Source organism: Oryctolagus cuniculus, chromosome 1 (genome assembly GCF_964237555.1).
Source record: "Oryctolagus cuniculus chromosome 1, mOryCun1.1, whole genome shotgun sequence".
NCBI lineage: Eukaryota > Metazoa > Chordata > Mammalia > Lagomorpha > Leporidae > Oryctolagus > Oryctolagus cuniculus.
Window position 1 is genome coordinate 212,833,234 of NC_091432.1, and position 246,472 is coordinate 213,079,705.

A 246,472-nucleotide genomic window follows, 5' to 3' on the forward strand; every position below is an offset into this window, starting at 1 on the left:
CCTTTCTCTCTCTTTTAGTGGTGTCAGGTTAAAGTTGTTCAGGTGGTCTCTGGAGTTTGAATCTTTAAATATTTTGCTTCTGTTTTTCCTACATTTTTCTTTGCTTTTTTTTTTTTAATTTATTTTAAATATTTGAGAGGCAGAGTCAGAGAGAGAGAAAGAGGGAGAAGCAGAGAGAGAGATCTTCCATTTACCGGTTCATTCCCCAAATGTCACAAGGGCCCATGATGGGCCAGACAGAAGCCAGGAGCCCAGAGCTTCTTCCGGGCCTCCCATGTGGGTGCAGGTGCCCAACCACTTGTGCCATCTTCCCTGCGTATCAGCTTTCCCAAGAGCATCAGCAGGGATGCTGGATTGGAAGTGGAGTTGCTGGGACTCAAATCAGCGCCAATATGGCGTGCCGGCTTTACTGCACACCACAACACAGGTTCCTTATCCTTGCTTCTTTTTTATTTTTTTTATTTTTATTTTTTATTTTTTTTATTTTTTGACAGGCAGAGTGGACAGTGAGAGAGAGACAGACAGAGAGAAAGGTCTTCCTTTGCCATTGGTTCACCCTCCAATGGCCGCCGCGGCTGGCGCACCGCGCTGATCCGAAGCCAGGAGCCAGGTGCTTCTCCTGGTCTCCCATGGGGTGCAGGGCCCAAGCACTTGGGCCATCCTCCACTGCACTCCCTGGCCACAGCAGAGAGCTGGCCTGGAAGAGGGGCAACCGGGACAGAATCCGGCGCCCCGACCGGGACTAGAACCCGGTCTGCCGGCGCCGCAAGGTGGAGGATTAGCCTAGTGAGCCGCGGCACTGGCCTTTCTTTGCTTCTTAACCACTTTGTTCGGGTCTTCTGGGATCATGATGACAAATTAGGGTCACATTTGCTTTAGTGTCCATTTTATACTTACTCAAGCTCCCTTTTATATAATGAGACCTCAGCCTCCTTCCCCAAAAGTCTTCAGACATTTCTAGAGTGTATCAGAAAGATGGATGGAGTTCTAAGCACCTCTTAAAAAAAAAAGATTTATTTATTTTTATTATTTGAAAGGCAGAGTTACATAGAGAAAGAGGCAGGGGGAAGGGGGGAGGGAGAAAGAGAGAGAGAGAGAGATCTTCCATCTGCTGGTTCACTCCCCAAAAGGCTGCAAAGGCCAGAGCTGAGCTGATCTGAAGCCAGGAGCTAGGAGCTTCTCCTGGGTCTCTCATGGGTCCAAGGACCTGGGACATCTGCTGCTTTCTCAGGTGCATTAGTAGGGAGCTGGATTGTAAATGGAACAGCCGGGACTTGAACCAGTGCCCATAGAGGGTGCCGGTACCACGAGCAGCAGCTTTACCCACTACATCACAGCGCTGACCTCTATGCATCATTTTTTAGTTCAGTCTGTTATCTGGGACATGTGACTCCCACTGACAGCACAGGTCACACCAGTTCACTGAGTTGAGTTTAGCATTTTCTGCCCATCTGGTCTGTGCATCTGCAGCTAACCTTCCACATTTTGCCACATCTCCAGGATAATTTACCAGTTAGTGAAACGGTTCAGTGAAGAGATTATCTGAGTCAACAAACCCAGTTGAGACCAATGTACCCAGGGAAGGGACAAATGAATAAAAAGAAACATTGAGATCTATATAAATCTTTTAAGTTTGTAACCAAGGCAGCTTCCCCATCCACTGCTAGGATGGGAGGCTGAACTTTGTGAGAAACAATTGTGTACTAAAAGCCAGGAGTGCCTGTCCAGAAAGCGGCTGGCCTTAAGGACACTTATGTCCTTGCTAGTGGCTTCCCATCTTCACAGGAGTGATTTACATTTTTCTGGAATAGTTTAAGATTGCAAAGTCAGAATTAGAAATTTACAGCCCATCCCTTCCTTGGCTCTACTCCCTAAAGTATGCTCACACCTATGGCTGAAACCACCCAAGCCATAAGCAATCAGCCTTTTGCTGCAAATCTGAGCAAGACCGAGCAACAGAAGACGATGGATGCCTTTCAATTGCCCAGATCCTTCCCTATTTACTTGGAAACAAACTAGCCTTATTTATAGATCAAATCCTGCTGGTCTTGAATCCTAAGTGTCCCATTTGAGCACTCTCTTTGTGCTACCCTGATGTCACTTCAGCCTCTAACTAGTCTCTCTGGCCACCCTTTTGCTACACTGCAATCAATTACATTTTAGCCACTGTGATCTTCCTAAAATACAAGCTGGTCCCTTCCCTTCCCAAACCCCCTTATCCTATGGGAAGGTGGTTTAATTCTTCATTACGATTTGCAAGGTCGCCTGTGATCAGCTTCCATGTATCCCCTACCTCACCTCTCCCAACTCCCCACCTCATCCTTTATCTTCTAGCCCCTTGATGGAACCATGAATGGCCCCCAAGATATCTGGCCCACATCCCTGGAGCCTGTGAAGTGTGTTTCCTTACATGGCAAAAGGCACTTTGCAGGTGTGATTACATTGGGATCTTGAGATGTGGAGAGTATCTTGGATTATAAAGATGGGCCCTGCCGGCGCCGTGGCTCAATAGGCTAATCCTCCACCTTGCGGCGCCGGCACACCGGGTTCTAGTCCCGGTTGGGGCGCCGGATTCTGTCCCGGTTGCCCCTCTTCCAGGCCAGCTCTCTGCTATGGCCAGGGAGTGCAGTGGAGGATGGCCCAGGTGCTTGGGCCCTGCACCCCATGGGAGACCAGGAAAAGCACCTGGCTCCTGGCTCCTGCCAGGATCAGCGCGGTGCGCCGGCTGCAGCGGCGGCCATTGGAGGGTGAACCAACGGCAAAGGAAGACCTTTCTCTCTCTGTCTCTCTCTCTCACTGTCCACTCTGCCTGTCAAAAAAAAAAAAAAAAAAAAAAAAAAAGATGGGCCCTAAATATAATCACAAGTACAGAAGATCCCTGATTCAGTGATTATTCAACTTGATGATGATGTGACAATGATATGTGTTTGACAGAAACCAAACTTCAAATTTTGGCCTTTTCCAGGCCCCATACTTTCTCTCCTGTTGGACAGTGGCAGTGACCCCTAGCTCCCAGTAGGTCATGTGATCATGGAAATAAACAATGGATACTCTAGTGAGCTGTGTTGCCAGTGTTTTTTAGATGCAGGTATTCAATGCATTACCTGATGGTCAATGGGCTTTGTGTTAAATATGCTGTCCAACTATAAGCTAATATAAATATTCTGAGCATATTTAAGGAAGGCCAGGCTAAGCTATGATGTTTGGTGGGTTAGGGGGATTAAATGCATTTATGACATGATATTTTCAACGGATGAAGGGTTTATCAGGATGTACCACTATCATACATCGACAAACATCTTTATCTTTATGAAAGGAAGTGAGGGAGGGGGATTAGACTACAGAAGACAAAAAGCTGGCTGACCCTGGAGGCAGAGTGATAAGCCCACAAGCTAGGGACTATGACAGTTACCAGAAGCTGGAAGAGGTGAGGAACAGGTCCTGTCTCCTGGAGCCTCCAGACAGAAGGAGCCCTGCCAACACCTTGATTTTAGTTCTGTAAGATTCCGTTCCAACTTTGGTCTCTAGAACTCTAAGAGAATGTATTTCCGTTGTTGTCAACCATGAAATTTGTTGCAGAAGCAAATGAAAACTCACACAAGCACCATCAAATGCCAGTATCTCCAGAACACATCCTACTGGCCTTTCCTCCAAGGTAGCTCTCTCCTTCCTTGGCAGTGTCTCTCCATGTCCTGGTTTACTCCAAACCCTTTGTCTTAGTTCAGGCTGCTATTACCAACGACAACAGACTGTGTAATGTAAGCAACAGAAATTTACTTCTCACAGTTCTGGAGGCTGGAGGTCTGAGATTAGGGTACCAGCAAGGTCAGATTCTAGGTCCAAAGATGACCAGCTTCTTGCTGTGTCCTTGGAAGAGGAAGCAAGCTCTCTTTTGTCTCCTCTTGTAAGGGCACTAATCCCACCATCAGGGCTCTACACTCATGACCTCATCACCTCCTGAATTAGATTTTCATCACTAAAACAACACATCTGGAGTAAGATCCTAATGAAGAAAAGTTTTACTTTGGCACACGGTTTTGGAGGTTCATAGTCCAAGATGGTGCAGGCCCCCTGATTTGGGTGTCTAGAGAGGCTAGAGAATGGCACTAGAAAAGAGTGTGTATAGGAATGATCACACAGTGAGCTAGGGAGCAGAGAGGCTGAGCCAAACTTGGCTTTATAACCAGCCCTCTCATAAAAGCCATGTTGGACCCAATGATCTAAAGATCTCGCACTAAGTCCACCTCCAAGTCACCATGACTAGATCAAGCTTTTCCCCTCCAAGCACATTCAACTCATGACTTTGGGATTCAACTATCTACATGAATTTGAGGGCTAAATCTTCAAACCATAGCACCTTCCACAGACCCCAACTCCAAATATCTTCATGTTGGCGATTAGGAGTGGAAAGGACACAAACATTCAGCCCATAGCTCTGTTTCTTATGATTTAACTTCAGCTTTGTAGTCTGCTTCCCTGGTTGTCCCAGGGAAGGCTAGTGAGGGCTCCCACTCCAGGTTCATACAAACCTGAGCTTTTTTCCCTTATCACTGTGTCTACCATAAAGCATTGTTCTGCTGTTTACATGTCTGACTCCCCAGCCAGGCTGTGAGCTCTTTAGGGGCAGAAATCAAGAGCTGTTCTTTGGGGCCGTTTCTGTGGTGCAGTAGGTTAAAGCCCTGGCCTACAGTGCTGGCATCCCATATGGGTGCCAGTTCGAGTCCTGGCTGCTCCACTTCCACCCAGCTCCCTCTGATGCATCAGAGGATGGCCCAAGTCCTTGGGCCCCTGTACCCATGTGGGATACCTGGAAGAAGCTCCTGGCTCCTGGCTTCGGATTGCCTCAGCACTGGCCATTCCAGCCATTTGGGGAGTGAACCAGATGGAAGATGTCTCTGTATCTCTACCTCTCTCGGTAACTCCATCTCTCAAATAAATAAAATAAATTAAAAAAAAAAAGAGAAAGAGAGAGAGAGAGAGAGCTGTTCATCCTGGAGTCTCTATGTGTAGTATCTAGCACTAGGCTTAGTACAAGTCCTCAGTAGACATTTATTGAATGAATGAATGCATGAATGAGTGGTTAATGGTTCTTGACCTTCCAGTTACAGGTGACTTTCACATCTACTACTTGGGTTCAATCTTATAGCTTTTCCCTCTGGTCCTTGCATCTGGGACTGAGCCCAAATAAATCTCCAAGACTAGCATCAGCCAAGGTCAGACCTGATGGCTGGGACATGCATTAAGCATACCACCAAATACCGAGGGAACAGCTAGAATATTAAGATGGAATATAATACTAAGATGGAATACTAAGATGGGGTGAGGATTATAGCCAATAATGCAGAACATGGTAATGCCTGACTTTTTTTTCTTAACATGCCATTTCTTGTTTTTTATCAACAGTAGTAATGGCAGTTCAGCTATTATATTTTGCAATTTGTACACCTCCCTAATGATTTATGAGGCCCTCCAACTAAACTACTCTTAATGTATAACATGATTTAGTTGCTAATAAAGAAAATCCTAAGAAATTCTTAGAACAAGCTATGTGCAATTAAATGGGATTATAGAATCTTCATTTACTATTTCATAAGCTATAAACACAAGCTTATTTTTCAAACTGTTTCTCAACAAGGATTTTTACCTGTATACATACAACAATATTATTCTCCTACAGGTTTTACCGTTTCCAAGTTCTTTAGGTTCAGAGAGAATGAAGGGAGACTTTGTCAATGAAAGGATTTAAAACAAAGAAATAGAAAAACAAAGATGTGCCAGAGCGAAGGAATTAAAAACTAACTTTAATTACAACAACAGGAAGAATTTCAGTTGAGATTTTATATCTTACAGTTTAAATCTGGTTAATATATTCTGACTGTAATACAATCTTCTAAAGATAAAAGTACTTATAATGGCAAATGGACAGAACAATTATTTAGGTAGCATTTAGGAATATTGCTACAATTATTTCATGTAAATAGAAATCCATGTCTTTATTAGTAATGTACTAACACATCTTAGAGTAAAAATTCACATTGGACAGGATTATAAATATACATTTATGTTTAATCACAATTGAATATTAGGTACACAATTATTATAAAACAAATATAACCCATCAATGTCTATTTAAAAGCATAGTTTTTACAAAATAGTATTTTGTAGACAGTCTCAAAAAAAGTATATTAATACTCCTGGAGCCAGACTGTTCCAGCATATCAATGCGTCAGTGGGAATAAGGCATGTGGAGAAGCTGCGTTCACTCTTCCAGGTGGCCGGGACACTCTATGTGGTGAGACAGCAGGGACTGTGGTGACTTGGGTGAATGCCACACCATGGCAGCACCCCTAACCTTACAGAACTGATCACTCTGCAGAACAATCAAACTGAGAGGCTGTTAGCCTAACAGCAACTATCCAGGGGAGACCTGAAAGCATTAATCAAGCATTGGTGGATTTTCAACGACAAATCCCAAACAGCTTGATGATTTCTTAGATTTTCAGTAACCAGACTTATTTTAAATCACATTAGCCTAGTCACTATTTTCATGAGAAGGAACTTATACACAAGTCATCTGTGAAATATAAAAACAAAGAAGTCCAACTTGAAACTAAATAATTTGCTGATTGAATACTGAATAAGAAATCTAACTAAATGCAAAACATGTATAGGTTGCATTAACATGCCAGCTACTCAGATAACACTAGTGTTGGGTTCTTAACTAACAGTGTAGAAAAGTCCAATTCAACAATGATATTCTCTATATTCCTACCAATTCATCTAACGCTGAATGGAGGAGGCAAGGCTTAATAAAAGATCCAAGAATCCTTTCTACAAACTAAATTGCTATAAACTCAAGGATAGTTTTGCCTGGGATATTCGCAAGGTTCTATCTCTTGGGTTTTAAAGTAGTCAAGAGATTAGAAACAGAAAAAATCATGATGAAGAGCTCCAAATGCTCTTGGAATGTATACATAGTAGGCATTCACGGGTAAACACACATGCCATCATGTATGCACAAATGTGTATATACATATATATAAACACACTGAGTACAGTCAGACTGTTCACTAAACAATTCTGTTAAGAGAACAGCGATATATAATTATATACAACAACAAAATATACACATCTCAGCATCTGGCCTGGTGCAGAGGTTTTCAAATACTTTTCCACCCTGATACAGCAGGGAGATCCCCAGCATCACATGGACAGTGCAGCAGATTCTGATAAAACTCCAAACAGTTTCTACAGGGGAATCACTCACTCCGAAGCAGCAAAATCCTTGGCATGAAGAGCAGCCCAGCAATCAAGTTCATATCACTACAGCTTAGATCAAAGGAAACAGCTACTTCCCTAGCTCTGCCCTTTTTACTGCCACGTCTTTCACATCACCTCCAGAAAGTAGAATGTAAGTACATAGGAAGACTATTTATAGCAACAAGTCAATCAGAATTCATCTTTTTTTTTTTTTTTTTTTTTTTTTTTTTTTTTGGACAGGCAGAGTGGACAGTGAGAGAGAGAGACAGAGAGCAGAGAGAAAGGTCTTCCTTTGCCGTTGGTTCACCCTCTAATGGCCGCCGCGGCTGGCGCACCGCGCTGATCCGATGGCAGGAGCCAGGTACTTATCCTGGTCTCCCATGGGGTGCAGGACCCTAGCACTTGGGCCATCCTCCACTGCACTCCCTGGCCACAGCAGAGAGCTGGCCTGGAAGAGGGGCAACCGGGACAGAATCTGGTGCCCCGACTGGGACTAGAACCTGGTGTGCCAGCGCAGCAAGGTGGAGGATTAGCCTAGTGAGCCGCGGCGCCGGCAGAATTCATCTTAAAACAAGTATCCGCCGGCCTTCACACTTTTACAAATTAACCGGTGTTACATTTCTGGCAGTGCACTTTATAGTTGACAGTGATACACTAGTATGTCCCCATCCCAGAAAGAGGATGGGAAAACCACAGTGCGGGAGCCAAACTCAGCCTGCTTCCAGTTTCCATGTGGCGCACAAGCTATGTGTGGGTTCTGCATTTTTAATTGGCATAAACTAAACAAAACAAAAACAAAACCAGAGGAGGGCCAGCTTTGTGGCACAGCAAGTTAAACCACCATACAGGAGCACGGGTTTGAGTCCCAGCACCACTGCTTCTGATCCAGCTTCCTGTTAATGTGCCTGGGGAGGCAATGAAAGATGGTCCAAGTACATGGGCCCCTGCCATTCATATGGGACCACAAGGCTGGAGTTCCCAGCTCCTGGCTTCTGCCTGATTCAGACACAGCTGTCACAGCCATTTAGGGAGTGAACTAGCAGATACATTCATCTTTCTCTCTCTCTTTCTGTTGTTCTGCATTTCAAATTAATAAATCTTTAAAGATCAAAATTTTAAAAATCCAGAAGATGAGTATTTGTGACATGTGAAAGTTCTATTAAATTCAAATTTCAGTGTCACATTTTATTGGAACACTTAGGCACTATTTTGGCTGTGTCAAACAGCTGTACCTAAAATGATTACCATCTAACCTTTACAGAGAAAGTTTGTCAGCCTCTGGGCTAGCATAAAATCCTACAGCCATTAAACTGAGTTCCAGAAACAGTGGTAAATATCACCCGAAATGGTATAGTAAATGACAGTAAATATCATCTGAGTTGTCCAAACTTTTTGATTTTTTTAACAACAAAGGCCAACTTAAGATAATTAAATATAGCTCTTGCCTTCTGTCTGAAATCACATTGATACTTTCACCCTTCAGATGGAACGATCAGACAGCATAGCAGTGTTCCAAGTTAGAAGACACTCGTTTTATGCAAGTCACTTTCAAAATCAACTCAAATACATGCTTAGAGTCTTGACCAAACTGCATACTATTTTCTAAAAGATTTATTTATCTATTTATTAGAGTTACACAGAGAGGGCGAGACAGAGATCTTCCATTCGCTAGCTTACTCCCCACATGGCTGCAATAGCAGGGGCTGGGCCAGGCTGAAACCAGCAACCTGGAAAAACACCTGGGTCTCCCACGTAGATACTTGAGCCATCTTCTTCTGCTCTCCCAGGCACATCAGCAGGGAGCTGGATAAGAAATGATACAACCAGGACACAAAATGTTGCTCTTAAGAGGTGCCGGCATTGTAGGTAGCAGCTCAACCCATAGCACAACAATCCTGGCCCCAAATCTGCACACAATTAAAAGTGAAGTCTACGAAAAGCACTAAAATGACTAGTAAAATAAAGAATCAAAATGTTTTCAGGGGCCGGTGCTGTGGCGCAGTGGGTTAAAGTCCTGGCCTGAAGCGCCAGCATCTCATATGGGCGCCAGTTCTAGTCCGGCTGCTCCTCTTCCAGTCCAGCTGTCTGCTATGGCCTGGGAAAGCAGTACAGGCTGGCCCAAGTCCTTGGGTCCCTGCGCCCACATGGGAGAGCCAGAAGTCTCCAGGCTCTTGGCTTCGGATCGGCACAGCTCCGACCGTTGTGGCCATCTGGGGAGTGAACCAACGGATGGAAGACCTCTCTCTCTGCCTTTCCTCTCTCTGTGTAACTCTGACTTTCAAATAAATAAAATAAATCTTTAAAACAAAAAATGTTTTTAAACAGCAAAGCAGATACCAAAAAGAAAAAGTGCTACTTTCCCCAGATATGACAATAGGAAGTTCTCCCATCCATTGTAAATAACTAAAATGTGGTAGATTGTACCTAGCTAAATTCAGTATGGACAATGGGTTCCATGTAATAAAATTTCTAATGAACATGCATGAAGACATGAAGATACATGAAAGTATAGGAAATAATATCACCTTCCTTGGCCTCTGCTGCCCACCTTGGAAAATAAGTGCAGTGGATTCAATGGTCTCTCAAGTCTTTGCTGCACTAATAATCTATGCCAAGTGACTACACTCAGTTTTTCCATCTGTAAAACTGGATTAATAGGCTGGCGCCGCAGCTCACTAGGCTAATCTTCCACCTGCGGCGCTGGCACACCGGGTTCTAGACCCAATCAGGGCGCCAGATTCTGTCCTGGTTGCCCCTCTTCCAGTCCAGCTCTCTGCTGTGGCCCAGGAGTGCAGTGGAGGATGGCCCAGGTCCTTGGGCCCTGCACCCACATGGGAGACCAGGAGGAAGCACCTGGCTCCTGGCTTTGGATCGGCACAGCACACCGGCCACAACGTATCGGCCATAGTGGCCACTTGAGGGGTGAACCAACAGAAAAAGGAAGACTTTTCTCTCTGTCTCTCTCTCTCACTGGCTAACTCTGCCTGTCAAAAAAAAAAAAAAAAAAAAAAAAAAAAAAAACTGGGTTAATAACAGAATCTATCATTGCTGTGAAAGTAAATGAGTTAATACATATATAGTGCTTAGAATAGCACTAAATCATTTTGCTAGCATGATTCTTTTTCTGTTTAGGCATTTTGTAAAACATGCCGGATGGGTCTGTCCCTTTGTGACAAGTACTATAACCGAAAATGGGAATGTAGAAGTAAAAGACAAGATGATTCTCTTCTGTTAGAGAGGAATGAATGGAATTTACATCTATAGAATTTTAACTTCAGCATGTCTCTCGACTGATGATTCTCTGAGATGATGGTCACACACTGTTCCACATCCTTGGTCTGCAGACTCTTACTTCTGAACAGCTATTTCTATTAAAAATGCCAACACATGTCGACTGCAGACAAAACTGTATGTTGCTGAGAATCTACGTTTCAAAAGACAAAGTTAAGTGTTGGCTGAAAGACTGCTGTATGGTTTGAGCATAAAAATGTTGGCCAGCGATGGACATTTGGTCTAGAAGTTAAGATGGCAGTTCAGATGGCAGCAGTTGGGTCTCTGCCACCAAAGTGGGAGACTGGGATTGAGTTCCCCACTCCTGGCTTCAGCCCGGGCCTACCCTCAGCCATTGTGGGCATTTGGGCAATGAACCAGTAGATAGGAGCTCTCTCTGCTTCTCAAATTAAAAAAAAAAAAATGTTGGTAAGCTTGGTAATGTATATGAGATACAAGCCTTCTGAAGCAAACACACTTGTGCTAGAAAATTACCCTCATCTATTTATTTATTCCACAAATGTTTGCTGAGTCCCTACTTTAGAGAAGTGTTGGCTACAGTGATGAGGAATAAGAAGCAGTCCCTGCACTAGGGAATTAGGAGGGAAGATGAGACAGTGGTTATAGTGACGTATGAGGAAGAGGCCCAGTGTGCTATGGGAACACTTATCAGTGACCTGAACTTACACAGTCCCAGGCGCTGGAGGATGCAATATTTAAGCTGTGACCTCAAAGATGAATAGGAGTTCATTCAGCACAGTAAGAAGAGAACTGTTCAAACACAGGGAACACAATGAGAGGGGAGAGGGAGCAGGTCTGAAGAAGCGAGGGCCCTTTAGCCTTGCTGGGACACAGCAGGTGAGGACAGGCAGTAAAAGATGGCACTGGAGACCATCAAAATGGTTTGCAGGGGCTGGGGTTTAGCTCAGTGGTTAAGATGCTGCTGGGCCACCTACATCCGACACTGGAGCACCTGTGTCTAAATCCCAGCTCTGCTCCCAATTCTGGCTTCCTGTTGATGCACGCTCTGGGAAGCAGCAGGTGATGGCTCAAGTAGTTAGGTCTCTACCACTCATGTGGGAGACCCAGATGGAATTCCCAGCTTCCCGCTTTAACCTGGCCCAGCTCCAGCCCTTGCAGGCATTTGGGAGTGAACTAGTGGATGGAAACTCTCTCTGTTTGTCTGTCTCTCTCTCTCAAACACATTTTAAAAATTGTTTAAATTGGGGCCAGCATTATGGCATAGTGTGTACTGCTGCCACCTACGATGCCAGCATCCCAGTTCATGTCCTGGCTGCTCTACTTCTGATCCAGTTCCCTTCTAATGGCCTGGGGAAAACATGGAAGAGGGTAAAAGTGTCTGGGTACCTGCCATCCACGTGGCAGACCCAGATGGAGTTTCTAGCTCCTGGCTTCGGCTTGGCTCACCCCAGGCCATTGCAGCCATCTGGGAGCAAACCAGAGAGATAGAAGAGTTCTCTCTCTCTCTCCGTCACTCCCTCTGTCTCTGTAACTCTGACTTTCAAATAAATAAATGTTTAAAAAAAAAAACCTGTTTAAATGGTTTACATTTCACCTTAATAGAATTAAGAAGTCAACAAAAGTTCTAAGCATGCAAAGCTGGTAATCAAATTAGAAACAACTATATGAAAATAATAAGCTTGATTTGAAATACAAGCAGAAGGAAACTCCATTCATATATTGCTTCCCCTGCCTGCTACTAGCTGAAGTCGCTCTTTTAACCTATTTATAGCATATATTATACACATAAAAGAGTAAAATACAAAAATATCTGCTTTCTTATTTACAATGCGGGTGGCTGCATACCACATATCTTCACTCTAAACAGCCAGGATAGGTGAGAAGGCGATACACAGGTCATACTCAGTCATACCCAGGGCGCCTAGTGGAGAGGCAATGGGAGTCAGGTGGAACCACAGACTTGAACATGACGACATGAGTCCCATCACTCACCGATGTTACTGAATCTCACCATCTGCAATGAGGAGTATTTCTACCACCCTCAGAAGCACTTGGCAACTGTGCAATGTCACAAAGCAGTGTTGGTTTTCTTATTTTGGGTCAGGTCCAGAAAAATTTGAAAGCTCTCCCCACAGGAGAACACTCACTTCTGACATGATTCTCAAGCATGGCATTAGAAGTCAGTCTCCATGGGGCAGGCTCGTGGCGCAGTGAGTTAAATCTCAGCCTGGGACACCCACATCCCACACTGGAGTGCCTGGTTCAAGTCCAGACTCCTCTGGGTTTCTGCTCCAGCTTCCTGCTAATGCATTTGGGAGGCAGTGGGTGATGGCCAAGGTACTTGGGTCCCTGCTGTCCACATGGGAGACCCAGAAAGGGTCCCTGGCTCCTGGCTTTGGCCTGGTCCAGCCCCATCTGTTGTTGGCATTTGGAGAATGAACCAGTGGGTGGAAAATCTCTCTCTGTCTCTCTCTCTCCCTCTCTCACTCTGCCTTTCAAATAAATAATAGATCTTTTAAAAAAATTAAAAAAGAAATCAATTATGTTCTTAGAATTATATCTACAAATCACATCGAAGCTGTTAAAAACTAATTAAAAATTAAAATTAAAAACATTTTTTAAACAGAATTAAAGATTTCCAGAAAATGGAAAAAAAATCCCAGTCCTCACTATTCTTTCATCACAAAAATCATGGAGTTGAATCCAGCTTGAAAGCAATGGGGCAAGCCAGAGAATTATAGAAGCCACAATGGCAGTGCCTCGGCCATGTGACTATACTCATGGGTACCTCTCCTCAGGGGCTGTTAGCACAGACATCTGGAACAACAGAGTATTTGGGCTCCTTTGGAAAAAGCAAATGCATTATATCAAAGCACTGGTATGAATTGTGCTGACTGCTAGTCCACTTTACAAGTCTGAACACTGTGAATGGACACTCTAGGTAAATTCATTTCAAGGTCATATCCCCTTTTTGTAATTAAAAAAAATAGTCTTAATAAAATTTCTACTCCAAATCTCTATAGTCTCAAAAAATGCTGATTTATTTTTAAAACGAATTACTTTTATGAAGATGATTTATCATATTCAATCATATTTAACATTATGCTGACTCTGAAAACAGAATTTGGTGTAGGGACTGGACTGTGGCATAGTGGGTAAAGCTACCACTTGCACTGCTGTCATCCCATATGGGTGCCAGTTTGCATCCTGGCTGCTCCACTTCTGATCCAGCTCCCTGCTAATGTGCCTGGAAAAGCAGAGGAAGGTGGTCCAAGTGCTTGGGCCCCTGCCACCCACATGGAAGACCTGGAAGAGATTCCTGGCTCCTGGCTTCAGCTTGTGCTGCCCTGACAATTGCAGCCATTTGGGGAGTGAACCAACAGATGGAAGATCTCTCTCTCCCTTTCTCTTTCCCCGCCTCCATACCTGTAACTCTAACTTTCAAATAAATAAATCTTTAAAAAAAAAAAAGAATTGGATGTAACCACAAATGCAAACTATAGTTTATAAAATACAGTGGTTGGGGCTGGAGTTGTAGTGCAGTGGGCTAATCCGCCACCTTCCATGTCAGAACCCCATACTGCTGCACTTCCAATCCAGATCCCTGTTAGTGACCTGGGAAAAGCAATGAAAGATGGCCCAAGTGCTTAGGCCCCCACTACTTATGTGGGAGACCTGCAAGGAGCTCCTGGCTCCTGGTTTCAGCCTTGCCCAGCCCTGGTCATTGTGGCCATTTGGGGAGTGAACAGCAGATGGAAGATCTCTGTCTCTCCTTCTCTCTGTAATTCTGCCTTTCAAATAAATAATCTTTAAAAAAAAAAAAGTATACAGTGGTAGAAGAGTCCAAATCCAAACAGTTAAAAGTCCCAACTTTTTAAAAATTATTAACATAATTTCACATCTTCGGGAACATATGTAGTTCTGTTTCTGACCTTTCTGAACAGCAATAAAAGTGCTACTCACTATTAGAGAAGGAATTTCAAATAAATAGGAATCATTTTAATATCACTATAATCTTCCTCTTTCCCCACCCCCATCAACTGTGTATATAGACAAAAGCACTTATGCTTTATGGAAATCTGAAATTGCTGCCCAAAAGGCTGACTGTGAACTTGTGACACCCAGTGGAATTTCCCCTAGCAACACTCCAAGTACCTCTCTCACACTGTAGTACTCAGTCAAGACTGGACACGAGATTCCTGAGTCCAGCTCTTTCTCGACCTTGCTGTGTGTTAGGTGACCAAGAAGCCGTGTGAACAAGCAGCCTTTCTGGGTCTCACATTCCATTGAGTAAGATGGCAAAAGTAATTTTCATCAAGCGGTGAAACTCACTTAAGAAAACGTTAGCTGAAAGTGCTTGGAAAAGTTGTAAGTACTTTCAAAAGCATGGGGTCACTGTGAAACAATCCTCTTTAACTGGAAAAGAAGCTTATCCCTTCTTCCAAAAAGCTGCAGTCATTCAAGGTGTTGGCCAAATAACAGAAGCTGAGATTATATTGGATATTCTTTAAAAATACTTTTCTACCAAAGACGTTCCAATCCATTTACTCTGTTGGCCTTGCAGCTGTGGTTAAGGGGTTCCCATCAGTAAGTAGAAGGTCAGGGCGACAATGAGAAGCAAACAGAATGGAGATGAGAAGGTCTGATAGGCAGCTGATGGCATGAAAATGTCTTCATATTTGTAAATACTGACAACACGCTCTGAAGCTGGAGGTGAGTCTATATCGTGTCGTGTGATAGAGCCTGTAAGAAAGAAATAGAAGCGAAGGAAGCAATAAAAAAAGTACAGATTTAAGGTGGCATAGGCAAATAACAGAAAAACCACAGAAAAGTCGTAAGTACTGAACACATAGCAGTGATCAGGTGATAGAGGCAGTGACTACAAATACATGGAATCAGGTATTAGATAACGTTACTATCAGAATTCCCTGTAATTGCACAGATAAAGAAGAACACAAAAATTAGTTAAATTTACCGCAGAAGACTAGTTCCCATTCATCTATACACTCTGTCATAATAATCTATTGGTCTCCCCATGGCACCCCAGTTTTAAAACTGCTATTCAGCTAATATTGTATGAATGCTTACTCTTAATGTCAAAAATAGACTTCAAACAGCAAAAGCCACTAATCTTTTCCTTCAAATCTACCTTTTTAAAATATTTATTATTTTATTTATTTGAAAGACAGAGTTACAGAGAGTGTTAGAGACAGAAAGAGAGATCCTCCATCGATGGTTCACTCCTTAATTGGCCACAATGGCCCGAGCTGTGCCAATCCGAAGCCAGGAGCCAGGAGCTTCTTCCTGGTCTCCCACACAGGTGCAGGGGCCCAAGGACTTGGGTCATCTTGTACTGCTTTTCCAGGCCATAGCAGAGAGCTGGATCAGAAGAGGAGCAGCCAGGACTAGAACCAGCGCCCATATGGGATGCTGGCGCTTCAGGCCAGGTCATCAACCTGCTGCCCCACAGCACCGGCCCCAACCTTTTACAAATGGCAAAACAACAACTCTTGCCAATGTGTGCCTTACAAACGGAAGCCCTCTGTCATTGCTTGTGGGACATGACACGTCCACGGCTCAGGCCAGGTCTGGGCAGGGGTGGGGGAGTGGCACAGGCTGGGCATGTGTCTGTGTCTGCATCTGTCTGGCAGAGTAGGGTAGAACAGCAGGGAAAGTAGGATGATTAAGACAGCAAGCAAGTCTCTGGATGGGAAACTGACCTGGTTACCAGCACAAAGGGGAAAGCTGTATATAAAGGAAGCTTACAAGGCTGATGTCCTGAACAGTCCACCTGAAACGTGAACTAGGGAGGCTTAGGTATATGAATTCAGTGCAAAGCTCTCTTTAGGACCAGGGTACAGAGTAAGGCTGTGTAAGGGACTATCTGCTAGGGAAGCAAGTCAAGTCCCTCCTGTTAACTAACATAAACCTAAACCCTCAAGCTGGTGCAGAGATTCTGTGTCAGCAGGTCCCACCAACACTCCCACCTAATCTCATCTCATTGGTCACCTCTATGAACTCCTAGATGTAACCAGGTACCTACAGAAGACTCCTGCCTTGGAAGAAATGGAGTCCCATGCTTCCATTTAAGTTTTAGCCCAAAGTTTATCCCCATTTAAAAGAATGAAGTGAGTATAGATGGACATTCCAGAGACAAGAAAGGCACAAGCCTGTAAGTGGGGTAGGAACATGCTTGTTTTGCTTGAAGAGAGTGGAAAGAATAATAGGTGTCAGCCGGCGCCATGGCTCAATAGGCTAATCCTCCGCCTTGCGGTGCCGGCACACCGGGTTCTAGTCCCTACCGGGGCGCCGGATTCTGTCCCAGTTGCCCCTCTTCCAGGCCAGCTCTCTGCTGTGGCCAGGGAGTGCAGTGGAGGATGGCCCAAGTGCTTGGGCCCTGCACCCCATGGGAGACCAGGAGAAACACCTGGCTCCTGCCTTCAGATCAGCGTGGTGTGCCGGCCGTGCCGGCCATTGGAGGGTGAACTAATGGCAAAGGAAGACCTTTCTCTCTGTCTCTCTCTCTCACTGTCCACTCTGCCTGTCAAAAAAAAAAAAAAAAAAAAAAAAAAAGAAGAAGAAGAAGAAGAAGAATAGGTGTCAAGAGAGCTTATCAGGTGAAACCAGATCAGAGTTGGAGAGCATTTTGAACGTCAGGCCAGGATGCCATATATGTACACAAGATGACCTTCTGGGGCCGGCACTGTGGCCTAGTGGGTTAAGCCACCACCTGCAGCGCTGGCATCCCATATGGGCGCCAGTTCAAGTCCTGGCTGCTCCACTTCTGATCCAGCTCTCTTCTATACTGGGAAAGCAGTGGAAGATGGCCCAAGTGCTTGGGCCCCTGCACTCGCATGGAAACCCAGAAGAAGCTCCTGGCTCCTGGCTACAGATCGGCGCAGTTCTGGCCATTGCAGCCAACTGGGGAATGAACCAATGGATGGAAGACCTCTCTCTCTCTCTCTGTCTCTCCTTCTCTCTTTGTAAATTTGACTTTCAAAGAAAATAAATAAATCTTTAAAAAAATATATGATCTTCTGAAAATACAGTGGTCTTCTGGTATCTGTGGTTATGCTTCATATGGTTTCTATCTCCCACAGTCAACCACAGTCCAAAAATACAGGACAGTAAGATATTTTGAGGAGAGAGAGAGAGAGAGAGAGAGAGAGAGAGAGAAAAGAAGAAGAAGAAGAAGAAGAAGAAGAAGAAGAAGAAGAAGAAGAAGAGTTTGCAAGCTCTTTCACATAACTTTTCTTGCAGTATATAGTTATACTAGTTCTGTTTTATTATTAGGCATTATTCTTCATCTCTTTCCATGCCTAATTATAATTAAATGTTATTATAGGAAAAATTATAGAATATATAGGGCTTCAGGCATCCACTGGGGGGGTCTTAGAACCATATCTTCTTCTGAGAAGGGAGGACTACTTTAATGTACTTTCTAATTTGTAAAGCAATTTCACATCCTCATTTTCATTTTATTTGTACAATAATCCTATGAAGTAGGTATTATTCCAATTTTAGATACAAGGAAATGGAGTTTAGAATTTAGATAGCAGCCTAAATATTATACGGCTACCAAGGGGCAGAACCAAAACCCAAGCTCAAAATGCTAATCTCCAAATGCCATCATTTTAAATGAGTTCACTTCTCCAGGGTGAGATACAATTTAAAGACTTATCCAAAGCCAGGAGCCAGGAGCTTCCTGCAGGTCTCCCACGTGGGTGCAGGGGCCCAAGGACTTGGGCCATCTTCTACTGCTTTCCCAGGCCACAGCAGAGAGCTGGATCAGAAGTGGAGCTGGATCAGAAGAGGGTTCAAGTACTTGGACCCCTGCACCATATGAGAGGGCAGGAAGAGGCTCCTGGCTTCAGATCAGCCCAGCTCTGGCAGTTGCAGCCATTTGGGCAGTGATCCAGAGGATGGAAGATATCTCTCTCCCTCCCTCTCTCTTTCTCTCGCTAACTCTGCCTTGCAAATAATAATACATAAATAAATCTTTAAAAATATATCATAGCAGATCTATGGTCAGCAATCTGGGAAAATCAGTCAATGGAAAAGGTATTCCAAATCTGGATTCATCCAAGTGTTTTCCCAGCTGGCATCAGGCCAAAAGGGTAGATCATTGAGCTCCAGACGGATAAATGGAAACAAATGGAAAGGCAAAGCTCCAGATCAAATGAGGCAGTAAACAGTGGCTGAGTCCTCAGTAAAGAAAGATGCAACTGCCAGGAGGCAGAAAGAGTTCTCGGAACCAGGACTACAAATCAAACGCACTTCCATTCTTGCTCAGGCAGCAGGCTCATCAACCAGGAAGAACACTCAAAACACAGCAGAACTGGATTTTAGCATCTCGCAGGGATCTCAAGATACCCTGGGGTCTTTGTTGGGGACCAGCATCACCAGGGAGCCTGCTAGAAATGCAGAAGCTCAGGTCCCACCCTACACCTGCAGAAAACTACATTTCAACAGGATAGCCAGTTTAATTCCTCTGCAAATCGGAATCTGAGGAGAAATGGGCTGAATTACAGGGTAATTTGCTAGAAAGTCCTAAGTGGGGAGCTCATGCAAAGCTTGTGTCAATCTCCAGAGAAGCCTCCAGAAGCCCTTTCTTGCTCAGTGCTTTTCTCTTTAGAGGAGACCAGTGAAGAGTAGTCACTGCCTTCGAGTCAGACACACCCAGGATTGCGTCTCAGCTCTTCCCTTAATTAGTTGTGCAGCTTTGAGCAAGTTTCTTACTTTTTCTAGAATGAGGATAATAATATCCGTACCTCTCAAGGATGTGGTAAGAATGAGAGCTCAGACCTCACACGTCACACACGCCCGGTCTATTTCATTGAGCATATAACTCACCATCCACGGTCTCATACTGCTCTAGCTTTCTGTCTAACTCATCGGCTTGTTTTTCACGTGCCTAAGTCCACTACAACCTGCTGAAAATAGGAATCACATCTCCTTTTCCCTTTATATTACCTGGAGTGCTTACTGCTCTCTGGCTCACTCACTGCGACCTCGAGTAATAATGAATGCAAGCACGGTGGTAACTTGTGTTTAATCTAATGCTAACATCTCAGCTTACCCTGAATGGCTGGACCCCAGGCAAACAGGTAATACCAGCTCAAGTGCAGATCCACGATTGTCTCGTCTCTGGGAACATTCACAGGGCGTTTAAACCTGCAGGTAACACGATTGTTCTCAAAGACGCCCTCTTCATCTCGGGCCGGATTCCTCTGGATCTCCTTGGCCCACTGGCCTACATTGTAGAAGTGCTGGATGCGGACCCTACCATTGTCGTCGTGGACACAGGCCATGACATCATCACCACCCTGACGTGAGAGACGGTTTAGAAGAAAGAAAAAGGTTTGTCTTTGGTAAATTTTCACTCAGAAATACACACGTTATCACCTCTGTAAGTTGAAATCTCATCAAAAAATATTTTAAATGCCATCTACAAGTCTTAACCAAGAGATTATATAAGACCACAGTAGCTGATCTCAAAAAGCTTTGTGATGTAATATGGGAAGAACACATCACCACCTATGTAGTATTCCTGCCAAAAACACATAAACCATCCTAATCATGCAAAATCAATCAAACAAACTCAAATCAAAGGTCCTTCTACTAAAAAACATAAACAACAACAAAACTGGTTTGTAATCTTCAAACAGGTCAACATCATGGAAGAACCTCAAAATAAGTTCACTAATTAATTATTTTAAAAGGTTAAGAAACTGTTTCTCAAAAAGTCGACAAAAGAAACATGACAACCAAATTCCTGGACAAATCCTGGGCATAAAATTAAAAGTTCTCTGGAGAACAGTATTGGAACAGCTGGTAGCATCTGAAGATAATACATTCGACAATACTATCAAGCCAACGTTGAGCTTCCTGAATTTAATTGTAGACTTTAATGAGAAAGGGTCTTTAATGTTAGGAGATGCCCACTGAAATTTTTAGGGTTAAAATTCATGATCTCAGGGCTGGTGCTGTGGCGTAGTAGGTAAAGCTGCTGCCTGCGGTGTCCGCATCCCATATAGGCACCGGTTTGAGTCCCAGCAGCTCTACTTCTGATCCAGCTCTCTGCTATGGCCTGGGAAAGCAGTAGAAGATGGGCCAAGTCCTTGGGCCCCTGCACCCACGTGGGAGACCTGGAGGAGACTCCTGGCTCCTGGCTTCAGATTGGTGCACCTCCAACTGGGGCCAATTGAAGAGTGAACCAGCAAATGGAAGATTCTCTCTCTCTCTCTCTCTCTCTCTTTCTCTCTCTCTCTCTGCCTCTCCTTCTCTGTGTAACTCTGACTTTCAAATAAATAAATAAATAAATCTTTTTTAAAAAGTCACAATCTCTGCAATTTAAATGCTGAAGTTTCCAGGAAACTATAAGAATAGTAATAGTGGTGGCAGTAGAAACGGATTAATCTAGGTGTGACAAAATGCGATTAATTTGGAGTGGTGATGGCTGTACAACATGGAATGTAATCATATCACTGAATTGTGTACTTTAAAATGGGTAAAATGATAAACTGTAGCTGATGTGCATTTTACCACAATAAAAAAGTTATCATTTGGTGAATCTAAGTGAAGCATATATACACATATGTACTCATACACATGCTTTTCTTTAAAAAAAAAAAAGATTTATTTATTTATTTGAAAGCCAGAGGTGACAGAGAGAGAGAGAGGGCTCTTCCATTTGCTGGTTCATTCCCCAAATGGAAAGAATGGCCAGGCTGAAAACAGGAGCCAGGAATTCCATCCCTGTCTCCCATGTGGGTGGCAGCGATCCAAGTACCTGGGCTATCCCCTGTTGCGTCCCAGGCACGTCAGCATGGAGGGGGATAGGAAGTGAAGCAGCCAGGACTCCCAATGGTGCTCACAGGAGATGCTGGGATCACAGGCAGCAGCTGCACTGGCTGCATCACAAGGCTGGCCCCTATGCTCGTCCTTGTACATAAAATGATATACTCACATATATGAGTTTCTTAAACTACCCTTACAGATATGTAGGTTTTAATTGTTTTCACTAATGTGCAGATTTAATTTTTTTTTCAAAGCAACAAGTTATAGGGGCTGGGGTTGTGGTGTGGCAGATAAAGCCACTGTCTGAGACACTGGCATGCCATATGGGCACATCTTTGGGTCCCAGCTGCTCCACTTCCAATCCACCTGGGAAAAGCAGTAGAGTACTAGTACTTGGGCCCCTGCTACCAGATGAAGCTCCTGGTTCCTGGCTTTGGTCTGGCCCAGTACTGGCTATTATGGACATCTGGGGAGTGAACCAGCGGATGGAAAGTTGATCTCTCTCTCTCTCTCTCTCTCTCTCTCTCTCTCAAAATAAATAAATCTGGAAAACAAAACATGTTACAAGACATAAAGGTATTCATCAAATGGAACAGATGTACCATTCTGTGGGGGTGGGTTGATAATGAGAGGGGTACTCAGGGGTACATGGGAAATCTGTGTACCTTCTCCATTTTTCTGTAAACCTAAAACCACTCTAAAACATAAAAAAATCTAATGTTTATTTAAAAAGAAATCCACTCTGCCTTTCCTGTGTATCTTTTTTTTTTTTTAATGCAAACTGTGTTTTTTCTAGGAATGACAGAAGAGACCTCTGCTTTCACAGAGCACATCACAGGGGACGTGTTGAAGGCTTTTAGACAGTAGACGATGCAACACAGAACACCACGCTCCTCACTCATCTCACTCCTCCGAGCCCCACAGGGGTGCAAATGCACTACTGCAGGTCAGGCCACACTCACTTTCGCTGGGAGCTGGCTTCCTTTCATCCCACCTGCTGTCTTTCCTAGTGACGCCACAGTAGGAGATGCACCGTGCAGATGCATAGCCAGCACTCCTCCCAGTTGTTCCTGCAGCTCCCTGCCTGGACTGGGAATTGGTGGTGGCTCATTCTCCTGGTGACTGTCCAAGAACAAAGTCGCCAGAATGGCTGGCTGCCTGGGCGGCTCCCTCATTCTCCTCCCATCACCCACCTATAGCCTGTATCTAATCTCTTAGCAAATTCTGTCAGTTTTAGTTTCAAAACACACCCTGAATCTGAACCCTGCTGACTGTCACCACCCAGCGGTCCATGCGGTCTGAGCTGTCCTTCTCTTACTTGAACCACAGCACAGGCCTCAAAGAAGCCTAGGCAGAGGGAAGGGGAAGGGCCCTCTGGACAGCAGCAGCAGCATGTGCAAAGGCACAGGGGCCTAAGAAAGTCTGGCCATTTGGGAAGAAGCCTGGTGCAATGAGTGAAGTAGCAGATGACAGGGCCCTGGCAGAGAGGGGGAAGAATGCCAAGAAAAGCAGCATTCAGAGAGGCACGGCAGCCTGTTCCTGGCCACGTCCTTCCTGAGAGCCAGATGTTCCCTTACCCCCGGGTATCATGGCAAACTGATTTGCTGGACCTCATTCTTTGCTTCCCTGTGGTATTATATGCCCCACCTCAGCAGGGCCTCTTGGTGGGGGGAATATACTTCCCAGCCTTTTTACCCTGGGCTTGGCTGTGCGACTTGGTCCACACAATGGAATGTCATCAGATATGACATGAGTAGAGGCTCCAAACATGCTTCTGTGGCTGTGAGACTGTCATATGATAAGAAATACATATTTAGCCTCTGCCCCTGGTACCTGGCACATAAGCTCCTATTACCCTTGCAATCTCTGGCACAGCAGGAATATCTTCTGCATGCTAATGAGATGACTGGTGGCTGGAGTCCCCCAGACAGCTTCACCATAGGGTCTGGTCACCAGAAGAACCAAGGTATAATTAGAAGGTCAGGACTTTCATATCCACTGCCCAATTTCCAAGAGGGTGGAAGTGCTGAAGGCAGAATTGATCACCAATGGCCAATGATCTAATCAATCACACTGGCATCATGAAGACTCCATAAACACTCAGAAGGACAGGGTTCAGTTGAGCTTCAGCATGGCTTCAGTCCCTGGAGGGTGGTGTACCCCAGAGATGGCTGGCAGCTCTGGGCCTCTGCCCTCACACCTCCTTAGGCATCTCTTCCATCTAGCTGTTCATCAGTATTCTTTACAATATCTTCATAATAAACGGGTTAGTGTAAGTAAAGTGTTTCCATGGGTTTGCTGAGCTACTCTAGAGAGTTAACTGCAACCAAAGAGGGATCAAGGGGACCCTCTATGCACAGCCAGTCGGGCAGAAGCACAGGTGAAAACCACCTGGGTCTTGCCGTTGGCACCTGAAGTGGGACTGAGCCATCAACCTGGGAGATCTGACGCTATTTCCAGGTAAGACGCATCAGAAGGAATTGAACAGGGCGGCACTCAGCGGGCGTCTGCTGGGGAATTCCCTGCTGCGTTGGGCAACTCCCCCAAATCTGGTCAGAGAAGCATTCTGTGCTGAGTGTCTGAGTAGAGAGGAAACAGGAAACACAGTTTGTGTTTTCCTCTTATAGCAGCTCCTCACTTCTGCCTCTGCCAGGAAAAGAACATGTCTTGGGTAGCTGCTCGTTCCAGACTCTGAAGAAAACCTGAATCCAACCTATGGACTGGCGCCAAGCCCAGCTGAGCCCCACTTAAAGTGAGCTGAACCCCAGCCAATGCACACACACGGGCGCCAGAAACAAATCCCTATACAGAGTCGTGGGGGCTCTTCTTGCCGCATTACTGTGGAAGTAGCTGCTGAACCTGGGTGCCACAAGACCCCTTGTCTTCTGAAAATCAACCCTGGGGCTGGTGCTGTGGCATAGCGGGTGGGGCCACCACCTGCAGTGCCAGCATCCCATATGGCGACAGTTTGAGTCCTGGCTGCTCCTCTTCCCATCCAGCTCTCTGCTATGGCCTGGGAAAGCAGTGTGTGTAGGGGGGTGGCCCAAGTCCTTGGGCCCCTGCACTCATGTGGGAGACCTGGAAGAAGCTCCTGGCTCCTGGCTTCGGATGGGCCTAGCTCCCGCAGTTGCTGCCATTTGGGGAGTAGACCAACGGATGGAAGACCTCTCCCTCTCTCTGCCTCTGCCTCTGTAATTCTGCCTTTCAAATAAATAAATGACTCTTACATAAAAGAAAAAGAAAAGAAAATCAACCCTTCCCTTCCAGCTAGCTTGAATTTGTTTCAACTTGTTATCAGAGAGCCATAATACAAACATTATTCTGCTTGCAGCGATTTCTTTGCCTAATGCAGCCCAGCAAACTAAAGAGAAAAATTGGTTCCCATCACGATTTGTTTGCCTCTTACCATTTTCTTGTCTGAAGAGAATCCCACGGCTACCCAGCCATCTGTGTCTGCACTCAGCTCGAATTCCACGTCAGCCCCTATCATGCGGTAGCTGAGGAAGTAGTCACAGGTCTCTGCATTACAGCCTGGTTTGCCATATCTAGAGGACACAGCAGGGAAGACACGGCTCATTCCAAATACATAGGCAGGGTGCAACACCGTTAACTAAGTGACACAATACATAAACTAGATCTTTGCTACTGGGACCTCAAAACTCCAGTTCCACTCAGTTGGGAGGGGCCTTGGAGATGAGCCCCTCCACACTATATACATAGAAATTTGAGATTCTCAAAGGGGAAGGGGCTTGGATTTTAAAAGTGGTGGCTGCAGCAGAACTTGAACCTGGGTCTCTCTGCTCCCAGCCAGTGTTCCCTGCATTATACTAATTTCTTAAATGTTAGTTATTACTGAATTATTTCTTAATCTCTTTTAGGAAGAGAAAAAGATTCTCTGGGTTAATAGTATAAATTGTTTTTGTTGATTAAATGTGTATCAACCCTTTTTGCTGACAAATTTTCACTCAGTTAAACTAACACAAATTTACAAATTAAATATAAATTAAGCTTTAAAAAGACAGGAAATTTGAAATACACAGCATTCATGTGATGGATGATGTGGTTTTGCTCAAAGCACAATTCTGCTTGTGTGCACGTGGTGTGTCCAGCTGCGCCATGCAGAGACGTTGGAGCTGAGTGTGTTCTTACAAATGGCCACATAGCACGGAGGTCCGATCCTCTTCCTTCTATCTGCTTGAACTGCTGAAAACCCCACATTCCTACAGTGCACCCAATGAATACCACATCTGATAGCCACTCAGCATAAATACATAAATACATAATACTAATCATTTACTCATAAAATTTGCCTTTGTTCTGTCGGGCTACTTGAAGCAACTACAATTACAAACTGAGACACTAAAATGTACAAGCACAGAGGGTGGTTATCCAAATAGTCCATTGAGCATATACTCATCTTTTCACAGAGCATCACAGAAATGAAAATGCAAATTTCAATTTGCTTATGGAGGATTTGTGTACCCTTTAATAACTGGCAAAGCCTCATTTGGGAACACTTGCATTACACAATTTTCAGAATGATGGAACACTGTAGCAATGGCTGAGACAATCTCAGCTCAGATGGGAGATGTCTGAAGGAACAGCACACCAGGGAGTGAAGCTGAGATTGAGGAGGGAGGCAGGCAAATGCTACCATGCTGACATACACAGCCTGGGCACCGGGAAGAAATGTAAGATTCAGGCAACCTGGAACTGGCATGAAAACGATAAAAAGAGGTAAAGGAAGCTAAGGGGAGAGTGAATGGGCCAGAAAACAAATCTTTCTGAAGCCAGTAGGGTACCAGAACTCCCTTCCCTTGTCAAAACATCTCCCTATCATCAGAACCACATGTGGCCATTCATCTTCCTTGATAATAGTATTGTTGGATTTGAAATTCCTTTGATGTGGCCTTGTAATCCAAAGGAAGTTCCAAGCCCCTGTTTTCAATTTCTCCCCCTTAAACCCTGATTGCTGACAACATCAGCAAAAGTAGGACATCAGTGCTGTGGCCATTGGAACTTTGACCCAGAGGCAATTTGTTTCAGGAAGTCAAGTCCAACAAAGCAGAGCAGCCCGCTCAGGAGGCCAGCTGTCCACACCTCAGTTTTCTTTCCCCAGCCCATCTTGTCTTGGCAGAACACTACTTGTAATCATCAAGGGGACACACCACACACAAGATGACAAGCTGGTTAAGATAAAGTCACGCTTAGTGACTACCTAGTGTCATACAGATAGCCACAAGATGTGACTATTGAGAAAGGGGTTGGGTATTAGACACATTTATCACTACTATGTCCCACAGCCCTTTGTGAATAATCACAGACATAGTCTATGTCATGTGAACCTGCTATGTACAAACACTTGGGAAGGAGTAGACACACTTGGGCCAATGGCAGCACAGCCAGCAGCCGAAGAAGCAGAGACTGGTCCAGTGTCTAGTGTGTGCTTCTTTAAGGAGCCTTTAACACTGGACACTGGAGTGGCCATTAGGAAACTTTACAGCCCCGCTGGAGTTATGCATGCAATTGCAATACTACCTGGAGAAGTAAATCAATTCCTTAGCCTTAAAGTCATCCAATTTGTGGTTCTACCAACCTAAAGCATCCCTTAGTTTTTCCACAGTCATCCACTTTGATTTTGGCAAATGGATCCACAGGAGGAGCAGTAGGGAAAGGGTAACCTGGGCAGTGAGAATAAGTAATGGTTAGAAAATCCAGTCACTTTGCCAATGAGATCTTTTTTATAAACAAACTGCTGTTTTCTATCACACGTGACTAGCAATGTTTAGGGACTCTGAAAAGGACTTCGATTAAACCTAATCAAAGTTAAGAATCACAGTTTTACTACATTATACATGCTCTAAGAAAAAAATAGCAATAATACATTAACAGTGATCTATACTTTATAGTAGGGTTTACCCACATATATACATAATAGGATTTTTCCATTCATTTTTCTAACTTCCGTCTGCTGGTTCATTCTCCAAATTCTCACAACAGCAAGAACTGGGCCAAGACAAAGCCAGGAGCCTAGAACTCCATCAAGGTTTCCCACACAGGTGGCAGGGACCCAAGTGATTGAAATTGAACCATGATTTGCTGTCTCCCAGGGTACACAATAGTAGCCAGGACTAGAACCAGGAGCTCTGATATGAGATGTGAGCACCCTAAGCAGCAACTTAACTGCTGTGCCAAACACCTGCCCCACTTTTTCTAGTTTTATGCTCATTCTATGCTGAATCCTGTATCTACTCAGTTTTATACACTGAGTTCTGCCTTTGATGTGTTTCTCTGTTCAAAGTTACTGAGTCGCTGTTCAACACTATTACCACAATCCTAATCCTGAGGTCAGTTTTTTCTTAGAATATTTATCAAGAATATAATGACTGTTTGCATACCTGTTTTTATGATTCTACAGGTGTTTGACAGTGTCTTTTAATGTTGCTTTTGACTTGGGGTTCTCACCTTCTTCCATTTCCCAAACATATTATCCTTACTACTTCCTAGTATCTACAATAATATGTTGGCATATAACAGATTTCCAGTTCAATAAATGCCAGTTACTATTGCAACTTATTACTACTGTTAAATCTTGTAAACTGGACTGAAAACTAATAACCATTGGGTATGATTTTTTAAGTAGATAACCTAAACTTCAAATTAAAGTAAGTTTTGGAATAAAGATAACTTATGGATGTTCTAAACTAGTTTATTGGTGTTAGTAGATGGCTGCTCAGGGTTGAGAACTAATTTTCTATTATCCCATGTGCTTCTAAAACTTGGAATGAGAACCTGTGTTCCATCAAATGTACCTGGCTATCCATTTAATCATATTTTTCTTTGGTTTTGTGAGCTATTGAAAAATAAGGAATTTGGTCTTTGTCCCTAGTTCTTGGAGACAGACTAAACCTTTGGAATTCCCCAAGTAAAGTGTCTTTCTTATCCTTGAGCCCCTTTATCACACTTGAGCTTAAGAGATGAAGTGACTCAGGATGGAGTCTGGTCACCACCAAGAATAACCACGTGCTTAGAAGGTAGGGGCTTTGAGCCAGCCGCATTTCTGGGGAGGGAACAGGGCCTGGAGACTGAGCTCCACCTCGTGGCCAATGATTAAATAAACTGTGTCTGCTTAATGAAACCTCAATAAAACTCTGGACACTAAAGCAGTCAGTGGAGCTTCCTAGCTCATATACTGATGTGCTGGTTCCATGAACAGGTGACGTGGGACTCTGTAATCACATCTCACCCTATGTGCCTCTCTGTTCCTGACTTGTATGCTTCACAATAAAACTGTAAGAGCAAGCACAAACTCTCCTGAGTTCTGTAACACATGCTCGGGGGGTCATGGGCACTCCCTGCATTACCAACCGACTGATCTAAAGGATGGACAGTCTTGCTGTGGACCAGGCCCTTGTAATGGGGTCTGCACTAACTCCAGACGATTAGTGTCAGCACACCAGTGGGGTCTGGTATTAGAATTTAAGCAGAGCAGCATCACAACTTCTCCCAACATTCAGCAATGCCTCATTATTTGGCATAAAATAAGTTTGGACCACATACCAGTGCTTAAGTTCTTTGTCTCAGCTACAACCTAAGTATCTTGCAAACCACTTCTCCTCTGCCAACTGCTTAGGCTCTTCCCATAGGGAGCACTGGAGGGAGGCAGGAGGGAAAGAGGACTGGCCCCTTCCTGTTTTTTTTTTTTTTAATCAATTAATTAATTTTAAAGACTTATTTATTTGAAAAGCAGATTGAGGGAGAGACAGATCTTCCATCCATGTGTTCACTCCCTAAATAGCTGCAATGGCCAGGGCTGGGTCAGGCCAAAGTCAGCTTTACTATATTGGGATATTGCCCAAATACTTTAGCTATTCTCTACTGCTTTCCTAGGTGCACTAGCAAGAAGCTGGATTGGAAGTGGGACAGCTGGGACTGAAACTGGCACTCATATAGGAAGCCAACACTTCAAGCAGTGGCTTGACTCCACAGTGTTGGCCCTTACTCTATTTTAAAGGCAGAGATCTTCCATCCACTCATTCCTTCCCCAAATGCTGAAGCTTGGAGTTGGGAACTCAATCCAGGCCTCTCATGTGTGTGCCAGGGACCCAACTATTTGAGCCATCACTTGCCACCTCCCAGCGTAAACACCAGCAGAAGTGGAAACACCACTTGAACCCAGGCACGCCAGTATGGGATGCAGGTTCCTTAATTGCTGCACCAAACATCTACCCTGGTCCCTCCTGTTTCATTGCCAGTCCAATAAGCAACTCATGTGCAACTCTATCCTTACACAGAATACAGATCTGAACCCCCAAGTTTTGGGGAGATACCAGAACCAGCCTCCTCATGCTACTCAAAGGTACCAGTATCCGCAGCTGGGCAGAGGACGGGCTGCAGCTGTGGGAGGTCCCTCGTCTGAGTTTCTGCTAACCGGCAGCCCCAGGGGTGCCAGCTGTCTTCTCCAGTAACTTTCTCCACCTTTTCTGCATTTCATGTACACCATTCTGACAAGGATCGAGGTTTTAGTAAAAATGAGAACTCTGAAATACATCTTAGGAAGGCGTATTTTACTGTGAGAAACGCAAAGGACACAGTAGTAATAATGGATATCAGACAGTTTGGGGTTGAGGGTAAGGTTCTAATCTTTTGTCAGTTCCACAGAGCACAGAAGTCTGACAGTCCTGGTAAGGTTCTTCCAGTTTGCAAAATGCCTTTTGTTGCCAAAAGCCTTTTGTATTCCCAAAACCGCTATCTGAAACTCCTACTTGATGACCTTATAATTGCCAAAACTCCCTCGAGCACATCCTATAGTCCAGGTGCATTACTCACTCTGCCAATAGTGCCACCTTGCTGTCAATCGCTGCACTGTATTAGCCAGTCCAGGTTCACATACAAGGTCTGGAGAACAGATTGGCCAGGACCCAGTCACCTTGCCAGCTGCCATCCATTTATTTTTATATGTGTCCTCTTGAAATATACAAGATTTGGGCCGGCACCGCAGCTCAATAGGCTAATCCTCCGCCTTGCGGTGCCAGCACACTGAGTTCTAGTCCCGGTCGGGGCGCCGGATTCTGTCCTGGTTGCCCCTCTTCCAGGCCAGCTCTCTGCTATGGCCCGGGAGTGCAGTGGAGGATGGCCCAAGTGCTTGGGCCCTGCACCCCATGGGAGACCAGGAGAAGCACCTGGCTCCTGCCTTCGGATCAGCGCGGTGCGCTGGCTTCAGCGTGCCAGCCGCGGCGGCCATTGGAGGGTGAACCAACAGCAAAAGGAAGACCTTTCTCTCTGTCTCTCTCTCACTGTCTACTCTGCCTGTCGAAAAAAAAAAAAAAAGAAATATACAAGATTTGAATATGTGTTTATTCTGCATAAACGACACTGAGCAATAAATCTCATTCTGCTTTCTTTTGAAACCTTTTATTTAATGAGTACAAATTTCATAAGTACAACTTTGGGAATATAGTGATTCTTCCCACCATATCCGCCCTCCCACTCCAGTTCCTCCTCCTCTTCCCCCCATTCCCAGTCTCCATTCTCCATTAAGATTCGTTTTCAATTAACTTTATACACAGAAGACCAATTCTATACTAAATAAAGATTTCAACAATATGCACACACACAAATATAAAAAACTGCATGCGAGCAAGTTTTACAGTTAATTCTCATACTACAACTCATTGAAGACAGAGGTCCTGCATGGGAAGCAAGTACACAGTGACTCCTGTTGTTAATTTAACAATTAACATTCTTATGTATGACGTCAGTGATCACCTGAGGCTCTTGACATGAGCTGCCAAGTCTATGGAAGCGTTTTGAGTCCATAGTCTCCATCAGTATTTACACAAGACTATAAGCAAAGTGGAAGCTCTCTCCTCCCTTCAGAGAAAAGTACATCCTTCTTTGAAGGCCTCTTTGTTCCACTAGGGTCTCACTCACAGAGATCTTTCATGTAGGATTTATTTATTTATTTATTTATTTTTTGCCACAGTGTCTTGGCTTTCCATGCCTGAAATGCTCTCATGGGCTTTTCAGCCAGACCAGAATGCCTTAAGGGCTGATTCTGAGGTCAGCATGCTATTTAGAGTGATTGTCATTCTATGAGTCTGCTGTGTGGACTGCTTTCCATGTTGGAACATTCTCTCCTTTTTAATTCGATCGATGATTATTACCAGACACTTGATCTTATTTATATGATCCCTTTAACACTTAATGCTTTCCTTCTTAAGATTTATTTATTTATTTGAAGGGCAGAGTTACAGAGAGGCAGAGGCAGAAATAGAGGTCTTCCATTCAGTGATTCACTCCCCAGATGGCTGCAATGGATGGAGCTGGGCTGATCCGAAGCCAGGAGCCAGGAGCTTCCTATGAGTCTCCCACGTGGGTGCAGGGGTCCAAGGACTTGGGCCATCTTCTACTGCTTTCCCAGGCCATAGCAGAGAGTTAGAATGGAAGTGCAGCAGTCGGGATTTGAACCAGTGCCCATATGGGATGCTGGCACTGCAAGTGGTGGCTTTACTTGCTACGCCAAAGCACAGGGCCCTAACACTTAATTCTATCTATATGATTAATTTAACACTTAATATGATCACTTTAACACTTAAGATGGCATTATTACCACCTAGCTTCATGAGATTTGGAGTCCCATGCAAGTTTTTAGCTGTACTCTTAGAATTAAGTCCATAGGAATGTGTGCAAAACTATACAGCTTTACAAACCTCCTCCTCCCTTATTCCCACTCTTATTTTTTATTGGGATCAATTTTCAATTGACTTTATACACACATGATTAATTCTATTTTAGGTAAAGCGTTCAACCAAGCTCATTCTGCTTATTATTTTCCTTTGGGAATCTATCCATATATGTAGCTGTAAGACCTATTGCACCTCCAGCATGAAGAGGATTCCCTGATGTGCAGATGAGTATAATCACATTTTCTTAATCATCCTCCCAGGTCTGGACACCCAGGTTGCCCCCAATGTTGGCTTTCTTGAATAATGGAAATACAAACCTCCTCACCATATTTCCTGTAGGTACAGACAAGAGGTTTTTGCTTTAATAAACTCAAGAGAGGATTTGCTGGGTCTTATCTTTAATTCCATATAGCTTAATGAGATCTGTTCAGAATGACAGCACAATTTCAATCCAATCAGAATAGCATGACTGTCCTTGTTTCCCCACAGGCTTGCCTTTACTTGATATCATTTGACATTCTCATTTTTTTCATGTGTGCTTTCCTAAGAGTCAGTGGGTTGACATCTCTTCATGTCTGTTATCAATCACTTGGGTTTCCCATTCTGTGATGTGTATATCCACATTTTTCTCTCTATTAGTGCTTGGATTTGGTCTTTTCCATATCCATAGGAGTTGTGTGTATTCAAGATGGAAATTCACTGTTACCTTCAGATGTCACATTTTTATCCCAGGCTGCCTCCCATCTGTTGTTAGTATTTTGTTTTTTTCTTGGACCCAAATCTTTAAATTTGATGTAGTCAAGGTTAGAATCTTCCTTCTTCTGGTTTGTACTTTTTAGGGTCTTGTTTAGGAGACCACCCTCCGCTCTAAGGACATGAAGAGATTTCTTCTTTGTTTCTCTTTTGAAGTACATGTTTAGCACATTTGTTTTCAATTTTATTTCCTGATAAATGTATTCACACATATAGACTGCCCTCTAAGCTGATTTAGACTCAGGCCAAACATGTTGACATGCAATGCTTTGATGGTCATTATAAAGGTATCTTGATTTTTCTTATGACTTCCTCCTTAATCCAGGGGATAATATTGTCTTCATGTGTAGACATAGGCAATTTTCCCCTATACTTCTGTTTCACATTTTACTGCATTGCAATCAGAAGACATATGATGTGAATCCTGTGTAGTAAATGGACTTCCTCACGTTCTAGCAGAAAGTCAAATTTAGTGTATCTTCCTTGTGTAAAGAGAAAGAGATTCTATAATTGTGGATCCTATGCATCTTGTTGAACTTATTACTTGTGTAATTCCAATAATCTATATATTTTTAGAATTTGCTTGATTTTTCAACACTAAGTGTAAATGCTCAAGTACAAATTTGATTGATATATTTCTCCACGTATTTCCATGAGTTACTGCTTTATATCTTTGGAAGCTATATTGTAATAGGCATATGTTTCTGGCTTAGTGTTTCTTTTCTCCATTTATGACATTAATTGTCCATTATGCTTTATTTTCCACAAAGCCACTGCCTACAGTACTGGCATCCCATATGGGCGCCAGTTCAAGTCCTGGCTGCTCCACCTCCAATCTAGCTCTCTGCTATGGTCTGGGAAAGTGGTGGAAGATGGCCCAAGTACATGGGCCCTTGCACCCATCTGGAAGACCTGGAAGAAGCTCCTGGCTCCTGGCTTCGGATTAGCACAGCTCCAGCCGTTGTGGCCATCTGAGAATGAACCAGAGGATGGAAGACCTCTCTCTCTGCCTCTGCCTCTCTGTAATTCTGCCTTTCAAATAAATAAATAAATATTTTTAAAAAAGGTTATATTGTCCTCATAACCTTTTCTAGCCTTTGAAAATAATACGTTTAAATAAGCATTAGCCGTCCCTGGAATATTTGGTAGAACTGAGTCTGAAACATTCTTGGCTGAAGATTTTTTTAACTGACTCAATTTCTGTGACGGATACAAAATTATACAGGTTTTCTAATTCTTCTTGAGTCAGTTTTTTATTAATTTTATTTTTCTGTGCATGTATGTACTTTGACGTTCAAGTTCACTGGTATACAATTGTATGTTCCTTGTATTCTTATTGTCTTAGCTGCTTCCATTATAATTCACATACCATGAAACTCACCATTTTAAAGCCTACAAATCAGTGTATCTTTGCATCTTCACAAGTTACACAACCACAAACACTATCTCCTTTCAGCATATTTCTGTGATTCCAAGGAGAAACCCTGTATGTTTCACTCCCAATCCACCCTCCCTTACCCTGGCAACCACTAACCTGCTTTCTGCCTCTGTGAATTTGCCTATTCTAAAAATTCAAAATCAAAATCAATGGAATCATTCGATATGTACCCTTTTGTGTCTAGCTTCTTTCACACAGCATAATATCATATTAGTGTGGATCAGAACTCCGTGGCTTTTTGCAGCTAAATAACATTCTATTGTATGGATATACCACATTTGTGGATCTGTTCATTAGTTGGTAGACAACTGGATGTTTTCATCTTTTGATTATTTTTTTAAAGATTTATTTATTTGAAAGAGTTACACAAAGAGAGAAGGAGGCAGAAAGAGAGAGGTCTCCCATCGCTGGTTCACTCCCCAGTTAGCTGCAACAGCCGCTGCGCAGATCCGAAGCCAGGAGCCAGAAGCTTCCTCTGGGTCTCCCACATGGGTGCAGGGGCCCAAGAACTAATGCTTTCCCAGACCATAGCAGAGCGCTGGATTGGAAGTGGAGCAGCCAGGACTCGAACCGACACCCATATGTGATGCCTGCACTGCTGGCGGCAGCTTTACCCACTACGCCACAGTGCTGGCCCCCACATTTTGACTATTAACACGGCTCCATCACTTCTTGGCCTTTTGGCTAAGATCAAGCATGAAGAACATGGCTGCTGTGCCAGCACTGTGGTATAGTGGGTGAAGCTGCTGTCTGTGATGCTGGCATCCAAAGCAGTCATCAGTCTGAGTCTCGGCTGCTCCACTTCCAATCTGGCTCCTTGTTAGTGTGCCTGGGAAAGCAGTGGAAGATGGCCCAAGTCCTTGGGCCCCTGCACCCACATGGGAGACCTAGAAGCTCCTGGCTTTGGTCTGGCCCAGCCCTGGTCATTGCAGCCACTTGGGGCGTGAGCTGGTAGATGGAAGATCCATCTCTCTCTCTCTCACTCTGACTGTGCCTTTCAAATAAGTGAAAATGAATTAAAAAAAAAAAAAAAAAGACCATGGCTGCCATACTAGTGGCTCACATGTGTTTTTGGGCAAACATACATTTTCAGTGCTCTTGGAGCAGCACTGCTGCACTGTATGGTAGCTGTGTTTAACCTTTTGAGGAACTGTCCAGCTACTAACCCAAAGTAGCTGCGTCTCTGCATTCTTACCAACAGTGCATGAGAGGTCTGCTTTCTCCCTATTTTCATCCTCGCTTGCTGTTTTCCTTTAAAAACAGATAATTATAGCCACCCAGTGGGTGTGAATTGGTGTCTCACTATGATTTTGATTTGCATTTCCTCAATGACCAATGATCAATGATGCTGAGCACTTCTTCACGTGTTTATTGGTTACTGGTTTATTTTCTTTGGAAGAATATCTTTGCAGTACCTTTTCCTATTTTTAAATTGGGTTATCTTTTTTTTATAGTTAAGTTGTAACAATTACAACTCAATTAGCTTTTACAATATCTGCTCTCAGGATACCCCTTTTTCATCTCTAATATTCTCTCTCTTTTTTTTCTTTTTATCAGTCTTGCCAGAAGCTTATTATTGTGATGGTTAATTTTATGAGTCTACTTCACTGGCTCAAGGTACTCAGAAAAGTGGTCAAATATTATCCTGGATGTTTCTTTGAGGGGATTTGACTGCCCTCCATCGTGTGAGTGGGCCTCATCCAATCAGTTAAAGGCCTGAACAGAACAAAGAAGGATCTCCCAAGCAATGCAACAGCAGATGGATTTTACACTTGAGTTCTAACACCTGCTCACCCCTGGGTCTCCAGACTGCTGCTGCCCCATCCTGCAGATTTGGGATTTGCCTGAATCTGTAATCATGTGAATCAGTTCCTTAAGATCTCTCTCTCTCTCCCTCTCCCTCTCCCTCTCTCATATCTATCTATCTATCTATCTATCTATCTATCTATCTATCTATCTATCCATCCATCCATCCATCCACACACATACTTTGGAAAGTTTGTGGAAAAGTGGAATTAAAAGATAAGTTTAGGGGGCCGGCATTGTGGTATAGCTGGTAAAGTCACTGTGGGGGACACCAGCATCCCATATTGGCGCTGGCTCAAGACCCAGCTGTTCATCTTCTGATCCACCTCCCTGCTAACCTGATTAGGAAAGCAGCAGAAGATGGCCCAAGTGCTTGGGCCCCTGCACCCACATGAGAGATCCAAAAGGAGCTCCTGGCTTCTGGTTTTGGTCTGACCCAGCCCCTGCCATTGCAGCCAACTGGGGAGTGAACCGGTGGATACAAGCATGCTCTCTCACTCTGTGTGTGTGTGTGTGTGTGTGTGTCCCTCCCTCTCTGTAACTGTGCCTTTCAAATAAATAAAAATAAATCTTTAAAAAAAGAAGTTATGTTTACCTGGGGCTGGTGCTGAGGCACAGGGGGTTAAGCCACCAGTAGCAGTGCCAGCATTCCATATCAGAGTGCCAGTTTGAGTACCAGCTGCTCAGCTTCCAACCCAGCTTCCTGCTAATGTGCCCGGGAAAGCAGCAGAAGATGGCCCAGGTGCTTGGGCACCTGCCACCCAGTGGAAGACTCTGAAGGAGTTCTTGGCTCCTGGCTTTGGCCTGGCCCAGCCCTGGCTATTGGGGCCATTTGGTGAGTGAACCAGTGGATGGAAGACTCCCCACCCCCTGCCACACCTCTGTCTCTTCTCTTCCCTCTGATAGCTCTGCCTTTCAAATAGATCAATATACCTTTTTTTCAAGAAAAAAAAAGATTAACTTTACTCATATACTGGTGAAGAAAATTTTAAATCCATCCATAGTTTTTTTATAATATGCATTATGAATTTCATTAATTTCTCACCTTTATTATTTTAACATTATTTTCTTCTACTTCCTTTAGACTTAGGCTCTGCTTTGTCTGACTTGGAAATTTTTAGCCTTTTTCCTTTTCTTGGCTGTTGAAGTCCAACAGCCAACTGCCCCATGTGCTTTTGGTTGTTCCACAAGCAAACCAAGCCCCGACGCCCACTACGGAGTCCCTCACTCCCTAGGGCCCCTCCTCGTGTGACTGTCATCTTCATGGCAGTCCTCCTGCCACCCACAGCCTCCCACAGCCCCCCAGTGCCCCCAACCTCACTCCTGGGTTTCTCCCCTCGGTACATTTACTGGGTCCTCCCTCCCTGCTATTGCTACCAGGGGAACCAGCCTGCCCTTTGGCGACTGCTCTCTCTCCTATCCGCTCCCCTGCTTCTCTTCTGCTCCAGCACACACGGTCTTTCCGAAGTGGAATCTGATGCTGTCACTCCAGGGCTCAGCCATCTGTCCCACCCTCCCCCAACGCCCCTGCTCCCCTCTGCTCACCGTCTCCCTCAGCTCGAGAGACACAGGCTGTCGCCCCCAGACACGGGCTGAGCCCCCAGACATAGCCGGCTTTCCCCTCTCCGCTTGGCTTTGTCCAGTGCCACATTTTACCACCTTTTCCCCCTGTGGGCTTGTTCTTTTCCCTCTGATTTTTACTGTACCGCTTTTTCCCTCTAAAATAAAATCCCGATGAGCTTCAGTAAGGCTGGTTGAGGCTGTGTTTGTACCTCTACTTCCGTCTCACGTGGACCCTGAACCGAAGCAGCTTCTTTTTTTTTTTTTTTTTTTTTTTTGACAGGCAGAGTTAGAGAGACAGAGAGAAAGGTCTTCCTTCCGTTGGCTCACCCCCCAAATGGCCGCTGCGGCCAGCGCGCTGTGCCAATCCAAAGCCAGGAGCCAGGTGCTTCCTCCTGGTCTCCCATGCGGGTGCAGGGCCCAAGCACTTGGGCCATCCTCCACTGCACTCCCTGGCCACAGCAGAGAGCTGGCCTGGAAGAGGAGGGATAGAACCCAGGGTGCCGGCACCACAGGTGGAGGATTAGCCTAGTGAGCTGTGGTGCCAGCCAGAACCGAAGCTTCTGACGACTGCTTGGCCGAGGAGAGGGGTCAGAGCCCCGTCTGTCCTCCGCTCATTTCCTGTCTTCACTGCCTCCCTTCAGATGCCACCAGGTCAGGCGCATATTTCCTTGGAGGATGCCTGAGGTTCTCGGCACGGTGTTGTGGTTTCCATTCCCGCAGAATTCACTGAGGCTCTGTGTCCCTCTCCTGCAGTCCCCTGAGCCAGTTCTGCATACGCCACTGGGTGGTGGACGGCTTTGGGCTTGCTATTTATTGCTTCTAATTAACTACCTGGACCACAGCCTTCAGATATTAACCTAGTACTTGATTGCCCACCGTTTTGACTAGAAATTGTCTGCTCACAGCCTCCCATTTTTTCTCAGAGAACTACTGCATCCGCTTCTCTCTGAACTGCCTAAACCACTGTTTCTACTCCTCAGAGTCCTGTTACGGGGTAAAGACATCAACCATGGGGCTGGTGCTGCGGTGTAGCAGGTAAACCTGCCACTTGCAGTGCCGGCATCCCACATGGGCACTGGTTCAAGTCCCAGTTTCTCTACTTCCGATCCCGCTCTCTGCTATGGCTTGGGAAAGCCGCAGAGAATGGCCCAGGTCCTTGGGCCCCTGCACCCACGTGGGAGACCTGGAGGAGACTCCTGGCTCCTGGCTTCGGATCGGTGCAGCTCCAGCCATTGCAGCCAACTGGGGAGTAAACTAGCGGATGGAAGACCTCTCTCTCTCCCTCCCTCTCTCTTTTTCTCTGCCTCTCCTCTGTGTAACTCTGATTTTCAAATAAATAAATAAATAAATCTTAAAAAAAAAAGACATCACCCACTCTGAAAACCACAGAGCTCCACACACAGGTGAATGCAGCCTTCAGGGCGGCACCTGCACTGCTCAGGAAGCTGCCGTTCTTAGCTGCCTGCCAAACTGCGCTTCTCAAGTTCACTCACAAAAACACTCAGTCCAAACCCTTTCCTAGCAAGCATTAATGGGGATCCCTCCATTCCAGGCAGGCTGCACACTGCACCACCTCATCCACAGTCAGTCAACAAATCCACACAGCTCTCCGCTACTGTCTAGCTATGTGCCTTTAGCGAAGATAGCTACATTTTCTTTTTTAAGATTTATTTATTTGAAAGGTGGAGTTACAGAGAAAGAGAAGGCAAGACAGAGAGAGAGAGAAAGAAAGGTCTTCCATCCACTGGTTCACTCCCCAAATGGGTACAATGGCCAGGGCTGGACCAGGCCAAAGCCAGGAGCCAGAAGCTTCTTCTGGGTCTCCTACAGGGGTGGGCCCAAGGACTTGGGCCATCTTCCACTGCTTATGAGGGGCAGCAGCAGGGGCTTGAACCAGCACCCAAATGGGATGCTGGTGTCGCAAGTGGCAGCCCCACATTTTCTTTTCTTTTCTTTTCTTTTTTAATTGTTTTAAAATTTATTTGAAAGGCAGAAAGACAGACATCTCCCAACTATTGGGTCACTCCCCAAATATCCACAATGGACTCCCAGCCAGGACCAAAAATGTAAGCCGGGAACCCAATTCAGGTCTCTTTCATGGGGAGCAGGACCCCCGTCAGCCTCCACAGCCATCTCTGGGAACCACAGGAGCAGGAAGCTGTCATCAAGGGCAGGAGCTGAAAATCAAACTACGCACTGTGGTGGGCGTCCTGGGCATCCTAATTACTAAGCCCAAAGCCCGCCCATATGGAAATTCTCTGTGGATCAGTTTCCTTAACTCTACACTGGGGCACGGAGTGGCTGTCAGGATTCAAGTTAACACGGAGGCAGGATCTTAAACAGCACACGGCACCCAGTGAGCACTTACTAAAAGCCAGCACCCCTAAGTGTTAGCATCAGGCGAGATTCATGGCAGCTGCAAAGTCAGAAGAGGTGTAGGCTGCTACCCGTGAAGAGCCTCTGGATGAGAAGTGGAGATGAGTCGCGGCTCCCCACACAACACACAGCACACAGAGGAGGGATGCAGGCAGACGAAGGAACACCTCGCCCTGCCCTTCTCTCTAGCTCTTTTCCAAGATGAGACCAACTGTGGTCAGGAGCTCACTGAGTGGGCTGTGTTTCATGAGCGGACAGCTCACTCTGGTTTTTTGTTTTGTTTTTGTTTTTTTAAAGATTTATTTGAAAGAGTTACAGAGAGAAAGAGGTCTTCCATCCGCTGGTTCACTCCCCAATTGGCCACAACGGCCGGAGTTGCGCCGATCCGAAGCCAGGAGCCAGGAGCTTCTTCCCATTCTCCCACATGGGTGCAGGGGCCCAAAGACTTGGGCCATCTTCTACTGCTATCCTAGGCCACAGCAGAGAGCTGGATCAGAAGTGGAGCATCCGGGACTTGAACCAGCGCCCATATAGGATGCTGGCACTGCAGGCGGCAGCTTTACCCGCCATGCCACAACGCCGGCCCCAGCTCACTCTGTTTTAAAGACAGGCAGCAAGGCCGGCACCGCGGCTCAACAGGCTAATCCTCCGCCTTACGGCGCCAGCACACCGGGTTCTAGTCCCGGTTGGGGCACCGGATTCTGTCCCAGTTGCCCCTCTTCCAGGCCAGCTCTCTGCTATGGCCCGGGAGTGCAGTGCAGGATGGCCCAAGTGCTTGGGCCCTGCACCCACATGGGAGACCAGGAGAGGCACCTGGCTCCTGGCTTTGGATCAGCACGGTGCACTGGCCATTGGAGAGTGAACCAACGGCAAAAGGAAAACCTTTCTCTCTCTCTCTCTCACTGTCAAAAAAAAAAAAAAAAAAAAAAAAAAAAAAAAAAGGCAGCATAACAGTGCTCCCTCTCTGCAGGGCATGGTCCCATGGCGAGCCAGTTACCATCACCCATGCGGCCGGCTAGGTGGAGACTCGGGATCTGCTTCCCAAGCCTGGCCAGCAGCAGCAGCGAGAAGCAAGCAGGTGGCTTCTCTTGGGACTTAACCCAACGAAGCCAATACCCAACTCTTTTTTTTCTCTTCTCTTTTGTACAGAACCCTCAGAACAGGATATTTGCCCATAATTAGGTAATACCTGTTTCACACTCTGTTCTGATTCTACAGATTTGGGTTGAGAAGCCCAGAGAAAAGAGGTATGAGTGGAGAGGATCCAGGCACCAAGATCTTATGCAAATCCGCGACCACAAAGGGCAAACAAGGTCATGGCAGGGTTAGAGAGTGTGCTGTGGGGGAACATCCTTGTCTCAGGGCAAGGGACAGGAGAAGGAGAAAATCAGGGAAGGCTCCCTGAAGGAGGTGGCATTTAAGCTGGGACTGAAGGATCAGCAATATATGCTGAGACAGTAGGAACCTCAAGAATTCTGACAACCAGCATCGTTAACCAAAAGAATAATTCAAGTTATGAAAATGAACACATTAGGGGGTGATCAGAGATACCCAATCAGCCAGTGTATAACCTCTGGACTGGGAGTATTAGACAAGCTGGACCACTGGAGAAACAGCCCCTGGCAACAGCTACTGCTCCGACAGCATCCACGGAACTCCTGTCTCCACCACTGTGATCCTAACTCCCTTATTCTGGCTTCACACAACCAGGTCACTTTTTCATTAAAAACCCAGTTTCGTGGCTACCTGGACTCTGAGAAGACGGGACCCTGCACAGAGGAAACAAGTGGCTTTGTTGCTAGGAAACGACCCCCATCTGTAGTGACAGAGAAACAGTTTCAAGGCGCTATTTGTACCTCTTCCTCCAAGGTCAACCATCAGTGCTCTCCTGCCTTCCCCACAAGTTCACCCACTGCCTGTCTTCCCCTGAGTCCATCCACTCCTTCGACCCTTCAGAGAGAAGAGCAGAAGAATGGAGGTGAAACTCGGGGTGAGGTCGGAGATGCCTGTAAGAGGAAGTTGGGCCAGAGAGAACATCCCAGATAAAGGAGCTGATGCATCACCCCAGGAACAGATGGGAACTCTCACGGAGTTCTCAGTGCAGCACCATCAGGGTCAGGAGCAGGTGCCAGGAAGGTTAAGCCAGCAGGTAGGAGCGGCAAGCAGATAAACCAGGGATCTATAGACACAGGGCATGTCCTGCTGCTCCACATACACACACACACACACACACACACGCCCTGCTGCTCCACACACACACACACACACACAAACACGCACGCGCGCGCCCTGCTGCTCCACACACACACACACACACACACCCCAGCATGGGCACCTCACCTAGCTGCCCTCCCTTTTACGTCTAGCTGCCCTCCCTTTTACGTCTCGCCGGTCTTTCCCACCTCCTGGTTTGACCTGATAAAGCTGGCCCTGATGGCTGCAGCCTGCCTGACGTCCGGGTTCATAAAACTGTACGGAACAGACAGTAGTATTCCACACTGTTTGTACGTCCAGAGGCACGTCTGGAATCTGACCCTGTTCTTCAGGTGTTAGGCGCATCTAGGCTCTCAGGCTGGGAAGTGCCCCTGGCAGGACCAGGCTGACCGGGCACAGAACACACGTGCCCTGGACGCTTTCAGAAGCAGATGAGCTTGGGAACGTTTGGGTGGCAGAGTCGGCATCTGCGTACTGTCCTCCCAGCCCTGTCTCCTCCTCCTCCTTGGCCAGGGGGCAGCTCAGCTGGAGCCCACAGCTCCTGGCTTCCCTTTCCGCGAGGTCACCTAACGACACGTTTTACAAAGGAATCTGAGCAGTGGTGATTTGCACAGCCAGACTTTAATTTTTCCTTCCTTCTGCACAGATGAGGACAAAGCTATGGGGGATGGTGGAGCAATGAGATAGAAGGAACCTGGGCCCCTGAATGACCTTGTGTAACAGTCACCTTGGCAGCCTGACTGGTACCTGAGACAAAAACACTCCCTCATTTAAGCCCCCATATGTTAGGGTTTCTGTTTCCATAGTCAAGCCTCCATATAACTAATATATTTCCCCAACCCATACTCTCCACCTGCCTTAATACTCCAATTCCAGTTTTTGAACTGGGCGTGTTCTCAGCTTCCTTCCCATCTGTGTGTGACCACAGACTAGGCTGTGGCCAGGGAAGTTAAAGAACTGTTCTATGGGACTTCTGAGCTATCTCCTTATAAGACATTCGCTGACCTTTGTCCTGCTTCCTCCTTCCCGCTGTCTGGAACCTGAATGTAATGACTGGAGCTCCAGCAGTCACTCTGGATCATGAAGTTCCATGCTAAGAATTGTAAAGAGGCAGAAGAACACAAACCAGGGTCCCTGGTGACCATGAACCCTCCGCGCCATTCTCAACTGCCAACTTCCAGACTTCTTTAGGTGAGAGAGGACTGCGTCGCTGATTGAGGCTACTTATGTTTGCTACACACAGCAGAACCCAATCCTAACACATACACCCACTTAACAGATGTCAACATTTTAAACCCCAGCTTGGAAATCCCTCTTCGCAGGAGAAAAGGAAACACAGAGCATCCCAAAGTGGCAGGAATAAGAGGCCAGTCTCCGGTCCTTCGGAGCAGACCCAGCTGGGCTTCCGTGCTCACTGAGGCACACCTACGGGGGCCCAGCAGGTTCCAACAACGTGGCTCCTACTAAGGGACCACAACGTGCACGGTGACAGGAAAGAAGTGGGGTGGGAGTGCGCAGGAAGATGCAACCCGGCGCTGGTGCCAGGGCAGCGGGCACTGCCAATGTGGATCACCAGGCAGGGAGGAAAGAAGGCAGCATCTCCCTCCAAGTGGAGTCTTTGCTCTCACCCACCCCCACCCCACCCCCATCCCCAGCAGGCAGGTTGGAGACCTTATGTGAGGGCTTGGGGAGCTTAATGCACTGCCTCTCGGGACTAGGGTAACCACCTCCGGCTCCCGCCCTCAGTCTCCCCACCTGGAAAGTGGGCAGCAGGCACCAACAGCTCTTCTGCCCTTGCTCCAAGGCGAACGGGGCCGAGCAGCGCGCCCCGCACCCCGGTTTCGGCTGTGCCACGGCTGCCCCGAGTCCCTGCCACCATCCCTGCCATCTCCTCCCCTCCCTCACAGCCTCACCCTCCTCCGAGAGGTAGCGCAGGTCATAGAATTCCCCCGCGAAGGTGCCATAGGAGGAGTCGTGGCGCGGCACCGCCTCATCGCCGCCCGCGTCGCCCCGCGCGCGGCCCCGGGGCCCCCGGCCCCCAGGCCCCGCGCCGTCGTCCGCGGGGCTGGCGGCGCAGGTGGCGGGCCCGGCGAGCAGCAGCAGGAGCAGCGGCGTCCAGGCCCCCGAGCGCTGCCGGGGCGGCCGCGCCATCGCTGCGCACGGATCCCGCAGCCAGGCCCCTGGGCCCGCAGCGGGGGCGCCGCGCGGACGGAGCCGCCGCCGCCGCCGCCGCCAGCGCGCCCGCGCAGCCGCGGAGCCGCCCGCGCCCGCCGCCTCCCGGCCTCGGTCTGCGCATCCTCGCTCCAGCCCCGCAGCCTGCCCTTCCTCCCAGCATCTCCGCCTCGCCGCCTGACTCGCCGTGCTGGCAGCTTCCCTGCTCCCTCCCATCCTCTCCATTTCTCCGACCTCCCTCCCCATCCTCCTCCTGCCTCTTCTTGCAGGTGCACGTTGGGCCTTCTAGTCCCTTGCTAGGAAGACTCAGAGAGTGGTCTGCGTACCAGCAGCGCCAGCATCGCCTGGGAGCTTATTAGCACCAGCAATCTCGGGCCCCAACTCCAGACCCGGGAAGCGGGATTGGCTTGTCTCGAAATCCCCGGGGATCCCGGTGCGCGCGCCAGTTTAAGAAGCGCTCCTCTGGAGAGTTTACCCTGGACACATCTTGTTCCTGAATTTGTCGGTTTATATAGAGCACTTGTGGAACACTTATTTCTTGGGATCATAACAGAAGGAATTGGAATTGCAAGATCCCACTACATACTCAAATGCATGGATTTAAAAAAAAAATCTTTTACACCAATAGGTAATTCGTTTTTAATTCCATTTAACACAAAATTAAAATTCTTTTATGCATTTAATTTATTTGAAAGGCATAGGGTCAGAGGCAGAGAAATCTTCCATCTGCTGCTTCACTCCCCCAACTGCATGCAACTGCAGGGGCTGGACCAGGCAGGAGCCAGGAGCCCAGAACTCAACCTGGGTCTCACCCACCTAGGTGGCAGGGACCCAAGACCTGTGCCTCTCAGGGTGTGCATTAGCAGAAGCTGGAAGCAGAAGCAAAGCTGGAACTCAGACCCAGGCATTCCCACTATGGGATGTGTGCATCCCAGCCTCCCCGCCCATCCACCAATCTTTTGAAATACCCTCAAAGAAAGGTGAAGTGAGGAGGTCTGAGGCAGACAGGTTAGAGCCCAGATCTTAGAGCATGTACTCTGCAAAGGTCGCCGATGCCTGAGCACACTCTGCCCCCTTCAAAATGAGCCAACTGGTTCATTTGCTCTGTTTCCCTGCAGCAAGAATGCAAAGGTCGGGGCGGGCGGGGTGAGGGGAGGGCACGTCAAGGCTGATGGCCACACTGAACTCAAATCCTCTCCTGCTGCTTGCGGTCAAACTCCTGGTTATTTATTCAGCCATCCATTTATTCACACCAAGTGTTTACTCTCTGCCAAGCCCAGAGGCTTTCTTCTGAAGATGGTGGCTCAGGTGGTAACATTCAAACTCCTATGCTGTTTTCTGTATGTGACATAGACACAATTCCTTTCATGTTAGTATTGGAAGAACCAGCCTTTTCACCCGTTGTTTTCCTATTTCTATTTCATTATGTAAACAAGGAAAATAATTATGATGGCAGAAAAGCATAGAAGTTTCAAATACAGGCCTACAAGGCAGACTGCCCTGTGTTGGTGAGCAGTAATAATCAGTAATTGCCATGATGCAACAAAGATTAAGATAACAGAGGCAGGGACGGGCTTTAGGTGCAGGGGTTAGACACGGCCTGGAACTCCCACTTGTCATGTTGCTGTGCCTGGTTTCAAGTCCTGCCTCTGCTCCCAGTTCCAGCTTTCTCACACGCACACCCTAGTAGGGTGGCAACTGATGGCTCAAGAACTTTGGTCCCTGCCACCCGTATGGGAGCCCCAGATTGAGTTCCTGGCTCCTGGCTTCAGCCTGGCTCAGCTTCAGCTGTTGTGGACATTTAGAGAGTGAGCAGTGGAAGGAAGATCTCTCTCTGGTTTGCCAATAAATAAATACTTTTAAAAAATGTCTTCTGTTCACAAGAGAAAGTGTCGCCAGTTTTAAGTGGACCAACGTTTAGCTGCTAAATTGCTGTTAAAAATACACATGGGGATCAGCACTGTGGCGCAGTGGGTTAAAGCCCTGGCCTGCATCCCATATGAATGCTGGATCAAGTCCTGGCTGCTCCACTTCCAATCCAGCTCTCTGCTATGGCCTGGGAAAGCAGTGGAAGATGGTCCAAGTGCTTGGGCCCCTGTACCTGCATGGGAGACCTGGAAGAAGCTCCTGGCTCCTAGATTCAGATCAGCTCTGGCCATTTCAGTCATTTGGAGAGTGAACCAGCAGATGGAAGACCTTTCTCTCTCTCTGGCTCTACCTCTCTCAGTAACTCTTTCAAATAAATAAAATAAATCTTAAACACACTCACACACACACATACACATACACACACAGGCAGGGCTGGTGCTATAGCACAGTGAGTTAAGGTACCACAGTATTTGTTTGAGTCCTGGCTACTCTGTTTCCCATCTAGCTTCCTGTTGATGCACCTGGAAAGGCAGCAGAGGATGGCCCAAATACTTGGTGTCTCCATGTGGGAGACCAGAATGGAGCTCCTGGCTCCTGGCTTCAGCCTGGTCCTGACCTGGATGTTGTAGCCATTCAGGGAATTAGCAGATAGCAATCTCTCCCTCTGTCACTCTTTCAGATAAATGAATGAATGAATCCCCCTTTTTATAAAATATATGGCTTTTTTTTTTCCCACAGGGTGGAGTGGGGGAAGGTTTGTACCATAGCCTACAATGGGGTTTGCAGGGGCTAGCACTGTGGTGTAGAGGGTTAAGCTGCTGCCTGCAGTGTTGGCATCTCATATGGGTGCCGCTTTAAGTCCCTGCTGCTCCACTTCCAATCCAGCTCCATGCTAATGTGCCTGGGAAAACGGTGGAAGACGGTCCAAGTGCTTGGGCCCCTGCACCCATGTGGAAGACCCAGAAGAACCTCCTGGCCATCTGGGGAGTGAACCAGCAGATAGAAGCTCGCTCTCTCTCTCTCTCTCTCTCTCTGTAACTCTGCTTTTCAAACAAATAAATAAATCTTTAAAAAAATAAAATGAAGTTTGCAGGTAATCTGGGGATTTCAATTATCTACTCATGTCCAAAGATCCAGGGTCCATGGACTCCAGGCGGGGCACCACAGATGAGCTCAGGGGCAGTGTGAGGTCCCTGTGAGCGTGCTGGGGTAACATTACAACGTGTGCATTTTCTAGGAGGAAGACCCATAGCTTTCCTGGGTCACTCAAAGTCTATTAACCTCCCCAGGGCCTTGGAACTTACTTGGGTTTCTGATTCCCTGTACACTGAGCTGCTTCCATTTCATAGGGATTTTGTCCCACCCACTTACATTGCCTTTTGGGGTTTTCTTATTCTTTGTGGTTTCTTCTAACATATAAGCCCTAGAAAGAGTGAAGGGAGACTCATCCCAAGCTTCAGCACATGTTGCCCCCACTTAACTACATTCCCACATCTGCATAGACCCCATGCTCCCCATTGGGCAGGAAAGAACTACTGTAGTTTTCCTCTTGTGTAATTTCCAGGGAAGAATGTTTCCTGAACATTCTGACACCAGTGGCTTAACAAGAGCCAGCTATCCAAATGAGAACCCAGAGATCAACCAGAGTTTGATTTCATTTTCATTTTTAAGAGAAAGACAGCACCTTTATTTTCTCTTCTTATCAAAGCCATTTCTCTAAAACAATTTTTTCTGTTATAAAAATTACCCCAAGTCAGTGCATCTCAGTATCTGACCAGCAGCAGGTATGCCCGTGCTTCTTGACTGCCTAGCATATATAATTTTTCACTTTGGGTTTCATACGAAATAAAAGCTATGATCTTGGCAGTTCCTCTGAAAGTTAAACATAAATTTCCTATGTGATCCAGCAATTCAGAGAGGATTGAAAACATGTTCTCACAAAAACTTGTACATAGATGTTCATAACAGTATTATTCACAATAGCCGAAAAGCAGAAGCCAACCCAAATTCTCATCACTTGCTGAATGGATAAACAAAATGTGGTATATCCATACAATGATATACTATTCGGTCATAAAAAGTATGAAGTTCTGATACATGCTACAACACAGATGAACCTAGAAACATTATGTTAAGTGAAAGCAGCCAATCACAAAATACCACATAACGTATGATTCAATTTACATGAAATGTCCAGAGTAAAAGCAAAGCCACAGACAGAAATCCAGACAGAAAAGGAAATTAGTGGTTTCCAAGGGATGAGTGGGGGGAGTAGATAGTGGTTATATTGGCACAAAGTTGTGAATACACTAAAAATCACAGAATTGTACACTTTTCAATGGTTTACATAGTGAATTTTATTTGAACTTTTTTTTTTTTTTTTTTTTTGAAAGCCGTGATCTTTGAGATGGTGAGAGAAAGCTAACAACGTCGGAATACCCCTGTGCTATTTGGGCAGTGTGAAATTCTAGGTACACCCTTGTGGGATCTTCTGAATGTTCTAGGACCTTGTTTTAAAACTCTTTCAACATAAGGACCTCCTGTGCAATGTGCAATTCATAAGCCCCGTGGGTTGAGGATTACCAGATCCCTACAGTAACCCACTGTGCCCAGCGGGAGTCTTCGGCCCCGGCTCTGGAATGATGATATCAGCAAGCCAATTCCCCCCATGGCCCTAAGGTATGTGCTGGGTACAAGTATGGTGCTGTTGTTTTGGTGCTGAGTCTATAAAAGGTGAAACAATCGTACCAATTCATTTTAGTTGCTAGCATCCAGGCAGTACAATTTCACTCTCTCCAGTCACAATGTCAAGTACATTCAAGGAGGCAAATAACCAGGACAACTGCTGCAACCATGGTATCTTCTTGATTTTACTGGTTAGAGCTGAGCTGCCAAAGGTGCTAGGTTTTCCTAGGCAGTAACAGCCGGTTTGGCTGTGGTCAGACTTCCAGTGACATCACCTTCTGAAACATCTGTAAGCCCAGGGGGAAGTGGGGACGAAGCAGGAGATTCCAGGTCTCCTGGAAACAGCGGCTGAAAAGCCCATGCATTCTTCCCCAGGAGCAAAGCAGATTCGACGCACATGAACTACTTGGTCTCCTGGCTGCCTGCAGACACCTGCAGCTGTGTTGTAGAGGCTTCCATCGAGAGCAGGAGGCGAAGAGTGGAGGCTGCAGAAAGCAGTTTAGAAGAGGAGGAGGGCTGCTGGATTGGCAAGCGGTGACAACCCCATACTGTACAGGAACACATTTTGTATCATGTGCATGATATCAAGAACAGCTAAAGCTGTTTTTAAAAGTTCAGCCAGGGGCCACAGGGGAGAAGGGGCCCCAAACACTACAACCGCCCCAGACAGCTCCACTGGTAGAACAGACAGCAGTAAAAAACAAAACAAAAATCCCCATCAGGGACAACAACATAATATTCTAAAAGAGGCCAAGCCAAGCCCTACAGATTTTGCTAGTTCCTGATGACATCACTGTATCATACCAAGGTCCCAAAGGGACAATTGTGTGTAATGATGGCCATGACTCACCCAGAAAAGGATAAATACTCTCCATTGTACTCTGTTTACTAAGGCAGGGAAGTGTGTTATCCATTGTAGAAAGATCTCTCTCAAAAAACATGAACATTTTAAAGATTCAGCACTTAAAGAGTTAATCCTCAGTGATGTCACTACTTGCTTACATACCGCATTTTACAATGCCAGCAAATGAGGCATGTCTTTTTATATATATATATCGTCATCAGTATCAAATTATTGGCACCATTCGGTTTGAAGGATAGGGACAGGAGAGCAAACTGTAGGATACAACAAAAAAGCGCAGTTGTGACACAGATGTACGGCATCCATTCCACTGAACAAGAGGTCCTAAGAAGTGGATGGAGATTTTACACTCAAGGAAACACAGCTAGGAAATCATCACAGGATAAAAGTGCTCAGCCTTGCTAGCAGTTAATGAAATAAACCAACTCTTCAAGAACAACTATACACACCTATTAAACAAGTGAAAATAAATACAGACGGCAAAACCCAACACTGGCAGAGCTATTGGTCAATAGAAATGCGTATACACTGCTGGTGGCATCATAGATTGTAGGGGGGGTTCAAGCATTGGGGAGGAGGGTAGGGGGTTGACCTATATGACCTTTAAGGTCCTTCCAACCCAGAGATTGGATCTTTTCTAGAAAGCAATCTGGCAATATAAAACAAGAGCTATAAAATATTTCATGCTCTTTTAACCTTGTAATCCCTCTCTGGAGATTTTCCTAAGGGAATAATCCAAAGAAGGCGTATTTTTTTTTAACAAAGACATTCATAGCAGCACTACTTATAAGAGTGAAAAATTAGATATAACTCAAATATCGAATAATGAGAAGGGAGGCTAACCAAGTTTTACATGGATATAAAGACATTTAGAATGGTGAAAGTGATTCCATGTGGATAAGAAAAGTGTTGAGTGGAGAAGTACAACAAAAGAAAATGGACAAACTGATCATGGTTATGTCAAAATGTGCATATTCGCTGAGGAAGCCAGGGAGATAATTTAGAGGAATAGTTTGTGGTGAGGGGTTCCTTTACTCCTGCAAAGTTGTTCAAGTGCATAATAAAAATTTAAAAATTTCTTGAAACTATATAAAAAGGGAGCAAAATTTCCTCTAGTCGAGGTTTTATCAATAGGACACGAAGTGATCAACTTTAGAAATAATTTTCCTGTATGGAACACCCAAATGGATCTTCTTGAGGTTGAATCATTTTAACCTTGTGAGGATTTTTTTGACAATTGAAACTAGAATTTTCTACGTTGGGTTCAATGATAAATTCTGCTTATCCCAAATCATATCCTATCCAACAAGTTAGGTTATATTTCCAGCTAAGTTGAAGTACCTTCAGTTATGGTAATATGTGATGTTCTATTTTAGTTCAGTTACTCACGTCTGAATAAAAACGAATGTTAAGGACTTCATAAGGTCAGTGTAAATGAAAAACCAGCAGTAAAGAATTATTCTCTCATTAAAAATGACTCTTTAACAAACAGTCAAAGCGTGGTGCAAGTTTCAATCATACAAAATCGCATGGTTTTTAGATAGAGAGCAAAGGATTCCATGTTGTATTAATCCCTGTGCCTATTAACAGACACACACAGGGATGCCGGAAAAGGAACCCTCGGTTTCCCACCTTTCTTCTCCTAAACCTACCAACTCCTGTCTCAGTTACACTGAGTCATAGAAAGACTCCGATGCGCATGAGACATAAAATAACTTTTCCAATAAAACTCAAGCCAGAAGTTGGCTTCCACCAATCACGGCGACCTGGGCGAGCAGGGCACCCCACAGCTGAGTGTTGCGCTAGGGCGAGCACACCAAGCCTGAAGAAAGGAAACGGACAGAAGGCACCATGCCAACCCCCAGGCATCAGGGAGAATTTCACAGTTCGGTCATCAACAGTCTTTTCATCATTTTCTCCCTCTCCAGTTCCTGCCGGAGCGTCTCTGCACTGAAGAAGAAGTGACAAGATAATGAGACAGAATCACACACACTGTAGCAGCAGACCACGTCAGTGTCACTCTCCAGGTCCTTTCTTTTATTGAAAAGTAGAGACTGAGACAGAGAGAGATATCCCCCCACCCACCCACTCCCCAAATGCCCACAACAGCTGGAGCTGGGCTAGGCCAAAGCCAAGAGCCAGGAACTCCATGTAGGTCTCCCATATGGGTGGCAGGGACCCAAGTAGTTGAGCTGTCACCTGTTGCCTCCCAGGAGCCGTAGCAGGAAGCTGGAATCAGGAGTGGAGCCAGGACTGGAGCCCACCCAGGCACTCCGCCATGGCATGCGGTGTTCCCAGCAGCGTCTTAACCGCTGCACCAAACACCTGCCCCCGGATTCTCTCTTGATCGCAGTTCTTGACTGTCCTTTGTTGGTTCCTAAGGGACCCTCTATGCTTGACAGCACTGTAATGACCTGAGGTTTTCTGGCTTATAGGCTCCCCCTGAGGAGCTCCTGGGTAGACTGAGTCTATGTCCTTCACCTCCACAACCCCAGAACCTGGCACGGGATCTGGCACACTGAATGACTGGGAAGATGCCCGGGGAAGACTTCTGTAAATTGCATTTTAAGTTGGTTTCATATGCAATTTTCCCCAGAGCTTAATTGGTTGACTATGAAAGAGAACAGCTTAACAAAGAGAATGCCTTATGTTTTAATGAGTAAAACCAAGTGAAGTAAAACTGGCTGCTCTGAGAGGCTGCCTCTGATGTCTTGGCCCTTGGGTTCAGCTACATATTTAAGGTGCTCATTTCCACTGTTTACACACACACACACACACATACACACACACACATCTTTAAAGGTCTCAACCAGGGCCGGTGTAGTGGAGTAGCGAGTTAAGCTGCCTGCTTTCATGCTGCCATCCCATATGTGTGCTGGTTCAAGTCCCTGGTGTTCCACTTCTGATCCAGCTCCCTGTTAATGTTCCTGGGAAAGCAGCAGAGGATGACCCAAGTGCCTAGGCCCCTACACCCACACGAGAAACTTGGATGAAGCTCCTGGCCTAGTCCCAGCCATTGTGGCCTCTGGGGAGTGAACCAGTGGATGGACGATCTCTGTCTGTCTTTGCTCTCTCTGTAACTCTGCCTTTCAGATAAATCAATAAATCTTTTAAAAAAAATTTTTTTAGGCTGGCACTGCAGCTCACTTGGCTAACCATCCGCCTGTAGCACCGGCACCCCGGGTTCTAGTCCTGGTTGGGGTGCCGGATCCTGTCTCGGTTGCCCCTCTTCCAGTCCAGCTCTCTGCTGTGGCCTGGGAAGGCAGTGGAGGATGACCCAGGTCCTTGGGCCCTGCACCCGCATGGGAGACCAGGAGGAAGCACCTGGCTCCTGGCTTCAGATTGGCACAGCGCGCCAGCCATAGCGGTCATTTGGGGGGTGAACCAACGGAAGGAAGACCTTTCTCTCTGTCTCTCTCTCACTGTCTAACTCTGCCTGTCAAAAAATAAATAAATAAAAATAAAAATAAAAAATAAAAAAAATTTAAATAAATGTATCAACCAAGTTTAACAACCTCACACAGGATAGAAATTAAAATTTCTTTCTTTCTTTTTTTTTTTTTTTGATAGGCAGAGTTAGACAGTGAGAGAGAGAGACAGAGAGAAAAGTCTTCCTTCTGTTGGTTCACCCCGCAAATGGCCGCTACAGCCGGTGCACTGCGCCTATCCGAAGCCAGGAGTCAGGTGCTTCTCCTGGTCCCCCATGCGGGTGCAGGGCCCAAGCACTTGGGCCATCCTCCACTGCACTCCCGTGCCACAGCAGAGAGCTGGACTGGAAGAGGAGCAACCGGGACAGGATCCGGCACCCCAACCGGGACTAGAACCCAGGGTGCTGGCGCCGCAGGCGGAGGATTAGCCAAATGAGTCGCAGTGCTGGCCAGAAATTAAAATTTCTACTACGGTCAACAAGGCCTTATTCCATCTGGCCCCAGCCCCCTAGTTCATAAGCCTTCTCCCCTGTCACTCATCCTGGTCTGGCCGCACTGGCCATTTCAGCTTCCCTGGCCATGCCAGGCACACTCCATGTCAGGAGACTTAACTCCGGCTGTTCCTTCTGTGTGGTCTGATTTTTTCCTAGATAGCTGCAGCCTGTTCCCTCACTATCTTCAAGCCTTTGCTTAGGGATCAACGCTGTGGTATAGCAAGGTAAGCCACTGCCACTGCTGGTTCGAGTCCCGTTTGCTCCACTTCCAATCTAGCTCCCTGCTAATGCACCTAGGAAAGCAGTGGAAGATGGCCTCAGTGTTTTGGCACCTGTCCCTACATGGGAGACCCAGAAGAAGCTCCTGGCTCCTGGCTTTGGATTGGTCCAGCTCTGGCTGTTGCAGCCATTTGGGGAGTGAATCAACAGATGGAAGACCTTTCTCTCCCGCTCTCCCTCTCTCTGTGTTTAACTCTGCCTCTCAAATAAATAAATAAATCTTTGGGGAGAAAAAGACTGCTTAAATGACACTTCCACGAGGCCATCCAGCTTGTCTTCCTGCTTTCATTTTCCTCCTTTGCACTATCACACACTCATCCACCTGTGTGCACACACACCCATTTGTTTCCCCTACCACACACACACTAACCTGTAAGGGTAGGACTCTTGTTTTTTTTATTTTTTATTTTTTTTTAGATTTATTTGTTTACCTATTTGAAAGACAAAATAGAGAAAATGGGTTGGGGGGTTCTTTCATCTGCTGTGCTATTCACCACAACCAGGTCTAGACCAGACCAAAGTCAGGAGGCAGGAACTCTATCTGGGTCTTCCACATGGATGACAAGGGTCCCAGTACTTGGCCCATCATACATTGCCTTCCCAGGACCATTAGCAGGGAGCTGGATTGGAAGCGGAACAGCTGGGACCCAAACCAGCCTCAGATATGGGATGCTGGCATGGCAAGGGGCAGCTTAATCTGCTGAACCACAACGTGAGCCCCAGGCTGGAATTCTGAATCAGTTTTGTTCATTGTGCTCCTGGGATACAGCTACCCATTGTAGCATTTCCATGAACACAGAATAAGCGAAGGTAAGAATCAATAGAAGGGTTACAGATGTCACAGACACATGGCCGAGAGTCTGTGCCTGGCTTCCCTGTTCCCAGGGTAACCTGCCAGTGCCTGCGGCTGATCTGACTCACCTGGCTGCCAGAGCAACAGGCTTCCGGGGGGTGTAGACGGTCTGCACGGTGGGGACGGTCTCTGTCAAAGGCCTCAGGGTCACGGCTGGGATCAGTGGGGAAGACTGGCCAGGACAGCACGGTAATTTACTGTCTCTGAAGTCTGCCTGGAGAAGAAACCGAAGAGAGGAGATCAATCTCCATTTGGGCCTCATTTTCACACTGTCAGCTGCTGTGCCGCCCTGCTCTCCATTCCTATTATTTTTTTAATAAGAGCAAAAATCCATGGTCGTTTGAAGCAATTTTACTTTGTGCTGAACTCCACGCCAAGCATCCTACATCCATCACCTCAAGACAGCCTTTTCAGGTAGAGCTCAGACTTCATGACGTCGCAGACAACCCCCGCTGTATGACGCAGCAGCTCTGCAGGTGCCGCGGAGGAAGAAGAATGTGGTCATTCTAACTCTGTCATGTCCTCCACGGCAACAAACTCTCAGGGATGTTATAAGACAAAAAGTGTACATCTCAGAACTCATTTTTTTTTTTTTGACAGGCAGAGTGGACAGTGAGAGAGAGAGAGAGACAGAGAGAAAGGTCTTCCTTTTGCCGTTGGTTCACCCTCCAATGGCCACCGCGGCCAGCGCGCTGCGGCCGGCGCACCGCGCTGATCCGATGGCAGGAGCCAGGAGCCAGGCGCTTATCCTGGTCTCCCATGGGGCGCAGGGCCCAAGCACTTGGGCCATCCTCCACTGCACTCCCTGGCCACAGCAGAGAGCTGGCCTGGAAGAGGGGCAACCGGGACAGAATCCGGCGCCCCGACCGGGACTAGAACCTGGTGTGCCGGCGCCCCGGAGGATTAGCCTAGTGAGCTGCGGTGCCGGCTAGAACTCATTTTTTAAAAAAATTTTTTGACAGGCAGAGTTAGACAGTGAGAGAGAGAGACAGAGAGAAAGGTCTTCCTTTTTTTTTTTTTTTTTTTTGGACAGGCAGAGTTAGACAGTGAGAGAGACAGAGAGAAAGGTCTCCCCCCCTCCTTTTTTTTTGACAGGCAGAGTTAGCGAGAGAGAGAGAGAGAGAGAGAGAGAGAGAGAGAGAGAGAGAGAGAGAGAAAGGTCTTTCTTTTTCCGTTGGTTCATCCCCGAAGTGGCCGCTATGGCCGGCGTGTTGTGCCCAGTGCGCTGCGCCAATCCGAAGCCAGGAGCCAGGTGCTTCTCCTGGTCTCCCATGGGGTGCAGGGCCCAAGGACTTGGGCCATCCTCCACTGCACTCCCGGGCCACAGCAGAGAGCTGGACTGGAAGAGGAGCAACCGGGACAGAATCTGGCGCGCCAACTGGGACTAGAACCCGGGGTGCCAGCGTTGCAGGCAGAGGATTAGGTTAGTAAGCTGCGGCGCCGGCAAGAAAGGTCTTCCTTTTGTTGGTTCACTCCACTAATGGCCGCTACAGCCAGTGCTGTGCCAATCTGAAGCCAGGAGCCAGGTGCCTCCTCCTGGTCTTCCATGCGGATGCAGGGCATCCTCCATTGCCCTGCTGGGCCACAGCAGAGAGCTGGACTGGAAGAGGAGCAACTGGGACTAGAATCAGCACCCCAACCGGGACTAGAACCCAAGATACCAGCACCGCAGGCGAGGATTAGCCACGTCAGCCATGGCGCCGGCCTCAGAACTCACTTTTTAAAAAATTTACTTATTTATTTTAAAGGCAGAGTTAGAGAGAGATATTTCATCTGTTGGTTCACTCCTCAAATGGCTGCAATGGCCAGGGCTGGGCCAGGCTGAAGTTAGGAGCCAGGCGCTTCTTCCAGGTCTCTCATGTTGGTGCAGGGGCCAAAGCACTTGGGCCATCCTCTGCTGCTTTCCCAGGCAAAGAAGAGAGCTGGATCAGAAGTGGGTCAGCTGGGACTCTAAGCAGTGCCCATATGGGATGCCGGCATGGTAGGCAGTAGCTTAACCAGCTGTGCCACAGTGCTGGCCCCCAGGACTGATTTTATGGAAAAGGACCAGTGACAATCAAAGATGTTAAGTATTGCAAGGTCACACAGTTCAGAACAATATTCAGAAGCAGGGTGGCTGTCTCCACATTTGGTCTTTGTTTAGAAATTGATGTTTCTTTTCCAGCAACCTCGTTTCCATTTTGCTTTGGAGACTGGAGAACGCAGCTTAAGCCCACACAGCAGTTGTTTCCATGCACTCGGTGGCCTGAGCAGTGGGGCTGCAGCCCGGTTTTCAGTGGTGGGCTGAGTGTGCCACGCTTCAGGACGGAACTGCCGGATGGCACAGAGGGAACCTGCAGCCTGCAGCCCATCTGTGACCTCCCGCTGAGTAGCAGTAAACTCAGGAGTGGGGGCTGTCCATTCCCTCTGAAATTCCTCCTTGGTCACAGCCTGCTCCTCCTTTTCAATTTCTTTAGGATCTCTGTAGAAGCAGAGGTCAGGCCTGAAGCTCTGAGCGTGAAGTGGCCAGAATGAAAGAAGAAAAGACTCAATAGGAGGGCTACAGATATCACAAACACCATGAATGTAGAGTCTGGGCCTTGTGTCCCCGTTACTAGGGTAACAGGAGTGGCTCCAGCGGCAGCAGCAAAGTTCAGTCCAGCCCTCTGTCCAGGGTTCCTGGAGGATGCGACACTGGCATCTGCAGGGTTTTCAATGCCAACAATGGCGTGAGCCTCCCACAGAAGCTTCTCCCAGGTTCTCTTTGGATTTATGAAGTAGCTGTCATCACTGTTCTTCTTGCAGAGGTGCTGTTCCATGTGGAAGCCAAGGGTGGCGCCACCGAAGCGGATGCCTAGTACAAGGACCTTGAGGTGCTCTCCCTCCTCCTTCATTTGCAGGACATCAAGGGCTCTGGACATCGTGACAGCTTCCAGTTCAGTTACGCCGGGAATCAAGAGCTATGCCAGGTGGACCACCAGCTGCACAGCAAGGAAAAGGGCTGCAACTGGGCTTTCAAAAAAGTTTATTGACTTATTTTTATTTATTTGAAATATATATATACATATGCAATATACATATATACATGTTATATATATATATATATATATATAGAGAGAGAGAGAGAGAGAGAGAGAGAGATATCTTCCATCTTCTGGTTCACTCCCCAAATGCCCAGAACATCTAGGGCTGGGCCATGTCAAAGGTAGGAGCCAGGAACCATCCATGTCTCCCACATGGGTGGCAGGAACCCAAGTCCGGGAGACTTCATCTGCTGCCTCCCAGGCTGTACATCACCAGGAAGCTGGAGTTGAAACAGGCAGGACTCAAACCCAGGCCCTCTGACATGGAATGCAAGTGTCCCAAGCAGCAGTTTAGCCTGCTGCACCATGTTGCCCACCCCCATAACTGGTCTGTTTCACTTCTGTAGCAGTTGTTCCCAAAGTATGGTCCCTGGGATATCACCAGTCTTATCTTTTTTTTTTTTTTTTTTTTTTTTTGACAGGCAGAGTGGACAGTGAGAGAGAGAGACAGAGAGAGAAAGGTCTTCCTTTTTGCCGTTGGTTCACCCTCCAATGGCCGCCGCTGCAGCCGGCGCACCGCGCTGATCCTGGCAGGAGCCAGGAGCCAGGTGCTTTTCCTGGTCTCCCATGGGGTGCAGGGCTCAAGCACCTGGGCCATCCTCCACTGCACTCCCTGGCCATAGCAGAGAGCTGGCCTGGAAGAGGGGCAACCGGGACAGAATCCGGCGCCCCAACCGGGACTCGAACCCGGTGTGCCGGCGCCGCAAGGTGGAGGATTAGCCTATTGAGCCACGGCGCCGGCTCTATCACCAGTCTTATCTTGAAACCTGGTATTAAAAAAAAAAAACAACCAAATTTTCAGGTCTCACCCAAGTCCTTCGAGCCAGCATGTCTGAGGGTAAATTTCTACCAATCTAAGTTTAATGTGACCCCCAGATAATTCTGGAACACAGGAAAGTTCCAGAAGTACTGGAGAGGGTAATTTATTGTCATTACAAAGCAAAATATACTACTTTTTTTTACATAGCTTAGAAAATGTATAAATGTAAAATCCCTCACTGTTGTCAACAGTGTATTTCCTTACGGTATTTTTATATGCAGCTTTTGTTTGCTTTTATATCCTGTTGATAAATATTTACAACTTGATTTTCACACTAGTTCTTGATCCTGAACTCAAAGAAGTTTATCACACAGCTTTCTAACAAGGCTTTGATCATTCAGTGAGTGGTATCACCTTAGTGGTAACTCTCATACAAAAGAGGAGCTGCCCTTCCCAGTGGATCATGGAAAACCACTGAAAACATCATGTACAGGTGACCAGAAATATTCTGGACTTTCCTGGATTTTGATCTATATACATATACCTAATGAGATATAGGATAGGACTCAGCTTTAACCACAAAATCCATACGGGCTTCACATACATCTTACACATACTGCTTTGGGTAATTTTATATAACATTTTTATTTTGTTAAATATTTATTTGTTTGAAAGAACAAGAGAGAGAGAGAGAGAGAGAGAGGGAATGAATCGATCTTCCATCTGTGAGTTCACTCTCCAAATAACTGTAAAAGCCAGATCTGCATCAAGCTGAACTCAGGAGCCAGGAACTCCATCCTGCTCTCCCACATGGGTGGCCAGGTCCCAAAAAATTGGGTGATTCTTCTGCTGCCTTTCTAGGTGCATCAGCAAGAAACTAGATTAGAGCTGGCATTCAATATGGGAAGCTGGAATCACAAGCAATAGCTTAATCCACTGCACTAACTACAAAGCCAGCCCCTATACAATATTTTTAGTTCACCTGTGTTTTGATGGTGACCTATCACATGAGCCCAGGTGTTGAATTTCCCACTTGTGGCATGACATCAGTGCCCAAAAAGTTTAGAATTTCTCAGTGTTTCAGATTTCTGGATTAGAGATGCCCGGTTTCTATCATGTTCTTTGAGAGCAGGGGCTTTGAAAAGCTATTGCTAAGAAACGCAAGCCACTGTTTGCGTTGTGCACCTGCCCACAGAAGAATTGGCCTGGCCTGAAAGGAAATGAGGTAAAAAAAAAAAAAAAAAAAAAAGTGGCTACCTTCAGGTCTCTGCTGCATGGTCACCTCTCCAGGAAGTCCTCCCAGAACATTAGCACATCCTGTGCCTGTCCAGCAGCAGATGTTTGCCATGAAGAGCTCTCACATATACTGGCCCGCAGCAGTCATGTGTGCTGGTCACAGGTAACTCTGGCTCAGCTTTCCCAGGCACACAAGAGGGCTGCACTTCACTGCCTCCCCCCAGCATGGCCATGTGTCCTACTTAGGCCAACAGAGCATGAGCCCAGGTGCCGGGTTTCATTTCCACTGACAGATTTTAGAGCCAGTGTGTGACATTGCTTCCTCTGCCACTGTGATTAGCGATGTTCCATGTGGCAGAGAGCTGCCCCCTTAGCCTGGGTCCCAGAAAGAGGACAACACAGGGCAGAGCCCTCAATAGACCCGTGACAGCCATGAGTGAGCAGGAAGATCAAAGGTCTGTTTTAAATCATGGGTTAGCTAAATCCCGTCTGATCTGGCAGCTGGGTAGGAAGTTCCACTGCTGCTTCAGTGAGGCGGGTGGAGGTTGGGCTCTTGATGCTGCTTTTGGTTCTCTCTGGGAGAAGAGGGAAATGTGCACTGAGGGCAGAAAAGCAATGGAGGGCAAGGGTGCTGGCTGCTTCCCAGGCACCAGGAGGGTGGCATGAGCCATGCTAGCCTCACTACCATGCACCCCAAGTGGAAGAACCAGTCAGCTTCACTTAAGAACGACCTTGACGAAGCAGTCAAAATGACTTACATTATGAAATCTCAACTCTGATCACCTTTCTTTGGAATATTTGCTGAATGAGGACATCGATGAATGAACAATGAAATTTTCATTGGAACAAAGCAGGTGATAGAAGGACAAGCACAGGATAGCCAAGAGGAATCTGGGACAGGAAACAGCCCTGAGGTACCGGCTTGTGTCCCTGCAGGGGCATTCACTGTTTGCAAAGCCAGCATCTTATACCGGAGTGTGGGTTCGAGTCCTGGATGTTCCGCTTCCAGTCCAGCCCCTGCCACCAAATGGGAGACCCAGATGGAGTTCCTGGCTCCTGCAGCCAACTGGGGGAGTGAACAAGCAGATGGAGGATCTCTCCCCCCGCCTTTATTTCTACATCACTCTGCCTTTCAAATAAGCACATACATAAATAAATCTGAAGAAGAAAATGGCCCTGAATCAGGCGAAGGTCATCATCCTAGATGCACCAATGTACTCAGCGGAGTGCCAGCAGAGACCAGGTTAACAAGCCTGAAGCCCAGGTAGTAAGTGGCCTCAGAACCAAACAAGGAGCCCAGCTGTTGACACCAGGTCCAAGGTTAATGCTAGATCAATGCAGGGTTCCCAGGAGCTGCTCACCTCCCTCATGACTGGGCCAGGAGATGTCTGCAGGGCTGCAGAACAGCCAAACCTGCAAGTTCAAGTGTCTTTTCTAAAAGATTTATTTTATTTATTTGGAAGACAGAGTTATAGAGAGAGGTAGAGATAGAGACAGAGATCTTCCATCCGCTGGTTCACTCCCCAAAGGGCCACTGATGGCTGGAGCTGAGCAAATCCAAAGCCAGTGTCGCTCCCCGTCTACGTGGAGGAACGACACAGGACCCTGCGTTGTTCTTTTGTCTGCTCGGCCCTCCCCGGGTTTGCTGCTGGTTCTTCCCGGGTGGGCTACCGACCCTTCCACCTCCGTGGAAGGGTGGTTCCCCCTGCCATATTCCCCACTTCCGCGGGGGAGCGGCACACCGCTGGCCGGCTCTCTCGGGGGCTGCACAGGTGTTCCTTCAGATAGATGTTCCTGGTGCATGTTGTCTCTCTCCTCCTTTATAGTCCTCTTCCACCAATCCCAACTCTGCTACCCACACGCCGAGTACGCTGCTCTCCTCCAATCAGGAGCAGGTCCTGCTGTTTATTGGTTGAACTGGAGGCAGCTGTGAAGAAGCTATTTCCTCCTCTCCCAGCGCCATATTGTGGGAGAGCAGATGCATAGAATAAGTCTTAATTCCAGTAACTTAGTCTAGTCCGAGTTGCTCCCAGTTGCTCCCCACAGCCAGGAGCTAGAAGCTGTTTCTGGGTCTCCCATGTGGGTGCAGGGGCCCAAGTACTTGAGCCATCCTCTGCTGCTTTCCCAGGCACATTAGCAGGGAGCTAGATTGAAAGTGGAGCATCTGAGACTTGAACCAGCACCCATATGGGATGCCGGTGCTGCAGGCTGGGGCTTTAACCCACTGCACCATGGCACCAGCCCAAAGTTCAAGTGTCTTGGCCACCAGTGAGAAAGAAGAGAACACGGCACACAGGGGTGAGGAGACTGGAGGCTCAAGGGCAAGAGTCTGGCCTCCACCACCCTCAAGCTGTTAGTAACTCCGAGTCATCACTTCCGGTCTGCTCTTCTCTCCCGAGTGACAGATGGGAACAGCCAACTGCCCATTCACTCTTTCTGCCTGGATGTCTCAAAAGCATTTCTCTCTCTCTTTTTTTTTTTTTTTTTTTTTTTTTTTTTGACAGGCAGAGTGGATAGTGAGAGAGAGAGACAGAGAGAAAGGTCTTTCCTTTTGCTGTTGGTTCACCCTCCAATGGCCGCCACCGCGCTGATCTGATGGCAGGAGCCAGGTGCTTCTCCTGGTCTCCCATGGGGTGCAGGGCCCAAGGACTTGGGCCATCCTCCACTGCCTTCCCGGGCCACAGCAGAGAGCTGGCCTGGAAGAGGGGCAACCAAGAAAGAATCTGGCGCCCCGACCGGGACTAGAACCCGGTGTGCCGGCGCCGCAAGGCGGAGGATTAGCCTAGTGAGCCACAGCGCAGGCTTCAAAAGCATTTCTAATGTGCCATGGCCAAAGGCAAACTCAACAGCTCTGCCAATGCAGTCTTCTTCCAAGTGGTCCTGCTCCCATCCATGTTCTGCAAGTCAGAAATCTGGGAACCATGTGCAACTCCTCCTCTCCCTCATCCCACCCAGTATGTTAGCAACCTCCTACGTACCTCCCATCTCTACACTTCTGTCTACCTCTACCAACACAGCCACTCTCCCAGCTTTCTGTTGGAGTGTCTGCTGTCCACTCTGCCTGGGTCCAACTGCTGTCCCTCTGTGGTCACAGGGATCCTTTCCCAACACTGCTGCCCTTCACATATGCTTGACTTCCTTCAAAAGCTTTCCTTTGTTTTTAGGAGAGAGAGAAGCCCTACTGTGGCCTACAAGGCCAGCATGGTTTTGTCCATACAGTGTTTGTCCCCATCTGTGTCCTGCTCCTTCTCTCACGCCCCACTCCCCTTGCTCTCTGCGCCCTCCCACTGGCCGCCTGTTCAGTTTCGACCCCCAGGCCCATGCTGTTCCCTCTACCCACTCCAGCTGCCTCTGAGCCTCTCTTGTTCAGTTTTTCAAAGTCCCAGCAGGGTTTATGACACTGGCTTCCTGCTCCATCTGGGCCCCCAGCTTTTGGAAAGGGCGTCCCTGGGTGTCTCACAGGACAGCCAAGGCTGGGCAGGAGGCCAGGGTGCCCCACCATGGCCAGCAGAGGGAAGCGGAGCAGAGCTTCCAGCTGGGGAGCCATGTCCAGCAAAACTGCAGGGAGCCAGATGAGTGCCAGGCAGTGGCGTGTAACAGCCTGGCACAGCCCCTGTGGCTCTGCCCTGCCATTCCTAAGAGGCAAGTGCTACAAGTAGCTCAGGACCCTCGAGCTAGACGGTTGTAGGAATCTGCTTTTCTCACGGCCTGGACTGCTGGACACATTCCCACCTCTGTTCATTCTCTGAAACCTGAAGCAGCCATTGCTCACTTCCCGCCTTCTCTATGTGGCTGGAGTCACATCAGGGGGTCACCATCATCCACTTCACAAGACTGCCTGGACGGCTTCCTGAGACCACCTCACAGGTCCTCCAGACGGCACAGCAAGGAGCCTCGGGGAAGCTAGGGTTGGAGGAATGGCAAACTCTGCCTTCTGGGAGCAGGGAGGGTGAGATGGAGGAGGTGAGGACCCTGGACGTCCCACTTCCGCTCCATAGAGCAGCTCATTGTACAGTCAGCTTCTGGAAAGAAGAGTTGAGCAGCTCAAGAGAAGCATGAAAATCATCAAAGATTTCCATAGTGCAGGTGAGGAAACCACATTTAAATGTCTAAAGACAGCGGAACGTTTTGCAGGGACGGGCATCAGCCCAGCGGCTAAGACACCTGAGTCCCATCTTAGAGTGCTTGGATTTGACTCCCAGCTCCAGCTCCTGACTCCAGTCTCCTGCTAATGTAGGTCCTGGGAGGCAGCAGTGAACACTCAAGGAATTGGGTTCCTGTCACTCATGCGGGAGATCTGGATCGAGTTCCTGGCTCAGTCCAGGGCCTTTTGGGCATTTGGGGGAATGAACTAGGGGACATAAGCTGTGTCTTTGTTTTTTTACTTCTTAAAAAGAATAAAACTTTTAACAAATATATTTTGGAGAGTTTCAGTAAGCTGCCCAGCGAGTTACGGAGGTAGTACCCTGAAGCCAGGGGTCAGCAGGACCTGTTCTTGTTCATCCAGCCTCGAGAGAAGCAACAGCACCTTCACCGACAGCTGTGGGAGGCTCTGTCGTCGGGGAAGCATCGTCAAGTTCTTGGTCTTTTTTTTTTAAAGATTCATTTGTTTATTGAGAAAGTCAGTTACAGAGAGACAGGGAGAGGCACGCTCGCACGTGCACACACACACACACACACACACATGATCTTCCACGCACTGATTTACTCCCTGGATGGCTACAACAGCCAGGCCAAATCCAGGAGCCAGGAGCTTCACCCAGGTCTCCATGTGGGTGGCAGGGGCCCAACTACTTGGGCCATCTTCCATTGCTTTTCCCAGGCCATTAGCAGGGAGCTGGATCAGAAAGTAGAGGGGTCAGGACACAAACCAGCATCTATATAGGATGCCAGCATTGCTAACAGTGGCTTAACCTGCTTTGCCAAAAGGCTGGCCCCTCTTGGTCCCTTTTTATCCATGCCTAAATAGAGTAAGAGGAGGATATTATTATCACTCTCTCCACTTTGAATAAGAGGAGGCTGGTGCTGCCAACCTGTTGTCAAGACACAGACCCAAGGGTTGGCGCTATGGCTCAGTGGGTTATACTGCTGCCTGCAGCGCCAGCATCACACATGGGTGTTAGTTCAAGTCTCAGCTGCTCCACTTCTAACCCATCTCCCTACTAAGGCACCTGGAGAAGCAGTGGCAGATGGCTCAAGTGCTTGGGCCCTGTCACACAAGTGGGAGACCTAGAAGAAGCACTTGGCTTCAGTCTGGCTCAGCCCCATTCGATGTGGCCATTTAGGGAGTAAACCAGCAGATGGAAGATATCTTTCTTTCTCTCTCTGTTTCTCCCTCTCTCTCTGTAAATCTGCCTTTCAAATAATAAATATTTTTTAAAAAAGAAATTAGGGGCCGATACTGTGGGGTAGCAGGTAAAGCCACTGCCTGCAGTCTGCAGTGCTGGCACCCCATACAGGCAATGGTTTGGGTCTTGGCTGCTCCACTTCTGATCCAGCTCTCTGCTGTGGCCTGGGAAAGCAGTGGAAGATGGCCCAAGTGCTTTGGCCCTTTCACCCATGTGGGAGACCTGGAAGAAGCTCCCGGCTTCTGGCTTCAGATCAGCCTGGCTCCAGCTGTTGTGGCCATTTGGGGAGTGAGCCAGCAGATGGAAGACCCCTCTCTCCCTCTTTCTGACTCTGCCTCTCTGTAACTCTGCCTTTCAAATAAATATTAAATAGATCTTTTTTAAAAAAAAAGAAATTAAAAAAAAACAGATCTAATCCAGGAGAACTGAACTCAGGTGTTCAACAAATTGTGTACATGCACACTCACACCAATCCTACTGATAACAAAAAGGCAAAGGGTGGCAACAACCCAGAAACTCTCAATAAGTGAATGGGTTCACACATGATAGACTCCTGCTCCACCGTTAAAAAGAAACGACATTCTGATACTGGCTACAACGTGGATGAACCTCAAAGTGAGAAAAGCCAGATTACATGTTCTAGGATTCTGTTTCTATGAACTATCCAGACCAGGAGGATCCATAGAGACAGAACACACACTGGTGGTTGTCAGGGGCTGGGAGCAGGAAGGAAGTGGGGACAAACTGCTTCATGGCTTTAGGGTTTTCTTTCGGGAGATAAAAATGTACTGGGACTAGATCCCAGTGAATATACTCAATGTCACTGCATTGCCACTTTAAAATGATCCATGGGATGTGAACCGCATCTCAGTAGAAGAAAATAAACAAAATCCCAGCTCCTTCCCAATGTCATAGAATTGCACAGAAGCTGCTGGCATCGCTGTGGGCATTCCTCGGGGAAGCCGGCACTTGGGGACAGTGTCTGCAAAGGCAGATCTGGTTTCTGGGTCTACTTACGGTAAACTGTGGCCCTGTGGTAAAAGGGTCAGGAAACGGGTTCACGGGGTCGGCCGGGAATGTTTTTATCTTCAAAAAAGAGAAAGACAAGGAGGTCACTTTATGTTGGAAATTCCTGGGAGTGCACCTTTAAAACTAAGCACAAGGACCGAGGTGAACCCTTCAGAGGCCCTGTCACTTGTCTAAGGATACACACAGAGGGTCCCCTTGCAGCCAGAGGGCTGGGGGTCAGCGGGGCACCCCCATCATTGGGTCGGTTGGGCCTCGTAGGCATGCTGGGTGCCAGGTCTAACCCGCAAAAGACAGCACGTTGACTCAGGGTGGATATCAAGGGCAGCCAGAGCTGCCTGGGTGGCTTCTGATAGCTTTGTCACAGTGGTGACGGGTGGCTGAGTGGCTGCCGAGAGGTCACAGCCCAGGACCCAGTCTATCACAGTGGCACAGACCCAGGAGGCTCGATGAGTTAAGCCAGACAGTGTTCCTTGTGCAATTACCATAGTCACTGGACTCTGTGTACATTTGGTCAATAGACGGGGACTCTCGGGGGTACCCACAGAAGCAGCGGAGATCCCGCCTCAGGGCCTTTGGGAGCAGGAAGCTGGAAAGTGCCCAGCACAGAGCTGGTCTGAAGGAGGCTGGAGGCCCCAGCCTGATCAGGTAGTGACAACCACGAAGCCCCTTGGCTCTCACTTGTTTTGCTTTGGTCATGCTGTCTTTGGCCCCCTAGAGACCTTGGGGGCATGAGAGGGCATATTCTTCAAACAAAGATGCCAGCAGGCCCCGGGTCAGGGGACCTGACAACCCTGGCACCAGCTCTGTCTGCAGCCCCAGGCACAGAGACTGCCAGCACAGCTGCAGGTGAATGCACACTGTGCCACCGCTGGCAGAGGGCTGAGACCAACACACGGGACCACTCCTCCCCCGGGGCAGCAGCCTTCGTGTCTCGCCAGGACTCTATGTCTCTTTGGCACCTTTGAGTTTTGTGATGGGAGGAGAAGGTAGGGCTGAGCAAGACCATGTGGACAAACTGCCCGAGGTTTTCTGAATGGCCATTGTGGGGATGACAACGTCTCTGCAACGGGCACCAAGATGTCCAGCTCAACCCTGCTCCTCTCCCTCCTAATCTCCCTGGTCTCTCCAGACATCTCAGAATTCCCAGCAAGGGCCCCAGGCTGCTTTCAGACTCAGGAGGGAGAAGGATTCTCAGGGTGAAGTCTTGTCGGCCTTTCTTCTCCCATCGCCTAACAGGGCAAGGTGGTTCGCTGAGACCCCAGTTTCACAGTGGGGAGTAATCTATCGCTAGGACCCTCAGACCCCATGGTGGAGATGACAGTGATTTATGACTGCTATCGAAGAAATGAGAATGTAAGCGACTTCACACAACTGTTTCACACCTTCTGTAATGAAGAACCATCTCCCCTAGCAGTTATGCTCTGCCTTGCCTAAGCTGTGTCACAGCACACTCCCTGTCTTCTGATAGAACTGTCAGTCGGTGCTGCCACATTACAGGGGGTGCAAAAACCAAACGCACAATATGGAGGCCAGCAGGGGCGGGTCCCCGAAAATAACACCCCTGATGTAAACACTTAGATGTGTTCCCTTGAATAGTGACACTTGGGAAGCAAAGTGCATAGCCCATAGGAAAGAATCTGTTAGGCCAGTGATGGATCAGTCACTGGATGGGGTAGAGACAGTCATAAAGGATGGGGTAATGAGAACCAGATAGAACACAGCACTGAGTGAGAAAGAAAAACAGGAAATGATAGGACACTCTGATTTAACTATGCAAAATTATGAATGAATATGAATAAATAGAAGGAAACATAAAAAAATGAAAAAAATCAAGCAAGGTAGGGATTATGGGTGATTCACATTTTTAGGTGACAGCCCCACTGCATTATCTTGATACACAGCAGGAGAAGACAAGTTGACTCTTCTTCATTTTCAACAGAAATGATACTTAAGAGTCCATCAGATAAGTACCAGAACATATACGTGTATTTATTTCTGAGAAAAGCGTCTATGCTTATCCAAATTCTAGGAAAACAAACTCTTCCTGGTGCTTGAGACTTAGAGCCAAAATGTGACGGGGGTCAGCCGGACTCCAACTCTGCGTCCATCCTGGAGCGAGAGCACCTGTCACCCGGGAGCTTCCAACGGCCTGGTGCTCCTGCACACCTGCCTGGCTTCTGAATCATGGGGTGAGCACTGGGGGCTCCTGCCCACCTCACCTGTCCTGGCCAGGCCCCTCTCCCTGCCAGGTACCTACCAGCCTCGTTTTGATTGGAGGGTACATGCAAACTCCAGTGGTCTCTTCCTTCATGGGGAGAGAGAGTGGAGGAGAACAGCGAGAGTGGGCACAGTGAGGGTTGCTGGCGGGCTCTGCCTGCTCACGAGGAGAGGAGAGGAGGGGAGGAGGAGGAGGAGAAGGGAGGGAAAGGAGAGAAAGACAGCACAGTGCAAGACAGCTCTGGCAGTGCCAGACTCTTCTCCAGCCGGCCTCGCCCGCAGCCTCCGGCCAACTAGCTTCTCATCCCACCCTCCACCCGCCTCTCTCAGCCTCCTCTCTGGCTCTCCTCTGTCTCCTCCGCTACCTGAGCAGAACAACACACCGAATCCCCATGCCCAGGACCGACGGGGAGAGGCCGTCTCCTGTGCCAGCTGCACAGGCCTGGGAGTGGCTTCCTGGCAAGCTGCTAGGGTCCTGAAGCATGGCCCAGGCCAAGTCAGAAGGGCAGCCATGATGAGTCAGTGATGTCAGCCATGGGTGCAACAACACAGAGAGGCCCCACGCTCGAGAGCACTTGCCTTCCACGCCCAGCACCCACCCGCGCTCTGCCAGAGATGAGCACCCACTGTCATGGGCAGGCAAGTGGACAGCCAGCAGGAGCTGTCGGGAAACAGACACACCAGGGGAGGGGTGTGGAGTCTTAGGGTCTCATCTGTCAGGGTTCCGGGTTCCCCATGTGAAGCAGACAGACCCAGCATCCAGCGTCTCAGACGGGCACTGGGGCGCCTTGATGCTCAGCTGTGTGATACCAAGCATGGTGAGAACAGTGCCACACCACTTGGGATGACACTTCCCACCAGAGCCCTGAGGAGTGCCGTGTACCCAGCGGGGGCCGACAGCTCACACTCGTGAGGATGAGCACGGTGAACAGCGACCGTTTGATGCAAGGACTGGGGCCAGCTGTCTGGGCTTCAAGGAGGCGCCGTTTGCCCCAGAGAATACACACATCTTTGCGTTTAAGAGAGTTTCCTTCAACGGTTGGCATCATCATCTTTCTGGGAAGCGTGAAACGCAGCCTCTGGCTAAGCTTCATTGAAAAATGATCAAGAAAATTGCAGGCTTCTTTGGCCTCTCCAAATTGATCTGACTCTGTCCTCTTGACAATTGCACAGTCCTGGACGATTTCCAAAGGGCTTTTCCCACCGTCATCTCACAGTGGTGTATACTACAGCCTTGTGTTACCACTCAGATTGGGGCTGGCGTGGGGTGGGTGGGTGCAGAAATCACTTTTGCAGGATCTGCCTCTGGGGATGTAGCTCCTCTGATTGTTTCTAAACCCATTGTTGGGACACAAGGGAATCTATGGGTCACCTGGATTTAAGCTTCACCAGCCCACTTAGAAAGCACCCATTGGATCCCCCAGGATTGCTTCCTGGAAGCACCCCAGTGTGTCAATGCTCCCGCCAGAATCAACTACACAGCCAGCCCAGGCCACTGGGCTTTTGCCCCTGCTGCTTAAGAGCAGGCACTCAATGTGTGTGTGCACAGGTAACAAAAGCTGGAATAAATGACCAAGGAACACGGCCATGCTGCCTAGAGGCCTCGTGTAGAGAGATCCCCAGTGTCTGAATTGAAGGTTATAATGAATGACTTCAGGCTCTGCCTAGCATTGGATTTTTATGCAAATGTTGCTCTACGACACAAGCATTTCCGACCTTCCTGAATATGCAACTGAGTGAACTGAAATAGAAGAACATCCTCGAGGCTCCCACAGTCTGACTCTCAGCGAATGAGAAAGAAATAAGACAACACTTCTAAGGGGTACTATTCTGAAATGCCATTTTCTTTCTTCTCCTGGTATTTCCTTTCCTCCTTGGGTCTTTCCCACATCCAGGCAGTCATGTTCTTCCATGGATACTTGGCTTTTCAGTTTTAAAACTGGACTAGTAGGGGGAACAGAGAGATTTGTGGCATGGATAGGTGACACAAGTAAATTGCCATAGGTGAATGATGATGAAAGCATGTAGGGCTTATTTACCATCCAGGTAAGAAAAGAGATTGCCCATTTGAGGCTGGGGAGAAAAGTCAGAGGCGTAGGGAGGAGGGGCAGACATTAGAGAGTCCTGAGCCAATGGGCCCTGCGCCCCTTCTCCGTGGGCTGAGACTGGGGAACAGGGGTTAAAGAGCTGTAAGTGGCCCCTGTCTCCCACCCAGACAAGCCCCAAACAGGAAGGCATCCAGCAGGTAAAGGTGCACAGACGTCAGGGGACAGCGATTTCCACCCATCTAAAAGGACCATGAAAGGAACCAGAGTGTGCCAGATGCACCTGCAAACGGCTGACATCTCAGACTAAACAGCCTTCTCTCCACCTCTCTGCATCCTGGGGCCACAGATGAAACCACAGAGCAGCAGAGGGGTGCTCTGATTTGACTCGAGACTAAGCATTAGTCATCCTGGTACAATGAGGTTCAAATTAAAAAAACTAAATAACTCAGCCAGATGGGGACCCACTTCCTCTGACACCCATCCCAGAGCCTGTTCCTATGTCCTGCCAGGCTTTTGTCAGCCAGGCCGATGCCCTTCCTGACACCTGAACTCTTGACCCACATGCCATGGCCCAGCAGGGACTTGGGTTCTGATTGGCTCAGCTTTGCAATTGGGTGAGTAGATCACAAAGTATGGAGATCAGAGAAGGACAGTCCCCAAAGAGAAAAGTCAAGACCACAGAAGGCATGAATGTCTGGGGTGTGTACTGCCTGGGGAGGGGGGCTGCCTTGGAGGACCTGGAGTTTTGGGGCATGATTCTGCCTTCTGCAAGGTCAGCATTATAACACACAACTGTACCCTCCACCCAACTACCCTCACTCTGCCGGCCCAAGACTCCCATGCGTGTGCTCACTCACACCTTAAAAATGAACTCCAAATGGGGAGCGGGCACTGTCCTGACCCCTCTGCTTTCTTCCCTTCTCACCACATGCTCCCCCTCTTCCATCCCAGAAAGAAACTCGGATCTGATGATGAACTCTGTCATGTGTAGCCTGGGAGTGGGCAGACACCAAGCTGCAAAGTCTCTGAGGCTTACAACTGCCCAACTGCGCTACGCGAGACTAGAGCTGGGGGTCGGAGAAGAGAGGGTTTGGGGGAAAGGAGGGAACACGAGCTGAAGAGTGAGCTACAAAGAGTTTCTCTGCGGAGAGTTTGAGATTGGAAGTCCTTGGAGCCTTGAAGGATGCAAGAGAATGAAGGAGACAAAAAGAGAAAACCAGGGCACCAGAGATAGGGTCACAAGGGTCCCACATGTTCTGACAGTGTCGTGCGGAACGCCACCAAAGGGAGGCAAGGACATCTGTTCCCAGTCCTCTTTCTCCAGTGCCCTGTCTGGTGCTGGCCCAAGGAACCAAGGCAGTGAGGGTGGTATTAAGGGTCTCAGCCTGCAGGAGGGAGGGGGCCAGGGACAAGCTGAGGCCTGGGTAAGATGACTGTACAGGACACACGCAGGTAGGAGGCCAACAGCCTGCATGATGAGCGTCCCCTGAGCAGCCTGTCACTCTTGCCTGTTAGTGCGGCTCCTTCTGAAAGGCAGTGGGAAGACCCAGAGACCCCGGCCAGTGGCTAAGGGCACAGAGCGTGTGGCAAAGGAGTTGTGCAGTGTCAAGCCCGGGGTCTCATGGATCCAGACACCTGAGCACCTCCCATGCTTAACATCACTCTCTGCTGACCCAAGATGGTCCCAGAGCTGCCCCCCAGCCTGGGCTGAGGCCAGGGGATCAGGCCGGCTTCCTAAGAAGGGGACTGGCTTGTGGGGAAAGAGACAGACACATCTCAGCTTGGGTCATCTGCCACTGGAAAAGGTGGTGGGACAGCAGCTGAGGGCTTGGGTTCTAATCATGGCTCTGATGCACACTTGCTGTTTGATCTGGGACAAATGCCTGGTGCAGTGGGGGACTTGGTTTCCCCATCTGTATGTGAAGGACTGGATGCGATGGTCCCAAGATGCCACTGCTGCTCACAGATGGGTGCAGGTTGTTGAGGAAGTCACAAATCAGGCACAGGGGCTGCCCCTGCTTGCTTGGTTCCAGCTCCTTCCTGCAGTGGGGAAGAGCGCCCCCTACAGCCCTTGCCCACCACGTCCGGGACACTGGGCTTCAGAGGCAGGCCAAGTAACTGCTGCCAGCAGGTTTCCCAGCCCCAGGCACTGAGTCCACTCCCTCCCCGCTGTCCCAACAATGAGGTGACACTTATGCTCCTATAATGCTGAGAGGAGGAGATGGAGGCAGGGGACCAGACACAGAGAGAGAAACAGATGGCTCGAGTCCCCTTTTTCTCTATGACCTTCTGCACTCAGACACAGGATTTGGGAGGAGTCCAAGCCAGTGGTGCCAAGGAAAGCTGAGAGTGCAATGAGCTCTTGCTGAAACACCAGACGTCCAGGAGGCCTTCTCCCCAGAGCCTGGGCCGGGCCTCGAGACACAGGGTGCTGAGTTCTGGGAACACAGATTCACTGCGAACTGCAGCTGTCACGTGGGCAGCTGTGCCTGTACCTGTGCCATCCCATACCTGGGCAGTGCAGCTCCGTGGGCCCTGCTTCAGTGCTAAGTCAGGCTGTCCCGGGAGAGGGCCGAGCCTCTGCCTGCTGGAGCAGTGCAAGCAGAGATGCCTGTTATGTGGTGGGCACCTGCGCCTGGCCTCAGGGACCTGTGTGTCCCTGCCATGCTGCTTCCTTGCTAGCCTCCGTCTGTCACCTTCAAAGAAAAGACCGTTTGAGATGAAAAGTCATGGAATCTGCAAACTGGGTTGGAGCCCTGTAGTCCCTAAAGGAATCCCCTCACATCTGTAAAAGCCACAGTTTTGTTTTTTCTTTTTCTGTGCTTTCTACACGAAACACCTTGGTCCACTTTCTTGACCTGGTAAACTCCTTTTCATACTTTAAAACCCTTGCTCCAAGAACCTTCCTTTTCACAGCGCCCCCAGACTGGGGTCGACACTGGGTCCCACAGCAGTAGCAATTCATGTAGTTTGCAACATATACAGGGCCTTCAAAAAGTTTGTGGAAAATGCTCGGTATGAAATAAAAACTATGCAAGGGTTTCAATTTTTTTGTGTGTCCCAAAATACATGGATTTTTAAATTCCATTTTCCTATAAACTTTTGGAAGTGCCCCCAGACTGCAGCAGCCTGGCAGCTGCCCATGCGCCTAATTCAGGGAGCGAGGTTCCCCACTGGCTTCTGCTCCTGCTGGCCTTGCCATCTGCAGAGCAGGTGCTCAGAGCCTAGCTTGCCTCCTGGAGCCTGCACAGGCACTTGGGCTGCATCCTACGGGTTCTCAGGTCCCTTGGGTGGATGCTACCCTCAGGCCAGACTAGATGTCTACAGATCATGGCTCAGGCTTCCTCCTCCCACACAAGGCCTTCCTGGGATGTAACTGATGGCTGCACTTAGCACAATGGGATGCACAGAGCACTGGCGGAGGAGCCAGGACACCTGGGCTCCAGCTCTAGCTCAGTGCCCGCTCTGGGGCTCAGTCCCCATCTGTGCAAAGGTGGTGATAACACGATGCTGAAAGGCCCAGTGTTTCTAGGCTCATCCTATTTAAAAGGTAGGGAAGAAGGGCCCTTCCACCTGTAAGTGTCTTGGCAATCTGTCCAACCAAAGGGCCATGAAGAGCCCTGCTCCATTCACTCCAACACGGGAAGGGCGTGACTTTCAAAGTTCCCAGAGCAGGGTCACTCTGATTGCTCTCAGCTGTGCATTCAAAGGCAGAAGCTCTGAGATTGCACCAATTTCTGGACAACTCAATGACTTCCCTGTGTTGGCTGCCTGGGAGCAGGGATAAGCCCCAAAGCCTGGGCGGCACTTTGACCCATGTGTTGTCTCTAGAAGGTCTTCCAGAACTCCTTCCCATCCGTCACATGCCCCTTCTGGCAGGTGGACCCCGCATGAGTCCCCTCTGGCCTCTCCCAGCATCTTCTACGTAGCTCTCCCAGGGTTCTCGGCCATTTATCAAATTGACTTCCTCTCTGGCCTCCAGCTGCCTTCTGTACCCCAGAGCCTAGTGCAGGGCAGGCACGCAGTAAACTCTTGAAAATAGCTTTAACTTGGCTTAGAGTTGGATTCATAGCCCAGAGTAGTTGGATGTGATAATGCTCAGGTATACTCAGGTATTAGGTTTAGCCAGCTAAAGATCTATCCAAGTTTGCCTGTATCTAATAGTATTAATACTACCTTGTACAAATTTGCAGTGTTTCTTTTCTCAATCTCTCCGTGTCCTCTCCTCTCCCCTCCCTCCATCCCTCTCTCTGTCTCTCATGATGCTAATACATACTCCTGGGAGACAGATGGGGCAGACAATGGCAGCCTTATTTCGTAGAAGATGGGGTGGGGTGGTGGCTCTTCAATGCTAAGGATCTTAAAAAGGGAGGCAGAGAGTGCAGCCAGGTCCGTGTGACTCCTGGTTCAGTGCTTGGTCCTCTACAAGGGGGACCCACAAGCAGGGACGGATGACAGCGGGGATGGTGGGAGGCACGAGTGGCCTGGAAGCTGAGATGTGGCCCCGAGCCAGCGCTTTAGATGGGACAGATGGTTGGAAGCGACAGCAAGAGATGCCCCATGGGCAGGCATGCAGGGCCCAGGCCAGGAAGCCGAGAAGCTGAGCCCCGTACACAGAGGAGACCTGAGACACCTAAGGAGCAGCAGACAGGCGGCATCTGGGCCTCTGCGAGCCCTCCCTCCCCTTAAGGGACCCACAGTGCCTGAACCTTCCAGAAAAGCAGAACCCGGAGCCTCCAGGAAAAGAGGAAGAGCCTTCCCAGCCGCAGCGCCGCCCACCTCTGTCCATCCATCCCACTGCCGAGATGTTGCTACGATCTGGGGATTTTTCTGGTTTTAGCAAAATAGGAAGTTTACCAGAGGAGTGGCTTCTGTGAAATCCATCAGGAGGTCACCTGGCTCCAAGGTGAAGGCACCGCCTCGGTCAGAGGGGCTCTAGGAAGGCAGACAAAACATCCCCAGTTAGTGGCGGCTCTGGATGGATGACAGAATTTACCAGAAGATGGGTGCCCCATACTTCTCTACCCCATTTCTAACACTGAGCCCTCTCCCCGCCCCCCCACTTCCCTTCCTCAGCAGTGTACATCATGTTGAGGGTGTGGGCGTTTGGCCTAGCAGATAGGAGCCGGTATCCCACATCAGAGTGTATGGGTTCTTTTGCCAGCTCCAGCTCCTGACTCCAGATTCCTGCTCATGCAGAGTCTGGGAAGCCACAGATCCAGCCCTGGCCATTGCGGGCATTTGGGGAGACAACCAGGGATGGAACTCAATCTCTCTCCTGCCCCTCCCTGCCCTCAAATATTTTAAAAAATCAAATGAACAAAACACAGAATGTTGATTCTGAAACTCAGTTTTTTTTCTAAAACATGCATTACGTACAAGCAGATCATGGGATGAGGAGTCATCCTTTTAAATTATTTATTTATTCATTCAAGAGACACACAAAGAGAGCTTTCATTCCCTGGTTCAACTCCTTTAGATGCTTCTAGAAGCTTGGAACTCAAGGCAGGTACGGGCAGCAGAAACTCAATTACTTCCTGCATTAGCAGGAAGCTGAAGTCAGGAGGGGAACTGAACCAAGATACTCCAAGGTGGGACACCAGCATCTTAACTACTTGGCCAGACTCTGCTCCTAGATGGTCTTCTTTTTTAAAAGCTACAAACAACGCCTCTCAAGTGCTTTGAGTGTTCTTTAGTCTCCAGGCAAAAACACTTTAAGGAGCCTTTTGAATGTAAAAGGAGAAAGCAAAGACTTGGACCTGAGCCGGAGGCTCAGCTGGCCTTCAGGGGCTAAAGGATAGCAGGACGATGGGGAAGATCACTGGGGGGGGGGGGGGGGGGGGGCAGGGCACCTCCGCACATCGCGTTCCTGGTTCTGGAAAACGTTGTGTTCTGCTTTGAGGTCCTAGCTGCACCTGTGGCCTTCAGGCCCTTTGAGGGAAAAAAAAAAACAGCTCCATCACTAGGGTGCAGGCAGAGCCCTCAGGAGAGAGACGGCCAGCAGAGGGAGCTCTGTGCCTCTGGTCGGAGACTGCTTCCCCTCTCCCCAGCATCTGTGCTCTGAATTTTTCAGCCTGTTTGGACCTCAGTGGCGGGGGAGAGGACAGAATCCTGTGTGCACACACGGGACACAGCTGGCCGGGGGACTGTCCACAGCAGGGAGGAACCTGACTTGAGGTGGCCAGAGGTGATCCACAGAGAAGCAGAGCAGTCTGGGGCAGTCACCGAATGAGGGTCCAGCCAAGCTTCCCCTGGGAGGAACACGGAGGAATTCCTGGAGACACTGGGGAAGGGACCAATGCAAGACCGCTTCTGGTCACAGGAGAGGTGGGCCTGCATCCCTGCCAGGTAGGTCTTGGCAGGAACCGAGATCCTTGATGCTGGGGCACCAAGTCTGCACAGGCCCTCGAGCCCCCACTGCACCCGATGCCAGGTAGATCTTATCCCTGTTTTTAGGAGAAGGAAACTGAGGCTTGGAAAACCAAAGACGTTGGAAATGACTGCATCTATCAAGCCATCTCAAGGCTTGTGAACAGAGGGGCTGAGGACAGGTTCAAACTCTGCTCTTGCCTTCAGGGCCCCGCCTGGGCACACAGCTTTGCTGTGGCTCTGTGGCCCCAGGCCACCTCTACCTCAGCATTCACTTGGTGAACAAGAGGTTCGACTGTATTTGGACCAATTGCTGAAGGGTGACCATGGCTAGAGATCACTCATAAAGAACCAACAGAAGTGTCTTGTGCAAGGCCCTCGTCATTGCCTGTTCACATCTCGAGCAATTTTGGCAAACAGAATGGTACTTCCCATTCTGAAAGCGTTAACACAGCTTATCCACTAGGTGGACTGTTTGCTCCTCCAAATTGTTCATTACCGTACTTCCCACTTTTGATCTTCATGGTGGAGTATAGAGCCCAGGAAGGGCACGTATTTTGAGTCAAAACTGCTTCCAAGATCACTTACGCTGTTCAGACAGGGCATATGGATTCATATTCTCCCGCCCCTCCTGCACGGCTGGCTTCCATTCTGGGGACAGGTTCCATGAAACACAGGGTAACCCGCTCACTCACAGACACCAAATGCCCAGCTGGTGTGGCCATACCTCAGGACTCCCCCATACCTTGGCCCCTGGGGACAGCGGGCCCTTGCCTTCAGACTTTGGAGGTGAGCTGACTTTCTGGACCTTAGGGGACGCCAGCGGCACAGAGACTTGGGTGGCGGCCGACGAGCTGTTCGCGGTGGTAGCTGGGGTGGTTCCCACGGCCTCGGCCAGGTCTGGAGGGAGGTCGTCTTCATCACTGCGGTTACTAAAAGCACATGAAGCTCTGCTCATTACAATAATACACAGGCTGTAAGGCGTGCACGCAGGGAAGGAGGGCTGCGGAGGCTGGCGGGAGGGGCGGAGGCTCCCTACAGATGATGGCCGCCAGATGTCTGGCATTCTGGCCAAAGCACACTCGGACTGCTGCCACTTGCCAGGGTTCCTTTTTAGCAAATTGTGATAAAATATACACAACATGACACTTATGGTTTTAACTATGTTAAGTGTTAATTTAATTCAATGCCATTCAGTGGCATTAAATGTATTCACAATGTCACATCACCATCACCATGATCTAACCCCAAAACTTGTCCATAGATTCCAATAGAAACTCTGTATTATTACTGAAAAGTAACTGCCTATGACACCCTCCCCACAGCCTCTGCTAACATCTATTCTACTTTCTGTTCTCAATGATTGAGCCTATTCCAAGTATCCCACATAAGCAGAATCATACAACATGGGCCCTTCTGTGTTGGGTTTCTTGCATTTGCCATAGTGTTTCCAAAGCACAGATCAAAAATGCATTCCTCTATGGAAAAAACACTCCACTGTATGGGTATATCATGTTTTGTTTATCCATTCATTTGTTATGGATACCAGGTTGTTTCTGTTTTGGATAGGGTGAATAAGGCTGCTTTGAACATGAATGTACAAATATCTGTTTCACTCTCTGCCTTCAAATCTTTAGGACTGGAATTCCACCTAGGAATGGGATGGCTGCATCCTAGGTACTTCCAGGCTTCAACCTTCTGAGGAAACACCAAATCAACAGGCCTTATTCTGTATTTCTTTAAGATGTGGCCTATTTAAAAATTTCTTTATTTATTTAGAGGCAGAGAGAGACAGAGACAGAGACAGACAGACAGAGAGATGGAGAGAAAGAGACTGCTTTCAAATGCTGGTTCACTCCCCCAAGTGCTCACAACAGCTGGGGCGGGACCAGGACAAAGCCAGGAGCCAGGAACTCAGTCCAGGTCTCCCACGTGTGTGGCAGGAACCTAGTCACTTGAGCCATCATTGCTGCCTCCCAGGGTCTGCAATAGCAGGAAGCTGGATTCAGGAACCAGAGCCAGGTACTGAACCCAAGTACTCCAATGTGGGACATTGGACATCTTCACTGGCATTATAACCACTAGGCTAAACACCTGCCCCAGAGATCTCACTTTGAATAGCATCCCATAATGGGTATTACAGACTCATAGGAACTCACTACTCTGCATGAAGGGTGTATGGCCCCTTTTGTCATATAACAGGTTACAATCTAACAGGTGCAACTGTTTGTTTGTTTGTTTATTGGTATGAAAAACCTTTTGTATGGTCACAAGGGAAGAATTGGACAAATCTGTTTTGGAGCCAAATATCTCTGGTCTCAGAATCTGTCTGATGGAATCAGGTCACCCAGGCCAAAAGGGACACCAGACAGGAAGTCACCATCAGGGAGTTAAAGTCTGATCTGCCCCCCTGGACTTCCCTCTAGGGCTTGGATTTGGGGGGAGGCTTTGAGCTCCCACGTGCTGTGTCAAGGCTGGAATCCCCTCTGACCTGGTCATCCTGGCACAGCTCTGAAGCAGTGCCACTGAGACCTCGTTCTCAGTACAGTTACTTCTCAGATGGAGATTAAGACAAGTCTCCTGTTCCCCCATGTCCACAGGATCACTGCCTATACAACCCAGCGTTAACTCAGCAGGCCTGGGGGGTTCTCACTCTGCACATTCCAAAGCAACCACAGGTACTGGTGAGCTCCTGGGAGACAACCTCTGGGACAGGGGAATCTCCTGTCTGGCAGGAGTGTCTGTCATACCCAACACCTGGCCAGGGAGCTCATGCCGTCCAGGTGTCTGGGCCACACTGTATCAGCTGGACGTCCAGGGGGATGATAAGGTTAGCTAAGGATGGTCATGTGGGTGCGCCGTGCCTATGTGACTGACTCCCAATAAAAACTCTGGGTGCCAAAGTTTTAATTCCTCTAGTGAGCTTCCCTGGTTGATAACGCACTGTGTATGTTGTTTGGAGATGAATCATTGTCCACGTGACTCTGAGAGGAGAGGAATTGTAGCTCCTGTCTGGTTTTCCTGGGACTCCACCCTATGTGCCCTCTTCCTTCTCTATTAATCCATATCCTTTAGCTGCAATAGACCCTGAGTATGCCTGAGTTCTGTGAGTCCTTCCAGGGAACTTTTACACTTGAAGGTGGCCTTGAGGATGCCAGGCCCACAGCCCCTACGGGTCTCCCTGTAGAACTACTGGAGCCACCCTGACACAGGGTTGTGTTTTACAAATGACAGCTGAGCTCAAGAGTGACCACCAGTTGGCCCAAGGTGGCCTGGGCAAGGTCCCTAATGGGGGTCCCATAGCAGTGGGTCTCCTGGGAAATATGTGGCCACAGGGCACAGCTGCAGCATGGGTGGCCCTGATGAAAGGAGACCCTGAGAGATTTTAGTGCATTCTGTGTATCAAGACGTCCCAGGAGGAGGATTTAGGATTCATTACCCCAAAAAAGGGGGAAAGGTGAGGTTTGAGCAACTATGTGGAAAAATGAGTAAGGCACCGCCCATCTGGATTCAGCAGCTGAAGCAGGTCAGATCAGCTCCACCTGCAGTTGCCTGTTTAATTTTCACAACAAGCCTGCATTCCGATCGCCATTTTCCAGAGAATCAGATGTGCCACTCAGTGGCCGGCTGTGAAATCAATTCCTCAAGGTCATACACCCGGGTAAGTCAAGAAGTTAAATTGTTTTACCTCACTGAAAAAGACTGATCACATACCTAGTGAAGTGGAGGGGTGTGGAGCCCTTTTTTATACCCTCATTAAAAGAATATGGTCACCTTAAAAGCATAGCTATGGTTTATTTTTATATCCAAGACCAGTAAGTCAACTTAATATTGTCTAAAATTAAAAATGACTTTGGTTTTTGTAGGCCGGTGCCGCGGCTCACTAGGCTAATCTTCCGCCTGCGGCGCCAGCACACTGGGTTCTAGTCCTGGTCAGGGCGCCGGATTCTGTCCCGGTTGCCCCTCTTCCAGGCCAGCCCTCTGCTGTGGCCAGGGAGTGCAGTGGAGGATGGCCCAAGTGCTTGGGCCCTGCACCCCATGGGAGACCAGGAGAAGCACCTGGCTCCTGGCTTCAGATCAGCGCGATGTGCCCGCTGCAGTGCGCCGGCCGCGGCAGCCATTGGAGGGTGAACCAACGGCAAAAGGAAGACCTTTCTCTCTGTCTCTCTCTCTCACTGTCCACTCTGCCTGTCCAAAAAAAAAAAAAAAAAAAAAAAAAAAAAGAAAGAAAATGACTTTGGTTTTTGTAATCTTGGATCTTAACTTAGGTCTTAGGTCAAGGAAATCTGTCTGAAAGTCTGCAAGTCTTCCAATTTTGCCCGTATTTTTACAAAGCAAAATTTTACTAAGTACTTTTTTAAAAAAAGCATTTACTTATTTATTTGAAAGTTAGAGTGACAGAGATCTTTCATCTGCTGGTCCACCTCCTAAATGGCCTCAGTAATCAGGTCTTGGCCAGGCCAAAGCCAGGAGCCAAATCTTCATCCTGGTCTCCTACGTGGGTAGCAGGGACCCAAGTATAAGGGTCACCTTCTGCTGCCTTCCCAGATGCAGATGCACTAGCAGGAAGCTGGTAGCCAGGACTGAAACCCATACCCCAGTCTGGGAGGCTGACATCCAAGCAGCAGCTTACCCTACTGTGCCACGATGCCAGCTCCTTAGTAAATAAAATTTACCTATAGAATGATCTTTGCTTTGAAATTATTTCTTTCTGTCTTAACAATCAAAATGTTATATTTGATAGCATGAGTCTGGGAAATTGGTGACTTTTCAAATTTGGATTTTTCTGAATTGTCTGTGAAATTTTTAAACACTGTATATTCTGTTTATCCTAAAGTTGTGTTTCTGGGGAAAATATGGTAGTATATCATTCCCTAGAGGTGCTATTTGGCTTCAGTATAATACGACACTTTCACCTGCCTCAAACTCTGAGCAGAGTTCCTTGACTTCTTTCTCTCTGCGCACAGAGGTCACCATTCTCCTCCCTGTCCCACTTCCAGGAAAGAACACAGGCAAGGCTTTTGTGGATAACCTTCAAAGCAGTGGTTTGAAAACCTGTTTAGAGCACCTGGACCTTTGGTTGTTCTTAGTGAAGTCACTACTACCATCTGAGTACGCTTAATTCTGGCCTAGGAATTGGGAATAACATAACAGCCCAAAGGGCCATGCGTGCACACACATCTGATCATTCAGAAAATGCTTCTGGAAAATCAGAAATTAGAGTTTCCCCAGCTGCTCATTCCTTGAGTGTGTGTTTAACAACTTCCATGGCATCTATGCACAAGAGATGAACAAAGGAATGACAACCAGGGTCAAGGATCCAAGAACTGCTTCTGGGACAGAAACTGCACACGGGGAAAACCTCACCCATTAGTTTTGCTAATTTCTACTAATGGGGAAATGCTGTCATCCTTAGATTTTCCAAGGAGAATATTTTGGGGCAGCTTAAGACATGTGCGTGTGAAATTAGAGGCTTGAGAAAGGTTCCTTCAGAGAGTCAATTTGCTGAGTGAGTGAAATCTCCTTCCAGGTCATGTAGTCAGTCAGTCACGGTTTCAGATACAATTCCACATCCCAGGTGGGTGGTAATTATGTTTTGAGTTTAAAAACGTAAAAGGAAAAAACAAATCCCTGCAGCATTATCCTCGGGGAAGCAGATTTTTGTGGTTTAAGTTTTCCCCAGAGACCATTGAGGACTGCTACTTATTTGAACCTTACTTGTTCTGACTTCCCTGGAAATGCACCGCTACACTACCCAGAAGTTTCTAGTAGGGCTAATGAGGACGTGTCTGCTCCGATCCTGTGCACTCTTCTTTTCCTTTGCAAAGGTGCAAATGGCAGGTCCGCGGTGGTGCTTTGAGAATTACACCAGGAGTGGTGCTCCCTGTCCCGGGTACTCCCTAAATTCAACAATTTCCCAGAGGTGTCCAAGTCCTGGAGAAGGAAGGAAGGGGAGCACATCCTGTGGCCATGTTAGCTATCACAAAATTCCTCAGAGGACACTATTATCACACCCATTTTACAGACAAAGAAAGAGAGGCTCAAAGAATAAATCTTAACAGCTAGAAAGCAGAAAGTGTGCTCAACAGGAGCCTCTCCAGCTCCAGGGCCCCTCGCTTTCCACTGAGTCCCAGGCCTGCTGCTCTCTGGCCAACTGCACCTCCAGGTCCTATGCTTGGGCTGCAGGCAAGGGGGCCAAGAAACGACCCCTCACTGAGAACAGCATTACAAATATTATTGACCTCACCATCACCCGTACTACAGCTTTTACCTATCTTTGGATTGTAATTATTTGTGAACTTGTCTTTGCCTCTAATAAACTGTGAGTCCTTGGGTGGGAATTGTCACAATCACTTTGCTATTCCCCAACTGTGCCTAGAACAGGCCTATGCACGCCACAGACTTTGGTTAAGCTAAGCTGGCCCCTGGTGGTCCTGGGACCCTCTGGGACAGGGCTCTCTCCACAGGCCTCATAGATGGCTTAGTGATTAGCGCTGGCACTGTGGACAGATCGGGTCACCTTGCACTAATATGCTGTGGAAGGCAGCTTCCACTGTGGCCCCAAGGACCCCCACCCTGGTACTGATGTGTCACCCAAAGCGACCTCTTGAGCATGAGCAAGATCGAGTGTCTTGCTCCTAATGAATGACATGTGGCAAAAGTGATGGGATGTCATTTCTGAGACAGATTACAAAAGGCTGCGGCTTTGGCCCTGCTACCACTCTCGCTGGTTCTAATGAGTGCTTCTCTAATGGAGAAAGCTGAGGAAGTGCACATGGCTACAAACTGAGAGCAACATTGGTCCAACAGCCCCCAAGGAACTGGATCTCGTCAGCAACCACCTGGGTGAACCCTCAGATGAGACCACAGCCCTTGCCAACAGCTTGAATGTAGCCTGTGAGAGACGCAGCCATGGCAGATCCAGCTAAGCCACGCTCATGCTCCCAACAGACAAAACCACAGCTGATCCATGTGGACTGTCCTGCCACACACCAAATCCTGGAGTAATTTGTTCTACTGCAATCAATTATGAATACATTGGCAAACTATATCATGTTTTTAGGGAGGAAAATCTAGTCCCATTAGGATCTAAATTAGAAATCAACAGAATTTGGGAAGTGGCTCTCTGGAAACGGCCTTAAAGGTCAAGAAGCATCCGTAATTGAACAGTTAGCATCACTGTGGCTGTCATAATTGAAAAACTCGCAGTGCAGAACTCACAAGCTATACTGTCTTGTCAACTTCCTCACTCGGGGCGGCTTGATTTCCGGCTTTTCCACGGCTGGCTGGGCAGTTTCCACGCGTATGGGAATAGGACTTCTAGAGACATACGGAGAAAAAGAACACCAACATACAGGCTGAATCTCTTGTTTTGGCTGGAGGGACTGCTTTCTCAATAACATTGGCCATTCATTTTTTGTCTTTCTGCTTTACTGACTTAATAATTACTACCTTAAAATCGTAGAAAAAATTTAAAAGCCACTGGGCAGAAAACACAGCAAATGGGGAAGTAAATATACTTGGGCTAACAAATAAAACTGTCCCACTCAGAAATGCACTCCCACTCCCTGCTATGAAGGTTTCATTCATCACCAGGTTTTGTCAGGCAAACAAATGCAGAGAAACCTAGGGTAACCCATATGCACTTCCCAATAATCTGGAAGCTACGTTATTTTAAACACAGTACAGAATATACATTTTTAAAGTGGTAATGAACTATAGTATATTTTGTGTGAAAAACGTGTAATCAGAAGACCTTCAGGACTTGCTCTAAAAGTTTAATTTCATGTACATATGAAAATGTTAAAAATTAAGTTTCATGTTTATATTTCCTCAAGAAAATCCAGGAGTACTTCAGAAATTCATGAAACAATAGAATTAGAAGATAAGTTTCAGGGCCAGCGCTGTGGCACAGTGGGTTAACGCCCTGGCCTTAAGCGCCGGCATTCCATATGGGCGCCAGTTCGAGACCTGGCTGCTCCACTTCCGATCCAGCTCTCTGCTGTGGCCTGGGAGAGCAGTAGAAGATGGCCCAAGTCCTTGGGCCCCTGCACCTGCGTGGGAGACCCAGAAGAAGCTCCTGGCCCCTGGCTTCAGATAGGCTCAGCTTCGGATTAGCCATTGTGGCCAATTGAGGAGTGAACCATCGGATGGAAGACCTCTCTCTCTCTCTGCCTCTCCTCTCTCTGTGTAACTCTGACTTTCAAATAAATAAATAAATCTTTCAAAAAAAAAAAAAAAGAAAAGAAGTTTCTTTTGGTCCAAAAACTACCGTGGAAATTGATGCATAGTTTTTTCATTCTATGCATTTTTAATCAGCTTTTCGAAGAGCCGTTGTATGCCACATAACCAATGGGTCCTACTCAAAACTGATTAAAAAAAAGCTATCACACTGTCATATTAGTCATGACTAATTTCTTTTTTATTTAATTTTTATTTACTTATTTTCATTTTATATGAAAGACAGAGAGACAGAGTGAGATCTTCCATCAGCTGGTTCACCCCAAAAATGCTTGCAATAGCCAGGAGACCTCACAACTCAACCGAGGTCTCTTATATGGTGGCAAGGACCCACGTACTTGAGCCATTACCTGATGCCTCCCAACATGTAAATTAGCAGGCAGCTGAATCAGAAGCAGAGTAGCTGGGACTCGAATCAGGCCCTCCATACAGCATGTGGGAACCCCAAGGAGGGGACCCACACCACTCACACCACTATGCCAAACACTAGCCACAATTTTATTTTTATTTTTTTTCCAAGGGTTATTTATTTATTCATTTGGAAGGTAGAGCAACAGAGAGAGAATGAGAGACAAAGAAAAAAGACCTTCCATCTGCTGTTCACTCCCCAAATGGCTGCAACGGCCAGGTCTGGGCCAAAGCCAGGAGCCAGGAACTCCACCCTGGCCTCCCACATGGGTGGTAGGGGCCCAAGCACTTGGGTCACTGCTGCTTCCCATGTGTACTTGCAGAAAGCTGGATCAGAGGAAGTAGGGCAGCTCGGACTTGCAGTGGCACTTCAATACAGGATGCAGGTGTTGTGAGCGGTGGCTTAACCTATTGCACCACAACAATAGGCCCCTTAATTTCATTTTTAAAAAATCAGCAATTGTCTTCTGAGACTAAAGGGGCATCGAAATAAGTTGAGGGCCCCAGAAAACCAATGAACACTTCCGGGCTTCTATAGTGTCTTCTATTAAGTGCCTGATCCAGAGTTGTGTATGTAGTCAGTGCATCAGAAATGCTGGTTGAATAAACATGTTAATGAGTACCTACAGAGTGGGGCCAGCGTATGCTGTGTTCATGGTCTCCTCCAGTTGGGACTGCAGAGTGAACGGAACATGGGCCCTGGAGGACTCCCCACCCATGGCGGCAGTACGCAGCCTTGACTGGGTGGAGTGGCTGGAACCTAGGAGAACTGCATGGAGGACCACCAAGGTGGGAGACAGGAGTGGAGACTCGGGGCACCTGGACTGCAGCTAAGAGAGGGCCTAGTGAAAGGGCAGGGCTGTGATAACAGGGAACGCAGAGGCCTCTGGAGCTCAAAGGCGGGCGGACTCTACTGGGAGAGCAGTCAGGGCTTTTAAAGGACTTCACACACAGGGCAGCTCTGCAAGCCTGAAAGACAACCCAAAGGGGTGGAGCTCTTCGTTAGCGGAGTGTGTAGAGATAGTAACACTGAAACTAAGAGGCATTTCTGAGGCTTAACGGAAGTCGTTTAAGCACGTCTCTTTGGGCTACATTCCTCAGTTTTATTTTTCTTCTCCAGTTTTATCATTTCCCCCAGGAGCAATGTTTTGAGAATGATGCTGATGATACAGAGCATATCGTTTCCCCATTCAAACAAGAAGCAACAGACCTTACATTAGCGTCCAGAAGACTGGTTTTCTTATTGATATTTACAAACGTTGCTTCTTCTTTTCCAATCTGTTAGAGACAACGGTCAGGTTAGTCAGAACTGAGTATACTGGCATGTGAGGATGTTTTCAAGTCTTACATCCAAAGGACGACAGAAACATGAAGGTGGACAGAAGAGGCAGCTCACTAATGGTTCAATCAATAGCAAACCTTGCTCTGCTGTTTACTTAAGTTACTGAAAAAAAATTTTTTTCCAGCGTCACTCCCCACTACGGGGAGAAAGACTCCAAGTCGTGTGAATGCAGTCAATTCCTATATTCTCACTTTTATGGAATACCTGCTGTGTCCCAGCTCATGCTTGAATGAGAAAGGGATGGGATAGGAAAAGCTGGAGCCATGGTTTCATCCCTCACCTCCCATTTAGATGAGGAATACTGGTGAGCTCTGTGTTCACACAAGCACTCACAGTGTAAAGGAATTTAGATCTGTCCTTTCCCACCAGCGGGACAAGCCTGGGATGATTTTGATGGACGCTTTGTCTTCCCCTCTCTCTGGTGAGTCCCCAAAACAACAGCAGGAGAGGAAGGGACATTCACTCAGCCAGGCAGGCCAGCTGAATTCACACCGGTGGTCAGTGGTCGGTGATCAGTGCAGCAGCTAACACAGCACACAGACCCTGGCCTCTGTTCTAGAGACACATGGTGCACAACTCTCCAGGATACCGACTTGGAGGTCCCTGCATTGCCAGCCAGTCACGGTTGCCCACATGTGGATCCTACTTCCGGATCAAAGCCTTTTGTAGAGCTAGCAAAAGACAGACGGCACCCCTGGCCTATTTGATTTCTGCTTCTTTTCCTTATCTTCTTTGACGTCAACAAAGAATGAACACTTACGCCCCTAGCAGTGCGCTTAGCCTGTGCATCAACCCCCAGCCCTCCGCCACTACCCCTGAGCCCACTGTAACCCAGGGATTCCTCACGCACGTTCCTGTGCTCCCGAGGACACCAGCTCTATAGATGTCAGTGGCAGCTGCTTTATACAGCGTTCTGTGGCCAACTAGGTGTGAAAAAAACTAAGGTTTCTATTTTGCAGAATGTCCCTGAGCCTATAGGGAGCTAATGTGTATGGGGGGACGGCCCAGGGGACTGGGTGTACAGCATTTCCCGAATTAGCAGGGCCCATCCTATAGAGGCACCCTTAGAACATCTTGGGAAACACTTGGAAATTCCTGACCTCACACCTCGCCCACTTCCCCTTTCCTGCTTCGTGCCCTTCCATATGTCTGGAAAGGACATTTTCTTTTCTTCTTAACTGTTTCTCACCTCTCCCCTATACTCTACAAAATAAAATATATTTTAGAAATTGAGAGACAGACAGGCCGGCGCCGCGGCTCACTAGGCTAATCCTCCGCCTAGCGGCGCCGGCACACCGGGTTCTAGTCCCGGTCGGGGCGCCGGATTCTGTCCCGGTTGCCCCTCTTCCAGGCCAGCCCTCTGCTGTGGCCAGGGAGTGCAGTGGAGGATGGCCCAGGTGCTTGGGCCCTGCACCCCATGGGAGACCAGGAAAAGCACCTGGCTCCTGGCTCCTGCCATCAGATCAGCGCGGTGCGCCGGCCGCAGCGCGCTGGCCGCGGCGGCCATTGGAGGGTGAACCAACGGCAAAGGAAGACCTTTCTCTCTGTCTCTCTCTCTCACTGTCCACTCTGCCTGTCAAAAAAAAAAAAAAAAAAGAAAAGAAATTGAGAGACAGACAGACAGAGCTCCCATCTGCTGGTTCACTCCCAAATGCCTGCAACAGCAGGGGGTTGGCTGGGCCAGAGGTAGGAACCTGGACCTCACTCTGGGTGTCCCACTTGGGTGAGAGACCCAAGTATTTGAGCCATCACTTGCTGCCTCCCAGAGGGCACCCCAGCAGGGAAGTAGACTCAGAAGCAGAGCTGAGGCTTGAACCCAGGCATTCCGACGTGAGATGTGCTCATCCCAAGAGGCACCTTAACCATCTGTGCCAAACGCCCACCTTCATAATAGAACTTTCTAATGTAGATAATATCAACTTTGTAAATTGTGTAATACTTGCATACATCAGTTTTGGTTGTTCTGTAAGGTTAGAAAAATGGCATACTTTAATAAAACAACTAACGTAGAATTAAAACAAAGAGAATTTGGGACTCTAATATTGATGTAACTGCATTTGTGATGGGAAGTTATCCTGATTGTGAAAAGTACCACTGCTGTTATCTGCAAGCAGTCAGTGCCCCCACCAGTTTCATTATCTGTAACCACTGTCATCAGTATGTCCACAGTGGTACAGCAAGGCACTGCATCAGAGACTTCACATATGTCATCTCACTTAATCTTCACCATAAACTAAGGTGGCAGGTACTGTCAGCCCATTTTACATATGAGAAAACTGATGCTCACAGAGGTTAGAAAACAAGCTTATGGTGACATTGCTGATGAACAGCAGATCAAGACTCAAACCCAGACCACCTGACTTTGAAATCTGTTCTACACCTTACTTTCTCCTCTTCATATCACAAACCCAGAAATGGGAAAAAAAATTTGGTAAGTGTTCTCATTTTTCATGGTATGGTTCTGGGAGGATCTAAATGATTCAGATTACCATATATATAAATGGAAATAATAAAATAATTAATGAACATTTGCTTTATCCTTGGCAACACTGGCATAGATCCTGGGTTCATAGGAAAGAAGTAGATAGTTACATACTTTTCTAATGAAATCATGGGCAAACAGTAGCATTTGTATGTTTCCAGGGCAGGGCTGGCAAATGTGTTTCAGGTTGGGTGCCAGCTCTGATCACCTGGTGGTACAGCCTCAGCACATGGTGTAGAAAATGATCCCAATGCTGCATTTGTGGCCAGAGGGCGAGGTCATTATCACTACACATGGCCAGTGATAACCGTCATGGGGCAAGTGTGGGAGTATATGGTGGTGAACACCCCTCATGTCTAAACCCACCCTCCCACACTGCCTCTACTTTGTGGAACTGGGGCCTGAGCCTGTTAGGCCTGTGGGCTCCATGACAGGTTGCGTCAATAGGGGGCACCCATGGGAAGGGATGTGCTCCTTCCTGTCGACTTCCTGCTCCTTGGTTAGAGTTTGCCCACAGTGGTAGATCCAGTGCCTTTGTGTCCACCTCAGACAGGGCAGCCCCTGCTGGCTGGCACCCCCCTTCTCAGAGTGTGCATCCAGGAGCCTCAGGAACTGGCCTCTGAGCTCAGAGACACCAGCGCAAGCCACAGTGGCCCCTGCTCAGGGACTTCTCCATGCATCTACATTTCCATACTTACAGCACCTGTGATCTTCAGCCACTGGGATACAAAGCACTTCCTGCAGTGGCTACCTGTGCTACCTCAGAGGTGTGTGGCTCCAAACAGGGTCCTGTGAGCTGGGTAGACTGAGCAGACAGGGCATGGCTGGGCTAAAGACTATCATGCACCTTAACACTGGAGAACCGGGTTCTCTTCCTGCCTTTCATTCACCATTTAATGATGTTTGATATTCAAGGCCCAGCTCATACGCCAAGGCCAGGCTCCTGTCTCCTGACTGACACAGTGTCTCAGTCCTCCTGTAGAGCACTGGGGAACTCTGGTCACGTGACGGCAAGCTCCACCCACCTGGGCGTTCCCTCGGGAGGCGTTCTCCAGCTGGGCTTTCAGGATGTTACACTTCACGTGTTCGGCCACGGGGGAAGGCAACAGCGGGGTCTGCAGAGTCTTCTCGGAAACCTTCTTTTCCTCAGCCTGAGAAAAACCAAAATGCAGGCAACGAAGAAAAAAACCACGAAGATTAGCGTTTCCCCAGCCGTCGTAACTGCAAATGACACACGGACCGAAAGGTATAGACCAACGCGTCGCCCGCTCCTTATATTTGTGCCGGTGTCTTGCCAGTCACAAGCCCATTGTCTTGCTCACTCTTGAAGTAAGGAGAGGGTGTCTCAGAATTCGGGTGCAGCTTTAAAGGGAGGAAGGGGCTCTCCCAGAAGCTCGTGGTGAGAGCTGGTGGCAGAACCAGGAATTCGGCTCCCATGTTCCTCCGCTCCAGACCACAGCTATTTCCTCATAACTGCTACCGTGTACGAGGAAAATCCAATTCTTGGACGTGCTGGGTCAAGGGAAAGACTTGCAAAACACTCCTTGATATTCCTGCCCTAAGTCTTGCCGCAGTCCCAGTTCTCAACAAGGAATCTATGTGTGTTACCTTATGATAGTGTTTTGGACTTGAGAAATTTACCACCTTCATTATTTTTGTTGTGTTCTATGTATTGTCTGAACATGTGCCCCTGTAATTCGTGGGCTCCAGTTAGGATCTGTTACCCTAGACTACCTATCTGTACTCTGCCAAGGCAGTATCTTTGAAATCAATGGATTTGTGATGATTATATTTGCTATAATACACATGATGACAGTGACATACTTAATAAAATAAAAAGTACTCATCCATGTATACTCTTGAAGTCATCTCTGATGGTATATTTTGGGAAATAATGCCTTATTGTCAACCATGCCTGTTGCAGTTATTACATATCCCAGTAAAAACACGTTGCTTAGCATATGTTAAGTGTCCAATACATACATACTGAAGACACGGTGTTATCATATACTGTTATCATATACTGTTATTATATACTGAAGATGATATGGAGTTATTACTGGAAGAGATATCTGTTTGATATTATGGCCAGGAGTCAGTTCATTGCTATGAGGACCAAATGAGGCATATCAGCCCCCATGGATGAGGGCAAGAATAAAATGATCTAAAGGCCTCAAATTTTGCAAGTTCCAAAATTAATCATATTCATTAATTCAAAAATCCTGTTGAGCACTTTGGTGCACATGGTAGGAATACTATAAAAGTAGCGGAAGTACAGGGCAATTGGCTGCCTGACATCATTTAATAAAGAAAAGATAATATGGATACAGTTTCCCAGTGGGAGCCTCCAAACACATGTAGGATAGAGCATTTGATAGAACAGAGCTCAGCACTATCGTCTACTAGCCAGAAAGAAACCTTAGTTTCCTTCGTAAAGTTGTTGTGATAAAAAAGGAGAAAGAAGATGCGAATGGCCTTTCATGCTGGATCTTTTGTGTAGAAAAGAAAATACAACTGAAAAAATAAAAAGTGCACCAGATGTGAGCCCACTAATGATTCTCGGGCATCACGTTGGGTTGAAAGAACAGGCTCATTTGACTGTGTTCATTATCCTAAGGGACTTGGCTTTCTCCTTTAGGTAAGTAAGTCCCTCATTCATTTTGAAAGATGAGTTTTACAGGATAGCCTTTAGGTAATTTGTGTTTGTAAATCCTGTTACATGAAAGTATTTGCTTCATACTTGAGTGGATGCTTTTATTGATACATGAAGAGTTAATTTTTAATTAGTGTTTTTGGAATGATATGCTTGGATACAGAAATTAAGTTGGCTATAAAGCCCATCTGAGGTTTCTGACAATTGCTTAAGGGGATGTAGAGCTACACTGACAGTAATGACCAAAGATCTACTTCAAAAATGCAGTGCTATGAAAGTAAAAAGGAATGGAAATTCAGCATTGGTTTTCCTCTTGAATTGAGTAAATCTGACCTGCTGTTTGGGATGTGAAATTCAAGCTTGATTTGGACAAAACAAGAACACTAATGTTCAGCTGTTGGAACTGACTCAGGTAAAGGCCAATATAAATTTTGGAAAATTTGTGCATCATTGTATGAATCTGCTTGTTTAAAAGACATCTCTGTGGGAGATCAATACCTGGATTTTGAAATCATATTTCCTACCTGGATGATGGCTCCCAAAATATTGTGCTTTCTGTCTTCTGAATGACTATATTTTTAATTATATGTTCAATCAATTTTAACTGTAGAAATATGCTTTATAATTCACATAGAAATACAGATTTTGAAACACAAATGAATGATAATTGGGCTTTATATTACTATAATTGGAAATAGCCCATCTGCTTGGGGATGCCATTTGGGGATAAAGAAATGATCAGATGCATGTTTAAATTGTTTATACAAATTGTTTACACATTCAAAATCTGATGAGGTTTAAATTCCTGTGATAATTTTGGATTCAATTATGTTTTTTTCCCTTAAGATTTATTTGAAAGGCAGAGAGAGAGAAGGAGGGTCAGAGACAGACAGACAGACATCTTCCACCTGCTGGTTCACTCCCTAAATGGCTCCAACATCCAGCTCTGGGCCAGACTGAAGGCAGGAGCTAGGAACACCACCCTGGTCTCCCACTTGGGTGACAGGGACATGGGATGCACCATGTTCCATCGCCTTCCCAGGTGCATTAGTAAGTAGGGAGCTGGAACAAGAGGAAGTAGAGCAGTGGGGACTCAAAACTGGCACCACAGTATGGGATGCCAGCATGGCAAGTGGCAGCTTAATGTGACATAATACCCCAGGTACAAACTCTGCAGTTGGGTAGTGAGAATGACTTCTCACCATTAAATTAAGAACAGAACGTTACCTTACGTGAACCAGAAGATTCCAGCTCTTTGAGGCTATTAGAAGCCTTCCAGGCCAGTAGTCCCTAACTGTGGTGTCATGATAAGAAGTAAAAACTCTTGTAAGCAATGAAGGTGTGAGGTAATATGCTTATGTCTTAGGTCAAAGTCAAAGTTAACCTGTGTAATCACATCACTAACCTACTTGCTTACTGATGCATTTCTTCGAGTGGAGGAAAAAGGAGGGAAGGTATAGTTTGACTTCCAGAGAGTGCTCAGTAACTCACAGGTGTCTCAGATACGCCTTCACCTGGAGCAAGACACTCTTATCAATATCCAACCAACAATCATGGCAACTATAAATGACTACACAGCTTGTGAGATCTCTACTGCACAATATGCTATATTCCTTGCAAAATATTTTTTGGATTGTGGTCAAACTCTGGGTAAATCCATATTAAAAATCATTTATCATAAATATTACAGAAGAAAAGTTGAAAACCAAGAGATTAAGAGAAAGAAATCAACCCAAGGAGCATGTGGCAATGCTTAGAACTGTATTCACCCAAAACAAGTAAGTGAATCTTTGCTCCTAGAGGACAGCCTTAAGCAGAAATGTCTGGAAAGACAGAAAACACATCATCCCTCCAAGGCACAGGCACGCGGTCAGGATGCGGGCCAGGGTGATCGTTCCAGTCGGACATGAGCACCAAAGCCAGGCTCATCGCGCAGCCCCAGCCCTCAGCACCTTGTTTATGTTGATGTGCAGAGCAGGCCAGGGCCCGGGCGCCTTCACAGTTTCCAATTCCAGCTTCTTGAGATGGGCAGCGGCTTCACTGAACAGGGCAGGCGCTCCTGGACTCAGCTCTATGCAGTGGTAAGGGAAATGAGGAAGGAAAGGTTGGAAGGACAGGCAGACACTAGGGACAGGGGACATCTAGCACAGCCCGACTCCCATGCCCTTTCTGCCTGCCCCGGCCTCCTCCGGCAGTGGAGATCCCCTGAGTACGCATCAGGGGTTGGCTGGGGTTTAAGAATGTCTGAGGTCAAGGTTCCACGGAGCTGAGCACCCCTGGGGAAGTCATGTTACCTGTCTGAGCCTTTGAGCCATTTTAAAAATGCAAATGAACTTACCTTGTAGGGTTGCTGTGAAAACTGAATGAGGTCATTCATGTACAAAGGCTTTGAAAAATGGAAAATATGCTATGCATATTGGGAAGGTAAGTGTTCTGGAGAACAGCCAAAGAAATGTGCCCTTAAAAGCCACATTACCTTTTTTTTTTTTTTTTTTTTAAGGCAGAGTATGACAGTGAGAGAGAGACAGAGAGAAAGGTCTTCCTTCCGTTGGTTCACCCCCCAAATGGCCGCCGAGGCCGGCGCTCTGTGCCGATCCAAAGCCAGGAACCAGGCGCTTCCTCCTGCCCCCTCTCCCCCACTCACTCGTAAGGGACTTGCAGGGCCCAAGCTCTTGGGCCCACATTACCTTTCTAAAATCAAATCCACTGATTTTTGTTATCAGTTTGGTTTAGTCTGCTGGCATTTCTCCCTCTAGCTTGAATTTACTAATACATGAAAATACTTAGGCTGGCGCCACGGCTCACTAGGCTAATCCTCTGCCTGCGGCGCCAGCACCCTGGGTTCTAGTCCCGGTTGGGGCGCCGGATTCTGTCCTGGTTGCCCCTCTTCCAGGCAAGCTCTCTGCTGTGGCCCGGGAGTGCAGTGGAGGATGGCCCAGGTCCTTGGGCCCTGCACCCGCATGGGAGACCAGGAGGAGGCACCTGGCTCCTCGCTTTAGGTGGGCGCAGCACGCCGGCCGTGGCAGCCATTTGGGGGTGGACCAATGGAAAAAGGAAGACCTTTCTCTCTGCCTCTCTCTTTCTAACTCTGCCTGTCAAAAAAATAAATAAATAAATAAATATATATAGAAAGAAAATACTCATGAAATCTTAAATATTCATCACACACTAAAACATGTGCCACATGTTGTCAGCAGTTGAGATCTGGGGAACTGGAATAAAAAGGTGAATGAGATGCAATTCTCATCCAATGGGGAGACAGACATTAAGTACAGATATTCCAGATTAGAGTGATAAATGGGTGGTTCGGTTGCTACAGGAACAGAGGGAAGGCACGTCAAAGCCAGGGGTGGGGGAGGGGTGGTTGAGAATCCCTGAGTGGATGTGTGTACAATATCAGGGATGTGTGTAGGAGTTCGCTGGGCTGGAGAAAAGCATTTCTGGCTGAAGGAACAACAGGTAAAAAGGATCCGGCTGGGAACCAGCATAGTATTCGGGGAGAGGAGAGTCATTCCGGGTAGCTACAGTGTGGGGGTGCATGGGGGAAGCTGACGGCTTTGGCAGGGGCCAGGATGGGAAGGTGTAGAGTGGCCAGGCTCAGAGCGAGGGCTTTGCCCCAGGCAGCAATGGGCCATTGCAAGGCCTGATGGCATTTGGTTCAAGCCACCTGGGGACAGCTATGACGCTGGCAGCAGCGCTATGGAGGATGCACCAGAACTGTGCCCCTTACGAGCTGTGAGTCACGCAGGTTACAGAAAGATGAGGCATGGACTTGGGTAAGGGCAGGGTAGGAATGAGGGGACAGAGTTCCGATTCTTCCACACCAAGTGGGTGACGTGTTCCCACTTCCAGCTCAGCCAGCCCTGAATCGTCCCTGTAGCTGGGTTGCAGGTCAAGGTGGATGGACCACTCTGTTTCACCAGCTGTCAGGCTCCAGAGCTGGAACACCCTCTGGTGATCATCTTGACACCTCCACCCATTTCACAGATGAGAGAATCGAGTCCCGAGAAGGGACTCGGCTCCACTGTGAGAACCAGAACCCAAGCCCCTAGATGCCTGTCTCTATCTTAGTGCTGTTCAAACCACACATGATAAAGAGCCAGTTCTTTCCCCTCAGGTGATCAAAAACAAATTATTTGGTAAAATATAATAAAACAGTCTCTAGAAAAATAACAGACATAACAAAATCCAAGCCCGTATTTTTTTTCCTGAGATTTAAGGTACAAAATCACTCTGTCCTATTGCTAAACACGTTTCTGGCTGCCCCCTCTCTAGTTTTCTTACTTTTCTGGGACCTGTAATAGTAGACAGACTACTCCACCTGTTACCACCTTGCCCTCAAAAGTAGGATGTCACTGCTGGGACAGAATGGGTGTCTATCATTAGGGACCCCCTCCCTGCCCTCCTTCTCTTTTCCATTGCTTTGCCAGTGCTGGGTGACCCAGAAGCAGAGAACTGTTAAGAAATGAGAAGGGGAGGGGCCTGTTCCCCTGCAGTGCAATGGATTCTTACCGCCAAACCAAACCAGGATCCCTACACTTCGCCCACCTGAATGCATAAAGTTCCTGTTTGCTCTCGCCCAGCATTAACAACACCACTGACGTGTGCCGTCCTGGAGGCCCTCCCCCACCCCTGCCCTGCCCCCTGCCCCCCACTCACTCGTAAGGGACTTGCTGCTGGAGTTGGGGGACCTCAAAGGCCCTTCTTTGCTCTCCAGCGTCAGCGTGAGGCCATAGCTGGGGTGGTGCTGGTGGTGGTGGTGGTGCCTTCCCGGCACCTTGGCGGGGAACGGGGTGCCCCCATTCTCCTCGATGCCGAAGGGCAGTCGCTCTGAGCTGCTGAGCACTGGAGAAGGCAGCGGGTAGCTGGGGAGGGTGACACAGTCGCGAGTTAGAGAAGCAAACCATTGTGAGCCTTCCGTGTGGCCCTCCAAGCCGCTCTCTGCACATTAAACTCGCAGAGGACTGGGCTCATACACGGGTCCCTAGGGGTCTGATAACACGTGCGATCAGGGCAACGCTGAGCGCACAGGAAAGAAGCAAAGTGGCAACTTGTGCATGTATCAGAGCCCTTAAGCCTTAGAAACTCAGTCATTCCCACGTCGAGATGGGAGAGAGACATAACAATGATAAAAACGGCTTCAAGTGATTCTATGACAAGGTCACGACGCAAGCAAACTAGACGTCTTGGAGTCACGTGCCCGTGTTCTCTGTCCCCCGCCACGCAGGCCAGCCCCTGCCCAGGCTACCACAGCATCTCTCATTCCAACAGCCCCTCTCTGCTGTCTGTCACCTGCGCTGCCCTACAGGAAGCCGTTGTCTCCCTCCTTGACTCTCGTCCCAGATTCCTGACAGCTCTCCTTCCTCCACTGCCCCTCTAGCCCATCACCACGGAGTAGTGTTCAGAGCAGTGTGGGACTCCTCCCTCCAGGAGCTAGGCAATCCTTAACCCTTTCAGGACAGAACCCCCTTGGCAAATCTGAGGAGTACCACGGCCCTTCCTTGCAGAAAAAGCCACCAAGATTCAGCATTCCACACCGTTTCAGGTCCCCTCTAGTCTCTCCTTGGAGCCAGGTTAAGAGCCCTGACTTGCAGGATAAAAATCCAAAGTCTTTTATCAGGGACCCATGCCTCCATCAATCTTGTCTGTTCTCTTTCCAGCCTCATCTCCTACATCCTTCTCTACACCCCAACTCCTTCGCACCCTGGTGCCTGTCATCTTTTCTATCTCACGGACCCCTCAATCGCAATTCAGCTAAAACACTCCTTCCTCCAGGAAGACCTCCAGCCGTTAAGACCCAGATTCCTTCCAGGCAGGGCTAACCTATTGCCCACTCCCTCCCTCTGCCTTCAAAGAGCTCACAGCACTGAGGGAGACTGTGCTCTGGTCACTTAGGCTCCTACCAGAACAAACTGCTAAGGGAGTGAGGAAGTAGAGGCAGTGAGTTCTCTGGGGGAGGGAGGGAAGGTGCAAGTGTTAGGGAAGGTGTGACAAAGGGAGGCAGCATTTGCGAGGAGAGAGTGGATGGCTTTTTTTTTTTTTTTTTTTTTTGACAGGCAGAATGGGCAGTGAGAGAGAGAGACAGAGAGAAAGGTCTTCCTTTGCCGTTGGTTCACCCTCCAATGGCTGCTGCGGCCGGCGCACCGCGCTGATCTGAAGGCAGGAGCCAGGTGCTTCTCCTGGTCTCCCATGGGGTGCAGGGCCCAAGCACTTGGGCCATCCTCCACTGCACTCCCTGGCCACAGCAGAGGGCTGGCCTGGAAGAGGGGCAACCGGGACAGAATCCGGCGCCCCGACCAGGACTAGAACCCAGTGTGCTGGCGCCGCAAGGCGGAGGATTAGCCTAGTGAACCGTGGCGCCGGCCGTGGATGGTCTTGAAACAGAATCTTCCTGGTGGGAAACCCTGCTCCTTGTGTTTATGGGATTGATATCCTGCGCCCCCTGGGGAGGGGGCAGGGCCTGAGACGCAAGGCTGGCCCATCAGAGCCCGACATCCTTCTCGGTGGGGTGATTTGTCCTGGGATGCAGTCCTATCAGGGACAATCGGAGTCTTCCCTAAGATTAACCCATGAAAACTGAGAAAGAGTGACTCTCTCCCTGAGTGGGTCAAGCAGGTATGGATGGGACTTTGCTTTTGCCCTTGTCTCTAAAAAAAAAAAAAAAAGCTTCCCAGGGCTGGCACTCTGGTATAGTAGTCTGGTGCCCGCATCACACTTCAGCTCCAGCTCCCTATTAACATGCCCGGGAAAGCAGTAGAAGATGGCCCAAAGGCTTGGGCCCCTGCACCCACATGGGAGACCCAGAAAAAGCTCCTGGCTCTGCATCGGTGCAGCTCTGGCCATTGCAGCTATTTGGGGAGTGAACCAGCAGATGGAAGACCTCTCTCAGTAACTCTGCCTCTCAAATAAATAAATTTTTTAAAAAAATTGTATCTCAGATGGTATTTGTATAAAAATATATTAATATGTCAAAATTTCTTCAGCTAAAAAGTTCATGTTTTTCTGCTTGGCTTTAAATGGGAATATTTTTGTGGGCTTAAAAAGTGGGCCCAGGGCATGGTGCCTACTACGGGCAGCAGCTAGGCTGAACCTGGCAGTCAGGACGATCAGAATTGAGTCTGCTGGTGACCATCTTCCTCGGACACCAGGGAGTGGCATCTGTGAAACGAGGCCAATGCACAAAAGGAGACAGGATGAGCAGCGCTGAAAGGCAGAAAGGGAAAAGAACGGAGCGCCTGGTTCCAGCCACGCGAGGCTGGTGCTGCTCCTGAACTTGTCAATTACAAGGCCCCGCACACGCTTCTCAACAAGCTGGGATTCTTCCCCTTATGATCCGTACGCTGTGAATCACGGGAGGTGCGTGACTGTGTTACTGATTTTTTTTTCCTTTGGAATTTCACTCAGGTGGAAAAGGTGGAAACAGCTGTCAGAGGGCCTAAGGCACAGGAGGAGCAAAGGGGCAGTAGAAGGCGGGGCAGGAGGCCTGGAGGGTGGCAGTGGAAGGGAGAGAAGGCCGGGTCATCGGGTGTGGCAGCGAGGCGCCATGGGAAAGGTGTCAGTGAGCGCACTTGGAGGAGCTGTGTGAGCGCCCCGTGGAGGACAAACCCTGGACGGGACATTCTGGTTTCTCCCTGTTAGAGGAGTGCAGCGGGGCTGGGCAGGGGTGGGGGAGGGGAGCTGCCCTCAGCCTCTGCCCGAAGCTGTGTGAGCAGGGCCCACATGCTGTCCCTCGGGGTCAGGGGGAAGGAGGTTTCATGGACCCTCTGCAGCAGAGGGGCACTGGGCATTCCCACATTGCGCCAGGAGTGGCACCTGTGTTCCAATGTGGCTGCCCCTAGAAACACCACTCAAGGACAGTCCCTGTGTGTGTGTGTGTGTGTATATGAGAGACAGAGAGAGAACAGAAAGGGAGAGACAGAGAGGGCATGGAGGAAGGCATGATTTTTGGCTTCTGATGATCAAGACCCATCCTCGCCTCTCTAACCTGAAACAAGGAATCCACCTTCCCCACCAAAGCAGCAAGGACTGCCCGAGTGGGAGCCAAAGCCCCCGGGCTCAGGCCCCAGGCTTGCCTCGACCTCGAGATGGGGACTTGGACAGCCACTTGGGGCCTCAGTTTCCTTATCTGTAACAGAGCTCAGTTAGGCGGTCTCTGGGCAGATTTTCTGATCTGAGAGGCAGCTTTCACCCAACTATTGATCCAGTCCTTGCTAAGGCCCAGCCACTGTGCTGCTGTTTCACACGAACAGTCCCATTGTACAGATACAGCGACCTTTGCTCCACACACAGTGGGTGCTCTGTAACCACTCATATTTGATGAAGGAAAGAAGGGAGGAAGGAGGGAGGGAAGGAAGGAACAAAGGAGGGAGAGAGGGAGAGAGGGAGAGAGGGAGAGAGAGAGAGAAGGAGGAGGGAGGATGGGGTAAGGTGGGAGGAGAGGAGGGATGGAAGCAGCGGGGGAGGATCTAACAGCAGCTCTGTGGACTCGGAAGCCCGTTAACATCATTCTTTGGTCTCTCCAACACCTTGCAAACAGTGTCCTGAGAAAATGCCAAGTCTGGGAGCTCCCAGCAGAACAAAGGTCCAGGGTTTCCCAACTGAAGGTCCATCCTCTACCCTGGGGGACCCTTCTTCCCCGCCGCTTGCTGCCAGAGTTACAGGCCCCAGTGCCCTGGACTTGGCTAGGCAGGAGGGGCCGAGCAGAGGAAGGGGAGACAGGGAGGTGTTAGAACCCCCCAGTTTGGGGGCCTAGAGGACCAGGAAGTGACGTCATGAATAGTGCAAGGAGGAGGGGTGTGAAGCCTGCTTTGCGAGACTGAGTTTCAGATGGGTTCCCACGAGTGAGAGATGAACAGCGAAGGGAAGCTATCTTCTAGCAGAGATCTGGCATCCGTTCAGGGCTGTGCAGTGGAGCTGGAAGCTCTGAGGCAGAATTCCTGAAGGATGGCAAGGAGGCACATCGCCCAGGCCAGCTCCAGCTGACTCCGCTCTGCGCGTGCAGGGCGAGCTTGTGCCCAGCACAGGCAAAAACAGTGCCGTGATCGATGAGCGACATCAGCTGCAGACTCGGGTGAGCACGGTGATGGCATGCCCTTGTCTTTCCAAGTTCAAGACGTGTGGCTTTTCATTTCCAAGAGAGCCAGAGTGAAGAGTTGCACAGGACAAAACAGAGAGTGAGAAACTGCCTGTCAGATCAAAGAGGCACATGGGACTGGCCTCAGAGCCACTTAAGGAGGAGACCAGGGAAGAGATCAACGGGAAGAGAAATGGAAGAGAGCCCCAGAAGCCGCCTGAAGCAAGCCTCGGGGATCTGGTCAGGTGAGAGGGTTCTCGAACAGCACAGTGTCCTAGGAAGGCTGCAGAGTGACCTGGAGCTTTCTCAGCTTGGACACCTGGGGGCCCGTCCTGAGGATTGAAATATGGGCCCATTAAGGAAAGGGCTCACGGTCTCTTGGACTGTTCCCTACAGAACCCCCAGCGGTGCCATGGCTTATGGTACAAATGGCATCTGTTAGGCTGTGCATCTGTCCTGCCCACAGGGACATCAGACAAGGTCAGGCCTGCCCGAGAAGGTCCAAGAGCACTCAGCAAGCCCACAAGCCTCAGCGACCTTGGCCAAGGCTCAGGAGATGAGGCCAGCTCCATGCTCACCACCATGAGACTGGAGCTGGGAAGTTTCTAGCATTCTGGGGAGGAGGTCACAAGTCCTGGTTTGCAGAGTGGGTGATGGAGGGCGTGCAGGCTTCAGCCTCTGCTTCCATGAGCCGACAGTTGAGAAGGGATCTGGTTTAGGAGGAGCTGCTCTGTGCCCAGCACTGTCACGTTCAGTCTACATAGCTCCCTGCCGGGAAGCTGCCAGTACCTCATTTGGCACTGGATCTGAGCGAGAGTGAGTCACGTGCCTTGCACCTGAATGCCAGAACCCAATCTCATTTCTCTTCCTCCCTTTGCCCAGGGGAAGCTCCCATTCTGCCTCCAGCTCTGGGAAAACTTGTTCCCACTGAGCCCTGAATCAGCGGCCACTCAGCTGACTATAGCAGTGCAGGGCACAGTTCTGCAGAACCAGCGGGGCTGGGGGCTCCTGCAGCCCTGTCTGACCCTACACACACTTCCAACCACAGCCTCTCCTCCCCCGAGTCTCCAGATCACTAAGGGAACCCCCGTACAATGCTGGATGAAATGCAGCATGCCACAGCCCGTCTGAAAGATTCCTGGTGGTTCCTTCAAAAGTTAGAGCTGCCACGCGACCCAGCCATCCTACTCCTGTGTCTACAGCCAGGAGAGATGGAAACACATCCGTGTGAAAACGTGTACAAGAATGTTTGGAGCAGTGCTATTCGAAACAGCCACAAGGAAACACCAAGCCAAACACCCATCCACTGATGAACAGGTAAACAGAGTGTAGGATATCCACACAATGGAATATCATTCAGCCATAAATAGGAGTGAAATCTTGGGCCATGCTGAGGCACCAGTGAACCTCAACAACATTATTCAGAAACAAAAGGCCAGATGTTGGGGGCCGGCACTGCAGGCGGTGGCTTTACACGCTAGGCCATAGCATTGGCCCCAATTGTACAATATAAACTGGTGACTTGTATAGTATATATCTTTAAAAAACTGATTTTTAAATCACCAGGTGAGCATTTGGCATTTGGTGTACCAGCTGACTCACTGCTTACGACACTTACACCCTACGTCTTCGTACCACTTTTGATTCCCATTTCCTGCCAGTGTACACCCTGGGAGGCAGCAGGTGATGGTTTGAGTACTTGGCTCACTGCTGCTCACAAGGAAGACCTGGGTAGAGTTCTAGGCTCCCAGCTTTGCCTTGGTCCAGCCTTGGCTGTTGTGGGCATTTGGGGAGTGTGGTGTATAGAAGATCTCTGTCTCTCTCTGCCTTTCAAATTAAAAAGTTTTTAAAAGCTCCTAAGAGGAGATTTTGAGAAATATCCATGCCCAGCCTTATCCCAGATCAACTACCCTGACACCTGTCTCTAAATCCAATGTGTGGCCAGGGCTGAGAACTGTTGCCCCCATCCAATCCTCTCATTTTGCACATGGGGAAAGGGGTGGCTACTATGGGGAGAGAAGTGACCAGGTCACACAGTGGGAAGCCTGCCTGGGCCTGGGACTCAGTCCAGGACTCCCGCTCTTCGCTTGCTGCCGCAAGTGCTGCCCATCTGCTCAACCTTCCCATCTGTCCTGGCTTCTATTTAAGGCAGCAAAAGCACTCATCAGGAAAATCCACGTCCTCCTGGAGCCCCACTGGCTGAGACATCGCTGTGTACACGTCTTGTCTTCCCAACCACACAGAGTGCCACCTCCCATGCTTTCATGTCCCCTACTGTGCTAAGAGAAGTGCTAAGTACATAGCAGGTGCTCAACTAATACTAGCTAACTAGAATAAAATTAAATACCAATGCATCTGATAGAGTGGCAACTCTTGTGCCTGGCACAGAGGTAGGCTTGAAGGTAAAGAGACCAGAAAGACATTGCCTTTGCCTTCCCCGGAGCTCACAAACAGGGGGAGGATGCCCAGCCCGGCCTCGGGGGCGGGGGGGTGGGCAGGGAGGACTTCCTGGGGTAGTGATATCACCTGAAGGAGAAGCAAGACTGGGCTGGAGGCGGGGTAGCACTGGTCTCCAGGTAGAGGGTCCTGCAGGTGTGAAGGCCCAGAGCTGACACTAACTGCCGTGGGGACTTGAACTTATAAGGAACATGTGTGTGTACGTTGGAAGGAAATGATCTAATTTTTTTAAAGGGAGAGTCACTTGTTCCAACAGCCTCAAAGGAAGAATTCTTCCTTGTCCCATGACCTTGCAAGGCCAACTTCTCAAGAGCCAGAACGTTTCTGAGCGTGCTCAGATCCACACCCTGCTCTCACCCCACCACCCACCCCTTACTCTGTTTCCAGGGAACCACACTTTCCAGCTCCTTCCCTTGGGTCTCTATGCAGGTTTGGCCAAGAGGAGGCACTGACAGAGACGGGAGTGAGGGAGGAGGAGCTAAGTCAGGGTATTTCTCACCCATCTCTGGGTGGCTCAGTTCCAGCAGCAGCTGTGAGGTATCTGTGGCTCCTGCTCCCACCTCACTGGCTTCCGGTGGCCCCAGCCCCCAGGTGCTGTGACACTGATGCCTCCCTGTGCCTCTCAGGCCTAGGGCTGATAAACAGGATCGGTTTGTTGCTAATTTCTGGGTTGCCTCACTACCCAATTTAACTGCCTAGTGCTTTCATCCCTTGAACAACCTATTCCCTGTATCAAATTCTAAAGAAATACCTGGGGTTGTTCCAGTTTTCCTGATAACCTGTGACTGATATACAATATCAAGCTGCTTGTAGATTCTTCACATTTTATATCATCTATTGCCAAATTAGAATCAGATTGTCTAACTTCTATTTTAATATATAAGAAAACTTTGAAGCATCTGTGAAAAACAGAATTGAATGATAGCTGTAGGGCTGGGTGTTTGGCATGGTAGTTAAGGTGCTGCCTGGGACGCCTGCATCCCGTATCGAAGTGCCTGCTGGAGTCCTGGCTCTACTCCATACCCCAGCTTCTTGCTAACGCAGACCTGGAGGAGGGGAGGTAATGGCTCAATTAGTTGGGTCCCTGACCTCCATGCAGGAGGCCTGGATTGAGTTCCTGTTTCCTGGTTTTGGCTGGATCCAGTCCTGGATGTTGCAGACATTTGGGGAATGAACCAGCAGATGGGACACCACTCTCTTTCAAATTAATAAAACAACTAATTGAAAAAAAATCTGTTAAAGGGCTGGCATTGTAGCATAACAGGTTAAGCCACCACCTGTGATTCTGGCATCCCACATGGGTGCCAATTCCAGTCCCAATTCCAATCCAGCTCCCTGTTAATGCACTTGGGAAAGCAGTGGAAGATGGCCCATGTACTTGGACCCCTGTCACCCACATGAGACACAGATGGAGCTCCAGACTCCTTGGTTCATCCTAGTTTAGAACCCGTTACTACCAAAAATCCCACGTGAATTCTGATTTGTAGCATAAAATACTACAGATAAATTTGAGAGGATGTATTTCTAAGGAGCATGGTACTTCGTTCCACTTATTTAGATCTTTTCAGATGTTGTTCAGAATTTTTAATTCTTTCATTAAGACACAGAACATACTGACTTTATTCCTAGGTACTTTCCAGTTCTGTCACAATTGAAAATGACATCTTATTAATTATTACATTTTCTCTCATTTTTCAGGACGAGATTTTATACAAAGCTGCTAACTGGACAGTTCTGCCACTGGCAATTTTGCTGAACTCTTATTAGCTGGCACTCATTTGGATTTCAAGATAATCATGTGAATTTTGTTTCTTCCTTCCCAGAATTTATTCCTTGTTTTCTTGACTTATTGCATTGGTAAGGCCTCCAAAATGCTGTTGAGTATTGGTAGATCGCCTCATCCTACTCCTGAAGTTTACAGACTGTCTAGTGTTTCGACACTGAGTGTAGTTCCTGACAAATTCTGCTTACTGGACTGGACAGCTTCTCCTGACAGCTTACGAAGAATCCTAAAGTGATTAGCATCACTTACGCTGGGCAAATCCATGCTAATCCTCCATGAACACCCATTCTGCTCTCACACTTTCCTTACTATCATCATCAAATATATCAGTCCAGTTTTTGGAACTCATTTTCCAAGAAACTGTATAACATTTCCTTGTCTACTCTTTGGCATTTCCTCAACATGCCATAGTTTTTCAAATGGTACTGATGCTGACTCAGCAATGACAAGTGCAGATTTTCTCCGCATTCTGAGAAGACATTTTTCTGAGCCTGAAAACAAACCAATCACAAAATCAGGAAATTTCTGTTGACTGCTCTCTCTCTCTCTCTCTCTCTCTCTCTCTCTCTCTCTCATCGTGGACTTCAATTTCAGTCTTTTTGTTCTCTTCATCTTCTATATTTAGTGTGTGCATATTGACTGGCCTCCTTGTTGAAAAATAGAAAAACAAAACAGAAGTTGAGTAGCTGTGCTTCTGTTCTGTTAATCTCACATTCCATTCTCAAGAATGGCTCTGTTATGAAATGGTTTCTCTTTCTGCTCCAACCAAAGATGGATCTACAAAACTTTATAAAGTCCTTTAAAGAAGTTCTGTGGGGCCGGCATTGTGGCATAGCAGGTAAAGCTGCCACCTGTAGTGCCAGCGTCCCATACAGGCGCTGGTTCAAGTCCCGGCTGCTCCAATTCCGATCCAGCTCTTTGCTGTGGCCTGGGAAAGCAGTAGAAGATAGGCCCAAGTCCTTGGGCCCCTGCACCCGCGAGAGAGACCAGGAAGAAGCTCCTGGCTCCTGGCTTCAGATCGGTACAGCTCTAGCCATTGTGGCCATCGGATCATGAACCAGCGGATAGAAGACCTCTTTCTCTTTCCCTCTCTGCCCCCCTCCCCCCGCCTGTTGCTCTCTGTAACTCTCCCTTTCAAGTAAATAATCTTTTTTTTTTTTTATTAAAGAAAGTTCTGTGCCTACATTTTTGATCATGGGTTCTACTTTCCTTCTCTCTAAAATATTGTTTTAAAAGATTTATTTTTATTTATTTGAAAGACAGAGTTACAGAGAGGCAGAGAAAGAGAGAGGTCCTCCATCCGCTGGTTCACTCCCCAGATGCAATGGCCAGAGCTGTGCTGATCTGAAGCCAGGAGCTTCTTCCCTGACTCCCATGTGGGTGCAGGGGCCCAAGGACTTGGGCCATCTTGGGAAGTGGAACAGCCGGGACTAGAACCAGTGCCCATGTGGGATGCCGGCGTGTCAGGCCAGGGCGTTAACCTGCTGCACCACAGCGCCAGCCCCTAAAATATTGTTTTAAATGTGCGTTCATCTGAGAGGCCTCTGAAAACGTTCCTCTTTCAGATTATCTATGCTATATCCACATGAAAGATGTTCCCTTTTAGATTTACCTTTTAACATTTTGAAATTGGATTTTGGAGCGTAATTTTATTTATTTAGGAGGCAGAGAAACACAGAGAAAGAGACAGAAACACACAGAGAGATCTTCCATCTGCTGGCTCACCCTCCAAATGCCCACAAGGGCCACTATTTGGGGCCAAAGTCAGGAGCCAGCTATTCCATCCAGCTCTCCCACATGGGCAAAAGGAATTCAATTACTTGAACCATCACCACTGCCTCCCAGGGTTTCACATTAGCAGGACGCTGGTGTCAGAACTAGGCGTCATGTGCAGGCACTCCTTATGGGTCATGGGTGTCTTAACTGCTAGGGCGAATGCTTGCTTTAAAGTGGATTTTCTGAAGAATAGCAACATATGGAACATTAAACCACGAATTCTGTGCATTTTATACTAATGATTCGAAGATGTAAGGGCTAACATCTGTTCATGTACACATCTCCAACCTAGTCTTCCTCGCTGACCAGAATCAACAGCCATCCTGTATTTCTTCACCCTCCCAACAACCAAATCATCAGCCAGGCAGGCCAAGAAATGCAGATGCCCTGCTTTTAACAGAACACCAACATCTCAATGGCCAAGAAGTGCTCTCCCATGCACACGCAGGTATTGGGCCAATTCAATCTCTCTCTCAGGTGAACACATGAGTGTGCTGTATCCAAAGTCCCCCAGGACCTTCTCAGGAAGTTCCTGCACACTTCTCATGTGCTGCCTGTCCTCAGTGCCTCCTTCCCCTGCAGGCATCATGTGTCTTCACTCCAAGCTGGGGTTCCTGGTGGCAGGATCAGCACAGCCCACACAGTAGCAGCCAGGCCCACACAGTAGCACCCAGGCTGCATTCAAGTTCTCTACACACCTCCTAGAGAAAAAGTCTGGTTGGGAGAAACACGTCCCTGTTTTACTTCTGGCCTACAAGGGGACAATTCCGCATCCCTAATCAGAACTAAAGCAACAAGGAGATATTGACAAGTACCTCAGTAGAGTTTCCCAATTACAAATGGGATGAACCATTTTTCTCCCAGTCCTTGGGGCAACTTGGGAGAATCAAGTACCCTTTTCTGCTTACCCTGTGTGCTAGATAACAATAATGGGTCTTCAAAAAGTTCACAGAAAGTGCATATTCTGAAAAAACTATGCATGGATTTTTTCCTTTTGCACAAAATGCATTATTTTTTAAAAATTGAGAGGCAGAGAGGCCTCCTATCTGCTGATTCACTCCCCGTATGCCCACAAAGATCATGGTTGGGCCAGGCTGAAGCCAGGAGCTGGGGACTCAATCCAGGGCCTTCACCTGGATGACCGGAACCCAACTACTTGCCTCGCAGGTCAGCAGGGAGCTGGAACTGGGAGTGGATCCAGGATTGGAACCCAGGCACTTGAATGTGGGGTGCTGGCCTCCCAGTGTGCATCTTTAACTGCCTGGAAAATGCCCGCCCCAACTTATCTTTAAATTCCATTTTCTACCGACTTTTTGAAGTGCCCTCATATATAATTTTCTTTATGGACCAAGGACAAGAAAAAGCTGGGCAGCATTTCAGGCAGGCTGCGTCCAGGTCATTTGCTCATAACTATGGCTCTCTAAATGGGACTCTGAGTGGACCCACTCGAACACCGTGTTTCCACAGCATACAGTGTCAGCCAGACCTGGCCCCTAACTGAACACTGGGGCAGTAATTGTGCTCTTAAATACTCAGAGAGGAGGGGACCCAAAGGAAAATTTTTGCCGTCCGTTAACTTATTTAATCCTCCAACAATCATTTGAGGAAAGGAACAATTATTATTGTCTTTACAAATAAGAAAACAGGAACAGAAATACCAAATAACTTTCTCAAAGTCACACGGCTGGGGGCTGGTGTTGTGGCTCAGCAGGTTAAGCCACCACTTACGGTGCCAGCATCCAGGTTTGAGTTCCAGCTGCTCTGCTTCCAATCCAGCTCTCCACTATTATGCCTGGGAAGGTAGCAGAAAATGGCTTAAGTGCTTGGGTCCCTGTCACCAAATTGGAAGATCAGGATGGAGTTCCTGGCTTTTGTGGTCATCTGAGAAGCAAACCAGCAGATGAAGAGCTCTCTGTCTCTCCTACTCTTAGGTAAGTAAATAAATATTTTTTTTCTTTTTTTTTTTTTTTTAATTACAAGGCTTAAAAACAGCAGAGCTGGGACTTGAACCTAGGCAAATTGATTCTAGAGCCTGGTGCCCTCTTGTTGTGCTAAGTGACAATGCTTTGCCACGTGCATGAAGGGCAGGGAACACTGGCTGCACTTAGTTTTGGCTTTGCTGTTTAGCTATGTGATCTTAGGGAACACACTTACTTGGGCCTGACACTACATTTTGGGATGTTTATTAAGCATATATAAGCCAAGAACTACAGCTCAATGACATAATTCGACCCCTGCCATGTCCAGCTGAGAGCAGGTAAAATTACTCATTCTGGTTTGCAAGATATCTGTCACTGATTTCCACTGTAATGTAGTGGGGACAACAGATCAATGCAACTTTTTGTTAAGTGCAAGCATATCACTTGGCAGCTAATGTATATTTGAAGAACTGCATTTTTCATAGCAGGTTCGAGAAGAAAACTATCAGCATTTTAGAAATGACATATTAGGAAAACCATGTCTGTTCATCAAGGATTATGTTTTGCAGTCACCTAGTTTTTTTTAAGGCTAGAGAAAAAGATGATTTTCATTTCTTTCTTACCTCAAAAGGTCAAAATTACATGTTTTGGCATGGTTTATTTATTAAAAGACTTACTTATTTATTTGAAAGACAGAGAAGGAAGGGGAGAGAGATTTTCCCATCTACTGATTTATTCCCCAAATGGCTTCAATGGCTGGGACTGGGCCAGGCTGAAGCCAGGAGCCTAGAACTTCATCCAGGTCTCCCACATGGGTGCAGGGGTCCAAGCACCTTGGACTATCTTCTACTGCCCTCCCAGGTACATTAGCAGGGAGCTGGACTGAAGTGGAGCAGCTGGAACTTGAAGTGGCACTCACACGGGATGCCAATGTTGCATCTGCTGTGCCACAATGCTGGCCCCTTGGCGTGGTTCAGATTCCTTTATATAGATTACGGATTGGCAGAAGGACTTTTCCCAACTCTGTACTTCTTTCAGTAATTTTCCAAGCAATGAACTTTCCAGGTAACTCCAGTGTTAGCACAGGTGACCTCTGAACTCATACTAAATGGGGAGCTCTGGTTTTGACTAGTTTATCAGCTACCTGGAGCCAGAGATGATGTCTTCAACATACTAGAACTTGGCACAGTGTAGAGTGTAGTAGATAGTTGTTCAAAAAACAGGTCTTAGTGCAAGAAACTGCTAATTCTCTTTAGGTAATTTACCAAGTTACCCATAAATGTTTCACTTTGGTCAAGCATTTCTAATCGTTTCTACTTTCATCTCTGAGAACTGTAGGATAAAATATCCCCCAGGGTAAGGCGAGATGCGAGCTTTCAGGGTGTGCAGTGGCAGCTGGTCTCTGACCCACATGAGCCACACAGGATCCATGCCGCCAACTCTGAGTCTGGAATTCTCCTCTGGCACAACTGCTGTCCAGTGATTTCAGTGAATCAGTAAGAAGGCCTTGAAGCTTTTCTGCTAGGAAATCCATTTTGTCCTGTTGTTACTCTTGCTAAGTCTCCAAAAGGCTTCTTCATTGTCTGTGTGTCTTCACACGTGTGTGTGTGTGTGTGCACTTGCATGCACTCATGCTTGTCACTGAAGCGTCATTGTGTGTCTTCAGGGCTGTGTGTGTGTGTGTGTGCACTGTCGCCGTGTGTCACTGAAGCTCTAGGGAGCCGTGTGGAAGGGCTCTCTAGTTTTGTGGTGAGACCTAGGACGTAAGCAATTTCAGCAGCTGAGTCCTGAGAATCACTGTTTCCTCAGTTCATTTTTGCTCAGGGACATGTGAGTAAGAGTTTATTCAATCTTTTTCCTGCTTTGAAAAAAAGGAAAAAAAAAAAAAACTGCACACAAACTGACCTGTTTTCCTTACAGCACTCTCTTTCTATTTACTTTCCCTTCTTACAAAATAAAATCTTTAGGCAGCCAACGTCTGTGTCCCTGTGCCATTATTCTTGGCCCAAATGGAGATTCATTTTCCTTCTTTCAGGGGGGTGGCATCAACAGACTTGCCTCTAGCCATGGCGTTAAGTTCATCCCCAGACGGTATTACGTGGGAGCCCTCCAGGAACAGGAAAACAGCCACTGTCGCAAGCACCCAGCTGCTACTGTGTTCAGTACCATCTCAACGGCCAGCTCTTTATCATCCTTGGCTCCCTGCAAGAGAGCTGTGAGCATGAGCTGGGGTGCTACTTCTCCACTCCCCAGATATCATTCAACTCTCCAAATGAGTCAAAGTCCAATAGTATCTATTCTAGGATAAATCTCAGGACAGAGGAATAGAATGTGTAATCTGTGAAGAGCACAGACAGATCTAATTTCACAAGCTGGAGCTGAACACCGGGTCCGTGCTTCCGAGGTGACACAGATGGGGATTAACCTGTCAGTATGCATTAGTGGCCGAAAGTCTCTGTAAACGATCCTGTGTCTGTCCCCCAGGTCTTGAAGCTTCTGTTATAAACATTCTTAGTTATCTTCCGAGGCCATAAACCGAGCCTCATTTTAAGGGCTTCTTGGTTTAATTGTGTGTAATATAGGTATACCGTCTGTTATCCAGCCAGGGGATGAAGCTGGGGGAGCCATTAGCACAGTAACAGCTCATTTCTGAGGTCTCAGCTTCAGGAAGTGGATGCCTGAGCCGTTCTCCCTTCAGTGGGGGATGACTAAGTAGGCTCCTGCGAGTGCCTTCCGACACGAGCCCAGGGAGACGGTCCTCTCATTATCCTAATCCTGTATAGTGGCTAGCCTACACCACAGCAGCTTTGGTATTTTAAAATGTGCAGCCTCTCCTTCAATAAAAAACCACTGGTAAGTCTTCGGATACAGCTATACTTCTGGCTTCAATATATTAGAAATAGAATTTTAACTAAGAAAAAGTAAATCTGTCACTTCTTCTTGGATCAAATGTACCAGGGAAACTCACAATGTCTGTGTGGGTATTTACAAAGTGGGGGTGGAAAGTTCTTAATAAACTGCCTAACAGGATATGAGGAATCAATGCCTTTACCCTGGCTATTTTTTCTGTCACCTACATTCCCCTTCCAGCTCTCCAGGGCAGTGCCCTGCTGTTAACTGAATCTCTGGACGTCTATTTCCAAAAAGTATCTGGTGACCGTCAGTTCTGCCAGTCCCCGCTTTCTTCACTATCATGAATGCGAAGATGACAGCTAACTACATTCTCAACCTCTTTATTTAACGGCATGGCTCAAGAATAGGGAGGGATTCCACACAGCTCATAAGCAGTAACAGATGGATTCAGGGAGATGAAAAGGTATGTGACCTTGTTCACAAGTGCAATTAAGGGGTTGGCATTGTGGTGTCACAGGCTAAGCCACCACCCGTAATGCCTGCCAGCATCCCATGAGTGCCAGTTTAAGTCTTGGCTGCTCCACTTCCGATCTAGCTCCCTGCTAATGCCCCTGGGACAGCAGCAGAGGATGGCTCAAGTGGTTAGGCCTCTGTTACCCAAGTGGGGGAACTGGATGAAGCTGTCTGGTTCCTGGCTTTGGCCTGGCCCAGCCCTGGCCTCTGCAGCCTGGGAAGTAAACCAGCAGATGGAAGATGTCTCTCTCTCCCCTTCCCCCCATAACTCAGAATTTCAGATAACTAGGTACATCTTGAAAAAAGAAAAAGAAGTGTAATTAAAATGGAAATTCTGGTTTTTACTCATCAGACTAACAAGTTAAAATACAAAGTCAGCAATGGCTATTGAGCTTGCTTCCAGAGAGGTCACAGAGGCAGAGTCGAAACTACTGAGAGCAGGGATGGGGCAAGGAGTGTAAACAGGTGCAGGATCTTTGGAAGGAAACCTTGTTAGGCAGTATCAAATTACACATGTACATATCTTTCAACCTAGTGGCTCTACTTTCTAAAAAAATTATTTGAGAGAGAGAAAAATAGACAAGCAAGAGAGTTTTCCCACTTGCTGGTTCACTCTCATGTGCTCTCAATGGCCAGGGCTGAGCCAGGCTGAAACTGGGAGCCAGGCCTTCAGTTCAGGCCTCCTGAACCCAATCACTGGAGTCAGCAGCAGGCAGGAAGCTGGAGTAAGGAGCTGGAGCTGGGTGCTGAACCCAGCTGGGTGCTGATACCGGATGTGGCATCTTAACTGCTACGCTAAACACTCACCCTGATTTTGCTTTGATGGAATTTAATCTACAGAAAGATTTGTGCAAGTGCACAAAAATGGCAACACACTTTTAATTTTAGGAAGTTAATGTGACCTAAATGTTTGCCCATATTGATTGGTTAAACCAACACATGTGCTTGTGTATACACAGGATACTTGAGATTGATCAGAAGAAATGCTAACAAGGTGTGCCTCTGGGAAGAGCTAGGGAACCGGGAATAAGAAGGTGGAGAGGAAGTCACTTTCAGTTATTTGTGTGGATTTTCCCATGGCCTGTATTGCCTGTTGAGAACAAAGCAGAAAAGTACACTGGACCCTTTATTAGTAACTCTCACCCAGTCTCCTAACAGCTAAAAGCTTCCTCTGTTTTGTCTAAGTCACAATCTTCAGTTAGGTTGAGAGCTGAGTGGACACTCTGTTTTCAGTTCTCCAATCTCGTGACTCCCAATTAAACCAGCGGAGCGGGTTCTCAGCAGTCTGCCCAGCTTTCTCCACGTCCGCTTTGCCATTTACAGCAGCGAGACCATCGTCCACATCCCGCCCGGACACTTACATCCTCGGAGGCTCAGACAGAAATATCACTTCTTTCTCTCTTTCCTTCAAAGACCCCCACGGGGCTTCTGCCCTTAGCTTGTTCCTTAACCTTTTTGCATCTGATCTTCCCTTTGGAACCTAGCACCCCTAGTCATTGCTAAACTTAGATTATAACATCTCAACCCAACAACCTGCAAGACACACTCTTTTCTTGGGCTAGACTTTGAATCTACTTGGCCTGCTTCTGTCCACCTGGAGAGCTATGACCTTACATCTCAAAAACCACTAAAAATTCCAACCAGCCAGCATCAAACACGGAGCAAAACCCCTTGCACATGTAATGTGGTTTAATTCTCTCAACAGTGAGACAGTGTTAAATTCCCTTTAGGGTGAGGAAAACGAGGGAATAACAGACAAGATTACCCATGGTTAGTGACTAATCTAACCTGGTACGTGTGTCGCAAAGCTGGGGTTCCAATCACTTGTGTGATTCCTCAGCTTCCACGTTTCTGCCTCATCAGGGAACTGTGGGGTTCTTGTACTCCCCTCCATCCCCACAAAGCCTCAATGCCACACTCCTATCTGGCTGTGATCCCTGGCTGTCTTGCTTCTGCAAACTTCCAGCTGTTTCTCGACCCTGGCTCACCTTGTGCAGGTGCGCACATCCACCTTCCCTTCTCAGAGGCTGGAATTCACTGGGGCCCATCTCCTGGGCTGGAGAGAAGGACAATGCACACACCTGACTTAACAGACTGAGATGGGGGTGGTTAATGGGGACGTTAAAGCCATCTAAGGTACAATAGAGCCCTCAAAATCTTTTTCACCCTGGGTCTAAGTGCAAAACCCTGCTGAGCACACAGTCCATCCAGCAACTTGTTAACGTCTTACAGGTTTCAGAAAAAAGTTTGCTTCTAATGAGAGTTAAAATGGAGCTATCACAAGACATCCATGACCAAAGAGGCTGTGCTTTTCCAAACCGAGGTCCTGCTGCTGGCCACCTCGCACTCCCCTGGGACCACTCGTTAAAACCCACCACCACCTCTTAAAGAGCCCAACAATCTTTATTCTTACTAAGCTGTCCAAGCCATTGTTTGGTGCTCTAATTTTGGGAAAAGTGGGTCTATCTGCAGAATTATTGAAGATTTCTTTTGCTGAGGCAGACTGTCAATTTCACACTTGTTTGCCTATTAGATATCCCTGGGGTTTCTTAACAGGTGCCATTTCTCCACACACAAAGGGGCCTTGCTGTAACTGCTGCTTGCCTTTCCTGCCGCTCGGCCCCCTTCTGTCTTGCCTCTGCATTTGTCCATCGTGTCCTGTGAGGTGGCGGAAGCAAATCATTCCAGGCCAATCGAAGGTATTTACATGGAATGTTTTGGAAGACTTGGTTGGTCAGGGAATTGACTTTGAGCTAAGTTTGAGAAATATTGATCCACAGAGATCAATATGGCTGCCCAGGGAGTTCTTTGATGAGCTGCTTTTAAAAGACTACTTAAAACTGCAAAGTCAAGGGCAACAAAAAGGCTCTGTCATTAGTTCTGTTCAGAGCAAGGCCCAGGAGTCTGAAGTCACTGACCTGGAAGGGTGGTGCAATGTTAACAGGCAAGAAAAACAAAGACAAGACTCTTCTACTGTTCTTACTCCACCTCTGTTAAGGAGAACCATTTGTGGTGGAAATGGTGGCTCAAGAAGCGAATGGGCAAGAGGGTTTGAAGGCCAAAGTAATTACCTTGTAGGCATGATTTCAGGGCTTCTGGCTCCTATGAATATACATCAACCTGATGACAATCTGTTCAAGTCACTGTTAGATAAACAGGAATGGGTGAGTTTAGATAAAGTTAATTCCATTCATTTTGGAACAGTAACCTTGATTTTTCTGGCAAGTAATACCCCAGAAGAAGTGAATAGTTCATGAACTTTTGGGAAGGAAGCAGTGGATCATTTCAAACAAGGACTAGGTTCACTAAGAACAATCTATGCCCCAACTCTGCCCCTTGGAAACCAGGGCTGTGGTTGAATGAATGCATGCGTGGACAGGGTAATTAGTCTGGGGGAAGGTGGCAAGGTGTGGAGGGGTTACTTGACTGCTGAGGGGAGGAGTGTACCGGGATAGGACAGACACAGTTTTAGACCACTGGCAAAAAAGACAAGGAGACAACCCACGAGCGTGTGCATGGTTGTACGGGCAGTTAGACTGGTGGGGGTGGTGGTGACAGTGAAAGTGGACAGGGTTACTCAGCAGCAGGTGGGGCTGCAGGTACACACAGCCACTACACCACTGATGCTGGTGGGTTGCTCTCTCGTTAATAAGTAGGCTTTAGTGGAGTGAACTGCTCACCATAACCGAATCATCGCCTGGAGATGTGGATCAGTAGGGTCATGATGGTGGAACAATTAATGGCTCAGGCACTGGAGCACAGGACTTGAGAACGCAGGTCTGGGAACCAGCATTCCCACTTAACACCAGCTGCATGACATATGCAAGTTTCTTGATTAAACCCTGAACTTGAGCTTTCCCATCTGTGAAGAGGATACCGCCCACCTCACAGGATGCCAGGAAGATCAAGGGAAGTAGCACAGGCAAGAGTGGGAGGCACAGCCTTTGGCCACTTGCCCTTGTATTACTGTGGATCACTGGCAACCCCATGGGGCTTTCAAAGCACATGGCTGAACTGCCCCCTGCCCTGCCCAACATTCTGCCAGTGCCTCAAACGAGTGCACAGCTGATGCGCTGAATAATATTCAGACCATACAGAAGAATCCAGAAATCACATGGTGGTCAATGACCTCAAAATGCAATGCCCCGGGGCTGGAGAAGGTTGCTCCTATACCTTCAGACCAGCCCAGAGGTGACGTAGTCCTGCCTGTTATCTGGTGAGACATTTCCTGTAGAATGAATATGGAATAATTCATGTGTTGAACATTCATTCATTGAGCACCTGCTATCTTTCAGGCACTGGGGAACAAAGGCAAGTCAAACACTGAGCTCCCACTTCAGGAGCATACAGACTCCAGGATGAGAAGAACAAAAAAGGCCATTTTTAATGCAAAGCTGTGAGTGCAATGTTACTATGCATGGGGGTGGAGGGGGAAAGAATAGTGGAACACAAAGCACAGAAATTAACCCAATTTGCAGAGGTGGGGCTGTCACAGAGGCCCTGGGACAAGATGACGTCTGAGTGGAGGCTTAAGGATGAGTAGGAGTTGGGGGGAGGCACAGGAGTGACAGATATCTAGGCAGCAGGAACAGTATCTGCAAAGGCACGGGTGTGAGTAACAGCAGGGTGTGGTGAGTGCCAGGAACCACAAGCAGTGTGGTATTGTAGGATTTTAAACAGGAGGGTGAGAAATGGGAGGGGTGGGTGGAACATGCTAGAGCAATAGGGCGGAAGCAGAGCGGGGCATTTCCATAGAGAGGACCTCGGATTCCATCCCATGGAGATGGAGAAGCCCGGCAGAGGCCGAGCGCTGGAACGGCACAGATGATGTTTTAGAAAGATCCCTCCACGGATGAGTAGGAGAACAAGCTTGTCCGAGTCAGGAAGAGCAGCGCGGGCACCGGGTATCTCAGCCAGAGCAAGAGCTTCTACAGGACCAGTGTTGAGAAGGAGGGAGAGGAACGGCTCAACAGCTCAATGCCAACACCAAGGAGGCAGAGTTGAACAGACCCAGGACTGCCTGGCTACGGGTGGCAAAAGGGAGAAGAACCGTGGATAACGTACACATTCTTCCCCTTGGTAAAATAAAATAAGAGAATTCAGGCAGAAGAGACTTTGTCTTGGGATGGTGCGGAGGGGTTAAAGAGGATAAATTTATGACACATGGAGTTTGAAGTGTGAAATACAAGCTGGAATGTCGGTCTGGAAACTCAGAGCAGCCTGGATTAGACAGAATGGTTTCAGAGTCAATAGCATCATAGAAACTCATACAGAATGTGAAGACTGCGGCAAATGAGGAAAAGCCAGAGGCATAGCCAAGGCCTTAGGAAACAGTGATGCCTAACCGGATGACAGAAGAGGGGGTGCTTAAAAGGATGAAAGCTGCGAGATGTAGCAGGGGAAGGTCTACCAGGCTAGGGAAAGAAAAATGTAGCCTTCAATTACCAATTAGGGCATCACAAGTGTGCGTGATGGTTAGACTTCTTGGTCACAAACTGAACCCACTCAAGTGACTTTCAGCAGAAAGGTATTTACTAGAGCAGAAGTAGCAAGGACAAACACCCACCCCTGCCACAGGACTCTGAGTGGGAAAGCCCCACTGCCACCTGCGAACAGGTACCACAGCCTTCCCCAAAGCTGCCCCAATCAGGAAGTGCTTCCGCCACAGTGCCTATAAGAAGAGCCACTCTTGCCCAGGGCAGTCTTATTCTAGGATGACCTTGCTCCACGCCAAGTCACTAAATGCTCACCTTCAGATTTCCAAAAGCCAACTGTGCCATGACTGAGGTTGTCCACACGAGACTTCTGTGCAGAAGCAAGAATCAATGAAATGAAGATGGAGTCCAAAAAAAGCAAGAATAATCTTTATTCCTTGGAAACACATTTGTAAAAATGTTTATCAGCAAGATGAAAAGATGCAGAACACATTTATTTGTATGCAGCACATACACTGAAGAGGGAAACATCTGCCCAAACAGAATACACCAGTAAACAAACACCTTGGGGAGGGACTGTGGGTGGCTGACTCCATTGTGCAAAGTATGAAGCTCATTCTCTCCTAAACAGACTTTTGTGGTAACTGAAAAGATCTAATTTTAGCAATAAAATAGCTCAAATGATGTCATTACATCTTTTAAAGGACTTCACACAGGCCAAATTGCAATTACCTCTACAAAAGTGGCCCAAGAATGAATTGATTTCACAAAAACCCTAATGGAAAAATATTTCAGTCCTGCCTCTTGAAAGCAGAGATGTTTAACTCCTGCTTTGAAACGAGGAAAATAAATATTTTGGTACAAATTTTACCCTAAAAGACAACACGTTGATTTCTAGTTCTACAAAAAGACTGGGGCAATGCCTATTCTACACTGTTCTTCAGACTGCTTTGGCACGATTTCAAATAAAACCTTATCTGCTTTCATTTGAGCCATAAATGCATCATCTCGAATGCATGTTGCTTTTTAAAGGAGTGACGTCCAGGGTAAAATAACAATCCCCCTATCCTGACAGCGTGGATTCTGCAATCATGCGCGTTAGCAGCACCGATCATTAAGACATTAAAAATCATTCTTGTACTTCAGCAGCAAAGTCTATCACGACAGATGCTATGATTAGTACAATCGCTAATGTTCAAGGTGGCTAAACTGCTTTAAGATATGAAATTCAAAGACTCCCTGTATTTATATAACATCTAATAAGTTACATACTCTCTTTAGTTTCTATAAAGGGGTAACCCTCTGCTGGAGAAGGGGATATTGCAGTTTTCATTTTAAGGAATTTAAATACACATCCTCAGCCTAAAAATAATTAAATCTAAATAGATCACAGGATTTAGGACCTTGGAGATCACTCAATCCACCCCACTCTTTTCCAGATGGGGAAATGAGGCCGAATACAGGGAAATGGCAAACCCCTGCTCACACAGTGGTGGGGGCCAGGCCCTGGCAATCTCCAGCCCTCCGACAGTACTGTGTGCCAAATGCCTTCCCAAGTGTTTCTGGTTTTACTTGGCCCCATTAATTAAATAAGAGTATCAAGTATAAAGCAGTATTGACAAACACAGACTTAACTCCAATTTAAAATCAGAATATCGATTCCTGAGCCTTCAACTACCTTCATTTTTCTTGAAACTGCAGTCAATAGTAAATCACGACTAGCTATCGTGGCTATCCTCAAATACTTCCCCGGATGACTGGACACACCGTTCAGACCATTCCTTAAAGACCCTTGAACAAACGCACCCCTACGTGATGCCCAGACACTCTGCATGGAATGCAACTGTGATGGCGAATGGATGGAGGGAAAATGCTTCAGTCTCTCAGAGGGCGGTCATGAGTTTATCTCGGTACACCATGCTCTGCATCCCTCCCAGGTTCTTCTGGTTCTGGTCATGGACATAGTCCAAACGGCTGTCGTCTCCACTGGCCGATGCCTTCCAATGAGACCTGTCATCGTGCAAGGGTGGCCTGTTGTGTGTGCAGAGTGAACGGTTAGCGGGAGAATGGAAGAAAATTTAGAGATGTGAGTGAAGCAACACAAATGCAAAGGAACTGGGCGGGGGAAGCCATGAATGGAGATGGCTTACGAAGGGAAGGGAATGGGTTTTCTATGTGAGCGCTTAAAAATTCCCGAGGTGGATCTTCCATTGACTTCTGAATAGAGAAAAGCTGTGTCTAGGCCTGAGTCATCATCCCTAAAGGGTGTCTGAAGGTCAAGTCAGCGGGGGAATGCTGGGTAAGGGGGGGAATGCTTCCTTCACTGCTGAAACGTGCCACTGACAGCAGCATTTGCCAAAAACTGTGGGCTAGTGAACTCTTTCAGGACTATCTCTGGAGAGCTAAAAATTTAGTGGACAATGGAATTGAAGGAGAAGAAAATTCTGAAAATCCATGCATAGTTTTTGCATAATATGCTTTTCCAGGAACTTTTGGGAGACTCAGCTCATGTGGCAGATTTCAAAAATTTTCTTGCTCCAAAATAAATGCACATTTCAATTCCATTTTCTATGAACCTTTTAAGTCCCCTTGCATACAAACTGCTGGGCCCTACCCCAGCAATTCTGGGCAGGAGGGCTGGGACAAGGCTGAGAATTTGCAGCAGGCTCACAGGTGACGCCGAGGCTGGCAGCCATCAGGGCCCGGCAAGGAGCCCTGGCTGCAGCTGTCCTCAGGTCGCCTGTGGTGAAAAGCTGGGCTAGGTCACGCACGGTTCAGAAGGAAACTGACGTGCAAAGTGCGCAAGACTGATGGCAAAATTTCCTAAAAGTCCCGTTAATAAAAACAGCACTTCTAATGAATCTCTTTTGTTTCTCACATCTGGAAAATAAACTGTCTTTGAGATACAGAAAGATTCAGAATTATTACTCTACTAATCTAATCAGTTTCAAGAGGTACCTGAGTATCACGTGTTTCTAATAAAACGGCATCGCTGGGTCACTGGACCCCCAACTTCTATTAAGCTTCTAATTGAGCCTCGCTCTAAGTGGACTACGTCCATCACCCCATTCTCTGCACCTGCTCCAGGAGCAAGGCAACCTCACCTTCACGCCAACTGAACTCGCCAATTCTAATTGCGAAAGAGCTGGACACAGACAACACCAATGGAGAGTGAGCTCAAATCCAACTCTTAAGGAAAACTTTCAAGCTTAAGTATGAGCACAGCACAGCTGATGCCAGTAGCCCTAGGAAGGATGGTGGGAGGTGAGAAGCAGGGGTCCGTCCACCACCCTGGGGTCACACCCCACTGTTTCTGGGAATGTGTTTTACTGGAACACAGCCACGCCCTCCTGCTGCCATGCTGTGTCCGGGCTACAGTGGTGGGGTCGCGTGGTTTTGTAGTTGCAACCGCGACCATAAACCTATGGTCCTTTCCCGAACAACTTTGCTGAGTCAAACACAAACCCTGACCACAGGCACCACCACAACAATCCCTGAGCTCTGGGCACATGTGAAGTAAACCAGTTCTCAGGACCAAAAAGCGTTACTTAGAAATTCAACGTCACGTCTCTGAAATACAAAACCAAGCCAGACGCATCTGAGGTTAAAGTGACTGTTTACAGGAGCATTTCCGTTTTATTTCACACACTTGCTTTAGTTAAGACTGGGCTCGTGGCGGCTTCCTTTGCTTTGGGAAAGGTTCTCGCCCCTGGCACGAGCACGCCGCCTTCCAGGATGCTCCTGATGGAGACTTCCCGCTCCTGACTGCGTGGGATCCGGACTTTTTTGGGGAGGGCAGAGCTGCGTGAGCTCCAGCACTTACCTGACACCTGGGGAGTGCGGATGCCACCGGGGCTGGCTGGGGTGGATGTTAGGATGGTACTGAGGCTAGAAACAAAACACCAAACCGGATTACTCGGTGACCTTTGGGTTTCAATGGGCTTTATTCACTGGGGGCAGGGGGGGCTGGGAATCACGGACAGGCTACAGCCAAGCCCTCCGTTCCCAGGATCGCGTTTCCTCTGCCAACAAAGGCTGGGGGGCTGGCACCCAGCACCTGCTTCTTGGTGTGCCCCGGCGAAGCATCCCCCAGCCTGCCAAGGCAAGGTAAGGGGCCAGGACGCCAGGGGGCTGGGAGGCCAGGAAAGGTTCGGGGTGATTTTTCTCTTCACTAACAACTTTCTCCATGGCTGAAACTATGACAACCAAGAGAATGGCTACGTCGACACGCAGATGGAGATTGGGACGGACGCTAGGCAGCAGGGCCACAGATGCTTTACTTTTTTTCCTTTTCTCCCTGATGTAAGCAATCAAAACCATTTTCTAAAATGCAATTTAAAAGAAAGAAAAAAAAGCAGCCAGAGCACTTATTATGTCGACAACATAGGAGGCAGGAGGAGAGGGAGGAACCATGGAAGGACAGACGGACAAAAGGAAGGAAAGCTGTCGTGTAGCGGGGCCAGGCCCAGGCCGGGCAGCGGACTGCCTTGCCACTTGCAGCCTGCAGAGGGCAGCGATCGCAGACACTGGCGGCAGCCCTGGGTTCTCCAGGCTAAACTTTCTGTGGGGCAAAGGAGGCCCTCCAGACACTTAAGCCACAACAGTCTGGCCACCATTAATCTTCTAATTATTTTGTCCCCTCCTTCTCCTTCCCCTGCGGCTTTGATTAATAGGCAGTAGCCTGCTCTGTGGTACAGAAAACTCAGCAATTCTTCTGATCCACTTGTCATGGGCCCATGAGGCCCTTCCTGCCTCGTCAGTGTCTCAATGGCCTCTCCTGCTCCAAGGCAGCTCCACAGCAGTAGAGTCTGAAGCAGCCACGGGAGGACGGTGGGCTGCAGAACGTCTCGGCAACAGAATTCCATGGGTACAGACTCCCACAGGGTGCAGATGACCTGCCCAGAGCCAAGCTGCTCCAGGTGTTTGGGTCACAGAGAATGAGAGACCCAGAGCTGAGCCCTCAAGTCCAAACAGCCAAATCAGACCCACCAGAGACAGGTGGGAAGCTCAACCACACATGTGTAAAGAGGAGGTCCCAGAACCCTCCTTGGCCACCTCTGGTAGATTATTCAAGTTTCCTGCTATCAAGAAGGATTTTACTGTTAACCCAGGTGGTTCTCCACTGGGCAGTTATGTCCCTCCGCGGACAACTGGAAATACCTGCGTGTATTTTTGCCTGTCACAATGACAGAGCAAAAGGGAAGCTACACATCCTGTAATCCCAGGGACAGCCCCAAACGATGAGTGTGGGGAGCAATCCGGACTAGACTAAGTTACTCGAATTAAGACTTATTCTATGCATCTGCTCTCCCACAATATGGCGCTGGGAGAGAAGTAAACAGCTTCCGCACAGCTGCCTCCAGTTCAACTAATAAATTGTAGGACTTGCTCCTGATTGGAGAGCAGCGTACTCGGCGTGTGGGCAGCCGAGTTAGGATTGGCGGAGGAGGACTATAAAGGAGGAGAGAGACGGCATGCACCGGGAACACCTATGGGGAACATCTAAGGGAACCCGTGCAGCCCCCGAGAAAGCCGGCCGGCGGTGTGCCGCTCCCCTGCGGAAGTGGGGAATGTGGCCAGGGGGAACCGCCCTTCCACGGAGGTGGAAGGGATAGTAGCCAACCCGGGAAGAACCAGCAGCAAACCCGGGGAGGGCCGAGCAGACGAAAGAACAGCGCAGGGTCCTGTGTCGTTCCTCCACGAAGAGGGGGAGCGACAATGAGGAACCCCCCCATCCCACCCCGCCGCCCTCCCAATGACAGCAATGACCTCAGCAGCCTCAGCCCACCCCTGGCAGCTGGCTAACCCTGCCGTGCACAGCCCTTCCCAGCTCCTCCTCTGTCTGCTCACCCCCACACAGTGACAGAACAGCACTAGGCCTGGCCAGGTGCAAAGCACCAGTGTTGGCCAAAGATGTTGTGAGAACAACGTCTCAAGAACAAGGACTGTAGCTCCGATCTCGGCAACACCCTCAAGGTTCACTCTGAGCCAGAGAGCAGTGAGGACGGGACGGAAGGCAGCCGGAGGCTCCCGGGGAAGGGGCGGCACTCAGCTGGGGCTGCCCTGCTGGGCTTTCCTTCTCTCTCCCTCTCCCTCTCCCAAGCACGGATCATCTGTCAGCCAACAACCACCTGAGAATCCCGCCACCTAGAAGCATCCTGTGAATAAGAAGAGCCAAGAACCCAAGGAAGCCGAGGAGGACAGAAGCGGGGACACTTCTCCTTCCAAGTTCAAAGCACTTTCCACCTGCTACACTCTGGCCCTTGCAGTCATGAGGAACTGGATTTCACCTTACCCAAGTCAACGGCTACAGAATTCTTCTAAAGACTCATATATGGCAACCTCATAACTATAATACAATGGGATCTTGCCTCCAGGTAAGCAATGAGAGATCATAAAAGCAGATAATCAGAAGGCTCCAAAGTGAAATGGCAGATGGAATCACTCTGGTACTGAGTGACATTCAAAGCCAGACTGGGGACAGGGCACGGAAGCCAGGGAGAGTAGTATCCCTCAGACACTCCCACTCATTCAGGACCATAGTGGGCCCCAAGTGAGAAATCATCAGACATGGACGGCACGACAGGCACAAAGAAATGACTGGCTGCGTGGTGGGGTACACATTGCCAACCCAGAGCCCCCTGCCTGCCCGGCTGCTCCTCCGAGCCCCTGTCCGAGGCTCGGCAGTTCCCCGGATGCCCAGCTTCTGCCTCTTTGGTCTCTCATCTGATCTCTCCAGGGTGAGACCCAGGCCCTGGATACTTTTCCTAAAGCTGCTGGATGCTGAGAACATGCAGCAGGGCTGAGACACACCAGGACTGGCGGCTGCCAGGAGAGGAGATCCGAGAAGGCCGTGTGCAGGCGGTGGCTTCGGAGTGGGCCTTTGGAAGATATTTTAGAGCAGGGATGGGAGGCAAAGGAATTCCAGGCAGGCGAGCATGGACAAGGAAGTGGTGGGAAGAAAGCATGGGGCAACAATTATGTAATTCTCTGTGAGCTGAACATATGGCGTGTGATGAGAAATGGTGAGAAGCAAATGCAGAATGCAGGAGCCGGGTTGCACAAGGCTGTGAATGGCCAGAGACAGCCACCCACAGTGGCTGAGGAGGGACTGGCTCGATCCAGGCTGGGCAGTGGTCCACATCTGTCATGCGACCACCGACTTTCATAGTGACGTGTCACGTTTGCCACCAAGAACTTCAAAACGAATTAAAAGGGAGGGATGAGGCTGGTTTCTTTAGGGGGTGGAGGGGTGATGCCCAGATATTCAGTTGATTTTGCGGAACATTGGTCTACAAAAAATAAAACACGTGTCTCTTCTGCAGAATCTGTTACTCTGACATTCCAGTGGGTACTGTAAAGTCCGAGCAAAGGAATGCGGGATTTAACATTGCCCAAACAGCTGACCGAATCAGCGTTTCCTGGGGATACGTCTCCAGGGCCTCATGTCCCCCAGGCCCAGGACACAGCCTGGCAAAAAGCCGCCTCCCGGGACTGCTGCCCAGAGCTTGTGTTTGACCCCACACCCCAAACCCAGAAATAGAAACTTCCAGTCCCGATGCCTGCTCAGTGACAAGGCTGAGAGAAACTGGCAGTTGGGGTCACCCAGAGACAGCAGGGGTCACCAGGAGAGGGGGTCTGCACTGGCTGTTCCCGCAAGAAAACAGGCAGTGTTATTGTTTCTTCCAATCTGATTATCAACTATTCCTTCTGGGAAATTCAGAAACTTCGGGAAAATCTTTAAAAGCAGTATCTCACCTGGTAATTATGGACTTCAGGATTTGCTTTAGAGCTAAAAAAAAAAAAAAAAAAAAAAAGAAAGAGACAAAAAGAAAAGCATAACTTAGGTCGTCAAGTGGCATTATTCCCGATTTATTTAACAACCATCACTACTCTCCCTGCTCCACTAGGGGTTTTCACATACCCTTTCATTTCGGTCACTGGCTGCTTAAATGAACACCTAACTGGGCAAACCACAAACAGCAACGTTCATTCATCCCCTCAAAGCTCACAAATGGAAACACGCAGGTAATATTCCAAATGGCAGCCATCATGCCAAAAAAAGGAGGTCTTTGCAGGTGGGCCAAGCACAGAGTTTTTGCTCCTGGTTCAGGCGGCCCTGGCACTGCAGGACAGCACCCAGAAGCTCCAGGTTCATGCAGCTGCAGGGAGGGTCATCTCCCAGGAGGCACTGTGGAGGGAGCCACACATGGGGCTCTTGCTATTGGCCACGCCGCGGCTGACCTGGCCACCACGCTGGAACGTTCCCTCCCCACAAGGCTATGTGCTGGGAACTCCACATCTGTTACTATTTAATCCCTACCACAAGGCCAGGAGGTCAACCATGTTTCCCAGCACCTCGTCTGACAGATAACAGAGCAGTTGCCTAACAGAGAATTAGGAAACCTGCTCAGGGTCAGCTGGCTGGTGAGTGGCAGAGCCAGGGCTAGAACCCGTATCTGCCCATCCCCGAAGCCCATCTTCTTCCCAGCACATCAATGGGTGTGCACCAAGGAACCAGGGAAGGGTTTGGGACTCTTCATGCATGATTCTACTTAGGAGGAATCTTAAATATAACCACTCAGGTTAAAAAAATATAGACAGATCAGTGTGGACACGGATGGAGCAAGTTGGTGTGAAAAACAAAGCACCATGTCTGAAACAGGAGCTCATTATCTGCGAGAAAACCCACAAACAGGCACACTCATTGGGCAACGGCGGTTGCTAGGGTGGTGTGCTGGAAACCAAGGCTTATTGCTCCTGCAGCAATGAGAGGGCGCCGTCACTGTTCTGAGTCTCGCCTGCGGTGTAAATGCCTCGTGTTCCCGTTTTCACAGAAAGGCACAGAGCCAGGCGCTGGGCCTGGGCAGCGCCGCCTGCACTGCATCAGGAGGCTGAGTGTCCTGTGAGGTGCAGTTTCTGGTGGCACTTCTGCAGTCCACGGCACCGCTTCATCCCCGGCTCCCAGAGCAATCCCACTCCCCCTCGGGGATCCCGCAGGCTCCGAAGAGCAATCGAGCAGCTGCAGCGGCTGGCTATGAGCTCATTTGTTCCTAAAGGGTATATTTGCTGGGGCCTTTTTTTTTTTTGGTGGAGTCTTTTTTATTTTTCATTTTGTTTGTTTTGGTTCCCAATATATAATCTCCAGGAGTCAATAAGGGGGAAATGTAATTTTCTTAGGGAAAAACAAACAAACAAACAATTACCTCCTTAGAGAGCAAAAGAAAGAAATCCTGTAACTTACAAGTCCCTGCAAATGAAAAGCAAGACCTCCTGCCAAGCTGAGAAAGGTGCAAAGGTTTCTGGGCATGCCACCTGCCAGAGGGAGCCCAGAGAGAGGGGGCAAACGCAGGCAAACCGCCTAGCCAGGCAAGGACGCTGCAGCTTCCCCACCATCCCCAGGGGCAGGGGTGGTGCATGGCAGTGCAACAGGCCCTGGACCCTGCTGTGCACCGCCCCTGCCCCCTTCAATAGCTGCTGACACTGCAACCCAGGGACAAGAGGCAGAACAGGGACCCCTGGCAGAATGGTGCAACTAACACCATTTGCAATCAGAAAGGTGAGCCTGGGTCGAGGCGATGATCTCAGGGCCCAGTCGTGTTCTCTAGATCCTTCTGAGGCCTGCGCTCCTTGGAGCTGCCTTGGTGCCCTAGAGGAGGGGAGGTGGATGCACAGAAAGGCACTGCCTCTCCCTGTCCACCTGGCTTCATCCAGAATCGCCAGGCTTTTGTCAGGTCATGCATATGTGTGCGTGTGTGTAATCCAACAGTGTATGTGTGCGTGTGCGTGAATCCGACTGTAAGCAGCCTGGAAAAACACAGATCTAGTGCAACCTCCTCGGTTGCAAATGAGAACCAGGAGGTCCAGACAGGGGCAGAAGGCCCAGAGCTGGGTTAGTACCGAGCCAGTGCTAGGGGGCGGGGCTCACCGGCAACTCGTCTCACCGCCTGCCATGCTTACCAACTGTCCTGAGAGTGCACGGACAGTCAAGCCATGCCAACCTCCCAGGCCACCAGGGCCCTTTTCTTGGGTTGCCCGAAAGGCTAATTCTACTGAGCTGGCTTCCTCTGGGGGCTAGAGCCCAGACCAATGGTGGGCACAGCGCAGGACATGGTTCTCTCACGTGACAGCTGTGCGCCTAACACGTTTCAGCGGGAGGATGGGAGATCCCTGGCCAGGTAGGAGCTGTACAAACAGATGCCTGGAGCCCACATCTGCCTGGAGACCGATCTGATTAACCTGGGGTGTGGCCTGGCTGAGGGGGATGTGTTAGGGCACACGAGCGAGCAGGCAAGACCAGGACCATCTGTGCCTGGAGAGGAGCATGGGCCCCATCCAGCCCACTGGCGTTTGTGAATGTTCTTCCCGGGACACAGCCATGTTCAATCCTTTCCATGCTGTCTGTGCTGGGTCACGAGGGCAAAGATCAGTGGTTGTGAAAGACACAGCACACGCAGCCTGCGACATCCCAAGGATTTACTCTCTGGGCCCTTCCAGAAAAGTCTGCTGCCTCCCCTGCTGGAGACTTCTCAGTCTTACAGTAAAGCTCTTTTTCCTGAGGGAGTGTGTGTGTGCGTGCCCGCGTGTTGGGGGCATCATCCTGTGTCGCAGGACTCTGAGGGCTGCACATGTCCCAGCATGCCCAGCGTCCGCCCCCAGCCTGCCTTTTGCTCGGGGGCACAGCCTTCCACTCCCGCCCCCACCACCTGCCCCACCCTTAGCACCGTGCGCTGTACACACACCTAGAGCCCTTATCTCCCACTGTCATAATCCACAGAGCGCGGTTCTGCTCAAACAAAGCAACCGTGTTTTCCAGCAAAACAAACTGTCTTGGAACATTCTGCTGTGTACTTTCTGCAAGGCAGGAGGGACGGCATAGCCAGGCAGCGGGAAAGGGGGAGGTGGGGGGGAGGACGAACCAGGTGACTCACTCTGCAACTTAATTGTATTAAGGAAAAAAGTCAACACTGCAAATAAGCACGGTAATCAGAGGGGAGAGCTGCTCGCCAGAGTCTGGGCACGTACCAGAGCTGCGCGGCGATCACCGGGTTGCTCGCTGTGAAGGAAGAGCAGACGGTTAGGACGTCTTGGAGGGCCGAGGACAGACAACGCCGGGACGGGGACTTCAGCCACCCCAGGCAGATCTGCTCCCCGCCTCCGATTCGCTCAGCCATCGTTCCTGGAGCACGCATGCGCCACACTGAGAAGCATGTCAAGGTAGAGACAGAGACAGCGCATGGCGACGGAGGGTGACAGCAGCACGCGCCTGCGCGGAGCGGACGCGGAGTGGGGGACGAGGTGCGGCTCGTTCAGCTACACGCTGTCCCGTTTGCAAAAGCACAGCGCAGAGAGCATCATGGACCGCTTCACAGAGAAGCTGCTGGAACTCCAGCTGGAACAATCTCAGTAGAAAGGAGAAGAAAGGAAGCTGGGAAGACCAGCAGGAAGGGAAGAGGAGGGGGACCTCTGAGGACCCCTCTTGGGGCCTCCAAGAGCTCAGACGCCATGTGGGGGAGTCAAATCATAGGAGGCCCACCTCTCTCAGCCACAGCCCCTCCTGGGGGGTCTCCCTTTGTTGCTTGTAGGGATGGAGCTTGCTACTGTCTCAGCACAGATGTTGTTATCTGTGGAAAACTCTTCCTTATTTATACGAGGCTGTTTCTGGACAACCTTAACCCACTGAGCTATACACTGCACTGCTCTCCTCACGGAGGTGACAGCCCCAGGAATAGAGAGAGCCCCCCCCAATCTCCTCCACTGCTGCAATAACCCCCACCCCAACTCCCCACGCACCCCCTTCTCTGCAGCCACCACACATCCTCTGGCCACTCTGGGAGGCGAGGCCACCGTGGGGCATTTCCCTCCACTAACGCAGCTGGGGATTCTGGCTGCCATGCTACAGCGCTGCTGGTTATAAAGAGAGAAAACCGTTGGGGGGGGGGTGGTGAGGGTTCCAGAGGGGCAAGTGGAGGCACTGGATTCCACGGAAGCCTGCCATGTTCCGAGCCGAACCAGACACCACGTGGAAAGGCCACGGCACACCAGCAAGACCGAGAAGGGACTGAGGGCTCAGAGTACTGGGACCCGGCTATAAAAAAAGAAACCGTGCGGTGCTGACCAAGGGCCCTGAGTGGAAGAGCAGTTTAGCATGGGAGGGGAAGCGCCATGGGATGGGATCTAGAGGCTGGGTCTGCACAGACGTGAGCCCGCCTGCTCAGCCACAAAGTCCACGGCAGGTCCCAGGCCGCACACAGGCGTGGGCCACAGCAGTAACTGATAAAGCCAAGGTGCAGGCACCCTAGGGCCGGGTATGTCTGGGGCAACTGTAGGCACCTGAGCCAAATGTCTTTGCTTTAAAAGATTTATTTGGTTTTAATTTGCAAGGAAGTGGGGGCAGGGGGAATCTTCCAGCCACTGGTTCATTCCCCAAATGGTTCCAACAGCGAGATCTGTGCCAGGCTAATGCTAGGAGCCAGGAATTCTACCCAGGTTTCCCATATGGGTGGCAGAGGCCCATGTACTTGGGCCATCATCTGTTGCTTTTCTAGAAACATAAGCAGGGAGCTGGCTCAGAAGTGGACTGGCCAGGGCTCTAACTAGCATCTCATACAGGATGCCGGCATCCCAAGTGGTGGTTTAACCCACTGCACCACAATGCCAGCCTCCTGTGTCAAGTTTCTGTAAGTTCAGGGCCAGATCTCCAAGAAGCATGAGCCTGACATCTCTGTTGGAAACTGCTGGAGGAGGCATGAAGGGACTGTGCTCCAAGACACGCCATCTGCTGCAGGCAGGGCGGTGGGTGCCAATGACATCGCGGAGGTCCCAGGGCTAAAAGCAAAGAGGCTCATGGAAAGCACCGCAGAAAAAGGGGGAGAAGCACACGACCACACTGGGGAAAGACCAAAGTCAGGAGGACAGCAGAAGCCTGAGTCCCATCCAGAGACTCAGAACCGTGGAAAGCGACCACGCAAGCTCCGCACAAGCTGCCTGTGCCAGCTCCGCGGGGTCCCCCCGCCCACACCGTAAGGAAGGAAAACACACAACCTTTGAACGTGGAATGTCTCCGGGAAGGGTAACGTTTACTGGGCTTCCTCTCGAAGGTGCTGCTTCTGCGTAACCTGGCGCCGTGCGTGGCCTGGTATTCCGTCCGCCCGCTGTTGAGGTAAATGATATTTCATCACGCGTTACCAAACCCAGAATCTCGGTACGTATACAGCCTGGAAAGTGAGCCTGCGTTTTTCAGGGCTCTGGTGGCATTCTTCACCTGGGCTTGAACTCATCTGATTAAGACACACACTGCGTTTAAACCTTCCTCTTGGAAACACAATTTCAGTCGCGAAAGCCAGGCCATTATAGGGGCAGATATTTCCGCCAAGGCACAACACCTGCAGTTTCGGAACCAACCACTCGGCTGCACAGAACTAGCTGGTCTGAGGATGTGGCGCATTTGACTAAGAGAACGCTGCTCAGCACAGAAAACCACTTCCAGGGGACACACTGGGGAGACATGCAGCTCCCGCTTTATAAGGCGGTTGGTTGTTAATGACCGCTGAACTAAACCCTGGCTCTCCTGGCGGTGCCAAGAGAAACAGTGCCATGTCACAAGGCTCACCCAGCCGCAGGCTCCAGGACAGGTGCGGTTTGGTGTGCCCTTACCCATTGCTGCTTCATTCCGGTCTCTGCAGGCTTATGACTGACCAGCTGGGTGGCACTTGCCACCTGCTCCGAGGGCCTCCACAGGGCCACCTCACCCCAAACCCCCTTCCTTCTCACCCTTCTTGACGAGCAGAGAGGACACCTGGGTACGCCAGATCTGGGGGAAGCTTCCTCCCAGGAGGGGAAAGCCTGCAGTGGCAGCTACCCCGACACGTCCTCCAGCCCACACGCACGTGGCAGGCCGCTGAGTGTCGCACAAACCTCTGCAGTCCTGACATTTCCCACCCTCTCCAGGACCACCCTGTGATTTGATTCTTTCTCAAAAAGGATTTACGTCTTTTTCTTTCCACCCTGGAGCAGTTAAAAATACATTCCAAGAAAATAACCCTTTAAACAGCGGTGCACAGCCATTTCCTTGCAGAGCTGCTAAGTGTGGAATGGGTAAATCTCTTGAGTTTTAAACAGAGTTCAGGGATGTGCCATGTGTGGGCAGAGGTTACAAACCATGCAGCTTTCGATCTTTTAACCACGACTCAGACCTGAACAAGTGCCCCAAACACCTGTGCCTTTAAAATGTACACTTCCTGTCTGAAATGTATGCACACACCCATAGATTCTGAACAAACAGGTCAGATAAGCGCACAAACTCTTAAATTTTTTTTGAAAGGCAGAGAGCGAGACAGGAGAGACGGAGAGCGCCTACCTGCTGGTTTACGCCCACACCCCACATCAGAGTACCTAGGTTCTAGTCCTGATTCAAGCTTCCCCTTATTGCACACCTGGGGAGGCAGCAGGTGACAGTGCAAGGAGTTGGGTCCTGATGGCCGGATCATGGTTCCAGCTCCTGGCTTCAGCCTGGCCCAGTCCCAGTTGCTGTGGGCATCGGAAGACTGAACCAGCTGACAGGAGTCTCTGTCTCCTTGCCTCTCAAATAAATTAAATTTTTTTTTTCAAACAGAAATCCTACAGAAGCGTCAGACTGTCCAGGATTGAATCCCTATCTCAACTGTACCCCTTACTGGCTGTAGGTGACTTTGGGCAGCTTGTGGGACCCTCCTGGCCCTCGTCTCTTGGTCTGTAAAATGGGCACTGTCCTGTCTACCTCATTAAGAGGCTGCTTTAAGGACGAAGTGTGGCTGCCTGGCACAGCGACGTCCTAATGCACTTTCCAGGATGATGCTATGTCCTGTCTGCCTTGGCTGACTCCTAGCCACAAGCTCGTGGGGCTGTAGAGTGCTCACAACAAGGCTGGTGAGACTGAAGAACCATCTTTTAAAATGTACTTAACATGCGTTCATTTAAACAATCACTTGTGGCTAGCGACTCCTGTAGCAGACAGCATGGCTCTAGCCAAATGGGAGCCTCGGGACTCCGACACACACACGCACGCACACACGCATGCACGCACGTGGCCCCTACCTGAACCTGAAGCGGGAGCCCAGCCTGATGAATTCCGATCTGCTGGACTTGCTGTTCCCTGGCGCCCGCAGCCGGAAGAAGGCGTGGTGCTCGACCGCACACTTCCACAGGTGCTTGCAGGTCCTGGCGCTGTCCAGGCGGAACACAAACGTGTGTTCCTGCTCACGGCCCTGTGGGAGAGGAAGCACCAGGTGCTCAGCCCCGGCGTCCGCGGCTTCTATGCACGTGCACGCGTGCGTAGGGCAAGGGCAGCAAAGGGGAGAGCGTGCCTACCTGGTCGTCGTCCTCAACCACCACCAGTGTCAGTTTGCTCTTTTTAAAATCCATTTTGGTAATTTTAGGCCTGGTCAGAGAGAAAGCACTGTAAAAGCATGGTCTGCAGTGAAACTAGCCACACATCAAACACCAGTTTCCTTTCTACTTTTTAAAGCCTTGATTGGCTAAGAAAAAGGATCATTCATTCATTGAAAGCGTGATTGCTCAGAGGGTTCAGCGCAAAGGCCACACACCCACAACGACAACAGTACGGCGTGCTTTCAGAACGAAATCGGGGTGTTGCAAATATGCCTCAAGAATCATTCATCACAGAGAATTCCACCACAAAATAGGAAAAGACATTTTTAATATTAGACAAAACTAAATTACCAAAAGAATAAGCCTATTTTGTTAGCTCCTTCAAAGATTAATATGCCTGTCGGGGTCAGTCCAAGAGAATATTCACAGCCATCTCTTCCCTACAAACAAACGAAGTGACAGTCGGTAGAGGGTTCTAACAGGTCGTCACACAGCACAGTGCAAAAACAGTTTCCTCTCCACAAGTTAATTTGCTGGCACGCTGTTCACACAGTTCTCAGCGACAGCAAAAGCACGGGGCTGGGCCGGGCTCGGTTCTTACCCTGACCACGTGCATGTCCACCCCGTACATTTCCAGCCACTTCGCCTTGTTCAGGTAGGACAGTTCCGCCTGGGCAGGGCTCTTTCCCCTGGGAGAAAGCAAGGGAAACACGCATGAACAGCCACAGCGCCGGGAAGGGCACGGCCGTGCTACGGGAGGCTGCGCGGCAGTGAAAGCGAGGAGGGGTTCCAGGGGACCCTTTCACAGAGACACCCCCAAGAATGTACCAGTAATAGAAGGGAAGGAGCACAGATCAGTGCCTGGAACAGGATCCCTTAAGGACACAAGGCCCCGTTGTCTGTGTGGGGGCATGCATGTACATGCAAAGGGACAGGCTGGGAGGGAGCAGGATAGGCTGCTGCCCATGCTTCCTGCAGGGGACGGAGAGGGAGAGGGAGAGGGAGAGGGAGAGGGAGAGGGAGAGGGAGAGAGAGAGAGAGAGAATGAATGAATGAATGTGTGTGTGTGTGTGCATTGGGACGGATGGTACCCACACACTTCTACATTGCTTCAATGTTAGGCAAGAATGCACTAAGGGGGCGGGGGCTGGTGCTGTGGCATACTGGGTAAAGCTGCTGCCTGCAGTGCCAGCATCCCATATAGGTACTGGTTCGAGTCTAAGCTGCTCTGCTTTTGATTAAGCTCTCTGCTATGGCCTGGGAAAGCAGTAGAAAATGGCCCAAGTGCTTAGGCCCCTGTACCCGCCTGGGAGACCCAGAGGAAGCTCCTGGCTCCTGGCTTCAGTTCGGCTCAGCTCTGGCCTTTGCTGCCATCTGGGGAGTGAATCAGCAGATGGAAGACCTTTCTCTCTCTGTCTCTCTCTCTGTCTGTCTCTCTCTCTCTGTCTGCCTCTGCCTCTCTGTAACTCTGCCTTTCAAACAAATAAATAAATATTTTTAAAAAATGCACTAAGGTCAGAGGATGGGAAGACAACAGGAAGACATGCTAAGTTCCAGGGTCCAAGGGTGACTTGGAACAGGCCATGCCTTGGGGCGATGGGATAGGAGGGAGAAAAGGTTACTCTCTGGGAATCCCAGTGAGCGCCAGGCAGTGCGCGTGGTGATAGGGTGAGTGTTGAGATCTGAGAGATGAGCAAGGAACATGGAGGGAAAAACCAGAGAGACAAATGGCATAGTGGACTCAGGCCTCCTAACTACCATTCCTGCTACAGCTTCAGCTGTGAGTGCCCCACCCAACAGTGCTGAATGAGGTCGAGTATCCCTTATCCGAAGTATTCTGCATTTGGGATTTTGGAATCCTGGCATATATGTAATGAGTTATCTTGGGGATGGACGCAAATTAAACAGGAAATTCATTTGTATTTCTAATATACTTTGTACACACAGCTTGAAGGTAATTTTAAACAATACTGTTCATGCTCCTGCATCTCTGCTGTCACCCATCACGAGATCAAGTGTGGATTCTTTTTTCCTATTTGTGGCATCACATTGGCCCTCAAAGAGTTTCAAGTTTTGGAGCAGACGGATTTTTAAATTAGGGATGCTTGACCTGTGTTTCTAAAAGGTTTGCTCTGGAAGGTTCAGGTCGTGGGGTCACCAGAGACACAGGTGTGGGCAGTGCTTCCTCAGTGCCCACACCTGGGGTGTCCCCAGGACAGCAGTGGCCCCCCACCCCCAGCAGCCACAAGTCCATCAGACTCAGGCTCTGCAATTGAGAGGGAGCGGGGGAGGGGGAGGGGAAAAGGGGAAGGAGAAGGGGAGAGAGAATGGTTCAGTTCCTGCTGCACTGTCTCAAAAGAGAGAGGACGGGTGGGCCTTGGGAAACAGGACTGAGGCACAGGCGAGAAGGAAGGATCGGAGCTGCAGTTTTAGTCACCGACAGAAAGCGATTCTACCGGTAGACGAGAGACAGTGACCAAAGCGTATGCACAACATAAATAAATCTATTATCAGGATGCAAGGCAGTCGCATCAAGGTACCTGCACTCTTTCCACCTCTGGAAGATATCGAATTCCATTGCCTCTGTCTGATTGGGAATGAACCGAAACTCAGACACCAGCTCCGGCGTGTGTTCTGGAAGCTCGCACTCTCCAAGCTCCGCTGCAGATTTCATAAGAGGGAGGAACACAGGAGACACTGAACGCTTTCTGTTATTGCCGCAGGCAGGTCCAAAGGCATTTTGCGTGACTGTGAAGCACAGGTGCCCCCTTAGGCATCTCCCTCTCCTTTCGGGAGGATTTACCTCTCGCCTGGTAGCCGTTTATACACTCGGAACCCCCAGGAACCATTCCAGTGCCCTCCCCGGCGGGCCATACACCATCATCTCAGTTGCTACTGTCTCTCCCTCCCAGGGAGGCGTTCACTGCATTTCCCAGGGAACTGCAATGGCAAGGAACGAGGATCTGCTCAGAAGCAGCCCTTTCCCAAGGCTCTCGTTAAGGACGCACACTCTCTGCAGTGCCAGAGCAGATGCAGCAAGAATTCGGCACAGGTAAAATCAGAGAGGGGGCCCCGCGAGGACAGGAGGTGGGGTGAGAGGGCTGCGGCAGCAACTGCGTGCGTTAGGTGCAACCTGGGGGGAAGACACTTTTTCAGAGCAATCCCAGCCGAATGCCCAGCTTCTACTGCCAGGGTCCTTGCTCCTACCCTGTCTCCCACAGAATGAAGGGACCAAGGGCACGGATGTCCCCACCCGCCCAGATGTGAAAAAATCCACACTCCTTACCCCACCCCCACTCCCACACTTCAGCTCAGAGATAAGACCCTGGAAAGCCAGGCTCCAAAAGGGTGGTCCACAGGGCAAAATGCGAGACCCCCAGGCCCCTTTCCTGACCAACTGCAATACCACCTGCCTTTTCACAAGACGCCCAGATGATGGGTGTGCAGAACGACCTACTGGGATCCTGACAACACGCATCATTGTCCCCCACCCCACCCCCAGAGCTGCTGGCTCCATAGCTCTGCAGTGAGGCCTGAAAACCGCATTTCCAACACATTCCCGGATGGTGCCCACACAGTTGAGCTGGGCACTGCACTTGGAGGACCTGTGCGACCCTTAGCCAATCGCACCGACCAACCAGCGGCGTCCACTTGAACCCTCCGGGAACAGCAGGCCCCACGCACCCAGCTGCCCTCTTTACCTCCCCACCTAGGCCGTGCCAGCTGTGGCCCAGACTGCCGAGCACCTCATGCCATGGCCTGTTATCTCAGGAGAGGGACCCCAGCTGGTCTGCGGGAGAAGTCCCTGTCCATCCAGAGGACACTGTGATGCTAAGCTGGGAAGTGGCCCGGGAGCCCTGACTGGGACAATGTCTGACGCCGAGTGGGGACTTGGTGACTCTCTCTTCATCTCAGTGCAGCCCCTTGCCTGCACCAGCAACCCTGAATTGGACTGCACCCCAAAGACCAAGGCCCAGGTGCCCTGGGGGCAGAGGGGGCAGTGGCTTGGCACGTTGGGCAAAGACACGGATGAAGACTCTGCTCTGGACATATTTGACCAGAGAAGGCAAAGGCTGGGCCCCAAGGCTGGAGGTCACCCCTGACTGGCTCTGTCCGAGAGGTCATGCTGAAGCTAGGTACCTGGAAGGCCAGAGGGGCAGTCTGGTCTGGGAAGAGAGTCCCTGGGTATGAACCACCCTTGCCCTGTACCCACAGGGCAAAGTGATGCCACGGGGCCCCCTGTTCAGGAGTGAGACTGGACGGGGCAGGATTAGCCATGCCACTAGGCCATCAAGCAGTGGAGGGAGAAGTCAGGCAACCGTGAGGTTTCCTGGAAGTGTTCAGACCCGGGCGGGGGGCATGCATCCCACCTCACCACCCCTGCACTAACCCAGGCCCAAGTGAGGCCTGCTGCCTTCCAAAGCTGCCGCTTCACTGTCTACAACTCCCTGTTGTGACCCCAGCCTGGCCCCAGCCCTGGGGACACTTTACCACCCTGGGTCTTGGGTGCCTTTATCCATACAAGGGAACCGGTACAAGGACAGAACATGACCTTGAGCATGCACCAAATGACTGTCTCATCCTTCCTCGTCCCCTCTTTGCCTTTTCCCCTTTCAGCTGGCTGCACTTTCAAATGTACCATACATTTTGCTCCCCAAAGAGCAGAGCCTCCACGTAAGGTCGCTGTACCCAAATTCACGAGGACCCCATTAATTCAGGGACAGGGCAGCAAGACACGGCCTCAAGGCTCGAGCATGGGAGGAAACACAATCTTTCGTTTTATTCAAACCCCCAGAGGAGCTCCCGTGATCTTTGGAGCCCAGGGCCAGCTGGCTCGGCTGCGGCTGAAATGACAGCAGGCTACCCATGGGATGAGGGCGCGCAGGCAGGCACGGCTAACAAGAGCTTCCCTGTGTGTCTAAGTCTTCCACGTCTTTCTTTGCACCTGACATAACGCTTGCATCTTCAATTATGCCAATGTTGTGGTTCCGGCTCTAACAGGCAACTACTCTAAGAAAGGCTTACAGATGGCTGACCTTCGTCTCGTCTGACTTGACTCTGGACTCTGTCTTGGCTTTGCGCGTGTGTGATGCCTTCACGGTGATATGTGTGCCTCATCCTCTGATCATTCAGGACAATGCACAAGCCTGCAACACTGTTCCAGTGCCTCAGGGGGCAACCCTGCCAGGTGATTAATGGCCCCTGACCTGACACAGGTGCTTCTGTCCGCCAACTACACCCCAATGTCTACTGCTGGGCCACCAAGCCCGACAGCGTGAGCTCTGGGCAGCTCAGGAACTCGAGGGTGGATAGAGACCTGCTTGCTACACTGTGAGATCTGGATCTCAGTGGAGAGGCCACCGCTGGGTTCCCTCAACTGCACATAGCCCAGGACACTTAACCTAAGGAAACACAGAAAGGTAGCACGGAGCAAAGCACTGGGCACAGATGGCAGCTGATGGCGTCACCATCACGTCCCCCACCAGTGCCTTCAGACCACACCAGGAGGTCTTTAACAAAGCAGGAGTTTAACAAAGTCCTCGGGTGTCCCCCAGCCTCATTCGTTCTGTACTTATTGAGCACCTGCCAGGTGACAAGGCCCTGTTAGATAACAGGAATTCATAGGTGATGAAAGAACAGACACATCAGGCAGTGGGAGTCTCCTGAAGTCATTAATAATCATCTTTGTGTGTATAAAACATGATAAAAATACTAAAAGAAAAGAAACCATATAAAACACCTGTCTGTGGCTCTGCTCAGAGTTACACTGTGGGCAGGACACTGGGCTACTGCTTCCTTCCTTCCAGTCTTCCAGTCACACGGCTGCTGTGCTGTTATCCTGATACTCCGTGACAGGCGGGTACTGATTTCAGAATTTGCAAAAACATCTCAGGTCAACTTTTCAAAACTGGTAAGCTACAAAGTGGGAAGCCAAGTCTAACATGGTGGGCACAGATAACCCACTGACTATGAATGACTACAGCGTCGTAATGATCCAATAGAAGCCAAGGAGCCCACGACAAGCCCATCTGACGTGCTACTGAAATCCCCTACATGCAGCTACTGCAGAAGTGTTTCTTGTGCATTTTAAACTATGGTCTGCTCCACCCAGGTGAGAAGAGCAGAGGCTGACAATCATGCAGGCAAATCTGCCGTCAGCCGGTTCTCACCCCCGTGCTGGCGACCCCGCCAGTGCTTCTGGCCTGACCTCTCTGACCCAGACAGATTCAGACACCCAACAAGCTGCTGGGGGCTCCCCTGAAACCCGACTCTTCCAGTCTACCCACTCCCTGCTGCCTCCTCCCACCCTGGGAATCCTCTCTCACTCCTCTCCCAGTGCCCCGGTCTCATCACCTATCCTTCTCCTCATCCTGCCAATGCTGTTCCCTAGCAGGTGTGGAACTCCCTGCCCAAGCCGGTTCCCTCTGACCTCTGTTACCGCAACAGCTCCTCACTGTACCCCAGCCGGTCTCGGTCCTGTTCCAGGGCCCTGTCCCCGCAGAGCCAGCGCAGTCTGTCCAAAATGCACACCTGCCCAGGCCTGCCTCCTGCTTCCGAGCCTTCGGCAGCACCGCGGCTGGTCACACGAAGCTCCCGCTCTTCACGGGGGTGTGAACTTGCACCCCGCGATGCTGCTCGGCTGCTGCTCCCTGCTTGCACCTTGGCTTTGGGCCTTGGTCCCCCGAATCTCCTCCCTCTCCTCAGTGCCTCAGGAACCTGTCTTTTCTCCACACCCCCTATGCATTTCTGCTCCCAGAAGGACAGCACCCATCTGTCTGCCTTCCTCACGGACTGTGCAGCTGCTTCAGGTCACAGATTGGGTCCCATTTACTTGGGTCTCCACAGTAGCACTGGGCCTGGCACACACTACACACTCGTTTGTGGAGCTGAAAAGCAATGCCTGTAAAATGCTAACGACTGCCGAAGATTGATGTACCTTGCAGACAGAGCGCAGCTAATTCCACAGCCGTTTCATAGGGGCACTTCAATCTTGAAAGAAAGAAAAGAAATGAATTCTAAATAGGAACTTAAGTCATCATAACCATGCAAAATGTCATTAAAATCATTTTTCAAAAGGCAGTTGTATTTAGACAATGACTTTTGTTCTCAGTAGTTTATATTTTTGCTGTCACATGAAAGAATGCAAACAAGATCACTTACACTACAAATTTCCCAAAGTCAGGTCTCATCATATGGCAAAATAACCCAATTTTGGTATGTTTTCTATCACCCATGTGGGTAATTTTACTGAATTTGGCAAGAATGGGGAAGTTTGGAAACCAGAATGAAAAGCACTCCCTTAGCTTTATAATTTTTAAACTTACTTAAAATTTATCTTGACACAGTACATGCATGCCTCTTTTTAAACTGCCTTAAATCTTTCTGGAAACAAGGCCACAGTGTTAAAAATAAATGCACGGGTCCCCGACACTGCTTCACTCAGTACTGGAGTAAGTAGGGCTGAGGTATAGCCACAGAGGCGTTCTGCCGTAAACCAACACGGACTCATTCACACTTTGTATTTCAGAGTTACTCAGAAAAATAATAATGACATACATCAGTATAGCACTTCATAGTTTTCAAAGCCTCTGCATATTTATTATCCAACGTGGTCAGTGCATGGCAATTGCAGACCCCTAGGATGAATGTGGCCAGTGCTCCCCATCTCCCACTTTACAGATGAGGAACTGAGCGTGAGGCGCTCAGGGTGCTGGGACTAGGTCACCCTTCTCTTTTGAAGTTTGGTAAACCAGGCTGAAGCATACACAAACTGCAAAGTACTGTACAAATGCAAGGTGCGTCATTACTATTTTTCCAAACTGAAGACAATCTCTACAGTTACGAGGCCTGTAGATGAGGAGCACAGTATGGAGAGAGAGAGAGATCAGAGTACACACACACTCATAATACGCACACCAACCAAAGGTCTGTATTGCATGGCTGAATAAGGCAAATGTATACACTGTACAATCCACATGTTCTATGGTGTTTTGAGAGTTTGCAAATTTGGAAATTCTACTTCAGATTTCCTTCTGATTATATTCAAAAATCAAAATGTATTCTTGTCAATAATATCAGGTATTACTTTTTAGATTCAAGATGGCCTTAGTTTTTCATGTAATAGAAAATATTCAATGCATATGCTGAAAAAAGATACAATGGTAAAAGCTGTGACTGCTGAAATCTCCTATCTTTAAAATAAGTTAATATTGCACCCAAAATCAACCACTTCCATGCCAATGCTGCTCACGCTCAATAATCATGGTATATAGCCAGAGGCCCAATATTTGAAAACCAATTTTAAGAGGGGGAGAGGAAATGAGATGAGATGTCTAAAGCTTTTCCTATGGGAATCAGAACATAACCTCTTTACTTAAATGCAGATGGGGATGAATGAGACTTCTTGACCGTCCAAATACTTGTAAGTGTATACATACCAGTAATGTATCTTGCTTGCAAATACGACAAAAGCCATTATGAATCGGGCAGGGATGTGATCGGGGACAGAGTTATTCCCAAATACACATCACTTAAGATAGTAAATGCTCTTGGAAATGCTTCAAGCCATAGAGTAATCATTTAGAATAGGATGATAATGACAGTGATACAAGTATTAGACTCACTTTACAATGCCTGGTGCACTTTTTGTGAATTTCAAAAAGGGAACAAGGGTACAAGAGTTAAAACAGTGAGTTATTTTGAAATATACTATGATCTATCCTGGATTAAGAATTAGAGCAAAAACATACTTACTTTCCAGAAAGAATGTCATGCCTGAGTTGTAAAACAAACAGGTACCTGACAAACATATACAAAAGTCAACAGAGGGTAACCCTTTCCCAGCCGCTTTCAAACCCCAGCTTCCCAAGGCAGAGCCCACCCTGCACACAGCCTGGACGTGTGCATTGTAAACAGGGAGTCCAAATCCAATGAGAACTTTGGTGGAAGCATCTCCTCCTGGGTCTCCAGGAGGGCATCCCAGAACCTGGCTGGGAAGGCGAGTGCATGTAGGGATTCGCAAGATACTTGGGAGGATGGAACATGGAACACTACACGGTCCAAGGGCGGCCCCGCAACCCCCTTGGTGCTGGACAAGAGAGCCAGACAGGCACACAGAACTTGCACACAGGCACGCGATGCGCCCAATGGGCAGGCTGCGGAGGCTTCCGGATCTGGTTCTCTGGTGGCTCCGCCAGGAGATTCCAGAATGCTGCAGCTCACTGCAGTCAGTTACTGCTCCAGGCTTTTTTCGCTGGTGCAGTTTAACTGCAGACACTCTCTTTCAAACAGTAAAACACTCACACAACACACCAACACACACACACACACACACACACACTCATGAAACAGGAAAATCCTGGATCTGGACTGCAACCAGTTACAGGAATAAGAAAAAATGGGCAGGAAGGCAGCAAATATCACAGGTGGGGTTTATTTAGGTAAAACAAACAAACAAACAAAAAAAACCCACAAATGCCTTGGCTTAAATATATATTTTTTTAACTAGGAGAATGTGGGCATCAGAACCACTTCCAGTGCTTTATAAAAACTAAAGCTGCCCGCGCTCTACTCCACACGTACGGAGTCAGAATCCTGTATGCAAGAGTGGCCCCCAAGAATCTGATTTGTGCAAAAACTGCCCAGCTGTCTCTGATTCACTTAAAGACCACTGGCTTTGGTGACAGCTGGCAGCAGCACATGTCTTTAAGAGCACCAAAGAGGAACTCTAGAATAACTTAATTTGAGCTTTGGAAACAATGCAAGCAGTTACTTTCTGCAGAATGGAGAGAACACAATGTGGGTGACCCAGAAATCAAAGGCAGGGGAGGACTGCAGGTTCTGGAATGTTCCTGCTTCCCAACAGGTGCTTCACAGCCTTTGAACTTGTGCTGAAACTCAGGATACTACCTTATGCACTCCCATCAAGGGGGACCGGGGGCTGATGTGGCCAGAACTTCAAATTCCCTCAAGAAAACCTAACTCTCGAGGTCCCGTAGCCCCTTCCATCAGGACCATGGCAATGGCCTTGGGTCTCCTGTCATCTCCAAGCTAGTGACTGCTGCAGTCCATCACCCAAACAGCAACGAGGAGTCTCCGGGGTTACCCAAGGCAGAAGGAGCTGGCAGAGAATTTCATGGATGGCAGGGTGGTTGGAGAGGAATGCCACACATTCAAAAATGTTGAAGTTCTCCGTATCCCACACTAAAGGCAGCCATAACATAAAAATGCTCAGTGTGGGCTGACAGACAACATGAAGGGAATCTCACAATTTTGTTGTAATTTGCTGCAATTTTGTTTTAAAGACAGGCTTCCTTCCATTGTAACAACTAAGGGAATACTTTGTAGTTCCTTAAAAAAGGTAATTTTGGACTTAGAAACCCTCTCCTACTAGTTGCCTTCCCTTTCTGTAGCTGAAACAAAATGTCATAGAATAACCAACCAACTTACCCAAGATCCAGGAAAACAAGTGTAACAAGAAAAGAAATCTAATTTCTATTCCCTAAGAACAAATGTCAAATTAGGCAAAGTGCTGGATTTTCAAGAGAACACAGAAACACAGGAAAAGGGTAACACCACTTGCTCAGAAGCACAGACAGCAGGCCCTGGAGGGGAGGCAAGCCCACGATTTGGAAGACCCAGAGATCACAGGCCAGGCAGCCGCCCCTGGGTGGGATCTGGCTCTGCATTGTGTCCTACCTTGTAAACTCTTCACGCAGGTTGTTCGGTTCTGAAGAATAGTACTTAACTCGGAAGTGCAAAGCGTAAGTAGGTCCAACTACACGTGTGGAGACAGAATGGTTGAAGATGTTTTTCCCCAGTTTTGAAGAGCACAGGATGGACAAAAGGACAAAGGCATTAAATCTAAGACATATTCACCATGACACTGGGAGGGTATACATTGGGCAGACCAAGTCAGAGCATTCTTTTCAACCCTAGCGTGGAAAGCTGAAATGGACTTTGGTGCTGATGGGTTGAGTGGCACCCTCTTTCTGGAAGAAAACCATACGGATCTTGGTGAATCACCAAGAACTCAATTTCTTTTTTTTTTTAACCTCTGATCCCAAAAGACTCACTTGAGACCTGCTTTGTAACAGAGAAGGCTAAAGGCAAGTGATAACACGAACAGCAAAGTATCTGTCACCTTAAAATACAGTAAAGATCCCTTATAGTACAGTCACACCCCACATAACGACTTTCTAGTTGATGGACTCTATGACACTATATTCCATAAGCCCACCTGGCCAGCAGGCCATACTCTCTAGGTTTCTGTAAGTATGTATATACAACGACGAAGTCATCGAATGATGCGTTTCTCAGCACACAGCCATGGCATTAAGTGATCCGTGACTGTACTTTTAAGAGACTATAAAATTTTTCAAATGGCCCAAGCATAAACAACATTAAAGAAACGTGGTTGCCACACAAATGAGAAAGCTGGACGGGACTACTGAAGGAGTCTACTTTGAAACTCACTGGAATGTGAACATAGCAGGTGTAAAGTTGTATTCCTGAAGTGTATTAATTAGTTCTCATGGGTGTGTGCAAGTGTGTCTGATCTCAAATGAAAGCACAGTCAGGTTTTCAGCATCTGCTAAAAACTCTTCAAATTCTAAACTAACCTTTGGCCAGCTTACCCATCCATCGAAAACCCGGTGATCTAAAATGCTTCCACATTCCAATGAAAACACAAAGACCTCAAAACATGGGCAAAGGACGTGACTCACAGAGAAAGAAAATGAATGAGGAAGGTAAATTCTGCTCACTTACTTTTCATCTGCTTCTTTATGGGTTTGGAATGATCCAGCCAGTGCTGTAAGAAAGAAAACACTGCTTTAGGAACAGTTAGCGGGAGATCATGCAGGCCAAGTAGTTACCATGCTCTGCGAAGGTTAGTAATTCTACTGGAGGGAAGACACCAGGGATTGGCCAGGCCATGAGCTTTCAGGTTGGGGGATCCATAAATTGCTTGGGGTGACATAAAAAAGTACATTTTTTTTCCTGGGGAGCAGGTCCACAGTTTCCCCTGTTTTTTTCTTTTATTGAGATGCCTGAAAGAACCTAAAACCCAAGCACTAACTGATCTCTGAAGTCCCCTCCAATTGGCTGAGCCACCCATTTGCCTCTGCCTTCTGAGTGTCTCACGTTTGGCTCAATCTTCCCTGAGAATTCCCAGTCACCGCTCACCTAGCCCAGGGTACAAGCCAGGGCGCCAAGCATCTCAGAACACCTGGGTCTGGTAGTTCTGTTGCCCTAATCCCTGAAAGTATGAACCCAAAACACATGGTCTCTTTCTCCTCTCGCCAGGAAAAATCACCCATGCTGCAGACCCAAGGACCGACACGGATCTGCTGAAGGTAATCTCACTTTGCTCAGTGTAGGCATTCCACCTGTCTCTAGCTCTCACCAGGAGAAGCACTTCAGTCTCATCCGTCTCAGACAGAGCTGGGAAAGTCCGGCCCCTGGGCCATCTAAGGCCCCCAAAATCATGTGGTCTGACCCTGCCAAGGCGACCACAGACGGGACTCAAAATTCAGTATGTCTGTGGTGGGCTAATTTTTAAGTGGCTAATTTTGTACAGCTCACCAAAGTTTTAGGAAAGTGAATCAGATGCTCTTGATTTGGGATGGGGCTATGTCAAACTGGAAATATCCTCAGCCCCAAATGCATTCAATGCGCCTAATCCACTGCACGGCACAGCTTAGCGACACAGGGCACTGCCAACGCCATCAACTCTTTCCCCCGCAACCGTGGGGCTGACCAGAAGCTGCCTGCCCGGCCTGGGGAGAGAGGATCACACTACAGATCCCCAGTCCGGGAAACAGCAGCACTCGGGGGGCTGGTGCTGTGGCGCAGCGGGTTAATGCCCTGGCCTGAAGTACCCCATATGAGATACAGCTGCTCTACTTCCGATCCAGCTCTCTACTGTGGCCTGGGAAAGCAGTAGAGGATGGCCCAAGTCCTTGGGCCCCTGCACCTGCATGGGAGACCCGGAAAAAGCTCCTGGCTCCTGGCTTTGGATCGGCACAGCTCCGGCCATTGCAGCCATCTGGGGAGTCAATTAGTGGATGGAAGACCTCTCTACCTCTCTCTCTCTCTCTCTCTCTCTCTGCGTAACTCTTGACTTTCAAATAAATAAATAAATATTAAAAAAAAAAAAAAAAAGGCTGGTGCCAGGGCTCACTTGGCTAATCTTCCACCTGCGGCACTGGCACCCTGGGTTCTAGCCCCATTCGGGGCACCAGATTCTGTCCCGGTTGCTCCTCTTCCAGTCCAGCTCTCTGCTGTGGCCCGGGAAGGCAGCGGAGGATGGCCCAAGTGCTTGGGCCCTGCACCCACATGGGAGACCAGGAGGAGGCACCTGGCTCCTCGCTTCAGGTCGGCGCAGCATGCCGGCAGTAACAGCCACTTGGGGGGTGGACCAACGGAAAGAAAGACCTTTCTCTCTGTCTCTCTCTCTCTCTTTCTCTCTCTGTGTGTGTCTAGCTCTGCCTGTCAAAAAAAAAAAAAAAAAAAAAAAAAAAAGCAGCACTCAGATGACGGCTTCTCCCACCGGTGTGCTGCCTTCTCACCATCCTAAAGCTGAGAAATCGTAGGTCGACAGGGGCCCTCTGCCCTGTGAGCTCTTTCTGTGTCCAGGTACTGGGCATAAAGCGCTGCCCAGCAGGGCCTTGTTAGCTTCTTGAGAAATACATGCTACGTATAATAGTTTATTTTTAGAGATTTATTTATTTGAAAGGTGGAGTTACTGAAAAAAGGGATGGACAGAGAGATTGTGTGCATCCACTGGTTCACTCCCTAAATGGCTGCAGCAGCCCGGGCTGGGCCAGGCTGAAGCCAGGAGCCAGGAGCCTCCTGTGGGTCTCCCATGTGAGTGGCAGGGGCCCAAGCACGTGGAACATCCCCTGCTGCCTCTCCCAGGTCAATAGCAGGGAGCTGGAGCGGAAGTGGAGCAGCTGGGACGTGAACCGGCGGCGACCATATGGGATGCAGGCGTCGCAGGCAGCAGCTTTACCTGCTACGCCACAGAGTTGGTCCTGATAGTTCTGTTTTGGAAAGAGACAAGTAGGGACTTTCCCCACCATCTTCCACAGACTCAGCGCATGTGAGCACTTCACAGTCGGGAAAACATTTGGGATGACGCAGCCAGGCAGGGTTTCTCACTAGCTTTTCAAAACCACAGGCCGTTCTGCCCGTGTTTCTGCCGAGTGTGCCAGAAGATCCTCAGAAGCAATCCCTACTTGGCACGTTCCGGCACCGGGAAGGGCGGGACGGAATTAGCACTGTGTACTGTACACCTAAGCAAAGAGCCCATTAGACCGCGTGGGAGGAGGTGGGTAAGGAAACACAAAAGCAAATAACAGAAGAATTATAATACAATAAGCTGCGGGCATGCAATGGGAGTGCATGGGCTTTTGTCATCTCTACTCCTGGCTAGGCGACCATGTAATAAAAGCCGGGATCATCGCAGGCAGGATGCGTATCTCAAAGGCGCAGGGCGGCATGCTTTATCTCATTGTTAATAGCTCTGAATTGGAAATGACCTAAATGTCCATCAACAAAGCCGGATTAAAAAAATGGCTCATCCATTTAATGAAACGCTCTTTAAACCGATGTAGGCCTATCTTTATTGATGTGGCCAGAGATCCACGGTGCATTGTTGGATGGGGGAAAAAAGAAAACCTTTAGAAAGGATCTCATTTATATAAAATTGTTAATTTTTTATCAGACAAGTCCAGAGGATTTGTAGAGGCTACTTGGTGATGGCTGGGCTGCAAATGCTGCTCTTTTTCTTTCTTTCTTTTTTTTTTGATTTTTCTTGTGTAATTTTTTTTTTTTAATTTATTTATTTGAAAGGTGGAGCTACGGAGAGGAAAAGAGATCAATCTGCCATTCACTGGTTCACTCCCCAAATGGCCCCAACAGCCAGTCCTGGGCCAGGCAGAAGCAAGGAGCCAGAAACTCCATTTGGGTCTCCCATGTGGGTGGCAGAGGCCCAAGTACTTGGGGGCATCTTCCGTTGCTTTCCCAGGTGCATTAGCAGGGAGCTGGATGGGAAGTGAAGTGACCAGTACATGAAGCAGCCCTCAGATATAGAGTGCCGCATTTTAAGAGGCAGCTTAACCCTGCTGGCTGCAATGCCAGCTCCTCTGCCTAATTTTTAACTGTAACGAGAACATCATTTGCAGGGGGGTGGGCAGGGCTGTCACTTCCATATTCACTCCCTGTTTGCCTGTCTGGCAGTTTTCTGATTGTGAGTTTTCGAGCTTTAGGTATCACCACTGCCCTGGACCCCCAGCGTCAGCCTTGGGAGGGCAGACACGGACTCAGCGTAAGCATGGAACTCACCTTCTCCCCAAGCACCGCATCAGCAGCTGAGCGTAAACCTGTTCCCTCTCACTCCCACCCCCTCCGAGTGAATGCCACTGCTAAGAGATGGGCCCCTTCTTGCCCTTCTCCCAGCCCTGGCCACTCAATGTTTTCAACAGATCAAGTTTAAGCCCACCCTTCCTCCCCCTCCACCGTCAGACTCTAAGCGGATCCAAGTACCATTAGTGTGGTTTCCTGGGCCGTGGTTTTCCACCCTGGCTGTACGTTATTACCATCACTCGGGAAACTTTTCAAAAGTCAATACCCAGGCCCCATGCAAGACTCAGGAAACAGAATCCCAGGGCTTCAGCATTTCACAAACGCACCCAGCGTGCCAGCTAAGTGTTGGGTTCTGGAGTTTTCTGCATCCTCTCTTAGCCAGGTGATCTTGGGGGCCCTGAGACACCCACAGCCCCTTCTGCAAACAGCTGTTAGGATTTCCAGGCCAGCCCAAGAGGTGAGCCAGCCAGACGTCTGTGGCCAGCGTTAACCCCCAGGTGGACAGTGCGGGCAGCTGACTGCTTCACTCTGGGACGGCTACTCAACTTGCAAGGGGGTGGGGAGCCTCTTTTCTGCCAAGGGCCATGTGGGTATTTATAGCATCATTCTCGGGCCATACAAAACGATCAACTTAAACGTGAGCCTCCCGTATGGATGCACTGCGTTTTGAGTCCCTCCTGCGGCTGCCTTGGCAGTGTGCCAGACCAGATGATTTCGAGGGCCTTGTATGGCCTGCAGGCCGGATGTCCCCCACTGCTGTACTAAAGGAATGCCTCTCTGCTGCAGGCAGGCTCCACCCTGCTACACAGAGCCCAGCCCCAAGCAGGTAAGGCCAGAACAGAGGAGGCCTGCGAACAGCCCAGGGCTCGCTAAGCTCAGAAAGCAATCAGAATCAGCAACATCATTTTCAAAACTCCTTGATCCCCTGGGGGCTTCTAGGTCAGGTTTTGTTTGCTTCCCTCAGAGGTGATAAGAAACCCAGTCAACTCTCCTAAATGGACTAAGATAAAATCCATGCTGCACCAACCACTGCAAAGTGACCCCACTTTCTTCCTAGCTGCAGGAGCCGGCCTGCCTCTGATCACTCGTGCTTTACCTGCCTAGCGACTCCAATCTGGGGGCAACCCAAGTCCAAGGCCGTGTTTAGTGAGTTGGACCTTATGCACGCCTTTGAGGGTTTTATTTAGCAGCGGCAGGAGCTGCCTGGGATGTCCACCTGTGTCCTGGCTAAATATAGCCAGGCCGCCAGCCGGGAAAGGCTGGGGCAAACGGCTCCAGACCTCTCAACAGGCCATTAAGCCGGTCACTGGAGACAGACAGATGCGCTCCCGAGTTCACACGGCAAGTCATTTCACTCAAACACTGTAGTGGGTGTCAGCAAGGTGCTCTCTGATCTGAATTCCTCGTCCAAGTCCATCTGGCAAGGCCCCTTCCATAAATCCAGCCGGGTGAGATGATCTTGGCAAAGCCCGTCTGCAGGAACAGTACATCAATCCTGGACCCATGACACGCATATGGCCGGCTGCAGAATTTAATGGCCTAAAATCGACAGGGAAGCACGTGGGCCACGGAGCCCGGGAGAAGCTCAGCACTTGAAGGAGGCCTCAGATCTTTCGGCCAGGACCCACCGTGAGCCCCCCGCGCGAGGTCTGAGTGACGGAGCTCAGTGTGGGAGGTCCAGGACCCAGAGCCTCTCCCGGCTCGCCGCACAGAACCTAGCGTGTTTTTAGAAGTGAGCTGCAGGGGAATGGGAAGAGGTCAGTGGGTCTGGAGGACGGACACACAAGGACGCGTTCCTCCAGTTCACGAGGTCGCGTCCATCCCGACTCAAGCCTTGGCAGAGACGGGGGTGGCCCCAGGGAGGCCATGAGAGGTCAGGTCTAAGAAGACCCGGACCCAGGATTCAAGGTCATGCCAGCGTTGACGACCAGGACTCAAGGTTTCCAGGCTACACACCGCTCCCTGAAGGCAGTGCCCCCCCCCCCCCAGGAGGAAGCCCAGGGACACTAGCCACTGGCTGCTTGAGGTTCCTTTGGGCATGCACTCACTGCAGCGTCCCCTCCGCCAGCTTCCCAGGGAGCTCCAGCGTTCGCATGCGCGCCCTGCCTCTCACTGCCAGCATTCAGAAACAGGCTACTGGGAGGCCTGCAGCTCTCCTTGGGCCCATTTTAGACTTCTTTTACCACCATTGAAGGAGGCAGGGATCGGAGTTCAAGTCCCAGCTCTGGCACAAGCAAGACCCCACTCCTGAGCCTCAGCTTCCTCATCCGTGAGCCTGAGCTGTCCCTTCGTGCACCGACTGAGGGTCCGCAGAAACTGGACCAAACCACTGTGGCGGACAGAGGAGGGATCTGTCTGACTGTAGTCAGAGCAGACTTACTATTAGCATCCACACGCTCCCTTTTCCCGTCAAGGGACACTGCATGGTCACTCCCTTCTTCTCACAGTCTCTTTCCAAACAGGAGGAGTGCAGGCCAGTACCACCCGCATGGGGAACTGTGGTGACATTCCACACAGCCCTCAGGGAGCCACAGCGCCCCATCAGCAGCCACTGAGCTCACAGCTATGCGTCCACCTCACCATGCCGCCCTCGGCCTCAGAATACCGAACTCCAGGCTGCAGAGAGCAGAGCAAAAACACACAACACAACCTGAGACCAGGGCCCATCCCATCTTCTCTGCATTCCCGGCTGCAATAGGTATAACCACAAAAGCTCCCTTTCCACACTAGGAAGGGGCTTAAGGAAAGGATCCCCAGTGGCCACACCGACCTTCCAGAACACGTGCCCCAGGAAGAGGAGGGAAGACCCTGCTGGGCAGGGGGTATGGTGGGAACTCTTATCGCCACTCCCCATTCCACCCCAGGCAGACTCCTCTTCCCGTCTGTGGCCTGGTCAATGTGTCCCCCTGCTCTCTGACGCCAGGCTCACTTTGGCCTCACGGACTGGACCTCATGGACCCCTTCTGCTAAAAGACTGAACACACTGTGTCGCAAGGGACTGCCCGCTGGTCGTCTCCACCAGCACGGGGCAGGCGGGGACAGAGGCCCGGTCACTTCTGCAACCACAGAGCTTGGCACTGAGTGAGCCCCAGGTCAAAGCTGGCTGAACAGCGTTGACACAATGTCCTCTTTCTGTGTGTGTGTATACATGTGACATGTGTGTATGCATGTGTACCAGGTATGTAATGGAACCAGAGCAGTCCAGCAGAAAGTGCTGGGCTTACCCAGCTCTGTCCCTACGTCAACTCTAAGGTTCTTTGCATCTCCAAACCTTAGTGTCACCTGCAACATGGGTCTGCTTTATGGCTGGCTTTATAGAGCAGAGAGGAATGCTAACCAGCTTTATGTAAAGCCTTTAGTTCAGTGCTGGGCTCAGGGAGAGAACTCCGTAAACAGCAGCTCTCAGGACCGGGCAGTGGGAAGGCTGGGAGGATGCAGGCCGGAGCCTCTGGCGCTCAGAGGAAAGCTTTGATTTGTAAAAACAGTCTCCCAGCCCTGCTTTGAGGTGTACCAAAGCGGGATCTGCTGAGTGGGTCCCTGGATGGCCTTCGTGCTTTGACACGGAAAAGCAAAACAGGAGGTCCCAGCTCCAACTGCTAAAAATAGGTGATGCCAACAAGCTCTGACAGTTGCTTCAGGGCTGGGCAGGGCACTATGGAAACCAGGCCTGGCTCTTTTCAGGGAGCTGGGGATATAAACTGGGTATGCAGTCAGCCATGCCAACCACCCTGCCACTGCCAGCCCTCTCATCTGCACGTCAGGGACTGAGTGGAGGTGTCAGTATTTGCAGGAGGGGCTGGCATCGTGGCACAGCAGGTTAAGGTGCCTCTTGCGACACTGGTATCCCATACAGGAAAGCCAATTGGGGGCCCACCACTCTGCTTCCCGTCCAGCTCCCTGCTGACACACCTGGAAGGCAGTGGAGGATGGCCCAAGGACTTGGGACCTCGCTACCCATGTGGGAGATCAGGTTGGAACTCCTGGCTCCTGGCTCCTACCTGGCCAAGACCTAGCTACTGTGGCCATTTGGGAAGTGAACCAGCAGATGGAAGTGTCTCTGTCTCTTCTTCCCCCTGTCACCCAGCCTTTCAAATCAATCAATAAACCTTAGGGAAGGAAGGGAGGGAGGGAGGGAGGGAGGGAGGGAGGGAGGGAGGGAGGGAAGAAGGAAAGAAGGAAAGAAAAGGAGGGAGGGAGGGGAGGGGAGGGGAGGGGAGGGGAGGGGAGGGGGGAAGGAAGGAAGGAAGGAAGGAAGGAAGGAAGGAAGGAAGGAAGGAAGGAAGGAAGGAAGGAAGGAAAAACTTGCAGAAGCCTCAATTACAGGGGCAATAAGTCGATGGCCAAGGAAACCATTCCCTTCTGAGTTCACATCTATTCCCGAACTCTCTCCAGAAACACCTCCCACGACATCCTGTCTCCTCCAAGCCCCATGAGAATCAGGGATGGCCCAGCACGGCTGGCTTGGCAGACTCTCCCCAAGGGCTCCCGCTTACATTTTCAAGGTTTCTCCTGTGGCTCGCAACTGGGCCTTGCAGGTCCCAGCTAACCTTGCCTTCTAAGGAAGCTTACTCTGGACCCCCTCGGCCTGCCCATCCAGGAGCAGGAGACTGCTATGGCTTGCATGGGGTTTGTTGCCCAAAGGTTCCTGTACCGGAAGCTTGGTCTCAAGTGCAGTGGGATTGAGAGGTAGTGGAACCTTTAAGAGGCAGGGCCTTGTGGAAGGAAGAAAGGTCACAGAGTCTGCACCCTCAAAAAGGCTTGAAGGCATGGTCATTGGGAGCAGGCTCTTGCAATGGCAGGCTGTTATAAAGCAAGGCCACCCCAGGTTCTCTGTGCCTTCTGCAGGCAGCCACTGCCCTCTCCTTCCACCCACCAGGCTATGTCACAGCCAGAAGGCCCTCACAGAGGCCAGCCAGATGGATTTAGCCTCTACAGCTGAGAGCTAACAAGGCCTCTTTTTTTAATTAATTAATTTATTTAATTAATATTTTACTTATTTATCTAAGAGGTAGAGTTACAGAGAGAGAAAGAGAGAGAGGTCTTCCATCCACTGGCTCACTCCTCATGGCCGCAATGGCCAGAGATGGGCCAATAGGAAGCCAGGAGCTAGGAGCTTCTTCCAAGTTGATGCAGGGGCCTAGGCACCTGGGCCATCTTCCACTGCTTTCCCAGGCACGTTAGCAGAGATCTGGATCGGAAGTGGAGCAGCTGGATGTGAACTGGCATCTGTATGGGATGCTGGTGCCATAGGCAGAGGCTTAACCTAACTACACCACAGCACTGCCCCACTAACTAGGCCTCTATTTGACAAGGTGTCCAGCCTTGGGTGTTCTGTTATTGCAACACAAACCACACTAAGGCAGGGACCTCCTGCACGCCCCGGATTATACAACTTTTTCTCCCCTGACTCATGAGGCTCCGCCTCAACTTCCCCTTGAGATGGATGGTGCCTGCTCTACTCTACAGCTGGGGAAACTGAGGCTACGAACTCCGTGTGCCAGAAGGACCACACAGGCCTGAAACTGCACAACCTTGGGTTGAGTCCGAGTCACTGGGTGAGCCGACAAGGACCAACAGCTTGGGTTTCACCTCCAGAACACGTGGAGACTGGACAAAGGCCCTTTCCAGGGCTAAGTAAGCAGGTTCTAGATTGTGTTCCTCATCCCCAGGGGTCTCTAAGGAGAGGAAGTGCAAAGTCTTAGGATCAAGTCAGAAAGCCAAGTTTGCCTGTTTAATGCAGAGTAGACAAGCAAGGAGCCCGAGGCCGCACGAGCCGCCTGCCACCGAAGGCAAGACAGTGCAGAGGTTTAAGCAGAGGAAAGACACTGTGGGAGTTCAGGACTCGCTTCGTGGGAGGCAGGGGTCATCTGGGAAGGCCTGAAGGATGGCCACAAAGACAGCACGAGCAGAAGCACAGAGTAGCGCAGGCTTCACCGGAACCCAGCCTCTGAGGAACCAGGCTCAGAAACGAAAGCCCGATGACAAGACGGGTCCTGGGAATCCAGTGCCAGCACCGCCCACCCCTCACATCCTCAGAGGGGAAGGCGGAGGCTGACCCTGCACCTGCCTCTGCAGAGAAGAAAAGCCATTCCCGTACACAGGGCAGGCTGCTGCAAGGGCTCTGGCCCCCGTGATGCATGCGCACCTGCAGGCGTCTGGGTCCCGCTGTGAACATCCCTCCTGCCACACGGTGACGGGCACGGGTGGATGCGAAGCCTGCCAGCTGAGCCAGCAGAGGCTCAGGGAAAAACCTTTCTCGATGGAGTCACTCGCTTGGCCTTCTGGGTACCCAGGGGCTGAAGATGATCACCTGGGGGTGAGGACAAGCCGGCAAGGCAACAGGCGCTTGGCTCTCACGGCAGAAACAGTGGATGCTGTCTCCGGTCTAACCGCAGGAGACATCTGTGGCAGACATGTCGCCTGGCTCCCCTTCAGTTTCTGAGTCCCTGAACATTCTAACTGCAAGGGCCCCTGCAGAACAGGTCCAAGGACCCCATTTTCCAGAGGAGATAACTGAGGCCATGGGAGAAAAGGTGGCCTAACTAAGGTCCACCACAGCAGGGAGCGGCAGGGCCAGGAACAGCGTCCAGGCCCACAGATACTCTGAAGCCAAAGCTAGAACAGACAGGGGTTCAGGGAAGAGGAGGCCAATGACGGTAGGTTCCTGGCGCCAGGACAGAGAGGAGAGCTCTGAATTTGGCACTCGGGAAGCAACTGCAAAGGGCACTGCCAATGCAGGTCCAGGGAGCTGATCCACGAGAAGCAGGCACAGTGCATTATCCTACGACAAAGGACGGACGGACAGAAAGAGAAACTTTGAGCAGAAGGGGAAGAAAACCCACGTTTTTTTAATTTTTTTTTTTTATTTGACAGGTAGAGTTATAAACAGTGAGAGAGAGAGAAAGAGAGAAAGGTCTTCCTTCTGTTGGTTCACTCCCCAAATGGCTGCCACGGCCGGCGCTGCGCCGATCCAAAGCCCGGAGCCAGGAGCTTCTTCCTGGTCTCCCATGCGGGTGCAGGGCCCAAGCACTTGGGCCATCCTCCACTGCCCTCCCGGGCTACAGCAGAGAGCTGGACTGGAAGAGGAGCAATCGGGACTAGAACCCGGCACCCATATGGGATGCCAGCACCGCAGGCAGAGGATTAACCAAGTGAGCCACGACGCCGGCCCTGAAAACCCAAGTTTTAGCCCAGTGACCTGTTCTTCTTGGCAGGGGAGGCCCACTGCTGGAGCAAAGTCTTGGGGACTGGACTAGAAGGCCACGGCTGAGGTTCAGAAAGGGAACTGAGGGGCTCCCAGGCTGGTAGCACAGCTCAGGCACTCGGACTCTGCTGGCCCCGCGACCTGTGTTGGTGTCAGTGGCATAGCGGTGGCCCTCCACCTGGCAGCCTGGGAGAAGCTGGAGAGGAAACAGGCTGGGGGACAGGCACAGGGGCAGGTGAACCAAAGGCTGAGAGAGGAGGAGACACAGGTGCAGGGAGCAGGGATTGGGTGGAAGCAGGGACTGAGGCAGGAGGGGACCGTTCAGGGCCAAGGCCAAGGGGAGAGGGGCAGGAAAGACTTGGCTCCGGGAAGTTAGCACGGACAGGGGCAGGCCAGAATTCTGGGGCTGGGAGTGATGAGTGGCGAGACTCAAGGGAATCTGTGTGGGCTATGCTCAGTGAAGCTGAACTGAGAGCCAGCAGCGCCCAGACAGAGACCCAAGACCTGAGGCTGCCCAGACGAAGAGGAAAGGTGAGACCAGAGGCCTGTAGAGAGGTAAAGCTCACGGGCGAGGCCAGTGGCAGGGCACCAGGAAGCTCAACTTCAGAGGAGATAGGACTGGGCAGGGCGGCAGGGCTGCAAACACTGCTGGACCCTCCCTCAGGACTGGGCTGGGGCGTGGGAGCTGGAGTGAGTGTGCAGCTGAGAAATGGAGAAGGAACTGGGACCCTCTCAGTTCAAGGAGGTATGGTGCAGGGTGCAGGTATAGGAATTTGCTGTGGGCATTCGGAAGTTCCCTAAGTGCAGAGAAGTCGAGGGGACACATCTGCACTGACCCCTGGTGGCAGGGTTCACTTATATTTGCACCCAGCCCCTCACTCACATTCTTCAGCACCCACTTCCCAGGCACCTGGCTTGAGCATCTTCACCTTCCGATGAGCCCGTGTGGTCTCCCGGGGGAAAGAGCTCCAGGTCTCTGGTGCAACCATCTCCTCATCGGGAACCAGCCTCCAACACCCTGTCTCTCGCAGCACCGCCCCTTGCTCTGTTGTCCCTACCTGTCACGAGCACCCATGTGTGTTCCCTGTGTATCCACAAGGCTTAGGACAGCGAGCAGTGCACCTTGGGTACTCATTCAACTTTTTTTTATTTTATTTTATTTTATTTTATTTTATTTTATTTATTTATTTATTTATTTTTGACAGGTAGAGTGGACAGTGAGAGAGAGACAGAGAGAAAGGTCTTCCTTTTGCCGTTGGTTCACCCTCTAATGGCCGCTGCGGCCGGCCCACCTGGCTGAAGCCAGGAGCCAGGTGCTTCTCTTGGTCTCCCATGTGGGTGCAGGGCCCAAGAACCTGGGCCACAGCAGAGAGCTGGACTGGAAGAGGAGCAACTGGGACAGAATCCGGTGCCCCGACCGGGACTAGAACCTGGTGTGCCGGTGCCACAGGCGGAGTATTAGCCTAGTGAGCCACGGAGCCGGCCACTCAGTCAATTTTTAAATGGTTGAATACATTATCTTTTTTTTTTTTTTTTACAGGCAGAGTGGACAGTGAGAGAGAGAGAGACAGAGAGAAAGGTCTTCCTTTTGCCGTTGGTTCACCCTGCAATGGCCGCCATGGCCGGCTCGCTGCGGCCAGCGCACCACGCTGATCTGAAGGCAGGAGCCAGGTGCTTCTCCTGGTCTCCCATGGGGTGCAGGGCCAAACACTTGGGCCATCCTCCACTGCACTCCCTGGCCACAGCAGAGAGCTGGCCTGGAAGGGGGCAACCGGGACAGAATCCGGCGCCCCGACCGGGACTAGAACCCAGTGTGCCGGCGCTGCAAGTCGGAGGATTAGCCTAGTGAGCCACGGCTCCGTCTTTGAATACATTATTTTTAAAATCCAAAGCTAGATTTTGTTGGACAGATGGCTATCAATTTATTGTTTTTTTAAAGAATGCTCTGAGCTTTGTGGAGTTCACTGATTCTGCCATCTCCACGGTGAACAGTTCCATCTCAAGCAAAGCAAATGAAGTCTTTGTTGACCTAACACAACCTCCTGGAGCCTGCAAGATGGTTCTCGTGCAATGCCAAGACCTGCTCCAACCGTCCCCTGCCACGTATCCCACTGAGCCTGGCTGGAATCCAATGGCATTCACAGCACCCACTCTTTAACCAGCCAGAATCTGCAGAAGGTGGTGGTGCAGCCTCTTCTGCTGGCTAAAAATGAAAGCCAGCACCATTAAGAGAGTTTCCCTCTTTCTCCCTCCTCTAGAAATGTGCCCGCAATGCAACCTTCTGCTGGGCAGGCCCCTAGCACAGCCCATGCCCGTCCTCTGCCAACTGCTGGCCATCGCCAGGGCAGGAGGACCCAACAGGCAGCACCATGCCAATGCTCATTACTGCCACAGTATCACAGTCTTACTCCTATTTTTCTCTACCAATTTCTAGCAAGTGTGGTTCTGCAATTAGCATGAAAAGCCAATTTGTGCTGAAATGAATCAAGGCAATACATACCGCCACCTGGGCAGAGTCGAGGAACTGGAGGCCAAAATAATCTGTTTCCACGAGGTCCAAATGGTACACGATCTGATCGAACAGATCCTGGCCCTTGGCATGTTTCTGGAAGACAAGTGGGTGGACGGAAACTTAGGAGGAGACACCTGGGCAAAACACCTCTCTGTAGCCTGCACACACATAAACAAATATTTTTAAATTTAGCTTTATTGTACATGCAATACAAACCTGTGACTGAGGAAATTCAAATGCCATTTAAGAATACAGACAATACAAAGTTTAAAACCTGGATAACTGCTCTTAACCCCTGCTAGTCCCTCCTCGTGAAAAGAACGACTTTTGGAGGAATGCCTATGAATGATGGGTGAGGTTTACTAAAATCAGACCCTCCTGAAGCAAGGTAGGATGAACCCTGCCCTAGGACAGCAAATCCTAGACTGTTTCTTGAGGCAGGCAGCCTTGGGAACCTGCTCATTCTTTGGGTTTGGCTCTTTCCCTCCAATTTCATGTGACAGGTAGCCAGGACATGGAGCCCCAACCCAAAATCCAGGTCTAATCCAGGGTTTCTGTGTGGTACACACATGGGGCAGGAGCACAGGAAGGGGGTGAGACATACACAGAGTCAAGGCCTGCACCTGCTGCTTATTAGCAGGTGTCACTCCAAGTAGGTCATTCCTCCTTTCGCTCCCACTCCTGCCCCTGTGAAAGGCCCAGCCACACCCACTCACCCCACTGCTTTCTGGGAGGAACAAAGAGGTCCCCCAGGAGAAGCCTCTGCAAAGCCACACGAGTCTCTGACAAAGTGAAAAGCTTCTTAGTATTCACCCAAAAAGAACACAAACATCTCTCTCAGAAAAAAGCCACATCGCTGCAAACACATTCAAATCTAAGTGTCATAACAACAAGGGAAACAAACAGTAACTTCACAGGATGATCCGGAACCAACTCCTTATCACGAAAATTGGCAAACAACAGGCCAGCATGGACCCGCCTTTAACGAAGCAATCAGTATCTGAAGAGCAGAGATGGCAGCAGATATAAATCCTCAACAGGGCCCAAAGACCTAAATGCAAGAGTTAAAACTAGCGGACTTTCAGAACTAAACACAGGCACACCATGATGCTTCCTGACTTTGGACTAGGCAGTGAGCTCTACACATCACACCAAAAACACAAGCAAGAGAAGAAAACCAAAATGTCAAACTCTTATTCGTCAAAGGACACCAGGACAACATACAAAGTACAAAGACAGCTCAGAATGAGAAATATTTTTTTTTTGCAAACGCTGTAACTCACAAAAGTTCCTTATCCAATATATATTAAGACCTACTGCAACTCAGTAATAAAAAGACAAAAACCCAACCAGCATATGGGCAAAGGATATGTACAATTCTCTGTAGATACACAAATGGTCAATAAGCAGGTGAAAAGACGCTCAAGGTCACTAGGGAAATGCAAATCAAAACCACAATCTGATGCCACTCCACCCTCACTTCCATGGCTAGAATAAAAAAGTAACAGATGTCAGAGAAACTATAACCTTCCACCCACTGCTGATGGGAGTGGAAAACTGTGCAACCACTGTGGAAACAATAAAGAATTACCATAAGTCCCAGCAAGCCCACTGCTGGGTATATAAACATGAGAATCAAAACACACATTCATGAGAAACCTTGTAAATGACTATTCATAGCAACTTTATCATATTCAAAAGGTGGAAGCAACCCAAATGCCTTTCAGCTGATGTGTACAGGCTATCCATATCACAGAAGGTTATTTGGCCACAAAAAATGCAGTCCTCATACATGCTAACACACGGCTAGATCTAGAATACACAATGCTTAGGTGGACAGAACCAGTCACCAAGTACCAAGTATATGACACGTCCAGAGTAGGCAAACCAACGCAGACAGAAATTGGGTTAGTGGTTGCTTAGGTCTCCAGGGTTAGAGGGATGCCTGCTAAAGGAAGTTGGTTTTTTTGGGGGTGTGGGGGGAGTGGAAACAATGAAATGTCCTAAAACTGACTGCAGCAACAGATGGACAACTCTGTGATAGTTATCACTGATTTGAGAGGCAGAGAGAGAGAGGGTTCCCATCAGCTGGTTCACTTCCCCAAATGCCCATAACATCCCACAGGCTGAACAAGGGAGCCAGGAACTCAATCCAAATCTCGCATATGGGTGCCAGGATCCCTATTACTTGAGCCATCAGCAGTGCCTCCCGGGGTCTACCTTGGCAGAAAGCTGGAGTCAAGAGCCAGAGCCGGGTACTGAACTGAGGCACGCTGTATGATGTGGGATGCGAGTGTCTTAACTGCTGGATCCAAGGCTGCCCTGACTTATACACTTTCGATGGATGAGCTGCAGGATCATGAATCTTAACAAAGCTATTAAAAATTAGTAGGTGTGGGGCCAGCACCCTGGCACAGTAGGTTAATCTTCCACCTGCAGCACTGGCATCCCATACGGGCAGCAGTTCATGTCCTGGCTGCTCCTCTTTCGATTCAGCTCTCTGCTATGGCCTGGGAAAGCAGTGGAAAAAGGCCCAAATGCTTGGGTCCCTGCACCCATGTGGGAGACCCAGAAGAAGATTTTGGCTCCTGGCTTCGGACTCAGCTCCGTCTGTTGCGGCCATTTTGGGGAATGAACCAGCGGATGGAAGACTTTTCTCTCTGTCTCACCCTCTCACTGTCTGTAACTTTACCTCTCAAATAAATAAATAAATTCTTTAAAATAATTCATAGATAGGTATAGTTTTTCTTTCACTGAAGTATTACAACAAACACACAAAGAGTAGGACAATGACAGTATCAACATTTTGCAACCCCTAATGACTCTGGTAGTCTCTAAGCCTTGGGCCCCAGTGGCTAACATCACAACAGGAGACAACCAGCTATTGTGCACCTGCCGAGAGAGAACACACATACCACCCAAGTTCCAGCTTGCTCCCCACGCCTCTCGCACCACAAGATCCAGCCTGTGGAAACCTCCAGCAACTCCCCAGGGCAAAGATCCAGTTTCTTTCTTTAACAAACAGAATATAGGGAGGAGAAGAGGCCACACCTACAGATTAAACATTTAAAAAAAAATTCTTTTTCAAAGGAAACTAAACTGCTGTTGTGTAGGGAGGCACACATGGGTGACAAAAGAGTCAGGAAGTAAGGAAGAGAAAGCAGGGGGACACTGCTCTTGGGAGGAGGACACGGGGAGGACTTCCCGGCCGGCCGGCAGTGTCCTGTCTTGACTTGTGCAGTGGAATACAGTGACTGCTTTCTAGCAATTCTGTGTGACACATGAGAGTGACAACAAAAGTAAAAACAAAAATCAAAACTATATCTGTGCATCCCTCACAGGCTTCCTGGAGAAGATTCCTCTTTATTTTATTTATTTATTTATTTATTTTTGACAGGCAGAGTGGACAGTGAGAGAGAGAGACAGAGAAAGGTCTTCCTTTCGCCGTTGGTTCACCCTCCAATGGCCGCCGCAGCCGGCGTGCTGCGGCTGGCGCATCGCGCTGATCCGAAGCCAGGAGCCAGGTGCTTCTCCTGGTCTCCCATGCGGGTGCAGGGCCCAAGCACTTGGGCCATCCTCCACTGCACTCCCTGGCCACAGCAGAGAGCTGGCCTGGAAGAGGAGCAACCGGGACAGAATCCGGTGCCCCGTCTGGGACTAGAACCCGGTGTGCCGGCACCGCAAGGCAGAGGATTAGCCTAGTGAGCCGCGGCGCCAGCCGAAGATTCCTCTTTTAAAAAGTACATTTATTTATTTATTAGAAAGGCAAAGTGACAGAGACAGAAAGAGAGGTCTTTAATTTACTGGGTCACTCCTCAAATGGCAGCAACAGCCAGGTTTGGGCCAGGCTGATGCCAGGAGCCACAAACTCCAGGCTTCTCATGTGACTGGCAGGGGCCTAAGCACTTGAGCCATTTTCCAGTGCCTTCTCAGGTGCATTAGCAGGGAGCAATCACGGAAGTAGAGCAGCCGGGATGTGTTCTGGCGCTCATATGGGATGCAGGCATTGCAGGCTGCGGCTTTACGCACTATGCCACAGCTGGAAATACTCCTCCTAAAGCAGTAATTCAATAGAAGCAGAGGGCTGGGTGTGCAGTGAGGGTCTCTACAGCACAGTTGGAGAAATAAAGAGGCAGGGAAATGGAAGAGCCCGCCTCCAGCCACAGGCAGCCAGAACCACATCAACGGTTCAGATGACTGTTCAACCATGAGGGAAGGTAATGACGAAAATGAGACCAAGGGGTATTTCTTTGACAATACTGGGTAAACAGGCTATAAAGGAGTAGGTCAGCCGTGACAGCACCTCCATGAAAACACACATGCACCATATATGTGGGCTGCTTGATAAAAACAGGACATTTGCTAAAGAGCAAATAGTTGCATTGGAACAGGAAAACTAATGGGGATGGTTTTCTTCCACAACGATCTTCAGGCAGATGTCACAGAACAAGTTCAGTTGTTTTTTTTTTTTTTTTTTTTTTTTTAATCACCATTCTGGCACCCTTCCTCTGCATGTATTCTTCCCGCTCCTCCCCCGCACTGCAGCCCTGTGTCACTCCATTCTCATAGCACCATGGTTTCATTAGTGAGTTTCCTAGTGGGCCAGAGCTAGTTAAGCGAGGTATCAGCAGCAGGATGCGGCAGGAAGAATTGGGCTGGGAAGAAGCAAACACCTGTGCTCCAGTCCCAGATGGAGCTCTAACGGTGACCTTGGGCAACTCATAATTCTCCAAAATTCCTGTCACCACCTTGGATTTGCGTCTCCAGCTGCCAATCTGCCCTGGGGCCCTGAATACACAGGGCCACCAAAACTCCACAGCCCTAGCATGCCCTGCTTCCCACCTGTGTCTCTCTGCATGGGTTCTGGACTTACCGTCCAGGGGGTCATCTCCTCTCTCACAGAACAGTAAGTGCAAAGTCAACCGTTCCACCTGCGTAAAGGAAGGGGGCCCAGCCTTAAGCGTCCATCTAGGTCCCTTCAAGTCTTACTTTCCTCGTGTCTTTTGAAAATGATTTTTACAGAAGGAGTGCAGGTGGAAGAGAGGACCTTTCCCCAGGCAGCAAGTTCCTTCTGCCATGCCAGACCCTCACTCAGAGGGGCTCAGAGGTGGGTGGCAGGAGGCAGGGTCTGGGGTGGGGGCAGGAAACAGCGTCTTTACTCACTGTTAGCATTTTTACACATCTGTGACCTCTCTCTCTCTCTCTCTCTCACACACACACACACACACACACACCCCACAGCTAAGTACTAAGTAAGGTCTTTTATTTATTATCATTTTATTTGAAAGGGGGAGTGGGAGGGGGAGAGGGAAAGGGAGGGGGAGAGGGAGGGGGAGAGGGAGGGGGAGAGGGAGGGGGAGAGGGAGGGGGAGAAGACAGAGAAAGAGCACCTGCTGGCTCACTCCCAAATGCTCCAACAGCTGGAACTGGGTCAGGCCAAAGCTGGGATGCTAGATCTCAATCAGGGTTTCCCACATAGGTGGCAGAGACCCAATTACTTAATTATTTGAGCCATCACTGCTGTCTCCCAAGATGCACATAAGCAGGAAGCCAGACTCAGAAAAACCAGGACTTGAATGCAAGCATTCCGATACGGGACGCAGGATCCTACGTGGTGTCTCAACCCCTGCACCCCATGCCTGCCTCTTCAAAGAGCCTCTTCAGCTCCAGTAGCTACAATACAGGTGGATCTTCAAAAAGAAAATGCATGTTATGGAAAAAAAGTGATGCATGGATTTCCATTTTTTTGCATCAAAATAAACACATCTGGCCGGCGCCATGGCTCACTAGGCTAATCCTCCGCCTTGCAGCGCCGGCACACCGGGTTCTAGTCCCGGTCGGGGCGCCGGATTCTGTCCCGGTTGCCCCTCTTCCAGGCCAGCTCTCTGCTGTGGCCCGGGAAGGCAGTGGAGGATGGCCCAAGTGCTTGGGCCCTGCACCCCATGGGAGACCAGGACCAGGAGAAGCACCTGGCTCCTGCCTTCGGATCAGCGCAGTGCACCGGCCGCAGCGTGCCAGCCGCGGCGACCATTGAAGGGTGAACCAACGGCAAAAGGAAGACCTTTCTCTCTGTCTCTCTCTCTCACTGTCCACTCTGCCTGTCAAAAAAAATAAAAAATAAATAAAATAAATAAAAAATAAATAAAAAAATAAACATATCTTTTAATTCCACTTTTCTACACACTTTTTGTAACCCTTGTATGAAGGCTACAATGTTCATAACAGAGGCCCCCTGGGTAACTTTGTAGGATGAAGACGGGAGGTTCAAGGCCTCCACTCTCATCCCTCCCGTCTTGGGAGGTTCAAGGCCTCCACTCTCATCCCTCCCTGCAGTGTCCACTCTCAAAACTACGAAGGCTCCAGGCTGAGTTCCTTAGTTCACCTGCACTGGACACCGACCTGGGGCATCTCTAGATGCCCACAGACTGTCATTCCCTCCTTCAGGACCCAGGGAAGTTAAGTTCTCCCTCCTCTGCTCTCACAGGCAGTCACACGCCTTTGTTATATGCACAATAAGGTCTTCTACTGCAGCTGCTGGTGCTCCTATCTTATTCCCGCTTCCCACTCAGCACTGCTGGAGGACAGGGCCTAGCTCAATTCACCTGCATACCTGCCTCTCCTACCCCCATCCCCAAAGCCTCGGGCCTGGCTGGCATGCAACAGGAGCTCCAGAGGTGACTGTTTGCTGCACAAATGGATGGATACATGGACAGACAGATGGATGCACACATAGCAAGGGGATTTGTGGTGGGGTCTGGGGCCAAAAAAGCTATTTTCTGGATGGGCCATGATAAAGCCCCGACTGCAGACTCGTGATACGTCACAAGCAGCAGGCCTAAATATGAGAATATGCTCATTAAAATCTTTTTGAATTAAATATTCCATGAACAAGCACCAAGGGAGCCATACTGTACTTTCAAGGCCATTTACCTAAACACAGTTTTGTTGCTATAATGTGAAGTGCTGTCTAGTGGTTGCAACAGGAGTTGAGTCAACGTGACAGGAATGGAAAGCCACTCTTTGTTGCCTTCTTACTAATGACATCGCCTCCTCTGTGACACATTCATTCACTCACTCACTCATTCGTCTGACAAGTATTTGCTAACCTGTCCTCCAGTGCCAGTCAGCATGGTTGGTGCTGGGGCTACAGCTGGGGTTATAAAGCCTGGGGAGGGGGGCTTTCTTCTCCTGGTAGGAAGCTCTCAGTGAACATGCACTTCTTCCGGAGCCAAGTTGTCCAAAATAGCTTGAGACTCAAGCCCACAGGTAGCAATGTCACTTTGTATCTCCTTGTCTTCTTCTTCTTTTTTTTAATGTTTTATTTATTTACTTGAAAGCATAGCTACACAAAGAGAGAGACAGAGATCTTCCATCTGCTGGTTCACTCCCCTAATGGAACAACAGCTGAGGCTGAAGCCAAGATCCTCGAACTCCATCAGGTTTCTCACATGGGTGGCAGGGGCCCACGCACCTGGGTCATCTTCTGCTACCTTCCCAGGCACATTATCAGGGAGCTGGATTGGAAGCGGAGCAGCCAGAACATGAACTGGTGCCCATATGGGATGCTGGTGTCGCAGGCAATGGCTTAAACCACTGTGGCACAATGCCGCCACCTCCCTCCCTCCTCCCCACCTTCTTAAGCAGAGTATACCAGATACAAAACCTTTCTAAGCCAGGATTGCCATTCTGGAATCTCTGTCCAGACGTGTACAGTGGGCTGTCCCCAGGCACAGCAGGCTCTAGAGCACTCTCCCCTTGAGTTCTGGCATCAGTGTTTCCTAACTTTCCACCTCATTGCCATACCTCACTTTCCACAAAGCCCAGCAACCAGCGGCAGCTCCTTCTTATCTGACATGAGCTGAAAATAGCCAAGCTTGTTAAAACCACGTGTACAGTAAGAGCACACAGTGACCAACAAAAGGCTGGAGGCTGGCTGGCAGGCAGCAAGCAGGGAAAGGCATGGACGTCGTGCTAGCTCTGCTGACCGGCAGTCTGTGGTTCCCATTTTGCTCATTCATGGGTTCCCTATTAGGCTCCCAATAAAGGGACACTGCTGGACAGCTGATGTCTTAACTGCATCCCGGAATACAAGAGCTATCCTGATCTTCTTAGGTAAGATGTTGCTGACAACATCCTACTGCAACCTGACCCAAGAGCAAAGCTAAGGATGGAAGCCAATCTGTCCAAATCTCATTCAGTCTCAAGAGCACCAATGGACAGGCACCCCCAGTAGGCTGGAAAGCAGGAATCAGCTGTGTGAGTGCCCAGTGAGTGTCTCCATCCTGTTGTGAACTAAGCTGCAAAGGCTCATATCTGAGCAGCAACAGAGGATTCAGGAGCCACCTCCTCCATCCACCTCCTCCATCCATCCTCCATCAGACAGCCATCCGTCCGATGTCATGTCCCCCTGTGCCTATCTTCAGAAAGGCCTGCCCTTCCACCTCCACCATGGCTCAAGCCACACCACATCGTACCAGCAACAGCCCCAAGTGATCCTGCTACCTCCAGTGTCTCCCTCCAAATACCCAGCCTCCCTGTGTTTGCCATGACACAATACAGCCTCATCTCAGTCACTTCTCTGCTCAAAAGCCACCACCAGGGAACACAGGGCAAGGACTTCATCTCATGTGGGGACTCCACACAATCAGCACTGCCCAATCTAATGCAAGTTTTCTCTTCTCCTCTCTCCCAGACCCTACAAACACCTGCAGCTCCAAGCTATGAGACACACTGAACTCCAAATGGAGCGTCCACTCCAACCCACACAGTAGGTTCCCTCTCCACGGCCTGCAGTACATCCTTCCTTTGCCAAGATGTCCTCCATACCCCCACCCTCACGGCAAGTCAATCTCCAGGGCCAGTTACGGACAACAATCCTCAGGACTCAACTTCTGGTTGGTGGCACCCTTATTCACACTCGTTCTCTGCTCTCTGACATTTGGAGACTTAACAAACATAAACACCAACAGCATTAGGAGAATCGTCTGTTCCTACAACAATCCTCAAACGATCCACTTTTCAGAAGTCTGATCTGCCTGGCCCAGTTCCGCTGAGGATTCTCTACAGCTGGCCGACTGGGGTGCAGAACCCTGGTGCCACCACTGTCTCCTCTGGATTCCTTGTCTGTTCTAAGGGACAGTAGGACACTGGTGTCTAGGAAACCCTACCTCCCCAGGGCCTACCTTTACAGCTGATGAACACGCTATGCCTTTTATACACAAAATGCTAACAAGTTCTGGATCTTATGCGCGGGTTAAAAACAATCCAAATAATTGTAGTGATGGTTCCCAAAACTAAGTACAGGTTTTTGTATTTGTTCCAACTAAATATCACCTTATTTAAATTGGCCTATGATCTACCCTGCCAAGACTATTACAAGAGTATTTCAAAACGTTCATGGAACATGGAATTAAAAGATAATTTTTGGGGCTGACGCTGGGGCATATTAAGCTGCTGCCTGTGGTACTGGCATTCCATATGGGCACTGGTTCAAGTCTCAGCTGCTCTACTTCCGATCCAGCTCCCTGCTACTGTGCCTGGGAAAGCAGTGGAGGATGCTGCAAGTGCTTGGGTGCCTGCACCCACATGGGAGACCTGGCTCCTGGCTTCAGATCAGCCCAGCTCCAGCCATTGTAGCTCTTTGGGGAGTGAACCAGCAGATAGAAGAAGATCTCTTTGTTTCTGCCTCTCTCTCTGTCTCTCTCTCTCTGTAACTCTGCCTTTCAAATACAAATTAATCTTTTTTTAAAAAAGATAATTTTGGTGCAAAACATGTGGAATCTATGCATATGGAGGGGTCTTCAAAAGTTTGTGGAAAATGCATAAAATGAAAGAAGCTTGTACAGATTCCCAAAAGTTTTGCATCAAAATAACATCTTTCAATTCCATTTTTCACAAAATGCCCTTCTTTGTTATTTTATGCATCAGTTACTGATGCCCGTTTTATAACGTGGGTAATTTGGTGAGCAAGCCCGGGGTGAGGAGAGCTAACGTGGGTCGTACCTTTGCTCAGTTCTACAGGATCACACCAGACGTCCCTGTCAGGTGGTGGCTTCACACCCAGTTATGAGTTCACACAACTGCACCACCCAGGTCGGAAACACAGGTCTACCACTTTCTCTAGCAATGTGACCATGACCTCAGGCACCCAGGGTCTCAACTTCTTCACACTGGAAGTGTTCTCATCTGTCATATCAACCTTGCTAAATCACTGTATTAATAAAAATAAGAAAGCAAATGAGTGTGAAGGTATACTGTGGTGTTCCATACAAAGGTTATTATTACTTTCATCCAAACCTTATTTCTCCCTCTTGTTCACACAACACAATGTTCATTTTGTCATATATTTAATTAAAAAAAATCAAGGCCAGTATTGTAGCATAGTAGATAAAACTTCTGTCTGCAATACTGGCATCCCACGTGGGCACCAGCTCAAGTCCCAGCTGCTCCATTTCTGATCTAGCTCCCTGCTAATGCACCTGGGAAAAGCAGTGAAAGATGATGAAGAAGCTCCTGGCTCCCAGCTTTGGCCATTGCAGCCATACGGAGAGTGAATCAGCAAATAGAAGATCTCTTTCCCTCCTTCCCTCCATCCTCCCTTCCTCCCTCCATCTTCTCTCCCTCTCTCCCTCTCCCTCTCTCTTTCCCTCCCTCTAACTCTGACTTTCAAACAAATAAATAAATCTTTTTTAAAAAAATCAAGGAGGGTGGTCATTTGGCCTAGCAGCCAAGATGCTAGTTAAGACAACATATGGTATCTCATATGGCAGTGCCTAGGTTCCAGTCCAAGCTCTGCACCTGACTCTAGTTTCCTTTTTTTTTTTTTTTTAATTTGACAGGTAGAGTTATAGACAGTGAGAGAGACAGAGAGAAAGGCCTTCCTTCCATTGGTTCACTCCCCAAATGGCTGCCACAGCTGGCACGCTGCGCCGATCCGAAGCCAGGAGCCAGGTACTTCCTCCTGGTCTCCCATGTGGGTGCAGGGGCCCAGGCACTTGGGCCATCCTCCACTGCCCTCCAGGGCCACAGCAGAGAGCTGGACTGGAAGAGGAGCAGCTGGGACCAGAACCCGGCGCCCACATGGGATGCCAGCGCCGCAGGCAGAGGATTAGCCAAGTGAGCCACATCGCCAGCCCCACCTGACTCTAGTTTCTTGCTTCTGTGTACCCTGGGAGGCAGTAGACGAAGGCTTAAGTACTGGGTTCCTGCCGCTTATGTGGAAGGCTTGGGTTGAATTCCCACATGCTGGCCTCAGCTCCTGGCCACTGCAGGCATTTGGGGAGTGAGACAGCAAATAGAAATTCTGTCTGTGTCTGTCTCTCAAAAAATGAAAGAAAGGGGTGGGGGAAGAAGGAAGAGGGAGAGACAGAGAGAGAGAAATGAAAACAGACAAGGCAGTTATTTAAGGCTTTTTAAAATTAATTTATTTATTTGAAAGAGTTATACAGAGAGAGGGAGAGAGAGAGAGAAAGAAAGAGAGAGAGAGAGATCTTCCATCCACTGGTTCATTCCCCAAATGACCGCGACGGCCAGAGTTGAGCTGATCCGAAGCCAGGAGCCAGGAGCTTCTTTTGGGTCTCCCACATGGGTGCAGGGGCCCAAGGACTTGGGCCATCTTCTACTGCTTTCCCAGGCCATAGCAGAGATCTGGATGGGAAGTGGAGCAGCTGGGACTCGAACTGGTGCCTATATGGGATGCCGGCACTGCAGGTGGTAGCTTTGTTCGCTACGCCACAGCGCCAGCCCAAGGCAGTTATTTAAAAAGAAAAATCAAGGTACATGAGGTCTAGTAGTCCCGTTTAAAGAAAAACAGGTTTGTGTAGTTTGGGGATTTTTGTAAACCCACAATGATCCCTAGAAAGCTCTGCCTTCCTTTCCGAGTCTGTAAATGCCCTGGTTGGTGGTGTCCAGCTGGGACGTCAGTGAGCATTTCCCAGAAGGCACTTGCCTCAAGGCGGGTTTCAGCTTTTGTAGTAAGTGCTAATTTCATAGTTCGTTTCCAGTTCTGCCCACTCCACCCCTTCTCGATAACTTGACAATTTTCTATGAACCTTCGTAGGAAACTAACCCCTCCCCACACCCTGCCCCAACACACACACACACACACACACACACACAGTCTCCAAGTCACCTAGGTGGTCTGTGTCCACACCGGCCCCCACTGCCAAGTCATCATAAAAAAAAAAAAAAAATCAACTGCCTGCTCCAGGACATAGTAAACTCAAATACCTGAAATTAACAAGCAAGTTGCCTCACGTTCCTCTTATCACGAATAAGAAATCCATCTCGGACATCAGCACGATCTGGTGACTCCGAACTGGACACCAGTGATGCCAAGACCATGCAGGAGTGTCCAGAGGCTGCGGGCTGGGCACTGGAGTGTCCAGGGTCTAAATTCCACCTCTGGGCTGAAGGGCTGCTTCAATGTTGATAAAGCTCTGTGGCCCCAGGAAGTTACAGCATCAAGCTCCTACTGCTTCTAAGTAGCAGAGTGAGGATCAAACTCAGCTATCTTTCTTCTGGGGCCAGAATTCCATCTCATCCCATTGCTTCTCCAACCATCCCATGCACCTCTCTACCTCTTAGCACATACAACGTGCCCGCAACAAGAACAACTCTTCAGCCCGGCTCAGCACTCAACTGCCCAGAGCCGCCTGCATGCACAGCTGTGGTGTTGGCTGGGGCACAAGACACAGGGACCAACATGGTAGGGAGGTGATTCTCAATGCTGTTTGCAGCAGAGTGGAAAGCAGATTATTGGCTCTATTTGCTCATCAACTAACATCAGCCAAGGCACTGTAGTGATGGGGAGGGGTACTTCAACACTCTGGGAAGAACCTGGAAATGTGATGCTGGGAAAACACAACACACAGGGAAAGGGGGTGTGGCTGGTCAGTTCCACGAGCCACCGGGGTCCTCTGGTGCTGTGAGAGGTCTGGGCAGACCAACTCTAGCCGTAACGCCCACGACAGAACCGTAGCCACACTACACGCTACCGGAGAGATGGGTATGTGACACCAAACCTGTGTTACACTATCGATCAATTATTGATCAGCCTCTGTTCAGCTGATAAACATCTTCAGGCCAAGCTGTATTTAGATCTCAATAGGGACAGAAAGTCCTCATTTGTTCTTCCCCCAGCAGAGGGCTGCTGCGAGGACGGCATGGCTCTGCTGGCTACCTTCTTTCGGTCAATGTGGAATACTTAACGTCAGATGGCCACGTCAATTTCCTCTTCTTAATGTGTACTTATTTGAGAGAGAGAAAGAGAGAATCTCTTCCATTTGCTGGTTCATTCTCCCAGTCCTAAATACCTGCAACAGCTGGGCCAGGCTAAAGCCAGGAGCCTGGAGCTCCATTTGGGTCTCCCACACTGGTGACAGGATCCAAGTATTTGAACCATCATCTGCTGCCTCCCAGGATACACATTAGCAGGAAGACAGATCAGAAGCACAGTAGCTGGTAACTCAAATCAGCACTCTGATATGCCTCCCAAGTGACAGCTTAACCCACTGCACCACAACACCTGTCCATGACCTCACTTTCTGTCCAAATATGCCTAAAGCAAGTGATTTAATAGGCAGCAATAAGCAAAGCATTTCCCATTTATTCTTCAGAGGCTGACGGAAGTCAAGGACACCCAAATCTACTTGATTCCAGCTGTTCCGAGAACTGGTTTCCCCCAACACTTCAACTCACTTGCCACTGTCAACAAGGAACATCAGGACAGCACAGGTCAAATGCTCTTCAATCGACATTAACAAAATATCAGGCAGCCCTCCTACCGTAAAGGTCCCCTAGACAAAGCCTCTTCAAGTTCTGGAGTGGGTGTCGCTCTTTTATCAGGCAAGCTGAGTCAGGTAAACCTGTCACCGTGCTCCTGCCCACCTACATCCACTCCAATCCCTAGTGAATGGCAACAGGGGGCAGGAGATGTCCTGAACGACCTCTGAGGCAAGTGCCTTCCACCCGGCGACTTCCACCTGACAGCGAAAGACAAGCAAGGATGTGGGGACCTAGGTACCCAAAACCCTGATTTCAGCGCTAATCTTTCAAACTGTGGTGCTTACACACAGAGCCACAAATCCTCTGATGTTCCTCCTTCAGAGCAAGGGTCTTTGTCCTCCCCCTGAATCTGGAAGAGCCTGACAAATATGGTATCAGTGACATTTCCTGATTTCCAAGTTGAAGTGAAAGTTCTTTCAGGATGCATGCTCTGGGAAAGGAGCCACACGTCAGGTAAAAAGCCCAACTGCCCCGAGCCTGCCGTGCCCAAGTCCATGTTCCCGTCAACTGTCCCAGCTGACCCACCTTCCAGCCATCCCTGTCAAGGCACCAGACATGTGAGTGCAGCCAGCTCTGACCCTCCACACCAGCCCATCTTCCAACTGAGCACCCTGAGTGACCCTGACTGATGGCCCGAGGAGCAGAAGAAATCTCCCAGTTAAGCCTTGCCCAAGTTCTTGACCAACAGAACCCCTGAGCTACGATGAATGTGACTGGTCTAAACCATTAAGCACTGGGGGACTTTGTTGTGCAAAAAGAGATAACCGGAATGAAAACCATGCATGTGAGTATACCCAGATCCAGAGGGCATTAAAGAATCACTGTTCATTTCGTTAAGTATGAAAATGGTATTGTGGCTACAGGTGTGTGTGTTATTAGAGAGATGTCTTTAAGTATTATCAGGTTAAGTAATTATTCAAAATGCAACAGAAGAGGAGGGCACTATGGCACAGCAGGTTAGTTGCCACCTGGGCTGCCTGCATTCCATATTGGAGTGCCGGGGTTCAGGTCCAGCATCCATTTCTAATCCAGCTTCCTGGTAAGGTGTACCATGGGAGGCAGCACATGATGACTCAAGTACCTGTGGTTCAGGTGGAGACCTACACAGAGTTCCTGGCTCCAGGCTTCAGCCTGGCCCAGGCCCAGCTGTTGTGGGCATTTGGAGAATGAACCAACAAACGGAAGGTCTCTTTCTCCCCTCCTCCTCCTACGCTTCTAGTATTCTGCCTTTCAAATAAATAAACTTAGGAAATAATAATAAATGGGTGCTGTGCATTTGAGAATTTCAGCATACTCTCTTCACTCTGTGTATTCATGATTTCCACAGTAAAACAAAACCTCACAACGAGCAAAGGAGTTGGGGACTGGCGGATTTCAGCACAGCATGGCCTGAGCCACGCTTTGGAGAATCCAGACTACTTACTGGCTGGGAGGAGGAATCCTGCATGCACAGAGAAAATGGAAGTGCTGTGGATCCAGACAGGGAAAATCATTCCACACCATTAACAATTAATTTTCTTCCATGTCATTAAAACAAAATATGATACACAGACCTCTGTTTGAACCAACTCAGCAACTGCCTGTCAGGTCCCCACTCTGCTGTCCACCCGCAGTCCTCGATGCAGCTCATAAAGGGACTACACAACTGTACTTCTACCTAATTTCACAAATGACACCCTTTCACAGTAAGAAACAAACTGCATGGAGCAATAAGAGCAGTGCTGGACACCAACATCAATTTTCTACTGGATCTAATTTGTATCCTTAGACTGTTTCTGAGGGATACAGGATTGATTCTTTTAAATTCTATTTGGTGATTTGAAAAAGGAGACAGAGAGATCCCACCTGCTGATTCACTCCCCAAATATCAACAAGGGTTAGGGCTAGGCCAGACAGAAACCAAGGGCAGAGAACTCAATTTGGGTCTCCCATATGGGTGACAGGGACCCAACTACTAGAACTGGGAGCAAAGCCATAACTCAAACCCAAGCACCCTGACACGGGATGCGGGCTGGCATTCCGAACTGTGGCTTAACCACTGTACCAAACACCTGTCCCAGAACTGGTTTTTGACCTTGAACTAAAGCACTTGAGTCTGTACCTAGATTATGAAGAACAGGGCAAGCTCCTCAGGGGACATCCTTGGACAGTGACAAAGACTGGGGCTCAGGACAACATCCACCTTACTAAGCAAGAGTACAGGAATGTTCTAGAAATCAGCACATTCAAGCTCTTCATTTTACAGATGGGAAAAACGAGGCGAGAGGCCGGTCCTGTTGCCAGGCAGCCGCTGCAAAGCCGGGAATAGAACAGGAGCTCCAGACCCTGGGACCACATTCTCCCTTAGGCCTATCTTGAGACCACTGTACCGTGTGGTTGCCCAGAAGAGGCAGGCCTCACCACTCTGCTACCGAAAGGCTAAGAACCAAATGGGCATCACAGACATCTCAGGGCTAAAATCTCTTCAGCCATAAAAAGTGGTTGGCTTGAGAAAATATTTTTGGCTTTTATTTTCCTTTTTTTATAGTGGACCGGGGCGGTGGTTGGTGGGGGGGAACCAACAACTTATCACTACCGGAGAAAGAGAAAAGAACATGAAACAAATCTGTGCCTGACGAAACAGTAACACGCAATTAAAATGATGGATGCCTTTGTGCCAGAGCTTGAGTGTGAAGCAAGCTGCTGGGAGAAGGGCAGCCCTGCAAAGATTCTGCCAAATTACTTTCTGCAGCCAGACTGCAGATTCCTGCTCCGTGCAATGCTGAAGGCAAAGAACTCCACATCAATACATACGCAACACGTTCCCAGGAAAGCCTGCCAAGAAACGTGAACACAAAGGGCTAACTTCGGTGGATGACTGTCCCCGCCCACCCCGCAATTTAGGAATGTGACCACACTGGAGAAGCGAGGAGAGACTTCCTGCCTCCCTGGTCCTGTGGAGCCCTCAGCAGCTCTGAATAGCACAGGGCACCCGAGGCTTGGGCTCCCGAGTCCTGCCTCTATTACTCAGCTCAGGTGGAGTTTGATGTCCAGGAATTTCTTAGCTCGTCAGGATGTTACAAGCTTATATGAAATGAGATGACCAATTTAACAGGGCTTGGCCCAGGGTTTGCCCATGGGACGCACCTGCCGGAGGGGACCTGGTTCTCAGTAACATGTCCATTTGCAGAAGGAGGGGTGTACTCCACGCAGGTTTAGAGACAGGGCTCTGAGTCAGGGCCTATTTTTTTTTTAAATGATTTATTTATTTGAAAGGCTGAGGTACACAAAGAGAGGGAGAGAAACAGAGAGATCTTTCACTCACTGGTTTACTCCCCAAAAGGCCACAACAGCCAGGGCTGGGCTAGGCCAAAGCCAGCAACTTCATCCTGGTGTCCCATGTGGGTGGCAGAGACGCAAACACTTGGGCCATCCTCTGCTGCCTTCTCAGGTGCACTAGCAGGGAGCTGGACTGGAAGTGGAGCAGCTGGGTCTTGAACCAGCACCATTACGGGGTGCTGGCATCTCAGGTGGCAGCTTAACCTGGTATGCCACAATGCTGGCCCCAAAGGGCCCAGGTTTTTATCTGGGCTCCACCACCTACAACCAGCATGCCACCCTAACTGAGCCCCTCACCTTTCTGGACTTGTTTCCTGCCTGTGAAATGGAGTTAACAACGGGCCCAGCACTGTGGCGCAGCGGGTTAAAGCTAAAGTGCTGGTATCCCATATTGGCACCAGCTTGAGTCCAGGCTGCTCCTCTTCTGATCCAACTCTCTTCTTTGGCCTTCGGAAAGCAGTAGAAGATGGTCCAACTGCTTGGGACCCTGCACCTGCATGGGAGAACCAGAAGAAGCTCCTGGCTCCTGACTCGGCTCAGCTCCGGCCATTGCAGCCATCTGGAGAGTGAACCAGTGGATGGAAGATCTCTCTCTCTCTCTGTCTCTACCTTTCTCTGTAACTCTTTCAAATAAATAAAAATAAATCTTAAAAAAAAAAAAGAAATGGAGTTAACAATACAGCATCCAGCCTGCTACAGAGCTATGGGCAGGAGAACATACACAGAGGGCTCTGCCTGGTTACAGTCACACCTGGCCCCTGGGAAAGCCAGAACTGGCACTTAAGCCCTCTGATGCTGAGCCCCACAGTGAGCAAGAACTTCCGACAGTTTGTAGGGTACTCCCCGAAACTGAGACTGTCCCCGACAGCCTGCGAACCCTGTGTGTATTACAGCACAGTCCTAGACCCTAAGCTTCTTGAGATCTTGAGTTCTGACCCAAGACCAGCAGGTATTTCCTAAGTGTGGACAATGAACCCCAGATAGCAAATCAGCCTTCTCTTTTAGCAATGACACCAACTGCTAAGGAATTGAATTTTAGAGCTGTTTACGCAGCTGTGTGTGTGTGTGTGTGTGTGTGTGTGTGTGTGTGTGTATAAACTTCAACAGGATTAATGAGGGGCTAACATTATGGCACAGCAGATTTAAGCTGCATCTTGGGATGCCGGCATACCATACTGGAGTGCCAGTTTGAGTTTCAGCTGCTCTGCTTCAATCCAGCTCCCTGCTAACACACCTGGGAAAGCAGCAGAAGATGGCCCAAGAGCTTGGGCACCTGCCACCTACATGGGAAACACCAAGATGGAGTTCTGGGCTTGTGGCTTCAGTCTGGTCCAGACTTTATTGTGGCCATTTGGAGAGTGAACCAACAGATGGATGGAAGATCTCTCTCTCTCTCTCTCTCTCTCTCTCTCTCTATCTCTATCTCCCCCTCCCTCCCTCTCTTCACTCTACCTTTCTAGTAAATATATATGCGTATATGTATGTATATATATATATACATTTGAAAGAATCAGTGGGAAAAGCACATAAACTTTTGTGCATTCACCTTGTCTATGGTGAACATGGCTGTCCGTGTGATAAAACTGTAACTGGAGCATCACTATCCATTCACCTGATGGAGGGGTACACAAATAAGGCTGTCATCTTGTAGGTAGCCTTTGATTCTTCTATTGGAAGGGGGTGGTGGTGGTGAGTCAGCAGTCTTAAAAAATGGTACTGCTCCTTGCAGGAAGAAGGTAGGGAACCATTCATTCAGATGGAGCAAATGAGGAAGCAACATCACAGCCTCGCCTTCGGTTTGGATTTGTAAGCAGAGCATTATCAAGACTCTCCCTAAAGTAGGTGGTTTGCAATCAGTGTGAGCTGCTGTGAAAAGAATCTTCTTTTAAAAATTATTTTTCATTTGTCTGAGAGGCTCAGAGACAGACACGGAGATCTTCTACTTGCTGGTTCACTCCCCCAACGCCTGCAACAGCTGGGGCTGGGCCAGGCTCAAGCCAGGAGCCTGGAACTCCATCTCGCTCTCTTACATGGATGACAATGACCAAGCAGCTGGACTACCACTTGCTGCCCCCCAGGGTGTGGATTAGCAGGAAGCCACAGTGGGAAGCAGAGCCAGAACTCAATCCTAGGCACTTGGATATGCGATGCAGATGTTCCAAATGGTGTCTTAACAGCTGGACCAAATCCCCTGCCCCATGAGAAAAAGTCTTGACCATAACTTCCTTACACAAAAAATCAGTCCTTCCCTATTTTCATTAACTAAGAAATTTCCTGATCATATATGCATTTGTAAAAGCAACTGAATGCCAAGCAAGGTACAAGCATTAACTAGGACTATTATGAAACATTACTTTAAAATAGAACACACAAATAGGAAATTATTTACAGAACTAAATACCTTGGTACAAATATAGTAACAGCTCACCACCTTTAGCTGCTACAGGTTAGTCATAAGCTAACCCTAATTTTCCCCAGTTTAGGCAGAACTAATTCACTTGCAATGGCCTCACACGGACAGGGGCAGTAGCAGGTGATGGGGCAGAGCCCCGGTTGCCCCAGGATTTTCAAATCCATGCCAACAGGTTTTCCTACCAGGCTGCCACTAAGCCAGAGAATATAAAACACCCAAAGAATATAAAAGCAGGAGGCACAGGGGTAACAGGGTGAGGAATTGCAGCATGCTACACAGGCAGGGGGTCACAAGGAACCGGGGCCACGCCTTCCCAGCACAGGTCTGGCCAACTGCTGCTCTGTGGGAATTCAGACTGTACCATCCCACCGTCCAAGGAAATCTACAAATACAAATGGTTGCTATTAAGTGGAACAATTTTTAGAAACCCTGTATAGACCTCTAGTTTATGTGATAAAAGTACACAGGTCACAGGTGCACAACTCAAGGAACTGGCAAAAGTGAACATAGCTGGCAACCACCACCCAGGTCAATAAAACAGAACTTTCCCAGCCCCCACCAGCAGCTCCTGTGCACCTCTCCCTGATCTTCCCCCTTTCCTCCCTTCCCACAGGGGTAGCACGGGACCGAGCTGCCTGCTTGGAAGCCCCTGTCAACTGCAATCATACAGGGTGTGCATCGTTTATGGCTGCCTGGGGATGGCGCCCCTCCAGCCACAGAGCAGAGCGTGTCTCAGCACAAAGGTGCCACTTTACAAGAGGAAGGGAAATGAGACCCAGGGAATTCACTTTTTGTGGGTGTACCCACAGTAGAGAAACAATCACAGAAGGAGGGAGGAGCCAAAGATAAGAAGAGACAAGGTGGGTGGAGTGGGCGGTCAAAGTCAACGTGGAAGGGGAGGGTCTGTTCTCGGATCAAAGGGACATCAAAAGGACGGGGTGGTGGCAGGTGCCAGTGGGAGGGAACCAAAGTTCACGGTCACCAAACAGGCAGACAGGAGCAAGGCCAGAAAGAAAGAAAGAGAGAGAGAGAGAGAGAGAGAGAGAGAGAGAGAGAGACCCAGCTCCACTGCCTGGCATCCTACACTCTCCCCAGGAGACGGCACACAGACTTCCCCAGAGACTGCCTGGCAACTGCTGCTCTCTTTAAGCAGCTTTTCCTTGGGAACAATGGCAAGGAAGCACGAAGTAAACAGAACAGTACCGTCAACACCTGCCTGCCACTCAGCTTCACCAAGGATCCATATTTAGGGCCATCTCTTCCTCTTCCCATCTCTCGCCCCAGCCCTATGTTAACTGCTTTACAGTTACGGTTAAACTGCACTCACGTGGAGAAGCACACACCCCAGCCATTCCATTTTGACAAAGGCCCTGCACCACGCAGCACACACCCTCTCCCCAGAAACTTCCTGGTCAATCCCAGCCTGCCCAGCCCCCAGGGCCACAGCTGCTCTGATGTGTTTTTCTCTGCAGATTCGTTTTTGCCAGGTCTACAGCTGCAAATAAACAGAACCACACAGAGAGTCTGTCTCTGGGGAGAAGGTTAATTTCACTCAGCATAATACAGGTAAAGGCAGAAGAAGGGTGAGCTTCAAAACCCCACGGGGGCCAATCTGGTGCAGACACATCTACCTCACCCTTCCATGCCATCTTACGTGCACAAACTCTAACTCTCTGAGATAGATGCTTCAGATAAAAATACCCCCAACTGGAATCCAGAGCTGTGACGTTCGGTGCCTGCTCAGCTCCTGCGTTCTTCCTCAGTCCCGTGTCAGAGACACCAGTTGCTGCACCCCAGATGTGCAGCATGAACCATCCCATGGTGCTGACCCACAAGAGCTGACTTTCGGTATCCTCCAAGAAGCAAGACAGGCACAAAGATGACAATGATGATATCGTCACCTATCCTGGCTCCTCCTTCCTAAGCAGGAAACCTGGGTAAAGGCCTGTAAGTCCACAGAGACCTCTGCAAACATAGACACACAGTCTCACATGACACAGGGACAGGGGTGCATCTCTGACTCCATCTTGTACCCACCCGGCCTATGGCTTGGTTCTGTGCCTTCAACAAATGCCTGCCTCACTTGAAGATGTCAACTCCAGGTTTGAGGCAATGGAGCAGGTGGTCGGTCAAGAGCTGTCTCCCTTTTCTCACCTGTACTACCTGGTGGCAGACACACTAACTCCCAGGCTCAGGTACTCTGCGAGCTGACAGTCCAAGTAATGCAGGGAGCCTGAGCACGCAGAGCACAGGTGTCCTACCAACACCAGCCGCGGCGACCCCGCTCTCAACATCACTCTCCCACGCTGGCCCTGTTGGAGGAGAACCCCATTCAAACCCTTACAGGACTCTCACCAGGCTTCTGACCTGCTGTCCCTCGTGATGCACTCATCTGTAAGACACAACCAGCTTCAAGGCCCAGCTGCTCTGCTTCCCATTCTAGCCTCCTGCTAATGTGCACTCGGGAGGCAGCAGGTGAGGGCGCGAGTACCTGGATCCTTGCCACCTACGTGGGAGACCATCCTGGATGGAGTTCCGGGCTCTTGCTTCCATCTGGCCCAGCCCTGGCTGTTGTAGGCATTTAGGGAGTGAACCAGCAAATAAGATCTTTCTCTCTCTCCCTCTCTCTCTTCCTCTCCCTATCTATCTCTCTCTCTCCCTCCCCCTCCTTTTCTCTCTCTCCCTCCTCCTTTCTACCTTTCAAATAAAGCAAAAACTAAGTTAATCATAAAAAACATACACAACCAAGAATAAACCCAGGCTTTGTGGCATACTGAAACTTACACCATTTGGTGGGGAGGAGGTCTCTCACAGAAAATAAAGTCTTGTGTTTGCAAACTTTAGACTCAAGGACCCAGTGAACACAGCTTTAGGGCCCCTCCCTACAGCTGCTCCACCCCAGGGCTCTCAGTCTCAACCACCTGCTATGCGCAAATCACAGGAGCCACTTCCCAGCTTCTCCATCAACCCCATCCCTAACTCCAACCACCAAATCCACTGGGTCACAAGGCCTCCAGTGCTGCCCTGCCCTTCCTGTTGATGCCCAGCACCACGCTGGCCCAGTCTGGGGTTCAGCGAGCCGCCTCTCAATGTGTCTGCCCACCTTGCAGCCGCTCACAAATATTCATGGCCTTGGCCTGCCCTCTCACCTCCCTGCTTCCGCTTCCTGTGAGCCAGACTGTTGTCCCAACATCTCTCCACGCGCCCTCCTCAGAGAGGCTGCTGACTTCTCTTCTTCCACCTGGGCTGCAATCCTCCAGCCCTCAGGGTCAGAATGAGCCCAACTTCACCTCCCAGAAGCCATCCCCAATCAAAATCCACTTCTTCTCCCCGACGAACCCCCACGCAGCTTCGTCTGCGGGCTATGACAGTGCTGAGGCCATTGTGCCTGGCACAGCACTGATCGGAGAAGCAGAATCAAGAACAAACACGATTCTTTCCATGTCGGCTGCTGCCTGCATTTGCCAGGGCTGCTGTGACACAGTTCCACCAGCTGGGTGGCTAGAACAGTACAGATTTACTGCCTCCATCGAGAGGCTGAGGTCAAGGTGTGGACAGGGCTGGTTTCTCTCCAGGCCCCTCTCCTTGGCTGCCTCGCAGCCATCCTCCATCGTGTGATCTTCCTCCGGGTCTGTCCGTGTCCTAGGGTCCTCTTCCAAGGACACCAGTTCCTTCAGATCAGGGCTGGGGCAGGCATTTTGGCACCAGGGTTAAGAGGTCACTTGGGAATCCGCATCCTATATAATAGTATCTGAGTTTAAGTCCAGTTTCTGCGTCCAATTCCAGCTTCCTGTGAACGTGCACCCTAGGAGGCAGCAGCTGATAACTCAAGTGGTCGGGTTCCCTGCCATACATATGAGAGACCCACATAGAACTCCCAGCTCCAGGCCTCAGCCTGGCGCAGCCATAGCTATTGCAGGCATCTGGGGAATGAACCAGCAGATGGAGATCTCCCTCTCCATCTCCATCTCTGTCTTCAAATAAAATAATTTTTTAAATATTTCAACACATTAGAGTCTCACACAAAGGACCTCCTTTTTACTTAATTACCTATTTATACACCCTAGCCTCCAACACACTCTGAGGCACAGCATGTCCTCCCCCAGGCCCTACACTTATCCAGGGCGTCAGTCATGCACAGTCCATCATCCGCAGCACTGCATCACTGACGTCATCACAGTAAGGGTGGGCAGCCATCAGCACAGTAAGATTCTCAGAGATCACACACACATAACTTTGATCATTACGTATTATCACAACTGTTCTGCTTCACTACTATTTATTGCTGTTAATCTCTTATAGCACCTAATGCATAAATTAAGCTTTATCATAGGTGTATCATAGGAAGGAACAGTCATATAATGGGATTTCACAGAAATGGAAGTAAGATAAGCTTATTTTGGTGCAAAACATTTTGAAATCCATGCATATGAGAGGGGTTCTAAAAGTTCATGGGAAATGCAAAATAAATTATCTCTGAACTAAATTTTTATAACTTCTTCAAAAACCCTCATATGTATAGGCTTCGGTACCTTATAAGGTTGTAGAAACCCACTGGGGATCCTGCCATGTACACCCTGGGCTAAGGCGGACTGCTGTCCTGGGGGTTAGGACTTCAGCATACAAACTTGAGGGAGAGGGAGACACAGTGCAGCCCTTCACAGCTCCCCCCATCAGCCAATGGGAAGGACGGTGCCTGCCCCACTGCCCTCAGAGGATTATCAGAGGGCTGGGGACACAGATGAAAATCCAATGCCTTCAGCAGGACCTTAGAACCTGCTGGTTAACCTACGTCTTACTACGTCACAAATGCCCAGTAACATGGCTTCTCGTGCTGCAGTCATTTGGGATCCTTCTGTACCTGGGTGCACCTGCCGAGATAAAGATTTTCTCCTTTCGGTAATGAGGGCCAGGTCACCTTAAGGTTTTATTTAAATGTAAGAGGAAGCAAGGTATGAAGATTAAGTACATATTTTAGCACAATTTACTAAAAAAAGAATGTACATAGTATGACCACATATTTGTTGGAGAAAAAAGGTTTTCCCTTAGAAAAAAAGGTAGCAAGGAAATATATATCAAAATGCTAAGAAGGTGATGTTCTCCTGGTGGAAGTATCGTACATGATTTTTAATTTATTTAGTCAGCAATGCCTAAAAATCATAAAACAGCACATATTACTTTTTATAAAAAACACAGAATATGCAGGATAGCCTCACAAAAAATAAAATCAATACTTTTCCCATTATTCTTTTCTCTTTTTCTCCTCCTATTCAAGTAACTAGACTGTTTTACTCACACTGCCTCATTTGGACGTTATAAACAAAACCAGGATTTTTTTTTTTAATGTATTTTATTAGCGAGGCAGAGAGACATAGAGTGAGCTCCCATCTACTGGTTCATTCCCCAAATGTCTGCAAAGGCTGGGTCGGGGCTGAAGCTGGAAACCAGGGACTCAGTCCAAGCTTTCCATGTCGGTGGCAGGAACCCAGGTGAGCCATCCCTGCTACTTCCCAGCGTGTACATTCGCAGAAAGCTGGGACTGGGAGCCAGAGATGGGACTTGAACCCAGGCAGTCTGAGGTGGGACACAGGTGCCCCAACAGGCAGCTGAAGTGCTAAGCCAAACGCTTGCCTTCCCTCTAAGATTTTTGTAAGGGAAAAAAAGATAAAGCACCTGGCCACTATGGCCAGACCTCCTGCTGCGTACACCGCATCTGAATGATGAGACGTTCCACTGTGCTGCACTGCGCATCCTCCTCTGCAACACAGGGCAGGGCAGCAGTGACCCTGCACAGCCTCTGTGAGAATTCACTGAGCAAACTCACCAAGTGCTCAGAACTCTGTCCAGCACACGCTAAGAACTCTTTCCTTGGGCTTCCTCGCCTGTCAAGAGTCCTTGAGACTCAGCCCTCAACATCTCAGTTGGTTTCTGATACTAGCAATACAGTACTATGCCCAGCATTCAATGTTTGTAGGAAATCTATAACAATATCTGCCCATTCCAATTAAGCCCAGAACATTTTTTTAAAAAAGATTTATTTTGGGGCTGGTGCTGTGGTGTGGCAGCTGAAGCCGCTGCCTGAAGGGCTGGCTTCGCATATGGGTGCCAGTTCAAGTCCCAGCTGCTCCACTTGCAATCCAGCTCCCTGCTTAATGTACCAGGAAAGCAGCGGAGGATGGTCCAGGTGCTTGGGCCCCTGCACCCAAGTGGAGACCCGGAGTAGACTCCTGGCTCCTGGCTTTGGACCTGCCCAGCTCCGGCTACTGCAGCCATTTGGGGAGTGAACCAACTGAGGGAGGATCTCTCTCTCGCTCTCGCTCTTTCTCGTTCTTTCAAATAAATACTAAATCAATCTTTTTTAAAAAAAGATTTTATTTATCTGAAAGGCTGAAAGAGAGAAAGAGAAATCTTCCATCTGCTGGTTCACTCCCCCAAATGGCCGCAAAGTCAGGACTGGACCAGGCCGAAACCAGCAACCTAGAACTCTATTCAGGTCTCCTACATGGGTAGCAGGGGCCCAAGCACCTGATCCATCTTTTTCTGCTTTCCCAGGAGCATTAGCAGGGAGCTGGATGGAAAGCAGAGCAACAAGGACTTGAACCAGTGCTCTGATAAGGTATGCCAGCATCAGAGGTGGTGGCTTAACCCCCCTGAGCCAAGATGCCAAACTCAAGCCAAGAACTTCAACTGCCAAAACCACCCCAGTAATTCTGTTCTACATTTCCTTGAGGGGCACCTCTGATTGCTTTTGTCTTGAGAGCTGTATTCTATGTTGTTCAAATGCTGTAGCCTAATTCTTAAAAGTTTCATCTCTGTCCTCCAAATCCAGTTTCACAGATTGGGTTAATAGTGCCAGTCTCTTAAGAGTTAAGGCCATTAGCAGCCAGCAACAGGACAGTGCTGTGAGTCCACCAGCAGTTACTTAACCTCTCTGTGCTGCCGTCTCATCTGCACAGTGAGGATCCTAACAGGAACTATCTACTTCACTGGTTGTGAAGGGTCCAAGGCTTAAGTCACATACAGGGATCTCAACAGTGGTGAGTGGTGAATGTACCTTGAAACATTACCGTAAGTAAAAGAAACCTGAACTGCATGACTCCACGTAAATAAGATACACAAGGTCAGCAAAGGCACAGATAAGTGGTGCTCACTGAGGATGACTGCTGAGTGGGCAGGGGCTTCCCTTCTGGAGCTGGACAGCGATGATGGTCGCACAACATTGTGAATGGACAAAGTGTCACTATCAGGTAAGTTTCCAAGCCGATGGCAAGCGCAGGGTGAGTGGGGATGGTCTGGGACAAGCTTCCTAAACCGCGTATCCTTTGAGGTGGGCTCTGAAGGAGGACCAGGCCCTCAAGACCTAAGATTCAGCCAATAAGAAGGGGACCTGTTCCAGCCAAGGCTCATGGTGAGGAGTGAAGGTGTGGGAGGAGCTACCAGACGGCGTGGAGAAGCGGACCCCGAAATCGAAAGCGATGTTCCGCCTGCTTCTGTTGTTGACTAGCTGTGGGATGCCAGCCCCAAATCTTACTGCTGAGCTTTCTGTAAAGTTGGAGTATCCCCAATTCTCTCAAAGAGGCATCATTAAGATGAAATAAAACGAGGCAGGGTGGAAGTGTGATCTAAACCCAAGACAGCCTGCAACCGTAAGGGATGTGGCCGTGCCACACATCAGCTCTCAAACCTGGCTGTCCCCTGGAACCTCCTGGGGAGATCTAAAGTATTCTGAAGACCGGGTCCTGCCTCCCAAGCCCAGGAACCCTGGTGTTGGCTGTCTAGGGTGCATATCTGAAACTGGCCATTGCAAAGCTCCCCAGGTGACCGGCTGGTATTGAAAGTCACTGGTGTAACGCATTAGCAGCTGCAGAAGGGCCAGCGAGTGTAGCCATGACACTGTGAGGACCAGAGCACTACACAGAACTGATTTGAGGACACAGAGGCACATTAGCAGGGGGCTGGATGGGAGGCAGAGCAGCTGGGATCGCAACCCACACACAAGTGGCGGCGCCACAACACCAGCCCCCATTCCCTTTTTAAGAGGGAGCGATGAGTTAAGTCACCGCATCCTAAATGGGCGTCTTCCGACCATTCCCTATTCCTACAGCCTGCCCAGGACCTAAACACCACACACTGTATGGTTTTTCTCAACACGTAAACCAGAGAGCTGAAAGGAAACAGATCTCCTGGCCACTGAGACGAATGGCAGCTACCCAGAGTACCCCACGCGTGGGAGAATCCAGCCTCACAGCGATTCAGGAGGAAAAGGGTGTGGCCCGGGGCATTCTAGCGCACCCAGTCCTTCTATTTCTTTTCAAAGACAGCACGTACACGTGGCACACTCTTCAGGAGCCTCTTTATTGAGAAACGTCTCCACGCATTTAGTATAAAGCTCAAGAGCTCTGGACATGAAAGCAAAGTCAACCCCACAGCTTCTGAACACCACGGGAGCACTCCTGCCCCGGGACTCCCCGCTCTCCCACCACAGGGTCCCACACCCCAGCTCTTCCTTCTCTCCTTCACCCTGGAGCAGCCCAGTGGGTCTGCCACCGCTGGCTCATGTATGTGACTGGCACCAGCTCTAAGCCAGCCTGGCCCCTCCCTGGACTCTGACCAGCCACTTTCCCGACATCAAAGCAGCCACCATGCCACCCGGTGCAGATCGCAACTGACTGAGCAGATGGCTCGGGCCCTGGGTCACAGGTCCCAGTGAACAGGAGCAATAAAAAGACTGCGGTCTTGGTGAGAAGCCACGGACAGGCAACTGAGCATGCACTGTGGGTTAATCACTAACCCTCCTAAGCCTTTACGGCTTACCAGGCTTTCCTGGATGGAGCCCACATCCATCACCTGGGCAGAGAGCAAGAGAACACCCCACCCCCACCCCATGTGCTGTGGGAGAGCCCTGACTGCTGGGGAAGAAGGAGCAGAGCCTGGGAGATACGGACAGGCTCCCTGCAAGTCACTTGTAGGAGCCAGGAGGGCTGCATGTGGGAAGCGGCGAGTATTACACCCTCATTACTGCTCATTAGCCACAGGTGAGCAGCAGCCAGTGTGCCACGACAGGGCTTCCACCCCAGAACCGGGGTTTTGGATCAGGAAGTCTCCTTCAGGGGTAAGCGCCAGTGGTTCACACGGCCCCACAGTCAGGCCCAGCCCCCCTCTCTCCGGAGCACCCACCCATTCTATATTCCCCACAACATCTGCCAGCATCTCCAGCCAGGATTTGGGGGTGTGAAGAGTCAGAGGGAAACAGTGCAAGGTCAAGGGAGGCACTCAAACCCAGGGGCAAGGAGATGCAGAAGAGAGAGAACACGGGAGGAGGGGGAGGGGGAAGAGGAGGAAAGACACTTTCTCATCAAATCCACCGACAACTTCCCAAGACAAGGAACCCAAGCCCGATTTCTGAGGGCTTCTGGAAGCACAGATCCCGGACAGGACATTCAGGCTTCAGGCCCTTTGCCCTCGCTACTCCACCTCCAGGAAGGCTGCTGGAGTTTCCCCTTGTTGCTCATCCTGAGTAAGTGGTCCCCCCCACCCGGCCCCCTTAGCCTTCCTCTAGGCACATCTCACATCAGCTGTAAACATCTCCTCAACCCCACTGATCTCTGGGTGTCCTGGGGCAGGTATTTTAAATAAGGGCAGTTCCACAGGCCCACTGTACCTCAGGGCACATGTTAAGAATGCAACCGGCTCACTAGGCTAATCCTCCGCCTGCGGCGCCGGCACCCGGGGTTCTAGTCCCGGTCAGGGCGCCAGATTCTGTCCCGGTTGCTCCTCTTCCAGTCTAGCTCTCTGCTGTGGCCCGGGAAGGCAGTGGAGGATGGCCCAAGTCCTTGGCCCTGCACCTGCATGGGAGACCAGGAGAAGCACCTGGCTCCTGGCTTCGGATCAGCGCAGCACGCCGGCCACAGCGGCCATATGGGGGATGAACCAATGGAAGGAAGACCTTTCTCTCTGTCTCTCTCATTGTCTAACTCTGCTTGTCAATAAAAAAAAAAAAAATGCAATCTGCAAAATCCAGGAATTAGACATGGGACAAATGACCCAGTTCCCAAGTTCCTCTATGGATAAATGTTCACCAAAAGAAAAATAAAACAAACTGGAAGACAGGACGGAGCAGGGTGACTCTAGGTGAAGAGCCTTAGAGAAAAGAGCAGCCAAATGCAATGGAAGGACCTTACTGGAAATATCTGACAACCAAGAATAACCAGTAATTATTCCTAGGCATTTAATAGTGCTATGGATATATTTTTAAAAACACAGTCCTTTTATTTTAGCAATACATACCAAAGCACATGTTTGGAATTATAGGTTGTGAATTTGTCTTAAAATAACTGGGGAGGGGAGAGGTGAGGCTCTAAGTGCAATGAGAATGACCGCTTATTTGTAAAGCTCCATGATGAGTTCTACTTCTGAATATGTTTAGAAATCTGCATAATGAAAACTTAAAAAAAGAAAAAGTTTGCATGGTGCAGTTGTTTAGCCCAGCGGTTAGGACACCCATGCCCCATACTGGGACGTACCTGGGTTGCAGCCCCAGCTCCTGATTCCAGCTTCCTGCCAATGCAGACCCTGGGAGGCAGCAGTAATGGTTCAGGTAACTGGGTTCTGGCAACCAATGTGGGGGACCTGGATTGAGTTCCTGGCTTCAACCCAACCAAGTTCCAGCCACTACAGGCATATGAGGGGTCTACCAGCACAAGAGAACATATTCATTCTTTTCCTTTCCCCACCCCCTCCCCTTCTTCCTCTCAAACAGGCAGAACTAAAGTGAATATTGTCAGACCCTGCAACTGATCACCAAAAGCCAAAAGCAGCAACCTATTTCGGTTCTCTCACAGAGAAGGAGAAGTCCAGACATCAACACTGATTCAGTGAAGTCAGGAGTGTGTTGATGGGAGGCTTAAAGTGTCCTCTCTCGGTCCACTGTGATGACCTCAGAAGAGGAAGAGGGACACAGCGGACCACCTCAGAGCGACAGGGGCCACGGAGCAGGAAACAGGGAGAAAAACACAGCACCACCAAAGCCTAGTGAAAACCACAATGTATCCCAGAAGGAGATACATAGGTAGCAAACACACACAAGACGCTCGACCCCATCAATAACCGGAAAACTGAAGGCCACTGACTCCAGGAGACTGGAGAATGCAGCAGGAGAGCTACCTGTGTGCACCTGTGCACTGCTGCCCCAATTCCAGAAGGCAAAACAGCAGCCCGGAAATGGAACAAGGCAAACGCCACAGAGGCGATATATTCATGCCACGGACTAACCAAAGGTCAGGAAGAAGCAGCATTGATCTCACTGACACAGATGGGTCTCACGGATACAATGTCGGATGCAAAACCCATGTACATAAAGCTCACGGGCATGCAAACCTAACAACCTAGCCTGCACTCACATGGAAAAGCTATGAAAAGAAGGAAGGGATGGAAGAAAACCTTCAGGCAGGAGGTAGGTGTGACCAGGAGGAGCACTGGGGATGGTCTCTGCTCTTAAGCTAGGGGGTGGGTGCAAGGAGGTTCACTGTATCATTTTTCTTTAAATGACTCATGCTATAGACCATCTTTTGTACTTCTATCTCACCACTAAAAAACTTAAAGAATGTGCTGGGCAGAGAACTTGCCAGCACTGAACAGCTCAGACAAAAAGGTAAGGGGAAGAAAGGAACTCGTGTGCCACATGTCCCCAAACTCAGGACCAGACTACCTGGGGGGGCAGGGGGAGGCACAAAGCAAGAGTCCCCGGGGAAGAGGCACCAGAATTCCCAGAATAAGACCCTGGGGCAAGGGCTGAGGACGGCCAAGTCTCTGCTGGCAGGGCTGCAAGCAGAGGGGCTGGGCTAAGGAGGTACTGACTTACATGACGATCCACGGTGGCTAAACAAACAAACAAACAAACAAAAATGATATGCGGCAGAACCTCAGGAAGCTCATGAAAAAAAATAGAATTAAGATATAAGTTTATTTTGGTGCAAAAGAAATTGAAATCCATGCAGTTTTTTTCATCGTACAATTTTCCGGGAACCTTCTGCAGATCCCCGGCATGCAGACAATGGGATACTACTCACCCTTCCAAGGGAATGCAGCTCTGACACTTGCTACAACATAGATGAACCTGAAGATACTCCGCTAAAGGAAATATGCCAGGCAAGAGGACGGATACTGGAAAATGAGTCAGGAAACCTAGCTTCCATCTGGCTCTAACCACACTTTCTCGCTGAGCAGTCCCTAGCCACCTGCTCTCAGAGACCATCTGTGAAGGCAATGGAAAGACTGACATTCCCAGGTGGATCTGCAGATCAGCCACCAACCCGGGGAGACAGAGACAGGTAGTACTATTCAGACACACAAGAAAGGGGGCTGAAAGTCAGCAATCCAGAGCAAGCACCAAAAGGGTACTCAGGCCATGAGAAGTATGTCAGGAAGCCTGGATGGGGAGGAAGAATACGACTTTTTTTCTTTTTTTAAAGATTTATTTATTTACCTGAAAGAGGTACACACAGAGAGAAGGGGAGAAAGAGAAAGAGAGAAAGAGACAGAGACAGAGAAAGAGAGAGAGAGAGAGGTTTTCCATCCGTTGATTCACTCCCCAGATGGCTGCAACGGCCAGAGTTGTGCTGAAGCCAGGAGCTTCTTCCAGGTCTCCCATGCAGGTGCAGGGGCCCAAGGATTTGGGCCATCTTCTACTGCTTTCCCAGGCCACAGCAGAGAGCTGGATTGGAAGTAGAGCAGCTGGGACTTGAATCAGTGCCCACATGGATGCCAGCATTGCAGGTGGCAGCTTTACCTGCTACGCCACCATGCCAGGCCCCAGAACATGACTTTTTTTTTTTTAAAAAATGGAGCTACACCATGCTCATACACACATAAGCAAGAGCACAGAAACTGAAAGGTGCAATGTAAACCAAGCAGTTGCTATGCAGCCAGAAGGGAATAAGGAAAGAGCTCTTCTCTGAGATCAATGTAATCTTGTTCTATTAGACACTTGGTAGAAGTACAGAAGTCTGGCCATCAAGCCAGAACATACCACAAGAAACTACATTCAAGCAATGTGACTAAGATGCAAATCCAAACCCTGGGAATCCCAAATGCCCTACAAAGGAGGAAATCTTTGGATGCGCAGGGGTCCCCCTCCACTGCAGGACCCCCAGGCAAGCTCAGAGCTCTCCTCCTCCTCCTGTGTCCAGCTCTACTGTCTGCCAGAGGTCTTCCGGGGCCTCAAGCGTCCTCCAGACCGACTGCCCCACCTGGAAGCTGGAGGCCACCCTCCTGGCTCTGCGGCTCTGGGCAAGTTTCTGAACCTGTCTGCTAAGCCCCAATTCTCTCCTCTACACAGTGAAACCAACCCAGTATTTGTAAGGATTTAACACGGTCACCACAGACACACTCAGCACAGTACCAGGTTTCCAGTGAACGAACGCCTGTATTCTCAGCTCGTTCCACTCATCTGCACTTCAAAGGTTCCTCACTCACTCCTGTAAGATCCATGGCCACAGCCAGAGCTCTTAATCCTCCCCACCTCAAGGAGTGGGGTTTTCTGGCTCCCTGCCCCATGATGCATTTGCACCTGCTGTTTCGCTGCCCAGATATCTTCTAGTGAAATCTAACAACTGAACTCTCATGCATCTTTTTTTTTTTTTTTTTTTTGACAGGCAGAGTGGACAGTGAGAGAGAGAGACAGAGAGAAAGGTCTTCCTTTTCCGTTGGTTTACCTCCCAATGGCCGCTACGGCTGGCGCACCGCACTGATCCGAAGCCAGGAGCCAGGTGCTTCTCCTGGTCTCCCATGCAGGTGCAGGGCCCAAGCACTTGGACCATCCTCCACTGCCTTCCCAGGCCACAGCAGAGAGAGAGCTGGGCTGGAAGAGGGGCAACAGGACAGAATCTGGCGCTCCAACCGGGACTAGAACCCGGGGTGCCGGCGCCGCAGGCGGAGGATTAGCCTAGTGAGCCGCGGTGCCAGCCTCCCATGCATCTTTTGGGGGCAATTTCAGTGGGATCCCAAACCTTCTCCAACACCACCGCACGCTTCAGTGGCTCAGTGCATTACCTGACAGTGGGTTCCTAGTATCTGTTTATACTGCCTGCCCTGCTGGGCTAGAACTGTCTTCTCTAGCCTCCATCCCTCCCAACGCTTAATGCAGTGTAAGCCTTTGCTGACTCAAGAAAACAGGCTGGGGACAAAACCAGTTTGGAAAACAATTAAAAATGCACCAGACACAGAAATCAAGTGGGACAACTGAGGCAGAACCAGCTCTAGCAAGCAGTCATGGAGGGTGCAGGAGTGAGATCGGGGGACACCAGGGTCACAGCGAGGCTTGGGCATAACTCCGCCAGATCAGCTCTGGTGGATGGCAGTCATGGGCATCCCTGGGCAGGCAAGACAGCCGGGACTGTACCTTTGAGAGGACTCTGAGGCCACATCAACAAGGCCTTCAACCTGCCAACAAGAGGTGACCAGGGAGAGAGATGCTCAGGGATCTGCAGCTTGCTTCTCTTCCGAGCAGGAATAGGTGGCGACAGACAGGTGAGACAGCCAGCTGCATTGGGGGTCCACTTACCCCAGCTAAGGGTTCCCAGGAGCATGAAAACAAGAGGGCCAAGGGCCTCACTCCAAGGCAGGGGCAGGCAATGTCTGGCCTGCAGGCCGTGTACAGCCTCCCCGAATTCATCTGGTGTGATTTTGCCAAGGCAGCCGCAGGCGGGACTCAAAATTCAACGCATCTACAGCAGGCTAATTTTAAAGTTGATGATTCTGTATGGCCCACGAACGATGCTATAAATAGCCAAATGGTCCCTGGCAGAAAAAAAAGGTTTGCTAGTCCTGCCTAAGAAGACACAAACTTTGGATCTAGCATCTCTATTCCACCGTGCTGAAACAGTGGGAGACAGACTCCCATTGACCTACGCGAGTCCACTGCTGGACACACACATCCGCACACAGGAGCAAAAAGCACACATGGATGCCCACCCCACTGTGACTTGTGGCCATGGATGAAATTTCAGATGCAGCTTAAACACCTCTTCCCTCTCTGTTTTCCCAGCATTCTGCAGTGAATGTATTCTACATGTGGAACCAGAGTGGGGGAGGGATGCAGTGCCAACCTGACAAACACACCAAGATGAATCAGCAGCTGGCCCTGGCACGGGCTCGAGGGGCAAGGGGACTGTGGGTCCCCACCGAGGAGAGGGCGCCAAGCAGAGCGGGCAGAGAAGTGGGGGGAGAAACAGCCCACATGTAGCCAAGGGGACTCGAGCAGGGCAAGGGTGGAACAGGTGTTTGGAAGACACATGGGGGAGGTGGAGGGTTTCAGTGGTTCCCAGGTGAGTTTTTCTAAGCCCCCAGGCAAGAATTTCACAGACAGAACTGAACAGCCCTGCACCTTCATCCCCTGCAGTGTGCGAGGCATGGAACTCAATGAGACCATGCACGTGAGAATGCTAGGCAAGTTGATATCTGTTCCAGCGTACGCTTCTGTTACTGGCACTGGGGAGGCTGGGCACACCCCTCCTCCTGGCAGACCAACCCCTCCTTCCCCTATGAACCCTGACAAGCCAGCAAGGGTGGAGCAGAGCTGGAGATCTGGCTTCTGTCACATCCCATTTGGGAAGGGAGCTCAGCTTCTATCTCTCTGCTCTCCACCTCAGCCCTCCTTTGAAAACAAAGAAGCAGTCAGAAAAGCAGCACGAACTCCTGACCCGCGTGGAAACACCCACGGCTCCCTGCAGTGCCACTCAGGGTGTGAGATGGGCAGGGAGTGAGTAAGCACTACAGGGCCACCTTTAGCCCACACCTACCCTGCACGGCAGATAAAGCAGAGACCTCGGGTCAGGCTAGGTGCCTGTGGTGGCCAGAGCCTCGGGAGAGGGTGGACAAGAGGTGCCACCCTCTGCTCCTGCTGGGGCCGCTTGTGTCTTCCCAAAGCCGAGAGCAAGGACAAGGGACGCCCCCACCCCCATGAGAGTCACCTGCAGTACTTGTTAAAGGTCCGGCTTCCTGAACTACACAATCAGAAATTCTCGGGGTGGGCTCTAGAATTGTAACTGGAGAAACAAAAAAGCCACCCCAGACAAACCCTGCATACACTGAAGAGAATCATTTTGTTAGAGCTCCCCGCTGTTTGGGAAATCCAGCTGCCCTTCCGTGATCCTGGGTGAGGACCTGGGCAGCCTTCCCTCCTCCTGCTGGCTCTATACCGCACGCCTTCAGGGTTCCCAAAGTCAAGGAGCCCATCCCAACCTTCCACTCAGTGACCACAGAGATGTGCACATCCACAGGCCTCAGTTTCTCATCTGGACAATGGGCGGGCGATACAGTGCCTTGGGGTCTGTCTCAAGGCTAAAATTAGGCACACAACCCTGAAGCCCTGCCACACTGTGCTCTGATGAATCACAGATTCTAGTCCTATAAAAATGGAGAACCTGAATTTCTCTTAATATCTGGGGGGAGAGAGGAAGGACTGCTTTCTTTTCTCAGAGTGAAATTAAAAAGATCCCTTGTGGGGCCAGCGCCATGGCACAAGGAGTTAAGCCACTATTTGCAGTGGTGGCATCCCATATGGGCACCAGTTCCTGTCCCAGCTGCTCCACTTCCGATCCAGCTCCCTGCTAATATGCTGTGGGAGACCCGGATGGGGTTCCTGGCTCCTGACTTCAACCAGGCCCAGCCCTGTCATTGCTTCCATTTGGGGAGTGAATCAGCAGATGAAGATCTCCTCTCTCAGTGTCTCCCTCTCTTGTTGTGGCTCTGACTTTCAAATAAACGGATAGGGGCCAGTGATGTAGCGCAGCAGGTTAAAGCCCTGGCCTGAAGCTCCGGCTTCCCACATGGGTGCCAGTTCTAGTCTCAGCTGCTCCTCTTCCAATCCAGCTCTCTGCTATGGGTGGGAAAGCAGTGGAGGATGGCCCAAGTCCCTGGGCCCCTGCACCCACATAGGAGACCAGAAGAAGCTCCTGGCTCCTGGCTTTGGATCGGCACAACTCCAGCCGTTGTGGCCATCATGGGAGTAAACCAACAGATGGAAGACTTCTCTCTCTATCTGTACCTCTCTCTGTAACTCCTTCCAAAAAAAAAAAAAAAAGGGAAAAATAATCTAATCATTTAAAAAATGGATAAATGTTAAGAAAAAAATTTTTTCTTTCCATATCCAATTTCCAATTATCTGGCACAGCCATTTTTTTTAAATGTCCATTATTTTCCTTAAGTTCTTTGCACAGCCCAAACAGGAGGGGGAGAAGTTTACAAGGTTACAGCCTACTAGCTGCCTTCAGCACCTTGCTGATAACTGAGGCTCTTCACACCCTGCCCGTCAGGAAATCCTCCCAGTCTCCTCATTTTACAGTCCAAGCCACTGGTGCTCAGGGAGCTGGAACTGCCCGAGGCTGCACAGCCAGGCTGTGAGCTGCAAATGCAGATCCAACTCTGAATTTCTCCATGTTTGTCCTGTGTCCCAGCAAGACAACGCCGAGTTCCAGACACAGCAAAAGCAACGGCACCAAATGCCACACAGACCCATGAGCCGTCCATCCCCTCCACGGCACGGCGGCAGCGCTAACCAGCCAGCCACACATCCTAACAGCTTTCCACCAGGAGCTGCTGGAAGGCTGCATGCACGGGGCAATGGGAGGCGGGACAGAGCAGCAGTCACACGAGCGAAAGCAATGCCAGGGATTTAGTCAACAGAGAGCTAATATGAGTCAACAGTGGGTGCTGCTGCCAAGCACACTAATGGGATCTTCGGCTGCATTAATACAAGGAAAGCGTCTAGGGCAGGCCAGGGGAGGGAGTCCCGCCCTGCTCAGCCCAGACCACACCTGAGGGCTATGCAGGGCTGGGCTAAGGAGAGGGAGGTGCCCTCCTAGGCAGGAGTGGCTTGAAGGTGGCACTCTGTCTGGAAGAGGAAGCTACTGGATTGCAGAGCAAGCCTTCAGAGTGCAGCTTAGAGACGGGTGTTTAAATGCATCCTTTTAAAAACTCACACTGCAGCAGACTGAAAAACCACTGGCTGAGTACTCAACCTGCACTACACAAGGGGGACCCACGCCCATCAGAGTTGGCCCTCTGGAGAGGATTAACAGTGGCTTCCTCCTTCATCATACAGACCCGGGGGCTTTGGGTCTGAGCTCCTGTGTTCTCAAGTATCAGACTCCAGAAAGTCGCCCAGTGCCTCCCCATCCCATCTGCACCCAGCGTTGAGTCTGGGAGTGCCTGTCCTCTCCCTCAAGCATCATTCAGAAGAAAAAAAAAATGTGTTGCCACTCATGTTTCCCAAGAGCCTCCAGATCCAGCTTGGTGCTGGGCACATGAAAGATGCCCAATCCACAGAGCCTGAGCTGATCAGCGGAGCCACAGCCAGGTCACACTGAGGCTGTTAGTGTGTTTCAGAACACAAGTGTTCCCAGCAGAGCTAATAAAAGGTTTATGACAACACATAACCACTTACAGCATGGTGGGCGAAGGAGCTGTGAAGGCTCCCACCCCCAGGGAGTTTTCATGACAAAGGGGCCACAGTTAGCTTGGCCAGGTCCCTGGGTGCCCACAGATGTAAACAGGGAGAAGGCAGCTCAGGGTGGGTACAGTGGTCACAGGTGGACCCTATGTGTGTGACACACAGCCGAGCAATGGCAGAGGCCAGGAAGTGGTAGAAACTCAGGAACACACAGAAAAGAATAATGACACATGGGACCAAACACCAAAAAAGGAGAGCATGAAAATTGGATCCAGTGGGAGGTGGGCCTGGGGACCAGCACAAAGCCACCAGGGAGCCGGCCGCCTGGCGCTAACCCTGCACTCAGAGTTCACTACAGGAGCTGCAGCTCTGATCCAGGAGATCTGTGCAGGAGACCGTGCGATGCCATTCCAATAGCCAATCAATCTTTCAATCGATGAGCCATGCTAGCTGCTCATTCTTCTTCATCCTTCCTCCCTGAGAGCTCACAGGACAAAAGCCAGCATTTGCTGGTGTGTGTGTGCATGTGTGTGTGCGCACGCGTGCCTAAATAAAATAAGGAGTTCACTAACTCACATGTGAATTATATCCAGAACCTGCCATCCAGATAAACCTGGACAGGGAGAAGTCTTTGCTCTCTGCTAAATCAGGGAAGATACCTTGTAGGAAGCCCAGGGTCTCCTCCCTGCACCCCAGGAGGCCCCCGCCATCCATGACAACCCAGCCTTCCCTGCCTGGCCTGGCCGTCTGTATGTATGTTTGGATCTATTCGCCAGGCAAGCCTTTTACTCCGCTGGCATGTTCATCTCAGAAACACCCACCTGCCAGGAGCAATACCGTTTATAAACGAATTATCCCCGGGGAGCAGACAGAAAACCACGGGCAAGGAGCACTGCCCAAGCACCCCAGGATAGCGTTCCTCTCCCAGCTGCAAGCTACGCCACATCCTCCCCAGCGCCAGCTGCCCACTCCAGCACAGCCAGCTCTCCAGGCCTCCACTCCCAGCCCGGGAAAAAGCCCCAGAGCCTCCTTCTGAGAAGCAGTCACATTTTAATGCTATTTTAAAGACAACAGTTCCAAGCACCCACTGGAACACTGGCTCCTTTTCCATAAATTAAAAAGACCCTAAAAGGGTATTTTCACAACAAAATGAAAAACGATAACCTATGGAGAGCACAAGGACCCACCAAAATAAAACTGCCAGAAATGCAAACAGTCTCAAAATCAAGCCTAAACAGACAGGCGGTTCAGCCCCAGGCAGGGAGGGTTGTGATTTTTTTTCACGGGAGACCCTGGCACCTTCCTAGCCCTCTTGAAAAGTCCAAAGAATCCCCACCACCCCGGAAGGCCTAAAAGCTTTCTCTGAAGTCTGGGCACGTCATCTCTCCCGCTGCAAGCGTCCGGATGATCTGTAACATCCATCTAACACCCAATTACGGCCGTGTCCTCATCACACCCAAAGATTCCCGAAGGCAGCATCTGCCGCAGCGCCGGGTGCACACGGCAGGCGCCCCGTTAATGGGTGACTCTGATTGGATCTGATCTGGCCCCTTCGGCCACAGAGACTCCGGCAGCCAGCGCCCTGTCGGGGACAGCCGCGCCGGCCTAGCTCGCTGCGGGAACGGGGCGGGGTGCAACCACCTGTGGGCGGGCGGCCTGGACGCGGGCCCCGCGCGCAGCCAGCCGTCCTGGGGTGCCCCCTTGGCCCCACGCACGCTGTCCCCAAGGAGCGGGGGAGCCCAGCTCCGCGGCTGACTCCCAGCGGCCCCGCCAAGGCTCTGCCAGCGCGAAGTTGACCAGGTCCCAGAGTTAGCTCCCGGGGCGCCCTAATCCGGCGAGGCGGCGGGGAGAGGGCCTCTCTGGGAAAGGGAGTTGGGGACAGCTCAGGGCAGAAGGGGGTCTCTAAGGCTCTCCCAAACTTGGAGTACCTGCCGGCTCCAGCGTCTCAACAAGACCGGGTGCCCAGTTTGGGGTGGGTGTGAGGGATTAAGCGGCCACCCTGGGGCAGCCCCGTACGGCTCTGAGATTTTTCCACCCAGCATCCAAAAGGCCCCCACGCTAGATCCTGGGGGCGGACGGGCAACACTGGCCAGGAACACCGGCCACCCGTGCCAAGGGGCGGGGACTCGGGACGTGGGGGCTGTGCGCGCCGGCCAAGACAAGGTGGGCGCCAGGAAAGCGTCAGGTGCCAAGCAGGGGGGCGGGGGTCAACGATGAGGCCCGAGATTGGTGGCCCGCGAGAGAAGGCGGCTCAGGAGTGAGCCCAAACCGCCATGGGGGAGGGGATTCCGGAGGGCCGCCAGGGGAGCTGCCCCGAGAGGCGCAGGAAGCCAGTGCCCCGGGTCGGCCCCGTCACTCACCGGCAGGTCCACGCTCACTTCGGTCCCGTCGAGCAGGAAGACTCGGCAGTAGAGGGTGGCCTTAGCGGCGCCGGCGGCGGAGATGTGCACGGCCGCGCCGCCCGTGAGCAGGGGCCCGCCGCCGGCCGGGAACACGCTGCCCCCGGGCGCGGCGGGCAGCACCGAGGGGGCGGCGGCAGCGGCGGCCGGGCCCCCCCGGAACCCCCCGTCGCGCTCGTCCCCCAGCCCGGCGGCCCCGCGCCCCGCCGCGCCGCGCGCGTAGCGCTGCATGGAGCGGCGGCCAAAGGTCCGGCGCAGGAACCGCAGCATCCTCTGGCTGGGGGCGCCCCCTGCCTCCGCCCCCAGCGCCGCCCGCTGCGCCGCCGCCGCCGCCGCCCGGGAGCGTCCCGCGACGCCGTCAGTGCCCGCGGCCGCCGGCGCCACCAGCACCGCCTCCCGCGGGCTGCGGCCCGGGGCTCGCTCCCGCCGAGGCGGAGGCCGAGGCCGCGCGCCGGCCGCCTGCGGGGCGCGCCGGCCGGGCCAGCGCCGGCCGCGGGTGGCCGCGGGCGGGAGGACGCGCTCGGGGCGACCCCGGGGCCGTCCGGCCGCCGCCGCGGCAGCTGTTGCTACTGCCGCCGCCGCCGCCGCCGCCGCCCGCTCTCCCGGGCCGGCGGCCTGCGCGGGCTTCGGAGGGGCCGCTCCCGACGGCCGGCCTCGGGCAGCCCGGGGGCTGCGGGGGACGCGGGGGGCGGGCTGCGGGCTGCTCCCGCGCCGCGCGCCGGCCGAGGGCCAGCCGGAGCAGGGCGCCTGCGTGCTCCCGGCGCGCTCGCTCCCACCCGCCGCGCCGCGCCCGGGGCCCGAAGAGGCCCCGCCGAGCGCCCGCTCCCAAGGCGCCTTTTTCTGAGCCCGCGGCCCCCGCCTCCCACCTGGGAGGCTGCACCTCCAGCCGCCGCCGCTGCCGCCGCCGGGACTGCAGCACGCCCTCCTCCCTCGGGGCTACGCTGGGTAATTGCAAGCCGGGTCTGTGCTGCCCCCTGCCGGCCCGAGCGCCCCCTGCTGCTGTAGGTGTGCTCACGTATGTCCACGTAGGTGAGCACACACGTGTTTCCGGCGGCCCGAGCCCTGGAGACGCCCCGAGAGTCCCCTTCCCCCGGTTAGGGAAACAGCTCCGTGTGCCCTCCAAAAGCCTTGCCCTGGAGGCCTGGGAGGGAAGCTTGGCGTTAAGTTTCTCCTCCTGGAAAAAAGAGCGCACTCAGTTCCCCTTGTGCAAGAGGGGGTGCACTAGGTAACCCGCAAGTCGTGCCCGTTGAAGATCTCAGAACTGGAAGAGCTCCTTTAGCCAGTCCAGTCCAGTGGACTTGTCCAAATAAGGAAATTAGGCCTGGCACGGAGAGGAAGTACTTTTCCAGCGTACTGTGCAGGAAAAACACCTGCTGGTATGGGGCAAGGGCCTGAGCAAGTGACTCCAACTGAGAGACCAAGAGAAGGCTGAACAAACGACGGGGAAGCAGAGAACTGGGCGCTGAGAATGTAGGGGGCCCGCTGAGAGTTTGGGGCACAGGGGATTGTTTGGAAGCCATGCTTTGCAGGTTCCAGGTCTGCATCAGAGAGAAGCGGGTTGTCCAGTGTGGCCGGGTGAGGCATGTGGCTGAAAGGAGGTCAGGCCTCTTGGGAGGAATAACAGGGCTCTTCATGCGCTCTTAATCCTGCGCCAGGCACCGTGTTAAGCCCTCTCCATTCATCGGCTCTCTTAATCCTACAGGCAGCCTGGTTGGAGAGGATTTCACCCCATTGTACAGAGGAGGAAACTGAAGCTTAGAGAGCTTAGGTGTCTAGCCCTGGGTTGCATGGTTAATACGGGCTCCTTGGGCTCTGGGTCTTGGCTCCTAACCACTAACCCTGCGTGACTGGCAAGCAAAGGAGGGTCTTTGAGAGGCCTGGGGAAGGCGGTGCCTATAGTAAAAGGGGAGGAAAGGGGAGCGAGGGGGTCAGGAGGTTTTGCAAAGTACACTTGTTGCAGATCAGGCACTGTCTCCGGTGATTTCCCGACATTCTCACTCATCCTTGCCCCAGCCCTGCCAGGTGGTTCTATTTATCGCACTCACTTGGGTGGCGTTTACAGCATAGAGACATGATTATCCTGCAGGAGAGCTCTGGTTCCTGAGTGGCAGCAGCCAGTCCCCTGGCTGGTTGTCTAGTGTTAATGTCCCTGTTATGGGGGGGTCTCCCATGGGACAATGCACTCTGACCCACCCTGCTTCCCACACACCAGATGCCATGGGCAAGTGGTAACCACTTCTGCTCAGTGGTTCCTGGGAGAGCCCATTCCTACCATATAATCCAGGAGTGCTGTGGTAAACTGAATAATGCAACCCCCTCCAAGGTGTGCGCATCCCAACCCCAGAACCTGCGACTATGTCACCTTACGTGGAAACGGAGACTTTGCAGAGCTAAGTGAGTAAAGACGACCAAGCTGGGTGGATTATCCTGGCATTAACCCAGTGGATCCCCAGGGGTCATTAGAAGAGGAAGGAAGGAGGGTCAGAATCAAAGAAGGGGCTGGGACCATGGCGGCAGAAGTCAGAGTGATGGGTGTGGGAGCCAAGGGCTGAGGATGACTGCTGGAGGCTGGGAAAAGGTAAGGCAAACAGTGCCTGCTGGAGGTTTCAGAGGGAGTGCAGCCTTGGATGTCTAACCCATAAGATCCAGCGGAGATTTCTGAGTGCCAGAATAAAATAATGCATTTGTGTTGTCTTAAGCCACCAAGCCTGTGGCGATTTTTAATAACAGCAATAGGGGCCGGCGCCGCGGCTCACTAGGCTAATCCTCCGCCTAGCGGCGCCGGCACACCGGGTTCTAGTCCCGGTCGGGGCGCCGGATTCTGTCCCGGTTGCCCCTCTTCCAGGCCAGCCCTCTGCTGTGGCCCGGGAGTGCAGTGGAGGATGGCCCAGGTGCTTGGGCCCTGCACCCCATGGGAGACCAGGAAAAGCACCTGGCTCCTGGCTCCTGCCATCGGATCGGTGCGGTGCGCCGGCCGCAGCGCGCTGGCCGCGGCGGCCATTGGAGGGTGAACCAACGGCAAAGGAAGACCTTTCTCTCTGTCTCTCTCTCTCACTGTCCACTCTGCCTGTCAAAAAAAAAAAAATAACAGCAATAGGAAACTAATACAAATGCAGTATTCTTTTAAGATTGATTGGTTGGGGACCAGCGCCGTGGCGCACTAGGTTAATCCTTTGCCTGCAGCACCGGCATCCCATGTGGGCACCAGTTCTAGTCCCAGTTGCTCCTCTTCCAGTACAGCTCTCTGCTGTGGCCTGGGATAGCAGTGGAGATGGCCCAGGTGCTTGGGCCCCTGCACCCACATGGGAGACCAGGAGGAAGCCTGGCTCCTGGCTTCGGATTGGCACAGCTCTGGCAGTTGCGGCCATTTGGGGAGTGAACCAACGGAGGGAAGACCTTTCTCTCTGTTTCTCTCACTGTCTGAAACTCTACCTGTCAAATAAATAAATAAAATCTTAAAAAATAAAAGATTGATTGATTGATTTGAAAGGCAGAGTAATAGATCTTCCATTCGCTGGATCATTCCCCAAATGGGCACAACAGCCAGGGTTGGGCCAGGTCAAAGCCAGGAGCCCCATCTGGGTCTTCCACATGGACAGCAGGGACTCAAGTACTTGTACCTTCATCTGCTGCCTCCCATGGTGCTTTAGCTGGGATTTGGGTCAGAAAAGGTGGAGCCGAGACAGGAACTGGTGCTCCAATCTAGGATGCAGGCATTGCAACCGGTGGCTTGACCTGTTGTGCCACAACACCTGCCCTGTGCATGCGGTATTCAATGATGGTTTGATGCATGACAGTTTTCCGAGCCCTGCCGCCCCTGTTCATCACCCCTGGAACTCTCACAGTGCCAGCCCTCCCCCAGTAAGCCTCTTTCAGCTGACTGTCCATGGTCATCATCTCCCACTCTCAGCACCGCGAGGACAACACGTTTTCTTATTCATTGTTGTTTCCTGCTGGTTGGTAAGTTGTAGTCATTCAATAAATGTTGGTTGAATGAATGCAGGATCTAATTTCATCCTCATAGGAGCCCTGTAGGGCCTGCATTGGTATGGCCTGGAGATGGAGGAAATTAAGATTGGAGCAGAGCCTGGACTCGCACTCCTGTCCCCTGACTGCAGGTTCCATGTGCTGTTTAAAGGGTCCTGTGGTTGTGACTTGTGCGTGGACTGCAGATGGCCTCAGCTTTTCCCGTACCGCCTCTGCGTCAGGCACTGTCACCCAACAGACTTCATTCCATCCTCACTGCAATATGGATTTAAGCACTGTTCTCTCTATCACACGTAGGAGAACCCAAGGCCCAGGAGTTCCCTTGACTGACTTCCCTGTTACTCAAGTTTCTGCCTTAGAATTTCGGTAGCTGATGAGCAAGTTGCCTTTTGTCCACAATGTTGTTTCAGGAATCGTTCTTTCTTAATCTTCGCCTATCAGACCTGAAGTCCCTGTCTCTGTTATCTGAGCTCTGTAAGCAACCCTTCAGAGATTTCAGTCACCCTTTCTGGGCCCCCCTTGTGTGCCCAGAGTGAGTGGGTCAGAGTTGCACACATATCCTGTCAAGGCCTCACTCTTCTACGGCCTTTTGGTCTGCAAACTATTTTTCAGTGCTACCATCTAGGTGTTTGTGAAACCCTAACCACCAAGGTGGGGGGGGGGCAGGCTCTGGGGGTACGAGCTGGCATGAATGACCTTGATGCACTTACTAAAAGAAGCCCCAAGAGAGTTCTACTGCCCTTTGCACTGTGTGAGGATACAGGGAGAAAGGTGCTATCCATGAGCCAGAAAACAGGCCCTGGGAGACACAAAACTTGTTGGTGCCTTGACCTTGGACTTGCCGGCCTTCAGAGCCTTGGGCAGGAAACCCAGCCGTGGTATTTTGTCTTGGGGCCTGGATGGACTGCTCTAACCTTCCACCAGCATGTCTCCTGCCTGTCTCTCTGTGTAGCACCATCTCAGGCTGGAGTTCTCAGGAAATAAGCTACATTCACTGTCAGATCTTTCCCTTGTGCAGAAGCGGTACCTTGGCTTCCTTCATTTCATGGGCACTGTTTGCAAAGTGATCTCCAGGGTCACCATCTTGCCTTGTCCTCATCCAGTTTCAGCTGCAGCTTCTTTGCCCGTTTCCTCAGGTGCACAAGGACTTTCCGTTGACCTGCCCATCGCTTCCTGGGTACTGTTATTGCTTTTAAAGACTTATTTATTTGAAAGGCAGAGTGAGAGAGAAAGAAATCACTGGTTCACTCCCCAAATGCGACTGCAACAGCCAGAGCTGAACCAGGTAGAAGCTGGGAGCCAGGAACTCCCTCTGGGTCTCCCACATGGGTGGCAGAGGCCCAAGCACTTGGGTCATCTATTGCTTTCCCAGGCATATTAGCGGGGAGCTGGATCGGACACAGAGCAGCCGGGACTTGAACAGGTGCTGCAAAATGGGAACAATGCCAGCCCTACGCAGGTGTTTGGTGGCGTCAGCCAGCCTTGGAAGGTTCCATGGGCACTCCTTTCCTCCAGGGTAGTTTCACATGTTAATTAAGAGGCCCTGAGCCCTGTCTCTAAGGAGCTCCTTTTCAGAAATGTGCCATTCATTGCTCTCCTTTGTTCCCTGGCTCATTTCTGAGACTCAATAGAACTGTGCCCTCCTCCCATCGGGTTCCACTCTGATCTGTCTTTCCTAATCACTCCCTTGTAAGTGTATTTTTCCCATAACATTTATTGAGAACTTACTACATGCCACAGTCTTTCCTACAGCCCCAAGTGTTTAATAAATATCCATGTTACCTTTCTGCTGTCTTTTCACAATGATAGCTAGCATGCAGTGAGCCAGTGTGCTTTTTGTCAGGTTAATATCTATTTGCCTTCTTGGGGTTACAGAATTTGGGTTACTTTGGAGAATACCCTGCACCTCCACTCAAAAGCCTACTGGTCTGGGTGAAACTGACCCCCAGGTATGAGCACGTGATCAGGCCTGGCCAATCAGAGGATTGCATTTCTCTGAATCTTGTTACTGCTTCAAGAATGGGCAAAAAGTCATGCCAGGCCAATCAGGTTCATTCCTGGAGCTTGGGCTGCAATGATTGGGAAGGGGGCAATTTGGTAAGCCAATAGTATGTGAGCCTAGAACTGCCTGATGTGGGCCCACTTTGACATCATCTAGAGCAAGTCTCAGGATGACACCAATACAAAGAGAAATACAGCCAAGAGGCCAGGAGACACAGATTTCCAAAAACAGTTTGATTTTAACCACCTGGATCTAGCCATGCCTGAAGCTAGACCTACCATCTAGAATATACAAGTTAAGGAGAAAAATCTGGATTAGAGTAAGGGTTTTCCCAGGTCCTAGCTCTTCCCTTTATTCCTTTTGTCCTCTTTCTTTGGCAGAGGGCATAAATATTATTTTGAAAAGGCACTTACTTTGTTCATTCTTTAAAGGACTCATTTCCATGCAAATAATTCACAAAGCATTGCTCATCGCTGAATTGCTCAGAAATAAATGGGCAGTTAATAAGTCATCTAAGCTCTTATATGGAGAAGTGACGGAGATAAAAGTACCCTTTGATGACTACAACTGACTCCCAAATTTTTATTTTTAGCCAGTCCTTTCCTTTTGCCCCAGATCACAGACTCCCCCCCCCGCCCCCAATATCTAATCCTATGTTTCCTTCCGGGCACCTACTGCCTAGCCCTCTGTGTAGTCTCAGAACAATATCCAGAGAGAAACGGAGGAGTCTTCTCCTGACCTGATGACAGCCTGTGTGTGGGTTTCCTCTCTGAGGAACTGTTTTCCCCTGAAGGCTGTGCATCCTGTTTTAGGAGAAATACGCATAGCTCGGAGAAGATAACCCTAACATCCACACTCATGGCACTCACGGGGAGTGGAAGGGGGCGTCCAGCATGGCGCCTGCTCACCCTGAAGCCTCCCTCTCCGATGTCACTCACCCTTGGGTTGCCCCTGCCAAGCTGTCCCATATCGGACACCCCTGAGGACCTTGGCTCTTCCTTACTCTCTCTTAGAAAACTGCTTACTTTATGTTCTCAATCCCGCAGACTAAATCTGTGCTGTCCAACAAAACCTTCTGAAATGAAGGAAGCATTCGATACCTGCTATATCCAATATGTAGCCACTAGTCCCATGTGACTATTGAGCACTTAAAAGATGGCTGATATAACTTCAGAACTAAATATTTCATTTCAGTTTCATCTGAAATGTCACATGGGACTGGTGTCTACCATATTGGACAACACATGGCTACACATCATCCTGCCACTGTATCACCTACAGCAGGCTTCATCTCCCTTGTCCCTGCTGTACTCCTGCTGAGGTGGTCTACCTCCAGGTAGTGACCCCTTTTGCTGTGTTCTAGACTGCTTACATGAACCTTCCCAGGCCTGACCAAATCCACAAGACGTAACAGTTCCGACCCTATTTGCTATCAAATCCAAAACCCACCTCCTACCAAGATGATCAAAACCCAGGCAAATTGTTCTAGGCAGTTGGTGGTGGTGGAATGTACTGGTGAGTGAGGGTCCCATGACTTACCTACGTTCCTTACACAATCAACGTGCAGGAACTACAAACCCCAAAGGAGCCACCCCCATCTCCTCTTCCCGTTGTACACTTCCAGTCCCAGTTTAAGCTAAGGAAGGAGAATTTGAAAGAAGAGTAAATGGTGGGTTGACCCTGATGCATGCCAATGAAGGATCAGTAGGAGTGAGGCCTGTGAGGGTCTCTGAAGTGGACTAGCTGGGCTGCAGCTCGTGACCCGGCTGATCCTAATGAGAGCCCAGTGGTGGAAGCAATGAGTGCATGACATAGGCTTAAGAGTAAAGTGAAGGCAGGGAAAATGCAGACGACAGATCCAAAGCAGTTCAGGAGTTCAGCATTAAAGGGAGGAAGTGTGGTATCTCTGAAAGAGAGGAGCAGGGACTGCTGCTGAATTCTAATCTGACACTCCATCTTCTCATCTGTAAAATGGGTCAATACCACTAACCCCAAAGTTTCATTGTGGCATGCAGTATAAGATGAAACAGATAACTGTTGCAAAACTGTAAAATCCAATTAAAAAGATCACATTGAGGGCCAGCACTGTGGCATGGTGGGTAAAGCCACTGCCTGCGACGCTGGCATCTCATAAGGGTGCTGATACAAGCCCCAGCTGCTCTGCTTCCAATCCAGCTCCCTGGTAATGTCCTGGGAAAAGCAGCAGAAGATGGCCCAAGTGCCTGGACCCCTGACACCTATGTGGGAGACCTGGATGAAGCTCCTGGCTCCTAGCTTCAGCCTGGTCCAGCACTGGCTGTTGTGGCTATTGGGGGAGTGAACCAGGGCATAGAACGTCTGTCTCTCTCTCTTTCTCTCTCTCTTTAACTCTGACTTTCAAATAAATAAATACATTTAAAAAAATAAGACTGCAGGAGAATATGGCAGTAGCTGGAGGAGGCAGATATTTTAGGTCAAGAATTCTTTAGCATGATTGCTACTTTAGTATTGAAGAGGTTGATAAATATAGGAGAAACAAAGGAAGAGACCCTGCAGAGAGGGAGAGACCAAAGTGCAGAGGGATGAGGGAGCATGGCTGTGGTGTGGCTGTGGTTTGGGTGTTTCCCCCGGCGGCTCTTCTGTTGGCTACTTGGTCCCCAGTGTGGCAGTGCTGAGAGATGAGAGGCAGAGCTAGGTGGGGAGTCCCCAGGGTCATCACCCTCCAATGGATGAAGTAGTGCTCATGGGAACTCACTTAGTTCTTGCAAAATAGGGTTGTTGTTGTTGTTGTAGTGGTTTTTAAAGATTTATTCACTTGTTTGAAAGGTGAAGTTTCAGAGAGAGAGAGACAGAGAGAAAGAAATATTCCATCCACTGGTTCACGCCACAAATGGCCACAACATCCAGAGCTAGGCCAGCCCTAAGGAGCCTGGAACTCCATCCGGGTCTCCCAAATACTTGGGGATCTGCTGTCTTCTCAGGTGCATTCGCAGGGAACAGAGCAGTTGGGACTCAAACCAGCACTCTCACATGGGGTGCCAGTATGGCAAGTGACAACTTAACCCTCTGAGCCTCAAACGCCAGCCCCAAGACAGTTGTTTTAAAAGAGGGAGCCTGAGCCTTGGATTGGCCTCTGGCTCTGTGGTTCACCCCACAACCTCCCCCTCTGACACTGGCTCCTGCCACTGCAATACCGTCTGCCGTGAAGCCTTCCATCAGAGCTCACCCTGGAACCTCCAGCCCTGGGAGCCGGCTCCACTCTCTTCTTAAGCAAGTACCCGGCCTCATTCTTGACAGTGACAGAAACTGGTCTACCACAACCAGAGAGCAAATCCAGAGGGGATGCTTTGGGGGGAGGAGTAGATGGCATTTTCTGAGGCCGGAGGGCAGAAGGGGCAGGGAAGAGCTGGGTGGAGCTGAGAATTGACAATTGCTTATCAGAGGCATCTGCTTTTCATTCCCAAGGGAATGACAAAAAAGGATAAGGCCTCTTTATGCCATGTGCAGAGATTTATGGCTTATTAAGTGCCGCCACCAACATTACCACATTTAATTACTCTTCATGACAGCCCTGCCGGTTAGGTGCCCTCCTTCCCACCTTACACATCAGGGTCAGAGAAGCAGTGCGACCGGCCCCAGATAACATAGGTGCTAACCTGCGGCAGGGGCGAGGCCCTGGGTCCACTTTGGCCCTCCCTCATGCCCTCTGTAGGGAGGAACCTAGCCCTGCCCGCTCCTGACTCACTGGGAGGTGGCCCTGGGCTCTACTCCCCAGAGCCGGTTTTGGACTTTTAGGCACCACCCTCTCTTCAAACTCTACTTGGAAATCGCCTCCCTCCTTCTCCCCCTCCTCCAGCCACTTTCTGCCTTTCGATTGAGCTGTCAGAAAGAAAGGCAGACATTTGAGGGTAATAAGATGACAGCCACTGCAGGACAACTGTGCCGGCCACTCTCCACTCCCATCCCCGAGGGACACAGACACCAGGGGCCCTAGCAACAGGACAACAAGCTGGGCTTTGTTCCTGCCCAGTGCCCAGGGCTCCCTGATATGGCAGCTATGGGGCCCAAGGCCTAGCCTGGCAGCCGGCTTCAGTAAGTGGCTCCCCTCTGTAAACCCTGGCTTGGGGGATGTTTCCTGGTCTGGTCAGGAGCTGACCAGAGAAGCAAAGGCCAATGTACTTAGGCATGGGTATAAGGAAGCCCTGGCCACATTCCTGTGCCTTTTTTTTTTTTTTTTTTTAAGCTCAGTGACCCTACTCACAGGTGGAGGTGGCCTAATCGTGAATATGGAATCTCACCAATCTGATTAGTGTCCCCTCCCCCATGAGGAGTGGGGAGGAGACTTTCCCTGGGGTTGGGGAGGGTGCAGGGCCCGTCTCTGCCCATTGCAGCAGTTGAGCCTACAAACAGCCAGCTCTCTGTCATCCCCCACCATCTCTACCCACACCCCTAGCTTTGCCACAGCCATTTCTGGAGCCCTGGACCCCGGCCCCAGCCTCCCCTGCACCCTCACTCGGCAACCATATCAGCCCTTCTGAAAGGCAGTGGACTAGGCTGAGGATGAGGGACCGCAGGGAAATGGCAGCCTCTAGGGCTCTGAAGGGGGCCTAGGGACAAGTGTCCTGCGAGGGTGTTTAGCAAGCCTGTATTCCAGGGGCGGACAGCATATTTTACACCAGAGCACTGGGAGCCTGTGTCTCAATGGCGGCTGATGGGCTGCAAGGAAAGCCCTCCTGAGTCTGGCCCTGCGATGGCAGCACTGGCGCTGTCACTTCACCCCCATCCTAAATTTTTTTTAAGATTTATTTATTTGAAAGTCAGAGTTACACAGACAGGAGAGGGAGAGGGAGAGGGAGAGGGAGAGGGAGAGGGAGAGGGAGAGGGAGAGGGGGAGAGGGAGAGAGAGAGAGAGAGAGAGAGAGAGGTCTTCCATCCAATGGTTCACTCTCCAGTTGGCCACAACGGCCAGAGCTGTGCTGCTCTGAAGTCAAGAGCCAAGAGCTTCTTCTGGGCCTCCCACGTGGGTGCAGGGGCCCAAGGACTTGGGCCATCTTCTACTGCTTTCCCAAGCCATAGCAGAGAGCTGGATGGGATGTAGAGCAGCCAGGTCTTGAACCAGCACCCATATGGGATACCAGCACTTCAGGCTAGGGCATTAACCTGCTGCGCCACAGTGCCAGCTCCCCCCCATCCTAAATTCTAAGTCACTGCCACTCTTCAGATGTCATCAGGTACCCTTTCAGCTCTGATAGGTGATATATGCACTCAAATTTATTTTCCCAACTTCCCACCTGCAAGTTCCCATTTTCCTTATAAAACCCGGATCATCCACCTCTGTTGTATAACCCCTTGCTGCCTTTTTGTTTGTTTGTTTTTTGAAAGGCAAAAAGACAGAGAAAGAGAAACTATAAGAGACAGACAACAATGTCCCATTCACCGGCTCACTCCCCAAATGCTTGCAATGACTGGGGCTGGACTAGATGGAAGCTAGAAGTTTGGGAACTCAATCCTGGTTTCCCAATGGGTGACAAGGACCCAGCAACTTAAGCCATCACCTGCTGCTTCCCAGAATGCACACTAGCAGGAAGCTAGAATTGGGAGAGGAGCCAAGACTGGAACCCAGGCACTCTGATATGGGATGTGGGCATCCCAAGGGGCATCTTCACCATTGTGCCAAATGCCTGCCCCTCTGCAGCTTCTCTGAGCCTCTCTAGACAGATCTGCTGTCTCACAGCACCATGCGCACACCCACCTTCTCTCTGCACAAACTGGGCACCATCTGTCCTTGGCAGGGAACAGAGCGGAGAGGAAAGGGGGCCGAATTGGAGGCCATGAGGAGGAGGTTAGTCCAGTGGGTTGTGCTGGTGGACAGGCTGTGACAATGAGGGAGGCAGGAGGCAGGTGGTTCCTGGGCTTCTTGCTGGCAGTCCCCTCCCCAGCCAGAATGAGAGCTCCTTGAAGGTGGGAGGTGTTTTACTTATTTGCCATCCCCTGCCCTGTGGAGGCCTGGCTGAGGGAATTCTTTCCAAGCCAGGCGGGCCTGAACCTGTGGCTGGGAGTGCAGTATCAGTGAGTCCAGCCAAGAGGGGCTGGGAAGACTCAGGCAGAGATCACGCCTGGCTGCGGAGCGGCAGTGGGTGTTGTTGAAGAGCTTTCACGATGGGCCCTGACTATCCCCCCTACCTCACACCGCCTGCCTCTGTAGGGTCCAGCCCCTAGTGGATACTGGACTTTCTGGGCTTTGAAAAACTCTTTGACACCTAATTCTGCCCATTTCCACCATCCCTTGAGTGAAGTCACTGCTCCCTGGGCCTTCATGTCCTGGTAGAGCTTGCTCCCACTTGTACACACACATGTGCACACACACACACACATACACACATGCATACATACACACATGCATGCACAAACACCATCCACATATGCACACGCATGCACATGTACACACACAGATACCATACATGCACATACACACAAATACCACCCTGACACACACCTAAACATGCATGTGCATACACAGATACATACATGCATCCATATATACACAAGCACCATCCACACATGCATGCACACAGTCACAGAGTGGCTAGCACATGCTACTGCTTAGTCAATGCCCTTGGTCCCCAACCCAGACCAGTCCAGGGGCACAGTTACCAGGTGGCATGGAGTCCTGGCTGGGCCACATCCTGGCCCTGTGACCCTGGGCTCAGAATATTTCTCATCTCTCACCAGGATCTAACAGGATCAACCTCATGGGTCTGTTGTCGGGATGAACAACCGGAAGCACAGAAGCCATGTCTGCTAAGTGCCCACTGACTGTGGGTTCTCCCATTAACGCTGCTGCTCAGGCCATTATCAATAATTTTTACATCCGCTGAAAAAACAGAAAGCTTCTGGGGCCAAGCCTGACTGGCCTGGCAAGGGGCCCAGAGGAGGACAGGGGCCTCATGGTTTAGGAGAGCAGAAGTGAGGGCAGCAGCTCAGAGCCTTTCATCCGGGGCTTGGCGAGGAGGGTGCAGAGCCAGAGAGAGGGGAGGACAGGGAGAGGGACAGGGGAGCTGCACAAGAAGTGTAGCAGGAAAGGAGAATGAGAGCTACACTGCTGCAGCCAGGGAGCCGGCTCTTGGGGAGCAGGCCGCCTGCAAACCGGTCTGGGCAGTGGTGGAGCCAGGCTGTGTCAGCTGGTTTGGGCTGGCGTCCAGAGGGAGTGGCCCAGCCAAGGCTTGGCTGCCCTTGGGCACTGCCCGGGGCCTCCTCTCCCTGCCTGGAGGTGCTCTCAGGGACTCTGTGACACAGCCCTTCTAGGCCTGGGAGAGTGAGACAGACTATGAAGGGAGAATGGGGCACACATTCTACTGCAGGAACATCACTTAAAGTGCAACTGAGCTAGACCAGGGCACCGAGAGCATCCAGTGGGGAAAGACAGTCTTCACACAAACAGCTCTGGGGAATCTGGATACCCACATGCAAAAGAACAACGCCGGCTTTACCTCCCACCATCCCCAAAAGTTCCTTCAAAGTGATCACAGACCAGCGTGAAAGAATGAAAACTAGGGGCTGGCGCTGTGGCATAGTAGGTTAAGCCTCCACCTGCAGCACCAGCATCCCATATGGGCACTGGTTCAGGTCCCAGCTGCTCCACTTCTGATCTAGCTCTCAGCTAATGGTCTGGGACAGCAGCGGATGATGGCCCAAGTACCCACATGGGAGACCCAGAAGAGGCTTCTGACTTCTGGCTCCTGGCTTCAGATTGGCCCAGCTCTGGCTTTTGCGGCCATTTGGGGGAGTGAACCAGCAGATGGAAGACCTCTGTTTCTTCCTCTCTCTGTCTGTAACTCTGCCTCTCAAATAAATAAATCTTTAAAAATAAGAATGAAACTAGAAAACCCCTAGAAGGAAACATAAGGCAAATCTTTAAGCTGCTGGGTATCTTGGATAAAACATCGAAAGCACAGTCAAAAGAAAAAAAAATAGATAAATTGGCTTTCCTCAAAATAATAAACTATTGTGTATCAAAGAATACAATCAAGACAGTTAAGGGGCCGTCATTGTGGTGTAGTGTGTAAAGCCACCAGCTGCAGTAGTGACATCCCATACAGGCACCGGTTTGTGTGCCAGCTGTTCCACTTCCCATTCAGCTTCCTGCTAATGGCCTGTGAAAAGCAGGGTCTCTGTTTGAGATGACATGGATGGTTGTACAACATTGTGAATGTATTTAATGTTGGGACTGTAAACTTCAAAATGATCAAAATGGTAAATTTGAAGTTAAGTATAAAGTACATTTTACTTCAGTTAAAAAAAAAAAACAAAAAACTTGGGGCTGGTGTTGTGGCGTAGTGGGTATAGCTGCAGCCTGTGACATCAGTATCCCATATGGGCACCAGTTCCAATCCTGGCTGCTCTGCTTCCAACCTAGCTCCCTGCTAATATGCCCAGGAAAAGCAGTGAAAGATGGCCCAAGTTCTTGGGTCCCTGCACCCATGAGGGAGACCCAGAAGAAGCTCCTGGCTCTTGGCTTTGAATCAGCCTGGCTCTGGCTGTTGCAGCTATTTGGGGAGTGAACAAGCGGGTGGAAGACCTCTCTTTCTGTCTCTTTCTCTCTCTTTTGTAACTCTGCCTTTTAAATAAATAAAATAAATCTTTAAAAATAAATAAGTAAAAACCTTGTCCACCCTGTACAATGTGAACTGAAGCAAGTTGGTGAAGGGCTCTGTCAGTTTCCTTATCTTTAAAATAGGAATAATTGGGAGAATCAAAGATGTCAGAGAGTTAAAGTGCTTGTCAAACAGTAGATGCCCAAATGTTATTTTCTATATTGCCTCTTCTTTCTCAAAATAAAAAAAAAAATTTCCCCCTTGATATCAAGTCAACACATATTCATCATATAAACATTCTTCTTGGCCAATGTCTCATAGAGAGAAATAATTTTTTAAAAACAACATAATCCCACCATTCAAAGAAAACCAGCTGTCATTTTGATATGTGCCTCTCCCTCAGCAACCATGAGGGATGGCTTCCAGGATCCACTGTGGTTCCAAGTCTGCAGGTGCTCAAATTTCTCATACAAAATGGTATGGTGTTTGTATAGAACCTACCCACATACTTGGAATGTTTCTAGATTACTTATAATAGCCAACACAATGCAAATGCTATGTAAATAGTTATTGTTTAGTGAAGAATGACAAGAAAGATAGTTTAAACATGTTCAGGAACAGTTGTTTTCATGAGTATTTTTGATTTACAGTGGCTTGAATCCATGAGTGTAGAACCTAAAGGGCCAATTGCACATCCTTTCACACATTTCATTCATTCATATGTATGTATACTACCTACATATATACATATACATACATACACACATTCATACACATACACACATATACACACATAGGTATACATACACACAAATATACAAACACATATATATACATTTATGCACACACATACACAATCATATAAACATACATACATCACACAGGTATACATACAAACATACATGTATACACTCATATACAAACGCATATATACACAATCACATAAACACACACATACATACACATGTATACATGCACACATATACACACAGATACTTTTTTTTTAAGATTTATTTATTTATTTGAAAGTCAGAGTTACACAGAGAGAGGAGAGGCAGAGCGAGAGTGAGAGAGAGAGAGAGAGGGGCCGCGGCTCAATAGGCTAATCCTCCGCCTGCAGTGCCGGCACACTGGGTTCTAGTGTCGGTTGGGGTGCCAGTTCTGTCCCAGTTGCTCCTCTCCCAGTTGCTCCTCTCCCAGTCCAGCTCTCTGCTGTGGCCCGGGAAGGCAGTGGAGGATGGCCCAAGTGCTTGGGGCCTGCACCCACATGGGAGACCAGGAGGAAGCACCTGGCTCCTGGCTCTGGATCGGCGCAGCGTGCCGGCCGTAGCAGCCATTTGGGGGGTGAACCAACAGAAGGAAGACCTTTCTCTCTGTCTCTCTCACTGTCTAACTCTGCCTGTCAAAAAAAAAAAAAAAAATGAGAGAGAGAGAGAGAGGTCTTCCATCTGCTGGTTCACTCCCCAATTTGCCGCAACAGCCAGAGCTGCACTGATCCAAAGTCAGGAGCTTTTTCTGGGTCTCCCACATGGGTGCAGGGGTCCAAGGACTTGGGCCATCTTCTACTGCTTTCCCAGGCCATAGCAGGGAGCTGGATCAGAAGAGGAGCAGCCAGGAATAGAACTGGTGCCCTTATGAAATGAGGGTGCTTCAGGCTAGGGTGTTAACCCACTGCGCTGGCCCCATATGGATACTTTTTTAAATTGGCTATTGTAATCATTTTTTAAAAAGATTTATTTTATTTGAAAGGCAAGTTAAAGAGAGAGAGAAAGAGAGAGGTGTTCCATCCACTGGTTTACTCCCCAGATGGCTACAATGGCCAGGGCTGGTTCAGGCCGAAGCCATGAGCCAGGAGCTTCCTTGGGGTCTCCCACATGGGTGCAGGGGCCCAAGCACTTGGGGCATCCTCTGCTGCTTTCCTAGGTGCATTAGCAGGGAGCTGGATCGAAGTGGAGCAGTTGGGACTTGAATTGGTTCCCATATGTGTTGTCACCACCATAAGCAGCAGTGTAACTGTTATGCCACAGTGCTGGCCCGATTCCTTTATTTTAAATAAAACAAAAAAGTATAATATAAACATATTTGGTAAACCAAAGTGTCATGGGTGTTCTACAGCCCTTGTGCCAGTCACTAGTGTGCCAAACACCCCTGGAAATAATTCACAAGAGGCTTAACTGAAGCTGCCAATCTGATGGTCATGGAGAACTGGGCACTTAGGACATCGCCATTAGACATGCCGAAAGCTCTGTTGTGTCTTTGAAAATAGAAGGAATGATAAAGTAGTAGGAGGAGGCATTTAGAGGATATTACTTTGGAGAGACTTGGAGAGAAGAGACGTCACTGGAAAGCAGTTCATCATAACCACCAATCAAAGATAATACAGGGGCTGGCCCTGTGGCATAGCAGGTAAAGTTGCTACCTGCAGTGCTGGCATCCCATATGGGTGCTGGTTCAAGTCCTGGCTGCTCCACTTCTGATCCAGCTCTCTGCTATGACCTGGTAAAGCAGTAGAAGATGGCCCAAGTACTTTGGTCTCTGCATCCATGTGGGAGACCCAGAAGAAGCTCCAGGTTCCTGGCTTTGGCCTGACCCAGCCCTAGCCATTGTGGCCATTTGGGGAGTGAACCAGTAGATGGAAGACCTCTCTCTCTGTCTCTCCTTCTCCCTCTCTATCTCTGCCTTTTAAATAAATAAGTAAATCTTAAAAAAAAAAAAAAAAGATTCCCAATGAGAAGGGTGAAGTGAGCTAAAAGTCTCCTGTTGCAGGTGAATATGGAATTAAATAAAATTGGATATTAGTGCATTTGAATTACCCAATGGATTTTATTCTTTTTTTATTTGAGAGGCAGAAAGACAGTAACAGACAGAAAAGTCCCCCATCTGTTTTACTCCCCAAATGGCCACAATGGCATGGCTGGGTTGCTGCCAGGACATGGTTCCAGGAACTCACTCCAGGCTTTCCAAGTGGGTAGCAGGGACCCAACTACTTAAGCTATCACCGCTGCTTCCCAGGGTCTACATTATTAGGAAGCTGGAGTCCGAAGCTGGGAATTGAACCCAGGTTCTCAGATGTGGGACGTAAGCATCTTAACTGGTAGGCTAAAACCGCCCCATCTGAAGAAATCTTAGACAAAAATCTAAGGCTGTATCCCACTTGTGCAAAATCAGTCTCTGTTCCCCATGTCACTCTACTTGGCTCCGCCCCCTACTCCCACCTATGTCACTCTACTTGGCTCCTCTCCTCTCATCCACCGCTTGGTATTTCCAAAGTCAGAATCTCTCTGCTTCTAGTTCACAATCCAAAGAAGGAGACTCTGGTTGGAGGATATTCTTTTGTGCCAGGTCATAGATCACTGGCAGCCTATGAAATTGGCTGCCCTGGGGCCGGGGGAGGGGTGTCACTGTCCAACTTGAGCCAATCAACTGTAGGTTGTTGGGCAGAATAGTGAAAAAAATCCCAGTCCCTGTTCTGCCCTGCCTCTCTCAACAGAGCTCACGTGCACCACAGCTTCCCTGGGTTACAAAGGTAATCATGAAAATGTGCTGTAGGTCTTTTTTGGAGAAAAGTAGATTATGCGATTCCAAATTTCCTGTTGGTAAGAAATCAGGCTGAGTTTTTTGCTTGGGTCACGGCAGGAAATCTCAGTGAATGAGCCTGCGTCTCTAGGCCAAGTGCCCTGACAGAGAGAAATAAATATTCCATAGCCATTTAATAAACAACCACTGAGACAATTAGCAAACATAACCTCAGGTAGCACGGACTTTGGCCTTCCACAAATTTCAGAAATGTTGCTTTCACTCCTGTCAGGGTTTTAAGTAGCACTTTCCCAAATTATTTTAGCAAATTAGCAGTTTGGAATATCACACTCAGTTTTGGCAATCCTTGCCAACCTCATCCTGCTCAGAGAAAATCATATGCACTCTTTTATTTCCTCCAAAAACAGGGAGAGGAAGAGGGGGAGAGAGGCAGAGAGGGAGAGAAGCAGAAAGGGGGAGAGAGAAACAACAGCTGGGGTTGAGCCAAGTTGAAGTCAGGAGCCAGGAACTCAATCCAGGTCTCCCAAGCAGGTGGCAGGGAACCAAGTACTTGAGCCCTCACCTGCTGCCTCCCAGGGTGCACATCAGCAGGTGGCTGGATTTGGAAGTAGAACTGAGACTAACCCATGCACTGAGATACGGGTGCAGGCATCCTGAGCACCCTCCTCACTGCTGTGCCAGACACCTGCCCTGAGGGGGCAGTCCTTGCAAAGCGGTTTCCTGTAATGTCTCTGGCTAGAGTTTGGCCAGAGTTCTCAGGGTCACTGAGGAAAGGCCTTGGAGTGTTCAGTACTGCACATGCCCAGGGCTGTAGCATTTGACAGCACAGGCGCAGACCCTTTCCATCACTGCCCAAAGCTCTGATGCTCAGAGCTCCAGAGTAAGCCGTGTTCCCATCTTGCTCCTCTGTGCTAAATGTTGGTCCTGCCATGCCCACCCTGCAGGTGCACATCACAGAGCCAGTTTGGAGATCTCTGGACAGTGTAGTGTTTGTGCTTGGACATCCAAAGAGACCAAAGCCTTGTAGTTAAGGACCCTCTGGGCAGAGCCGCACCATTCACTGAAGTCATCGCTGAGGGGGTTGTTGGATGGAAAACTCCTGTGGTTTTCGCTTGCCTTGCAGAGAGAGGGGAACCATCAATCTCCCTGCGGCTGGCACTGTGGCCATAGTCATCATTTCAGTGAGCTCGTGGTCTGTTTCTGTTAAGCCCCTACTGAGGGTGGCTGCACCCATCAGCAAAAGCCTGGGCTGGGCCTCCACTCTGCAGAGCTGGACCCCAGCCTCACCCAGTTCTGGAGGCGCAGGCGTAGTGGCTCCACTGCAGAGGGGAAGGACGTTGGCCTGGTGGATGTGCAGGCCCCTGTCTGGCTTCAGTATTCCCAGCTGGCACCACCCTCAGAGTGTGCTAAGCAGGAGCCATCGGAGCTGTCTGCAGCAATGCAGTTGCAAAATGCCCTGATGCTATTGACACAGGCTCCCCATCTGAAAGGTCTGACTTGTCTCCAAGAGAAGCCTTAATAGATTAATTAGGTCCTTGCCTCTTGGAGAACTGGCAAATAAACAATGTTGCATTTATAACAACTTTCCGTATAAAGGACTAGTGTTCCATCATCAAACTGAGCCAACCTGGCGTTAACTTGAAGGGCAAGGAGGAGTTAAAACACAGTATGTGTTTTGGGGGGAGGAGAGGATGGATTTATTATATCCCTAACCCCCAAGCCTTTCAGAGAAAACCTGGCAAAGAGCACAAATGGAACACGTTTATACTTTGCCTCGTTGAGAGCACATAGTTCCTGATCTTTAGGGAGAATTCACCCCTAGGTGAGCAGACACAGAACTGAATAGATCTTGTTTGCTGAGTTACAGGCTCCTTTTGCATTGGGGTAAATTAAAGATATTTGCAATATTTATTATTTTTGAGATCTTGAGGCTTTTTTTAAAAAAATTATGTCTGCATTTTTTTTTTATTTGAAAGGCAGAACGACACAGAGAGAGGGAGATAGGGATCTTCTATTCGCTGGTTCCCTCCCTAAATGCTCTCAACAGTCTGGGTGCCACAGTTGGGAGCCAGGAGCCAGGAGTTCCCTCCGAGTCTCCCACATCAGTGGCAGGGACCCAGGTTCTTTGGCCATCATCTGCTGATTCCTAGGGTGTGTGTGAGCACAAGCTGGATGGAAAGTGAAGGTGCGACTCAATGCCAGGCACTCCATGTGATATGGGATGTGGGCATCCAAGGCAGTAGCTTAACCCGCTGAGCCATGGGGCCTGCCCCAGGAAATTTTTTAAATAGTGATTTTTTTTTAGGGATCTGTTTCTTAGCATTAAGTGGGACATCCAACTTATCAAATGAACTTCTTTGCAATTTTAAAAATGTTTTCCTTTGAAGTGAATTGCTATTTCTGATGATTTAAAAAAAATACAGGTAGATAGATTGACAGGTAGATAGAAAAATTGATAGATTCAAAAGGCAACCAGAATTTAAAATTCATTGTATTATATTTGCTTGATAGTAACCAAAATTTTAAAATCTTCCCCAAGTTCATAACGAGGAAGAAATCGCAGCAGTCTTTTTTTTTTTTTTTTTGGACAGGCAGAGTTAGACAGTGAGAAAAAGAGAGAAAAAGGTCTTCCTTTTCCATTGGTTCACCCCCCAGGTGGCCGCTATGGCCGGTGCGCTGCACCAATCCAAAACCAGGAGCCAGGTGCCTCCTCCTGGTCTCCCATGCGGGTGCAGGGCCCAAGGACCTGGGCCATCCTCCACTGCCTTCCTGGGCCACAGCAGAGAGCTGGACTGGAAGAAGAGCAACCGGGACAGAATCTGGCGCCCCAACCAGGACTAGAACCCAGGGTGCCTGCGCCGCAAGCGGAGGATTAGCCAAGTGAGCCGCAGCGCTGGCCAGAAATCGCAGTCTTAAGAGCTTGGTTCTCCTTGATCCATGAGGCAGCCTCAGAATGCTCCAAGGCCACTTCCACATGGACGACCTTGGTGGCCCCCTCCACACGCACACCCGTGTCTCCCCCTGCACTGTCCTGGGACGCTCAACCTCTTCCCTGCCCACTGCTCTTCGCATACGCCGCTCCCTCTGCCTGCTCTGTCCTCCCATCCAGTCCCATCTTCCAGCTGCTTAGCATGCTCCTCCTTCCTGTTTCAAATGCAGAAACCAGACGTGTACTTTCCAAGTTCAGAGCTGATACACAACAGCAAATTTGAGAGACCCAGCAGAGTGAACCAGTTCTGCTGGTTCCAACTTATCAGAGAAGTCAGGCCTCTCTGAGTCCTGAACTGCTGAGCCCCAGATAATGCGGCACCCCCTCCTCCTTTCCCAGGCCCTTAGGAAAGCGTGGCGGATGCCCCCAGCTCAGGCCCAGGGACCTCTCAGGGTCCCCAAAGTGGTTGCTGTTCCTCTCCGTCTGCCACACCCAGAAATCTTTCTCTACTGGTCCTGCCAGCAAGGATAGGTGCCTGAAGCCCCACCCACCCTCCAGCTGCCTCTCCAGAGAGGCCCTTGAGAAAGGAACACGCAGCCTTCCTGGTTGGCATAAGAACCCTTTCTTTGGTCATGGTTAACGTAGAAGTCAGTCTTTCAGTGGAAAAGCCTGTGGGCACAATAGCCAGGCCCACAGTCAACACAGCGTGGAGCTAGCTGCACCCTAGACAGAGAGAGAGAAAGAAGGGGGTGGAGGCCCCACCTGGAGAAGGGTTCGCACCTGCACCTGCATTCTTTAAGCGAAACACTGACCACCTGGAGGGAAAGGCAACCACTCCTTTTAGGGGCACCTGCTGTATTCACACTCAGACCTTTTTTGCATTTAATCATTACAACAATCTAAATGATCAATCTGTTTTTGCCAGGCCTACCGGTAACATTTGCAGGGCCAGGGTGAGGTCCACATACCACACGCCTCAATTTTTTAAAGTTAAAACTCAAGCTAGCAATCTGTTAACTAAGGTATGTGCTCTCCTTCTAACCTGACAACTATTTCATAGTGACCTCAAAGCCAAGTTCAAATTTAGAATTCTTTTTCCCCCTAATATATATTTTTTACAGAGAGAGAGAGAGAGAGAAAGAGAGAGAGACAAAGGTTTTCCCTCCGTTGGTTCACTCCCCAAATGGCTGCAATGGCTGGAGCTAGGCCGAATCGAAGCCAGGAGCCAGGCACTTCTTCCCGGTCTCCCATGCGCGTGCAGGGGCCCAAGTACCTGGGACATTCTCCACTGCTATCCCAGGCCACAGCAGAGAGCTGTACTGGAAGAGGAGCAACTGGGACTAGAACCGGCTCCCACATGGGATGCCAGCGCCACAGGTGGAGAATTAACCTAGTGCGTCACGGCGCCGGCCCCTTCCCCTAATATTTATTTATTTGACAGGCACAAAGAGAGACAAAGTGAGGTACAGAGAGATCTTTGATCTGCTGGTTTGCTCCCCAAATGCCCACAGTGGCCAGGCTGGGCCAGGGCCAAAGCTAACAGCTGGAAACACAAGCTACATCTCCTGTGTGGGTGGCAGGGACCCAAGTTCTTGAGCCATCACCTGCTGCCTCCCAGGGTGTGCATTAGCAGGAGGTTGGAACTCAGAATGGAGTTGGGGACTCGAACCCAGGTGCCCGATGTGGGATGCAGGTCTCCCAAGCAGCATCTTATCTGCTGTGCCAAACTCCTGCCTCTCGAATTTAGATTCAGAACTTGTCAGGGTCCCACGCTGAACTGAGGCAAGGCGAGGGGAGCTGCCGCTTTCCCTTCTCAACACTGACTCTGTCTGGACTTCCATGAGGACACCCTTGTTAGAAGCAGGACATCCCAGCTCTGGCCATCCCCCCCACCTTCCCCTCCCCAACTGCTGACCTTGACCTCCCAGACATGGGTGCAGGTCTATTTGGTGCAGGTCTATCAGGTCCTGGCCTCTGTGATATGGCCTAGAAAGAGAAGCAATGGTTTGCACAAGTGGCACTAGCCCCAGGGCCAACCTTTCCCTCCCGGACCACCAAGGGCCGGGAGTTCCGGAGTCTGGGCTAGGACAGCCAGCTCAGGCCTACCGGGGTCTCCCACTCCCGCGAGGTCCTGTCCCACACCCTCCTGCAGCAGAGACAAGTATATGCAGAGGAACCCCTGAACCAGACCCCAAAGACTGGGGAGGAGATCAGAGCAGGGGCCACTCTTGTCTCAGCCTGATGCTTCCATTTACTTTATCCCTTACACAAATGAGTTATGCAAATACGGTTGTCGGGAGAGGCCAGGTGGAAGGGGCAAAGTCCTGAACCTGAGAGGAGCAGTGTTCACCCACAATGCTACATGGTTGGCATAGCGGTGCCCCAGGCTCTCAGATCACTTGCTGAGCTCCTAGGTGAGAAAGGGACCCCTGAGAGGTGAAAAATGTCATGAACACCATGCAGTCAGCAAGCAACAGAGCTCGGCTGTGACGTCACATTGGGCCCACGCCAAGATCCTTGCTCTTTCCTTACCGCACGCTACTCCCTGAGAAACCATCCACGAGGGTGGCTGAGGCTGAAGACAGAAGATGCAGAAAATAAAGGGCTGTGATTTGAGGCTCTGGGACTGAGTGAAGCTTGACTTCCCAGCTCACAACACTAACCCATGTGTTTTAACTAAACCAAGGGCTGCTGTACGTGAGTGCACCACCCCGGTTGGCACCTGGCCCTCTGCTGCCTTCTGGCCCCAACAGCCTGCTCAACTACAATGAAAACACAGAATTCTCCCCTTGAATACATACCTGGTTATCCCTCAGCTTCTTCACCTGCTATCTCTAACTTTTTGCTGGGATGCACACTGACTTTTCCTCTTTTTTTTTTTTTTTTTTTTTTTTTTTTGACAGGCAGAGTGGACAGTGAGAGAGAGAGACAGAGAGAAAGGTCTTCCTTTTGCCGTTGGTTCACCCTCCAATGGCCACCACGGCTGGTGCCCTGCAGCCAGTGCACCGCGCTGATCCAAAGGCAGGAGCCAGGTGCTTCTCCTGGTCTCCCATGGGGTGCAGGGCCCAGGCACCTGGGCCATCCTCCACTGCACTCCCTGGCCATAGCAGAGAGCTGGCCTGGAAGAGGGGCAACCGGGACAGAATCCGGCGCCCTGACCGGGACTAGAACCCGGTGTGCCGGCGCCACTAGGTGGAGGATTAGCCTATTGAGCCGCAGCGCCAGCCTCCTCTCATTCTTCCAAGCCATTCTGCCTGTTCAGTGAAAAAAAAAATGAGTGTGAATTTCCCTGCCCATGAGACTCCACTCAGGCAGAGTAACTCACAGAGCACAAGTGACACAAGGTATTTTTTGTCCTCGTGAAATTTAACTACTAAAATTATAACTTATTTATGGATCTCTAATTAGCTTTGCAAATGAAGACCAGAATGCATTATGAAGCAAGGTTTAAAGAAATAAAACACCTAAGTACAGATGGGAAATGTGGCCATTAAATTTACAGGCCTATCAATGCCTTTAAACCTTGGCTGTTGTGTCATCTCCTTTCGGGGCCAGTGGTTCTCCACCTCGGCTACATGTTGGAGTCACCTGGGAGCTTTAATGGACACTGAAAAGGGTCTTAGCTTCAGAGACCTTGAGGTGATTGCTCTGGGCATGGGGATTTCTTTTCTTTTCTTTTTTTTTTTTTTTTTAGAATACTTTCTAAATGATTTTATGCACAGTTAAGGTTGAGAGCCATGGTTTTTGAGGGCATGTCTAACCCTAGCCCCTTCTGGGTTCCTTTTAGCATTTGAAAGTCTGGCTCCCGGCCGGCGCCGCGGCTCACTAGGCTAATCCTCCGCCTAGCGGCGCCGGCACACCGGGTTCTAGTCCCGGTCGGGGCGCCGGATTCTGTCCCGGTTGCCCCTCTTCCAGGCCAGCCCTCTGCTGTGGCCAGGGAGTGCAGTGGAGGATGGCCCAGGTGCCTGGGCCCTGCACCCCATGGGAGACCAGGAAAAGCACCTGGCTCCTGGCTCCTGCCATCGGATCAGCGCGGTGCGCCGGCCGCAGCGCGCCAGCCGTGGTGGCCATTGGAGGGTGAACCAATGGCAAAAGGAAGACCTTTCTCTCTGTCTCTCTCTCACTGTCCACTCTGCCTGTCAAAAAAAAAAAAAAAAAAGTCTGGTTCCTTGTGCCTAGGTAGACCCAGCCCTCTTAAAGCTGGCCTTTTTTTTTTTTTTTTTTTTTTTTGGGCCACATTTGAAATCCCCACAGCTTTCCCAGTTAATGAGTACTTTGGAGTACCGTGAGAACTCATCCTAGGTTATGAAGTTTAAGGAAACAGAACCTTAACTTACCTCCCACATAAACGAGCAAGTCAAATATGGTGGGCTAGGATGAACCCAAGGGGAAGAGGCACAATGCAAAGCTCCAGGGTTCCAGGTGGCACAGTCTCAGTGCCCCTTATTCTCAGGTCACTTGCTGAAGAATATTCTCCTCTCTTCTCAGCTGCAATAGCCCCGCCACTGTGGGCTGCATAGGTTCTGGCAAATCCTCACTGTGGCAGAATCTTCCACAATAATCACTGCAAAACAGATAGAGGTGGTGGGGGACCCACCCTACCTTCCTCAGTACAGCCCTGGCCACACACCTAGACTCCCACTCAAATGCTGGTGACCCTGAGCTATGGTTGAGGACAATCACCCACCACAGTCTTTCTAGCAGCAGCAGAGAACTTGTACAACAAGTTCCACAACAAGGGCTGACCTGTGGCTCTGGGAACTCACTCTGGACGGCAGTTCCCTGGGGCCGGGGTGGGGCCTTCTTCCAGAACCTTCTCACATCGGTGTTCTTCATCAACTGAGCGTGGCCTTGGCAGTCACCCCACTGGTCACCCACAGATCCAAAGATTCGTGACCACACTTGTCGGCCAACCTAACAGTCTGAACTCTGCTCCAGACCCAGGATGGAAGCAGGCCTGGGAAGAGAATGCCCACATTGTTTTATTATGAGATCAGGCATAGCTCTCCCAGTGGCGAAGGGAAACCCTCAGATGCCTTTAATATTTCTGCCAGTCCTGGCAGGTTGCTTTCATTCTTCACCAGGGCACAGAAAATCATTGTTTCAGCTCCCTCTAGTGCATCCAACCTCTTGAGCATTGCTTGAACGTCAAAAGTTTGAAAGATCTAAAGAAATCATCGTAAATTTGGATGAAGAATTACAAATTATGATCATCATAGCACTGATATGTATGATAACAGAAAATAAAAACAACTTAATTAGGAAAGTGGAAAAATAATCTTATTACATTATGATCTATAGTCTACAACTTTGACATATGTTTATGAGGACTTTTCACGACATAGGGAAATATTCATGATATAATCATGATAATGAAATTGTATGTGAATTGAGATAAATGGTCCAAAAAACACACATGATGTGTGTACAGAAATATGTGGTAGAGAAATACTCCTGAAATGTTATCTCTAAGGATGAGATTAGAGATACTTTTAATTTTCTTCTTTAAGCAGTATCTGAAAAACCCACACTAAGCAGGTAGCAGCAAGTAATTAGGATATAGAATTGACAACCTGGAAAATGTCATTATATCATTCAAGGTCTCAGGAGGAAGCAGGTGGCACACTCACATCACACCAGGTTGAGGAAGGTCGGCTGACAGGTTCATTACAGAGGAGTTGGGCAGGCAGGGAGACTACAAGGGGTGCTGCAGGACCTGCAGGATGGCGACAACAGAGCTGTTACCATCGCTAGGCTGTAGAGGAGAGGCAAGGAATGAGTTAACAAAACTTGGAGTAAGACTTGTGCAGCAGGAGCAGCTAACCCAAGGTGACCTCACAGAATTTCTGGCCTCCCTTCTCTGAGCTCCTGGCTAAGATCCCAACTAGACCAGCCAGAAGTCAGTAGATGAGGAGACCATGATGCCACACATCCCGGTCTGCATCGCGAGGCTCAGCACAGAGTGCAAAGCGGGAGAGATTGACGCTGAGTGGGGTGGGCCTAGGGAAGTTGTTCAAGTTGTTCAATTTGTACAAATACAAGCCTGAAGAATTTCCTGAATCATACCTGGAAGGGATCTGAGGGCACACCTGCCATCTTCAAATACATCTTTTTTTTTTTTTTAAACATTTTATTTTATTTTTGACAGGCAGAGTGGACAGCAAGAGAGAGAGAGAGAGAGAGAGAGAAAGTTCTTCCTTTTCCGTTGGTTCACCCCCCAATGGCGGCTGCGGCCGGTAAGCTGCGGCCAGCGCACCGCGCTGATCCAAAGCCAGGAGCCTGGTGCTTCTCCTGGTCTCCCATGGGGTGCAGGGCCCAAGCACTTGGGCCATCCTCCACTGCACTCCCGGGCCACAGCAGAGAGCTGGCCTGGAAGAGGGGCAACCGGGACAGAATCCGGCGCCCCGACTGGGACTAGAACCCGGTGTGCCGGCGCCGCAAGGCGGAGGATTAGCCTAGTGAGCCGCGGCACCGGCTCAAATACATCTTTATCAAGTCCTGGCAAGATTGCCTTTTGACTTTTCAAGGGATAGCTTTCAACATGGACAGCCCTTGCTCTTGGAAAATTCCAGGTCTTTTTAAACAGAAACAATGATGAGGGAGTTGCATGCGAGGAAACAATGACAGAATGAAAAATGAAGACAGAACGCCTGGATTCAAATCCCTGCCACTCAAGCAGTGGATTTTATTTACCTTGGTTGGTTTTCTTGAATTAAAACAGGAATAAGGAAATTTACCTGACAGATGTGTTATGAAGGTTAAAATGATACATGAAGAAACACAGCATAATAGCTGCACGTGGAAAGCACTTGGTGGATGTTGAATCTGCTCTTGAACTCTGTCTTCAGGAAATCTGTATCTACTGATGGCTCTTCAGGTACTGGACATATTCCCTGTCATCTTCTCTGCTTTGTTTCTATTTCCTGTGACCAGTTTGCTTTCAGATGCTTTATCCTCCTCCCCAGGAGGAGCTGCCTGGCTCCCAGAAGACCCGCCCCATGGCCAGAGCGGACTGGTCCAGAGGAGACGCTTGACCCAAGCCGGCCAACTGGATCCCCGCCCTGGAGCTTTTGTCATTCAACTCTGCTTGGCTTTTCTGTGAACCAATAAAGTCCCTTGGTCTAAACCAGCTCGCACTGGGTTTCTGAGACTTGACACAACAAAGAATCACATTGGCCACACTGCAAAGCCCAGAGCACGGGCATTGGAGGCCGGGACAGCTGAGTATGAACTCTGTGTCAACCATGTACTAGCTATGTGACCTTTAGCAGCTTTCATAACTACTCTGATCTCATTTTCTTCACCCGTAAAATGGGGCCAGCCTTGCACCCTTTGTTGTTTAATTAGAAGGAGTGAGAAGGGACAACGAATATAAAGTCCTTTTTCTACCTGGCACAGGGTGGACTAATTCGATTGACAACAGCAGAGCAAAATGTATCTGCCTTACTCCCCAGTTTGCAGTTAATTCTGAAATTCACACGAGCTGTCACAAACTGCTTCCCCACGCCGAACATGCGCTGACACTCTGAGCCCAACGGTGGGGTTTTAAGAATTTCCTTGCTCAAGTTGCCCTTTGTTAATTCCTGAGAAATTGTTTCACAGGAATGTTGAAATTTTTGAAAAGACAGATGCTCTTCTGTCCCCAAGAAAGCCTCTGACTTTTGTTCCTCTCAGAGTTTCACGGGCAGAGCCATAGTCGCAGTCAATGTCTAAAGAAGTCTTTCTCCTCCGCTGTGTAGAAATTCTTGGGCCCTTTCCCAGAAGTGGCTTTCCAGAATAATTGTCCTGGAAGGCTACACACAGACTGCCTGTCTGCTGAACTGCCCCACATCAGAGCTTAACTCACAGTTCGCATCATTCACACGCAATGGTGACGAGCAAAAAGCCCTTGGCTCGAAGTTAGACAATGCTGGGTTCAAGTTCCAACTCTAGAACTCTTTAGACTCTAGGAATTTCTGGCCGGCGCCGTGGCTCACTAGGCTAATCCTCCGCCTAGCGGCGCCGGCACACCGGGTTCTAGTCCCGGTCGGGGCGCCGGATTCTGTCCCGGTTGCCCCTCTTCCAGGCCAGCCCTCTGCTGTGGCCAGGGAGTGCAGTGGAGGATGGCCCAGGTGCTTGGGCCCTGCACCCCATGGGAGACCAGGAAAAGCACCTGGCTCCTGGCTCCTGGCTCCTGCCATCGGATCAGTGCGGTGCGCCGGCCGCAGCGCGCTGGCCGCGGCGGCCATTGGAGGGTGAACCAACAGCAAAGGAGGACCTTTCTCTCTGTCTCTCTCTCTCACTGTCCACTCTGCCTGTCAAAAAAAAAAAAAAAATAGACTCTAGGAATTTCTAGTAAGTGTTTACCTGAGGTGTTGAAGCATCAGGCAGAGTGATTCATTCCACACACATTTAACGAGGACCCTTCATGTTCCAGGCCCTGTAGGGGCCGGTGCTGGAGTTAAAAGATGAACACCCTAGCCCAAGCCTTCAACCCCTGCACACACGTGAGAGACCCGGAAGAAGCTCCTGGCTCCTGGCTTCAGATCAGTCCAGCTCCAGCCGTTGCAGCCATTTGGGGAGTGAACCTGCAGATGGATAGACCTCTCTCTCTCTCTTCCTCTGCTTCTCTGTAACTCTGCCTTTCAAATAATAAATAAATAAATCGTTAAAAACACGAACACCTGCTACTGACCTTAAAGGCAGCATATTCTAAAGAAATAGATCAGAAACACCTATACTTCAACAGGTGTAGTTAGTTAATGTAATTTACAGTAGGTGCTGCAACTTGGGGGTTGGTCTGTTGCAGATTTATTTATGTGTTTTGTGCACGGAGAGTCTAATGGAGGTTAGGAAGACTTCCCCCTTCTTACCGCCACACTATATGGAATACATTGTTGTCACAGTGGGGTCAAGAGAGCTGAGGGAGTTATGTGGGCTTTTAATAGCCTCCCCTCTAAAGGAACGCCCACCCCTTCCACTTGCAGCCCATTGGCTAGAACTGACCACGTGACTGCCCCCTAGCTAACTCCGGCGGAGGCTGGGAAATGTAGGAAGCCACAGGCCCTCGCTGAGCCGTCTGTACCCTGGCCTCCTGTGTAGGTAGAGCTATGATGCCCGTGAGCCAGGAGAGTGCATGACGACACTTTGCCTTTAATTGCAGAAGCTAGCATGAGTCGGCACAGGAGAGGAATTTTATTATACAGATTTTAAGGGTTGGGGGGCATCTTTGTGGGTCGAATCGCAGAAATGCATCAGGTAAGGAGCAGAATCAGGAACTGCAAAGCCGCTGAGACGTGCACTCTGAAAGGAAGGGGCGGTAGCTGGCGTCTTCGCTTCGTGAACCATTGATTAGGATGTCTTTGCTGAGCGCTCAGGCATTCCTGTGGAGGGATGTTTAGTCCCTGCAGAGGAGAGAGGGAAGGAGGAAATGCATTCCTAAGGGGGTGACGCCTGTCCTGATTTTTTTGTGTGCATGTGTATAGATATATTTAATTGTGGTAAAAATGCCCTAAGTTTTGAAGGTTAAGAACATTCCAGGCAGCAGATGCGTAAGATGGATGCACAGAACAGCTTGGTACATTTTGGGCAATAAGTTATCTTCAAAGCTAGAGTTTAGGGCGACGTGACAGATACCGTAAGTTGACTACACAATATACTACCTCCTTTATTCTTCCTTACCAATAGATCCTTAGCTTTATTTGAAGCATCTGTAGTACAACTTGCAAGGTGATCTAGGTTAATTATGACAGTTCTGTTCCATACTTTTTAGGACTCCCTTGGAGCTAGTGATGGTCATTGCGACATCCTCTCCCCCTCCCCCACAATGAAAATTAAGGAGTAATTAGCTGGAGGGTGACTCTAGAAAAATTTCTGGTAAAAGAAATGAAATGCAGCAAGTAGGCTCCTTTACCTTTATATCATCTTTCCTGTGAGACAAGGTGATGGCTGGAACGGCCACAGCCATTCTGCGCAATGAGGCAAGAAACACGAGGATGAACACAATACATGAGGATAGCACAGGAAAAAGAGAGATGGAGTCAGTGTCCCTGATGGCATCATTGCCAATTAATTGTCACAGGTTTGTCACTGCTAGATTTCTTGTCATGTGAGGAAAAATCCCTCCCATTTGTTTCAGCCGCGCGTGTCGGATCCTGGTGTGCTTCTGAGTCCAGTCAGACGCACTTTGCAAATAGTTCCTCCCTGTCTTTGGCTTTTCTTTTGGTTTTCTTCATATTGTCTTTCAAAGAGCCAAAGTTTTGCATTTTGATGGAATCCATTTTTTTAATTTTTCCCTTTAAGCTTTCAATTTTTCTTCTGTGTGTTCTTTGACTAACCCAAGATCAAAATATTTTTCTCTTTTCCATTACAGGATTTATAAATTTTAGCTAGCTTTCATACTCAGGCTTACAGATTATTCTGAGTTAATTTTCTGAAATGGTTTAACACATGGGCCAAATGTCACCTCTTTGCATGCTATTTGCTGTTTCAATCCTATTTGTTGAAAAGCCTATTCTTCCCCATTTTGAAATATGTTGGTGTTTTTGTCAAAATCAACTGACCATGTAATAGTGAATCTATTTCTGAAATCTCTACTTTGTTTCATTAATTTTTGGTTCCATCGATTTTGGTGTCTATGCCAATTCCTTACTGACTTGTCTCTGTTAGACAATGATGTTGATGTTATAATTGTAATAATTTATATAGACATAATAGGCTGATATTATCTAACAGGTCCCTGAGTCTGTTCTTTCTGTTTTTTTTTTTTTTTTTTTTTTACATTTAATCTTTCTCTCTTTTTTCTAAGATTTATTTGAAAGGCAAAGTTACAGAGAGAGAGGGAGAGAGGGAGGGATCATCTCTCTTCTAGTTGACTTCGCAAATGGCCACAACAGCCAGAGCTGGGCTAGGCTGAAGCCAGGAGCCAAGAGCTTCCTCCAGGTCAACCATGTAGATACAGGGGCCCAAGCACTTGGGCCATCTCCCACTGCTTTCCCAGGTGCATCAGCAGGGAGCTGAATTGGAAGTAGAGCAGACAGAACTTGAACTAGCGTTCATATGGGATGTTGGCATTGCAGATTGTAGCTTAACCCAATATGCCATAATGCCAGCCCCTCCGCTTTAATTTTAAAATCACTTGATTTTTGTGGCGATTAATATTTTTTCATGCATTGCAAGTGTATTTTGTTTTACTTCATTGAAAGTAGTCATTTACAAATCCTTATTGTCCAGTTTCAACATACAGATGATCTTAGAGTCGTTTTCGGTTGATTTTCTTTTCTCATGAGCACATCCTCCATTTCCCTGGCCCCTCTATACTGGGTTATTTCACATTGTAAACAGGAATCATTGACATGGATGTCACGCTGTCCAACTTCCCTGCTCCCAACATGTCTACACTAGAATCTGTCCACTTCTCTTCCCCCCTAGTGCCTTGCAGGAACTTCCATTTGTATAAGCACAGATTTTAGAGCTGTTATCTGCAGGATAATTCAGCTAGCCAGTCTATCTGAGAACTGAAAACAGAAGTCAGTGTGGGTTTTTAATTCTCAGCGTCTCACTGCAATGACAATCTCATACCTTTCATCTTGTGACCCAAGGCTTGCCCAAGCCCGCCAAGTGGGGCACTTGTCACTCACACAAGGGCAGCCCAGAAGGTCAGGGAGTTAAGACCTCCTGGGGCAGCCATTAAACTGTAGGGGATGAGAGTCAGTGGATAAATTCTTCCCAGTGATTGTGGAGTAGACAATTCTCAGAGGGGTTTGGTGAGTTCACTTGAGGGCCCTCACTTACTGAACCCAGTTGCCCCAATGGTAACTAACATAGTAACACACTCTTTTTTTTATAAAAAAAAAAAAAGATTTATTTTATTTATTTGAAAGAGTTACAGAGAGAGGTAGAAATAGAGAGAGAAGTCTTCCATCCGCTGGTTCACTCCCTAGATGGCCACAGCAGCCGGAGCTGTGCCTATCCGAAGCCAGGAGCTAGGAGCTTCTTCTGGGTCTCCCATGTGGGTGCAGGGGCCCAAGGACTTGGGCCATCTTCTACTGCTTTCCCAGGTCATAGCACAGAGCTACATCGGAAGTGGAGCAGCTGGGACAAGAACCGGTGCCCATAAGGGATGCCGGCGCTTCAGGCCAGGGCTTTAATCCGCTGCACCACAGCGCCGGCCCTGTAACACACTCTTTAATTGGCCTTTCCTCTGTCCCCAGTTTACTATCTCTTGTTCCTTACTTTCCATTTGGAGGCCAAACCCCAACTTAACCATCCGCACTCAAGTTCTTTCTCAGCCTCCACTTCTGGAGGGAGCCCAGGCTAAGACTCAACTGCCAATCACACTTTGTCCTTCTCAGAGCTGGAAGAAATAGTCTCTGATTCGGGTTTCTGCTGGGAGAAGAGGAAGCAGGAGAGCAAGGTTGGGATCCCCTTTTACAGAGCCCTGGAAGTGCCCTGGAAGAAAGCTGGATTCCATCCTGTGGGGGAGGAAGAAAGACCTGACTGATACCAGGCGTGAGAGTGACATGATCAGACTCCGCAAGGTCCTTTACGGTCCCAAGGTTCAGGGAGCCTCTGACTTGACTGCCCTGATTTTCAGTTTCTCTCCTTCATACACTGGGGATGGTAGCCTTCCTTTTTCATACAGCTGTTACAAAGACCAAATTAGAAAATGCACATTTCACAAAAAGCTAAATACAAATAGGCTGTTACTACTACTACTATTTCTTCAATCTGAATTATGTTGTATGTCAGTGCAGGAACTAAGCACAACTGTAAAATTAGCTTATTTGATTATTAGAATTTCTGACAGTAGCAAAAATATACTTCTGGCATGCAATTTCATGCCATGGAGTCTGAACACAACATTGGGTTGTATCTACAGGATAACAAAATGATAAACAAACCCCAGTGTATCTCTAAGGAGTCATAGATTATAAACTAACAAAGGGCTTAAACGATAGAGGTGGGCCTTGTAATGGAAATTCTTCAGGGTCTTGCTTTTCTGTTTTTCTGCTCTTGCCATCCTCAAAGAGTGGCTTCTATCTCCCAAGTCCCAGGATGGCTGTTGCACCTTCAGACATCAGGTCAACTTTCAAGCAGGTGGATCTGCAAGCGGAATCAATACCTCCCCTCTGCCCTCCAAGAACTTTCTAAAATTAGCATCTATTGATTTCTGTGTAGGTCTTACTGGCCACTCCTGAAGCCCAAGGAAAGCTGAAAAATGTAGTCTTTTAGCTGGGTACCAGTCATCCTCAAATAAACTCAGGGCTCCACTGGGAAGGCGGAAGAAGAGGATAGGTATGTGGTAATCAGTGAACTGCCTGAGCCACAGATGGTATCATGGAAAGAGTCCTGGATCAAATCCTGGATTTAAATTCTACTTAAATTTAAATTCTTCCCTTCTTGACTAATTGGGCAAATTACTTTCTCAGATTGAATTTCTGCATCTATAAAATGCTGCTAAAAATTTGTGGTTTATAAAAATGTGCCCTTGACAGAATCATTTTGAGATTTTCCTATGAGATAATCTATACAAAGTACCTGGAGCAGCACAGATGTTCAGTTGGCTGAATCTAAACCTAACAGCGCCCTGTGCCAGGTGCTAGGTGGGAAGTGAGAGATACAACAGGACCTGAAGCATCAACTCATGCTCAATTGCAGCTGCAGTTTTTGAAAAAAAATATTCGTTCATTTTTCTTTGAAAGGCAGAGTTACCAAGACGGAGGAAGAGAGAGAGAGAGAGAGAGAGAGAGAGAGAGAGAGAGAGAGATATCTTTCATCTGCTGGTTCACGCTCCAAATGGCTGCAATGTCTGGGGCTTGGCCAGGCCAAAGCCAGGAGCCTGGGGCTCTATCTGGATCTCCCATATGGGTGGCAGTGGCTCAAGCATTTGAGCCATCATCTAATGGCTCTGAGGCACAGCAGGGAGCTGGATTGGAAGTGCCGAGTCAGCTGGGACTTGAACTAGCACTCTAATATGGGATGGCAGCATCCATAGCAGCGCCTTAACCTGCTGCGCCACAATGCCCACCTCTATTTGTTTTATTAGTTATTTTTGTTAATTCCTTACTGTGCCTGGTATACAAATTCAACTACTTCATAGGTATGTATAGATAGGGAAAAATGTAATATATATAGGGTTTGGTACTCTCCACGATTTGGGGCATCTGCTGGGGGCCAGGCATGCACCCCCACAGTCATGGGGCACGGCTGTAACTCTTCTGTGTCAGAGTCCATTGCCAGGAAACCCAATTGACGGTGGAGGACAAGCCCCTTCACAAGCGATGTGCTGGTGTCTTCAGCTGCAAGGGCTGGGAACGGGAATCAGAGAGTGGTCGGTGCCAGCGGTGCCCCATCTCCCTGCAGTGCTGCCCCCTGCCGAACCCAGCAGTCCTGACTTCTGGTAACCCTGATGCCATTTGAAAACTTTTTTGCAACTCTATCTGCCATTGCTGGCTCCCCTTTGCTCTGGGTGTTCCCACAGGGGAGTGTCTGATAGGCTTAGCTCATCTTTTTTGCAAGTCAAACCACCTTGGCAACCACATCAGTTGGCTGACTTTGGGTCAAGGCCCTCCCTCTGGGCCAATCAGCTGTAGTTGTTGGGAGCAGGGGTCAGAAGAGGTTCATGGCCCTAGGGCCCTCAGCAGGGCCAGCTGAGGGCAGTGTTGTGAATAAAATGTCCAGGGAATCACAAAGGGTGGCTTCAGAGCAAACAAAGGCCCTGAAAAACACAGGTGACAGGGAAGGGAAAGTAGGCCAAGGCCAGGTCAGGCAAGGCCTGGAGGCTGGCTGCTGCCCTGAGCTCTGGGCAAAGGGGAGAACCAGCTTGATTTGGAATGAAGGCCTCAAGGAGGCAGAGGGAGGGGCGAGTATGTGCAGAATGAGCCACATGGCGGGCTCTGCCCAGGTTCAAGTGAACTTGAACTCCAGATATCAGAGAAGAAGGATCCTGGGAAAGAAGCAGCCAAGAGCTCTGGGGGATGGCAGAGAGAGACAGGAGTGGGCCAGCAGTCAGGTGCCAAGGCCTGAGCTGAGTTGCCTTTTGTTCTCACCAGGGCACACTGTACTCCACAGGGAGCCCTCAGCCGGCCTGTGGGGCAGGTGCTCCCAGCCCTGTTGTCAGCACTTGGTCACCACCGCTTTGCTGCACTGCCTCTTTGAGTGTCTTTTCCACCTCTCCGTGTCCACTTCCAAGGGCTGCCACGTATTAAAAGTTCCCAAGGCTGAGTTTCCTCCAATAGCGTGTGCTGAGGGATGCGAGATACAGCCTCACCTCAAAAAAAGGCCCCACATTCTGCTTCTACATTGCTTTATGCTCCCACAAATCATGTGAGAGAGGACCAGAGGCAGCATCTGCTGTTTATGACCTGTCCAAGATGGTAGCCGCTGGACTCATGTGGCTATTTAATAACACTTCCATAAAATGATTGTCTCTCAGTCAATCAGCCACATTTCAAGTGCTCACTGGCCACAGGGGCTGGTGGCTACCATACTGGATAGCACAGATGTAGGACATGCCATCTTTTGCAGAAAGTTTATTGGGCAGTGCTGTCTTAGAACTTAAATTTCAAGTGTGTCTCTGTCTTGTTCTTTGTGGTAGCCCCAGCCCTTACTATAGTGCTGAGCACATAGTATGTGTTCAGTAAACAGTGTGAAATGAATGGATTGATGGATGAATTCACATTTACAGATGAAGAAGAGGCATTTCAGAGAGGTGAGTTACTTCCAAGGGTGGTCCAAGTACTTCCAAGACTTGACCAAGCTGAGTCCAGCCCAGCCCTTCCCACTCCAAACCTAAGCCTTGCTCAGCCCTGCAGCTGCATAGAATTCTTTTCTGCACAGAATTTTAAGGACTTTTTAAAGAACAACTGTATTTATTTATTTGGAAGGCAGAGTTACAGAAAGGCGGTGGGGTGGGGGGAGATCTTCTATCTGCTGTTTCACTCCCCAAATGGACACAACAGCTGGAGCTGGGTCAATCCGAAGCCAGGAGCCAGGAGCTTCTTCCGGGTCTCCCATAAGGGTGCAGGGGCCCAAGTCCTTGAGCCATCTTCTACTGCTTTCCCAGGCCACAGCAGAGAGCTGGATGGGAAGTGGAGCAGCCGGGACTCAAACTGGTGCCCATATGGGATGCTGGCATTGCAGGTGGTGGCTTTACCCGCTACTCCACAGCACCAGTCCCTTTAAGGACTTATAAAGAAAGTATCTTAGTAAATCCAATCTCCCCTCCACCCAGTTCCTCCTCCATGCACACAGATTCTCAGCGAGTAGAGCGTCTCATGATAATCAGGACCTGACTCATCTTTGAAGACTTCTCCCTGGCAGGTAAGCAGCTGCTTTTATTTGCCATTGACCCCTGACAGGAGGAAGTGGTCATCAGCTGTCACCCAAGCAACTTCCCTTTAGCTAATTGGAAATTCAGCTTCAAAATGATTCATGGAGGGGCTGGCACTGTAGCGCCAGTGGGTTCAGCTGCTACCTGCAACACTGCCATCCCATATGAGTATGGGTTTGAGTCTCCACTGTTCCATTTTTGATACAGTTTTCTGTTAATACACCTGCGAAGATAGCAGAGGCCCAAGTACTTGGGGGACTTGGGTGGAGCTCCTGGCTCCTGGTTGTTGGCTTGGTCCAGCTTGGGCTATTGCAGCCATTTGGGGAGTGAATGAGTGGATGCAAGATCTCTCTCTTTGTCTCTTCCTTTACCTATAATTCCTTCAGATACATAAGTAAAATTTTTTTAAATGGCTTATGAACAAGCCTGGTGGTTAAGCTCCCAGTTGGGATGCCTGCAGCCTGGGTTCAAGCCCTGGCTCTGCTCCTGTTTCCCACTTCCTGTTAATGTGCACTCTGTGACAGCAGTCATGACTTGAATAATTGGGGTCCTGCCATTCATGGGGGAGACCTGGATTGAGTTCCCAGCTTCAGGGGAGCCCAGTCCCAGCTGCTATGGGCATTTGGGGAATGAAGGGGAGCTCCCTGTCTCTCTTTCTGCCTCTGAAAAACTAAACCAGCAGGAGCGAGGAGTCCCAAAGGTCTGCCTCACCATGGAGGCAGATGGAAAGCCTCCGCCTCACTCCTCCAGGCCACGTGGAGACGCCGGTCTGAGTTGATAACAGTGCGGGAGGCAGAATCCAGGTGGAGAAGTGAAAGTGAAACCAGTCTAGAGTTGTTACGACCTGGGAACATGAGCATCCGTGAAACCCGGGCTAGGTAGGGGACTTCCACAGTGGGGTGCTGGGGCATTCACAGAAATACCACCCAGATGACCCACATGAAGAAACACGAGCCACACGCAGTAGCAGCTGCAACAAATGGGAGACTTTGTCCGCCATGAACTAAAGAAAAAGAAAAAAATCTGAAAAAACAAAACAACAACAAAATTGAAGCAAGTTAAAAGGTTTTAAAGAAATGAAAAAAGAAAAGAAGGCTGGTGCTGTGGCGTAGTGCTAATGCTACGATGGGGAGCCTACGATGCCAGCACCCCAAATGGGTGCCGGAAGCTTCAGGCTCCTGGCTTCGGATGGGCCCAGCTCCAGCCGTTGTGGCCACTTGGGAGTGAACTAACAGATGGAAGACCTCTCTTTTTCTCTCTGACTCTCCCTCTCTGTTTATAACTCTGCCTCTCAAATAAATACATAAATTTTTTAAAAAAAGAAATGAAGAAACACATACTGAATTATCTTGCCTTAAGGCAAGAGCTGGACAGTTTGAGGAAAGAATAGGTTGGTCTGAAAAACATGTAGGCAGAAATTTTAAGAAAAGTGTGCTGCATTTATTTGAATAAAAGGAGCCCTTGAATTCAGAGGTGTGAGGCTCTTCATGGCTTTGGAAAGGATGTCTCTGTGAAGGATAGCTATCGTTGAGTTTTTCTAGGTACTAGCACTGGTTCAGGCTTGTCCAATACATCAACCCATTTGACCTGCACAACTGCTCTCCCATAAAGTGAGTGATTCTGCTGCACACTGGGGTGGAGGGGAACAGTCTGGAGGATCTGCAGAGTGGCCAGCTTCAGGACACTCAAGGAATGGTAATAAAATGTTGTGTACTGTTATATAAAAATAAAGCGCTTTACATGGATTATCTCATTTAATCCTCATTTAACAATCTCATTTATCCTCCTAATAATCCCTCAAGGCAGGTGTTACTATCACTTCTGTTTTGTAGATCAGAAGATTAAAGCCCATGGCCATGAACAAACTTCCCTAATGTTTACACAGTCACCAAACAGTGTAGTCAAGGCCAAATGAAGGAGCAGGCATTTAACCAGTCGTTAAGATGCCTGCATCCCACATCAGAATACCTGGGTTGGGTTCCTGGCTCTGGTTCCTGACTCCAGCTTCCCGCTGATGCAGTGATGGTTCAAGTGATTGGGTTCTTGCAACAATGTGGGAGACCTGGATTGCATTCTTCACTCCTGAGCTTCAGCCCTAAGCCCAGCCCAAGCTGTTGGTGGCATTTAGAAAGTGAGCAAGTAGATGGAGAGTGCTCACTCTCTCTCTCTCTCTCTCTCTCTCTCTTCCCCTCTCTCCCTCAAATAAGTAAAAGAAAATATCAAAAGAAAAAAGTTCCAGGTGCATGACATTCATGCATTCATGGGATGCAAAGTGTTAAGAAATTTAAAAAAGAATAAATCAAGGCAAGTTGAATCTACAATCCATGCTCTTTTTTTTTTTTGACAGGCAGAGTAGACAGAGAGAGAGACAGAGAGAGAAAGGTCTTCCTTTTTCCGTTGGTTCACCCCCAATGGCCGCTGTGGCTGGCACTGCAGCCAGCGCAGCACACTGATCCGAAGCCAGGAGCCAGGTACTTCCTCCTGGTCTGCCATGTGGGTGCAGGGGCCCAAGCACTTGGGCCATCCTCCACTGCACTCCCACAGCAGAGAGCTAGACTGTAAGAGGAGCAACCAGGACAGAATCCGGTGCCCTGACTGGGACTAGAACCAGGGGTGCCGGTGCCGCAGGTGGAGGATTAGCCTAGTGAGCCGCGGCGCTGGCCCAATCCATGCTCTTAGCAACAAGAATCCAGTGATTCTTCATTTTGATTTTAAGTCCCCGAATTATTTATTACTGAATGAGTAACACTGTTTCAAATGCACCAGAAGTATACAGCCACACAATTCTCCCACCTCTGTCCTGCCCTACAGGAAACCAGAGTTCACACTTTTTTTGAGTGAATGTCTAGCCAGACAAGGGTCTATAGATCCAGTTATGCATCTGTCTACTTGGATGGGCAGTCTTTTTCTGTTTTCACATAATTGGAAGCTTCTTCTGCATCCTGTTCCGAATCTTGCTGTTTTCACTCAACACTTTGTCTTGGAGAGCATTCTATATTAGAATAAATAATAGTAATCTAGTGTAGAATATTTACTATTACCAACAAACAGCCTAGAACAAGAATAATAAAGTAATAATAAATGGACTCTTCACTTTTATTTATGATTCCAGGGTATTCCTGTGTAGGTAGGAATTATAATTTATTTATGATTCATAATTTATTTATATATCTGAGATGGGCACACGGGTTGTTTCCAATCCTCTGCGCTACAGTGCTGCTAACTGGATACATGGTCTACTTCATACAGGTGGGCTAACTGGATACATGGTCTACTTCATACAGGTGGGCAACATGTTCCTTAAAGCTGAGTGCTGGATGAAAGCAATTTGCATCATAAAACACTCAGAGAGCAGTAAAAAATCCAAGGGACTTTCTATAAAATGATTTTTTCTGACTGTAAAAAATAAATGATAATTATGGAAAGAACCCTAAACTCACCCTAAAGGTGTTAATAAACCTAGAAACGTGCACTGTCAATCTCTGGGTGTCATGGTGCAATCTCTTTTTGGCTCAATGCCTTAAAAAGGTAAAAACATGGCCAGGTCTTTCTCCCTCGTTCAGCCTCTCCACAGCTTCCCCCACTTCTGCCCACTTCTGGGGTTGTTCTTTCGTGAAATCTTCCCACTGGAGGAGGTGCTGCTTCTCATTAGCTACTAAATGGTCATTATACATCTTTCTCCGTTCCTGTTCTCTCTGTTGGAGTCTACAGACTGAGTAACTGGCCGCTTGCAATCTCTGGAGGGCTTGCTTTAAGTTGTCCTGCACTGTTTCTCTATGTTTGGGAAGAGTGTGTTCATTTGCTTCATGGATCATATTCTTCAGATTTTCAAGAACTCACATTTCCTGAAGACCATGTTTTTCTTCAAATTCTTTTACAAAATAACGAGTTTCTCCTTGAATAACTGGTCTGTGATCCAAAAGTCTCAAATGAATTTCTCCAAGATCCTTGATAATGAGATGTGCTGAGCCTGTGGTCCCCAGCAAGTCCCGATTCTTGCTGCCGCCATCCGGGGGGACCTCACAACCTACAGGAGCCAGGAACTCTATCTGGGTTTCTCACGTGAGTGGCAGGGGTCCAGACACTTAGACCATTGTCTGCTGCTTTTCCCAGGCAATTAGAAAAGAACTGGATTGGAAGTAGAGCATCTGGGATATGAAGCAGTATCTATAAGGGATGCTGGTATCACAGGTGGTGGCTTTACCCACTACATCACAACACTGACCCTGAACTCCTTTTATTTTTAAGATTTATTTATTTATTTGAAAGTCAGAGTTACACAGAGAGAGAAGGAGAGGCAGAGAGAGAAAGAGAGAGAGAGAGAGCGAGCTTCCATCCCATGGTTCACTCCCTAATTGGCAGCAATGGCCAGAGCTGCGCCAATCCAAAGCCAGGAGCCAGGAGCTTCTTCTGGGTCTCCCACTTGGGTGCAGGGGCCCAAGGACTTGGGCCATCTTCTACTGCTTTTCCAGGCCATAGCAGAGAGCTGGATTGGAAGTGGAGCAGCCAGGACTCGAACTGGCGCCGTTATAGAATGCTGGCACCACAGGTGGCGGCTTTACCCCTGGTACACCACAGCGCCGGCCCCCTGAGTTCCTTTTTTTTTTTTTTTTTTAATATTTATTTGAGATGGACAGACACACACACACACGTCCAGGGAGATAGAGATATAGAGGTAGAGATAGAGATAGAGATAGAGATAGAGATAGAGATAGAGATAGAGACAGAGACAGAGATTTATGCCCCAAATGCAGGAAATAGCTGAGGCTGGGCCAGGCAAAAGCCAACAGACCAGACTCAGTTTGGTTCTCCCATGTGGCTGGCAGGACCAAAGTACTTGAGCCTTCCACTTGCCGCCTCCCAGGGTGCACATTAACAGGAAGTTAGACTTGGGAGCAGAGCCAGGACTCAAACCCAGGCCCTCTGATGTGAGATGTGGGTGTCAACTGGCATTTTTTTTTTTTTTTTGACAGGCAGAGTGGACAGTGAAAGAGAGAGAGACAGAGAGAAAGGTCTTCCTTTGCCGTTGGTTCACCCTCCAATGGCCGCCGCGGCCGGCGTGCTGCAGCCAGCACACCACGCTGATCCGATGGCAGGAGCCAGGTACTTTTCCTGGTCTCTCATGGGGTGCAGGGTGCAAGCACTTGGCCACCCTCCACTGCACTCCCTGGCCACAGCAGAGAGCTGGCCTGGAAGAGGAGCAACCAGGACAGAATCCGGCGCCCCGACCGGGACTAGAACCCGTGGTGCCGGCGCCGCAGGCGGAGGATTAGCCTAGTGAGCCGCGGTGCCGGCCGTCAACTGGCATCTTAACTACTAGTCAAACACCCATCCCTGAGTTTCTTTTCATCTATTCATGTACTTACCTTTGACATTTCACTATTGGGTTTTTAAAATTAAGCCTTTTATCCTGAATATTGCATCATAACTATTTATTTAAATATTCTTTGCAAGTGGCATTTTGAAGATTGCATATAATTCTATTATATGACTGTATTAGTTTATTCTCTGTTGCTACCAAAATACCTGAAGCAGGGTGGGTATTTCATTAAGAAAAGAGATTTATTCAGTGCTGGAGATTCAAGCACATGGCACCCATATCTGCTCAGCTCTGGGGAAGGCCCCCTGGGCTCCTGCACAACAGGATAGATGACATCATGGCTGGGGATCATGCAGCAGTACAGGAAGCCAGGGAGCTTCAGAGCCCAGACTCACTCTGTAACAACTAGTTCTGTGGCAACTAACTGGGATCCCAAGAGAACTACATTAATCACTTCTAAGGTGGCTATTCCAAAGAAACCAAATTACCTCCCATTTGACTCTGCCTCTTAAAGGATCAACCATCTCTCAGCTTCACCCCGCTGGGGGCCAAGAGTCCAGTACATGAACCATTGTGGGAGACGCCCGAACTTCCTTAATAGTGGACACTTAGGTTGTCCCCAATCTTTCCATATTTCAGAAATCTCTGCAATGAATATTGCTGTACGTAAATCATTATACCAATTTATGTTTTATTTCCTAGTCATGTTTTATTCTAGCCATTAGAATTAATGACTAGAAGTTGGGTTAAAGACTATAAATATTTCAAATGTTCCTAATATATACTATGAAACTGCTCTTCTAGAAGGCTGTCCCCCCTTGTGCTCCAACCCTCCCCTCTCACCATCCCCTTTCCAATACTGAGTCTTACAGGAAACCTAGCGAAAAGTGACATCTATTGCTTTCTTCTTTGAATTGTGCATGTATCACTTGTTCATTATGAAAATAATTGGAAAAGAACAAAGAAATAAAAAAATGAAAATCTCACCCACTATCACACAGTCTTGATCTAATCAACACTAAAATGTTCACTTTCTTTCTAGGATTTTCTCTATTCAAAGGTTTTCCATAAAATTATCATTAAATATGCTTTAAAAACATGACTTTTAATTTTTGCCAAGTTAAGCTAAAATAGCATCTCTTATTTTATGTCATATTTGCTGCAAATATTTTTCTCAGTTTCTTGAAATCTTTTCATCGTGTCTGTGGTATTCAGAATTTTCATGGTGCCAGATCTAGAAATATTTTTCTTTCATGTCTTCCCTAGCCCTTAACAATTTCATACTGTGAGGATAGAGGAGTTAAATAATGTAAAAAAGGAAAGTCAGCAGGGAAACGAGGAAGAGCACTGGCCTATATTCATTCAACAGACACTAATGCTTCCTTATTGTGTGTGTGTGTGTGTGCATATGCATGTGTGTGCAGGTACACGTGTGTATGTATGTGTGCATGTGTGTAGGGGGCACAGAGATGGACCATACATTATTCTCTCTTTAGCAGGCAGATAAGCTGAGCAAAAGTCATTAGAGAGGACCACAAGAGGATAGAGGGCTCCAGATGAGGAAGCAAGCAGGCTTCCTGGAGAAGACATCTGAGTTGGACCAAGGTAGCTAGGAAGGCGTGGAGCATGCAGATACGAGGAAAGGGGAAGACTGAAGTGAAGGGATCATTGATGATGGCAGTTGTCACATTCTTTGCAAGAAGGGAGCCAGAAGACACTGTGGCTGCCTTGACCAAAAACTTATCCTGAAGGTGGCTGGAAAATGGACTGTCCCAGGTAGCAAGAAAAGAGTTGTGTTGAAACAGATCCTCTTCATAGAAGGTCTGGAATTCCTAGATGACATATCCATTTAATCCAACCACATCTGCAACACTAACTAGGAGCTTGCCCTGCCGGAGTTGACGCTGTAAGTCAAGGTGGAGTGAGGGCTTTTCTACCCGTCTTGAAGACTGGCACTTGAAGTAATGCAGTCTCAGTTCAGATAACAAGAGGCAAGAACTGGGTGACTTTTGCAACTCTTCTGGTTTCTGGACTCTCTGTAGAGCCTTAGGCAACAAGGCCAACATGCTGAGTATTTTAGCTGGGGATGGCAACATGCTAAGTATTTTGGCTGGGGATGGGCTCACCGGGGGGGGGGGGGGGGGGCGCTGGATAGCCAATGCTTCTCTCATTCTTGAGTTCAGTCCTCAAGTTCTGTGGAAGTGGGTTTGTGATCCACCAGCCAACTCTCAGGCTACAGTGATTGGTCCAAGGGGTGAACAGTTAACCTGAGCAGGGCCACTCAGGGAGCTCTACTGAACAGCGCTGAGTGAGGAGGGAGGGGGCACTGTCTTTCTTCTTTGGCTTTGGAGCTGTGAGGAAGAGCCACCTATCTACTAGGCCATTCGAAGCCTTACAAGAGAATAAAGGCTGAAAGAAGCAGAAACAAGGAGAATAAGAACCCAATCCCCCATTGAGCCTCCCGTCTTCCAGAATCTTCCCTCCATTCTGGCATTGCTCTAGAGTACTGCCCAGGAGACCCTCTCTGTGGCTTAAGCTACTCTGAGCAGGCTTTAGTGTTGCTTGCAATCCCAAGGGTCCTGCCTGAGACAAGCAAGGGGAAGACGCTCTGATTCCTACACTTCTTTCACTTTTTCCATATAAGGTATTAGGAGCTCTATTCCAACATTTTAAAAAAATAACACAAGTAACAAATGTTCATTATAGAAACTTAATCTAAGCCAGTAAACAAAATGAAGGAAAAGCAATTCATCTGTAACTCCATCCCTAGAGATACACTTTTTATTTATTTATTTATTTTTTATTTTTGACAGGCAGAGTGGACAGTGAGAGAGAGAGACAGAGAGAGAGAAAGGTCTTCCTTTGCCGTTGGTTCACCCTCCAATGGCCACCACTGCCGGCGCGCTGCGGCCAGCATACCGCGCTGATCCGAAGGCAGGAGCCAGGTGCTTCTCCTGGTCTCCCATGGGGTGCAGGCCCCAAGGACTTGGGCCATCCTCCACTGCACTCCCTGGCCACAGCAGAGAGCTGGCCTGGAAGAGGGGCAACCGGGACAGAATCTGGCGCCCCGACCGGGACTAGAACCCGGTGTGCCGGTGCCGCAAGGTGGATGATTAGCCTAGTGAGCCACGGCGCCCACCGAGATACACTCTTACCACATTGGCTTTCTCCCAGTTTTTGGTTCTAGCTAGCTAGCCACTAGCTAGCTGTCTCTTTCTGTCATGTATTCATCTTTGATCTACTATTTATATCTATCTTTAATTTATTTATCAATCTACCTATCAACTTATGATCTAATCTAAAACAGCAACAGACACAACAGCACTTTTGCACTATGAATGTTTGAATTTCCACATATCAACTCAATCTTCCTGCAACTTCAGCATATCGGTATTATTATTTCCAGTTTATAGACCAGAAAATGAAGTGAAGAATAGCCCAGAAAGGTTAGAGAAAAAACATTCTGAGAGGTGAGGGAACTTATTGGGACATAAAACCAGTGAGTGGTGAGAAGCTGGGATTTGAAACTGGGCAGTTTGGCTCCAGAATGTATATTCTTAGTGACTGCCTTATATTGACTATCTAAAGTTTGAATCACATAGTAACACCATTCTTTAATTTGAGTTTCTTTTGGATCAAGATAGCATGCATATTGGGAGAGGCCTCCTGGTATGACAGATTGAGCCAACACTTCAGACAGCAACATCCCATATCAGAGTCCTGGTTGAGTCTTGACTGGTCCACTTCCCATCCACATTAATATATATGAGGAGGCAGAAGATGATGGCCCAAGTACATCATAAAGCAGCCAGCTTGCCCAGCAGTGGAATGACTGGGTTAGTAGGTCTGTGCATGTTATGGCTTGGATATCTGCAAACAAGTGCCACTTGGAACAAATTAAACTCTGCCTCCTGGGAGTCCTGATGCTCTTTTTAGTGTTTTCCCCCCAATTTTATAAAATGGTAATTAAATTCACACAACATATAACTCACCATTTCAGGGCCAGTGTTGTGGTACAGCGGGTGAAGCAGTGGCCTGTGATGCCTGCCTCCCTTATGTGCACCGGTTCCAATCCTGGCTGCTCCACTTTCGATCCAGCTCCCTGCTAATGACCTGGAAGAGCCACAAAAGATGGCCCAGGTGTTTGGGCCCCTGCTACCCACATGGGAGACCCAAAAGAAACTCCTGGCTCTTGGCTTTGGCTTGGCCCAGGCCTGGCTGTTGTGGCCATTTGGGGAATGAGCCAGAGGATGGAAGATCTCTCTCTTTCTCCAACTCTGACTTTCAAATAAATAATTCTTGAAAAAAAAAAAAACACCTCACCATTTCAAACTGTGAAATTCGCTGGTTTGTAGTATATCACAACACTGAGCCACAATCACCACTGTCTAATTCCAGAATGCTTTCATCACTCCAGAAAGACACCCCATGCCTAGTAACAGTTACTGTCCAGTGCCCCTCCTCCCAGCCCCTGGCAACCACTGATCCACTCTCTGTCTCAACAGATTTGTCACTTCTGGATGACTCATGTAAGTGGGATGTGGCCTTTTGTGAATGGCTTCTTCCACTTAGCAGAACGTTTTAACATCCACCCATGTGTAGCAGGAATCAGTCCTTCATTCCTTTGTTATGGCCAAATAATATTCTACTGTAAAGCCACATTTTTGTGTCTGCAGTCGCCAGCAGATGGACATATGGGTTGCTTCTATTTTTGGCCTTGATGAGGAATCCTGTTTTGAACATTGTTTTTAGTTCTTGATGGCATGATGGAAAGAGAGAGAAGAGCTTCTCTTGAATGAAGTGCACTTGAAAAGAGGATGATAAACGACATTTATCAAGGATGGCTTGCCTGACGCCATTGGAAGCCAGAAAAGATAGAAATAAAGGAGCTTGGAGGGGAGGGTGTCTAGAAGGAAGAGAGGAGCTTTGGGGCCCTTGGTGCTCCTGCACTTCAGGAATGTCTACACAAGGCAACAACAGAATTCCTACAAGCTCTCTGTAGACATGGATGGAGCTCCAATGAGGGTAGTGGGCTCCAGCTTAGGCCTTAGAGCCATCAATCAACCAAAGACAATGTGGATATGATGCAAGAAACGCATGGTTGAAGGACTGTAACGTCATCACCTATATTAGATGGTATTTTCCTAGACCTTTCTCAGTTCCTTCTCTCTCTCTTTTTTTGACAGGCAGAGTTAGACA

General features: G+C 49.3%; 2 protein-coding genes across 8 annotated transcripts; both read right to left on the reverse strand.

Moving 5' to 3' along the window:
• Positions 1 to 11,471: 11,471 nt before the first annotated feature.
• FRRS1L (ferric chelate reductase 1 like) lies at positions 11,472 to 44,356 on the reverse strand. The gene is made up of 5 exons (XM_051843417.2): positions 44,064 to 44,356; positions 26,909 to 26,993; positions 24,719 to 24,857; positions 19,592 to 19,838; positions 11,472 to 15,255 (listed from the first exon to the last, which is right to left on the reverse strand). Exons 1-5 carry the CDS (start codon positions 44,299 to 44,301, stop codon positions 15,083 to 15,085), a joined length of 882 nt encoding a protein of 293 aa, XP_051699377.2. The 5' UTR covers positions 44,302 to 44,356; the 3' UTR covers positions 11,472 to 15,082.
• Positions 44,357 to 48,557: 4,201 nt separating this feature from the next.
• EPB41L4B (erythrocyte membrane protein band 4.1 like 4B) lies at positions 48,558 to 198,995 on the reverse strand. 7 transcript variants are annotated; one of them, XM_017346908.3, is made up of 26 exons: positions 198,575 to 198,995; positions 158,239 to 158,343; positions 144,935 to 144,977; positions 143,864 to 143,942; positions 141,920 to 141,964; positions 140,103 to 140,155; positions 135,706 to 135,826; positions 133,767 to 133,854; positions 133,517 to 133,605; positions 133,145 to 133,214; positions 132,872 to 133,041; positions 130,841 to 130,950; positions 128,822 to 128,852; positions 125,555 to 125,588; positions 121,620 to 121,684; positions 96,647 to 96,852; positions 93,940 to 94,058; positions 90,360 to 90,485; positions 86,721 to 86,788; positions 84,083 to 84,181; positions 77,607 to 77,793; positions 75,350 to 75,427; positions 68,485 to 68,601; positions 66,216 to 66,284; positions 54,861 to 55,006; positions 48,558 to 51,688 (listed from the first exon to the last, which is right to left on the reverse strand). In XM_017346908.3, exons 1-26 carry the CDS (start codon positions 198,881 to 198,883, stop codon positions 51,619 to 51,621), a joined length of 2,697 nt encoding a protein of 898 aa, XP_017202397.3. In that variant the 5' UTR covers positions 198,884 to 198,995; the 3' UTR covers positions 48,558 to 51,618. The 7 variants fall into 7 exon arrangements, with proteins under 7 accessions (XP_017202397.3, XP_051699287.2, XP_051699308.2 ...); XM_051843327.2 differs by having other exon boundaries at positions 77,607 to 77,784; positions 198,575 to 198,975; XM_051843348.2 differs by lacking the exon at positions 198,575 to 198,995 and adding an exon at positions 198,143 to 198,309.
• Positions 198,996 to 246,472: the final 47,477 nt, after the last annotated feature.

What these genes read in the sequence shown, in the direction of transcription:
- FRRS1L (XM_051843417.2), bottom strand. Translation starts at nt 44,301, where the DNA reads ATGGCGCGGCCGCCCCGGCAGCGCTCGGGGGCCTGGACGCCGCTGCTC. An exon ending in AAAACTAAGGGATGCTTTAG is followed by an intron (nt 24,858 to 26,908) that starts GTTGGTAGAACC and finishes TGTGTCCTCTAG; the next exon opens with ATATGGCAAACCAGGCTGTA. An exon ending in CTGGGGTCCAGCCATTCAGG is followed by an intron (nt 15,256 to 19,591) that starts GTAAGCTGAGAT and finishes TCTTTCTTACAG; the next exon opens with GCTCTATCACACGACACGAT.
- EPB41L4B (XM_017346908.3), bottom strand. Translation starts at nt 198,883, where the DNA reads ATGCTGCGGTTCCTGCGCCGGACCTTTGGCCGCCGCTCCATGCAGCGC. An exon ending in AAGTGAGCGTGGACCTGCCG is followed by an intron (nt 158,344 to 198,574) that starts GTGAGTGACGGG and finishes CTTGTCTTCCAG; the next exon opens with AAACATGCCAAGGGCCAGGA. An exon ending in CCACAGGGCCACAGTTTACC is followed by an intron (nt 55,007 to 66,215) that starts GTAAGTAGACCC and finishes TTTCTTCTCCAG; the next exon opens with GCAGACTTCAGAGACAGTAA.